A 242224-nucleotide genomic window follows, 5' to 3' on the forward strand; every position below is an offset into this window, starting at 1 on the left:
CAGGTGGACATAGGTATTCCTATTCTGAGTGGGATGTTCCCACTCAGAGAAACCCAGCAGAATCAGTCCGGTGACCGAAACATGTATTTTAGAGTGGAAGGAACAACAAAATGCCATGGTTTTAACAGAGCAGATGCCATTAACTAAAAAGCAACATAAAAAGCATTTTTGACTTTCACTTGCTAAATGTAATCTAAGATTTACCCACCACAAGCCAGAGGTCAATATCTCTTCCCTTCTAGCAAATGATGGCTGTGGAGGAAAACTAAAGAGTAATGTTCTTCCTTTGAACAGTACTTCCATTAGCAGGAATACTGCTCTTTCTAAGTGGCTTTGCTGTTGAAGCACATGACATTGTACTTGAGAGTTTTAGACCTTTCAAAGCAACAATGGCAACAATAACTCCTTTTAAGTAAAAAATCTTCTTAAACATTTTAAACAGAAACTTTCAAAAAAAGTTTGTGTCATCACTAAATGATAGAACTTTGCCTTTTAATATTTAGATTGGGGAAGAAAATTACTTCTTTCCCTTCCTCTGGGTTTATGTTCACTTTAAAACAGGGTACCCATTCTTCACTTACATATCAAGCTGAAGTAGGGAACCTATTTACTGATACGTGCTCTATCAGTTGTTAGTAAGTGGAGGGGTGGCTGGGGCTTCATTTTTTTGAAAACCCAGCAGAATACCCACCTTCAATTTTCTTGCCAGCCCTTTATTTTGCTTTCTGGTTTTTCACAGAATGAGTAAACTTGGAAGGCACAACAGTGGGTCATTTGGTTCCAACCTCCGCACTCAAGCAGAGTCATCCCAGAGCACACAGGAGGTGCAAGGCACACAGCACAGGATGGTGCAGGGTTCTCAAGTATCTCCAGTGGGGGAGACTCCACAACCTCTCTGGGCAGCCTGTTCCAGTGCTCAGTCACCTGCACAGTAAAGAAGTTATATCTCATGTTCAGGTGGAATTTTCTGTGCATCTGTTTCTGCCCGTTGCCTCTTGTCCTGTTGCTTGGCAGCACCCAGCAGAGCCTGGCGCCATCCTCTTGGCACCCCACTTTTAGACAGTGACAGACATTGAGGTTCCCTCTCAGCTGTCTCTTCTTGAGGGTGAACAGGCCCAGCTTCCTCAGCCTTTCCTTCCAATCCCTTAATCACCTTTGTAGCCCTGTGCTGAACTTGCTCCAGGAGTTCCACGTCTCTCTTGTACTGAGGAGGACAAAAATGAACCCTGCACTCCAGATACACTCTCACTCAGCTCCAGTGGGATCCAGAGGGGCATGATCACCTCTTTTTTGGGGCATAAGGAGACTCTTGTGCATCACAGAGCTGAATTAGCAATGCCTGTGAGTCAGCTTCTTCATTCTTTGCTACAACTTCTTTCCATTAGTCTTCACACTGTCTTATACTACGAACTAAACACAAAAGATATTAAGCTCTAACAGATCAATGGTAATGTTTTGTATAACATTTCCAAAAGAAAAAATTCTCCTTGAGAAAAAAGAAAAGTATATGTATTGCTTGGAACATATGCTTGCATCCCTGATAAATTTCCATCTTTGAAAATTTCTCCTAAGGCTGTGTTCTGTTTTGTACAATTTGATAAAGTTGCATGTGGCTTCTACAAAAAGTGCAATATTATCTCCCCTTTATTTTCCATTGTTTTGGTTAAGACTAGACACTCAAAATGGTTTTTGTCACTGAACTGGGGAATTAAGTCATCTTTTCCTGAATAATTATTGAAAAATAATTATCAAGGATTTGTTACAGTTACTTTTGCTCATGTACATTTTTAAAAAATTATTAGCAGACAAAAATATGAGCACACAGTTAAGATACTCTAAGTCTGAAAATGGCAAGTATTATATTTCATGGCAAACACCACATTCTATTCAGGAGAATTAGTGTGTAAATGTGCCCTATACACTGTTTACAGAGGCCCTTCCTCAGTATAATAAGGTGCATATTTATGACAAAAACATTGTAGCAGAAATCAGAGTAATTCTAAGCCAAGGTAAAGGTACTTCTTAGACTGTAAATAGCTGTATTAGAAGATATATCACTATAGTTGTACTTTGATTCAGTCTTTTCTTTGAGAAGAAATCCTATTCATGTTTTAGTGTTTTGATATAGTCAGCTTCATTTGGAGGTATTCAGTGGTTTTTGTTTGGGAAACCATCTAACAGGCACTACTCAGCTCTTTATGAATAGAAACTCAATTTCTTAAGTATAATAGACCTGTTCATTGGGTCTGTCCTTGTGTTGAAATTCAAAATATATGTTCATAAATAAAAAGTGACATTATTCAGTCCCATCCAAAAGGATAGAAACCTAAACATTTCTTTATTAAGGTAAAATGAGGTGACATGTAATGAAAAGGAGAGGCTTCTTTGTATCATAGTGTAGCTGGACACAACAAACAATGTGGAGTCTATAATATAACAGCTCTAAGAGATATGTTACAGGCTGCAATGGCAGTCTTCCCTGGAGTATTCTTCATATGGAGCTGAATAGCTGAGCAAGGCTGTCAATCTCAGAGCAGCTAAATAGCATATTTTTTGTTCTGAAAAGAGTGAGTGAGGCTAAAGAATGATTTGTAAATCTGGTCAGTATTTACTTATGTTTTTAAGTCAGGTTAATTCTGAATTGGCTGCTTGCAAAAGTGGTCTTGGCCAGCCTAAGGAGATTTTCACTCTCTTCGGTGAAAGATTATTCTCTAGGGCAAGAAATGTTTACCAGTGTACAATAAAAATAATATTTTCTCTAAGTCTTTTGGTTTTAGTGAAGGTGACTATAATTACAAAAGGGTTAATTATAAAATTCCTGTGGAGAGTAAGATCCTACAGATTTTTTTCTGAGGAGGTTTACAAACAGAATCACAGTCATAGAAAACTGGAGGAAATGCCAGTCTGCTCCTTGCTGTCCCCTTTCCCCTGGTATCTGAGTGTACCTTTGTCTGTTTTTCTCACAGTAGCCTAAAGCACCACCATGGAGCTCCTCCTGGGGTCCATAGAGGTTTCAGGGTGTGCTGGACCCCGAGGCTCCCTGCACCAATAACTTGCATCCATGGGACCACCCATCCCTTGCACAGCCCCTGTGTGGTGGGATGGATGCACCTCCGGGGCATCAGAGTGGGAAACATTTCCTAAGGCAAGATGAGCTGGAAGAAAGGATTCTGGGGCATGCAGGAACAGCAGCTGAGCATCACCAGTGCCCATTCAAAGTCCCTTTTTACCTCTCTGAATGGGGTACACTGAGGAGGTGCAAAGTACATAGAATCATCATAGAATGGTTTGGATTGGAAGGGACCTTAAAGATCACTTAATTCCAACCCCCTGCTCAAAGCCCTGTCCAGCCTGACCTTGAACACTGCCAAGGATGAGGAAGCCACAACCTTTCTGGGCAATCTGTTTCAGTCCCTCACCACTCTCACAATGAATAATTTCTTTCTATTACCTAATCTAAATCCACCTCTTTCAGATTGAAGCCACATGAGGAAGGATGAGGAAGCCACAACCTTTCTGGGCAATCTGTTTCAGTCCCTCACCACCCTCACAATGAATAATTTCTTTCTATTACCTAATCTAAATACACCTCTTTCAGATTGAAGCCATTTGCTCTTGTCCTATCACTACACACCCTTGTAAAAAGATAACAATTTGTGGGTTTTTGAGAAGCATGCTTCTAAGATTTTTGCTCAAACTTCAGCAACCAATGATGTCATAAACCAGAGGATGGAGCTTCAATAAGTTTTCCATATTGAAATCCACTGCAGAAACTTTAAGCCACCAAGATTTAGGCATTTAATTTCCCAGTGGGGCCTACACCCCGAACCCCTACTTACTGGGTGTGTTGGGTTCTCAGCAAACTGGCAGCTGAGTTTGAAGATCCCTATCTGATGTTCTGAATAGAAGTGTTCCTGAGAGCTGACAGAAGTTGAATTCACAAAAACTTTTAGAAAAAATATTTTGGCACTCAATCATAAGATTTTTATCACTGAATTCAATATGATAATTGTTTAATTTGCTATTTTAAATTAAGTATAATTTGTTTTTAAAGTTATATCCATTCTTCTTGTATTTCAAAATATCAGTTTAGTAAGTAAAAGGGAGATATTTTATTACCCTTTTCCTTTACTTCTTTTTAATTATCTTTTCTTTTCTCTGTTGTTTTGTGACAGAGACCTGGTTTGCTCATTTGTTCTGTTCTCACAGTGCAACTTGAGCTGTGTTCAGTGTTATGTTACTTCCTTCCTGCATCAAGAAACCTCTATCATGCCCAATTTACACTCTTTGCTTTCACTGCACATCGTGTCAGCATTCCAGGCTGCAGTTAGTGGTGATTAAACAAGATAGAAATGCCTGAAATCCACTGGTGATCCTGCCTGAAACACAGGAGCTGGCAACTTCTCTGCTACTTGTTCTGTGCAAGTTCAACTTGCTTATACTCTTTGATTAAATGCAAAGGTTGGATTTTTTTTAAAGACAAGAAAAATCCAAAACCATTAATAACCTGGAAAATTTATCTTAATTTGGTTTAACAATTTATAAAACTTCTTTGACAAATGGCCTCAACATTTTCACTTCCACTGCGGTAATATTACTGGGGCATACAATTGAGTTCAATTGCCTCTAGGTACAAGCTTGATTAAAAAAAATATATATATATATAGTTAAATCAATATGAAAATAAGTAGTTAAGTAGTCAAAATTTAGGTTTGAGTGAGAAATTTCCCCAAAGCTATATTCTAGCCTTTCATGAAATTTGCTAGATTTCAAGTGACCTGTTTTGCTAAAAAAGTAGGATTTCTGTAAGCAAACTCTGCCCAGTGAGTGTATGTGGCTCTTTGCATGCTACTGTCCATCTCAAAAACATCTGAATGAAGAACAGAGGCGGTCATGATATTGGACTCCTGTCTTAAGAAAGCTCCATGAAACTGTATTCCTAAATAATGAGAAAACTTCCAGATAAATGTAGGAATCACACCAACATTAATACTTTCCCTGAAGGCAAATGCTGCAATTTGAGCATAAAATCAACCAGATTATGAGGGAGCAGAAAATCCTTGCAGGGCAGCCACAGAAAACCTCTCTGCAAGGCTTCCGCTGCTCATGGGATTGTCCACTTAAACTCCTGTTCTTCCTCTGCTTCTGATGGTGAGGTTGGGTTGGCCATCTCCTCTAGCCTCCACCCCCACTGTAGGTGTTGGCTTCTAACAAAATCTTTCCCTGTGAGAGTCCCTGGAATTCTCAAGAGGGGCTCCTCTGGATGCAGTTATGAATGCACAGCTGATCAGACAGCAAGAGAGGGCTCGATAACCTATGGATTGATGCTCCCAAACATGTCTGTTGGGACTGCCTAGCCTATGGTATCATTCTAATTAATTTATTTCATCATTATGAAAGCCCTCCTTTAACTTCTACTGCCCTGCCTTGCTGAAGTGTATCATCCATTAGCCAGCTCAAGTGTAAGGTTCCTCCCCTTAAGATCATGACTTCAAACCCAGAAATTGTCCTGTGCTGGGCTGGGATATTGTTTGGGGCAAGGCTCTGCTGCAGCAAATCTGGATTTCAGCTTGCTTGCTGCGAGCTGACCACTCCAAAGGGAGCAAACATGGAGATCAGGCAGATAGATAATGAGTGCTTGCTTTAGCAGGGTCTTTGGATGCCACAGGGGCGTGGAGAGGAGGATGGGTGTTCTCCTGCAGAGCGTGATGCCGGTGAAGTCTTCAAGTCAGGATCGCTGTGACAGGACTTCCTCCTCTGATCAGTAACGAGATAAGAGTGAAACTCTAACTAGAGGGCCTCTTCTCAAAAGTAAGATTTAATGGCTTCTAAATGATTGTGTGTCTATCTAATGGATTTAGCCTGTGGCAGGAAAAAAGGAAAAAGAAAAGGGTTAGGAAGTCCTGGACTGAAGTTAAAATGACTATGAAGCAAATCTCAGCAAAATAAATGAGTACAGGTTCATTCTCTCCAAAAGCATTCAGGGAAAACAATAGAATTGGAAAGCAATTTATGTTTAGCATATTAACAAAAATGACTAGAAGAAATTTATGTTTAGTACTCTAATAAAATACCTAGATTAACTTTATTCTTTTGGGAAGAACTGAGTAAAGACCAGGACTAGGTCTTTTATTTTTGCTTACCCTTTAATTATTTTCTCAAGACAGTACTAAATTAGAGATAAGCACGGAGTATGTAATGGCTGATAACAGCACACAGTTCAGGCAAGTGAAACGTGTGCCTTGTCACAATATTGATGCGCTTTATTTAGGAAGGTTCAGAGACTGCATTTGCAACAATGTAAACATGACCATTAACCAGAGTGAAGAGGACAGGATGAGTATGGCAGGCACAAGCAGACATCTGCATCACCTGACAAAAACTACACCTTTCCAGCATTGAAAGACATCAGTGGTGTAAACAGAAAAGCTGACATGAGTGGACAGAAAACAAAGCAAATATGACCAGTGGCATTTTTTAGCTGTAAGTTTGGATCTCTGCTCTTTGGGGTAGTTGGCATGTGACTTGTGAGGCACTTCATTATCATCTGCCTGCTCTCTTCATGAACTGTATTTATTTTCATTGATTCTTACATATTCATACTGTCAGGTACTCAGGCTCTAAGAAAGAGAGAGGTGAGGCACATGCTGAAGTGGGCTCATGTGTATTTGCACTGACTCCAATACAATCCCCTTTTTTTCCACTTCAGTGGCTGAATAATCAGTCCCACATGGGACAGATCCCATGCAAACTCTTTTCCTCACCTGAATCTTTGGACCAGCCTCCACTGACGATGCTGTGAATGATGGGCTCCTGTGCTGTCTTGTATATGTTGGAGCAAGGTGTTTGGTCCCAAAACTGGGAGTAGGAAAGACAGAAATGCAAATACGAATGAACCTTAAAGACACATGAGCAGTTCCTTCCTCTCTGCTCTCTGAGACCTGCTGAACTCACAGCACAGAGCATTTTCATGTGAGCACGCTTTCAGAGACTGGCCTTCCGGATCCATTCTGGGCAAGTGGAGAGCAACTGGCACAACTTAGAACAATATTATAAGTTCAGGACCTCATAGCACAAGATTGTAGTCCCCACTGTAGAAAACCAAAGGCCAAACCTGCTAGGAGGTGCTGATCTCACACTGTCCCCTTGGTTCATCCCTCCTCCTGCTTTCGGTTTCTCAGAGGCTTCAAATAATTATTCTGCCATTGGTGCAGGTTAGTGAGCACAGTTCCCCTTCTCCTCTTGCCATTAGGGTCTTTCATGTCTTATTATCGAGGTGTCTAATCTCCCTGCCCTTTGTTGAGCATTGCAAGCCTTGTTGCAGCTGTTCTGTATGAGTTTAATGTAGCTCACTAGATAGATGTGTGGATGAGACTCTCCAAATGCTTGTATTCTGCTTAGATGTTATCATGAAAACATAGCAGCCTTGACCTTTCACATGACTTAGCCAGCCATGAATGGTGGCAAGCCCTGCCCCCCAGCCACATAAATTTCATGCCTGTTCATCAGCTGCTGTTATGCAGAAGAGCATTTTATCTCACTTACTTTTGACATCTTAATTTGGTTGCATGGCTTTCCTAGAAGCTACTCTTTGTATATTTTCATCCCCAGCTTTTGCTGGAAGGTATTAGACAACAAAGTGCTGCTGGGACACTTTCATTTGTAGAACATGAGCTAATTAGTACTTTTAATGGGTTTAATGGATTGCACCAGAGTCTTATAGAAACAATGCTTCTTATCTAGCCAGTAATAATTGGGAACACAAATGAGTAGATCCCATTCTTCCTTGTAATTGCATTAAATCAGCTGATGTCTGAGCTGGAGCAGTACCAATGTGAATCCATCTATGAAAGCTGCTACACCTTCCACTTTATTTTGTCTCTGTGCTCATACATGTTTGTACTTGTTTCAGTGAGAATAGCCACATGTGCTGTTTCTACTGGTGTGCAGTTCCCTTTACGTTTTGGTACCATTTACTGTTCATAATGAGATCCTACGAGACGACACAGCTTTGTGATGAAGAGCTGCCTTCTATTTCTTAATCCCCTGTTATGCAGTGTTACATGTATTAGATGGTTTACATATTAGATGTTAATTAAAGGGGAGCAGATGGAATCTGTCAGCATCAGAAAGGCTGTGTGTTCCAGTTTGTGAGCCAGCAGAAGCAATCCGCTGGTTTGTCAGGATACAGCCTGCTGAATAAAACTGTCATGTGTGAATGGACAATCAGAACTGCAGCTTCTTTGACATTTAACTGCAATGTGATGGATTAATAATAAAACAATTATAAAGTAGTTAAGGAAAACAGACTTGCTGAGCAGCAGCTGCTGCCTATATAAGTACATCCTTGATGGAAAAATAGTTCTAATGCAAAACATGAAGTGTTGTGCAAAAATTCAGCACTTTTGCTTGTATTCACTACACTCCTCTCACCTTCCTGCAAAGAGATTTATTTCTGCGTAGTAAATAAATATCTGTGCAATATTTTTTCTACTGCTGGTGCATCAAAATTTCTCTGCATCTCTTACAGGGAAATGAACCTTTCAATTTTTCAAGTATGTAGAGTAAATTGAAGAGTGGGATTTGAAATTACTAAGTTACACAACAGCTTCTGGTGGGAAGACGGCAAGTGGTGATGCTTCCAGGCTCAGCCTTTTACTCACCAAGTCCCATCTTTACTCAGAAACATCCTCAAGCACTGAAGCAGATAATTTGGTCCCTGTGGTGGTAATTGCCACTAGCCAGTGAGCTGTAATATTATTTATTTATTATATATTATATAATATTATATTATTTATTTTCTCTCTATGAGTCTCTTCTCAGTGGTGCACTCGATGATACCTCTGTGAAAGGGATGCTCAATGACAGCTGTGGTAGTACATATGGTGAAACAAACATTTGGCCCCTTTTAAAATTAGATCATGAAGCAACAGTTTTTACAGAAAGCCCTAAGTAGTCTCCAGAGAATTTTGTGTGGAGATGAGCTGTGGAAAGATGAGAAGCAAATGGAAATAATGGCTGGGTATGGGAAAGAAGGAAAGGAGAAGTAGAAGAAAATGTAATGGATAAATATCAACATTTATGGGTATTTATCAAACTCCTAGTTTTGACTTTCAACATGTCCTAGTGCTGTTTCTTCCCCCAGGTCTGGAGCCTTGGTTCATCTAAACTGTATTTTTATATCAGCTTAGGACCTGACAGAGAGACATGAAGTGAATCTGCAGTGTGAGGGAATGAAAGGAAGGAAAGGGGAAAGGAAGCTGTCAAATGGGTGACAGGGCAAGCTTGTGTACAGAGCTCTTTGGTGGTTTCCAGATTTGCACATCCTCATGTAAAGCAGCAGTCTTCTGATTATGGGGAGTGAGTGTTAAATGCCTGGGGAGAATGAGGTGAGCTCCCAGCTGCCACACATTCTAGTGCATGACTGGACTTCACCTCTCCAAAACAAAGAGGTGCAGTAACAGCATCACAGCTGGCAGCAGCTTAGAGAATGACAGTCATGCCCACTAAATGTGTTTATGTAGGTGGGACTCATATCTGGAAAGCAATTGTCTCAGTTGGAGATAATTAGTTATGAAATAAATGAAAATATATTTTCTGTGATCTGATGACATTGCAGAATTTCAGTATTCTGCACTGTGAGAAATGCATTTTTGTGTTAAAAGGAAGGACCAGATCTTGATTCTTCTGGAAAATCCTTTTCAAAAAAGGCTGTACTGTCTCAGGGATTAGTGAGCAAGATTGTGTGCAAGCGGCTTTCAAGGTCACATGCTACATATATTAACTCCTGTTTTACATTATGGTAGTGGCCAGGCTTCCCAATCCATTACACCAAGTACTGGCAAACAGAAAGGTTGCCAGGTTCAGAGCAAACTGGGGGTTTAATATCAGAGTGGCATTTGGTGCTGTATCAGATGTCTGGGATAAATCTAGGTTATACTATCAGAAAACAGTTGCATTTATTGACCAAATCAGTGTGACATTAGTGCTTTTTATGTTTAAGAAGACCCATGTACCAGAAAACATGCTGATTACCTTTAACCATATTTTTGTAGCTTGTAGCACCTTAGTCTTGGTCATCTTGAACATAATTATTTCTTGGTTGTCTTGAGTAGACTTTCATTGTTTTGCTTTAATTGTTTGCAGTTATAACTGCTAGAAAATAATTTGTTTTAAACACGACACAGCAGTGTCTGTTAAATCTCTCAATTTTTACTGAATCCCACTCATAATTATCATGTCTCTTTCTATATTAACATGATGCCTGACATGGATTTATCTATTGTATATTTTTTAATGCCTTATATTGTTTTACTTAAGTGGTTGCTGATATTTTAGATATTCCTTTAATTTCTCTGAATTAAAACTGTACATTGCTTTTTATAGTGGAAAAATTTCCTTTTCTTCCATTCTTATAATGGTTGTAATTAAATATACATATATATATCAAATGTTCATATCTTTTTTTAACTAGGAAAACATTTTCTAAGCAATCATTCCTTTCATAGCTGAGGAGTTGTATCTATTGGTCACCCATTCCTCAAACAATTCATACTTAAAACTGATTTCCAATTTTTGTTAGGAGCTGCTAAAAGCTTTTTGAAGATTCAAGTTTCAGGTATGCTGGTCTCTGCTGTAGTCTGTCCCCACCACAAAGAGGAACATTAGATCATAAAATTCTCACCTTGCCATATGTGTTTTCTGTATTTTTGAGTCAGTGATTTTTGGCCATCAGACAGAGGCCAAATACTGAATTAAGATGTAAGGGATGGAAGGAAACCACATCTTGCATGCAATCACTTAAAACCTTAAATCATAAAGTGCCCTGCGTTTACAATGTCATTGTAAGAGGCTGAAGTGCCCTCTTGCAGTAAACCTTTCCTCAGTTTTAACAGCCAAAATTAATTTTTCTTTTAATTTCAACATTCAGGATGCAACCTGTGCTACCAGTATAACTTTTCTTCTGTGAGCTTATCCAGTTCACAGAGGGATTTTATGCCAAGTGCGTTTTAAGCTTCAGTGCAGTGCATGAGACACAGTAAAGCTGGATCTGATATTGGGCAGATGAAGAACAGGAGAAGTTCACTGCACTGAGGAGGGTCTGTGCATTTATTGACTGCATGGTCATGGTTCTGAACCACGTGGGCTGAAGTTGGAGGAAGTTGTTCCACTGACTTGATCTCAGAATATGGACCTGTTCCAGAGCTGCTGCTGAGGATGTGACACTGGCTAGAAGTTCCTTGTTGAAATATTTTACCTTAATTTCTTAGCAAAAGCTTCACATTAATTTTCATCTGCTGCACAGCTACATTAGAAAAATGTGTTTTCCTCCTGAGATTAATGTATAATGACATCTATCCAAAGAATGCTTAAGTATTCACACTTCAGAGAAACTGACCTTTAAGCCACACTTAGTGAAAGTAAGCTAAAATCAGTATTGCATTCTTGTTACCAAGGACACTTATAATAATCTTCTTAATTGTCCTTGACAATCTTATCATTAAAGATCTTGGCATTAATTAACTATATAATGTCTCCTGGTTGATAAAACCAGCCTTGCTGTCACAATAGGCATTGTATTTCCAGGCATTCTTTGCAGGACTGTATCTATACCAGGGGTCATTCATGCTACTAATGTTGCCTGGATGACACACAAACATTTGGAGCACTTAATTGTCTGAGAAGTGAGCTGAATGAAGGCAGTGGTGTCACTGTAAAATATGTTCCAACTCAGTGTTTCTTAAGGGAGCTTTTATGCCAAGATTAGTATCAATGTTTAATTGACAGCCTCTTCACTTAGTTAATTACCTGGGCTATTGTAGCAGAAAGAGAGAAATGGACAAAGGCATTTGTGATATGAATCACTACCAATACAGAAACAAATATGTGAGTCCTGTGAAGACCTACAGGAAAAATACCGAGTCTCATCTTTCTCCTGCTGGAGTATGATTTTTCAGCATTTTCAAAGGAAAACCTGAATCACCTCAGTAGCATTGGTGGTTCAAAGGCAGCTGGGTTCAATGCTTTTGTAATTTTCAGATGACTGTTAGGAAAGATTGCAAATAGAAGGCTGAAAGTTCAACCTGTGGGCTCTACATCAAAACACAATCAGACAGAAATTGCATGTAATTCTGTATCTGCTCACACATCACAAAAATTTTAACTTCTTTTTTAGTAAATGTTTTCTTAAAAATGGGCAGACTAGAATTTCAAGTGTGGTCTGCAAATTTCTCATACATTAATGCACTGACCGTGGATATGCTTAAAATGTGAGTGTGCATAAGGTCTTTCAAATACAAATGTGGGAATACAGCAGTCTAGCAGTCTTACAGAGAATGCTTTCCAGAAGGCACAGTCAGTCAGCTTGGTGTCTCAGCCTGACCCCTCGGGTGTGCATGCAGTACTTACCTCCAGCTGTGCCACCAGCAAGCACTAGCCAAAAGTACACAGCTGCTGAAGGAAAGCAGTTTATACCGTGGTTCTGTGTTAATTTTGCTGGGAACAGCAAACTTATCCTTCTGTCTAAGTTCATCCTCCTGCCCATAAACAGAAGGAGACAACAAAGTTTTCAGTTTTGGCAGCAGGATCTTGGAGGGCTGTGTGACTTCCTACCAATGACCATGGCAGAAATCACTGGAACTGCAAGTGAAGAAATCCCTGTCCTTCTCTCTAAGCAGACCTATAGGAGCCAATAGCCTAGAGTAGAAATACTCCTTATATAGCAGGATGACAGTGTCCTTTTTTTTTTTTTTTGTTCTGTGGTGTTACATAACCCCTTTACTACCCTGTTGTTGTCTATCAGCACAAGCACCCGTAGGACTTAAGCAGAGAAGTGGGAAGGACTATGAAACCTCTTCCATTTGGTAGTGCCACTGTCCCTCCATAGGGAACAATCAGGGCATTATGAAACTGAGCTTGAACTCTAAAACCCCTACAGACTACCCTCAAAAGACTGGGGATCCAGGGCAGGCCTACCAAAAGAAAAAAGATTTTAAACTAATATACTTAGCACCAGCAATCCTCTGATTTAGACCAAAACCAATGATCACTTGCAATTTTAGAAGACCTTGGCATGAACACCACTACTGTGAGCAACAGCTCAGCCCCATTAAGAGTCTTCAACTTCCAAGTGTGGACTCATGGGCACACCACATCACTTTTTAACAGGTATTTCTGGGGTGCAGTTTCACTGCTGATTAACACTGTGAGCCACTGATGAAGAAGGAGTCCAGCTCTCCTCCTCTCTTGTTAGGTGTCCTCTCTTAGGTTCCTGGTGCCCAGCTGCTGCATGGCCAGGCTGAGCCACCTGCTGGCTGCTCTGGCTGAAAGCTGCCAGTGAAGAAGAGCAAGGCAGTTGATGGATGAAGCGTTCTTCTAGGGGAGAGCCACCATCTAGCCTGGCCTCAGCATGTCATGGATCCATGTATTTGTGATGTTCATGATGTGTCTGAAGGCAGCCAGAAGTTCACATAATGGTTCATTTAGAAGAATTGTTAATTTTAGTGATCTAACTCAATCTGACAGTCAGACTGTATTCGTCTTTTAGCACTTTTACCATCAAGATTCATTAGACACAGCTTTTAATATGGAAATCATATTGATTATGAAAAGGAATAGACCTGTGTTGCATACTGTCTTTCTTGGTGATCCTTCCAGGAAGTCCTTCTCCACTAAGGAAACGGGTAGCAGGTACTGGGCACAGGGAGACTAATCCCCATTACTGCTGCCATTGGGTCTGAGCTGGACACAGACATCTGTGAATCTCTGAAATGCTTGTGCCCTGTAAAACATCAGGGCATGCAACTTTTCCATACAAAGCACTTATTATCTTTTTCTTCTCTGGTGGAATAACTCAAATTCACAGATTCAAGTAAATTCTTTCTTATGTGACTCTGGTTTTACTTCACACATTTCTTTGCTTTTCCTTGTGGTTGTCTTTCACCTTTTGTTAGCCATTTTGCAGAACAGATTTCACAAAACACTGCATGTTCTAAGGCAAAGAAAAAGGAATTGCCAAAGTTTGGATTCTTGACCACTCTCCTCCAGACTACAAGGAAAGGGTTAAAGTTAATGCAAGAGTTTACTCTCTCATTCCCATTTTCCACAAGGTAAATATGACCGCTAGTGACTCTGCTGGGGAAAGCCCTCAGCTGAACAGAAGGGAAGACATAGGTGCCAATGAAATTTAACAGTAGAGTAAAAAGATCACACTCCAAAGCTTCTGTATTTGGATCCGAACAAGGTCTGAACAGAGGTTCTGAAGGCCACTGATGCTTGAACTCTGACTTACGGTAGACTGAAATATGTCTTCCAGTTTATTCAGGGGCAGGGCTATATTTCATGGCTTTGGATACAGCTCACAAGCTTCCATCACCATCACCCTCAGCCCCTGCCAGATTTACAACTGAGGCCAGCTTCCTGTTACTTCAGGTCACTGTCATTTCATCTGCCTTTAGACACTATGTTTTCATAACTTTGAGGAGTGAATGCTACATTCATTTTCAACAGCTATGTTTTCACCCTGACTGCTCATTTTGGAAGGCATCATATGTGTCATAAAAGCATATCAAACAAAAAGTGTATCAAAGACTGGGCCTGTAAAGATGTGCCTTTAAATAACCTGTAGGAGTAAGAACATCTTGTTCTGCATCAAGTTCATCCAGTTTGCTTGTGATATTGCAGTATATAAACCAACCCTTTTTGTGCCTTTCCTCATAGTATTGTATTAGTCTTGTAAAAGTTCAATGACTCAAAAATGAACAAAGTATTTTGAAATTACATGTGTCTAGGGAAAATATAAACTTGGAAAGAATGAGTTGGAGATAATAATAAACTGATTTCTGGGACCTATGTTCAGGAAAACAAGTCGCAATGAGGTCCAATTCTTGGCTACTTGTCCCTGTAGAGACAGCCCCTGGTAGGGCAGAGTGGTGACTATTGTCCAAAAACTTGACTTGGTAGCTAACTGCATCTGGGTGTTGGTTTCCTTGATACCCACTGACACAGGGAATTCCTTGTATGAAACGATCTCATTGCTCTGTGAGTCAAACTATCCTAGGCCTTCTGCTTGTTTCACTGCTGAGGTAAAGGAAGTGAAGCTCCAGAAAAAAAACTTGTGACTCACAGAGAAAAGGTGACAGAATGATAAGTAGGGCACACTTGACTGCTGTTTTCACCAAAAAAATCTTTCCTTTACTTAGTTTTGCTACAAGCAGTAGCTCTCTCTGTGTCTTTTTTACTAGTTCTCCATTCTCCATCTTGCAGAACTTCTGCTGTTATTTTCTCTGGCAAGTTAGTAGAACCTTGAAGTAACAAAAAAAAATTAACACAGGGGAAAGACTAGACTGGAAAAAATAATCTGTATGGAAAAGTGCATCTGTTAGTCTCTGGAACAGTCTTCACAGGCAGACTCTACAAACGGTGTACTTCAAAGAGAATCAGTCGCTGATCAAGAACAGAAATGGCTGGAAGAAGATAAATAATTTTAAGACATTTTGTTTTCATCTTGTCTAGCCCTGCTTATAGGCCATGCCACCTGAGGCAGTTGCAATGGCAGTCACCATTACACTGCTACCACTTGGACTCAGAGTTAGTTTCCCATAAGACTAGTCACTTGGAACTCATATTTTTGGCTTGCTGGCTGTCATTTTAAACAAAGCAACACTGATGTGTTTAGAAAATTTATTTCTGAAGCCATAAAATCTAGACTTTTTATATATAAATTATTTAGTATGATTAAATCTCCAAAAGTGCACTGGGATTATCTTCTCTATTTAAATACCCTTCCATAAAATGCTGAAGACATTAGTTTAAATTTTCAATCATTAACCAGGTAAAACATGTAAAAAATCCTTATTTTAGTTTTAGATTTTGTGTGTCACAGTATTATTGAACAGTTTAATGCATGACAGATCTTTGGGTAGCGATGGCTGCAAGGTGAGACCTGGCTACAATAATAAATGTTAAAAAAAGAGATTAAAAAGTTAAACAATAATTTACCATTGGTACATTGAAAGTCCCAGCAGGTACCCACAAGGCACATCTCATAGGAAAAGCAGTATTGGTGTAAGACCAACATAAAGTGGCAAGTAAGTCTGGGACACAGATGGGGGGGGCAGGAAGGGATAAAGTGGTTAAAACTGCAATTTTCATTTCATTGACTGCTGGCAGCTGGGTGGTATGACTGTGACTGCCTCTCAGTGTAAGAGATCTCCTGATGTCCAGTGCACAGGCTTGGTCCATGATCTGTGCACGTGTGCAACAGCCACAGCCCATTTGCAGTACAAATAAATTGTTTGCTATGCAGAGAGACACAGCCCAGGGAACTGGTGTGCCAGTCAAAGAGGAGACCTCTCCAAAGTGCAAAGGATAGCACAGCTTTCAGCTCACCCTGCTTTTAAACATCTCCCACAAACCCAGAGTGCTGGAGTGCAGGTGTGTCTGCCAGCTCCTGTGTGGCTGCCTGCTCCTTTGCTTTTGCAATGAGCTAAGCTATTGCAGGCCAGATACCATTAGCTGGGATACCATCTAACTATGTCAACATGCTCTTGGGCATGGTCTAATAAGCTCTGTTGAGAGGCAGCATCTGCTGCCTCAGTCTCAGCTTGGCACTAACAGGGATGTGTCTGCTGTCTTTTATCTGGCTGGCTTGGTCTCTGAGATGAATTATTCTCAACGTCTGATTGTTCACACCTTGAAGGAGGATTTTCTCCAGCACAAAACAACATTATTAATTCTCTTCTAAGATATAAGGTTTTCTCTCCCATTTTTAGGAAAATAATTTTAAAAACTCTTAAAATGGGAAAAAGCTTTCCATCCAATCTGATGCTCTGCAGAACTTGTAGACCTCCCCATTTATCCCATGATACTTTCCATAAGGATGGAAAGTGCTCAAACCTAGCGGCTTCAAACTGGACCCATATAAGCTGACAGAGACCACTCACTGCCTTCTGAAGGGTGAACGTTTATGAAGGATTGCTGTAAGTGAATGTCATCTACTCCAAGGCAAGATGAAATCTTGAATAATTGCCAAAGATGAGCCAAGCCAAGGGACATGACTTGGCTCTCCCTGCCAGAGTCTTGAGGGGGCCAAGGGAACTTGCTGCACATATGGCAAAGCATATAAATTAAACAGTTTTTGACAGTGGCCACCAGAAAGCAGTGTCAGCATCCTGTCACTGGGCTCTGCTCTAGCCCAGTGTCACAGGCTGCAGGGAGGAGCTCAGGGTCAAGGACACAAAGAGCCAGGTCACACCTGAATCCACCCCTGCACGCTGCTGGTCATGAGCCCTCTTTGGTATGGCAAGGAGTAAGAAGGGAAAAAGCCTTCAGTTCTCAGTCCAGCTTTTATTTTGCCAGCTACTGGCATCTAACCATGGAAGAAAACACCGTGGCTTTTTTCACTTGTTTGTTTCCAGTGCAATGTTTTTGCAGTTTCCAGTGCAATGGAGACTGTGTGAGGACAAGAAAAATGAGGTACCAGCACTGGCCTTTGTGAAAAAGTAGTCACCAGCAGCACTGTTTAGCATTTCACATCACAAATCTGTTTGAATCGGATACAAGCCTAAATCCCATGGAACAGGAGGCATGATCTTCCTGGGATTAGTGAGCACACTCTGTTAATGTATAGCCTAACTTTTGGAATCTGCAGCCTTAATGATATTTATATGAAAAAAAAATTAAAAAGATAAATATAAATTACCCTGCTAATTCAAAACTAATGGCAGCTGAATGTACTATAATTTATCTCTAACTTGTGGCTAAGCATAAGATTCACAGTGCCAAAAATGCAGAGAGATTTTCCAGATATTTCCCACCAATGAAAGAAATGCCTGTAATGCCTGATGGTGGAGTTGGCTTACACCACTCCAGCACCCACAGCCCTGCTCAGGTTGGGAGGCATGTGCTGGAGATAAGGGTTTATGATACACCAGCCAACATATAGATCAGAATACACTTTCTCTGCTGAATCACCTGGTACTTCTCCACAGTTTTTAGCTCATATTTCTTGATAAATAGATTAGATGAAGGATGAATATGTGAAATAAAGCTATGATATTTATTTCTTTTTGTGAAAGATAAATGAGTGAAATGGCAAAATGTTGCACAAACCTTTTAATACCAGTGCCAACAGACAATGTTGATAACTCTGTATAATGCAAAACCAACATATACTATAACACAGATGTATGAAGAACAGACCTGTTGTATATGCAAAGAACAAAACTGACAGCAAAAGAAAGTCTTTGCAATTGTGAGCTTCCAGGCTAACTAAAAGGGTAGGATCCATGCTCATCCTGACACATGGGCAGCTGAGTCATGCACGGCTTGAGAGGGGTAGCCTAAAAAGGGCAGTCAGTCTGCTGCAGCCCGGGCTAAATCTTGGGGGCAAGTCTGCTGGCTGAAAGAACTGAGCATTTTTTACAGAAGAAGAAATCTATGGCAAGTGACTCTGTCTGAAAAAAAGACAGCAAGAACTAGTGTTCAATAGACCTCTCTGTACCTTTTCATCAGCTCTCTTGTTAATGCCTGATATCTTCTTTACGCCCACTAACCTTTTTAATTAACCTAATAACTTTATAGGTTGTCTTAAACTCTCACTAGTTTTCAGGAGACTTTGTTTCTTTAGACAAGGAATTCAGAAAATCTGGAAAAAAACCCAATTTGATCATGTTAGTGTTTGATTGAAGCTGAGGTTCAATCATTTCACAGGAAACACAACTGTGTAAATCAAGACACACATCTCACCCTGAGTGTTTGTCTAAAATAGGTCAGATGAATCACTCCCTGGAGAAAGGAGTACAAAATGCCTACAGAGGTTACATAATTAGGGCTTATGACTTTTAAGTTAATGAGATGAATCCTGTGCTGGAGAACTGTAGTTTGCCGCGTACTATGGAAAAGGCCAGGCACTGAAGGCTATGTACAAAACTGAGTATTTTAAATGCCCCTTCATCATTCCATCAGAATGGTCTGAAAACCCTGCTGGTGTGGGGTTGAAGCAGCACATGGGGATATACTTCAAGGCTTTGCCACAATGTGTATGCACAACAAAGCAGAGTTAAGATTGTTCAGGTAGTTCTGTTTTAATTGATAACATGAAATAATTGGCTTACCTTGGATTTTCCCCAGTATTGCTTAGACTGCAGAAGAACTTAAATTGTCTTTTAATGAACTCCATTTTATCTGGTGACACATGAAATGGTTTGCAGGGTACAAACTGGTATTATAAACATGCTCAGCAAAGTTGCTATTTTCACCAACATTTCATGAAGGCACTGTAAAAGAAAAGGCCACCTCAGAGAAACATTTCACTTACAAAACACTTCCTCAAACAATTAATCTACAAAATACTTTCTTTTTTCAAGACTTTGCATACTGAATCATATAGTTAAAAAAAAGAAAGTCTCAAGTTTATCTTCTATTGGAGGATAGTGTATTTAGAAAACTAGAGTAAAGGTGGACTGTGTAGCACATAAAGCAGACACATTTTTTTTTCCTGTATCATCCCACTTCTTACCAAGACCTTAAGGCTCTATGGTCAAGGAAAATAGTGACCCAAGAGCATATTAAGGTTTGTTTACTTATTTAATATTAAGATTTTCTCTTTTTTTATGGGAAAAAAAAGTGTCCACTGAGGTCTCAGCCCTGGGACCTTGTTGTTTCCCAGAGTTGAGCCTTTTGCAATGGCCAATATATTTTCAATAAATTACAATTACATAGCACCAAAGATTTGGCACAGAGAAACATTCGTTCAGGAAAAACAGCACTTTAAGAACAATTTATGCATGAAAGAAGAGTGCCCAAACATCATAGTTGCACAGAATAAAAAATCTTAAATATCAGGCATTAGCCAGCATGCCCTGAGAGCAGCTGTCTCTGCTGGGCCAGGTACCTGCAGCTATCCCTGGATTGCTCTCACAGGTAGCAGTGATTCCTTTGCAATCCAGTAGCCTTGATGGCAAATGGGAATCTGGGCCTCCGCGGGCTGAGGACACAAGGATGGGAAGGGAGGCCCTGCTGCTGCAGGGCGATGCTGAGTGCCAGGAGCCACGTGGGATGATGGTTAGAGGGCAGCAGGAGTGTCCTTCTGCAGGGAGAGATGGAGCGAGCAGGGCAGCTGGGAGGTGGTGGGGCTCCGAGTGGGGGGAGATGAAAGGAGGAGAAACTGAACACAAGTATGCACGCCTCCAGGTCTCCAAAGGCTAAAGCTGTTAAACTTTGGAACCACACTAGCTCCAGGAAATAGCTGAAGTTCACATCCTATCCTCACAGTCTGCTTTTAGCTGCACATTTACTCTTAAGTTTATTTTTAATTTTATGGCCAGTCCACATGCCACTTGTTGGCCTATGCTCCCGGCCCTGCCATATTACTTGGGCATTTCAAAGAATACTTTTCTTTTTTTTTCTGGTAGTACAATGCTAAATTACATTCTCCAACTTTCCTTAACTGTTTATGGCAATTTTTTCCACATTTCTATAATAACTTTCATTTCAGGCATACACAAGATTATAGTGTAAGGAAGGTGGTTAAGAAGTTAATGAAGGTTATTAAATTATAACAACTCAGAAATTTGTTACTTTATTAACAAAATTAAGTGCTTTAAATCATAATGAATCTAGGAACGGAGGAAATAAACCCTTGAATAAGTCCCAGCACTTCCTAAAACTGGGAACCTCAATTGGCACCTCTGAATTCTGCACAGAGAGGGATCTGGTCTGATGAGGCCAGCACTGAGTCTTTATCATCTCCCCCTGCAGGGGCAGATGGAGGGAAAGGTTGGGGAAGAATGTGTCCAAGATCTCCAGCCTCTTAGCATTGCACTGCAGAGGGAGGATGAGGAGCAAAGGAAATCCCATCAGGGCATGTTTCTTTAGGTTTTCCTGGCCCATTATGGGACTAGAGGAGAAAATCCATCATCCAAAGGAACATCTGTAGCAGATGGATTTTCCCCACAAACACCGGAAGAATCTGAAAACCCACAGTAGCTGCAATGATGGCAGCTTTGACAATAATATTCATCTTGGCTGAGGTCAGGAGCACACTTCTCTGTATGTGGAACATTCACAGGGAGTTAGTCACATAAACCCAGACAGCAAAGCCAGCCGCAGCACAGAAGACTTTACTGTGTGTCAGGGTTGGAGCTACAGTGAACTCATAGCACTTTGAAAAGAAAATATGCTTAGAGCATCTCACTACTCACATACTGCTCAAAGCCTTCGCACAGTTGTCAGAAGCTTCTTTTTTCTTTTTTTTTTTTTAAACTATGCTTTGTTTTCAGGGACACTTTTAAATTTATAAGTCTCATTACCATTGGGCAGAAAATTTTTTGATGGGGTTTCAGAGGCAATTTTCAAAGAAATGTCTTAGTTCAACTCCTTAAAGAATCCTGCATTATATATATAGAAAACTCATGCATTCACCTCTGCTGTTAGGGCTAACACTTCCCACCAAATTCCTGCAGACAGTGCCCTTGTTCACGTGAAATCAGCAGTGACAATTTCTGCTGGATTTTGTTAAGTTCCTGAGTGCGTTGTAGAAACCTGGCAGACACTGGGAAAAAACGAAGGTTTAACTGGCACCACAATGGTGTTAAAATGGGGATTAGTATTAGCATGTGCTTTGAATTCAGAGTAATAGAAGTAAAACCAGACGCGTTTTGTTTGGCATGTATTTCATGTCCCAGTGAAACTGGCATACCACCATTTGATCAGGCACGAAGCCATCCCAACAGATGGTCCCCAGCAGCAGCAGCCAAAAGACCATGTATGAACATCAAATGTGTTTGAGAAGGGCAGGACTCCAGGCTGCCAATGTCAAAATTGTTTTCCATTCCCAGCTTCCGTGCCGATGGCTAGCAGTGCTACGCAGCCCCCACCCCCCACTGCACTGGGGACAAATCCAGCATCGTGGGGAGGATTTATGATCAGGAGCATTGTCAGGCCTTTTGTGCCCACCTTCATCTGGTCTCTTGCAGCAGGCCTTCATCATAGCAGCTTAAAAATGCTCCTGGACCCATCATTTGTGTTTAAATAAAAAGATGGAGAAAGAGCAGGCTTGTGCTGCATGATATGCTCATGGCCTTCATGCATAAGGGCACCAAGAGTGCTCACAGAATGGGTGCACCTGAGAGACAGACACATTTCTTTCAGGGCCAAATGAAACTAGCACAAACACTTTCTGTGTCAGTGCCAGCCACTACACATTGTAAGGAGAGATTTTTTTCAGTTTGCAATTAGACGGCTGCTGAGCGAATGTGCTGATCATGTTCCTGGGCTACAGCCTACATAAGTTGTGAGGTTGGCTTGCACAGGTTTAGTTAATCCACTGTGGATCTGTGAACGAGACCCAGCTCTTCCCTGTCTCAGTCACCACATCTTTGTGTACAGCAGTGCCATTCAGGCCCTGTTGAGCCCTCTGCTTTCCTGTGTTATACTTGTGTAGGGATGTGCCTTCATGCCCAAGAAAGACTGGAGCACTGAGATTACAGCCAAAATCTCTGCTTTTCCCTCCCATTTCTAATCTTACTCCAAAACAGATGTTCGTATTGCCAGTCTCAACACTCCCCCTTACCACATGGCAGGAGAAAGGAGGAGGCCAGAGAGTCTAAAACCTCGGAAGAATGTCTGTAACAGCATTTGGGCATGCTGCCCCCTTTGCCTACCAGTGCCCAGCCTGGCTGGGGCACAGCCAGGAACACGGAGCAAGGGTGGTGGCAGGAGCTGCCTCCGGCTGGCTCCTTATGGTCACATCTCTTGCTGGTGCTCTGTGCAAAGGCAGGAGCACCCTGAGGCCACCAGGCTCTAAGGCATGATCCCCACACCACATGGAACACAGGGGTCACTGGCTGTGAAGAGGGTTTTTCACCTCTTCTGCTTCATCTTCTACATGGTATTCCACTCTACAGGACATTTTAGCCTTTTGAATTACAAAGGTATCCTAAAGTTCCTTTGGAGTTCACAGAGCTGAAGATCAGCCTCTTTTTGCTCAGGTTCATGGCTTGATTGCCATCCACTGTATATCATGGTGTTGTCCATCAGGGAGCTTCCTGGAGCTTAACAAGCCAGACATGCAAGCTTCACAAGCATGCAAACATAGACATATGTATTCCAAATAACTTCTCTCATTGCTGAAGCGCAGCCATCCCGCCATGAATTGTGGCAATTTTTCAACAATGTGCAGCTGCATTACCAAACCATGCAGGATAGGAAGCAAAGGATACCTTATTTCAAGGAACTCAGGAGGAACCCGAGGTTGACTCCATAGGATTAATCCCACGTGAATTTGTCTCCTGGCCACGTTAAATACTTGGCAAGTGGGAAGGAAAGAAGAACATTTTTCCTTAATACTGGGGCTTTAATTTGCTTATATTTCAAAGCTTTTGTGTGTATGAACCTTGAAAATAGCTTGTGATTCAACATCAAATGCTTTTGTGCAATTGTCCTGCCAAATGAAACTTGTTTGAGCTTCACTGATGTTCCAATACCAACAGTTGATACAATCTGGCTAAACCTTAAATTTCCACTTGTTACGTTCTTTGAATGTTTCCAATACTAAATAAAGTGTCAAAAAAGAAATGGACCCATGACTATGTTGGAGTGCAGAAAGAGGGGTTACATGCACTGATTTGTATATTCAGGGAATACCAGAAGGTCTTGAATCTGGCAAGGGTGAAAGAGATGGTGCCAAACTAACTCCAAACAGCTTTTTCAACAGCATCTCCCCTTGTGAGGCCTCAGGTAGAGCAGCTCTAGAAAATGCTGACACGGTCAACATGATGGCACTTCCAGCAAAAACTTTCAGCGCCACTTAATGAATTACAAATTTTTTTCCTGGCACTACCTGCAGGTCAGTGGGAATTCCTCAATCACAGATTGAGCAAGCCTGAGTCTGGGGCCAGAGAGAAGGAGAATATGTGGCTTAATATTAACACCTTTGCCTGCACCTCCTGAGTGAAAGCTCATCTAGGAATAAGTCAGAAACAGTTCACTTGCAGCAATTTCTGTTTTGCTCAGGTTTGTTTGACTTTTCAGGTACTTCATGTTTTCTACAGGTCTGGTTCTGGGTTTGCATCAAGCAGCAGATTCTTTTTGGGTCTGACATAAAGCCCTGCTTATCACTCTAACAAATGTTTAAATAATATTTTTTTACCCATTTGAGGCTTATGCTGGAAAAGAGGACAGAGGCATTTCACAGTTTTGTCTTTCTGTTGGGGTTGGTGGACACTTCCATATAAACTCTTAAAAGGACTAAAACAATGAAGTCTCCAGTTGTATCTTTGCCACTTCATCTAGAGGGAGGTTTCTTTTTCTCTTGTGAAAGTTTGCGAAATTTTGGAGTGAGATGTGTGCCTCACGATGCTTAGGGACTCTGATGCACAGTATCAATTTCAGTTTAGATTTTTAACTGGGTTCTTAGCAGTTCAGTTCAAGTATTTACTGAGCATATGCATGGGTTTCCCTTTTAAATTCTTCTTCCAGTGAGCAGAAGGGTGCTTTGCTTCCCTTAGAGTCCTGAGGTTTTGCTGTCAGGGAGAGCTGGTGGGGGAGTTTTCGAGCTCTCCAGAACTGTGCTGCCATCTCCCGATCAAACGTGAGGCTTCTCCTAAAGAAAGCCTACTGGAACAAAGGCTAGCAACATTTTTCCTTCTCTTTCCAGAAAGGACAGTAGAACCAGAGAATCATTTAGGCTGGAAAAAACTTCTGAGATCATTGAGTCCAGTTCTGAACACAGCCCCGGGTTCACCACTAAACTTGTTCTATCACTTGTTACGCGGGAGAAGAGGCCAACACCCACCTTGCTACAACCTCATTTCAGGTAGTTGTGGAGAGACATAAGGTCACCCCAAGCCTTCTTTCTCCAGGGTAAATAACCCCAGCTCCCTCAGCTGCTCTGTGTATGACTTGTGTTCTGCAAGGAACCCCATCCCTTTCTTCACACCTGCTTTGTTTGCCATGAGTGCGTGTGCAGAGGACACCCACGGGCACTGAGGCTGGGTTCAGAGGAGGAGCAGAGCTGCTGGGAGCTGCTTTCGAGTTGGGTTCTCCCCAGTTTTTGCAAAATTCAACCTTGACTTTTAGGAAAGCTTTTTTGTTTGGTTGGTTTTTTGGGGGTTTTTGTTTGTTTGTTTTGGGTTTTTTTGTTTGTTTGGGATTTGTTTGTTTGTTTGCTTGTTTGTTATTTGTTTGTTTGGTGGGGGTTTTTTGGTTTTTTGGGGTGTTTGTTTGTTTGTTTGTTATTTGTTTGTTTGGGGGGGGTTTTTTGGTTTTTTGGGGTGTTTGTTTGTTTGTGGGATTTTTTTTTTTTTTTTTTTTTTTAATGCACAATCACACCTTTTCTGATGCACTCACCATTTGCCCACATGCATGATACAACTTCAATACCTACAGGTCTTTGCCCGGTCTCTTCCCTCCTTCCCATCTCAGTATTGAGACTTGGCATCGCTCTCTTTCCTCTGAGGCTACATGAGGCTGCACCAGCCTCCTTCCTTCCTGCCACTCGTGCCCTTCTTCTTCCTGGGGGGTGACTGCTTTGCTGCGTCCCTTTTAACCATGAGACCAAGGACGCTTTTGGGATTTCCCCCGCCTCACAAACACTGGGTGGTTCCCTCGGGAAGACGGCAAAAGCCGGCACCCGGGGGCAATTGGCGCAATTGGCGCTCCTCGGCGGCGGGGCACGGCTCTCACCATCATGGGTTCAGAAACAGCGCTGCCGGCTGTGAGCCGCACTCCGAACCTCCTCAGGAATGACGGCCTTGCGCGCTCCGCGCTCCTCCCGCACCGCACCGCGCCTGCCCCGTGCGCACACCCCGCACCGCGCCCTTCTCTCACCGCGCTCCGCATCCCGCACCGCGCCCTTCTCTCACCGCGCTCCGCATCCCGCACCGCGCCCTTCTCTCACCGCGCTCCGCATCCCGCACCGCGCCCTTCTCTCACCGCGCTCCGCATCCCGCACCGCGCCCTTCTCTCACCGCGCTCCGCATCCCGCACCGCGCCCTTCTCTCACCGCGCTCCGCATCCCGCACCGCGCCCTTCTCTCACCGCGCTCCGCATCCCGCACCGCGCCCTTCTCTCACCGCGCTCCGCATCCCGCACCGCGCCCTTCTCTCACTGCACCCCGCGTTCTTACCGCGCCCCACACTGTGCTCCGCCCCAAGCAGGCACCGCACCCGCTCCGCACTCGCTCCGCGCTCCGCACCGAGCCCTGCGGGGCCGCGCCGCCACCGCCAGGGGGCACCCCAGGGCCGAGCAGGCGTCAGCGCTCCTTTGCCTTCCCTTACTTTATGTCATTCATTTTACTGTACTTTATCGCAGTTTTATTTTATTACTTGGGTTGGTTTGGGTTTTAATTTTTTTAATTTTGATTTCTTTAATAGTTTCCTTTTTTGTTTCACCCAGAGGCAATAAACCCTACATGTGGTGGGTCCAAGAATGCCCTTGGCGGTGATGCTCTAAGATCATGTTTGCTGGCTTGAAAGGAACAACTAAAGCATTAAGTGCCCCGTCGAGTATTTGTAGCGGCAAAGGGTTTCCCTCTCAGCTATTCAGAGACTCTTTTGAATCCAAACTCAGAGGGGTATTTTTTAAAGCATTAAGTGCCCCGCCGAGTATTTGTAGTGGCAAAGGGTTTCCCTCTCAGATATTCAGAGACGCTTTTGAATCCAAACTCAGAGGGGTATTTTTTTCTTTAGCCCCTGCTCTATTAATTTATTCAGGTTTATTTATAAATAAAAGTATATGGCTCAATAAGTGAACCATTATTGAAAATGCTTATTAGCAATAAGGCATGAATTTACTGCTATGTTCCTTCTGACACAGGAGTACAGATTTAATGGTAGCACACCACCTCTCTTACAGTATGATTTCTGTCACTAAAGTAATGGCAAGTGGAATAAGAGACAGGTGGTGGTATCTATAAACTCTGCTAATGGCCCCATCAACATATGTTTAATGTATTTTAAACTATACTTCACATCCTACTGTTGCCAGTACATTTCCTCCAGCACCTCTTCTCAACAAAGAAATTTGGAGAGGAAAGGAAACATTAATAAATCCAAAGTGTTTAATTTGAAAGCAGATATAAAGCTTAACACTCTCATAAGGAGGCTTATTTAACAAGAGATCTGCTCATTACAGACCTCAATAATTTTGTTGCTAGCATTAGTGAAAGCCTTTGACAAAGCAAAGGCTTTTTAGATATAGTTATGGCCTTTCTGCTGTGTTTGGTGTTTGATCATGTCATGCAAAAACATCACCTTCTAATGGATTACAAAAGTCGGCCAGTCATGAGACAACTCTGGGTAAATGTTTGTTGGGAGGAAAAAAGGTCAGTCTACAACAACAGCATTCCTCCTGCTTGGTTTTTAAAAATACATCTTCCTCTGTGTGCTGCACAGATAGATTTCAGGCTTCAGGCACTCCCATTTCACCTCCAGACTTTCAGAGGGCAAGCTTTGGGTGGTGACAACTTGTCTTCCTCCTCCTCCTCCTTGTCCCTGTGCCCGAGGTGCTGCCAGAACATCAGGGCTGTAATCCCCGGCAGCGTCGCCGAGCGCTTCGAGAGCACCGATAACAGCAATGACAGCACCAATAGCCCCTGTGCCGAGCTTTGGGTGGTGACAACTTGTCTTTCTCCTCCTCCTCCTTGTCCCTGTGCTGCCAGAACAGCCGTAATCCCCGGCAGCGTCACCGAGCGCTTCGAGAGCACCGATAACAGCAATGACAGCACCAATAGCCCCTGTGCCAGCACTGTGTGTCCAAAGCCTTGCCAAAGAATTTGGAGTGAAATCAGCTGTCTTCAGAGTGCAGAGATCCCACAAAGAATGGAAATCTGCAGGCACAGTCTTCTGTGAGTCTGTGAGATCAAGACTCTGATCATCAGGACTGAATTCTGCCTAATTTACTCACGAAATTTCTACTGAAACCAATATTTAATGTGGCATATCCTAAACGTGCATTGTGTGAAACAGCTGGCATTGGACAGCCTGGTTTAGTAGCACTGCTATAATCCATCACCAGGCACACTTTCTCCCAAAGAGTTGTGTTTCTTGAAACACATCATAACTGTGATTTTGGCATGCATTTCATGGGGCTGTGCTTGTCTAGCAATGACGGCAGCCAAAATTCCCAGCCGAATACTGCAGTATTCCCAGAATGCCTCTGATTAGCAGTACCTAAGCTGAAATCACTCAAAATTACCTATTTTCTTGTGCCCTCCTCAGGATACAAGGCCTTTTCCAAAAAAGTGGATATTTGGTGTGTTACTGAGACAAAGAAACTGTGTCAGTTGTAAAATGCCAGTGCAGGAGAGATGAGGAATTCTTGCCAAACCCCAGCTGGACTTTTAGCATCCCAACTCCTATATATTCTTATCTATGGGGTCTACATAATGTACACCTGTAGGAATCAGCTCCTCACAGAAGAGAGCTGCCATTGTTAGCTCCTGTTGAAGTTCAGGAGACAGAGGAGATGCTTTCACTTCACAGCTTTTCCCTCAGAGAATCTGTTCAGGAAAGGTTTTTCAAGGTGTACTTTATCTCCTGACAGAGAAGAGTCCTGCTCCCAGAACTGGGCACTGAGCACCAGTCCCTGATGATGTGGGTTGTGGGTGAGAGCAATCACTAAAGAGCTACTGGCTTAAAAACAGGATTATCCTGAGAGCAGTCATGGCAACTGTGTCCAACACACACTGTGGGGAGAGGCTGAGCTCAGATACAAATTCATGGGCTCTCACTCGAGCTAAAATTTTTAAAAATCTTTAAAATAAGGCTGTGACCATACCTTATTTATTTGTATTGATTTTCTCATTACAAGTACCTGCTTAGGGTAAAAAAAGGAAGCAAACCTGAGAATTAAAGAAATTACTAGACATTTTTAAGTCCTCTACAATATACTTCAGAGTGCTATTTGCTATTATAGCTAATAACAAAACCATTTGTTATCATATTATAGGAAAAAATAAAAGCATTTTCTATTCACATATAAAAAGAATTCAAGCTGTTTTTGTGTTGTCACTGCTGTGCCATTCTTTTTGTGATTTCCACCAGAACATTCATTTATGGGGCTTTTTTCAGCTATTAAAGAGGATTGTTTCCACTCTAATGAAATGAAGCACTTCAACATGCACTTAGTCTTAATTGAAAGTCAATGAATCTACTCATATATGTAAAGTTAACTTTCTAAAAGCTGGACTGGAATATACAGCAACCTGAAGGATCCGGTCCTAGGAATGTTTCCTCTTTCCTCCTTACCATTACAGAGGATCTTCCCTTATATAGAGCAGTGCATCCTTTCCCCTCATTTTAGCCAGTGCATCTCTCTGGCACAAATGATGTTACTCATGAAGAACCCCAGAGAAACAAATCAGCCACTAGAAATTCTTTTTTGACTTTGCAGTTATGATCCCAAACACCCAAAGTCAGACTTTATCTCTCAAACCCTGCAATAAAAATTATAAAAGAGAATCAGTTGTGAGATCTTCTCCATGTTGTAGTATCACTTTTGGAGCACCTTTTCCCTGCTTTACTTTTTGATTTTGCTCAGGGGTCAGTGGTAAGAAAAAGAGTTGAAGATGATCTCCCACTTGCCTCTTTTGGCTTTTACTTTCATAGGTCTGTATCTCCTGTCTTCAGCTTGCCCAGTCCCTGATTTACCCACCCAAACAGGGGGATGAGCAGCTCCTCACAGTGCTTCATGAGGTGGACACCTCATGCTGTCATGATGGAGGCAGAGGGGACTGGATTTTAGCATATTGCTAACAAAGTGGAGCCAAGCTTCCTCTGACTCTCCTGGCTCCATGCTTGACTGGGTGTTTATAAGGCACACAGGCCAACAGAGGGAGGGTTTGTTAAAGAATATGCTGCATATGCACACACTGGGCTAAGACCAGCACCAAGGCTCTCAGCTGCAAGAGCACAGCTTAGTGACATTTCCTTACAACTCCCTTTATAGAGCTGCTGCTTTTCCTGCACGTGAAAGAACAAGTCTGGGCTATTTAAGATCATTCCCAGCTTTTTCTTTGCCTGTGACTGCCCATGTCTTGTTATTTTTTTTCTATAAAATTCAGCACATAAAATATTTATTTCACTGATTTTTATTTTCATTTAGTGTATAAATACCTCTACCCATTCATCTTTTTTACCTCTGTATTCATTCCTGACAAGGTGCTAGTAGTTCTCTTAGGTACCCTTGAAACACTGGACTTTACATACAACCCTGCTGAGCCTCTGTGTGCAGTATAGTATTGCAGTTTATTTCCTTGGGATTGTTTGTGGCTCTCCCTGAGCTGCCCATTGATACTGAGGCAGAGATGGTTAACAAATACAGGCTGGGAAAATCAGTTGATCTTCCGTTTGCTGAAGGCCTGATGGAGAGCTGTGCTGCAGTAGCTAATGCAAAGTTCTGGTTAAATATTGTCCTACCGTTTGCACTATACCGTCTGTTGTTTTTACTCTGGGGGCTTAGCAGAGGTTGGAGGCAGTATTGACTTTGTAATTAAACTATTTTAACTTCAGGATTTTGTAATCACCGCACTTAAACCATCTGTTATGGTACATGGCAATTTCCCCACCCCCCACTCTGCTCCTCCTCTCTGAGTATAAAATGCAATCACGATTTTAATTGCAAAGCCCCACTTAGGATGGGGATAGAAGGGAAAAATGAGGATAATTTCCTTTTTCTAAGACAACTTGCAAAAAGTGCACGGAATTTGCTCCCCTTGAGAGAGGAGGTGCACATAGGACTTCCACTCCTGGCTCCTCCTGTCCCAGGAGCAAAGCAGAGGGCTCCAGAGTGGGCACATCCCTTTTGTGACTGACTTCTCAGCCCTTGCCAGGAACCTCCACTGGGAGAAGTAAGAAAAGGGGATGAAGTCCCAGGTCAAACAGGGCAGAGGCTGGCAAGAGAGGTTGCTCTTGTGTGGAACCACCAAGACCTTCATGCTTAAGGAAAGAAAAAAGAAGAAAAGGTTAAGGCAGAAGAGAGAGAAGCAGATTTAGAGAAGCTATTTGTGTCTGTTGGTCTACCTAAGAATGTCCCCTGCTGACCAGGAAATTCAGCACCTTGTAGCTGAAGTTCTTAATGCTGCTCAAACAGTAGCACAGTATAATTTTGCGCAAATACCTCAGGATTTGCCTACTCCTGCAAGAAGCAGTAATTAGTATGAAGTAAGCCATAGTAAATTGTTCCAGGGGTAAAATGATCTGGCATTGCCATCAAAATGAGCATCAGTACTTGGCAACCCCAAATTCTGGGCCTTCATCAGTGCAACTAAGTCATTGCAAAGAAGGTTATCTTAGTTGAAATAGTTACGACAGTAATAAAGACAGATATTAAATCCTGAGCTATCTTTCTCTGCCTTGGTAAAACAATTTCCTTTCTTCCAGCTGTGTGTGATTCTTTTGTTTTGTTTCATGAGTTGTTCTAGTCTGCAGTTTTAGCAGATCCAAATGCATGCTGAATGTGTGTTCAGATGAAGCAGGGCTTTTGCTGGATTCCTGCTTCCTGCTTTGCTGCTCTGAATTTAAAACACTAGGTCAGGCAATTCTGTGCCCCCCTTGGTTAATTATGTCTTTTGGTTTTGTTTAGTCTTGCCCCAGTTTTGTGTATTCACCTGCACTCTGTTTCTGGCAGTCAGCTTGGCAGAGCTCTTTTGACCAACATGTGAGAGAGACAAACGCACTCTCACATCTTGTCACATAAGCCTGAGTTATTGAAAAGAGAAGAGAGAGTGAATTGGCAGGGGATCTTCCCAGCTGTATTCATCAAAAATCACTTTCTTTCCCCCTCTAATTTGCCAAAGAATAATTTTCTTTCAGGACAGATCAAATTGCTAAATCAGGCAGCAAATGTTCAATATACCTAAATCTCTGATCCGAATGTTCTCCCACATATCATGTCTGTCACACAGGTTGCATAGACCTGTGCTTTAGTCTCAGCCTAATTTTGTTTGGCACTACAGCTTTTTAAACTCTTCTTGAGGGACAAAACAGATAAAACAGATCTTGAGAGAGACAAATTTTTGCTGTTTATATAGTGTCAGGTCTCCAGGACTCCTGAAGCTGATAGAGGGATGGCCACCCTTTGGTGTGTCTCAAACTGCTTGTCCCACTGACTCACTTCATGAACCCCTCACAGGGAAATCACTAATTCACTAAAATTCCTGAAGGCTGACAGAAAACTGGTGAATGCAGTGTGATTGTAGATAGCAAAAAAATTCCATTTACTTCCACCCCATGTGACAGCAGTAGTCACTGTTATCAATTACATTTGCTTTCACTAATTTCAATCCCACTGTAACGATTTCTTTGCCTAAGTCAGGACCCCATTGTGCCATGCTGTAGTTGGGGAAAACTGTAGCATTTGACCCAGTGCTGCTGTAGGCCAGTGACATGAAGTGAGAGCAGTGCCCATCCCCACCCATCCCCACTCTGAGTTATGTTTTTATCTCCATGGCTCTCCACCATGCACTTTCCTGGTAAAGCCATTTCATTAATGCCAGCCTGCAGGAACTGCTGAGTGTGCAACACTTCAGAAGAACTGTTTGCTTACTTGAGAAACTGAATGCAGATGTGGAAGCCTTGCCTTACCTTTAGAATTCTCAAGAAGACAAAAGAATGGAGGATAGCATTTTCAAATGTGAGACCAGCAGTCATGGAAAGGCTCATGGAAATCATGTGAGCCACAATTCTAAGAATGTCTAAGAGCAGCAAGGGCTAAGGAAAGGGACTTGCTGAGCAAAAGCATTCCTTAGGAACATCCACCTGCCAAACACTATTTTTGCCTGGAGATAGATGAGAAAGGGACAAAGTTTTAGGCCTAAATAATACAGCTCTGCTTTCATCTGAGTTGTCCTCAGGGACAGTGATACATCATGTCTTGACTGCTGGCAGAAGTAGTGGGAATGTCATTCCCAGCTCTTTGGATGCAGCAGGAGATCTGGAAGGCTCCCCTTGAAAGACTGTGAAGGGATGGAGATCACACTGATGACCTAGAGAAGATGTGGACACTGCAGTGGACAAAATATTGGTTTTTTCCCTACTTTTCTGCTTGGTTAAAGGCTGAAGCATGAGCATAACTGCAGAGGATTGACTGTACAGTCAGGAGATAAAGATCACTCTGCAAACAGAGGAGAAAACCAAGCTGACTATATAGATATATTTTTAGTTTCCTCTGATAGCACCATTCCACTACATGCAAACTTTGGAGCAGGATCAGAGATCTGATTTTCTTACAAATGAGCAGAAACCATGACCAGCTGGAATAGCTCAATATCAAACTTATTCTATGGCTTAGTTAGTATTTATTGATTTAAGTGAAGTGTTATCTCCCCAGTACTATGGACTGAGTCCATTTCAGTTTCATCCTCAATATTTCACTCTTTTAAAAATTAATTTCCCAAGAATTTTCCACATAGCTTTTACTTAGACTAAAACTCACTTTTCAATTCTAACAGAAACTTAGTGGTAGGAAACGTTTTATATTCTCTTCAAAAATTCCTTAGACATAGCCCCCACCATCAATCATACAATGACACATATTTTGGTAATTTCAGAAGTGAAAGAGAACTGTTACATCCAGGGCACCGAAAATACTTCATCAGTTCTTTCTCAGGAGCCAGAAGTTGGGTCACTGCTATCTGAAGCATATCTGGAGATTGGCCATGTGATCTCTAAAATGCAAGTGCTCACCTAGAACTGAAATTTGGGGACTGTCAGAAAATCACAGCTGTTGTGGATTGGGTGTGGAGGAGCACAGACCCAGTAGGTCAGTCATGGGATGGCACACCTACATAGGAAAAAAATGTTTAGAAACAAGGGAATGGTGCTGTTAGAAGATTACATACATCTGGCCTCGTGTTTGAAGGTTATCATACTTTGAAGATGAAGCTTGGTGTAAACCATAATAGAAAGAGAGGAAGGCCTATTACCATATTACACACAGGTAGTATTTTTATTGCAATGGAGATTTTCAAAAACATGTCATTTTAGTAAACTTAGAATGATCTTTACATATTTTGCTGCAAAACAAGTGACTAAACAATGAAGTCTGTACAAAACTGAATTGCATGGAAAATTGAACTTGATATCAAAAAGACATATAGTACTCTAAATTTCACTGTATGTCTCTTTTTACTGCAGCAACCAGGGCACAAGGGCAGTATGAACATGTGGTCCTTTATTTGATCAGGGATAATAATCAACTAAGCCAAAAGGAAGGGAAGTAGATTTTCCTAGTTCAGTTGCTAATATAATCTTTTACGTGTTCCCAGTTGTGTAACCACTGCTCCGTGCAACATTGTAACATGCAGCCATTGTTAAATGGGAAAAAAACTGTGTAAATAGCAAAGAATCCAAATGCAGAGAAATGGTATTTGTTGTCACTCTCATTTTGCAATGGGCATGATATTTCAGATCCCAGGCCTGCTTTCCTCCTGTTTTGCCTGCTTATGCCTTCATTGGCATAAGGCCTCAGGTCCTTGCATGAAGGGATTCTGCTGAGACTTGTAGTTGCTGCAAATGTCTGGTGACCATGGAAGCAGCAGAGTTTGCAGTAAGATCTCCTGCTTTGCTGACCTTTCACCATCCCAGTAGTGTTGGTTACTTGAGGTCTAAGCCTTAGTAATGTTGCAGAATCTCTCTTGAGGCTACAGGTCCTACAATCCTTCTGTTAAAGGTATTATTCTCATCTTAGGTTGTGGAAGATGCATCTCCTATCCATCAAAGAAGTTTCAGCTAATGACTACTTAGACATGCATTACACAATTACTACTTGATCCTGCATTACACAATTACTGACCTAGTCCTAGACTTTTACTTCAACTCTTGTCTAGAACTAAAGACTCTTATTAATGTCAGTAATAACCCTAAATCCTTGAAGGTATTAAATGCATAATTAGTTCAGGTTAATTGCTTCATGTTGGCCAGAACCCCAGCCATAACTTCAGATTGCACAATGCCAGCCTCAGAAGTATGATTGATAATGTGATTTCTATCACTTAAAACTCCAAATTAGTCTCACTTGTTCCTTCTAGATCTGGCTTTATCCTAAATGGCCAGTCTTCTTTCATTTTCAAATGTAAATTTCAAATCAGTTCTAAGTCTAAAGGCTAGACCTTAGAATTATAACTAGATCATCTGGTCTGAAAGTAAGCTTTGCGTAAGCTCAACAGCCCCTGCTAAACATTCAGAAACATGCAGAAACACCTCACTTTTGCCTGTTCTAAATCAATAATAATTAAAGTTCTGAGTACAATAGTAATCTATATTGTTCTCTCTACAATCTGTTTTTTTTCCCTAGAATTCAGCATAGTTTGTGGGTCCCTCTGAGCAAGAGCGTTAAGTCAAGCTTGATGGCCACTTCTAAATCCAACAATATTTTGTGGTCTCAGCTTCATGCTGACCCAACCTCTGAAGTTAACCCTTATGCCAAAGATAAATCAGATTTAACCTCCATCCTGAGTACATCACTAGCAAGAAAGCATCAAATGTGCAAGAATTAACTATATTAAGTTAAACACACAGTGCAAACCTTTATGGCAAAAGACACAAGCCAAGCTCAGGCATTATACAGGCTCATCCAACAACATAGCCTGAATCCAAGCCCATAAAATCAGTCATAGATATTCCCAAATCCTACAAACAGGATGGAAACTAAACCTACAACCTGTTTCAGACAGGCAATTTACCATAGCTTTACCAGCCCTTATTTGCAACAGTCCTAAGGCCCACATCAACCAGCCCATTCTTGCCTAGGCTACATCCATTGGCTAATACAGAATTTAATCCAAACTGTAAAATTAGGTTAGTGATTTCGGTTAAACCATAGCCCAAAACTATTCATACAAAAGCCTGTTACTTATAACCTGGAGCATATTTAACCTAAAACTAATTCTAATCTATCCTCAGTTTTCAAAAGCAGGTTCAGCCTCCTGAATTATGCTGATCTAATCACCAGCAGGCAGCTTCAACCCTTTTAAGTTTTGCTTGATGGCCAGTTTTACTTTTAGGATACTAATGTTGATGGTGTGGGATGCCCAGCCTGTAGCAGTTCACCTCTGTCCACAGGTATGGCATTAATGACTTGTATTGATTCTTTAGTGTCAAATATCTGCTTTTCTAAGTCTGACAATATCTCTACAGGTTTCCTCCAAGTGCTCTAAGAGCAGGGATTTTTTGTACCATTGTTTATTGCTCCATAAGCTTAAAGTCCACTCAGTTCCTACCCCTGTGTATCTGTGACCTTCTAATAGTCTGCACCAGGCACGAGATTCTGCTAAATGGCTCTGCACCAAAGATTCCCTTTCTCTCAGTGACCAACAATCACTTATATACAAGATGGAGACAATGTTGATCTGATCAGTGATTTGGTGTGTGGTATGACAGAACACTACACAGGTTTACCATTTGCAAGTCATTTCACTGTGCTTTCACTGCACATTTAAGGGTAAAAGTCAACTTTCTTGTAAATTTTGAGTTTGAAGAAATATTCCCATGGTCCTAATTACCTTCAGGATCAAAGAATTGCACCCCTCTTCTAGCACAAATTCTGCACAGCGAGGGCATGGGCTTATGACACACAAGACAATTGGTTCTTCTCCAATATTGCTTCATCTTGGTTGATATCATTTATATTAGAATAACTTTTACTTTAGAAGTGGAAGCACATTTGACTCGCTCACCCACCTCTTTTACCTTTCCTAGCCCTAGTTCAGAGTAATTGCTACTGACAATTAGATCAAAAAGGTTTAATTTTTCATGTTTCTTTCTCAAAAAAAAAAAAAAAGGCTTTGTTTTTTTCCTTTAGGAAAGATTCATTTGACACTGCTTGAACTCAATAAGTACAATTTTTAACAGAGATTTCTAGGCATGTATTAATACCAATGTATTAATGTATTCACAGAAATGCAAATGAACTTACTAATACAAAACCACCAAATAGCAACTCCATTCATTCTTCGTATAATTTACTGTAATGCTGTTACAACACAAAAGATAAAATCTTCCCAAGGGCTATTCACAAAAGCTATGAGTTATTTCATTTTATACAGACAAAACATACTGAATTCATCAAACCATTTATTTGATTGAACTAATGGGTCATAAAATGGAAATTTCTCATTTGGGTTTGCTAGTTACAATTATGATGGGTTTGTTTTGTTCTGAAGCATTATGAGAGAATTCTCTCAACTGGCTATTTGAATATTAGAATATTTTTATTGCTGTTTGCTCTTGACAATGAACTGCAATTTCCAACAGTGTGGCACTTCATGCTACTTTGCGTTCTGCAGACTTCTGGAGAATCTGCACATTTAATGACATACGATCATATCTTATCTCAGATGATATGAAGACATAGCAATTTATTGGGGGGGGGGAACCCAAGAAAACCCAACAAATCCCAGTGAAAAATGGTTTACATATCAACAATAAAATTACTGGAAATGATGCATATAAATCCCATATCCTATATGAGAAATTATGTACACAGCGTTTATTTTGTGTAGAGCCTAATGGACTAAGCCCCTGTCTGCTAGTGATTGCCTACTTTCTCTAAATTCTACATATTCCCCTCACATACGTTCAACAATCTGGAAGTTTTGACCTTAAATTAATTACTTGTGCCATGTCACTGGTTAGCTGAGGGAGCCAAGGGTCTCAGGATAGTGACATATCCCTTGCTCTGGTGGCATATCCCTCACCATCGTACTCCCCTTCCCATCTTAACTCCTTGGAACAGGAGGTATCTCCTCTCCTGTCACTGACTATAGAGGTGATCTGCATACATAGGGAGGGAGCCTGACTTTTATAGGACTAATTTTAGGACAAAATACATCCCAAACAGTCATGAAGAAAGAACTCTTTTGCAGTACTTACTTCATTTGCTACAAATCTTTGTCCAATAAATATTGAAAAATCTGTGTTACCATTACATCTCATTGTGAATTTGTATAGAAACCAAAGCTTTCTCCCACCTTTATAGTACTTTTGGTCACAGCCTAAGTCTTCATCCTGAATTAGGAAGCAATTGAGCTGAAGTCTTCCACTTCTCAATTATTGAACTATGGTGTCTTTTTTCCTACATAAAGTGTTTCATATCCAGAATTATTCACAACCTAGCCCAAGCCAATGTTTTTGATTGCTTTTCTGCAGACTTCTCAAATAGAGATAATGAAGGAAGTTTTACAGAATTGGAATGAAAAGCTTCATCCTGGTATCATCCATTTTCCTCCACCAAAAATGCACTTTTCTTAATTTCTACAATATTCAGCATATATTTAATGGACTGAATGGGAATGGATTTAAATCCAAACCTGAGTCTGGTGTTGGGATAATCTGATTATAAAATTACACCTGCTATTTCATGAATGCATAGCAAGAAGTTTGTTTTGTAAGTGTATTCTCTTCTCTGTCCTCTCTAACACCACTAGTGAATATTCTTGGCTTCTCCAGAAACATAAATAAATGTGTGTTTGTGCACAGATTATCATGGCATCTGTAAAACACTTTTTAAAATTAAAATAGCTATTGAAGGGTTGCAAATTTTTTAATAATCTTTATTACTTTCAGTCTCAGTTTACACAGTTGCCCTAAACCAGTGAAAGCTGATGAATGTATTTTTATGGATTTCCATCAGAAAAAACTTTGGGCTCATACCACAGGTAATTCTGAAATCCCATGACATTTACTAGCATAGTTTCATTTCCTTCAGTTATCCAGCTACAGTAGCAGGCTACTGCAGTTAGTTAGCTTATGATATTTACATGTTTTGTTGGTTTTATTTTAAGAGGAAGAGAAATAAAGTCTCCATAATATGTTTTATTTATTTCCTGAGGACTTTCACTTACACAAGTAGGCACTAAACATTTGAAATTGACTTTCCAGAGAACAACAGTAGAAAACTTTATAGTTTGGCTTAGTTTCATTTAAAACAGTAAAAACTGACCTTGTAAACATTTCCATAGGAGGTAGGATACATACATTTGACAATCTGTCAAATATGAAAAAGTAAACAGTTACTCTGTGGTCCTAATAAATAATGAGCAACACAGGCATTAAATAAACATTTTATATATATAAAAAAGATATAAGGGAAACACTAAAATAGCATTTTTAATAAATTAGGAATAGATGTAATAATTTCTTTACAACTTATTCTCGCGTGCAAGAATCACTGTCTCTTTCTGCTTACCCTGAATTTCTGACTGAAAATCTGTAATGGTGAGAGCAATCCTGAGAGATTCATAAGCAGGACCCAATCTAAATATAGCTATTTTTTGTATGTGGAGAGCTGATAACATTGCTAAAATGGCTTCTTTAACAACTATATGTACTACTTTTATCTTCCACCAACTTGGAAAGGGGATTATCATCACAGCCTGAATGTCTGGGATTGGAAAGTAAGCTTAGGGCACAGACACGTCTCTCTCAGGTTCCTCCAGCAGCTGCTCCCATGAAGACAGTGTTGATTGGTGGTAAAGATGGCACCATATCTCTGTTTGGTGGGGCATGGACCTCCAGATTTTCCTGGGAAGGGAATTGACCAGATGCTCCATACATACACTGTGAAGAAGATGTGGTTTGCAAGTTTGAAGCTGTGGGGAAAAAAAGGTTACCGTCACTGCAAATTTTCAATTTATTGAATTTAACAGAAATCACAATTCAGTTTCATTTGATGGAAACTCCTATCTACAAGGTACATTATCTGAAGGACAGAAATGTCTGATCTTCTGTGCAAGATTAACAGGTAAGCAGTAGGAAGGTGTAATCTTGTGTAGAAATAAAGTGTCCTAGTTTATATCTTCCATGCAATCGTTTTTGGAATGTGAGACCCAACTTGGCTGCTATTTGTTTAAGGCATATAGCAAAACAAACCCTTCAGGATTCAGTATTTCTGCCTAAAATTCACTGTCAGTGGGAGCTTTGCCTATTACACAGTTGTTGAAGCAGAGAATGGGGGACCAGAGCACAGGAAGTATATACTGAGACACCCCTGACCCAGGATTCACTTGATCTGTTTGACAGTGAGGATCTCCAAGAGACTCTAGAAAAGCCCAGTCTATTATTAGTTTACTTAATAATCAGAAAGTGCTTTCTAATACATATTTTTATGCAACTCAGGCCAATCATTCTACTGCTCCTAGACAATGGATTATAGATCTCCTTATGGAAGCAAATTTATTAAACTCAGTTTTAAGGAAAACACATCCTAAGTACCGAGCTGCTTCACCTCTATGTTTCATTTCATATACAGTGTACAGGAGCTACAATTTAATACCCAGCATTTGATAGGATAGTGAAAAGTTCACAGCTGCTCCTCAGTTGTTGGCTGTACTTACACATAGGGGTCCGGCAGACAATAGAAGGTGAGGAATCTGAGTAGTAGGAGCCTGTTTGCTTTCTTCTGCTGTCATCCAAGATATTCAGTGGATCATGTACATCACTGTAGGATGGCAGTGGCCGAATGCTGCTGACACTGCTGATTACAGAAACATGTTGGTCCACCATTGTTCCAAGTCTGTGAGATTCTGAATAATTTATGCTGTTTCCATAATATCCTAATTGAAGATTGAAAAAAAGAAGATGAATGAAACTACGGGGTAGTGTATGAGCCTGTGACAACCTTGGAAAAACAGTAGTTGTTATTGGATGAAGCCCTTCACAATAAGATTATTTATATACACACACAGCTCAGGAAAATAAGCAGCATATGTAAAGACAGATCCAAAAGAGAGGTGGTAACAAGGAAACCAAAATATGGTAAGGGTTCAGTCATGCCTTCAGTTTCTTTCCTTCTAATTTCAGAATCAAACATAGCCTGCAATCATTGGTCTTAAGAGATACCACGGGGAGTCCTATGCAGAGTTCAGTGCCTCCTTATGAAGCTTGCAATGAAGGAAAGAAAATCTGCAGGGTAATATGCACTCCCTGCATAGACAAATCCACATGAAAGTAACATTTCCACTGTGTCTTTCGTCCAGAAGAGGGAGGTGTTTTGCTGACTATACCACTGAAGCAGTAATTTTACCTTTGAAGTTTGAGAAATGAGTGGGACAAAGTCCCAAACTATTGCTAGTGCACATTTTTATACTTCTTTCCACCCTGCAACTCAAATGGTCCATTATGCTGATCCCTGAAGTAAACTATCTTGTATCTCCTCTGTTTCATAGCAAATGTTTTGGGGGCTTTTCAATATATTGTTAAACCATAAGATCGTCCTGGTTTTGCTTCCTTTGTGCAAGATATGGTGGTGATACCAAAGGAAGATTAACATAGGGCAGCAGATAAATTTGAGGTCAACTGAGAATTCACCAGAGGAAAATAAACCCTTAAGTTGCTTATTAAGCTGCTTTACAATCTCTGTGTGTTATCAGAGAAGCGAAAAACAGGAATGTATAAATAAAAGCTGAAATACATCTTCCATAGAAAAAAATGCAGAGAAAAGGTGTTTTACTCCAGCAACGAAAGAGAAACAAAAGGAAAAAGAAAATATGTATCAATACCATTGGAAGCATTAGCAGGATAAGCTGCTCCTGGACATGAAGATACTGAGTTGTTCAAGAAATTGAAACTCCCACTATTCAGAAACTGCATATTGTGTGTGTCTTGAGACATGTTAGAGGGACCATAGCTGGAAGGGGATCTGGCATTGTAGGGAGACACGGCACAACTGTTGCTGAAGTAGTCTCTGGAGAACTGCTGTTCACTCAAGGCATTGAATCGACTGGGCTCTGCTCTCTGGTCATAAACTCCTGAAGTGGAATGGGCCTGTGTCCTGAACATAGCCTGGTAGTTGGAATTGTTTCCATAGTAATTCTGATTAGTCTGTGACAAAGTCTGGTAAAGGGGTTCTGAGTAGGAAGAGCACTGTGAATGTGTCGATAGCATGGGACCTGCACTGGGAGGTCTCACAGCCATTGGCCCCTGGTTGATCACACTTCCTCGGCTGACCATGGCTGGTGAGATGGGTGGAGTCATGAGGTGACCAGTGCTTTGAGACAGCTCCATTTGATCTGGAATCAATAAACATTAACTGTGATTAGTGTCCATACCTCAGTACTGTTGTTAAGACACAAACCCTTTAATGAAGTGCAGATAACCATTTGAAACCTTTACAAAAGACATGCACTGGCCCCCACCTATATAATTCACAGCTTTAATTTCATGGCTTCAGGGTATAAAACTTCTCCCTTTCATTCTTCAGCTTAGAGGTGCCACATTCAGTGGGAATTCCCAACAGTTACACTCCTCATGTGCTCCAGGTTTACTGCTCATTCTCTACTCACAAGAACCTCACCAAGCCAAGAGTTCTAAGATAGTTTTACCATTTTTCCAAGAGGAATTATTTATTACTGAAAGGGTAATTACAATTGCTGACTTCTGTAAATCTCCACAGAAGGTGAGCTCATGAAATGTTGTTTACTAGAGGTCTTCATAAATGCATGTGGTCATTGTTAGTCCTACAGCAACATGCTGCCACGAACTGAAAGACTAACAATCAAATTAGGGAAGGAGAAGATGGAAGAGTTGATACACACCTGTCAGCTGCATACTGTCCCCATCTCCTGCGGTGAAGGGGTTCAGACCAGGAGGTGCACTGCTGGGCTGGCCAGCTGACAAGGACACATAGGTTTGCTCTCCTAGGCACTCATTTTTGACTGAAGTGTCACTGGGCAGAGGAGCGGCTTTGTTGCGATTTGCTAGGAAGCAAGAGCTTGGTGATGCAGTGAAGGTGGCTTTGCTTGCATCTGGAAGGGTAAATGAAAACCCTTGTTGGCTGTTATGTACCCTCACTGCACAGAAGTTCTCTTTGCATCATTTTCCCTGACCATAGATCTACATCACACAGTTTCAGCTCCTTACTGAAGCCATCATATTGAAAGCATGAATCAGATTTATTTCCTTGAAGTAAATGTCAACAATGAAGTCAAAGTAAGTGTATTAAGAATGAATCAGGATCAACATTTCATCCTAAAGAACTAACAATGGCAACTTTAGAATTCCTGAACTCTCTTTTCATATTGATATCTAGAGAAAAACATTTGTTATACTCAAGAGTTCTTCAGCTTTTTGCAGACTATTGATAAAGTCAGTTTTGCTGTTCTTCAGAGGAAACCATGATTTTACCTTATGGTTTCAAGTACTTCACCTAAACACACAAGGATAAGGCAACTGTCATGCAGGCCAAGTTTTTCTTCTGGAGGCTGAATTGAAAGAAGTGCAGCGCTTACTGTCAGACAAATTCTATGCATATTTCCTGTAGTAAAGTGCAGATTTAGAGTAACAATAACCAAAAAATTAAGGATTGACTGCCAGTGCTGATACTAATAAAAAATAATTCTGCAAGTTTCTGAAGTTTCAATGAATTTTCATTATTAATTTGGACCAGAACTTGATTCAAATCAATCTTCATTCTTTTTATAGCAAAGGACCTGAAACATATGATTTCAAACTGTCTAACTTTGAAGAAGCTTAGTAGATGAAAAATGTTAAGGATACTGTTTTCAAACAATTTTATTTCTCTTCCATAAAGTAATACTTCAACCACATGATAAATAGGGCTCCAAACTTGTGTTCTGATGTTGGGATGAAGGGATATTTGCACTCTGGAAACAGTTAATAGATTCCTGGTTGAAGTTGTAATTACATATTTAAGATTTGGGGAAAAAATGGATTAGCAATTCCTGCCCTTTCTGCTACTTATACCTCTTTTTGCACTTCAGTTTATGGCCCTTCAGATGTACCTACAAGTCTTTGCTGCATCCAAGGTAATTTCAGTGATCCTTAGTACTGACATTCCAACAAAATGCTGTGAACTGAATTGTGGTAGGAAGGTGGGCATGAATTGCTGAGTGAATGGTCACAAACTTTCGGAGAATTTGACAATGTTGCACATAACCACACCTTCAGGAGAACACTGTACACTTGCTTCTGCTTAAACAAATACATCAATTCCTAAACATACTGGAATACAAAGAAGTAAGCTCTAGTTACCTAAATTCTTCATGTATTTGTCCAGTAGATTCTGGAGTTCTTGTTCTTTGTCATTATTGAACTGTGTCTCCATGGCAAGCAGGATGTACTCATCTAGTAACATGCGGATCAAATGAAAAGAACCTTTTGGAGGAGAAAGAGAGAGAGAGAGTAGCTGAGTTATCTTTGTGACCATCTCTCACCACTCCACAAGAAGCCAGTGAAACAAACAAATAATTGTGGACTTTAAATGACCTGGCAAGACCAACAAGGAATAGTGCCTAACTTCTAGCTCTAATCTCTCTTTGCACTGGCCCACCTAGCTCAATTGTTTACTGTCCTGTAGGCTATTTGACCACTAATTACATCAAAGAAAAATACTGATGAAAGTGAGACATGCTTTATACTTGAAGAGAGCACACAGTGGAACTAGATAAGGCTGAAGTCTGCTAGAATGCCTCTGCTCTATTTCTGTTTGCCTTGTGCTAAATAACCAGACAATAACTGGTAAAGTCTTTGACCTTATTTCAGGGATATATCACATTAAACAATATGTGTCCCTACAGTAATTTCAAATACCCTCTGAATTTTAAATAACAATATACGTATGGCTAAATATATGACATTGCATACTAGAGTTTGTTTCACTTGCTCTGCCATCTTCTCTCTTATATAAGGCTCTTTCTGAGTGTTCCCAAAAATGTAAACATTCCTAAAGATGCATGTGGGACCCTAAATTTTTAAAAGCCACAAACACTATTAAATCGATCATCTGCTGATTCCAGAATTAAGTGTGTGATGACTGCCAATTTCTTTTTGGGGTTGTTTTTTTTTTTTTGTTTGTTTTTTTTTTTAAATTTTTTTAAAAACATACTATGTTTTAAACTTATATACAGCATTTTTTGACCAAACTGATCCACAGGTAAAACCAATAATTTAAATCTTTTTTCTCTTACATTTTCTCTTACACTGAGATATGCGGTCATTGCAATATTAAAACAAACAAAGTTTCTAGCACTTAAATATCAAAGCAGTACCAAAACAGCAATTAAAAAGAAAAATACCATTTACAAACAAGCCTATGACAGAGGTCACCAGCAAAATATTGCTAGCATTTACTGTGAAATATTAGTTTGAAAAATACATCACACAGTATTTGTGGCTTTGATCAAATAATTTTTAGATTAGGATGGGTTCCTCAGCACAGGAAATAGTGGAAAGCTGGTAATTGCTGAACATATATGTACAAAATATGAGTGTCTTTATAAAGTTCAGGTACCAAAACTTGATGCATTGTTTAGAGTTAGGTTATGCATGACTCGAGCACCGAAGAAGCTCCATTTCAGAAGGAAGTCTTGAGCTCTCTTCTTTAAAGACCTCCCATTTTGCTTGCTTGCCTGAAAGAGAACAGTAAAATACTGTTAGGAATGCTCACTTGCTTTGTGCCAACAGGAGAGAAGAACTGAATATCCTTGAGAGTTAAGGACTCCTTAACTCAGACTGATGTGAATCAAGCTGCCTGATTCAAACTATCTCCCTGCTGTGTGACCTAACTTGGTAAAATAGCAGGCTCCACTCCTTCCAGTGCAATCACAGAATGTTGTCTGTCAATGTCAGATGAAGCAAACTGCTTACTGCTTGGGCCTGATGGGACATAAAGTACTCCATGTTCTACTATTAAAGGTGTCAAGTTGTTCTGTAACTATAGAGGTGAGGAGGAGAGGGAGGCTGGGAGGCAGGAAGGAAGAAAGGATGGTCCCACCCTCTGGCACTGTTATCCCATAAAAACAGAGAATAGAAATTAGTCTTTGTACTTTAATTTAATCTGTGTAATACTGGTCAGAATCTCTCTTACAGAATGGTATGTTACCATCATGATGATCAAAGTGATGCTTTCAATACTGCTCATTTCATACAGTCACTTTGCTCTGGCAGTGATTTGTTTGTGTGGTAACAAATACCTTGTTACTTTCTCAAACAGCAAGCAGAAAGAAGATGTGTGGGCTTGACAGTAGCCACACTTTAGCATGAACAGAAGGCAAACAGCAGTGGAAGGATTACATGTTCTGTAAATGATTAGCTCCTGCTCAAGTTGACCTAGCTTCATATCAAAACTTGTTAGTACTTCTTCCCTTAAATACAGGAAAACAATTCTAGGAACCATACTCATTAGCTTTAACAATATGGTATCACATAGTAGATGCTGAATGGAGAATTGCTTCACCTTTTCTGTCTGACTTGCTTATCAGGAATTGTCTTCTGAAATTGTGGAATGAAATTTAGACCACAATCACTCCAGTCTAAAATAAATTGAGACTACTCAGCTTCAAAGGGATTTTTTTTTTGCCTAGGGAGATTTCTGTGTATATGAGGACTTGCTTTGGCTCTGCTGTCCTGAGTAATCCAAAGCTGTGCTGCTCACAGTGTCAGCAATTGTGTCAGCAATTGCTAGGAAACTCAGAGAACTTTAAAAAGCAAGAAATTATCACTGCCTCCATTGAAATTTGGAAAAACAGGCAAAGAAAGGAAAAGGGCATGCCTATGGTTTTCCTGTAAGTAGCAGTCTTTCTTCTGCCAGCCAGTTGATGCTGACTGTACTGTCTCATCTTTTTGCACCCATTCATATCAAGATCCTACCTGAAATGATGAATAAGATATTGCATTTTCAGATAAAAAAAAGTCTGGTGAGAAGACCAGTGTTCATCTATTAGCCAACAATATGTAACACCTCATTCTACTAGTTTACAGTAATTAGAATCACAAATTGGGTAAATATCTTTTACTCAGCTATAAGAAAATATCCTTTCTTTTGTTCTGAGCTGTAGTTTATTAATTCCTGCATAACTACAGGCACATAAAATACTTGTGATGAAAATGCATCATGGTAATTGGAGATGGGAAGAGGAATCCCATCAAAACAACCAGTTACTGAGTTAAGCACCTTACAAAGCTACAGAACTGTATCTTCCATCCTGAAATGTAGAAATTCTTCAGGAGGCTAGCTACTTCTGAATCCACATGCTGCAGTAACTTATACCACACACAGTACCACCTAAATGCCATGGAAGAGAGAATTGCTTCTCTAAGAAACAACTTTGGCTCACCTTTCTCAGAGCAATCCCTCTGTGATTCTGCAGGCACACATAATATCAGAGGGTTTCTGTCATGTACAGTTTGTGAAAGTGCTGGCTTTAGTGTCTTAGCTACAATACTTAAGTTTGTCACACACATAAGACCACTCAGCATGATTAATCTGGACGAATATCGCTGGAATCTTTGACACCAAATGACAAACTTCCCTGTCACAGTAAAGGAGATAGGAGCAGAGATGACAATTGCTTTTGGAAAATCAGTGGGACTGCATGAGGAGTTAGGGGAGTAGGATTTGGTCTGGAGTCAGGCAGAACATTTGAAAGGTACCTTGATAACCCTTTGCTCAACCACAGTATCCAACCATTCAATAAATGATTCCACAGTGGCATTCTTCTTTAGGAGGTCCTTCAGTTCTTGGAACACTGTAATAGAGTCATCTACCATGTAAAAAGGAGAACATATCATCGCACTCTATTCCAAACATGAGAAAAAGCCACTCACCAGCCATATGACAATATTGTAGCATGGAAAGGAAAATCAAAGAATTAGAGCAGTGAAGAAATAAGTAATTCCCCAGCAAAGCAAGCACACACACATCCATCACACACACGTATTTTAATTACTTAAGCATTACAATGGTACAGGTTGTAAGACAATGAAGTTTTATAAGAAAATAAAAGCAAAACAAGATTATTGTATATTCCATTCCTTTGTAGATTCAATCTTGAAAACCTTTCTTATTTACTAATAAAGCTTTCCCTGTAATATGGCAGTTTTGCAGTGTCTTATGTTTTCTTAATATTTTACAAGTTTCTCACAATAGGATATAAAGTTAATTTCCTCAATTTCCATAATACTACATTTACTAATAAAGCTTTCCCTGTAATATGGCAATTTTGCAGTGTCTTATTTTTTTTCATATTTTACAAGTTTCTCACAATAGGATATAAAGTTAATTTCCTCAATTTCCATTTTCAAAAAAGTGCCTGAAGGACCAGTTATTTCTCGTCTTTTTTTTTTTCTTTTTTAACCAGTGTGAAAGAAGACAAAGAATAAAATAAAAAATAACTACACAAAAAAAGTGGGAAAGGGGCAACTCAAATGAAAATGTGAACAGGATTGTGAATAATTAAAGAAAACAAACTGTTATAACAAAAAAATAATATTTACAGGACAACACATTCCTTTCAGCTCTTGAAACTCTCACCAACATGACTCCTATGACAAAGTTCTCTTTTTAATAGAGAAAATGACTATATTTATTTTTTAACAATGTATATGAAAATTAACCAACTCAAAAATTTTACTTCACTCTATTTTGTGTATAAAAATAGCTGCTACACTAAATAGAAAATTGCATATATTTTTAAAGTTCAATTTTCAGAAGAAAATACTATTGATTTTTAAAAAAGTAAACTAGTTAAAATATCCATTACATTAGTCCATAATGAAATGGAATTTCAGACAAACCTTTCAATAACTGATCTGTGCAATATCCCCACATAAGATAGGGCCAAGTTTCAAAAGAGGTTTGCAACTGACATGTAAACGAATTTTTCAGCAACCATTTAAAATCATCTAGCTGGGAGGACTTTCCAGCACAAGCTTCTGTTCTTGTAGGATATGCCAGGGCAACCAATTGGTTTTCTTAACCTACTGAAGTTTATGGTTTATGAACTAGATTAGAGAATGCAGAGTCTATGAGTGCCCTGTCTCAGTCAGTCCAAGCAGATTGGTGTAGCATGGAATGAAAGAATGTACTTTTAATGGTAAAACTATATCACCATGGACTTACATTCACTGTAGACTTCCCCATCAGAGTCTGTGCTCCCTGAAACTGCAAGGAGGGCCTGAGAACCAATACTGTTCAAATCGACTTTTTCAATATCTGACACCATGGAATTCACCACGTGCTGATCAAAAAGAGCTGGCCGAGCAATCTGCAAGAGAAAGCAAGGTCAAATCCTGAGATCCTGTTGTGGTTTTGCCCCAGCTGGCAGCTTAGCACCACACAGCCACTCACTCACTTCCTACACTGCCAACGGATGGGGGAGAGAATTAAAGAATAAAAAGTAAGAAAACTTGTTGGTTAGGTTAAAAGCAGTTTGATATTTTTAAAAAGAAATAATAAAAATAACAACAACAATAATTTAAAAGTTTAAAAGAAACACCAAAAAACAACAGTTAAAACAATTTCTCACCCACCAACTGGCCAGTGCCCAGCCAGGTCCCTGAGCAGTGGTCCCCTGCCAAACTTCCCCCCAGTTTTATTGCTGATTTGTGGTAAGGAATATCCCTGTGATCAGCTGGGGCCAGCTGTCCCACCTATGTCCCCAGCTAAATTGTGCTAATTTTTTATTCCAACTTACTTGCTGGCAGTGTGGTGTAAGAAGCAGAAAAGATCTTGGCTGTGTGTAAACACTGCTCAGCAGTAACTAAAATAGCTCTGAGTGATCTATAGTTTCCAGTACAAATACAAAATATAGACCCATACTATGATGAACAAAATTAACTCTGTCCCAGCCAAAACTAGTCCAGACCCACACCTGGGGAGCACCCAAAAAACTGCTCAGAGAAGAATCTTATGTTTAATTTTATTGTCATGGCTGGGTTTATCACAGATCAGATGAGATGTTTCCCTTTCATTAGACTCCTGATGCTCTTCTAATGTGCCTTCCTATCAGATTATCTTCACAAGAACACCCATATGCTGCTTCTGTATTTATGAAAGAGAAAACCAAGTCAAGAAGAATCTCTGGTGTGCCTACAGTTATTCATGAGGACTATCACCTCAAAGGCAAAGATTTGCCAGCACGGAAGGAAGTTCCTCAAAAGGCATTGCATTCTTTTGGATAATCTACAAAACCATCACATAGACGTGACTCCTCATTGCAGACACCTGTATCCCGACAACATAGCCTTGGAGTCTCCAACTACCTGTCACTCCCATTTCTTCTTTCCACTCAAAACTTGAATAGAAATAGAACAACATGGACAAGACAGCGAATCTTTGCTAGGCAAGAAGAATAATCCAGTATTTTCCAATTTGGTACTAAACAAAATACACATATATTCCACTTGATAATTTTATTGAAAATAGTTCCTGTGACGGTAGTTCATTATAACCATGTTCTTTGCTCTATTTTCTGGTACAAAAGTTTAAAGTTCTGGTCAGATCTCTTTATGGTCACTTTCTAATTTAATGGTTAAACTACAAGATTTATGTCTTCCATGGCTGAAGGTCAACATTGAAAAAATAATGCATTGTATCTCATAGCCAGAAAGGTACCATGACTACAACTGACACATTTTTGAATGTATAATCTTTTTCTGTTTACCTGTGCTAGGTGTAGGAATGACGTCTGTCGTTTCAGGGAAGAAACAAATCTTCGTGCAATAGGCAATTTCTTATCTATCAGGCTTTCTGGTAGATTTTCCAAAGAGGAAGCAACCCACTGTTCCCAGTTTTTTGCAAAACTTCTTATATCTGCCAGTAAACTATAAGGGAAACAAAAAGTGATTTAGAGAATCACCAATAAAAGTTGTCCGGCATTAGTTTAAATAATTGGGTTTCAATCTATGGCTAACAGACTTCTGAACATATCTGGAAATTCCTCCTCAGGTTTTACCAAAAGAAACAGGAAATGATCAATCACTGATGTATATATTGAATACATGTTGATACATACCTCCTCTGGGAAAAACTGTGGGCCAATTAGGACACTAAAGTGCTATCTAATATTTTAAGGCTATTCTATAGCTCCTCTCAGAGCTGACACTATTTTTCCATACATACTCTACTGTTCTAAAAATGAGCATAAATACTGTGAGAAAATTTATCTATAATATGGAATTACTGGTATTTATCTGGAATATGCCTAAAAATCGGAATGTACCATGATTATTTTGAAATACCTACCTTTCTGGCATTTCTTGCATTGTTGCAGGGATGAGTACATCTGTAAGAACCTTCAAAAAGTTAACAGAAAATGACATCATGCTTCCACTGGCCATTCACTCATGTCTGTCTTGTCTACTTAAATTGCAGAAAATTTACACAGAATAAAGCCATTCAACCTACTGTCTAGATATTTATATGCCTGGATTTCTCCAATCACTATTAGACAGGAACATATGAGACATTTATATACTTATTGTGTATCTTCATAGCAGTAAAATGAGAAAAAAAAAAACAAAGAGAACATGCTATCCCCCATGTCTTAAAGAAGGGAAACCAGCAGAAGTGAGTTGCATAAACACTTTGTCTTGTCTAGCATCACCACATCTCTGTAAAGCAGATACTCAAGGATGTCCCAAGTCTTTGAATGCTGTTGACTCTTTCTTTCTACCAAACTGGACATGGAAATGCAGGCATTCAGAGTTTAGCCATAGAGTTCCATGTAGCTAAGTGTGGTGTGGAACAGTTTTGGCAAAAAAACTGTGCCATCTGGCATGCCCCCTAGGGAATATTACTGTGGAGGACAAAGTTGTTAGACAATATTCCAGAAATCTCCTTTCTGTTCATGTAAATAGTTTGATGACAATCCAATGTAATTCCTTCTTCCTTCTGTCAGATGTCAAAAATATCTAACATGATTATAGATAAGAAACAGTGAGAAACAAAGAGGCACAATAGTAAATTTATGAACTTCTGAGAAATTCAGTCTTATTCAATTTATAATTTAATGCCCCTCTAGTATTTCTTCTTCTGTCACATTAAATCTATCATAAATGAAGTTAATATTGAATCTATTGAGACAACACATTTAGAGCAGGAAAAACCTCATAAACTCAAGGTACATTATAACCTCTACAAGTAAATGAGGCTTAATGACCCATCTCCTGGGCAGTAATTATTATTCTCTATGCTAATTACCTTTGCTTTACTATGCTAACTAAAACACTTCTTACTTTACAGCTTTTTACATTTTTAAGAAATACATATTTTCATCTTTTCTGGATCTTTCACCCATATTTTTGTACAGTAAAGAAAGACAGATTACAATAAGGCATCAGATCTAAAAAGCTTCAAGTGTTTTGTTTTGATTGGTTAGTGTTTACTATTAAACCAATAGTTATTTCTTCTCATCAATATCTGATATGAAATCTGTTAGAGAGACACTTATATGAGAATCCTTTCCTATTTCTATGGCATGTCCTATCAAAGAAACTTAAAGTACTTTGTATCTACTAAATAATCATGTGATCTGACTTTCCACATTAAAAACTCAGGAAACTTTGGTGGCAAAATAATGTTTTTTCCCCGGCACTCTATAACTTATTCCTGACCCTTCCTTGACTCCTAAGGGTCACTTAGTTTCAACTTTTTATGTGGTCATGCCATGAGTTAAATCAAAGGACTCATATGGTACAAAAGCTCCCCAGACCAGTATTCCTTGAATTTTTTTGAAACCCAGAGCAGTTTAGAGTGTAGCAGTTTTGCTGGTACATCCATCAGCAAGATAACAGAAATGAAAGGCAGCTGGCAGGAGGGGCAAGAATGTCTTAACCCAGTATTGTTCCAGCTTGGTACCATGAAACCATGGCCTGACATAACCTGTGAGCAGCAGACTGGCATTTGGAATCACCCAACTGATGTTCCACAGACTCTCTTTTCTGGTAGAAATTGTAATAATCTTTTCAGTGAAAACAAGGCTTCAGTTTTCATCCAGGATTACCTTAGTCAGCCTTGTCAGGGAGCACATGAGCATTTCTTTTAGCTACATTCAAGGAAGTATGTCAAGGTTTCACTGTTGCTGTGCTGCCCGTGGTCACACACCAGGTGTTCAGCTGAGCTGAGACTGGAGTTCAGCTCTTACAGGTGCTCATTTTATTTCCTGATTTCAGTGATTTCCTTGCTGATTTACAGCAGAAAGCAGTCATGTCATCCTGTCATTCTATCTTTTTACAGATGCAGAAGCTGCGCTGGGGGTGAGATTATTCAGGTAGCTAAATGCTTAACGTACCTTATACAGTATTGAGTCACAGACACAGAAAATGTCAATGATGATGGGATTTTCAAGCAGAGGAAGAAGATGGTCAGGCATTCCTTGCCAGAAATGCAATAGGAAATGCTGGATCTAAAGGAATAGGAACCAGATTCACAGACATAAATCATTCTTTTTTGTCTTCCCATGCATATGAACCAAAAGTGTGTGTTCAAACAACCTTACCTCTTCAAAGTTCCCATTAATTGCATTGTCAAGGACACACTGACAGTGTGTTTTGTACATCATGATAAGAGTATCTACCTGTTTTGGAAGAAAGAAATATTAAACAGAGTTTCTTAAATCTTTCCTTTACTGCTACAGTAATCGAAGTTTCTGCTTTGTGTAGCTAGTATTTAAACACATAATATAAACTGTATTGTAATGTATATTACAAATAGACAGCCTGTATATCCAGAAGTGATGAGGACATCACTCATCTACAGCTTTATCAACTGCTTTATATCACTATTATTCAAGCATTATTTAAGTCATTATTTAAGTCAAGCACTGATGCTGTGGTCAGACATAGCATCTGAACCTGTATACACTGTGAAAATGTGGATAATAAAGTAAAGCAATAGCTAGATTAGTCAGTCAGATGGTAAAGTAAATTCACCTTTCTGAAGCTAAGATTAATCCCAAAGAGCAGTGCAAGTTAATCATTAGGCTACTATAGGCGTCTATGAGTGTTCTGAAACATCATCTAGTTGGACAAATGAGAAAATAGCTGCCAGTCATTTGGTCAAAGTTTAATCACTGCCTCACATGAACTCAAGTTTTAAAAGCAGAACTCCCTTTCATCTCAGCAAGCTACTTTATCTGAATGGAGTGTTCCTTTATTAAAAAAAAAAAAAAAAGTAGTAATTTTTAAGAATTGTAGCAAATTACAAGACGAGGAATACACAAACTCATTTAAGGAAGGAAAAGGGCTAGCAAAACCATTCTTATGGTCCTGAGTCACAGAAGGTTTGTTACAGTTTATTAACTTCTCTAGCAAACTACTCTCAGATCCTGAATGAACCTGGTGCCATCCTATTGCAATAGGTTCAGGATGCAGATTTCCTTGAAAACAGACCTTTCTGACTTTCAGAGCTGCTTCTTTAACTACGTATCTTTGAAAAGCAACACCAAAGTACTCAAGAGCATTTTAAAGATTTGTTTTTGAAAGGAGTTGATGGAAGTATAAAGGTTGGGTAAGTTCTCCAGAAATATTAAATGCAGGAACTACCCATCTATTTTAGTGCAGACTGCTGCATTTATGGGCTCTCCAGACATCTGAGTTGCAATCAACTCCTTAAGAGTTTAATGTATGGGCTGTCTTTAACAGAGTACCTAAATATCTTAGTTTCAGTAACCTTTGGTCAAATAAGTTGAAGGAGGGAAAAGGAAGGAAATCCTGAAGGACAGGAAAGAAGAAAACGAGAAATGAGAAAAGAGCAGCAAGGAAAGAGAATGCAGGATACACAGAAATTCATCTTTCCCACAGCCTCCTCATAACTCAGTAAGTCTGTCCCCAGACAGTCATGCGCAATGCTGCTGAGCCAAAAATGAAGAGAGAATGAATTGCCAGTTTTTCTCCATTGTTGGAGCAGTAAAAATCAGTTTGTTTATACTGCTGTGTTGGGTCTCCAAAGAACCTCAAACATTTGTCAGATTTAAATTTAATGAGAATGCTGTCTCTATGAGAGATGTCACTTTACTGATGAAGACTATAGCAGCAGGTAGTGCATGCTGCTAAGTATACCAGTTCTTGGGCTTTCTTTATGAATGGTAAGATTTCCAGCTAAGCCAGCTCCTTTTGTTTAGCTTCTCCCTAGAGGAATCCTAGGCTTCACTATTTTCTCAGAACAAGCTTAGGAGAAGGGGCTCACAAAACAGTGTGTCTCAAACCAGTCACCATTATCACCAGCACTGAAGACTAAATTGAAAAGTTCAAAATGTCTGTCAAAGGATTTCTAGCACAATGTAGCAGTTTGTAAGGGGACAAGAAACAACACAGATGTAACACACAGCAAAAGAATCAAAGACTCATAAAAAATGAGAAGTATTTCCAGCTGAAGAGTTATCCTTAGTGTAAGTAATGCCAAGTATTGATTTGAGGAATGATTTAAGTAATTTTAAAAAACCCAAACATGTTCAGATTTTCAGCTGTTTTTCAAATAATTAAGGAAAGACAGTAAAATTCATCTAACTATTTGTTGTGAATTATTTGTTCTGTTCTAATCAGAACAAATTTTACCTTAAATCCAAAGGCATTTGTAAAGAATACAACTCTTGGTTATTTGTTTGTTTTGCTCTCCCCGTCTTACATACCATCAGTTTGTAAAATACTGGGTCAGTTAATAGGTAAATAATTCAACCACCTTTCCATTGGAAAGTCGGTTAATCGGTGTTAGTAAAGGTTTGCCCCCTCTATAAATCAGTCACCTCTGTTTGATTATGGACATTTCTGGCTCTTTCATGTCAATACCTCAAAGGCTAAGATATGAAGAAACATTCTGTGGCAAATTTTTGATCTCTTAGACAGAAGAGAAGGAGCTCACTTTTTACCTTGTCTTTAGAAATGCACCCTTGAAGCAAAAGGTGTTGAGCACTTGGAAACTCTGGGAGGAGTGTTCCAGTTTTGGAACTCAGAGAATATTTACGAGTAAAACCACCCTGAAACAGAAGGGAAAAAACAAGAACATTGAAATACTGTTGCATCTGAAACCAAAATTCATGCTAAACTCGAATATTATTTCATGAGTCTTTCAAAGTTCCACAACACTTGATTTCAGATAATCCTTCAAAAATATTGATGTTTACCTAGACCTTGACCCCTGCTCAGGAAGGTTATTAAATGTCTATATCTATATATATAAGTGTCTGTATCTAAACTCCACAGAACACTCTTAAGCTCTGAAATGTTATGATTAAGGTGAAACCCTCATGCTCAAGAGAAGAAATACAATCTGTGCTATGGTTCTGCCCTTACTGGCTGAATTGTAGTTATTCTCATAGGACTGCATTCAAATCTAAAAACCATTTGGCTTAAAATCTTCGTTCTATCTTAGCCTAACCAGTCCTTATGTAAAGTCAGTATGCAGAGCCACACGCTGGCCTTCTGTGTATTCCTGTGGAAAATCTTACTACTGCTGTGCAGATTCCCTCTGTACTAATGTCTGAAATTTATGATCTTGCATAAGGCATTTGAATGGAACTTGAACCTTTTCCTGCCCCTTTACCTACAGTAAGATTTCACTGAAGTGGGAATGGTAGGTATACAGTAGAGCATATAGTGTAAAAGTGTGCAAATGAGACTATTTTTCTGTAAATGCTGACTTTTAAATTGGAGGCCAGTTTCAAGTGACATTCTCTCAAATACTAAATTCAGAAAACCATACCTGTAACTGACTTACGCAACATAAATATAGCCCTATTTTTGTAGGGTGATATGTCAGACAAAACACACAGCAAAAAACAAAAGCAAACAAATGTAAACTAATGTAAACTAATGTAAACATGTAAACTAATTTTGCGTGTGTTATCTACTATTCAAACACATATAAAGCTCTAAGTAAAAGAAATTGCAGAAATTTAGAAACATTAGTATTTCTTCATGTCAATACTTCTACAGTGTTATAATTGCCTATCAGGAAATAAGGAGGGTATTTTTTTAACAGGAGTAATTCTAATGATTTTATTATGCAATTACCCATGAAATCTATTAAAAGCTCTGATTCAAAGGGATTTGTTCATTTTTAAAAAAGGCAGTGATTGTGGTGCAAGGTTTAAGAGAAGATAATCTGCAATGTTTTTTACCTTGCTAATGGACTTATATGACTGTGCCTTAGTTCTAGGCTTAATATTTTAACCTGATGCCACTTGCCCTTTCAATTTAATGCCATCTGTTTCTAATGGCCATTTAACATTAAGATAATGACAGTAATATTATCTGCCTAATTAACCATGCAGACTCTAATGGTGCACTAACTGGTTTAGATAAAAGAATTTGCTGATATCTCCCCCTACAGAGAGAATACTAGAAAATGTGATAAAACATACCAGAAGTAAACAGTGTCCCTGGCACTCAATAAGTGTTCATTCAAATGCCATTTACTCAGTATATTTAGACAATCAGTGCTTTAACATCTTTTCAATGTCTTTATGTCCCTGCTGAGAATTACACCTTATGCAATTGTTGTAAATCTTTTTGGAATACCTAATTGCATGTACTTTCGAGCAAATGAAAAAGGACCTATCTATCACCTGTGCACACTAATGAAAATATAATGCCAAAATTTCAGTACACTGAGATTATTGTAATTCAGTTTTGACCATGAAAGACTTTTTTCCTCTTAAGACCTGCCTGAAAAATTTTAGATGATACTAAGTTAGACAATCCAGAACTCACAATGATGTGCCCTTTCTCATTTATTTCCACTGACTTATCTGTGAACACTTTTTTTCTGGGAGAATAGAGGAACTTTTGGTCAGAAACAAGACAGATTTGTAGGATTGTCAATTCCAAGGCAGACTGGGAATGCCACATCAGAGATGAAAGAAAATATGCATCCATTTATACCAAAGGAACCCGATATATTCCATCCCAAAACTCTGAACGAATGAATGCTTCAGTAGTGCTCATGAATATGTTTGGGATATCCCGTGGCATAGCACTATCTTCTTTTGATAAGATAGCCAATTATCTGAACAGGGAAAATGCAATGGATCTAATCTATCTGAACCTCACTAAAATACTTGACATGGTGTCACCATGGGAAATGATCAGTTATGCTGGTGAGAGTGGGGATTAGCAAAAGAATGTAAAAATATTTAAGAAACTGACTCTGGCTGAAATGCTAACAAGTTCTGTTGACAAGGAAACTACTGGGTTGAAAAGGGATTGAAGTGAAAATTCCCAAAGATCAGACTTAGGGCTGATCTGACTGAACATTTCATAGACTAAATTGGTTGACATGAGCTAACAAAATCATCAACAGAGAAAGACCAAGAGGTCATGTAGAAAGACATGGATGGCTTTGAGATAATGGTAATAAGGGGGATGAAGATCAATAGAGTAAAACTACACTCTCAGGGACAAATAAAAATGTCTGCTATCAGCTAGGAGTTGCTTATCTGGAAATTAAAAAGGTGGAAGGCTTACTGTGTATCAGTTGATCAGAGAAGATATGGTTAGTCTAGTAAATTAAATGGTGTCAGGAAACATTCCCAAGCAATACTGGAACAGTATCACTCAGAATGGCCTCTGGCATTCTTTTGGCCCATACCAATTAGCAGTATCCCAAACACCTCCAGCTGTATTCCAACACGTACTGCACATTAGAGACACTTCTTCATGGCAATGTAGCAGAGATGTCCCTATGTCCTTTTGCAGGTTCAGTTTAATAATATGGATTTGGGATATTCCATGCCAGTTGAACTCAGTACCAAATAAAAATACTTGGAGCAGCCCTTAACCTTTAATGCACAATAATACATAATTTTCTTAACAATTTGACCAGAGTGACAGTGACTATACTATAGTATACAGTAATAAAAATATAGCCTACTTGTGGGAGGCTGGAGAACAAAAACCAACAAACCAGATCCCTTTCTAGGGCTCATCAGAAGGGATATTTTCAATAGCAATTGGAAAGATACCATTTACAAGACTTTATGATTTATTTTACTCTAAATATATTCAAATCAGAACAAGTACAGTGGAAGGCTATATGGCTGATATAAATTACTAAAAGCTGCTGTTTGTCCCATCCAGCAAGCAAAAGCAGCAAAAAGACATAAGAACAAAATGTCATGAAGAGCAAAAAATAGAGAGAGGCAATACTGACCAGGAGACACAAACTTATTTAAAAAAAAAAAAGTTCTTTTCAGCTTCCAGTCAGACATACAAGATTCTGAAAAAGACCTCCTGTTAAAGTAACATGCAAAAAAAATAAAGCTGGAGCTTGATCCTTTGCTTAAATACGGTTATGGGTAACTGGATTGCAATGGGGACCCTAAAAGGTGTTTTCCAATCTTATTTTTCTTTGAATATTTAGAGGAACAAATACTCAGCTTTGTTAAGAAAGGTTATGCGGTCTAATATTTAATGAAAAATAATGCTGCAATTCTCAAAGAAAAAAAATGTGAAGGAAACCACAGGTCACATAATACGTGTATTATAACAGAAATGCTTACCTCATTCTTTAGCTTGCTTCCAGAGAACCTTTGAAAATAAACACATTTAATTATTTTTTCCTAGGCAGAACATTTGTAGAGATTATATAGATGTATGATCTATTAGAAAAATTATCACATTTTTCCAAATGCAATTACAGTTTTTTATGTTTTTTTAAATGTTTTTTTTTCCTTTAACTTCCACTTCCATTTTCAAATGCTTGGGGATAACAGGAAACCCACTGATGTCTTATAAAACATGAAGATTAAGACCACTGACTAAAGTATAAAATCCAGTTTCATGTTTTTGTTTGGATCTTTGCCACTTCACAAACAGCAAAATGTTGTTATAGGTGCAAGTCCATAATGTCTTTACTGGGAAATACATGCAGTTTTTAACAGAGCTGAGTAAATTCAGAGTAGAAAAAGTATCTATCTATCTATCTATCTATCTAATTTACATTTCTCGGAAAAATTAAGAAATCATAGTGATTTCCCATTCTTTTTCATTACAGTACTATTTTGACCTAATTACATAAATTTCTGAGACAAAAGATTCCTTAATTGGCAAAAATATGTTGCCGTATAGTGAATGTCCTATTAAGAGTCCAATTGAGAGATTCCCAGTGAAGTCATTGGACTATCAGACAACCCTTTGGTGCAGAAACCAGAAAGAACATTTTAAATTACAACTACTAAAGTAGAGAATGTGCAATAATAGCGATTCTAATTGATCATTATAATGATAAATGTTGTTTGATTATTGTTATTTCCTGTACCACTAGCTGCCAACTGATAAGATACTGTGGGCAATATGAAGTCTCATAATTATTAGAGGCAATATCATTGTTTCCTGCTGTTGAGATGCTCCCTGGCTGTTTCCTCCTCTCTGAGATGCTCTCAGAAATCCAGAGGCTGAACAGTTGAGGAATTCCTCCTGCCCAGGCCTGGCACAGGTGCCTGACAGTTCCCACCACTGGGATAATCCAGCATGTGTCACCTAGACAGTTCCCTTGCATGTTGATAGTTAAGTATAAATGAAGGCATCACTCAGCTGATTACAACATGGATCTAATTAACTTCAAGGCTAGATGTATTTGTTTTGGACTCTGGATTTCCACATGTTCAGCAAAATGTACTGCATGAACAGCAAAAAGGAGCATCTGCTAGCACTGCTCTTTCAGAGCCCCAAAAACTAGAAGAGACGTAAAGGACAGATTTATGGATCACTATATGTAGGAATTTTGAATCCCTACATTGCCTGATTTTTTCATTATCCAGAAGCTTGTTCTTAACCCCAAGCAACTGCATTATTCTCTTCACACACAAAAACCCAGCTACTGTGATGGGCCAGACTGTGAAAAATGAGCATCTGGGCTTCTGCTTTAATTCAGATAGGGAGGCAGCTGAACTTCTGGACCCTGAAAATTCAATATCTCATACAGGTCTTAAACACAAATAAAAGATTCCCAATTAGTGAATCTAGTGAGTAGTCCTGAAAATCTTAGACAGTATCTATGCCATCTTCATGTGAGTGTATTCCTTCAGAAATCCAGCACTGGGGAATTTTGCAGAACCCCCACTTTCTTTGCACTCATTGCTACTAGACTGTGCCTGACTGACATAAACTAAGGAGTAAGAATTATTATAATATTTTAAATGAAAATAACTGTCTTTTAGTCAACAAAATGGACAATTTGTTCAAGATAATTCTGTATTATGAAAAAAAATTACACTGTGTACCAGCAGCACCTCCAAAGCTCTGGATACATATCAGAAAAATAAATAGAATATTCCAATCTATTATACCCTAAGTACTGCTGTGGAGAGAACCCTCCCTTTTTAAGCATCATTGGCAGCATTACCCTCAATTTGCACACTCGTCTTATTGCTTGGAAAAGGTCTCTTTGGATATGACCTAAATCTGCCACCAGTCAAATTTTCTATGTGTGATTATAAACTCATTTATTCCTTTCCTTTCTCAGAGTCCCACTTATCCAGGTATACTGTCACAGACAATGAAAGCCGTCATTCAAGCCATATGTGAACAGAGACATTTGTTTTACGAACTATTAATCTTTGGCAAACCAACAAGCAGCTATCGTAACGTATTGATCCTGCTAGCTGTCCCTTAAATAAATATAATTAGAGCTTCCTGGGTTAGGTTTAAACTGATATTAGCCAGTCAAAGGACCTGTAAATATTAATCTACACTGACCCCTCCCTCCTGCCCCACAGGTGCCAGCTTCACACCGTTCTCCAGGCGTTTCATAATGGAAAGCTGTCCTGGGCAAAGAACTCACAGGGTGACACACAGGCAAACAAAATTAGAAAAGTGTTCTGCAAATGGGATTTTGCCCCCTCATCCAAACTTGAGCAAATGTTCTGCTGTTAAAAGTTGACAGCTCTACACTGACTGTGGTGGGGTCAAACTGGAAGACTCAAGCAAAATACAGAGATCAAGTTTTTAAACACTGAGATAACCATCAATTCTAGTTCTGGTAGAAACAAAAATTAGAGTCCTACATATACCTTCCTAAGGGAAGGTTATAGTTAGACTTTCACTGATTTCAAGTCTCAGAAGTTATTTTACCTGGTTAAGCCCTTTCCAGAATACACAGAGTGGTAATATGCACTGCTTTCTTTAATTCCAATTCCATAATAGTGATATCTGCAGGAGGAAAAAAAAAAAGGAAAAAAAAAAAAAAAGGAGCATTTATGAGTGACATGTCAGGTAAACCAAGCTGCCAAATTGAAAGTAAAGCAAGCTGTCACACTGATTTTAAATTCTTTCTGAAAACTTTTCTAAAGGGGGTCTAAAAATTCCTTTCAGACATGAAACAAAATCTAGTCTCATAGAAAAGAGTGTTGTCATGATTTGATCCAAATTCAAGGGTTAAAATTAAAATACTTTATCTCTTACTAGAAGAATATAGCTAGAACAGAAAACTCAGAAACTTGTTACATCTCTTCTCCCTAAAATGCCTTCTGTTTCACTTCACTTCGTTTGCTTGAAAGGGTGCTGGGTTTGATCTATCAGGTTCATTTTATCTCACTTGCCACCATTACATTTAGACAATCCCTCAGAGCCTTTCTCAGTTGAAAATAGCTTGCCAGTGTACCTCATAACTTAGTGTTCAGTCACCTATGACTAACAATGATAGTAAGTCATTCATTCATTCATTCTTCTGTCAGGTTATGGGCTGACTAACTCTAAATTATTAAGCCATTTAGGCACTTTTCATCCACATTCCCTTTGTCATTCATTCATTCTTCTGTCAGGTTATGGGCTGACTAACTCTAAATTATTAAGCCATTTAGGCACTTTTCATCCACATTCATCTCCCTTGTTGCTCTCCTGGAGATTACTGCTCCCAAATACAGATTGAAAAAGGAAATATGCCTATTGCTCAGGTTTTGCAGTGCTCACACCCAGCATCGTAACCAAAGACACCAAAGATGCAAAGAAAGTTGGGTTGGTGCTAAGAAAACTGGCTGTGCAGTAGCTACTTACTGCTTTCCACTGATTTTGCTACAAAATAAGTGACCTCTGAGAGAAGGGCAGGAGAGCAAGCTGGGGGCAGCTCTTTCCTTACTGGTCATAGCAAAGTTTGCTTGAGTTCATCTATCAAAGTTGATAGGCCCTGTCTTATAAATTCCACCCAATAGATTTTAAAACTGATTGTGTTAAACCAAATTTGTCTAAGAATGTTATATGGGTAGAATAGAAAGGTTAATTTGCTTTTTACTGAAATTAGCTTGAAAGTACCATGAGCTGCTTCGAAGTACCACTTTGCAACACATTGCACCGATTTCACTCAAACTCCTTGAAGAAATGCTTGAAGAAATGCATTCTAAAGACAAAAAACCCCAGCACATAGTTCATAGAACACATCAACAAAAGTGTTACTCTCATCTCATCTCATCTCATCTCATCTCATCTCATCTCATCTCATCTCATCTCATCTCTGTTGTTCCTGGTGATGAACATTAAAAAAAAGTCACAATATTTTGCTTGTTCGTGTATGGAACTGTTACAGGTAAGAACAAAACCCTCACGTACTTTATATTTACAAAGCTGGTTAAAGGCATTAGATACAAATTATGCCTAAGAAAATGTTCATTAGGATGATATATTTGCCTAGCCTAGGCAGCTGTGACAATCTCAGAAATAATTTTTCTGTTTCTGGACAGTCTGTTGTGTGCATTCAGAATTTTACAGCCAAGAAACATGACAGAACGTGGCACCATTGCTTTTACTGTTTTCCTGAATATTTCCTGAAATTATTTCCTGAAACTGGTGAGTCCACATAACACTGCAAGATCACTGTAGCACCTTTCAACCCCTAGGAAAGCTGAAAGTGTCTCCCCTTACTTAAAAGTGTCACAGTTTCCTTACTGTGCCATAAGATGTATTGAAAATATACAGGTATGGATTCTTTGAAATGACAGCATTTACTTACTCTTTACATGGCAAATGGTGTCCATTGAACAGGATGAAAAAACAGAATAGAGTTGTGACTGCTTCTTTAACAATGTTATCTGTCCATTTGTCATTGGCCATGTAAGCAAGCAGCTGCCCACGTCTCATTCCAACAGTTTAAATCTCTCAGCTTCAATCACATGCCATTTTTAAAATTCTAAAATAAAGACTTTTACACTTTCACCATAAATTTGGCATTCCCTCCAGTTAAGGCTGGAGTGGACCAGAGGCAAGGAAAAGTATTAATTCTTTATTAAGTTATGATTCAATATCTAGATTATTCCACATCTAATTCAATATTAATATATTTGGACAAGGAACAGGAACTGTTGTATGATTCAGATTCTCAAGTATCCAATCGTAGGCAATATACTTGCTCCTGCTGGAATGTCCCAGGATATCAGAATTTATTATTGAGACATCTTGTTATGTAGAGAATAGATATTTTCAGTACATATTCATTGTGTAATAAAGGCACAGCATGTATCATTCCCTTTTTCTTCAATAATGTGCAGTTGAATTTTTACTGCTAAAAAACAGAACTTTCCATTCACAACAGAGAAACTATTAAAAATAATATAATTTTACTTTTCAAGCTCTGTCTGGCATCCTCCATAGAGTAATAGGGTATGAAGATTATTATTCTCTTACAAGCCATTAGTTTTGGGCTCCCTGTTGAGAGCAGTATAACCATACCAGACACATTGACAACATCTTTAACCTACATCTTCAAATGCCTTCTATCGCTTTATGTGCATATTTTTAGGTTCAGTATATTTGTATTTTACTATTTTTTTTTCTGTTGTGTAATTAACAAAATGTAATCAGTTACTACAAGGAATTTACTCTCAATTTTTGAGACAAACATTTTATAAAACAAGCTGAACTACTTTTCTCTTTTAATTTCAGTGGTTTGTTGTAACATATGTTCCTACACAACTTGTAGCTCTGATTTTAGCACACACTGACACAAATGATAGCTGATAAGGAAATGATAGGCTTAAGCTGTTCAGGGACTTGCAATAACTTCTTATCACAGGGCCAGCTGCCATATCAGTTTTATTAACCCACTAAATCACTCCTAATAAATAAGATAATAGTTTTCAGACATGATGGATAAAAGCTAAGATTCATCATTGATCAAAGTCTACAAAGAAATTAAATTGTAACTTGAGCTCAAACAGTCTTCCTGTGTGTATGGACTCAGCAGTTTGTACATTTTCTGCTTCAGGTGATTTGTGTATTGTGAAAGTTAAAGCTGAGTTCTAGGACTGACCATGGTATGTTCAAAATTACCACTGCATAAATCTTCTGGATTCAGAACAGAGAGCTGTTGCTTATGAAACACTAATCTAAGAGAGCAGTTTGCAGTATTTATGGTGCTGCATTTTCTTTCACTCAGCAGAGTGAAAACAGAAAATTTCCCTTACTTTCAGCTATGTAGAGTGATTAGCATGGGCATGAGAGACTAACGTATTTTGTTAACAAAATTGTGTCCAATGTGTTGGACATTCTTGGCCAAATGTTTAAATGAGTTTTAGTACTGACACTTTTGCACAAATGGGTTGTTGGATGCAAACACAGAGAGAGATTCTGACTTGAATTGTAGGGATCATCAGACTCAGTTTTAAGTTTATCCTTTGTCCTGAACTAGAGAAGACAAATGCTATTTGGGAACAGAGGAAGAACTAACATCTGGGCATCTCACACCTTACAACAGCAACTGTATTCCATATGTTAGTGCAGGAGCTTTTCCTCAAATCAAATTCATGTTCATGAGGATGTCAGAAAGAGCCTGTTTCAGAGAGGGAGAAAAACAATTTCCAACACCTTGAAGATGATGGAAAAAGGAAATTCTTTTCTTTGCTTTCTTCTGATCACAGCCAGACTTTACCAATAGGTTACCATGCATGCTTGAAGTGTCCAGGAAGGCACTTTTTTCCCAGGGTGTTAACTTTTCTCTAAAATTTAAGAACAATTATTCCATCGGAGAAGAATTGTCTTCTTCATTTTATGCTTTTGCAGCATCTGGAGTCCTGGGCAATGATCAGATCTCCAGGGCAATATTGCTATATAAAACATTACTGCTAGGAATAGTGAGTGCTAATACTGCTCCTGCTAGCATTATATGGTAATAAAGATAGCAGAGACAGAAATAATATCATGTCACTACTACACTACTGTGCTTTAAAAAATATGACTTAATTGCTACTAACAACTCTCCTACTAGTCCCAGTGACTCAGAAACAGCTTGCAACATTTAAGAGTCATGCTAACATAAAAAGAGAATAACTAGTAATTTATTGAAACTGATGAACAGTCCCTTAACTTTATTATTAATTTAATGGAAATACTTGTGTAAATAATATTTGTTTGACTAACTGTTACTTAGAATGAATCAGAAATTCATTTACTCCTCATCAAGTCTGTATTTCTGAGGGGGACACGGGCCACAACACCACAGATTGAAAAATTGATTATCAGAGATCATTTAACTGAAAAAGGCTAGATTTGGATTAGATATTAGGAAAGAATTCTTTACAGTGAGGTGTTGAGGCACTGGCACAGGTTGCTCAGAGCAGCTGTGGATCTCTCATCCCTGGAAGTGTTCAAGGTTGGATTGGATGGGGCTTTGAGCCACCTGGCCTAGTTGAAAGTGTCCCTGCCCATGGCACAGGGGTTACACTAGATGATCTTTAAGGTCCCTTCCAACCCCAACCATTCTATCATTCTGTGCTCTATAATTCTATGATTTATACTGACACTTCTATATGACTACTTGCTGCTATATTGGGTCTCTAAACTGGAAATATTGTCATTTGTGCCTTTTATGAGGTCCTTTTTAGCACAGCAAGATCAAGGTAAGTGCACCTTAGCAGAACTGAGAATTGAATAGGAAAAGCCTCTGAGGAAAACTGATGAAAAAATACAGAGAAACAAGTGCCAGATGTTCAAACAAAAGCTGATGATGCCTCATTTCTTTGAGGAAATTGTTCAAGAACAGTTAATCCATATGAAAATATGGCACATAATACCAACAAGGTCAGCAGGGATATGGAATCTGCCAAAGAAATGTTGGGCATGCATTATTTCTATATTAATATTGTTTCATGTCTTTGAGAAAAGTGGACTACAGTGACACATATTCCAATACAATTAATTTTGTAGCTATATGGATATTTGAAACATTGTCATTTACTTAATTGTCTTATTGTGCTCAAATCATGCAGACACAGGATATGTTTGGAAGTTTGGATCCTCATTGGATCCTGTCTATCAGTCTGTCAGTTATGTCAGAACAAGCATATAATGAGCATATGGGAGGCTTCTCCCTTGCAGTATCTCATTCATTGTAACTAAGTAGTTCATCAAACATGTTGGATTATGAACCTGACTAAGAATTCACCACAGCATTGATGACTTAGCACGTTGTCAAATATTCCTGTACAGATTGTGAATGCCAGACCTCTTAAAATCTTAAACAGAACACCAGCAGCAAAGCTATGTCTACATCGTCTTATGCCTGTAATCACAGTTTAAGTTCACCACAGCAGACAATACACAAAATCCCTCTTTCTCCTAATAAATAACCTTTCTAATAGTTGCTCTCTTCAAAACACCTCTACTCAGCATCTATAGGTCACCTACAAAAAGAGAAATGAACTTCAGTTCCAGTTTTCCTCTATACATTGCAGGCTGTGTTCTGTTTCCTAAAAGAGGTGAATGGATTACAAATTTGTAAGACTGTGAGAGACACTATGCCAGAACTATCCTCTGTTAAAACCAACAATAAAATATTTTTTAAAAGGAATAATGTTCTATGAAGACTTTATTTCCTTTGGATTTTATTTTTTATTAATGGTTATTTAAAACAAATGCTCAAGACATGCTCAAGAAATAGAATGTCTTTGCAAAAATTTTGAATTTAAATTCTTCCCCACCTTCATTTTTTCTGCAACAAAACCTAAAATTCACAAATGGCATCTCATTCATTCTTCAGCAAAACTAAGGTGGAACAACTAGCTATTTCTTGTATTTCTAAGGCAGGAAGAAAACCAAGTATAACAATATTTAATAACTCCCCAAAACTATGAAAATAAAAAAAATTATCTTTCAGATATTTCTAGTATATTGCAAAGCACTTAGGAAAACTAGTCTTGTCGATTTTTTTTTCAGTCTCCTTTTGTTTTGATTTTTGCTTATAAACTACTGAAAGACAAGAGCAACTTTGTTTTTCAAGGCTAAGTGGCTCAAAATAAAGAGTTTTCCTAATCAAAGAGAATGTTTTGAGTTTCTCCTATTTCCATCATTTTTCTAGTTTTCTGTCTTATTCACTAGCAAAATGGATGTGAGAGAATATGTGTATCACCACTCTTCACAACAGTTTTACACTAAATTATTCATGGCCAAAAGCATAGTTCCAGAACGAGAACAAGAAAAATTTTAGCACCAGGTGATATAGAGTTGTCTATGATCTATTCCTACAAGCTAATATTTTACAGATCAAATATACAAATTAATAGGATACATTATTAATGAAACAACTACACTAAAGATGGTGTACTTTTCAGAACTTTATAAAATACCCACAACAAAGAGCAGAGGTATACCTTAACTTCAATTTAAAACAATGCTTTTTCTGGTGGTGCATTTAAGTGAACCCATATTGTTACATAGAGAACACAATGAAAGGTGTTAGGTTTGCAAAAGAGAAATAAAATCACTACTTATAGAAAGATGAGAAGCTATAAAAAGACATGTGCTATAAACAATTTTTATATCTAATATTTTACCACATATTTACAACATATGCATGGGTCTATAAACGCAATGACAAGATTTAGAAGCTTAATCAGTTTAATTTAAAAGTTATGCAGCAGTGCTTTCAAACTTAAATGCTTACATTTGAGCATCAGTTTCAACATGCACATAAAAGTTATCACTTGCAGTGTACCATCTGAATAAACTCCCCTGCCAATTAGTACATATTAAGGAGACGTGGAAATGCAGATGATTGCTAAAATGTGTTCTATAAGCAGATACATATGTAATTGTGCCTTACTTTGAATGGCCCCGTGTTCCAAGCCGCCTTGTGGTAAGGAGAGGGAATTTCTGCTTAACTTCAATTTAAAACAATGCTTTTTCTGGTGGTGCATTTAAGTGAACCCATATTGTTACATAGAGAACACAATGAAAGGTGTTAGGTTTGCAAAAGAGAAATAAAATCACTATTTGTAGAAAGATGAGAAGCTATAAAAAGACGTGCTATAAACGATTTTTATATCTAATATTTTGACACATATTTGCAACATATGCATGGGTCTATAAATGCAATGACAAGATTTAGAAGCTTAATCAGTTTAATTTAAAAGTTATGCAGCAGTGCTTTCAAACTTAAATGCTTACGTTTGAGCATCAGTTTCAACATGCACATGAAAGTTATCACTTTCAGTGTACCATCTGAATAAACTCCCCTGCCAATTAGTACATATTAAGGAGACGTGGAAATGCAGATGATTGCTAAAATGTGTTCTATAAGCAGATACATATGTAATTGTGCCTTACTTTGAATGGCCCCGTGTTCCAAGCCGCCTTGTGGTAAGGAGAGGGAATTTCTGGCGAATGGTCTAAAGAGAAAATAACTGCATTTATTTCTAACACTGGCAAACTTTCTTAGCGATCTGTTTATAGAAAAATTGTAGTGTAAACATATGGTCTAAGGTAGTTCATGAATTAATATTTTTGATACTTGTGGCACAACATAAACGATTAGTCCATGTTTCACACTGTAGTCTTTCTTCCATCCTTGTCCATCTCGCTGTGTATCTCCAGTCTTCCCACCTGTTTTCCCTTTCTAAAATCTAGCTGTCTTCACCATAATCCTATTATGTTCAAGTTCCTTAAGTACAACTGTATTTTTTGCTTCAGAGATTTAAACAAAATCAGGAAAAACTGCCCTCTAGCTATTCTATTTTCAAAGACAAACAACTAGAATGAAATTGATTTTTTTATTTGAAAGTGTGATCTGAAAAATTAATTCAGTAATAGAGGTAGATCTAATAGATATATCTAATAGACAGATCACTGTCAAAATAATGTTTAAATGGAACCTATTGTCTTTCTCATTTATACTGAAACTGTATATGAAAACTAGATATTCACTTTTTTAGTATATCCAGTTCAAGAGGAATTAAATAGGAAATTAACATCTTATAAAACAGATCTTAAATCCATTATTTAATTAAATTAATGCATTTTTCTATGTATAAATCATTGCTAGATCAGTAGTGCTTAAAAAAGATGATCCTTGAAACATTTTCGGTTTCCTGTTTCACTAAATACTCAGGATTTAATTTGAAAAGTTCACATCTCTCATACATTAAATTACTTCAGGATTAATTGTAGGGAAGGGTAGAAAAGAGAACGAATCAACAATTTTTCATTTGGAAGCTCTTTGTGTTATTAATTTCTTTTCCCCTTCTAGTAGTATTGCCTGTATCACATCTCACCTTACACTGCCTTTAGTATAATTATAAGTGTCCTCCATATCAGATCTGGTTTTGTGGAAAGAACCTATTAATGTCATGAACAAAAAGGGAAAGAAAAGAAGCATTCAGAGAGAATGTTTTTTGTTGTTGTTGTTGGTGGTGGTTTTTTGTGGTTTTTTTTGTAAACGAACCAATAAATCAAAGGGAATTTCAGCTTCAATCTCCTGAAGGTGAAATGCCTTCATAGGAGACAGTGTAGTTATAGTTAGTCTGATTACATGTACATTATCAGTAAAAAACGTGAATTTCAGAAGAACAGAAGAATTCTTACACAGGTGTACTAAACTGTGACTCTTCCAAACAACTGACCTAACAAATTATTAAGGCATTTAGTTATTACCTTCCCAAAAGTTGCAGCACAGGCAGGTTCCAGCTTCTCTTTTCTGCAGAAGTCTAAATAATGTGCATAAAGGATGCATCTTGGTAAACAAACTCCTTCACACACAATGTAGTTTTCTTCCAGCCTGTGTAGAGAAAGAAACTGCCAGAGTAAGAAGCAACATGCCATTTCTCCTAATTGTATTTCCCAGTTTTTGCTCTCTTTTTTTGGTTGTTTTTCTTTTTTTTATTTTACTGAAGAATTCCATCAGAGCACACAGGTGAGGTTCTCCTGAACATGACAGGCACTACAGACAGACTCCACACTTGCTGCTTAGGCTAGCTGCAGCATATGGAAAACTGGAGCCAGATCCCTGTTCTTAATGAGTCTTTTTCAATGTCAGCACTTTTTTGCTTTATTTAAATAACTAAATTATCATCACCTAAGAGCCAGCCTTAGTCTGAAAATAAGAGACTTAACTAGACTATGAAAGACCTGGGTTTAAGTCAGTCCTTTGAAAGGATTTAATACCAGGGACCTGGACTTGCATCTTCTGTCTCACTGTATCCTCAACAGCTGAGCTAATGTCTCTTTTCTTCATTGTTTTGCTTTTTAATTTCCACTCTGGACCTAGAAATGCATCAAACCACAGTGGAAAAAACAAAGAACAGTGTTTTTTGAAGAAGGTGAATTTCTAAGTAGCTTCCCAATCAGTTTACAGAATACAAGTGCTGAGTTATGGTCATTAAAGTAAAATTTTTAAAACTGAAGCAAAAACCTGACTATTTTTACTTGAAGAGAGCCTTTGGTAAGAGCTGGGTATTTCTCTGTCCTGTTGGTTTTTTTCTTCATCATTTAACATTGTTCACTACTCTTGGGATGATGTGCAATACATTTGTTTCTCAAATTACATAAATTTGTAAGAAAATACTGTGTAGTAAGTGCTGCACATGGAATAATTTTGTATGGACTTTCCAGACACAAATCCTTAACTATTTACAATCAGAAGTAAACTAGAATAATGAACGGAATAATTTGGATTAGTCTAATTTTTCAGATAGAAGGAAAAATATCTCTATTGAGAGTCTGCATTTTGTAATTAAGGTCCCACTTAATTCAACAGAATTCTTCCCTAATTTCAAGTGTATTTTAATATAAACATTTATCAATTAATGTCTGCAGAATTTGACCTCTTATTTGGTTAGCTTTTTTTCCCCAGATAAAATAAACCAAAGTTAGGTCCTCAGTGGGCGGGAGAATATAATGTAAAAGAAATGCATTATAAGACAGTGAAAATTTAACTGGTCACAAATGCAATTCTTACATAATGTTTCATTTCTACATTTTGATGATACATTTCATTGATAGCCACATAGTCTGAGAATCTGAGACTTCTATTATGTGACAAATCTTTGATAATTTCAAAACTCAGAAATCTGGGGATGGGTGTCCTTATTTGCAGATGAGGCTCATCCAAAAGAAACCCGCAAAACAAAAACAGAAAACAAAAACCAACAAACGAAACACCTCCAAAATGACAAATTCTTTCTAAAAGAGCTGTCGCCCTCCTGGCCGGCTCAGCTGTTAGAGAAGGGTCCCGCTGAGCGTGACGGACACGCCGGCTCGGTCCTGGAGCCCCCAGGGCGGGCAGCGGGGGCTCCCTGGAGCCCTACCATTGCAGGGTGAGCTGCGTCTGCTTCTTCTTGTCCTTCATGATCTGCGTGATGCTCCTCTTCGAAGACGGGCTTTGGTCGGCGGCTGTCAGCGCGCCGTCGCGAGCATCCGCATCCTCTTCTTCCGAGGAGAGGGCTTCGCTGCCGAAGCGAGTTTCTGAGCGCCGCGGGGGACAAGAAGAGAGGCCCGGGGGCATCGTTACGGTCCCGCAGCCAGCCGCCCCTCCCGCCTGCCGCCCCTCCCGCCGGAGCCCGAGCAGCGGCTGCCGCGGGCTGAGCAGCGCTCGCTGCCGGCTCCCCGCCTTTACCTGCCTTGATGCCGCCGGACTCGGGCAGCGCCTCCCGGGCGCAGGGCAGCAAGCTTCGCCCCAGCAGCCCCGCGTAGCGCTCCTCCTGCGCCTCGGCGGGCACTGCCTGCGCGGCCGGGAGGTGCAGGAAGGCGTCCCCCTGCTCGGGTCCCTTGGCCATGCTCCTCAGCGCCGCCGGCTCCGTCCCGGCGCGGCGCGGGCGGCGCCCATGGGCGGCGGGACGGCAGCGGCGGCCGGGGCGCCGGCTGAGGCGTGGGCCGGGGCTCTGCACCGCGGCCGGAGACCGTGTCGGCCGAGCGCCGCCGTGAAGGGGAGGAGAGCGATGCGGGGGCGGCAGCGGGGGACAGGTGTGCCCTACGGCGCCGTCCAGGGAGGCGACACGGCTCCCGAGCGGGCGGGGACGGCCCTCCCGCCCCGGGGCTCCGCCTCGCACCGGGGCCCGCTGCCGGGAGCTGTCTCCGTCCCTGCCTCCGCTCCCCTCCCGCCGCCCTGCTCGGTCAGGCCAGAAGGGGACAGGGCACGGCTAAAAGCCGAGGAGGTGCGGGGGAGCCGGCCGGGAGCGGATCTGCCAGGGATTTAATGATTGACCCCGCCGGCGGTGGCTCCGGCGGTGTCAGGGAGCAGCTCCTGGGCCGCCACAACACGGGGCCGCAGGGTCCCCTCGTCCCCTCAGCGCAGAGGCGGCCGCGGAGCCGCTCCTTGTTCTCCCCTCCGGCGGAGCGCGACGGGCGCTCTGCACTTCGCACCTCCTGACAGCCGCAGGGCCTGTCGTGGGACCCTTCCGAGCACTGTCACTGTCCGTATTTCCTTAATTCCCAGCGTAATTTTGTGGGTGATGGAGCAAAACATCTTCATTTTGTACATTCATCTGGCAGACGTGTCTTTGCTGTGCTCCACTTCAGCATGCTGACTGAGAGATGGCTGGAGAGAATCACAGAAAGTGGTCCTTGCTTTTTCCAGAAAACAAAACTGTCAGTAGGATGGAAATCTAGTCTGATCACTGCAACATCTACTGTTTTAATAAATTCTCACAAAAACAAAATATTCAGTGTTGTGCTGTTCCAGATAAGGACTGGGAAATTGTAGTAAGACTTGTGGTAGCAAGCAGCCCTGAAATGTTATATTGGATGAATTGTAAAACGTTCTTTGAGCCATCAAGTAGTGTCACAAACACAAAGCTCATGAACAGCTGTTTTCCTTCTACTCTCTTCCAGTCTTCTGTTGCACCTCAAGTCATTGATACCACCAGCACTACAAAGCAGCAGAATATGACCACTTCTGCTCCTGCAGAGATGCATTGTCAGACCAGCTATCATCTCTCAAATCCATATTTAACAAAACCCCAGGTGTGCCCATATCTGCTGAAAGGCCCAAAACCTCATCATAAGAATGAATGATGGACTTCAGAACCAAGGCAGACCTATGAGAGGGTTTCAGAGTCAAAAATGACATTTAGCCTAAAGTTTCTCCTGTTCTGCTTACACCTGTTCCCTCCACTGTGTAAAATATATTTCTTTCATAACCAGTTACTCCAGTCAACATTTCTTCCCTGTTTACATGTTCCCTCCTTACTTCATTAAATGATGCTATATATGGCTTTGACCACATGTGCCTGAGTCAATTCTTACTGCAACTCACTGGGACAGTTCAGCATCTGGGTCCAATGGCTTTGTTTGAGGTTGCAGTAAAATCTCATTTGACCCTCTGACTTTTGGCTGGCCTGAGCACTGGCACAGGTGCTCACAATTTGGTCCACCATGACCAGTATTTCTGTGGTATAATAAAACCTCTCAGCTGCTTATTGCTGTGTTAATCTTTTGTGATCAAAATCCAGTGTAACATTGAACATGGATATTTTGGAATTATGGAGCTATTTGTCCTTAAAGGGCAGGATTCTTACAGTGGCAGAATATTCTCAGTGACACTAATGAATTCTATCTATCTTCATCAACACAGTAATAACTGAGTAAGGGGTCCAGCCTAGGGACCTTCTAGTTTCCATCCTGCAGCAAGCATTTGTTATCCTGCTGTAGCAAAGGACAGACACCAAAAGCTATGGCAGGTGGACAATCCTTCCCCAGATTTAAGCTCCCTCTTGCTGGAGTGAGCAGTCCACCTGAATGTATGATTTCAGCCTTTGGGAGACAGAAAGGATGGGGCAGGTATAGAACTGGGCTAGCTGAAACCACAAGTACCAAGGACATTACAGCATTGCTTGTGCCTAAACATTTTTAATATTGTTCTGGGTTTTGTCTGTTGAGAATCATGGTCCGAACCATATTGCTTATTACCGAATAAAATCTGATTATGAAGTAGAAGTGTTAAAACATATATCCATGTATATTTGGTTTTTTTTAGAATTTTCCTGTTCAAAAATTGTGCACACACTCAGACCTATATATATATATATGTATATATATATACATATGCACAAAGATGGATGCCAAGGTGTGTGCATGCATCAGTCCTATTCCTGGATTCCTGGAAGCATTCAAAGTAAGGCTGGATGGGATGGGGCTCTGAGCAGCCTGATGTAGTTGGAGATGTCCCTGCACATTGCAGGAGGATTGATCTACGTGAGTTTCAAAGGTTCCGTTATGAAGTAGAAGTGTTAAAACATATGTCCATGTATATTTGTTTTTTTTAGAATTTTCCTGTTTAAAAATTGCGCACACACTCAGACCTATATATATATATGTATATATATATATATACATATGCACAAAGATGGATGCCAAGGTGTGTGCATGCATCAGTCCTATTCCTGGATTCCTGGAAGCATTCAAAGTAAGGCTGGATGGGATGGGGCTCTGAGCAGCCTGATGTAGTTGGAGATGTCCCTGCACATTGCAGGAGGATTGATCTACGTGAGTTTCAAAGGTTCCTTCCAACCCAAACTGGTTCAGTAATTTGTACTTGAAGCATGCAACCCCTCTTGCTTAACTTTGTCTCAGAGTTAGTTTTCTTAGTCTAATCTGTTCACCTCAGTCTCCCTTTAGAGAAGAAAATGTGGAGAAGAAAATGTGTCTCCCAGAGATAATTCATACCAGGCACATTACCCAGTGAAACAGATCATCTTCTCATGAATCTGTTTCCCTTCTAGGTCTGTACTGAGAGCCTAGGAAGCCTTGCTTAGTTTCAGGTGAATTTTGTAATGATGTAATTCTACCAAAATTCAACAATGTGTTCCATAGCCTGGAGTAAATGATAGATACATGTGCTCTGCAGGACAAAATAAATGTTTGTTTCTATGCGTGTTGCATTGTCTGGAGTAAATGATCAGATACATGTGCTCTGCAGGACAAAATAAATGTTTGTTTCTATAACTTGCATGTGAAATATCTTTTATATCAGCACTCAGGTATTGCACCATTTCATCTTGCTGCAGTGTTTCTTTTCCTTGTTGCCAACACAGCACATGAAAACAAAACATTTTTCAACTTTATTCATATCAGTGTGACTTGCCGTTAACAACAATCTGCCTGAGGGGTTCTCTGTTTTGAACTGCAAAATGTTTGGAAGATAAATGCAGCAATAGAAATACAATTTGTTATTGATCTGTTCCTGTGTAATCCTGCATGATGTTTACTTAAGTGTTGGAAACTGTTTCACCTCATATCCTCCCCAGACAAATGAACTACACAGGAGCCCTGATACAGTGTTGATGCCAGGACTCTTTTGTAGACTGTAACACCTATTTCTTTCCAAATATCCTGATAGTACGATAAAAGTAAAGTATGGCACCTACCAGTATTCCATGAGGATATAATAAATTAATTTGTCATCATTGTCAGTGTTTGTCATTCTCTCTGCTATGACATAGCATGAATTTATTCAGCTCTTCCTAGAACTCCATTTCTGGTTTTCTGTGACTCTGTGCAAGAAACAGTTTTAATCACCACCAATTCAAACAAGATAACTTTCCCATTTATTTTGGTCCTTTCCATATCTCAGTGTTTACTTTTTGAGAGTATTTTCACCTCGATAATTAAAAAAAAGTTAAAAATTGATGCACTAAGCTAAGAGCCCCTGCATTTGACGCTGTCGCTGGCAGCACCTTTTGAAAGCATATATCCATTTATCACAAAAATTTCTTTAGTTAAGAATCTCTATTAATTAAAGGGTCAAATTTGAAACAAATTGAAACATCTTCCAAAATCTTAGGTTTATTTTTTCCAATAATTATTGAATAATTCCTTTTGATAAATTAACTATACTGATGGCTCGAGAACATCACTCAGTGATAAGGGAAAATTTTTTTTGTCTTTGCAGGTTTTTTTTCTGAGCCCTTCTCGAGGTTCTTATAAGTCAGCAATTTTTGCTAAGTGATTTCTCTAAAGAATTTGCTTCTTTCTGGTGTCTTGAGTCACCAGTTTTGTGCATGTAACTAGGTGAAACCTTAGAGAAAACAAAGGGAAAGAAAGAGGAGTGCCCTCAAAGCACTCTTCCTTCCATTGCGTCTCTCTTCTACCACAGAGGAGGATACTTGTATCACCGACTGCTGTCACTTTGTGCTGTGGCCTCTCTGGCGCTTGTAGAAGAAGGTGGAGAAAGATATGGAAGTGGAGGGAGGGCACCAGACAATGGAAGTGGCATACTCCAGTGGGACTGGAGACTTCTGCTCTCAGTGGGAAGGGAAGGAGGATCTTTCATTGCCCAGCTAGTCCAGCTCAGCAGCTACAGCAGGGGAGTGCAACCTCCACTGGTGCCTTTTGACCTCAGCAAGCTCTGTGAACTGCCAGTCCTGAGGCTGTAAAATCACACAAATATGGTTGAACTTGATCTGTGGAGCCAGCAGAGCAAAAAGTTAATATTCAAAACTGTGGAACTGTAATCAGCATGAACTATCCAGGAGGAGAACCATTCAACTGCATTGGGAACATGAGTTTTTGTGTGTGTATCTACACAAAAATACCACAATAAAATAAATTGATTACCCAGAGGATGCTATTTCCCCTATGCCTGACTATTCCCATCTTCTTCTTGTAGGTTCTCATTCTGCCTTATTAGCCATTATTAGCTTTTTATATATTACCCTGAACTTTCTGAGTTTCCATAGTTCTGAAAATCTTTTCCCAACTAGGTATGGAAAAGACCCACAAGCCTTGTCCTGCCAATAACTTTCCTTCTTCTTGTGGGTTCTCATTCTGCCTTATTAGCCATTTCACAGCTTTTTATATATTACCCTGAATTTTCTGAGTTTCCATAGTTCTGAAAATATTTTCCCAACTAGGTATGGAAAAGACCCACAAGCCTTGTCCTGCCAATAACTTTACAAGCAGGGCCAGATCTGTAAAAGCATCAGCTTGTCTGACAAGTTAATTCAGTATAGAAGCTTACAGTTTCCTTTGTAAGGAACAATTGCTGGCATCCAGTAGATGGTGATGTTTAATAAGGTATTTCCTGGTCTGTGTCCAGTTGATAAAGCCAGACCTGTCTCTCTGTCTCTTTATGTTTGGGTATTTTACTCACTACCTCTTCCTATGATGTTTTAATGAAAACCCATTCTGTTTTGTATTGAAGTGAGCCCTTCTATTTTTCTTCCCAAAGAACAAACTTCAAAATAAATAAACCATATATTACACCCCTTTCACAGTTCACATATCTCCTCTACAAACCCCAGGAGACTCTATGCTCTGTAGGTAGTTGAGGTAAACGGTATAGTTCTGAACTTATGTGGCTACATGTAAGCAAAAAAAATCTCAATGCTTACATCTCTCTTCAGGTAATGTTAAACAGTTGTCTCAGGTTACTTATCTTGATTTTGAAATGTCATTTTTCAGTATGTATTCTTTTTTCCTGTGCCAAATTGGGAGAAAATGTTTGTATTCATATAAGTACATGCTCCTACAAGCTTACAGACTGAACAGCCACTTCACCATTCATGTATTTGCACTGTGCTTTGGTGGGTACGTTCAGGAAAAAAAAAATATTAAGGAGGCCAGCAGAGTTTTTCACTCAGCAGCTATTCAAACATCTTGTGTTCCACTATTAATGATCCAAGAATAGAGCTGGGCTTAGAGGATATGTTCACCCTTAAAGAAGTGATTTTGAGAGTTTCTGCAGGTACTCCAAACAGGTCTTTAGCAGCACTTCTTGTATAACTAGCCTATCTGCAAACAACTTCTAAATAGGTGTTAACAGAAGCAAACCACTAAAGTCAAGGGACCATTCTCTCTATGCAAAGCTGAGTCCCGAAGCTTCTACCACCAGCTGGGTGCAGCTCACTGAACTGCTACATTCACAGACAGCTCACCACTTCTCTAAACAAGTTTTGTTCCACTCTGTGTCTCTCTGTCCACCCTGTTCCTAGCCACACACTCCTTCTGCTAGCATTCAGCACTTGTAGACACGTCTGTGTCAGTTTAATTTACTGAAGTAACAGGAAAAAAGGCCACAAGACAACAATGAAAGGCTGTCTCATATTTCAAATTGTTAAATGAGCCCAGAAATGTGATCAGAGACAGAATGTGGGTGGGATGGTACCACTGGGACTGCAGGAAAAGAAAGGAGGATGGTCAGGATAAAGGATGTATAAGAATGGAGGAGAGAAAGATTTCCTAACTTTTGCAGTAATACAATCTGCTGAACTGCCTGTGGAACCACAGACCTATTCATGGGTGATGTGCAAAATGTGCTTTTTAGATTGATGCAGCTATCTTTGAACAAATAATCTCACATAGTTATTATGCAACTTTGCAATTCCATCATGTAGAACAAACCTCTTCCATTTTCCTTTCCTTATTGCCTTGCCTTGCCTTCTATTTTTAAGGAATATTATCAATTTTTTCCAGCTATGCATAACAGAAGTGTGCTGCACTAGGAATCTACAAAATGCTCTGTATCTGAATCTAGTGTTCTGTTACTCTGAATAATTCTGGGTTTTACTTTAGAATAATTTTTTTTATTGAGATCAGTTAGCCACACTACACAAAGCCACAGGGACAAGCAGTGCCTTGCCCTGGAAGTTGCTCAGGCTCTCAATTAATCTGGAAACAAAACCATTGCTTGCCCCTTTGCATATTCCCATTTCTAACATATGCTGTGTTTTGAGATGCAGGAGCAAGGCTTTGAATGATGAGAAGGTGAGGCTGTTTCCTGGCAAGAGAGACACTCGTGCACTGCTAGCCTCTGACTTACTCCAGGCAAGTGTTTTCTGAGGTCAGGAACCAAGTGTTTGCTGTTGCTGTCCCCTGTTTCTCACTGATGAAATGGTGTTTCCCAGTAATGAAAAAGTTATAGCCAATTATTTTAAAATTTGTGACAGAAGAAAAAATTATTTTTTCCCTTTGTTATATATTTGGACAATATTTTAAAAAGCATTTAATATATACATTATATTTAATCACAATGTGAGAGCAATTCAATGCCTGATCCAGAGGTAATGGTATCTTTCCCACTGACTTCAATGGGCTCTTGATTAGGTCCTTATTTGCTAAGCAAACACTCAATAAAAGTTCACATTGTCACACGTACACAGTCAGAGAAGTATTGTGCTCTGAGAAAAATCATGACTTCTTGCTGGTAACAGATTCTGGAATCTGGTCTGGAGGAAAATTAACTCAAATATCTGCATAAGAGGAGTTGTGTTGTTTAATGCAAAGATCTAACTTCAACCACAAAGTGGTCATACTGTTTTCAGCACTTCTGAGCATAAATCCTGGCCAAGGGCCAGATCCTGGCCAAGGGCAAGATCCTTGGGGTAGCTGGGATAGTGGACACAAAGCCAGGCACGCCCTGGGGAGGGCACAGTATGAAACCTTGCATGATGCAGAGGATCTAAATTGATAAGGATTTTTTGATAAAGGGATACTGGATGTGCTCAGTAACCAGGTTCCTGGTGGTCAGGGTTCTTCCCAAATCACTGACATTAAATGAGCCACCATGCCTGTTTCCTGCTGCATTTAACACACCAAGCTGAAGGAGACTGAGTATCTCCTCAGCTCCAGCCAGCCTGAGCTAGTCCTTTACCCAGAACACCTTCAACGCCACCTGTTCCACCTGCTGCATGTTTTGAAAACACCAGAAAGGTCTTTGCTGTGTCTCTTATCAACAGATGGATTCTGTGATTAAGGGCAGAGGGCTTTTGTGCAGGGTTTAGCAGTACATCCCACTACAATTTGAACTAACTCGAGTTAAGGGCATCCTGAAGTGATGCCTGGGTTACTGTGATGGCAGTAAAGGGTGCTTCACGTTTATTCCATGCTTTTAGCATGTTGGACTTACCCTTCTCCAGTTCTGTTACCCTTGTTTGAATTATAGAATCATTTTCATAGAATTATAGAATTGATAAGGTTGAAAAAGACCTCCAGGACTACAAACTCCAACCTTTGACTGAATACCACCATGGCCACTATACCACATCACATTATTTCAGCAGCTAGGGGAATTCCACAGAGAAACTTTGTAACTATCATAATACATTCTATTTTGGGGTGAAGAATGATAACACATGGCAACAGAAACCAATCCTTGGTCTTTATCTAGCTACATTTTAATTTTTTTCATTTATTTGCATATAAGCTTGCAGAAAATACACATGGATATATCTGCACATTTATCAAAATTCCAATCAAATACTACTGCTACACTTCATTAAAAACAAGGCACTTGGAAATGCTCAGTTTAGGAATAGGAAATAACATAAATAAACCAGACTGAATAAGTGTTAGACCTTTGGAGAAAGAAAGCTGTCATGGGAATTAAATTCCTGATGAGAAACTCTGGTGGCTATGGGGGTTTTTCAAATATTTGTTGGATATACGGGATTAAACAATTCTCACCCTAAAATTCACTTTCCATTTCTTTTCTTTCATGCTAAATTCCTGATGAGAAACTCTGGTGACTATGGGGGTTTTTCAAATATTTGTGTTGGATACTCGGGATTAAACAATTCTCACCCTAAAATTCACTTTCCATTTATTTTCTTTCATGTTTCCCTTAACAGTTCTTTCCTAATAATGCAATGCATATGCTACTTTCCTAATAATGCAATGCATATTAAAACTTTTGTCTTCAAAGACCTTGGGACTTAATAGATCACATTGTGACCTATTATTGTGATCTTTGAATTAGAAGGCAGATTGGGGCATTTCTGAACATGATAGTCTCACACCTTATCTGGAAATCTATCATGTTTCAGTCCTGGGGGGGTACAGATGAGTGTAGCTTAAACACCTCTGCAGAGTTAGGCTTCAATTACTCTAGTGTAATGCAGAAAATAATTTAGTTCTCTGTTTCCTAATTTCTCATTAATGAGATAGGACTAGATGTGGCACCTCTGCAGAGACCTGTTTTACTGCTTCACTTCTTGCAATCATGATATTACTAATCACTTTTCATTAACTTACAGATATATCCACAGACTCTAATGGGAACTACCATCATCATCATCATCATCATCATCATCATCATCATCATCATCATCATTATTATCATCATCAGGTCTTGATTGTGCCTTGTTGATGATTTGTGAATGCATTTGTGTGGAAATAATGACATCACCTTTTTTAAGCAAGATATTTTCTCAGGAACAATAAGAAAATATTTGCAGTCTTTCAGTACATAAAAGTGGCTTACAAGAAAGATGAAGAAATATTTTTAAGCAAGTCCTGTAGTGGCAGGACAGGAGGAAATGACTGAAAAGTGGGAGAGGGTGGATTTACACTGTATATAAGGAAGATATTTTTACAATGAGGGTGAGGCACTGGAACAGGTTGCCCAGGGAAGTCATGGATGCCCCAAATCTGAAAGTGTTCAAGGCCAGGATGGATGGGGCTTTCACCAGTCTGGTCTAGTGCAAAGAGTCCCTGCCCATGGCAGGAGATTTGGAGCTAGATGATCTTTAATGGTCCTTTTCAACTCAAACAATTTTAAATATCTTAAGAATCTGCTGCATTTATTAAACTGCTTAGACAAATGAATGTCAGAGGATTCTGCATTTCAGTGTATTAGAGGTAGAGGAAAGATTTTAACAAAAATCTTAACAAAATTTTAGCTATTAGATGCCACTCAAATATGATTTTTCTTATCACTAGGAGTGACATTAAAACAGAGCTCTCACAGTGGGTGATGGAAATTTACATAAAGGAATTGATGTGTGAAAAGAAGGAAACCATTCTAATGTAAAATCAAACCAGAACAACAAACAAACAAACAAGAAAAAAACAAAGCAAAAAACAGATGGAAAAAACACTATATGGATTGGCCTCAAACTCCTTAAGTTCTTTTTTCTTGCAGCCCCTCTGGATTACTTCTAAATGATAGTAATCCCTTTTTCTGTTGAAAGAAGGGGAATCCTTAGAACAACATGTAGTACTAGGTTTTATATTTATCCTTTCAGATTTTGGAGTGGCCTCATCTGACAGAAAAGACTGGTAAAGATTTCTGTGTTTTAAACATAGAAATATTTAAGTATCGCTCTAGGAAAATGCTGATTTTTCTTTCTTTTTTTTCAGATGAAACTTCCTTACTTTTCTATGAAATAATGAAATTTCTGTCTGGCAGTGTGACAATAACCATTTCATCTATGTAGGTCATGATGGAAGTACCCAAAAACTGCAGAAAATTGAATGCCTGAAAATCTACTGGAGAAAATACCAACAAATCTCTGGCAACAAGTAAAAGAAAAATTGACATAGCTAATGTAATTTTGCTCTGTCTTTGGTTGATCCTAGTAAATTTTTACTGTCTTTTGTATAGCTGCTGACATAACTTGTTTCTTCTTCCAATTAAAAGAGGTCGTGATAGTTGTTCTAACACCCTCAGCTTTAAAGGCTGGGTGATTGCAAAGAGTTTCAGTATCAAACTTAAGATCAAATTAATTTGTATGCTGGTAACCATTTCATATTGTATTTCTAAAAAAATGTGTATAAGCAGAATGCTTGAGAGAGTAAGTGCAGATTAATGGGTTTATCCATCCTTGAGGTATTTCTTCAAAGACAATTTCTTGTCTTTGAACAGAAATTACAGCAACATTTTCTTTGCTATTTTCTTGTTAGTCAAAGTCAGCAATGCAGTATTTTTGAATATGTAAGCTGTCCTTAAACAATAGTGCACCACATTCTGTAGGAAGTGTGTAGAATGTTATGTTACTCTACAATATTATAACTGTGAACTTTTTAGTAGTAAACATTCCCAGTGGTGTTAATGTGTGAAACTTTTTTTCTTTTTTCTTCAGTCTTTCAATCTGAAGGTTGAAGTCAGCCTCCAGAGTGATTCATGGATTTACTATTTTGGGTTCTTTCCCTTATCTGAAAGGAATTTTTATGAGTGTCACCTGTTCTGCCTGTACTCTCTTTGCAGGTGTATGTTTACTTTTATAACACAATCAGTTAAATCTTGTAAGGTGAACTGAAATCTTTTAAGATCTCAAAAGATCTTAACCAAAGTAAATTAAAAAGTCCAGAATAAGGGTGACAATGACAACCTTGAATCAATAAGCATCAAACCTGAACTGAGCTAGCTAAGGCATAAAACCTTTCTACCTTCAGGAATCTTGTTCCTTGCCTCACAGCCGGGTAAGGAGCTCTTAACAGCTTATCTCCTGTACAAACATAAGGAGATTTAGATTCTCAGAAACAGAGGTCCCCAAGACCTGCTGGCTGAGCTCAGGACTGCCGACAGTAGTTTGTCCTGAGAGGAGCCTCAAATGCCACTTGCATCTTCTACAATTTGGCATCTATGGGCACCTATTCCCAGGCACTATTGAGTGTGGCATTACCACAGAACTACACTAGAACTACACAATAGAGGATGCTGGGGAAATTCTCCAGTCCAATCCCAAAGTATCTTTCTCTGTGTCAGATAACTAAGTATTCAGGGAAAAGATACATGGTTTCAAGATAGTGACAAGATAAAGGTTTTTGAAATGGGAAATTGAAGACCTGCTCTTTTCCTGGTGTGCCATTCTAGATCCTGTCAGCCAGCACATTTGGGGAACATGGATTTGATTTTCTTGTCTATCTGAAAAGTTTTAAATCCATGCTTTCCAAATGTGTTCTTGTTAAAGTATGCTGAGGACGAAAGCAAGTGAATTCTCTCTTATTTTTGCTGATATTTGAATAGATGTCTGCTGATATTTGAATAGACTTGAACATTTGGGTGAGTATTTTCATGACACATTTTAGTAACTAAGGCACTCCCTTAAAATCAAGGTCCACCTGACTTTCAGTCCCTGCTTCCAAAACCTATTTTCATTTCTCTTATTCAATTACTGCTTAATATTAGCAGTTCTGTTTTATCTCCAAAATGACTTAAGAAAAATGCAAATATTTTTAAAGGAACTTATGTGGAACAAGCAGTGCAAGAGTTAAAAAAATCACTAAGTGCTCTTTGCAAAAGTGATTTAATGAGAATAAGCACAAGGTTACCAAGATGGCTATCTGGATTTATGTGATTACCTGTCCCTTTAACAGCCTGTATTCAAAACCAACACTCTCAGATCCTCCACAATCAATACCCCTGGAGATGTCTAAAAAGTGTAATCACTTACATTTTTTAATTCCTATAAACCAAATTTTATTTTGAACTGTGTTTCTTATTAATAACACTGAGAGTTACTTGGCACAAACTTCATACTTACTTTCCATTGGCATTTCTGTGTGACATGATCTCCAGCCCAACTTTCTTGCTGATAGACCTTTCCAAAACATGCTAGGTATACTTGGCAATACAACCCCAGGCATTTCTGAATATGCTGAGTCTCTTAGGAGGGTTCTTACTGCTCTGGCAAGAAGGGCTTTCTCAAACAGATTTTTGATGACATTCTAGTAAGTACAGGACACTGGAAGAAGAAGGATTTGAGTCCCCTCCTTTTATGTAGGAAAGATGTCACTCTAGGATTGAGAGCAGTCACTGGCAGAAGGACCCCTGGCCTCCAGCCTCTCAGGAGAAAGCCCAAATACCTAAGTTAGAGGTTTGCTTTCCCTCTGGGTGACCCTTTCACTACAGGCTGGGACCAAATATTTGTGTTGTCAACAGATGAATGACATTTTTTCTCTTTCGTTTTTCAATTAAAAGAGGAGGAGATGGAACAAAGGAGAGACATAAAACCTGAAAAATTCTGAAAATGTCATCTCAATAAGTTGGGTCATGCTTTTCATTCTGGCTTTTATGAAAAATTGTCCTGCATCCAACCTGTGTAGCTGACTATCTTGGCTGGGTGGGATAGGATTAGGCTTACTGGATTATTAAAAAAAAACACCAAAAAACAGATACTTTACAAGTAAATTTTGGAATGGCTAAAAATATATCCTGTCAACATCAGAAAATTAAAATATGCTTGAATTTTTCTCATTAAAATTGTGTTTGACTTGAAATTTAATCTAAGTATATTAAAATATCAGAGAAAAGCTAAGTGAAACAAACATATCTGATCGGAACTAAAACAAAAAAAGTAGGCATTAGTTCAAATGTAGGCCCTTTCACAACTCTGTTTTAATTTCTTATATGCTTTTTGTAGCATAAACAGCAGAGGTGCACTGAATGTGTACAACATGGACTAATTACTAAAACACTTTCTGTAAAATAAATTGCTGTGAGACTGCCCTGGATGTCCCTGGCAGTCCAGGGAGGAGGTTGAAGGCACTTCTATGCCCCAGCATCTCAGTTTTCCACCAGAAGTACTCCAACAAGGTCATTTGCATCAGGGGAAATTCAACTTTCAAGGAACATCAGGGGACACATTACGATATTGTGACCTGATAAAGAAAAACAGGATTTGTCCTTCCCACCATGCAGCTCAGCTGACACCCTCTAGAGGACAAACTCAATGAACTTGAAAATTGAGTTAGTTTGTTTCTCAGGAATTAATGTGAGCTGTTGGCTTCCATCCAAATTCCATTTCGCTGTTCGTGTATTTTTAATTTTTATCTTTGTTTTTTATAACAGACCACAAATCAAAATAAGGGGTATTTATCTTCACGTTCTTTAATTTTCATATTTAATATTAGTCTATATAGGTCCCAATAAAGTAGAGAATTTTTAAAAGGTATTTGAAATTAAATCATTAAATACCTCCTTCCTTTTTCCATCCCCACCATTGTTTAAACTTCCTTAAAAGAAATTTAGTAAATCAAAATCACCGTGTTAAACACTATGGTTCTATTGATCAGGAAAGCTGGCAATCCTAACCAATATTTAATCTTCTTAATGCAAGTGACGGGATTTTATTTGAATATTGCCGGCTTCTTCAAAAAGAACAATTGCCATTGTGCAAGTCCTGTCTGAGTGAGGGGGGGCTACCCTACTCATTTGAATAACAGTGAGAATATCCAAATTTTTTCTTTGTTCCCTTAGCTATTGTGCATGTCTTGCAGAGTGTTTTGCTATTTGTTGGATGTTTGGAAACAGCACAATTAAAACCAGTTTAAAATATAAACTCATTAAAAATGTCTTTCTCCTTTAACAGTACCTGACTGGATGGGCTTCAGAGAAAAGATATTCCTGTTGGAATCTAAGCTATTATCATCTGCATGAGAAACAATGGCTAGGACAAAGAAGTTCAGCCAAAATGTTGGTCCTTGTTTCATGTACAGTGTAGTCTGTCTTTGCTGGACAGAGCAACTGAGAGTTGCAAAACTTCCTTCTGCATAAAAGCAGAGGGACGTGTGTGTCCAGGTCTAGAGGCTGCAAAGACAGGAGGAGCAGGTGATCCATCTCCAGGTGTCCACTGCTGCGAGGTTACACCCTGTTGGTCTCACACTCAAGTCATACCCATCTTCTCTTGTACATTTTTAATGGTGGGTTTTTTCAACACTTTGCTAAAAATTTAGTAGGCATGAATTTACAAGAGGTGACCAGAAGGATTAGTGCTGAGAGCTTGCAAGGGCCATCCTCCAAACCCCACTAGTTCTGGTCTTTCTCAAAGTCTAGGTGGAAGTAACCACTTTGTCATGGCAACAGGTGACTGTGGGGCACACAGAGATACTGACAGCATCTCTTTGTCTCCCACAAGAACCTCTAAAGCCTCTTAGAATTAGAGACCTATGGTTCTCACAGTAGCTTTGGGATTGTTCTGTCCTGTTTTCCATCTTTGCACAGACCATTAGAGGCAGCTTTTGAGAGATGATGGTACTTCACCAAATTCCCCTGACCCTTATGCTTGAATCTACCTGCCAGGAATACTCCTATGCTGGCAACTGTGAAAGTCTGGTGTTGTGTCCATGATATGTTGCTATGTTTGAAAAAGGGAACACTTTGTACTATACAATTATTTCTATTGCATCCAAGTGCCGAAGAAAAAGGATATCTGCAAACGGTTCAAGTAAATTCTGCAATACTAGATTAGGCTGAGGTATATTAATAAAATTATTTCATACTTCTCATCACTAGTAGTAATTGTGAGATACAGGTCTTGAAAATAAACAAAAATAATAAACCCTCTTTCCTTTGAAAATAACACTGTGACATAAAATCTGTGAAGTTGACTTGAAAGCACACCTCTCTTTATGGTGTTTTTATAAATAACATGAAATTATGCATCAATTATATGTGATGTTTATTTTGTCAACTTCCACTTTCCACAGTGATCAAGTAAGGATTTTCTATTTGTAGATAAAATCCTCTTCTATAGAAATTAATATGTTTTTAGAGACTGGCCAGAGTAATGTTCCTTTTCTGCTTCTAATCATAAACCAAAACAAATTTGAAGTTTAAAATTATCAGTACTGTGTTTCCATTGAGTCCTTATTATAATACTTAGTGTTAAGCCCTTAAAAGCTACTTTTTATACTAATATTTCTTGTGACTTGCTTAAGGAAATGGCTAGCTTCAGTCTTATGCTTTGGTTACATCTAAGTATACACAAGTCTTATATACAGAAATATATGCAAGGTAAAGGAAACACTACAGTATATGGAACCAGGCTTTAGGTTGCATTATGTGGCTGGAAAGGAGCAAGTACATGAATATTTGCAGGTGAATGTCTCATATTTCAGGGCCAGTATCTGACTACAGTTAATACACTTATAAGTCAAGAGGAAAACCTTTGGAATAGCTGGAATTTTTGCGAGTCGGTGCAGAAGCAGAGTAAACTGGTATCAACATCTGCCCATAAATAAATGTGGTCAGATATGTTAAAGAAAAGACAGACAGCTTTTTACTATCTGCACTGACCTAGCAGTGAGAATGCCACATGGAAAGAAAGAAGGCAGATGAAAGAAACACAAACTGTTATATTAAAATAAAGAGCCTAAATGTTAACTTAACTAGGGATTAACATTTGCACTTGCAAGTATTTTGTCTATTGCATTTGCATTTACAAGAAGCATCTTGGTTATAAATGGATATTTTACTACAAAGAGACTATTGAGAAAACAAGCAAAATATAGTAATTTGAATAATTTATACAGTATGCATTATGCTTATCAAAAAGAATGCATAACAGACAACCCATTTCTAATTTTCTTTGCCAGTAAATAAACCTTGGTTGAAATTTTCTGTGTAAACCTAGATTTTGTACAACCACAGACAATATATGCTATGACTGAACCCATTCTTTTGGGAGTGTTTTGGCATACTGCCAAAAGAAGCACAATCTGAAGAAGCTATTAAAAGAAAACAGGAAATAAACCAATGTCACAAACAGAGATCAGATCAGAGATCAGATCTGTGTGCCTCTCATGAATTGGCTTATTCGCATAAGTCACGTTTCTGTCCTAAGGAGGTTCACTTTGATGTTTAATATTGGGGTTTATGAAAGCTGAGAGTCCGGCTTCTGCTTCTTTTTTCCCTGCCCTGAGCTCCCTTCTGGCACAGCATCTGATTCCTTCTGAATCTAAGGAGAACAGTGGTGGTGAGAACAGCCACTTCCCATTCCTCCCACAGCACAGGAGCTGCTGTTCGTGTGCTGTGTCCTCAGTCAGACAGGGAGGAAAGCAAAAACTAGGACTAATGTTATTGATTCCCACTGTTCTGTGTTTATCACATTAATCAGCAGCAGACTTGGCCTGGTTTGTAAATATGGAACCTGATCCACAGCCCACTAAAGTCCCTTGGAAATGTACCTCAGACCCACGAATATTAACTTATCCAAATAATTTTTATACCAGGATTTTAAAACCTATAAGGGTTTGAGAGACAAGCGGTCTTTTAGTAGTTTGGGGTTGGGATTTTTGAACCAGAGTCTGATATAAAGCACACTGTGACACGGGGATCTTTTGTATTTTAACATTTTTAGACCAGCCTCTCAAAACATGGTCACAGGAGTGTCATTACTACCATATTATACAATTACTTCTTTGCACACGGCACTCAGCTGGAAGGAATTCAAAACAAGCCCAAATTTATACCAAAATATTTGCCACGTGTTTCAGATAAGGTATCAGAAACTTTGACCACAACATAAGAGATTTAATGTCCAGCACTTCCTTTTAAACTCATTTATCTTTCTCCCTCCCTCTCCACTCTCACACCGCCACACCTTCGCATTTTATGTGACAGCACTGCTTTAGTACCTTCAATAAAAAAGCCTTTTCCAGTGAGGCAAATACAAGCACCTTATGAGGTGTGACCAGCTTTCGAGTGCAGCCTTTGTCCTTTGCTGCTCTTTACAGATGACACAGGAGCCCTTGCTGGCGCTGCAGCTCGATTGACTCCAAGCTGGGAGTGAGGGAGCAAAGCAGGCACATGGCATTTGCTCTCTTTTTGATCCCTTGCTTCGTGGTCAGCACCGATGTCGCTTTCTCCTGCCAGAATGCTGATGACTTTGTGGGTGCCAGTTCTCCAGGGGACATCATTATTGGAGGCTTGTTTGCAGTTCACAGTGAAATGCTGCATCCAGAAGAAGATCCCATCAAGCCAGTAATTCAGAATTGTGCTGGGTGAGTAATACTGGAAATGCAACATACAGCAAAGAAGAGAGCGCTGACACTGGATGTGTAACTCTTATGTTAAGGTCAACAAATTCTGGTTCTTTTGCTTTGCTTAGACTTAAAAAATTATTTGGACATCACATAAATTTCATATAAATTAAGGCATGATGACAAAATATGGCCAAGTTGCAATACAAAATATGGCAGTTTACTGAGGAAGGGAATGAGCATTTGACCTTATTTCAATCTTCAAAGATAATAAAATAGCCTTGGATGTTTGTGTTATCATCTGATTTCCACATATATATCCCATATAGCTAATTTATTGTAGGTCTGAAGGACGCAGCTGGGCATTTATTCATTATTTGTTATGAAGCTGAACCTACATGGTCTGGACAGAGGAAGACTGTTCTATTTTCCCCAAGCCCATAGTAAAGTCTGCCTCCCATCTCTTGGGCAGCTCAGTTATAATCTATGATAGTATCTTGATGGTGACACTGTAATTGTTTTTTAAATTACCATCATTATTACACTTGGAACTATAATTGTGTCTTTATGTTACAGAATAGCCTACATATAAACACCTTGTCATGCATGCTTTCTTTACATCAGAATATTTTTTCTGTTGGTGCCAAATCCTACTGTGCTTGAAATGTCAATTTTTCTGGAATGCATAAAAAGGAAACCTGGTGAAGAATTTTATTTTAAGTACATAATAAACATTTCCTAAGACCAGGAATTCCAAGCATCTGTTTTAAAAAATTGAAATATAGGTGCCAATCGACAAATTTTATTTGAGTTTTACAACTTAATCTCACATCTGAATCTAATAATCAGCTAGGCATGCAGGTAGATATTAATCTGGATTTATGTCAAAATGTTGATTAAGGTGATAATTTTGTCTGTCTTCCATTATTTTTCTATGGAGACATAAATTATCTCAAGTCCCTCTGAAATTTAATTTAGATCACAAGATTTGTAATCTTTCAAGAAGCTTGCCTGAGAGAAGTGTTGGTTGTATTGTAGACATTTTGTGCTGGCTCAGTTTCGGTTAATTGCCTATTATAACATTCACTGGAGATGAGGGGAAATATCTGGGCCAACTTCATCAGGTCTGAAGAGTATTTTAGAAACACCAATGCAACCGCTAGAAACCTTGACCTCTGAAATATTTTCTTCTATTCTGAAACATTCAGTACTTAATTTTCTTTGCTTCATGCTTTTGGGGAAAATAAATACATTTTTTAAAAACTTAGTGGGCAGGTATAGTAAACTAGAATATCTTCACTGACTTTGACAGATGCTTCCTGAAGATATTACTTGCAAATTTTCATGTATCATGAACATTAAATTTTTAGTACCTTCTTCTTTTCCAGAAAACCACTTTTATTCAAGTATATTTTCAGTTTTCTGTTTATTTTACTTAGTCTCCTGTTAAATGAGAAAAAGAGGTTTTTAATCTTTTGTGCACTAAACCCAAGCAAATCACATAAAACTTACTACCCATCAGTTCTTTTCAGCAGTTGTAAAATTCTAGGGGATATGCTAAAAACAGACTTTGCTTCACCCTTGCTTCCAACAAAGTTTTTCTAAAAAATACCGCCTATGTTTCTCTGACAGATTTGAAATTCAGGTTTTTCTTCAGACACTTGCAATGATACACGCCATTGAAACCATCAACAACTCAACGCTGTTATCTGGAGTTACCCTGGGCTATGAGATCTACGACACATGTGCAGAAGTTACAAAAGCCATGGCGTCTGCTCTGAGATTTCTGTCTAAATTCAATTCTTCTGAGGATGCTGTGGAGTTCAAGTGTAACTACTCAGACTACATCCCAAGGGTCAAGGCAGTCATTGGAGCCAGCTACTCAGAGGTGTCGATGGCAGTGTCAAGGCTCTTGGCTTTGCAGTTAATCCCACAGGTAGGTTTGAGACAACTATTTTATTGTGGACAGAGGTTCAGATTTACCATGCTAAGAATTAAGGCTCTGATCACAGGAATTGCAAAAGCCACATATTTACTACAGGGCAGGATTTGGTTTATCCCAAGGACATCAGGATGGGTGGGCTTCAGCTTCAAGTGGAGGCCTTGGTTCAATTAGCCAAGCAAAGACAGTAAGGGATATTTTCTATACTCAAGGGACATTTATCCAAGTGTTTTTTTCAGGGTCATGCTGGGTTCTTGTCAGCCTGGCAGTGCCTTTGGTCAGTCCTGGTTACTCCAATGTACCTTGGACAACACTCAGGACTTTGTTCAGGCAGCAAAGTTACAGCTGCCATGTACACTTTGCCTGATTATGACAATACTCAATCTCAAGCTAAAAAAAAAAAAAAAAAGAGAGACCAGATCAGATCTGATCTGACCAGAAATTGAGGGATTCTCTCCAACCCAAAAGAAATTAAATGTTAAAATCAGTTAAAACTATGGACAGGGAAGTGAGGAAGATTGCTCTAAACCAAAGATTTTCTCCTAGTACTCTTCAAGCAATTGTAGAAGTGAAAGAATACAACAGTTTAGATCCACACTAGTCCTTCCCAAAACATCCTTTTCTATTTCTGACTTCTCTAGGACTAGTACAGTCCCACATTTGTGCTTAGGACATGCTAACCTTCCTACTTTCACCTTTGTAAAAGAATTGGGATCCAGGCCAGGACTAAGAAGGAAGAAACAGACCCACTTCCACACCATCCTTGCACTTTAGTTTTGGTAATAGATATAAATTAACCAAATAAGTGGAAAAGACATAAAATCTGAACTAAAGATAACTTCTAACTGAATCTTCTCCTCTGCAATGGTAGGAAGTAATTCTGACCTCCAACGCCACCACAGGAACTGTAGTGAGTATGAAAACTAAAGTGCCACACTTGAACATAATCAAAAGGCAAGTGACTAAAAAAATATGCAGTAGAGCATAGATAGAAAATGGGATCCAACAGATTTTTCTTATCAATAGCATCTGCAGTGTTCTGACACAGTAAGATTTTGGTATCCCCTCCAGATGGGTGACTCTTCTTTTGGAAAGTTTAAATTTATTTTTTAAGAACTGTCAAGAAATATAGGGGGAAAAATGTTCCAACAAAAAAATAAGGAAGGATTAAAACTGGAGAGATTTAAATAGTAATGTTCTTTTTATGTTTTTCCAACTACATTCACAAGAAAAAAATAATAAATCTTTTGTATGAAAAAATAATAAGGTTTTGTATTATTGGTTACTGTTTGTATTTGTCTGTGAGGTTCTTCTGACTGATTTAATGATCCTTTTGAGATATAATAATTGAATACTGGTGAGAAAATATATCCCTCTGTGTGTGTGTGTGTTTTATGTGTGTGTGTGTGTGTGTGTGAACCATACTAAAGCACTCAGTAATAGGAAAATATTACAAAACATAAGCAATTTGAATAGAGACTCAAAAAATAGCCAGTATTTTAAATATTGTTTTAAAGAGCATATTGATGGTATCTGAACAGAGTAAACCAAAATCTTTATACCATCATTACTGTCATATCCATTTTGATTTGCTCTCAGCCTTCACTGAATTATGTGGAGGAGAAAAAGTGTAACTGGTGCTGGGCACAAGTCTGCATCCAAAGGCAGGGAGAGAGAACCTGCCCCTTTAGCTGCAGTTTGTGGATGCCCATTGACAGGAGGAGGGAGCTTGGGTCAGGTGGGAAGAAAGAGCAATCATAGCAGCTTTGGATCTCTTGGCATCCTTTGGAGGAGAACACATCCATGACTGAATTGTTCACTCTTCCTAGGTCAGTCCTGCATCATCAGCTGAAATCCTCAGTGACAAAATCAGGTTTCCTTCTTTCTTCAGGACTATCCCCAGTGATTTTCACCAGACAAGGGCAATGACTCGCTTGATCTGTGAATCTGGGTGGAACTGGATTGGAGTAATAGCCACTGACGATGACAATGGGCGGTTCGCTCTGGAGAGCTTTGGGGTCCAGGCCATGGCAAACAACGTTTGCATAGCTTTTAAGGAGATGCTGCCAGCCTATCTCTCTGACAGCACCTTTCACACCAAAGTTGATCAAGCAATTGAGAAGATTGTCAAGGAAAAAAGAGTAAATGTTATTGTTGTCTTTATGAGACAGTTTCATGTGCTCAAACTATTCAAGAAGGCAATTGAAATGAATGTTAATAAAATCTGGATTGCAAGTGATAACTGGTCCGCTGCAGTCAAGATCAGTACAATTCCCAATATCAGACAGCTGGGAACAGTTGTGGGATTTGGATTTAAAAATGGAGACATCTCCTCATTCCAAGAGTTTTTGAGAAACCTTCATAAAAAGCCTACAGAAAACAACAAGTTTTTACATGAGTACATTATGCTTTTGTCAGTCTGCGCACACCTGGAATATCATGATTTTCAAACGTGCATTGCAAACCAGTCCCAGGATGATCTATTGGAAAACGATGGGAGTAAACCTCAGCTCTGGAGAGATGATTTTTTGAATGCTAATGTTGAACCAGGATTTATCCATAGTACTATGCTTGCAGTCTATGCTATAGCTCACGCCATTAAAGGGCAATGCAAAGACAGAGACTGCAAGGATCCATCTGCCTTCACTCCCTGGGAGGTATGATGCTAATTCTTACAGGTCTCAGTCTCTCTGCCTAACTTTCATTGCACTTTTGCCACCAAATTCGTGGAGATAAAAGCTTGGTCCTTTTACTAAATTACTTCTTATCAGCTGTTTGACTATTAGTGGTTGGTGCCATTGCTGCAAACCACTGTGATACATATTGTAAGTGCTCTTGAGAGATGGGGATACTGCAGGAGAGGAGCATTCACTGAAGAGTTTCAATTTTCCTCTCCCTCTTTCTCTCACCACTGTATCTGTTTTGTCTTAATTCAAGTATTATCCTCCATAATGAGTCTCTACTTGAAACTGAAAATGCAATACATTGTACCTCTGTCTGATCTTGACTTATATATAAAGACATAATGTTTAAGATGGGTGAGGTACTTGTTATCACACTACTGGGTGGGAAAAGAGGAAAAATCAGACAAGTAAACCTGACCTGACCTTTTACCCAAGAACCTGCTCAGGACTACTCACTTTTACACACTTTTACTCAGAAGATTAAACAAATATTCACTTAAAAGTCAAACAACCTCTGAAACACTCTGATTTGCTTTGACCTCTTATCCTAGGTCAGGGCAGGTCAAACCAAGATATGGGATTTGAAATAAAAACCAACCAACCCATAACCCAGTAACAATCAGACTAATTACATGAATTAGTAAACACTAATGGGACAAATTCAGGACTGTTTAGTAGGAATGCAGTTTTTATGGAGCTGCATTTACATAATAAATGGACTAAATGCCAAGACATCCAAATGAACTCCTTTTATGTTGTTAAGCACTCATAAAGAGAACTGAGAGATAATTATTTCCCCCATGATGTTTTCATAACATGTTTCTTCGACATGAAAATTCAACCCTCTAGGAAGGGTACATATATATGTACAGAAAACTCTTAGGACCCAAATAATCCATATCCATATACAGGGAAACAATAGAGTGATTGTTGTTACAGACTTTGCAAAAAATACCAAAAATCAGTTGCTCCAAGTTTGTTAAATATTAGCCCCTTCTGTCTGAGGCTCAAGATGTATTCAAAAAGCTCTGGTGTTCTCATATTTTTAGACAAAATGAAAAAGTGGAGAACAGAAAAATTAAATTACTATGAATGAAAATGAAATGAAATGCAATGAAAATGCAATGAAAAAACCCTATTCAGTTTCCACACAACTATGCAGCAACCAAATAAAATGCACCAATCAAATTGGTTAGAAACACACCAGCTCTTCATAAACTATATAAATGCCAAAAAAATTACATTATACACGGCAAGTTGGCCTATTATATACACTAGATGCATATGTGTTACTAGAGGTGTTAGGTAAATTTGACAAAGCCTATTGAGGTAGCATATGTGGCAGTTTGTTAAATGCTGTGAATATCACAAATGGACCCATGTAACAGCATGATTTTCACATGCAGTTGAACTCAGCCTTTCATCAAACATTGAATTTTTTTCTTGTCAGTTAATTGCTGTTGCCAAAAAAATCATTAGGCCTGCAAAATAATAAAGCTTTTTCTTCAATTAAGAGCCATGGTTGCTAATGAGAGTATTTCTGTATCTCCCCATGAACTGGGAGTGAGAATATATAATGTGTCTTAACCTGTCCTTTTCTGGATTCACACAGACCTGTTTCATTTTATTGTGATGAGGGAGGCAGAAGTTTTCCCCTCTTGTACAGAATGGATTGCAGTATGGAGCTGGGCAGTTGCCTTGACGAAGCATATATATTGTTCATTGATTATTAACAGTTCTGAGTCTCACCTTGCCATACAAAATTTCAGTCTGAGTCACAGCTGGGAACAGTGCTGGATACTCCCAGATATGTTGGGAGCATTTACTCCGGAAGCAAATGTTGCCCAGATTGACTCTGCTGACAGTAAAGTAACAACAGGAGCACTGCTCACCACTGGTCTTTACAAGGAGGGGTGTGCCAAAAGACTCTTAGTTTTTGCAAGCAAAAATATTTGCTCTGAATATCACACCAAAATTTTCAAAACTGGAAAAAAATACTATGATTATGATTTTATGAAATTATTATTCTTTTTAATGATAGATTTTTAAGGCCAACATGATTGTCTGTATAATGTAATTCTTTAAACAAAATTAATTTGAATTTTAATATTTCTCTTTGTCCTAAAAGCATTTATTTTTAACATGATACTATCATACATATGTTGAACTACTCAGTTTATCACACTGACATGATACAGGTGTATGTTATCATTCCTTACACTTATGTGCAGCTCCTAGAAGAAGTTAAAAGAGTTGTAGTCATTGATGATGATAAGGAAGTCAAATTTGACTCCAGTGGGGATATGAGCACCAATTATGATGTCCTTCTTTGGAAAGAAATTGATGGCCACATGGAAATCACCACTATGGCAGAATACGATGCAGAGAAAGGTGGCTTTATCTTTGAGGATGAAGAGAAAAAAAAAGATTTTCTGGCTTTAAAGGTAACTTTTAATTTGGTGACATAATGTGTGAAATTTATTTTAAGACTGTTTTTTTCTCCCTGCAGCACTTGCTACTGGAACATGTGCCAGCTAGAAATCTCTTGTGTGATTTAATGTTCTCTTAGAGCAAAGAATCCTTTCTGAGTTTATTCAACCCCTTTCATGCACCCTGAGATGCATGTTAGCCTATGAGCAGGCACAGCAATACAAAATTTATTTATTTCTCCAGAATTCCTCTAGAAGGTTATGTCTGTCCTAAGGATGCTATTCCAGAATCTTACAAAGGGATTTTAAAATAAAAAATGATGATGCATAAAAAAGCCTCACTTACGTACCACATCTTTGGGGTTTTTTTACATGAATATTCAGATGTGTTGGCTTCATTGTTTAAAAAAAAAAAAAAGTTTTGTTGTTTATTTGCCCCTGTCAGAGCTGGGGTCAGCAACTTGAGTAGGTGGGGCCACCTGGAGCTCCAGCACTGGTGCAGACAGGACTAGTGTGTGGCCCCGGCCAGTTCCAGCTGGACAATCTGTCCTCTGTGCATGGGTGGATGTCTGAGTTCACGGCACAGCTCCGTGCTGTGAGGCATTCCCCACTAATGGGACAGGGAGAGGCTGCTTACTAGGTGGGCTGAATTCTGGTCTCCACATGTGAACTTAGCTGAGTAGAGAAGGAAACCTCAAACCTTGTCCCTCTTTGTGGTGCAAGGAAATGTCTCCACCTCCTTGTGAACAGTCTTGGAAGGAGAGGAGATTGCAGAGTTCCTCAGGACAGATCATTTAACAAAAAATTGTCTTCAAAAGGAGGATCTGAAGTGAAACCTCAAGAGAAGGCCCTGATCACACACCCAGGAGTGGAGCTTCATGGCTCAGGGACAAGCTGGCAAGGGTCAGGAGTGTCAGAGCTGCAGTACAGTACAGAGCACCCTCCAAAGCATCTCCTTCAGGCCCAGGTGTCCCTCTTTAGCAGCTGAGCAGAGTATCAGGATCTCATTTGTGAAGCAGTTCACTCAAATTCCCCTTCAGATGCTTCTGTGCATTCTTTGAAGATGATCCTCTGTAGTCTAAATGCAAGTTCAAAGCTGAATGAGAGACTTTGATCTAGATTTCAAATGTTCACACAAATCCAGGAATTAGCATTCAGGCCCAAAAATAAAATTATCAGGTAAAATAATGCCCCATTCTATTACTCATTGACTGTGTGGAGAAAATACAAGAAATATGGACCCTACAATGTCTGTTTTTCAACATCATTTTTAGATTTCCTTAAAATACGTATCATAACAAAAAAATACAAATTGCAAAAATCCTGGAGGTTTGTATTAATGCTCCCTTGTAATTAGCTGTACCTAAGATGATGATCTCTTTTTTTTTCCCCCTCTGCACACTGCAGAAGGTCCAGTCAACGTGCTCCCAGCCCTGCAGTCCTGGCCAGGTGAAAAAGGTTACAGAAAGTCCACACACTTGCTGCTATGAGTGTGTTTACTGCCCAGAAAACCATTACAGCAACCAAACAGGTAAAAAATTTGTATCCAAATAAAGGTTTACTTAGATATCAATGCAATTGTTTTGCTTGGATATAATGTGCCTTGAGAACCTTGGGTTAAATTTTGGAATGGGATTTAAATATTTGCTTATGATCATGATCAATTTCCTGTAAAACTTCGAATAAACGCTTTTTAAAAGGCCAAGTTTAAAGCAATTAGGTTGGCTAGCTGACTAGCATTACCCTTTGCTAGGATGGAAATTCTGGCTGATTTATCGGTGAGATTTACTCTGATTAAATAGAGCCTTTCCTCCCTGTCTTTCCTTAGTACATTCAGCCCAGCCAGAAGCAATTTCTTGGCTTGGAGGGTGGTGAGGCACTGGTTGTCCAGAGAAGTTGCTGTGGTTGTCCCATTCTTAGATGTTTTCAAGGCCAGGTTGGACAGAGCTCTGAGCAACCTGGTGTAGTGAAAGGTGACCCTGCCCCTGGTGCAGGAATTAGAACTAGATGGTCTTTGAGAGTCCCTTCCAACCCAAAAGACTGAAAGCTATGAATCTATGGAGTTCAAGGGTTATATATGTTGCTTAGCAGCACATTTTGTGTCTTACCACAGAGAACTGTGTTATTTGATATAACTGTACAGCAGTATATTCTAGTGTCAAATCTAATGTATATTTTACCACTGGTTTGAGCAAAATCCTTTAAAGGGGAAAACTAAGTATGGAGAAGAGAGATGGAATTAAGCAAATTAAGGTAGCATGGACTTTTAATGTCCTGAGAGCAGAAGAAAAGTAAATTTTATCTTCTTATTCAATTAATTGTGAAATTTCTCCATATCAGAAAATAGGAATTGCAAAGCAAAAGTACCTTTCAAATAATTATTGAAAGCAATGTGTGTTCTTGCTGTTGTATTTTAAAAGCTATCTGTAAAGAGAATATTAGGGTGTTTTCTTGTTAAAGTAGACAAATAAAAGAAAAGTAAGTCAAATTTTTGCAAGAGAATTGATTCCTCTAGAGTCATTGTTCAGGTTTCAATTGAAGTTTCTCTGATCAGATTTCACTAGTCAGTGCTAAGCAAGACACTTTTAGAAACCTGGTGGTTTTCCCTCCTTGCCCCTGGCTGCAAAGGCTTGGGGCTCCCCAGCTGTCAGGGAGCTCCAGGCATTTGTCCTTAGCTCGTTGTGCCACTGCCACCACAGCCACCGCAGCCCTGCAGCTCCTCCCCCTGGACAGCGACAGCCCGAGTCAGCATCAGTCAGACCCATCTTTTCCCTTTGCCATCCTTTCCCACCTTGCTCCTGTATCTCAAGTCCCTACAATCCGCTTTGCAGTTTATTGACTTTGAGGTTCTAAGATACCTTCCCTTTTTGCTGCTTCCAGATATGGATTACTGCTACCGATGTAACAACAAAACCTACTGGGCTCCCATCAACAGCAGCACGTGCTACAGGAAGACAATCTATTTCCTTGCCTGGACTGACTGGTTTGCCATCTTCCTCCTCCTCCTCTCTGCTTTTGGGGTTGTGCTGGTCTTGTCCATTTGTGTAATATTTACCAAAAACTTGGACACACCAGTAGTAAAGGCGTCTGGTGGTCTGACTGTCTGCTATATTATTCTCTTCAGCCACTTCTTAATTTTTTTGAGCACTGTCTTCTTCATAGATATACCCACAGAATTCAAATGTAAAACTAGGCAAGCACTCTTTGGCATAAGTTTTACACTCTGCATTTCATGTATTTTAATAAAGTCACTAAAAATTTTACTAGCTTTCAGCTTTGATCCCAAGCTTCAAAATTTCCTGAAATGCATGTATAAACCTATTCCCACTGTGGTCACATGCACTGGAATTCAAGTTATCATTTGCACCTTCTGGCTAATATTTAGGACACCTTTTGTAAATCAAAATTTCTCAATCCCAAGAGCAATAATTCTGGAATGCAATGAAGGGTCTATTGTAGCTTTTGGGATTATGTTGGGCTACATTGCTGCCCTAGCATTTATTTGCTTCATATTTGCCTTTAAAGGCAGGAAGTTGCCAGAGAATTACAACGAAGCTAAATTCATCACTTTTGGCATGCTAATTTACTTTATAGCATGGATTGTGTTTATCCCTGTCTACGCAACTACATTTGGCAAATACTTGCCAGCAGTGGAAATCATCGTTGTTTTAATATCCAATTATGGAATCCTCTGCTGCACTTTTCTACCAAAATGCTATATTATCATTTACAAGCAAGAAACAAACACAAAATCTGCCTTTCTCAAAATGGTTTACACTTACTCCTCTAAGAGTGCAGGCAGCGTTGCTGTTAGTCAGGTTTCTTTAGATTCAAAATCTTCCAGCTTCCGAGCCACTATCACTGACTCCTGTAAAACTGAGAATGACTCTGTGAATGGAAACTGCCATTTCCAAGTGCCTGGGCAGTCACTAATAAAAGGAAAAGTTCTTCCTAAAAATGCTGGAAGGACTGTGGTCAGGAAAAGAGTCTCCAGCATATGACTGCCCCGTGTTGAAGTACCAGAAGTTTAAAAGCCATTTTAGGGAGCCATTTGTCTTTCAGATCTCTTTCCTTTTGCTATCTCCAAGGAGGTCAGACCACATGAAACACCTTTTCCTGTACTTAGGCAGTTATCCATTACCAGATCTGAAAGGCTTTCCTGACTCACAGAGTCCATCCCTTGCTCATGCAAACTTGCTGATGTGCAGTCCCCTTCAGCAGCTCCCTTCCTTCCCCATCCAGCCCACATAATAGACCTGTGGGAACCTATTCTGCAACCTCCCTTCCTCAAGTGAGGCAGAAGCATCACAAAATTATTTCTCGCAGTCATGTAAGTGGGACCACATGAGTTTCCCCACTTCTTTTGCCTCTTTGATGCTCAATTGTTTAAGGAGCTCTTCTTCTCATCTTGGCCCCATTTTACAGATCAAAGAGAACCTTGTCCCAGCCTTTGTTTGCCAAGATAAACAAGTCCAGGCCTTTAGTCGCCACTTTTAAGATAGGCTTTCCATTCTTCTGAACTTCCAAAAGTAACTCTTTTCATCTGATATAAATGATTTTTTTTCCCTCCCCAAAATTGCACAACTTATTCCAGATCAGTGCTGTAGTAACATTTAAATTTTCTTGTGTTTACCAGCATGGTGATGAACTAGAGACAGAGCTATAAAGAAATTAGAGAATTCTTCTGGAACTCTATAGTTATGCATATGTTCATCTGCCTTTTTTCCCCATACTCAGAAGAGACACACTGATTCACCTCATGCACCTCCTCTGATGCACAAGGAGAGCGAGCCTCGGGTGTCCTTTTATTTGAGAGTGTAAAGTCAATGTGCAATGTCAAAACTTAAAACCACTAATTGATTCCTCTCATTAGCATAAATAAATAATGTAATGACCAGTATCAGCATGAGAGCATCCTGGCAAAATTTAAGGGGGTTGATATATATTTTTTAAAATGTGATTTTCAATAAGAACATGACAATGCACCATTAGGATACACAGAAATAGCACAAGGATGACCTGGCGTGATCTGCACTGAATGAGTGTCTGCTCTGCAGCTCCATGAGCACAGCTGTGCTGTGCCTTCTGTATGAGAGGCAAAGGGCACATTCAGAGAAGGAAGAATTTTTCTGTCAAGATAATGGTCAGAGCTTTTTCAGACAGAGCTTAAACAGCAGAACTACATTGTCAATACAGGAACAGGAAAATACTTTTCCATATTCATAAAGCCCAGAACATAGAAACTTTGCTATGTAAGTTCTGTGCCATGTTACTGTAAAATAATACTAAAATCCTTGATATTGTGCATCTATTAAGGTATTTTAAATTCATTTGAAAGGCAAGAGTGCAATTCACATATGGATTTATGTAAATATATATGTTCTGTTGCTGATTGTAGGAATGAAGGTTTATGTGTATATATTTGTATGTTGAATGCTATTTATACTTCAGTTGTTGCAAATACTTTTCTGTGTATGAGGTTATAGATGATAAGGTTAAAGTTCCTACAATGTGACAGCCAATGCAGCAAGAATTCTTGCCCTGAAAGAGAGAAGCAAAGCTTACATTGCGCAACTGTCAGCAATCAGCTGGTTAGAAAAGTTAATTTGGCTGTAATATTGTACATGTATTTATTGTTTTCAAAAGTGTTGAGTGCAGCATGCCTTGAAGCTATATGAAAGGGAATGATTAAAGCCATATTGATGTTTAAAATTGAGTTTGCTTACTTAATTTCTTTACCTCATCCCATGAGCTTCTGTTTGGCCTTGAACAGCAATACATGCACCTGTAAGGTTGTTTCCACTATAGACCTCAGCCTGCTTAGAAACACCCTTTAGACTGAAAGCTGTATGTGGCAGGGGATTCATCCTGCAGGACAATGAGGAGAATGTCTGAATGAGCAGGGCCTGGTGACAGCAGTGTGAAGGTCTCTGCTGAGGTATCTCTGAGGAAAGACATCACATATGGCAGAATTTCAAAGGAGCCCTACATGCTCCATCTAATTCTCCAGCTACTCAGGTCATCTGTGCAAACCACAGTCCATGGTGGAGCAGAGAGGATGCAACAGATTTGGGAGCTTGACTTGACAGCAAAAAAGAGACCTTATACCAAGATGTGTTACATGGTTTTAAATGCCTTGTCTGTGAGAAGCAAGTGATCATATGTAGGTAAAACGTAAAGGGATTGTGCTACCCTACACAGAGGATATAAAAAAGCTTAAAATAGGAATTTATTATGCTAAAGTAGCATTTGTGCATATTCTCCTGCCTAGTATTCCAGCAATCTAGCTATTCCTCTTGTCAGTCACAGGGACATTAAAAAAGCCTGAAGCAGATTTTCACCCCCAGAGCACAGAACAGGAATCACCTTCCAGAGTCAAAGCAAAGTCTTACCCTGGTGCTCCCAGAGCCGTGGCCCATAGGTCAGGCCATGTGAGGCCAAAGGAACCAGTTCTTTTTTCTGGCCCAGAGCACATTCTGCTTTTGCTTACTTTGGAAAGATGCTGAAACCACTTCTCAAAACACTAACATCCCACAGGTATGTTTTCTATCTCTGAGAGCAATAGGAAGAACAAATGTCTCCAAATACAGTGATGTTCACAGAGAAATCAAATGGGAAAATGCAGTTTGTTAAGGTCAGCAGGAGGCTGCTCTGGATGTAAACATTATTTAACCTTTCTAGGGCTTATGTCACCTATTGTTAATAATGCTAAATGCTGCATTCTGAAGCCACTATCATACAGAGTATCTTCAGGGAGAATGAAGACCATGAAGGCCACCATGAATTGTTTGACATCCTTTTGTCCAGAGCATAATTCCCTCAAGATTTCAGTAGCTCTGCCTGTGTAGATGCCTTTCAGCTGCCCACAATCTTTAGGGCAGTTCTTTGGCTAGTGCTGGAAAGTACGTGAGCTCCAGGCTTGCTCCCAGCAGCTGTGCTGATGGCCATTGGAACTACAGTGACTCTAAATGTGTGGGTGACCATCAGGAGGGGCAACTGATAGCTGTGTCTGGGGTCTTTTCATAATAAATGACACTGAGCCCAGCCCAGATGTGCTGACTCTTCCCAGCTCTGTCTTCAGGGACAAGGAGCACTGCTTGACACTGTGCCACTCTCTTTGAGCAAAGGTAAAGTGTCATCCTCTAGGTCGTTTCTGTTGATGTGTCTTCATCTCCTTGACAGTGTTCTGCAAGAGGGCACAGCTGCTCAAGGAGTGTGTGTGCATGTAAAGAGGTGCATCTCCTCCTTTTTGTTATATGCTCTGCTCCTGAAGAAAAAATAGCTGGAGGTTTTGGCTACAAATAGTTCAAAACCCCCCTTCTGTGCTGTCACACTGAGCACAGGACTTAAGCTGTTGCCAGAGAGTGATCTGTCCCTGGGGAGTGGGACTTCCTCTGTTCATCTGCAGCCATTCTGGCTTTGGCTGATGCATGTAAAATCTTCCACTGCTTGGTGCCTCAGACACAGCTCTGTTGAGACAGTCTTAAACTGTCATGAATATCACACTGACACAGGCTGTTACTTAGTAAATTTCTATTCTGTGCTGGTTTCTCTGAATGGTTTTTTTCACAGTTTGTTTCTTTGTTTGATTTTGGGGATTTTTTTGTTGTTGTTGTTTTGTTTTGTTTTTGTTCTTTTTTTTTTTTTTTTTAAATTTGGTTTTTCAATTAAGTTCTGTCCAGGATGTGAAAAGAAAAACAACAAAAAAAACCTTTTTTTTTTTTCAGCTGAAGTAGATGGAAAAGCCTATGATGACAATCAGTATATTTGAGCATTCTAAAAGTAGCAAAGTGACAGAAACACAGATGTGGGCAGGTTCGTGTGTCACAGAAGTTATACTCTACATAGAATCATAAAATGGTTTGGGTTGGAAGGGACCTTAAAGATCATCTAGTCGCCATGGGCAGAAACACCTTCCACGAGACCAGGTTGCTCAAAGCCCCACCCAACCCTCCAGGGATGGGGCAACCACAGCTTCTCTGAGCAACCTGTGCCAGTGTCTCACCAACTCACAGGAAAGAATTCTTCCTAATCTAAATCCATCCTGATTCAGTTTCAAGCCATTACTCCTTGTAATGGGAATATAGGAATCTCTACATGCCCTTGTAAAAAACCCTTCTCCATCTTTCTTGTGGGTCCCCTTTAGGCACCGGAAGGTGCTTTAAGGTCTCCCTGGAACCTTCTCTTCTTCAGGCTGAAGCTCTCCCAGCCCGTCTTCACGGGAGAGGTGCTCCTGGTCTCTGGTTGTTTTCGTGGCCCTCCTCAGGACTGGCTCCAGCAGGTGCGCCTCCTAACATGTAGCTGAGCTGTTTCCTTAGCTGAGTTTTGTCTCGATCAGCAACCTTTCTTCACTCGAGTTGCGATCCCTGAGTGCGGTAGGTGAACAGCGTGCCTTTTGGGGAGAACCGATCCCGCTGGGTGTCGGCGATGGTCCCGCCTCTCCTCCGGGCGCGGCTGGAAGGGTTCGCGGGGTGGGGCGGGGCGGGGCGCGCCGGGGTCCCTCCCGCTGCGACAGAGGGTCCGGCCGAGGCACAGGGACCGGCCGAAGCACAGAGTCCGGCCGAGGCAGAGGGTCCCGCCGCTCCTCGCCGTCCTGGCCATGCTGCATCGGGGAGCCGCGGCCGCCGGGGATGCCGCCCGGAGCCCGGGCACCGCCCGCGGTAAGGGGCTGCCCGCCGCGCCGCGGGGAAGCGGAGGCGTCCCGGGGCTGACGGGGAGATGCCGGCCGGGAGGGTCGGGACCGGGACGGATTGGAGGGGCACCGGGCTGCCCGGTGGGGCGGCCGCGGTGGCATCGCAGCTCGGGTGGTCCCGAGCGTTCTCCTGCTCGCCTGGGTACCACAGCCGCGGGCGGCGGGGAGGTCGAATCAGACCCGCAGAAACACTCGCTGCGTGCGGGGATATTCCAGAGACGGCGCGGAGGTGATTCTGTGTAGCCAAAACCTGGAAATCTAATCCCTAAATTGCTCTTCCAACAACCAAAATGGATAGGGTTTCCCCCTTCTACACCTTGCTATCAGTCATAATTCTCTCTTAGTGCTCGGTTTACAAAGTGTTTGGTTTGGTTTTTTTTTCTCACTCTTTAAGCTGAGCAGGCTCACAGGGTGGCTGCAAGTTACAAACCTTCGAAGTTTGACAAAAGAATCCTCCTCTGGACTGGACGTTTCAAGACAGAAGAAGAGATTCCTCTGAGGATCCCGTAAGTGCACTGGCCTTGTCCAAGGGTAACATGGAACTGAAGGGAAAGCAGTGGTGCGATCCTGATTCTGTGGAAAATTTAAAGCTTTTCCACAGAGCTTAAAACGATCGGTTTTACAACACTGAGACTTGGAAACAAATTTAGAGGGCAAGAGAATTTCCTGTCCTGGTTAGAGGTTAAGATGAGAAAATGTTCCTTGCTGGAGTCCCTAGAGCCCGGGATTAAGAACAGATGCATCTGAGTAGACAGCCTTGGTTACATTTATGTACTAGCTTTTTTGTTTTGCTTAGTCCTAACGTGCAGTCAGAGAAGGATGTTATTGGTAAACAATATTTTTTGTTTATAGCTCGCATAAACTGTTCTAAGGGAGCTGTCACTGAATGAGTACATACAATAAATTATTTTTTATTATAGAATTTGAGGAAAAATAGGGAAGGAGGTAATGAGAGAAGAAGAAGCCCTCATCAAGGAAAATTGAGCAATTGATATAGCCTTAGTCTCCTATTCTTGCTGACCCACTGGACTAGATGATCTTTGAAGGTCTCTTCCCTCGCAAACCCCATAGACTCTACAGTTCTCTGACTTGCTGAAAGTTAGCAACCCCTAAGGGCGTCAGGCACTAAACACCTGAAACCCCTCTAATGTTTAAGGCTCCCTTTTCTTAGGATGCTAGATAGAGTGTTAGACATCTCTCCAGGATGCTACTTTTTATCATCAAAGTATGTCCCTGCCTGGGGTGATACATTGAGAATAAACAGTGTGCAGAGCTGTGTAAAGCAACAGGTACATCCTCTGCCTATTCTTGCTGGTTCCTGACGGTTTCACTGGAGTTTGCTGAGCTGGACAGTGGCTTTCTGGACAGTTTAGCCTATCTTGTGCTGTTAGTTTCACCATCTTCCTCTAGAGGAAGGTTCAGACATGTCTCAGGAGCTGTAAATGCTATTTCAAGTTGTCAGGAGATGTTTATAAAGATATGGCATTTGCCAGTCATACAGACACATGCACAAAAATCACTCCTTTCTGGCTTGGCAGGAGAGTGTCACCACTGTGCTTTCTGGGTAAGAAAAGTATTTTTAGAACTGTAGGACCATACTATACTATACTATACTATACTATACTATACTATACTATACTATACTATACTATACTATACTATACTATACTATACTATACTATAAATAGTAATATACTAGAAGTAGTTGATTTTTAGACATTGAGCCTGAACTGTGCCACTGTTTTAACTCTTGTCAAAAGAAGAATTGCAAAGTGTTGCTACCTGTGAACACAACCTAACAGCTGAAGTTTGTTTGTACTATGAAACAAATCTGTAGGGTTTATTCAAGATTGTTGTGGTTTCTTTGGGCTTTTTTTTAAAGCCCCAGCTGTCACTCACTTCAGCAGAGGCTTGCCTGGAGTCTTGATTAAAGACTGAATAGCAAAGACCTAATATGCAATTAGTGAAGAACATTGTAAGGTCTGTTTTCCTTAAAGCAGATGTAGAGAGCAGGGAGAAAGTGAAAATCTGCCTCAGAGGAGTTTCAATTAGTGCACTGTGAAATATAATTAGGCTAATACATCAGACTAATAACATTTACGGTTTTGCTTTTGTTGCCACAAATGGATTACTGGATTAACGATCCTACGTGCCAGTCTGATGTGCAGTTTGTTTTGAAGATGATTTTTATCATTGTACAAACCAGAAGCAGTTCCTTAGAACTGCAGGCATTGTTAGTCACCTGCAAGAAACAGAATGTGCCCAACGTGCTCCTCCTGTGTGCGCTGGCAAGGAAGGGCTGGTACAGCACTGCCACTCACGGGACCTGTCCTCTTCCACCACACCAAACCTTAGAGAAGCACTGCAGCCCTCAGCCTTGGTGCAGGCTTTCATGGGCACTGTCAAATCCCCAGCTCTGCCCCATCCCATTGTGTTACTTTAAAGTAAATCTAAAGATTTTTTGAAGGAAAGAGAGCATTACACCATGTTAACTTAGAACATAGAACCAATTCTTTATGCAAGTATTCTTTTTACACATATAGTTGTGGGTTTATACATATGTATAAAACATTTATTTATATCTTACAAATCTATCTATATATCCATATAAGTAAATATATAAAACATTCCCATGATGAATTATGAAAGGAAAACGGTACACAGCCAGTATTATTATGAATATCTTAAAAACTGTACTCCCAAGTATAATGTTTGACTTGGAAAAACTTAGCTGAACATTTTGGGACAATTTTCATGATTTCCTCTACTGCTGGTTCCCAGGGCCATGCTGCTGGCTCAGAAGAGAGGAGGGTGGAAATGGGAGCTGTACCAAAGCAAATTTCTGGCCTGTAAAATGTCTCCTTTGCACTGGCTACTGCCAAATAGAGGACAGCAGTTTTCCACTATTTTTGCCTTTGATGACCAGCAGAAACAATCCTGTAGATTGTTCTTGTTTAGGTGCGTGTTCCTGAAATAGTGAGGTGGCTGACATCAGCTGCCCACTTTCTGTCAGGCTGCTGCTTTAATAAAGAACTAAAACCTTTAACTCATAGTAGAACAAACTCTGCTTTAATTAACAATCCAAGGATGTAAAGTTCTTAGCTTACAGAACACCATCTGAACAGGTTAGATACAGCAGTAATTGATTTTTAAAGTTAACTTTGAATAAAGGGAACTTGCTTTTACTCCATCCAACACCACATATAATCTCCATCTGTTTTATACAGATAACCCCACTCAATTTTCACTATGTTTAGAGTTCAAGGTATGATTTCTGGTGTATTTACCCCAAGCATTGAAATGCAAACAATTATTGCCTGAGCAATTTTTTCTCAGGTTAAAAAACCCCAAAACAGTCTAAATCCACTAAATGTTGCTTTGCCATGGGAAATGAATTAGGATCAGAAAATGGCTGATACATAATTAACCACAGCAAGCTGACGATGCTTGTTTCAGAAGCTAATTCTGTATTTATTTTTAAATTGTGATGTTATGTCTGCAATGCTTTGAAAAGATACTTTGCCTTTTTTAATGACTCAATTCAACTACTTTAATTGCAGGCCAGAGATGATAGACAAGGCAAGAAACAAAGCTCGAGTGAAAGCCTGTTACATCATGATTGGGCTCTCAATTATTGCCTGTTTTGCAGTGATTGCTTCAGCTAAGAAGGTGAGGTATGACCGTGTAGCACACTTTACAATAATGGAATTCTGTGAAAAGCACACAAATCTAAACCACGAGCACAGCTCAGAGCTGCCCAAGCTTTAGCTAATCTAGTCTCTGTCACCCCCACCACCCTGAGTGGCTGTTGCCCATTCCCGAGGCTGGGTAGATTTCCCTAAGTGCATCCTTATTCCTACGTTGCTACTTCCTCAGGCTGCTGCACGTCATGAGTCCTTAACGAGCCTGAACTTGGCAAAGAAGGCCAAGTGGCGGGAGGAGGCTGCGCTGGCTGCGGAGGCGAAGACCAAGTAATTCCATCTGCAATGCTCAGTGTCCTCGGAAGAGCAAAATTAACTGCTGCTGAGAGCAAGTAGTGAGTGTCACCCCTAAATGGACAACTGTAGATGCACACCCTAGAGCCAGCAAGGGCAGCTACAGCATCACAAAAAGAAAAGGCAATGGCTCTTTCATTAGGAAGATATTCAGGATACTTGTTCCATATAATTGAAACTATTTTGAATGTTTTGCATATGATTAAAAGCAGTAATTAGTTTTAAAGGGGATGAGGTAGTTTCCTAAGCATGTCAGGTACCTTTGATTAGATAACCACAAAATATTTACACCCAAGAAATTTTCTGTCTGGTGGCAGTGCATAGTTTTTCAGTGCACAAATTGCCACTTGGAACTCACTGGCATCAATGCTGTATTCAGAATGGTATTTGCATTTTTTAGCTTTAAGAAGAAACACTTATTAAATCACTAAATAAATACAGTAAACATCTGTAAAATAGGTTTTATTGGTTTCTGTATGGTATTTTGAGATTTAACATTCCATAATATTGCATACTACTTATATGTGTTCTGTTACAGTAATGGGCCTTTGGCCTGGATTTAAAGATGCACTATTACTATCTGAAGTTCATATAGGTAATTTAGTTTTCCCGCATTATATATGTAAGACATTGTGCCATAAGTAACTAGAATTTCTCATTCTAGATTTCAGTGAAATCTTGAGGTCACAGTTTAAGTCCATGTATCAATCTGCAGACCTATTACAAAAATCCTCAGCTGTACAATTTAACAAATTTAAGCCTACTGAGAATTAACCATGGAGAAAAGACAATAGTGCATCTTTACTATTTTTTAAAGACAGGCCCAACAATAAATAGTTTCCAGTTGCAAACTTGTTCTACAGCAAACATTTCTGTGCCAACATTATTACTATTTTCTGATTGCTGCTAGGAACAGCATGTAAAGCAAACACTAAAAAATTAAAAAGCTGTACGAACCAATCCTCAGACAAAAGTGCAATGATGAAAAAATTAGATATGATTCAGTGTAACAAGAGTAGGGAACTAATAAAAAAAATTTCTGCTCTGCATAGTTGCATAGATTAGCTAGTTAGTATTCACATTTAAGCAGAACAAATGGTACCCTTTTAATTAAACCCAAACACGCGTATTTTTAAACAGACTTTGTAACCGATGGGGCACTTCAGATTGCATATAAAATGCCAAACTTCAAGAGATTTTCATATCACAGTTTGTTTCTCTCTCCATACTAGTTTCATCTGTTTAGGTATCATAATCATGCCCCTACCTGCAAACAAGTACCAGAGCTGACTTTAAGTCATAATCTCTGGCTTTATTTTGTTCATTTATGTGCTTCTAACAAAGCATGATATAAGCCCAGTGATAAAATAGAAGAGACCATCCTTTAAACAAATTTCATTATTATTTTTTAACAATATCAGGGTAAACCAAATGTTGAGTTTAAATAAAGATTTTCATCATCCTAAGTCCATCGATTTTAGTTCCCTTTCAAATTGTTCCATTTAAATTTATCAGAGGCATGAAATACAGTTTGCCTAAATGTGTAAAGTGCAGTCACTAACCGTCCACAAGATATAATAATATATCCACACAACTGAAGACATTCTTCAAAACAAATATAATACTTTAAATCTCCCCTCTTTTCTTAATTTTCAAGTCTTTCAATTAAGATTTTCATAGTTCAGATTTGGTTTAAGTAAGAGAGGCTTATAAATGTAGTTTTACAGGGTTCTCCAAATAAAAAGCAGGCACAGCTGGTTGTTATCAAAACAAGGTTGTTAGAAACAAAGGAATACCCTGTTACCTGAATAATTTTCTTACACTAGAACACTGAAATTCAGCATTTGCTAGTAACCTTGGTAGATTTCCATGATTGTTACCCTGTTCTTTGATAGATGGGGAGTGGGCAGATCATGGGAAAGAAGAGGGTTGGTGTATGAAAACCTAAAACTATGAGAGTAAAAAGGGCATAAGTACAATCACCTAACATTATATGAAAATTTGGCAGCTGTACTCAATATTATCACACTATTCAAAACTGTTGTATGCTGTACAAATCTAGGTTTAAAGTGTCATTTGCTAAAATATCTCATTATTCAGAGTTCATAAAGTAACAGCACTCCTATATACACTTCTTACACTTCTATCTTCCACTAAAAAGACTTCAAAGGGAGGTTGCTTCCCGTCCCAATTATATCTTAGTCAAAACTGACCATTAATTTTAGAAAATCCACTTCAAGTCCCACATTCAATTACAATATAGAATATATTGCTGTAACATCAAAGTGAAACATCTTAGAATCTTAACTTGCATGTAAAAAAAATTCTAAATATAAAATGGTACTGTCAATGATACCACTTTTAACCTGTATTTTTCAGTGCATTAAAATATTCTTTAGTGACAAGCACAGTGCCATGGGTAAGTCATTTGGAGTTTGAATTGCAGCCTTTTATGAAGCATGAAATGCTCTCATATGTCACAGATTTCACTTATCCCAGGAATTTGATGTTAATGCATTAATTACAGGTAATAAAAATAGCAATACTTCAGAGTTAACCCAAAGTATTAATTTCTCCAAATGAGATATACTATTAATACACCAGAAACACTACCTATATGCAAGTCAAAGCAGAGCATACATTTTTCTGTACTCAAAACTGTCAACGTAAATAATAGAATTCTGTATCTTTTAGTGTTTAACAGCAAACACTGTATCTTGTAGAGCCCAAATATTTAGATGACAGTAACTTCTAGTTAGTTTTGGTTTCCACATACTTAATGCTATTTACAGTACAACAAACTTTTCCTTCAACTGGTGTGATTCACTATTCATTTTTCATTGCAGTATTTCTATTGTCTTACCAAAAGCAAACCAAATTCATTAACCTAAGGAACAATTCAAGTGGCAGTAGCACACTTGGTCAAAAAACAACACCTACTGTCTAAACTTTTAAGAAGCTATTGTACTAAAAGGCAAACATTGCAATGTTTCTCAAACTAAAGTGGTGTTACCACATCTTGACAGAAGACAGCTGTAAAACATTAGCTTGGTGACTGGTGCACATCACCCTTCTGTCAGTCCTAACTGCAGCTTTCTTGTGGTAACTGCAGCTTTCTTGTGGTAACTGCAGTGGCTGCTTCCACAGCAAAGTACTGCAGTTGTGGCTGACTTGTAATGCCATTTAGCAGCTTTCATTACAGAGACAACATCTAATGATCAGCAAGGTCTCTGCTGATTCCAATTTGAAAACCTCTGAAATAGTCCTCTTCCCACATAATTCAGAAAGAACTTTTTCATATATTCAATATTATATTAGGTAATTAGCATTATATATGTATATCTATTATGTCTTTAAATACATTTTATAAATAAATTCCAACAGTGTGTTGTAAAGTAAGTAATGCATAAAAGTTTCACAATTTAAATAAATATTTTTCACATTCCAATTCAGCTTCTTACAAGCTCATCTTTATTTCATGCCTTAGTTCTGAAGCAATGTTTCTGCTTCAATACAAGAGGTAGATTTGATAGAAACTGGGCAAGTCAAGCCTACTGCCAAAAATTCAACTGTCAGTAACTGTATTGCTGATATGAAGTTTGAGACTACATGAAAATTCAGAACTACTACCTAAAATCCTACCAAGTCTTAGCTAAACAGTTCTTGTTAAATCACATTTAATGCTTTTAGACATGTTTACTCACAGTTTTTTTCTGTACATAAGAGATAATGAAGAACACAAATACAAAACAGAGAACAGTTGTCTCTAACACAATATATAAAAGTGCATGAGCTGTTTCTTCATCTATTTCTGTAAAACATATTCAGCTTTTCCTCTAACTTTGGCCGTAAAGAAAAGACCTCAGAGAAAAAAAACAAACCCAAACCATACAAGTGTTTAAATTTTATGCTTATATTCACTTCAGTAGTTTAGAGCTGAAACCCCTCCATTGGAGCCTCCTGCTGTTGAAACACAAACTGCTGCTGACTTTCATCCACCTGAGGTGCAATACTAGAGTCCTCTTCTTCAACACCAAAATAATGTTCTATGAGTTCAAAAGCCTTTTGGTAGATCTCTTGGTTTTCATGCCTCTGAAGAAATTCAATTTTATCCAGTCCTAAATTCAAAACAGAAAATTTTCAAAAATATAGTTGCTTAAATGAATGATGAATTCAAATGGAAACAGGTTTTAGTACAACAGTACTTCTTAAGGCAAAAAGATGCAATTCCAAGTCACCTCAATTAATTTGATATCACTGTTTCTTAATTTCTTAACCCATGTATTTCTAGTCTTCATTTTCTGGTCTCCAAACTTATTTTAATACTAAGCTAGAATCATTTCAATTAAACTAATATCCCAATTTCTGTTCTTCTACTCTTCAGTCTTCCCCAACTCTAAATTCTGTCTCACTCATGGAGCCATCAGTGGGCACAGTCTGGTATCTTTTTTGAATTTAATTGTAAGATTTAAAGATAGTAACTTTTAGAAAGCTTATCATTTTGCAAGTAGAGGATGTAATTCAGTCAAAGAAGCAGAGGTTAAGTGCTAGGCAGTCAGGTTAATATAAAATTCCTGCTTAGCTTTTTAAGGTAATGTAGTTTCCACTTAGGTTGGATTAGAAAGAGCTCAAATGAATACTTCTAGTGACTGTAGAGGCCAAAGCAGTGATAGTGATATAATGAGCTGCTTTCCTTCCTTATACTCTACAGCTTCAGCAGCCTATGCTTAAGTGCTAAAGCAAAGAAGAGAACCTAGAGAGTCAATACTTAAAATTATGAATGGACAAAAAATCTGTAATACAATAAATTCCATTAAAGCCTTCAGTACTTACTCCTCTTATGCATTTAATTGCTAAGTTCTTCAAGCATGCACTTGATTTTAAAAAGTAAACTCTGTAACAGGCAATTCAGATGTAAAGACTGCTTTACAGTAAAGTTAGTACCATCTAATCAGATACAATGTGGTCAATTAGAACTACAGTTCTATTAGTTACTTGCAGTTTCTGAAATACAAATGTCTGACAATTTTGTTTTGTCAGAGCTACAAAAAAGGCAATTCTCCAAAAAGAATGCCAGTTTCATTGTAACCCAATTGTAAAAGAATCCAGTAATGAAATTCCACAAATTAGAATGCTTTTATATAGAGGTTTAATTCAAGAACTTTTATAAGAGACTAAACAAAATACTTGCAAAAGAAAAAAACATTTGGTTTTATGACCTGAAATTGATTTTGCTGTTACTGATATTTACTATATTAAAAAGTGATCCAACTTTAGGATCAATCAAAAAACCCCTGATATTACATGTCTGTTGGTAATGAAACTGTAGCAGACAGGACTATGTATTACAGTATTAAAAACTGTATTTAGGAATGGCTGATAAATTTATGCAAAGCATAGTTCCAGTACACTGGGACATCTGTTTTAAACCCTTTTGAGAATGCTTCTCTAGAGGGACATTTAAACTGACCACAGACAAACACCCAGAGTTTTCTGCATTTAACACTTTCCCCTAAATGTTATATAACTTACTTTATGATACTTTGTGACTACTTCTGCTTGGAGTAATACTTGTATTAAAACTTACTGCAAATTTCAAAATGACTCAGTGCTTTTGTTTTTACAGCCTAGAATAAGGAAGTTCAGGTATGTGGTTTCACAAGAAGTGTGTTCTTACCATAGGCTTCCTCTATGAGGGCACAATAAGGATTAATGCCAATTCCATTTTGCTTTGACTCTTGTTCTCCAAGACGCAGAATATTTTCAAGTCCATTTAAAGCCACCTGTACTATTTTTGAATCCATCACAGTCAGGAGGTCACAAAGAGGCTTGGTACAACCTAGTGCTACCAAATACCTTTATAACAGAAACAAAATAGAAGAAGGGGAAAAGAACTGATAACCCAGCACATTTATTCTGACATACCAGTCCACTGCTATTAATACTTTGCTAAAAAAGTGGCTGAAACAACAGAATTTCTAAAACATGCAACAATACAAACAGAAACTTAGGCTAAAATGAAATAAATATTACAACTTATCCTAATAAAACAAAATGAATGTGTGTATTCCTAACTGGAGTGTGAAATCTGTAGTCTTTTTAACTTCTTTTTACCTATAATCTTCAGGTGGGTTTAATTGAATATAAAAGAAAAAATTCTATCAGGAAGTTCTTTTCTCAGGCAGTTGAAATTTTCTAGTGGTAAAAATATCAAGCAAACACATTAGATACATGTAAGAACACTGAGCACTGTTCTGTGCTAACACAGTCCATACTAGCAGTCCGTCAAGATTTTAGCATCACCTACTATAAAGAGAAGGATGTAACTCTAAATACAAAGACAAAATACTGGGATTCTGAGTATCCCACTCCTTTTCACAATTTTGAAAAAAATTGTGTATGAACTTTCACAAGTCATAACCTGTGTCCTTGCTTCTAGCATGTGAGTAAAATAACAACAGCAATGTTTGCCTAAATACAGTTTAAGTCAGTGGTTTAAAACTATCCTGCAACTGCAGTATAGTTTTAAACAGGCAGTAGTACCCTGAGGATATTAGGAGGACTAAAACTTCACAACACCAATAATATAAATGCATTTTTTTATGAGGAGCCATTGTTATGGTATTATATGCAAATCTACTATTTGAAGATCCTGAATTAAAATTTATTTTCAGAATGCTAGATTTTGAAATATTACGGTATACAAGCAATTTTAAAAATTAAAAAAAAACAAGACACTTTCCTTTGTTATCCCAGTTATCCCCCTGACAACACTTAGTGGTTATAAGAAAATAAGGATTAGTTACATTATAAATAACTAAGAACATACTTTTTGCAACAGATCTCCCAAATATGCTGGAAAAGCTATCACACCACTTTCAGTTCTGGCTTTCAAATAATACAGTAACTTTTAAATCAAATTATCAGCTACTGATTCAAAGTGTTCATTATTCTACAGTATTCAGAGAAACCAGAGAGTATTTTATTCTAGCAATTCTATCTTTGCAGCATACAAATAGCTACTGATAGTAACAATTTAATCAAACTCAGTTCTGAGCAAGTTTAGGTATCTGCTTTAAAATAATACTGATAGCAAAGTTAAAATACATGAAGAAACTACTAGAATCCCTGCAGTCTATCCCCAAATATACAATCCCACTGCACAAGTTTTCTAAAGAACCCCCCCAGTTTTCCATTTTCAAACACTGAAACTGTTCATCAGTTGTTCCAATTCTATTTGACAATGCAGTATCAGCTGTAGAAGATAAGCCTGGTGCAACACCCCTGAAAAAAGTACTAATTATTTATTATGTTTGTTGCATGTACTTTGATTTTTCTGAATTTGTACATTTTCAAGTTGGAGATTCAAGGAAATGAGGCTATGTTTAGGATTTTGTTGCTCTGACTGTCAAGATTCAAATGTAGAAATTCATGTGCCCTACAGAAGATCCTTAAGCAGAAAAAATAGTAACACACACAAACTTACCTGATCTGTTCAGGGGTTCCTCCTGACGTTGCATTAGTTATGGCCCATGCTGCCTCTTTTCTGGTGCGAAATTCAGCTTTTTGGAGAATTTCAATCAATATTGGAAAAATATTTGCATCTATGACAGCCTAAGAGATGAAATAGTAACATTTGACAACCATTAATAAAGATTTCAGAACACTTATACCTTGAATTAGTGATCCTGCTGATATTAAAGCAAATAATATTTTGTTTAGGTGATGTCATACAAACTATAAATGCTGAAGTGAAATTCAGAACTATTCCAATATTGCACTGCAGTGGCCATCAGAAAACCTTGGGGTTTTTATTTCTCTGTTTCTGGTGGGCAGAGCCCAGCTTACTGGATTGGCCCATTTAAAAATCATACTACACATCCTGAGTTTTTGAACTGAAGATCAAGCCTCAGAACAAAATTTTCCATTTTATTGAGGTCCTGTGGTCTCCATTGAGAGACTTTGCATGTAATTGGAGACTTCATTACATGTTTTAAGTTACATCAGGAAGTAACATTTTCTTCTCTGAAGCAGAAGGGGAAAAATAATTTTGGAATACATGTTCTGATTCAGAATTCTCATTTTTACTGATCAGAACATTCTTCCAGATAGCTCCAGTCACCTGAAAAAACACAGGATGCAATAGTTTCCACAAGAATACAACTCAGTGTTGATGACATCATGTCGGGCTTTTATCCAAGCAAAATATTCACCATTTACAAACTAATTCACCTTTCACTGGACAAATTTGTAATACAAATTGTGAGAGCTATTTCTATTTAAAATAATATCTCAAAGTTTAGAAGAAACCATTTAGGTTAGGTAAAATTACAGAGAGGACTAAAACAAATAATACAGAGTCAGTGTAATCCACTTACATCTTGTCAAGGAAAATCAAGTAAAGTAGTAAAATGAAAATAAAACCAACCAAATAACAAATTCCCAGGCTTTACCTGAATCTGAGCTCTGTTTCCTGCAGTTATATTAGAAACAGTCCAGCATGCTTCTTTTCTGATAGATTCCTTGGGACTACTAAGCAAGTGCAAGAGACATGGTAATGCAGAGCAGTTTAGAATCACCTAAAATAATTTAAAAATTGAAAACTGGGTTGTACTATATATAGCCTTGCACAATATACACATATATATAAATATAAAAGCATTTTACAGAGGACTTCAAAAGATCTTCCAACACATTTCTATTATACAAAGTGTCATATCCTGCAAAATTTAAGTGTTCAATGCTGTAGTGTGTGATCAGACAATCCAGCAATTTGAAAGAATCTGCCTTCAAATAAGTTCAGCCCAAAAGAGTGACAAAAGCAAAATTAAGTAAGACTGCTTAAGGCTAAAATATGAGTAAGTCAAAATGATTGACAAATGCACATCTAATTTGTATAGTTATTTGTTAATTTTTTAAGAGATAAGGTTTTTCATTTAATTCCTTAGCAAAATCCTTTATTCTAGAGCTCACAAATTATACAAGTAACATTTTTCCTTATGCTCTTTTTATACTAGTACTGTCAGCCTTTTAGAGAGAATTATTTTTAAAGTAGGACCAGTCTTCCTGTTTCCTGCATTACTTCAAATTCAATGCCATTGCCTAAAATTAATAAAGTCGATCTTTAGAATAAATTACATCAGTAAGACTATCACATAAAAATTCATGGACAAATAAGCATAGCTTAAAATTGAAAACCTTGACTGCCTTTAAGACTTGAAAAAGTGGAACCATAATAAAAAAAACCAAGAAAAGCAACAGTCAAAGTATCAGACAGAAATGAAGTAATCCACTACACACAATGCTGTAAAAATGTTTATTCTTGCATTAATCTGATGCTGAAAACAGGAGCCTAAACCATCAAATCAAGAACATAGATTTGTAGAAAGCCTCTTTCAGTGACATATGCAGATACATAAACTGAACATGTATTTTGTCAATGTTTTCACAAAATTCTGTCTTGCCAAATATTTTTTTTTAAATCAACTAGTCTTACCTGTGTTTGGATATCATCCCCAGTAACAATATTTCCAACTGCTCTTAATGCAGGGGATACCACCTTGTAATCATTATGCCTGGAGACAAACATTATATTGCTTGATATTACTAAGTGTTAAAAGAATAATTTTGCATTTTCAGCAAACAAGGGTTTACTTCAGGTGCTAAGTATTTAGTTATCAAAAACACTGTATTACTTATTACACTTTCCCTGTTTAGTCAAATTTGTTTACTACAAGCCCACAACTGAACTGCACCTCTATGAAACAGCACAACTTAGGGCAATCTGCTCAGCAGATCCATTTCATCCAACTCAAGTAGTATTAAATACAGTACTGGAACACGTGTCATTCAATAGCCACAGAAACAGAGGGAGGTGTATAGTAAAGTTTAGTATGTTTTGTAAGCAAAATCACCCTTTTTGTGAGTCAATAATCCTAGAAGCTAGCACATGAATTCCATATTCAGCTGCCTGATGTGTGAGGGAAGGAAACTACAGTTGTCCTAGAGCTTCTATGGAAGAGAAAGCAATCTTCCCTCTGCTGACAGCTATTAAAACAAGCTTTTCACAGGGAAGTGTGCTGAGCTGTCTGTGCTGGGAACTATTATCCCAGACCTACTCTGCAGTCCCATGTGAACACAGGGATTTAGTCTCCTTTTCCAGGAAAATAATGAACCATAACCCAAATATATTGGAACAGTTTAAAAATTGCTCTAGCCAGCCTCTGGACTTCATTGAGTCCAAGAACTGTCTGTAAAGCAATTATATATCCTAGAATGGAATGTACAACAGTGAAATTAAAATTTAAAAAAAAGATAAACTAATTTACAGTTCAACACTGGTCTTCAGGCTTTGCCTTTATATTCCTTCATGTATATGAATTCCTACATTAAATTTTAAGGAATATAAGGGAATACTTTGGAGAAAACTTTTTTCACTATCAATGTCAGGAATAATTGCAGGAGCCAAGCAAGCTAGCAAGCAGCTTCAAAGATTTCAGATTGAATTAATGTTAATCACTTTTCACAAAAATAAATTAAGACATCAGGTGAGAAAACACAGCTCTATTTTAACATTAACAGTACTATAAGACATTTATTTGGTGAGAAGAAGACTTACATAAGCAGCTCTACCAATCTTCGACACACTCCAGAATCAATAACAGCTTGAATTTTATCATTGGGACCATCTGAAAGGTAAGAGAGGGCCCAGCAAGCATCTGCTAACACATCCGGGTCACTGCTAAACAACAGTCTTGATAAAACATTTAAGCAAGGAGCAACCTAGGTTAAAGAAAAATATTGCATAAAATTAGGTGTTCCATACTTTTCAAGTTTCAGAGAACACTCTGCAAAGTCAGAGATGTGCAAAACAATTTACTGCTCAGGTACACAAGGTCATTAATGAATGAGGACCCAGGTAGAACACTGTCTGACTAAACCAGATATCCAATTAAACCAGCAAATTGGATAAATTCTGATTCACAGCCTATTTATTGAGAGATACTGTATTAAGTACATAATTGTTCAGCTTAAATAAAAAGCCATCTTCTTTTACAGGAATTGCTGATGCTTTTTTAATCATTCAGGGAGCAGAATCACTAAGTCATAAAAGTTGGTTTTTGGTTGTGGTTTTTTGGTTTTTTTTTTTTTTTTTTTTTTTGTTTTGGTTTTTTTTTTTGCTGGCTTTCTGGCTTTGTAGGAGTACGAGTACTTCCATGTAATAACCAACCTAGAGTAACTCACATAGCACCCAGCATTCACTGAACTGGTGAAACAAGCAATGTCTCATTTCAGTTCTCATCACTGCTGTACCTTAATCTCTGTAACTTCTGTGCAGAGCCAAATGAACTAGATCATCCTAGCCCCATTTGGAACCTGACAGGTGTCTGCTGTACAGCCTGGGAATTCCATAATCTCTGTAGAACTTAATTCTTTACCTGACATGGGTTATGCAAATTCAGTCTCTATTATGTGTCCAAATGCTGCTATTGCAAAGGGCAAAAAGCAGAGGACTTATTCTTATTAGCAGCTGCCTATAGGGCATGCTTTTCCTGTGAGGTTTTGTATTCAAGCAGCAAAAAATCTTGTTTTATCAGTACCAGAACAAAACACTAGTAAAGGATATAGGTTAGGCAAGAGTCATTGTGAGGTGATCAATTAACTGACATCAGAAATCCCCCCTTTTTGTTAATATTTCTTCAAGAATTAATAAGTAGCAATAACTATTAGTTAGTAATTACTATCTTATGAGGTAAAACTCTCCCCAGATTAACTTTAGTGATCGTTTAAACTCAGTCTCTTCTACCAGAATATCCAGTATTAATATTTTCTGAAGTTATTAACCTTACCAGAAATTAATTTCATACTGAAAATAAACTAAAACTCCTACTAGTCTCTGTAGTCTTTACAGCCACATACTAGGGAGAAGAAAAGGGAAAGCATAGAGGCTCTCTCTGTCATCATAGTCTGGTTTAACTGCATCTGACAGAGCAGGAAACTCAAAGTTTTATTCATGCAGCATGCACTCACAATCATAGAACAAAAAAGAACCCAAAAAAACTGAGGGAGCTTCAACTATAACTCACATTCTCTACAACAGTTCTGGAGAAAATACAGTCCCACATGGTTTAGTGTTGAATGTATAATTTGTCCATCACTTCACACCAGTGTATTACTCTGCACCAGACTATAGTCTCAAGTTTTTAAGAGATATGATTTTATTGCTGATGGGTGCCAAAATAGATGATTTTTCAGAGATAAAACAGATGGGCAAGACTGTGTGATGACATTAGAAACATAAAAAGTATGTCTATATTCAGATTCAAAGATTCTGTTTATGACAAAATATTACAAACATTCTTTAGCTTTCTGATTTCTCAAAATTACTACTTTATTATACCTTACTGAAGTCTGGAGGTGGGTTCTTTCCTCTGCAAAGATTTGAGAGTGCCCAGACTGCATTTCTAGTTGTTGTAAGACGATTCGAATTAGTTAACAATCTGTCAGAGACAACAGTAAGAAGAAAAAGTAATTTCTTATTAAAATTTAGGTAATTTTCTGGCTATTGTTACCAAAAGAACATCACATAAGGAAGATAAATTCTATCACTGATCACTAGTTTAAATTTATTCCTCTTCATATCTTATATGCTGCAACTATTTTCTTAAAATCAACTGAATCTGAGATTATTTTGCATAATTTTGGCATCTCTAGTTCCCAAATCGTGTACATGCATATAAAGTAAACAATTGCTTATGTGAAACATTATTCAACTAAACCTTTCTGAGGGTCTTTAGAAGGGGCTAGGAGACGCAATCCTGCATGGAATGAACTTTGATGTTTTCATTCAGAAAATGCAATTGATAATAATAAAAATACTTCCATAAAAAGCTAAAACCTGGAAGTTCTTGTAAAAAAATTAACACATTACTTCTGCTTTTGCCAAATAGAACATGAAAGATTCAACACCTGAAAAATCAGGTTTACTTTCAGATTCATAACAAAATGTCTAAAATGTTAATTATTTAAGCCCTTGCTGAAGGTAATCATATTATCCTCTGCTATTTTAAGCTATTTTACAAATGTTTTGTTTTATTACCTTAAGTGGTAATAAACTGAGTAACATTTGTCTCATGCAAATTTTTCCCTGTGATGAAAATAGTATGGTAAGCACACAGTAAATGCTGGAATGATATTCCTAGTGAAGAGAAATCTTCTAATGGAACACAGCTCATGTAACAACTACTCTGTCAGCTCACCTCTGCAAGCAAATAGATAAATAGGAAGACTAGAGCTTGGAGCTACTGAAAGAAAGTGGAGAAAATGGCCTATTGCCTAGGCAGATGGAATCATACAAGTGGGAATCAAATTGTCTCGCACCCCATACATTCAGAAATTAGACAACAGAGTTGGCACAATACAGAAATTTCATACATGTGATGTTACACTTCTCTGCTTTTGCAAACACTGAAAAGCTTCCAGTCATGAACTAATTAAAAATATACATGAAGCTCATGTAATCCAAAACATCAAATTGCTTCTTATCATATTGTTATGATTCTCAATGTAGACAAAAACTTATACTCTTTTCAAGTAAATTCTAAGCTGAAGTTTTCATTTATCTATACACATACAATATATTATAGTGTTAGTTTACAATACTTACTCTAAGAGAGGTGGCAATATTCCACAGTTCAAAACAAAGTCTCTGCATTCTGCATTATCACCAGCAATGTTCCCAAGAGCCCACACTGCCTTAAAAAGCAAAGCATCCAAATGAATTTATACGTACTTGCAAATCTACTTTTACAGATATTCTATACTTTTTACAGCAAATATTACAGAATAGAAAAAAAAAATCCATGATGGGAAAAAATAGTGGCAGTAAATTTTTGTCTTCCTGGAGGCAGATCAAGTAGCTAGTAGGTAAACGGGGTCAAAGCCTCTGTAAGCCAACACACCACAAAAGAGACATTCATGACTGAATTTTAAGTAGTTATAAAACCCCTCAAGAAGACAGTTACCTGCTCCTGTACATCTTCATGTTCTGAGCTAAGCAACTTAATAAAAATGGGAACAGCTCCAGTTTCAATTACAACTTTGGTGTGTAAGAAAGTTCCAGACGCTATGTTTGTCAAAGCCCAAGCTGCTTCAAACTGTTGAGGAACACAAACATAGCCACGTTAAACCACTCAGCAGTGAAACTTAACATCATGACATGAAGTTTGACATAAGAGTTTCAGAGGTTAATTTTCCAACTTTTTTTCCTTTCCACTGACATGCAATTATTATTAGAGTACTCTACACAATAAAAAACCTGGTCTTGACAAAATCTCTATTCAGTAAGAACTTTCAGTAACTACATTATTTTTAGGTTTTGGCTTGCAGAACTAAGAAAGATTTTGAGTCACTGTATTAACTAATACAGATAATTTTTGTTTACTCAATATTAAGTTAATTCTTCTAGAACAAATGTCCACAAGGCCTAAGTGCTATTCCCATGGAGGAGTAGACAGAACTAGTTACTCCGACCATTAATTAGATATCTTCTCAAAGGATTTCAAACAAGTCTGTCAGTTTCCTGAATTTTTTTCCTAAGATTTTAGCTGAAAAGTACTACAATATATTCAACACTTAACAAGACAGATCCTGCTCACACATCATTGCTGATGATCTTAATATACCACTCTGCAAATCCTCTTGAACACCTTTTGCTTTCAACACCCAAGCTTTTGTGCAGCTGAATACATGACCCTAAAGACTACTACGAAATTCACAAAGTCAAGTCACACTTTTAGCAGCAATAATGAAAACATACGGCTTCAGTGGTGAAAAATAATTATATTTGGTTACTCAAAACCCCCACCAAACAAAACAACATGTGCCTTCCAAAGCTCTTTTGGAAGGTTTCTAATCCCATTCAAAACCCCAAATCAGTACAAGCTGAACTCACTTGTAGAGTGTAATTTTCACTCCTCTCTAGAAATTTCACAAATCTCTGTACTACTCCCGGTTTTTGAATGACTTCATCTATAGGTGGATTAGGCTCTAGGGAATCAAAACAAACATATTTGTGTTAAAAAACCAAATAAATTACTTTTTCAGTATGACAAAACCATGAATATGACTTGTAGATCCTATCATAATTTCATTCAATCCTTTTCAAAAGGAGTTACAAACTTTTCACTTACAGGATCTTCTCTATGAAGTGGTACAATGTAGTAAACACCCTGTTACATATAATAACAGTAACACATACCATTATCTATTTGCATGTTAGTAATTCATCACAGAACACTCTTCCTTCCACCAACAGCTCAAGCTGGTGGAAGAGCAATTATGGTTACTGGATGCTATTTTAAAAGACCAAGCATACCCTTACCTATCATGCTATAAACATACCAGCACCACCTTAAGATTGCATGTTTTACAGCCCCAACAAAAACAAGTTACAACTCTTCTTTGACAGACATGTAATTTTTTTTTTCCTTTGAGGAGAGAATAGGAATGAGAAGCTGAATCACTGCAACAATTACTCTGTTAGTGTGCAGTTAGTTACTGCCCTGGACACCTCAATCAAAAACATCCTTGTTTTTTACTTTGAAAGACTTAACATCTAAATAATGAAGATTTCTGTACTTAACCATGAGGTCAAAGAGATTTGGCACAGTTTCTTTATAAACAGAACTACAAATTTCTGCAAGATCTATTTCAAAATAAAACATAACTAAATATTAACTGACTCTCAGTATAATTCACAATAACACAGAGGGAAGCAACTAAAAAAAACCAGGTAATGTTTACCTACCTTTAGAAAGCAATTTTCTGAATTTCTGAGTTGCTGTGAGTTGCTGATCAGGATCATCTGAAAAAATCATCTGTACCATATCTACAGTAATAACTTCTTCCTAAAATGCAAGGAAGATTTCTTATAGTGTAGTACTATGCACACTAATAGATAACATTCTAAACACATTCTGAAGTATTTACCTCTGGAATAGGAACAGTTGAGCTGACATCAGGATCCTGAATTGGGCTTTCTACCATGGATTCTTCATTTCCCGGGAGAGACACGTTTCGGCGTTTAAACAGCTGAACAAAGGGGAAGTTTTTGGGAGACATTAGGAGTAACCAAAGTGTGGGTACTGATGACATACACTTGAAGAAATGCTTTCACCAATACCAATCAAAGAATTTTACCTACTCACCTCCACCCATGCAAGGGGAATTCTATACAAAAGTTTAGGTAACATAAAGGAGAAAAACTATCATATCTGTATCTTGAGAAACTGCACAGCAACACTTCAGATAGACATTCAGAACTAGATTCTTACTAGTTATAAAGATCCTTAATTTCTTCCACAAGAAAAAGAGGATACAGATATTTTTGCTTTTAGTCTTTTATCCCTTATAATTAGCGTGCATTTTAAACAAAAAATAGTATTCTACAAGCTACTTTCCCCCTTCTTAGCTTATAGGCTAAAATCACCAACATAGAGGCAATGTTTGTGTTTCAGCACACTGCATTCCTCCTTTCTATACAAGACTACTAAGCAGCATCTGTATTTTATACCCAGCTGAGGAAAGATTAAACTAGAAACACAGTTTTCATATAGAAGGGGAAAAAAAATAGTATAGCTTCAAGGTGAACTTCCAAACCATGCAACATTAAATATTCTCTATGTCCAAAAACTGCCTTACACTTCACACTGCCTATGCTCAGAATACATACCAGCACTGTAGTATTTAATATTTAATAGTATTAGAAGTATTTAATAAACTCTTCATTTTCTGGAATATAAGCAAAACATTCACATTGACCTGTTCTCTTCTAGAAACCAAACATAAATTTTTATCTTTATTCCAATACTACACTTACAACTAGTGTAACCAACAATTCTAAGAATATTTACATTCATACCTTCAGAAGGAAATGAGAGGCTCTCAGTCCATTGACTAAGATTTCACCTCTAAGCATAATAATGAAACCACCTATAAATCCTGACAGTTTTGTCCCTCTAGGTGTCTACAGACCTAGGTTTCTGCTGCTCTACACATCCAAAACTGCAGAACAACTCCATGTTTATATCCAGCTCTATTTCAACAGGAACCTAAACCAAGGCATTCTCTCCCCTGTTTGATGCACTTATGGGTTGGGTGTAATTCTGGAAACAAAACAACTACAGAATACTGAATGCAAATGAGGTTTAATTCCATTTAAACCCACAAAGGAACAAGAAGCAATATTCCACTTTTGGAGGACCAGCCATTCTTTCTCAATGCTCAACAAGGACACAGAAGTTCTTGGTTGAAAAGTATAAACTTGCTTGGTCTTTCTACCAGTCACAATTTGTCCTGGAGCACAAGCAGTCTCATCTCCCTGCATAAACTCATTCTCAGGTCAGGAAGAGCTGAAAAACACCAGTCCAACAAACTAAGATCAAGCAGACCATAACAGTAGTCTCATGGTTAAAACAGCATGGGAGAGGAAACACCCATTATTTTCATAATTTATCTAGGGAGCATTTACTACAAAATATGTAAACAAAACTTTCAGCAGGAACTGCAATGCATTACCCTTTCAGAGATAAGTGCTCCAGTAGCTCACCACTTCTGACTCTTACCCCTCTGGCCCAAATAATTGAAATTCTTTTTCCATGCACCACTTTCCCAGTAGAAGGGTAAGCATTCCACCTCATAGCAGAGTGTAGATCAGAGCCTGGGACACTCTCCAGGTTGTGGGAGACAAAGTCATCCACTTTAAACCAAAGAGAAAAACAAACTACCTTCCTTACCCTCCTGGCAAGAAACTACCACACATTCTGTGAAGAGGAACTATGACAAACTACTACATAATACAATGTTCCACGTACTCCGATCATTAAAAATTCAATGAGAACAACTGCAAATCTTTGTATAACAGTTCAGAGACCCTAATTGACAGCCACTTTATTAAGTTGGTGTAGAAGAGCTCTTCAGCAATTTGAAGCATGGTATCAAAGATGAAAATAATCCTCTCCCTTCACACACCAAATGTGACCCCAGCTCTAGCAGAGAATGCAAGGTTTCAAATTCTTACTGGAAATATGAGTGTTCTTTTGGTCTAGTCTCACATGTACAAACCTAGACTATGGATTGATGTTAAAAGTCACAGCTCTCTCCTCTGTGTGCCCTAGTAACTTCTAAGGGCTTCTGTTCACCTTTTTATGATCCTGTTGAGAGGTGCCTGGTGCTTCCCACAAATGCAAAGAAAACAGACACTCAACCTGGCATTCCTGGAATTCCTAGATTCCACTCCAGAGGATGAGTCTGCTCAAGTCCTTTCAGGCCCCAGAATATAGCTCCACAGGCACTGAACAGCGAACAGCTCCCCAAGATGCTTACCTGCTCTTCTCTTTTCTGTTTCCGAAGCTGGATTCCTTCCTCCTCTCTTCTCCTGCGCATTTCTTGGGGATTAAGTGCATTATTCTTGTAGCTTTTCATTCTGAAGTTATCTTTAGCTGGGCTTGCCATGTTGTCTATTGAAGAAATACAGAATTACTCCAAAAGGCCACACCTGCCGTCTCTTGCACGATGAAAATATCTACAGCAGCCGCTACCTATTCCTACATGTTTGCAAAATCGAGCTCATCAACAAAAATCTTAAATGCAGAAATCACAGAAAACCTATGCCTAGATAGGCATTTCCAAACTACAGATTAAACTACAGTTCATCTCAAAAATCAGATGCAGTATTAAAGGGCATAAGCTACTGTAAAAAGAAACTATGCATCTTACAAGCAAACTGAAAAACAAAAAGCTACTAAAAAGATATTATGCTGCTAAATTTTGATTCTATCAGCAAGCAAGCAAAAAAATTTCCTCCTCTCATAAAGATGACATTAAATATATTACAAATAAACACAAACTTTAGAAGAAAACCTGCAGTAATTACTGCTTCATTTAATACCGTATGGCATTGTTTCTTTATTTTCACTATCTCACAAACATAACAAAATCTAAGGGCTACGCTTTTCCTTCTAAACTGTGTGCAGGAAAATAATTTAAGGGTCAGTGGCACGCAGACAGGCATACTCTTTTTCATTTGAAACTAACAAAATTATTGTCTCATTCCAATTACCAGTTCTTGTCATGGATTTACAAGATTAGAATCTGACTGTCAGTTCAGGTATATCAGCTGTGGAAAGATAAAAGTGATAGTTCAAGATTCTGTCACCAGAATGATCAAACAGAGTGGAAAAGGTTGTTAATAGCACGGTGCCTTTTTTTAAAGCTAGAACTGAAGCCTTCATCTGACAAACAGTTAAAAACAAGACTCTACACAAGCGATCATTCCTCTGGAATTCTGCTACAAGGAGAAAACATGTAAACTACAGCTCCTGAACTATGTAAAATTCTCTGGCAACTTCCACGCTGAGACAATTTGCTTTGGGTTTTTTGTTTGGGTTGGGTTTTTTGTTTTGTTTTGGGTTTTTTTTAAGCTATGTAAAATTCTCTGGCAACTTCCACACTGAGACAATTTGCTTTGGGTTGGGTTTTTTTGTTTTGGTTTGGTTTTTTTTTAAACTTTTTTCAGCAGTACCAAGGACCACTAAGCAATAAACATAAGTTATGAGAGGAAAGCAGACTGCAAACTTAGGCTGACATCAAGGCACCACAAGGACTTGGCAGCCTGTTTCACCCAAGTATCTGCTCCACAAGAACTTAAGTAAACTACCGACATCTCTGCACAAGGCTAAGTGTGCACTGTCTAAGGCAAATTTCTAGCAACAATCATGTAACTTTATTTCCCCAACAATACCAGTGGATTATCTAGTCTTAGAACACCATCCCTTTCTTAATCGTTCATGCTTTGCTAATTTAGTTGTGCCAATGAAACTGTCAGGCCAAGAAAATGGACTGAACAAGAGAAATGCACGTTCAAAGTAACCCAGCCACCACCTCTCTGAAGTGTTACAGAAGGTCAACTGGACGGAAGGTCTCATCGGAACTGTTTTAAAAGAGAAAAACTGATAAATTTATAGCTTCCATCCCCCACAAGGCTTTGGATATAGACATCACAAGGGCAAAAAGACTGGCAGTCCCTGGTTTTTCACACCTTCTGCATCTACATCCAAGCAAACCCGCAGTTCTGTCCTACAAAACTACACCCGTTTTAACATTAAATCCTTCCACCCACCACATCCTGCATTGCACCCACTTGTTGTGCATACCCTAACACCTATCACACTACTTTTTTTTTTTTTTTGTTCCTCCTTCCTGTGTAGGTACCTAAGGCTCCCCAAACACGGCGGCTCGCTGTCCCCCCGCCCCCTCTGCACCGGCGCAGCCCGCACGGACCGGGCGGTGCGAGACCGCCGGGGCCGCCCGAGCTGTCAGCCCGAGGGGCCGGACACCCGGCCAGCCTGAGGGCTGCACAGCGACGAACGGCTCTTCACTCCCGGCCCCGGCAGAAGCGGTGCAAAGCCCCCTCCACCAGCAGCAAGGCAGGGAAGCGGGAGGATGGCAGAGCCCTCCTGCCTGAGGAACCGCCACGCCGTCCCAGCCCGACCGAGCTGCCATGCGGGCAGTGCCCCGCCGGAGAGAGCTCCGGCGGCACATGGAGACGGCCCACCCGGAGCCGGGCCCGCCCGGCTCCCGCAGCCCCGGGGCGCCGCCCGAGTGCCCGTTGTGCGGGGAGGCGGCGGGGCGGGAGCTGGAGGAGCACGTCCGGGCGCGGCACGGGCACCTGCTGGGCGCCCCGGGCACGGGTGAGCGGCGCCGCGAGGGACCGCGGGGATCGGGGGGCAACGGGAACCGGTCCGGGGATAAACTGGGACAAAGGAAGCAGTTATGTGTTTAGGTACTGTAGGTTATTCTGGGCCTGATCAGAATTTTGTTTTGGCTAACTGGCCGAATGCTGGTAGTTATTTCAGAAACTTAAAGGTGGCATCTCTGCTGGTGGGTAATAGCCTTAGAAGACTGGCATTTGGGATGTAACCAGCTACATGCACTGACTAGATAAATGATGGTTCGGATGCAAAATGTGCCGGTACAGCCAACCACGCTGCATAATCTGTCATTAAAATGTTTTTCGTAACAAATGTTTTTCGTAACAAACCCCCAAGAACCCACCCACCCCACTCGCAGGTCGTAGCATTGAACATTTCCATGTGTGCAGGTAATGCAGAGCTTGAATAATTTATTTGCCTGCATGTCAGTTTCTGCTTTAAAAATAGTTGTATTAAAGTATTTTGGGTTTTTTATGTGTTTAACAGGTTTCAGAAGACTGTATTTTGTAGTGTTACGTTAAATGGTTGTGGTGAATTTAGATGATTGTACCACCAAGTTTTCCTCCAACCTGTCATAAACATTTAGCTGGGACAAATGCTTTCCAGAAACTGCTAACACAGGATACCAGTTCTTGTGTTTTGTGAACTGAGGAAGGTGGAGATAAATCCTAGGAACTTGCAGTAAAGATGGAGTCAAGCATTTGTCTGTGGTTCCCAGTGACAACAGGCAGTGGGCACAAGTCAGAATATGTGGAATGCTATTTGAATGCAAGAACACTTATTTTTACTGTGAAAGTGGTTAAACACTAGAACATGTTCCTCTGGGGAATTTGTGAGGAGTCTATACTTGGAATTATTCAAAAAATGGCTGGGAAAAGCTGTGTGTAACTTAACCTATTTAATGTCACCATTCTACCAGGGATGAGATGATCTCCAGAAATCCTATTGAACTTTACCAATACTATGTGGTACTCTTGATAATAATCCTGAAATTGCAAGAAGAACAGTATTTGAGGAGAATTGGGAAGACCAACAAAATAAGAATAACAGCACTTTTTATTCTTTCAGGCCAACAGCTGCTGTGTTATTACATGAACATTAAATTTTTCTGTTAGCAGAACACATTAATGGTTTGATATTTCAGACTAAACATTTCTTGGTACAAATATTATCATAGCAAATTGTGATTTGTAAGTTAAATGGGGAAAAACTTAATTGAAAGAAGGAAAATAATGTCTTAAATTTTTCATGTATTTAGTTACAAATTCTTAAGTGGTGAAGAGAGCAATAGTTTAGAATTTGCTGCCTTTCACTGGGGAATTTCAGTGGCAACACAAACTTCATTACTGTGTATTTGTTTTAGATTGTATATCAGTTAGGGGCTGATTCTAGCAAAGAACCACAGGAATTGCATTAATCAAGAAACTGAATTTCTTTTGCAGACACAGGGAATGGTGAACAGCTGTATGAATGTCCTATGTGTAGTCTCACCTGTACAAACATTCAGATTCTTGAAGAACACGTGGATTTACACTTAGAGGAGCATAACTTTTCAGAAGGTACGTGAAAGGGTACAGGCTTAATAATACTTGAAAGCATTTGCAGATACTTGCATGTTGTAGTGTAGAATCTCACTTGAAATGAAAAAAATAAATCTGTATTTAAAGGGAATTTGGACACATGTATAATGAAGTTAACATAGCTAAGGTCCTATCACTTGCCCAAGTGCTCTATTTAATTACCAGGCTAATAAGGAAATCTTTGTCTATGCATGCTTGCTAAGTAAATGAATGCATGCTAGCCAAAGGAAAAACTTAGAGCAAGACATGTTTAAAAGACAACAGTAATATATATTTGTTTTTCTAGCTCTATAGAAGGTTTACATAAATGGAGTTTACAGTGGCATGTTCCACTGTGATGAGTTGAGAGTTTATAGCTTATGAAAACTTTATTTTTTTTTCTCAATTAATTTCTGCAAATACTTTTTTGATTCATTAATCATAGTGTTAAACTAAAAAATCTAAATTAACTTTATTTTATAACACAGCTAAGAGAATCTTAGCGAATTCCCTATTCAGTTCTCTGATTGTAAATTTTTGTCACTTCCTTGTGAGACTGCTAGCAATGGTCCTAGATGCTAATAAGTGGTATTAAAGGAACTGAGACTTCTTGCTAACAGTGAAGTGAAACACAGTAAACAAAAACTGTCTTCTCAGTGCTACAGGTAGGTGCATTATTTGCCAAGTAATTGCTCCAGTAACTGCATGAACTTTGTCCGAGTCAAGAGACTGAGTCTTGGTAGACTGAATGCAGTCAGTCCTGTTCAGCGTTCATTGCTAATAGCTCAAAATAATGCGGGGTGCATCTCCTAAAATTAATGCCCAATTGTGTTTACGTATGTCTGCTTAGAAAGGAATCTCTGAAAATTAAACTCAAAGCATTACTACCCTCCTGACCAAGTCCCCTCACTTTGAAATGTTGTCCTGGGATAGGTGGGAACATTAGAGATCTAGAACTGGCTCAGCAACTCCAGACTGAAGAAGATGAACGGCAGAGATCAGAAGAAGAGAAGCGAGAGAGAGAAGAATTTCAAAAGCTGCAGGTACACTCTTGTTTCTAAATGGTAAACTTAAAACCAGTTGTGCCTTTAGAAGCTGAGTATCTTGGAATTGTAATGTCCTGGAATGGCCTTACCAGGTCAGACTGTGCAAGCCACACAGTCTGTGTTGAGATAATGGTGCAGGCATGGGTTGGAAGCAAATTCGGTCTCTTGGCAATGCTGATCCTGGCAGAATGCTGGACATGACAGCCTTGAGCTACTTGGCTTTACAGCTTTGAGTGGTGCTGGCTCAGGATGGGGCTTGCTGCTCCCTGTGCTTGCTGTTCTGCTCTCCCTCCACACCTGTTGCCTGTGCTCCAGCCAGCTCTTGTGCTCTGCCTTGCAGTGCAGCCTGGAGCATATTCCTTGCCAGAGTGCCAAAGGCTCTGAGCATCCTGGCTGTCCTTTACTGGAATACCATCACCTGCTCCAGGTCCCGCTTCCCTCTGTCTCCCATCTCACAGCCCTGGTAACTCACTTCCCACTCACACTACCTCTTGCCAGACTGCCTCTGTGCTGATGGCTCTGCCAAGAGGGAGCAGAGGGATGTGTCTGCTCTTCCAGGTGTGGCTTTCCTAGTCCCATATTCATGTTCAGGAATGAAGCTTGGTCTTCAGCTCTAAAATAATTATAATTTTGAAGTTTTTATGTCTCAAAGTTTTTCAAAGTTACTAATAGTGATTTTGAGGAACTGCATGGACAAAAGATGAATTTTAAAAAATGTGATTTAAATCATGCACATTCCATCCCTAACAGAGACAGTATGGCTTGGATAATTCTGGTGGCTTCAAGCAGCAATTTCTAAAGAATATGGAAAGAGAAGTTGATAGAGGAAGGATGCAGCCCTTTGAATATCATAAGAGAAAAGCTGACATGATGGAAAGTTTGGCTTCTGGTATAGATGATGGCAGAACTAAGACATCAGGTAAAGATGCTGAAATTATACAACTAAAACTGTACTTTCTAGAGCTTCGATTGTATTGACCAAACCAATCTTTATATATAATTCTTTATATAATTAATTGTTTAATATTGGCTGTGTCCTAGTTCTAAGCATAATTTTCTAAATCAATCCAAATTGTTACAGTTGTAAAGTCCTAAATAAGGAAATTAAATCATATCTTGGTATATTTTTAATCTGTGTTCTAACTTGCAGGCTGTTTTTCTTTTTTTTTCTTTTGTTTTTTTTTTTGCTGTGGAACTTGGAACCCAGTTGTCTGGTTAAGGGCACCAATAGATGTATTGTATGTATCAGAAGATGCACATGTCACAAGCTGATTGCCCTTGGTTCCTGTGCTTGATTATTGCTTAGTATTCATTGGTTCCTAATCCGGTGTAGCTGTTCAAATTTGCAGCAGCTTTTTGTCTTGTATTTCTGTTAATTGTTATATTGTGTAAGCTGGTTGCAGGTAAGCACAGTGTTCACCTGATTACAAAGCCCAAGAGAGGACTGGGAGGAGTAGACATCTACTTGATACATCTTCTCTTAAATGTTTTATAGTTGGTGCAGAAACACAGGGCAGATGGGTCTCTGTGTCCCTTTCAAAAGGCTCCCGTGTCTTTCCAAGACCACAATTCAATGGTCTTTGAGCCTGTTGCTAGTGGTTCTTACAAAATATCCACTTGGTTCTTGACAGGTAAAATAAAATGTCTTCTGTGAAACGGATTGCGTGGAAATAACACATTTAAAGTTTTCATTCTTGGTAATGATATGGATTTCAGAGTGGTTGTTAGAAAATAATTTGTGGTGATTATGGAATAATTCTCTTCACAACAGCATGGCTGTGAAAGGGCTTTGAGGGTTTAAATATATGAATTGGAGAGAGTATTCCCAAACATATTTTTTCATGTAACAAAGGAGAACTTGGAATATCATGCAAGAGCATTATTTCAAAATATTTACAATAATTCTCAAGCTCTGTGACATTTCTGCCATTCCTTTTTTTTGTTGTTGTTGTTATTGTTGTTTTTTTTCCCCTCTTAGTTTCCCCAGGAAAAATAAGTTGGGGGGAGTAAAAGGTTTACATAGTATGCATAAGTATTGCCATGTTTTTAAGATGATGTGCTGGAGGTGGCGTGGGCATAGGAATGCTTTATTGGTGACATATTTTTTCTATATCATTGTAATAGTTCCTTTGACTATCACAGTTCATAATTTAGTCCAAGCTGTTTAATTTAAATAACTACTGTGTAGCAACAGTGAAAATAATAGATTTAGTTTTGAAAGCTTCATAGCACATAAATTCATCAAAGTAAAGACCACTGAAATTAACTAGGGGCAATTTCCACTGCTTTTGTGATTTGGGCTCTAAATATAATGAAGTTTTAAAATAAATTGTATTAATCTGTATCTGTTCCAAGTTGGGGAAGGAATCTTCTGGTAACATTTTACAGATACACCTTTTACAGTTCATGTTACAGATAAACTTCACATTTTGTCTTCTTTAGGAGTCATTGAAGCATTGTGCAAGTACTATCAGAGTGAGAACAAAGATGTGAGGCGTGTGTGGCTTTCAGCAGGAGTAGATCACTTCCACTCATCTTTGGGTGACAGAGGCTGGGGTTGTGGTTACAGGAATTTCCAAATGCTCCTTTCCTCACTGTTGCAAAACAGCTTCTACAACGACTGCCTGAGAGGTATTAAACAAAATGCTGCTTGTTCCACGTACCTTGGATGACAACCTGCTGACTGATGTTTGGCCTTTTCATTTACACAGCAAGTCTCACAAGGTCAATGATACCTATTAAATGGTGGTTACACCACTAGAACTTACTGTGGAAGAGTCAGAGGTGAATATGGGCAAGAAATGATGTGGTTGAAGTTTTACCTTTAGTTATTTTGGTGCATCTTTGTAACATCAAATGCCTGTTATAAAAGAAGCTGAATAGTTATAATTAATAGACTATTCCAGTCACTGTAACAACAATTCAAAAGCTTTTCTGTTCCAGATACTACACTAATTCCTAGTATCCCAAAGATTCAGTCCATGATTGAAGATGCCTGGAAAGAAGGTTTTGATCCTCATGGGGCATCTCACTTCAACAACAGATTACATGGTTCCAAAGCATGGATAGGAGCATGTGAAATTTATTCACTGTTAACCAGTCTCAGGATAAAGTAAATATTGCTTTTTGTTGTGGTTGTTATTATTAACTGCTGATTTAAGTGCTGTACCTTTAAAGGTTAGAATTCCCAACTGTGTGATGACAAAGCCACCTTAGTGACTAAATTGAACCATATATAAACAAGTCAGATTTAATGCAGCATGAAGCTATATAACTACTTACAGGTACATGTAACTACTTGTAGGAGGTACATAAACTGAGTAACTGCTTCGATCATTGAGATTGATGCTGAATTATGCCGCGTATGCATAAATTAAAGCATTGATTAAGAACTTAATTTCTCTGAAAGCTTCTTCTCAGGAAGAATCTAAATTTCAGCTATTTTCTGTGGCTTTTAATTGGATTCTATAATGTACATGTATAACATACTAAAAAAGTAGCATTAATTTTTGCAAGTTTCACAAGTTCTTGTTAGACTCAACAAAGTAGAGCATTTCTTTCTTATCTAATACATTTTCCAGTTTGTGACAGTATATGTTTCATTGCTTTGTAATTATGTGTCCCCTACTCCTGTATTGAAAAATAAGAAAGTTGTAAGGACCACTGGGTGCAGGAGACAGGGACCCTAGAGGTGAAAAGTAGCAACCTGCTTGAAAGTTTGTTGTTTTCATTCTCAATGTTTTGTAGGTGCCAAATCATTGACTTTCACAAACCCACTGGCCCTATGGGTACACATCCTCGCTTGTTTGAGTGGATTTTGCATTACTATTCTACAGATAATGAAGGTGGTGCAAAGGTGGTGTGTACTTCCAAACCACCTATCTACTTGCAACATCAAGGTCAGTGTCACAATATGCTGGTTTCTTGCTATTCTCTATCTCTCTTTATAGATACTGCAGTTCAGAGCAGCATTTTTTAGTCCTTCATTGAATTGAAGGCTTGGTTTTATTTCCTGTAGTTTTCCTATTTAGTAAGAGCAACATTACAGTTTGTATTTTTATTGGATGGAAGAGCTGAATGTGATTGGGATCTCAACTTTTTGACATGTAATCTCATAACTATCTTAAATTTTGAGTAATGCCTTCCTTGATCTGAAAATCAGTCATAAGTTACAGGGTAGTAAATGGGATTTATGTGTTTCTAAACTACTGAAACTCTTGTTTTGATACTAGGCCACAGTCGTACTGTTGTTGGAATAGAAGAGAAGAAGAACAAAAGCTTATGTTTGCTACTGTTTGACCCAGGATGTTCTTCCCAACAAATGCAGAAACTCCTGAAACAAAACAGTGATGGAACTGGTCTCAGACTACTTCGGAAATTTGTGGGTAGCCTAAAAGAAAAGCAATATCAGATAGTGGCTGTAGATGGGGTGCTCTCTTTGGAAGAGAAAGCTGTAAGTATCTCAGAAAACAGTTTCTGTTTGTGAAAATTTAAGACCATCTGCATCTGTTCTTTGAATGCATATGCATATATGGTTGCACAAGGGATTTTTTTGCATCTTTTCACTTTCCTTGATCGTTTTCTCTCCTGCTTTCTGCTTATATAATCCCAGGATATCAAAACCAATAACATTTTGCATATAAATGGATCTGGCTTACAACTTCTAGGTCTTGTATGAAGCTTTCAGCTGTTTGCAGATGTAAATTAGGCTTTTTAAAATTTTCCTTTTTCTTACAATGTTTTCTCCTAAATAACTGACTGTGAGCATGTAAGTTACTTACAAACACAGTGCAAAATTACATTCAGAGGCTTGAGCTGTTGAAATTTTTATAAATCCTATCCATATGTTTGACTTTGGGGCATTTTACCTTTTTTAAGACCTTAGAAGTTTTCAGCAGATTGTCAAATGTGGTTTTTGTTTCTAAAGCTTTTTCTTTCCTACACTAACAAATTGATTCTGAGGACCTATGTTCCAATTCTGGGGTGTCATATCAGCATTGTTCAGCATGTTCAAGCTTCAGGACACACTTTTATTTAAACTGTGAAATAACTGGCAACTGAATCACTTGCTCAGCTATATTTAATGGGTATGTTGAAATGAGGTATTGTCTTAAGTGTTTCCTGGCCCTGAACATGTCAGAAATATCAGTGAAACATAACCATCCTCTCCTCCTAGTGGGAAAAAGCCTTAAACTTCAGGACGTGGAGTAAAAAAAGGTGTTGTTTGGGATTTGGTGATGGTGGTGATGTTCATTTGGTTTTGGTTTGCCACTTTTTTCTTGTTTTCAAAAATTTTATTTATATTTAATATCAGTTGTTTAGAGTGTTGTCTTGGAAGCTCCCATTTCAGTAAGATGGAATGTAAACCCTAACACTCATTAAGATTACTAAATGCTAATTTGGAAGAAGCTCTTTAAAGTGCTGCTTTTGTTCATTAAAGTATTTTCTTTTCCTCTCTCCCCACCTATTTTTAGGCTCGTTGCCATGCTTCTCAGGTCTTAACATCAGAGAAGATTCCTTAAAGGATACCTTTGTAACCTGCTTCTGGAACTGGCTGGGTGCAAAGCATTAAACTTCTGGACTGTGACCCTCACCCAACAATTTTTAAACTTAAACTGTGTCTCCATAAATGCTTGGGAGCTCTGGGAATGCACAACACTGGAGTAAACCTGTAGTTTTTGTGTTCAGTCAAAACTCTGGCATCTTGATACAAATGTAACTCTAAAGTATTGCGGTCCTTATCTCACTAGAAAATGTGTTATTTTCTTAGTTGCTTAGAATTAGCAACATCTACTGTCTTGTAGCAAATTATACACTATTGTTAATGAGCAGTGGAGAAAGATTCTATGGAGCTACTTCATTGGAGTTCCTGGTCATGGTTTGCTTCTAAATGTGTTCATGTTGCCACAGCGGCCAGTCCTCTGTTTCTTCAGGGTTCAGTCTGTTGCACCAGGGATTAATTTACTAGTAAACTTATTTTCCATTAGCTGGCTTCTCTAGATGTATAACTTGAATACATGTGCTTAGGAAGTGGATCAGTGTTGGCATTGGCTAAGAGGTCTGACAAAAGTGGTGTCCAAAATATAGTGTGTGTGCTTGCTTTAGGTGCTATGCAAGACAATTCTTTGGGGGAGAGGAAGAAAAGATTCCTTTTGTACCATGAATGAATAAAATTAATATATTTTTAAAAAGTGTTTATTCTATCTTCACTTCATCCTTTTTTTTTAATTTCTATTTTTTCTGTGTTTTATAATGTATATCCCAAAAGGACACTGCCTTTTGACTAGTGCCTCTGTTGTGTGGGGTTAATGCTATTTAAGAGACTGGAGCTGTCTGCTGAAACAAATGTCTTGGGTGTTTGAGGCACTTTAGTGTATCTAGGACATGCTGCTCTGGTTGAATGTAAGAGCTCTGCCCCTCCAGGAGGGGAGCTGAGGGCTGGGAGGGATGGGGGAGTGTGTTACAGAGGTAGCACAGGGTGTTTTTGCTTTACCAGCTCTATCATGCATCCACCTATTGTAATTGGAGTTCAGATTCATCCCTTTCATTTAGACTGCCTTCTATGCTGACACCTAAATACTGGTGTAAGAGCCTTAACTGCTTTCTCTCATGTTTCATGTCCTCTGGCAATAAGAATTTGTCATTTTTGGAAGCAGTGAAACATGTGAACATGTACAGATATTACAATCCATAAATCACTGATTTTTCTGAAATACTCATAGAATTTTTAAAAATAGTTATGAAAATGCATTCATTCAGTAGGTATGTAGAAGCCTTTAAGCTGTGAAAGGTTTAAATACTTAGAACATTAGAGGGGCTCAGACTAGGGAAGAGAGTTCCTGGGAACTGGGGGACTATCAGCTCCTGTGTATCAGCCCTGATCTGTGATGCAGGTGTCAAATGGAAGGACAGAGAGATGCCAATACTGCAGTCATAATTTGGATGCAAATTCCTAGGCTTTGCAGCATGCTTGAGATTTTACCCCCAGAGGCACCATCCTCTGAATTTTAAGAGCTCTGGCAGCAACTACTCAAAACATCCAGCCTGTTCAAAACTAAATTAGCTCTGGTCAAGGTGCAGTATTGCAACTCACTATTGCCTCCATGCACAGTGCATGCTTTGGACTGAGGCAGTCAGAAACAATATACAAGAAAGGTTGTCAACATCAGGAATTTAAATTACTGTAATTCTGTCAAAGTTTATAAATGGGGTTTAAGTCAGCTAGTACGAGTTAGTTTTTAATTTAATCCAAAGTAGATAAGCAAATTTAAATATCCCAGCTAAAAAACCCTTCTCTGTTCACTTTAGCAAACTAACATACACACACAGAGCCAAGCTTATTCTCAGTCAAATTCCCTTTTTATTTCACAGATGTTAATTGCTAACAAAGCTAAACAAATCTGCAGTTCAGACTGAGTCGCTACAACTTCTTCCAAGGACCTGGAGGAACAGTCTTTATGCAATTTCTTTGTCACTTCAACCCTTATTATTTCCTCTGCTTTGAAATGTAACAGCAAAAACACATTTTCACATTTTAACTTGTTTTACATAATTTTAACATTTTTTTAAGCTATACATTCTCTGCATGAAAACCAATAAATATGTTAGTTTGAAAACAGACTAGAAAACTTCATTATTCTAGAAATATAAGTAATGAGAAACTTTCATAGGTAGATGACTTATCAGTGATCTACTTGGAAAATTTTCTGATTATCACATTTGCACAGACTATGCAGGATTCTTGGATTTGGTCCAAATTTAGAGAGCTCAAATTCAATCCTTTTATGAAAAAAGAGCAGTTTTAAACATACATAGCTGGAAATGCAAAGCAGCCTTAGGATTAAATGGGGTTTTATGCAGCTGAATTGAGACATACCAGAAATAAGTTCAGTGCTGAAGAGCATTTTAAAGCATCCTAGCAATTACACAGGAAGCTGGATGTAGTAACTATGAAGCTTTCAATCCAACTGTCTCTTTGGAAAAGACAAGATTTGATATCACATTAGCTCACAATTTTTTTAATGTATCTGGTAACTCTGATCTGAAGCACAGATCCTGCTTATTGCTTGGAAACATAAAACATTATCACTGAGACCTAGATGCTTATCTAGAGTTCTTAGTAGCCAAAATTAAAAAGATCAAAGGGACGACTGTAGGAACAAAGGCACATGGTTAATTTATAAAAGTATTTACAGGGTACTTGAACACTTATTTCTATCTACTAGAAATTCATTTAACTTGAATGAAAAAAATAAAACCATATTAAAGGAGGTCATCCTAAACAGATGTTCTCGAGCGATATGAGCAGAGAATCTTATAACCATTAAATGAATTCCATAATTAAACTTCTCATCTTGACTATGGAATTTTCAAATACCAAAATTCATAAATTTATTATTCCTCTAAGCAATGTGATACTTTAGTGCAACCCTCTTCAAAGATTGAAGCTGGCACAGTTAAGGCAGTCTACTAACAGTATTTAAAATTCAGCACACAGTGTTTAATCATTGAGGTGCCTGTCTCTCTGTTTGGAAAGCTGTCTTTTGACACCATCGTCCTTGTAGCGCTGCAGTTTCAAACACAGCATGTTTAAACACTGCAGTTTTTGCAGTGTTTGGGCTTTTTGGAGGTGGTAAGTGAGGAGTCCAACAGCTGTTAGCTCCAGAAACAACTCTGAAGGATGGGCAACATCCCCAAGTTGATGTGTAGCTTTACTGCATTCTGTGCTAACCTTCACAGGCTGCCAAGACAATGTTTCTAAAACTACACCAGTTACATTCAAACCTATAGAGCACTCTGTAAACCCTGCTGCTGTAATGTGCACTCCACTCATAGTGTTTCAATACAGTCTGCTGCCAAAAGCAAACTAATTTTCCTAAGGTGGGTTTTGATTTTTCACAGAAATTCATTGAGGCACACATTCAAAAAAAACCCAAACGATCTCTGAATAAACCAACCAAACTTTAAGAGGCTTCACATTCTGATTTTTTCTTCCCTACTGACCTGAAATCACCATTGTGAAAATATTATTCATTACTATGGCAAAAAAATTCATTCTAATTGTATGGAAATGGTTTCCACTAGACTTTAATAAGGCTGTACAACAAAGGTGACTAGTGCTGTCTATCTAAGCTGAAAAATTGGGGCACCAGAACTGACTTGAATTATTAAAAGATTCCACAGGAGGAACAACAAAATAAATAACTGCATAGTATGTGATCCCTTTTATTCACCAAAGCTGCCCATGTTTATCCCAGGTGGAAGACAGCAGAAAAGCTGCTCAGCATTCAGATGCAGGTGTGTTTAGTGCTTGCTGTAACATCATTCCATCTTGCATGTTGCCACATCTCTTCAAAGGACAATTAAAGATGTAGGGAGAAAAAAAATTAGAGAAAATAGAAAAGTGTTTTCAGACAGATCAATATTTCTCAAATTTTTCATTTGAAATATTAAAAGTAAATTTATTTATAGTGAAAGTCATCAGAAGACTTCTCCTGGATTTAAAATAAATTGTTTTTTTCTTTGGAAAAAAATTATGAAAAAAGAAAAGCAATACACATTACTAAAACCACAGATGCTGTGGCTTTCCTGCCTGCCCCTCTCCCCTTACATATGTCCATACTGATGACAGAATCAGTTCAAATAAGTCTAATCACTATCTAAATTAACAGGGTTGTAGTCAGGGTCATCCTCTTCATCCTCCAACTCTAAATCATCCATTTCTTGGAATAAAGATTCATCAACCTCCACATTGTTTCCAGCTGCAAGGAACAGAAAGATACTTTAATTTCATGCAACAAGGAAAACATTAACAACAACAACAAAACATACAAGATTTTTTCGTATTAGTTCTTCAGTGTAGGTAGGTGCTAGCTGCTAGCTGCTTACTTGGCTTTTATACATCAAATAGATATGGAAAAGTAAATGTCACATTTTATAGGATTTTTTCATATTAGTTCTTCAGTGTAGGTAGCTGCTAGCTTACTTGGCTTTTATACATCAAATAGATATGGAAAAGTAAACGCCACATTTTATCTTTTTACAGTTGAAGTTTTCTTTGTATCAAAACCCAGCCAAGAGAAATGTCACACAGAACTTCAGAATTCATTGGGAACATGAAATTAACATTCACATTTGTCAGAAGCAGAGATTCTTTCTCCCCAGGACAACCAAAGCAGGAGCTCAGGACCTCACAGCTGGAATAATTACTACCATCCTGGTGAGATAAATGCACAGGGTTCATGAAAAATTCCTTATGCACCATATACTGACACACATGTATTTGCTTTCAGATTTAAAAGCATGATGAAGCTTTGGCTACTTTCACATTTTCTTCTGAAAGAGATGCTGCTGACCAAAAGATAAAACTCGAGGACTGCTGTTTTATTTTCATGTATCAACAGTGACATCTTCTGGTCACCAAATAAAGTTTCTATTATTTCAATGAACTTGAAGGCACCTATACAATATAATGCCATTATCCTCTGAAAATAAGTAGTACATGCTACTGTAATATTAAAACAGACTTAGTAACCTGTTGCATCTATGACAGAATGCAAGCAGCAATAAGAATAGGAGTTTTAATCACCAGTAGCAATAGGATTACAAATTAATACATTAATCCCAAATCATCTGGGCACAGAGCCCAGGCAGAGGTCTGTTCCTCCCTTGAGGCAGCCAAATGTGCCATCAACAAACCATCTTTACTTCATGTATTTTGTAGGAAGACAAGATTAAATTATTCCCTGTTAAAGAAACTAAACTCCTCCATAACTAACATTTCAAGTTTACACTCACTGACATTCATAAACTTTCTTTTAATTGTTACTTGCAGAGAAGAATCTTGACCCTCTTCTGCCTGTGTTTTGTGATACCAGTGGATAATGCAGCTGCATTAAAGAACTGTCATACCTCAGAACTCAGGTAATTCTAAACTAGAACACTAAAAGACAGTACAACTGGTTTTCCAAATTTAATATTTTTCTGGCACAGGCTTACAGAACTTTCAGCTGGCGCCAGATCAGTATTTTAGGTAAGGTAAGAGGCTCATCTGCCAAAACCATGAAAAAGAACTGGGCTGCACAGAAGCAAGGAACATTTATTTTGACCTGCAAGATGTTTACTATTGGTGTTGAGATTCAGAGAAAAGGTGACAAAAGTTCAAGGCCTATACTTGAAGCCAGGGAAGGCTGGCTATTAGAAAAAAAAAAATCGGGGCTAAGTTGAGTTTTTTTATTTTGTTTTTGCTTTTCTTTTTGTTTTGTTTTGTTTTGCTTTGCTCCCAGTCCAATAATTTAAATATAAGCAATGTAAGTAAGATCACCTCAAGCACAAGGCTGCAAATAAATACACTTGATCATCTTGGAAAGGTTTTTGTTTTGGGAAAAATTAAAATTCTGTTCACTCTGCAAAGCAGTACTTCTCAGAAAGTTCCTCCAATGTAAAAGGAATTCTGATATAAGATATTAAGTCAGAAATACAACACAGATTTTACTTGGGAGTTTTGACCTTTTTAAGCCACTGACTTTCAGTGGTGGAATCAAATAGAAACCTACCTTCCTCCAAGAACTGGATATCAGAGGTGTCAAGATTGTGATCCATTTCAAACAGCTGTTTACCTAGAAATAAAATAAAAACCAATATATAAGCAAGTACAGTTCTCAAACAACTCTCAACGCAAAGCAACATTTAGTCAGCATGTGTATTTTAGTCTGTTCAAATCAACCAATTCTAGCAGTCTTTTGTGTTTTTAACTGCTCATTTCTGTAAACCCCCCATTCTGTTTTTTTTTTTTTTTTTTTTTTTTTTATTTTTTAGTCTGTTCAAATCAACCAATTCTAGCAGTCAAATTTTGTGTTTTTAACTGCTCATTTCTGTCAACTCCCCATTCTGGTTTTTTTTGTTGGTTTTTTTTTTTTTTTTTTTAAATTCATCCAGGAATCATCCACACCACAAGTGAAATGGGTCACTGTAATGTTATTAAGACTTTAATAATGGGGGGCAGCAAAAATTTACATCCCACAGCCTGTATTCAGTCCTTATTGCTATATTCTTCATCTTGTATTCCATAAGAAATCCTCTGTGGGAACTAGGAAGGAAATCAAGTGACTCCTCCACCCTTTTGCATATATTCTCCTATTCAAAAAGCAACTTGGATCTACACACATCACCAGCTCCTACACACACACATATACACACAGCTTTGAAGGCAACAACATAGAAGAGTGAAGCCTTTCTGAGTGGGAGGGACTGAAAGAAAAGCTCAGGACTCTTTTCACATAAATCATCTGTCTCCCATCTACATTGCTCATGCAAGCATCCACAAACAAGACTGCCTGGTATCCATGGTAATACTGGAATCACACTAATGACATTCAAGAATATGATTGGTTTTGGTTTTCTAAAGGGAACCTTTTAAAAGCTACATTTGTATAGAGGAAAACAGACACCACATACTAACAATACTTTAACAGAAAAACCATAAGCCTGATTTCTGTTATCTCATCTTTGCAGACTGCCAAATGCATACCCTTCAGAGAGGAACAAAGTGTGTCCCCTGTCCTGTAGAGCTTTTTATGAAACTTAATACCATTAAAATTTCCATCTCTGTCAAATTGCACCAAAACTAGCCAAAAGTGAGGAGAAAACAGAACAGTGATACAGCATGACCACACTGGTTATGTTTTTTTCAGGTAATCAGGTCAAAAGTAGATGCAGCACCACAGAAGAACCAGTTCAAAGCTAAGCCACACAGACGATGGAGCAGGATGCTAAGACCTATCATCTGTGTAAAAATTACTTTTAGATTTGTCATTATAGGCTGGTAGCATTGCAGAAATTTCACAACCAGTATTAAAACATACCACTTAGCTTATTTTTGCCTGCTTGTTCTTCTTCTTTCATCTTTTTCCTTTTTATTTCTAGAAGTTCTGCATCAAACTTAGCTTTCCAATTAAGGAAATTCTCAATGGTAACAGGAGTGCCATGAAAACGTTGCTGGAAGAATAGAAAACAAGGCTGTAAACACAACTTGCAAAGCTACAGGTGAAGATAAGCATTCTTTTAATTATTTAAATTACAACACTCCAGAAACACTGCTTGCTGTGATTTTCTGAGAAATTCTCCTAATCCTAAGAGTATATAAAGAACACATTCTTGTGGTTTTTGTCATGGGAGTCTCTCCTCAGAGAACTACACTGAGGTGAAAACTCTCATGGAAGAACCCTGCATACTCCTTTTGGACCTAGAGTGCAACAGTTCACAACTCCCCACTAATATAGTTTATTTGTAAGTAGGCAGCACTTTTTCTCAACCCTTAAGTGCAACCTACAATGAATTATTGTCCATTAAAATACATTAATCCTTTTATATTGCAGAAACAGAAAAAAAAGATTATTTTTTCTCAGAAATTTCTTTGCCAGTCTTCAGAAATACAGAACCTTCCAAGTCCCATCATGCTCCAGCTACTTCTCAGAAAGTGAGTTCAGACTTATTAGCTGGACATAGTACAATCCATGAATAGTGAAAACTATTCTACAGAAGGGCAAACCAGTCTTGAAGACTGGTCCCACTGCTTCCACCCTATCCACTCAGTCTTCCACGGAAGACAGCCTTCCTCAAACCATGGAGCCTGTGTGTAGCATGACATATTCTAGTCTTTTTTGCTCCCCATTCCCTCTCGCTTCCCCTTCTTCCAGCAAAAAACTGTCTACAGCAAATCTGATTTCATTTGGGAAAAATCCCTTAGGAAGTAATGCTAGAAGGGACTGTGAACTTTTTAGAGTCTAACTGCAGTTAGACTCTAAAAAGACTGCTGAAGAAAAAAGCAAGAAAAAGATCACTTAAGTTCATTAAACAATCTTCTTATGTTTCAATTAAATCACCTTTAGGACAGCTGTTCCTTTCTCACTGCAACTGAGAACTGCTCCAGCATCAAACCAATGCATTTCAAAGAAGATGAAAGTCTTTTTCCTTTAAGACAATATTTTACATACCTTCTCTTCTTCCTCTGCTTCTCTTTCTTTCTGTTTCTTCTCCTCTTCTCTTCGTGTTTTTATTTGATCCACTATTTCATTTAATTTCTCCTGTACTGCTGAGACTAGAGTGAAGATCATTACCATTCCTAAATTTTCTTCTGCCTACAACACAAAGAAGGCAACTTCAAAAAGAAGAACCTGAATGCATTAATATCTTTATAGAAAGCAGGATGTTGTGCAAATGCAGAGGGCACAGCTGACACATTCTGCACCAGTCTCAAAAGCTTGCTGTAAAATTCAAATTCAATCGGCCAGTTAATCCAGTCCGTTATTCCCAAATGGGTGTGCAGGAAAACATAAAGATGAATGCCTGTGATTGGGTTATTAACACATTATAGATATCCTCTGAAAGGCTTTTTCATGAATGAAACAAAACCTACAGTGGAAACACAACTCTAATATTTGACTATCATAAATCATAAGAGACATGTCACTCAGAACCTTTCTTCTCCTGGAACAGTTTATTCCTTATTTCTATTACATGTGCCTTTGAAGTGAGACAGTTTCCCAGGAAAATCAGAAAACATCAGCTGATGAAAGGAAGTTTATATGAAGTAAACTGAAAATGAAAAAAATGTCCATTAAACAGCAATTATTACAGCAATTTTAATGCATGAGGACTTGACAGAAATTCCAGAAACCAAAGAAGTGCTTCCTTCTTTCCTTTACAATGCACTCTCACTGATCCCAAAGGTTGATGAGATCCACCCCACCCTCAAACAGTTATGTTATTAAAAATAATCAAGAATCAATGTGGCATTCTTTAATATTTCCAAATGAAACTGAGGTGGCTTATTTTCACAAATATTACACATACATACATATATATATATATATATGTACACACACACACGGAGTGAAACAAATTCACTTTAAGGTAGAAGCAGAAGAGGGGAAGCCCTAATGCACTTCCATTTCATTATTCTACATTACTGCCCACACTGAATTAGCCCTGTATCTTACCTCAATGATGTGATTCACCAAACTCAACCCACAAAGTAAGTCCCTATAGCATGGAACAAGTTTCAAATGAGTAGCAGATACCTCTGAAAACAACTGATTTGAGAGAGAAATTCCAGCCAATGTGTCAAGCAGTATCAAGCTATTCCAAGATATTCTGTTTTCCTTACCTGCTGCTCTAGCAGTTTTATTATGTCCATGACATCATTATCATCAAGATTCTCCTGTGAGACAATTTCATATAGTGGAGTTTCGTCCGGGTATTTTTCTCTATAGGTAAATTTAAGGGTTGTTTGGACAGCTACAAGATAAAGAAACACATGATCATAACTCTGTATAACTTTAATGGTATGTTTTCCTACTGCATCAACAACCTCAAGATTATAGAATACAGAATATTCTTGCCTCTAAGGAACAGTCTTCTTACACCGAAGTTAAAACAATATGAACAGATTTAAACATAACCCAGGAGTTCAAAAAAATTAAGATGATAAAGTTTACACTTGCACCAACTATTAAAACCTACTCATGTCTGAAAGGTCTTGAGGAAGTCTGAAAAACCTTCTGTGATATGACAGGTACTAGAGCAGTAATCTCCCTCAGATTCTATTTAAAGCTGGAAAAGAGCAAGAGTCGTAGTAACAGAACTAGAGAAAATCTCAGGATATTAACACCTCAGATTCTGTGTGCCTGGTTGAAGTATCAACCTCTGTGTTGGGTTCCAGGGCTCCACACTGTGGACAAACACATTATGTCCAGTGGAAGTTATTAAGCAGAGAACTGCCTAAGAAAACATGCATTCAATCTGAAGCTGCCCAGAGCGAAGGTAATATGGAAACAAGGCAAAAGAGAATCAAGTTCCTTTTACACATCCTCCCAGAATACCAGAGAAGCTTTCCCTTAGTTCTCAGCAGCACAGCAGTCTGTGCAACACAGACACCTGCTCTAAGCAGGGCTTACTCCTTTCAAACTAAGTAAGGCAGCACCAATTTACCCCTTCTGTTATAGTATTCAGAACAGCAGCTTTCAAACTTGCTTGGAGTAAGGCTTGCTTACAATATGCCCACGCAAAAAATACACAAGGACCTGGGACCCACAGCCTTCTGCTCTGGAGCTGTTCCTTAAGTGCTGCCCATTCACAGCACACAGACTCAACTCTCCCACGTAGCTGGCACACACAGAGTTGCCAGAAAACAAATCCCCTCACAACATGTCTGTAAGCCACTGGAAGGATGGTGACAACCCATACTTTTTGAAGTTACACTACAAAGCCTTTGAGATTCAGAAGAAAGAAGTCCTACAGTGACAGCACAACGTTTCTGCAAACTGAACAAGGATCACCCAAATCCTTGAACTATATTTGCAAAGGAATATTTGCTGTACCAGGCTCTTACAAGGATCTAAGTGGAGGTATACATAGCTGTTGGTGACAGAATTAGATTTAAACATATACAGGAGAAGTTTCTGAGTAAGACATGATCAACTTACTTTCATCATTTTCTCCAGCTTCAGATGTCACAGTGATTGTGAAAGTTGTTGGCTTTTCTGACAATACTGTTCAAAGGAAAAAAGCAAGAGTCAGGGAGAGTCCTTAAATTAATTACTTCTTCACATCAGTGAAACTGAGCTTCTTAAAGACTTATAAAGAAACTAAGATCTTACTAGAGCGTTAAGGGCCTTTTTAACTTATTAAGGTAATACTTTTCATTTAACAGCTATTTTCCATACAATGTGATGCCTGGAGTCTCTGAATGAGAGCATACATCATCAAACAATACCAAAGGGTTTCACTTTTGGAAAACTTTCTCTTCTGGAAGTTTCAGTGTTCCACAAAGTGCAAATCAAATCAAACAACTTCTGGTAGTGCACTGACTGCATGAAGAAAGCAATCAAAGTTGATTTGCTTTACTGCACTAAATGTGCCTGATGAGCATCCAGTGCACTCTTGACCATGATCTATTTTCACAATATGTTTCCACCTATATTTAAAACAGTTTAATGCAAGAAATGCTACTAACCAAGCAACATACTAGAATGAAAGTGTGTGAATCAGGCAGCTAGAAGACAGACAACACAACACAGCAAGAGCTGTGACCTGCGTTTCACAGGCTAAAACCTCATTGCTGAATTGTGGGTTGCAGACCACATACTAACATAAGAGGTGCTCTGCATCTCTGTTATAACCTATGCCTAAATTAGTGCACATGCCCTCAAAGTATCAACTGAGTTTTGCCTAATTGCTAATGTACTACTAGGATCTTTATTCCCCTCTCCTCTCTTGGGCATAAAAGCATTAAATGAGTGAACAATAACTCTGAGTAAGCATCACAGTAAAGGTTGTATGGAAGAATATGACTTCTATATCAATATCAGATATCCACCATCCCCAGCTACCAGAGATCAAGTCATATACCTTTAAGTAATCTTTAACATAAAACTGAAGACCTGAAAAGATTTTCAGATTGAAGCAATAGGCAATTATACTGGGCAAATGTTTGTGTGGTGAAGTTACTGCCAAGTAAGACACTGTGGAACTCTAGGCAGAGTAGACACTGTGCAGGAAGGAAACAGAAAATGCCCCGATTTTTCCACTGTTAATATTCTTTGGATACAGAATGCCAAAAAAATCATGTTGGATTAGGCAGCATTTGGATACTCTTGTTTGATGGTAAATTGAAAATCCTGAAAAAATGATGAACCAATGTATCCACAATATGAAAGTTTCAGCAGCATAACATGCTGCACCAGGGAATTAAAGCTGGTCTTTTTTTCACCTGCAACCCTGTAAGGCAGGTACTGACAATACATTTACGGAGAAAACAGCACCTTTAAGCACCCCAAAAGATCCCATGCCTCACGTCCGCGACAAGCTTGCTAAGGAAAGCCGGTCGGCACACAAACCAGTTCCCAGGGCTGCATCTTTTGAAAGGATGCTCTCCGAAGCGCATCCTTCCAGCGCAGGGGACCGGCTTGCCCACGCCGGGCTGGCTGCTGTGCCACGGCGTCAGCCGCGGCAGGGGCAGCGCCCACGGACCGGGCCACAGGGGCCATCAAGCGCTCGGCCCTTCCCGGCCAGGGAAAGCGAACCAGCACCCCGAGCACCCGCCCGAGCCGCGCGGCTCGGAGCCCCCGCGGGACCCGCGGCAGCCCCGCCGCGGCCTCCCGCTCCTCCTCCCGCTCCTCGCCCCGCACGCCGGCCGCCGCCGCGGCCCCGCACCCGTGAACGAGTCCGGGTAGATGGACTCCAGCGCCTCCAGCTCGTTGCGCTGCTCCTCGCTGTAGTCGGTCATCGTGGCCCGCCGCCCACGGCCATGGGCCGCCCGCACCGCGACGCCGCCGCCACCCCCGCCCGCGCCTGCGTTGTCCCGGCCCCGTCCCGGCCCTTCCTAGCATGCCCCGCGCTCGCGGTAGGCGGGAATGCCGCCTCTGGGCTGGGCTGGAGGGAGGGACGGAGAGAGAGAGGGAGGCGGTGCGGCTGCCGTGGTGTGAGGCCGGTCCGGCTGGTCCCCGGCCGCCCTCACAGCCGCGGCGCCCGCTGCTCGGCCAGCTCCGGGCAGGACGGAGCGTACCTGGCGTGCGGGAGGGATCCTGCTGGCATCCCCGGCAGAGCCGAGGTCCGCAGTCCCTGTGTTGCACAGACTAGTAATGGTATGGGTCACGCTTGGACGTTCTTCCCTTGAAAATTTACAGGGATCAGTAAAGGGGATTCAAACCCGATGCTCTAGGGACTGCGTAAGGGTACCGTGAAGGCAGCTGAATGCCATTTCTGCCAGAAATTGCAAGTTTACTAGATGCAGCCGGTGATTTGCAGCTTGAAGTTAAACAGCGCCTGCAAATTTCCCAGAAAACGTTCGCCGTCGTTTCTGGAGTCCCATCACACTGGCGGCATTTGGCATTGGCATGCTTTGGGGGTACCTGCCAGGATGGATTTAAGACTGTCGAGGGTTAAACAACAGCACACCCTGATGGGTACGTGGTACACAGAGTGGTTGTAAGGTGCATTCCGTTCCTGGCCCCATGGCTGGCAGTTTTCCCACAGATACATTTTATGAGCCCAAGATTTCCAGAAAAGTTATCATGGGCATAAAGAAAATAATTTTCAAGTGAGCAAACTGGAATTCTAAGTGGATTATTGGGTAAGATTACTCATTTCAGCACAGTTTGACTGTTTAACTGTACCAACTCATAGATTTGTCTGTAATCATGAATTAATTTGAAAGCAGTGCCTTCTCTACATGTATCAAAGAGGCAATGAGTAAAGGGAAATACCTCAAAACTACAGCTGTAGTACTGTGGATTAATATACAAGCTAACAAGGTGATAGTCTGTTAGTATGTTGGCAGGCTGACTTCACAGTGACAGATAGTATTTCAAATTACATATTACTATGAAAAATACAGGGCAAATAGTAATCAGGACAAAATCAGAAACCATGAAGCCTAATTTAAAAATCAGGTGAACAAGATACAAAAAGAATTTTGCAGATTACTCTTTATAAAAAAATTTTACAGATTACTCTTAATTGCAAATATTGCATCATTTTATAGTAGTACTGTAAAACAACAGAAGTGGAAAGAATTCACATGGAGTAAAGACAGCAGGTTTTTGTCATTTGGATCCAGACATCAGCATAGAGGTTTTCTGTCAAACCTTCAGATACACAACTCAGCTGCATGTGTTCCAGATTACAGCGTTCCACCTTAAATAAAAAAGAACAAATATTTTTTAAAATTAAATCAGAAGTTGTGTTTACTACCAGAGGTACTTTGTTTCCTAAGGAGTTCACCTACACAATGCAGCCCTATTACCTTTTATTGGGTTTGCATAGCCAGATTTTGGTAGCAGGGGCATTACAGGGATGTTTCTGTGAGAAGCTGCCAGAAGCTTCCCAGTGTCCTACAGAGCTGATGCCAGCCTGCTCCAAGATGGACCTGCTGCTGAGCACCATCAGCCATGGTGGCAGCACCTCTGGGATAACAGGTTTAAGAAATGAGGAAAAAGACCCTGAGCAGCAGAAATGGCAGCCAGAGAGAGGAGTGAGCAGAACAGCTCTGCAGACACCAAGCTCTGTGAGGAAGGAGGGAAGCAGGTGGCACAGGCTTTGGAGCAGAGGTTCCCCTGCAGCCCATGGTGCAGACTATGGTGAGGCAGCTGTGCCCCTGCAGCTCAGGGACATCCCTGGTGAAACAGATCCACCTGCAGTCCCTGGAGGAGCCCACACCAGAGCAGGTGGATGCCTGTAGGAGACTGTGACCGCATCGGGGGCCTGTGCTGGAGCAGACTCTTGGCAAGACCTGTGGAGAGAGGAGCCTGCACTGCAACAGGTTTGCTGGCAGGATTTGTGACCCTGCAGGGAACCTACCCTGGAAAAAAAGGTGCTTCCTGAAGGGCTGCAGCCCATGTAAGGGACCTACACTGGAGCAGTTCATGAAGAACTGCAGCCTCTGTAAAGGACCCACACTGGAGAAGTTGGTGGATGACTGTCTCCTGGGAGGAAGTAGCCCATGCAGGAGCAGGGGGAGAGTGTGAGGAGCCCTCCCTCCAAGGAGGAAGGAGCAGCAGAGACGATATGTGGTGAACTGACTGCAACCCCCATTCACTCACATTCTCTGTACCATTGGAGAGGAAGAGGTAGAAAACTTGTGAGTGGAATTGAGCCCAGGAAGAAAGAAGGTGGTGGGGAAAGGTACTTTAAGATTTAGGTTTAGTTATTATCTCTCTCTGATTTCATTGGTAATAAAATAATTTTTCCAAGTGGAGTCTCATACTTTAAGATTTAGGTTTAGTTATCATTATCTCTCTCTGATTTCATTGGTAATAAAATAATTTTTCCAAGTGGAGTCTGTTTTGCCCTTGACAGTAATTGCTGAGTGATCTCTCCTTGTCCTTATCTCAACCCATGAGCCTTTCTCTCCTATCTAGATGAGGAGAGGAGGAACAGAGCAGTTCTGACTCCTGCATTTTCTAGTAAAATGCACTAAATAATTAGATTTTTCCACTTCAAGCCCCTGGGGTCATTTATTAGTAGCAGATAGCATCTTATAGTGTAGCATATGGCTTTGGAGCCCACGTGTACGTGTACATGGCAAGACAATACAGGAAGCATTAAAAAAATGATGGCATGCATTTCCCTCGCACTTAGAGTTAGAAGGATCTGCACAGAGGGTTAGAGAGGAGATGAGTAATATCACATCACACCAAACTGACATAACACAAAACACAAAAACATCATTAAGCCTTCTTTCACAAAATTCAGTAGTTTTTAATCACAGCAATTTTCATGGGCCCAGTGTATGTATAAATTACAAGTTTACAGAGACAAAGTAAAAACTGCTGTACAGACTGAGATTTTTCCCATCTTCATTTGCTATTTGTACAGTAGGAAAGCACACAGATACCTTGGAGTTTTTGAAGTATTTCCAAATAGAAGACTAACCTTGCTATTTCTTTCAGCCAGAATACATTTCAACTCAGTTTGCCATATGTCAAGTGTTTGTTCATACAGCTGCTATGTGTTACACACCTCCACCATGTACCTCAGTGGGGATTTTCTCTCCTTATCAGAATTGAAAGTTCTTTCATCACTGTATCTAAACTCAGCCTTTGATGATAAAATTTCCCCATATGTTTCCTGCATGCTGCTGTAGCCCCAGACTTAACTAGTAGTTAGCTCAGTGTAGATTACTTATATAATACCAAAAAAAAAGAATAGCAGAAGAGGAGAAATAAGTAATTTCTGCTAGGTGTCACTAAGGAAAAGCTGTATAGCTGCCCTTGCTCCATACAGAATGGACCAATTAATAGGACCCAATCAAGGTCTACCTCTTAAAAGATCCTTTTAATAGAAAGAAAAAAAATTTAAAAAGCATTTTTAAATAACTTTCTCAGTACATACTTATCCTTTCAGTACAAGCATTAGAAAGCAGAGAGTTGAAGCTTGAAAGAGCCCACCCTAATCCAGGCATAGATCACCACAACCCACAGGAGTCAAAGTGCCATCAGTAAAGGAATCTGTAAGCAGGCGCTGAAGGACTACATTAACAAGATGCACTTGCTCACGTAATTTATACATCAATGCAATACTGTACTGGAAAATTCCAGCACAGCTGAGGTCAGATACGCAGGAGCTGGACAGGTTCCTGCTTCTCTGTAAAGTATTGTGGGGTCTTGGATCTTTAGAGTTGTGTTATGATCCCAGGGTCTTCATCAATCCTCAGATACTTTCCACTTGCACGTTCCTTGAGTGCCCAGTCATGGAGGAGGCTGTAATCATAGTGCTCCTTATCTACTCGTTTCAGAAAGGCCAGTCCAGAAATGGCCCGCCACTCCCTGAGAGATGGGATACGAATTTCCTTTACACTCTCACTTCCTGGGACAAAGCCAAAGAACTTCCTTACATTCTGCATGGCATAGAGCCTGGAGTGCTGCTCTGTTGCCTCGTCGAAGAGCTCCTGCTCATTGTGGACATAGCTGTTCCAGTATCTGTAGTGTAGAAAGCTAAGTGGGGAGAAACAGCTTGCCAGGCAGTAAGAAAGGAACACGGTGATGACTACCACAGCAATCAAAAGCCAGCCAGCCACCTTACCAAAAGAAAAACAAAAAACCAAAACCAAACTGTTAGAGCTAAAAATACTCACAATGATAACTTTTGAGCACCAGAAAGTCCATAAGATTATGTTTACTTGCTTTTCCTAAATAATAGCATTAACAAGCCTGGAAAGCATCTGTTACCACCAAACCCAGTCTATGCCTACTGGAGGCAGCCATGTAGTAAAATCACTTGTTCCTTTCAAGTTCAGGAAAGTTCTGTTGTGCAGATTTAAGAACATTGCTTTCTCAGCTATTAATATTATAAGATAGGCCATGCGGGTCCTAGACTGTATTAACCTATAGCCTGTTTAAAAAGTTTTTCTCTGAAGTGACAACTTAATGCTTCTCCTATTATTTACCCAGTATGCAAACTTTTAGAATTGAGTCTGATCTAAACCTCAAGATTTTACATGGGTTCACATGAAGCTCTCACAGCCAGGGCCTCTTAGTCACATTTCTTCTGCTTTAATCAAGAAACTTCATACCCTCCCTGGCTCTTGAACTTCCATTTGTCGTACTTGGTATTATTTTTCAGGATACTACACAAGGAAGAATATGTCCTCAGGCAGTAGGTAACAAATGGGACAAGCACATATAGTAATTTCTTTACCTAAAAGAAAAGAACAGGCTTCAAAACACACAGAGATTTAGCACTCAAGGCAGTGGACACTGATCCTGTTTTATGCCTGCTGAATTAGCTTCACGTCTTACCATCAAATTTACAGGCAATGGGAGTTACTCACTTGTGACTGGTATCGGAGGAGGAGAATCACTTCATCTCTCGCCCGGGTCAGCTCTGCAGGAACCAGCTGCCTGCAGGGAAATGCAGCCAATACCCTGCTGCGCTCACTAGCGGTAACATTAGGAGCAGCTCCATAGTAATGCACAGGGACGTACTCGCTCACAGCACAGATATAATAGGAGCCATTTATCAGGGTGACTGCAAGCCATGTGACTGGAGCAACCAGTGCCCTCCCCGTGATGCTGCACAGGACAAAGCAGAGCAGTTTGCATTTCAGCAGCCAGTTGGATGAAGTCTCCCTCTCAAAATGAGAGCTTTTGCCCATTACCAGCCTCCAAGTCTGGTTGTTCAGAGCATAGCCAACAATCAGAAGGATCAGTGCAGGCACTCCTAGGAAAGCCAGCCCATAGATAAGGTTCTGTCCAACATGACAGGGACAGCTGAATGTGAAAAAAGAGAACAGCTGCTGCCTGCCAATTGTCAATATTGCAATTATTGCATTAGCAATAATGACCTCTTTGCCTTTTAGAAAAGTTAACCACTTTGGAAGGAAAGTCATTTTAGATCCTATTCGTTACCAGATTCTTTTGATTTAAGTCAGTACTAGCTTTTAGTTATATTTAACCAGTGGCAGAGCAGAATAAACACCAACAGCTCAAAATGAATATCACCAAACAACACCCAAAACCCCCTATTAGTATTTCTCCTCCCACTAAATTTCAGCAACTGGTTTGCTAGCTTTAAGTATGCTTGCAGACATCCCCTGGTGTGTTTTAATTGATTCAGTAATTTATCTCAGCTGTTCGGGAAAATTGAGCTTTTAGGCTGTTGTGAGCTCTGCCAGCCCATTGCTAATTGCCTGAAATTAACAATAAATTCCTCCTACCTTTTGGATGACAGACAGCGCTATCAAACTGATGGCTAACCTGTCAGGGTTAATTGCCAAGCTGTTTGCTAATCAACAGTAATTAGCAGAAACATGGCATGAAACTAGGGAAAAAAAAGGAGCCTTCCAGCTAGTCTTCATAAAAGATCACCCAAAAAAATCCTTGGCAAATGGATCAATTAAAGAAAAAAAAAAAGCTTCCACTTTAAAATAAACTTATAAAATATTACATAAGTTCCACAATATTTGGAATCACAGTGCTGTCTGCATTTGATGTCCATTCTGGGGCAATTCATTGTCCAAGCACTGGAGTCTGAGAAGGACTTAGCTGCTGGATCATGAGGATTTTAGTATTTCACCTGTAGGTGGCAAGAAGCCGGCGTGTCTCTTTTCCTGACAGTGCTGGATGTTTCCTTTGGAAAGTTGGTTTCAGTTTTTTGTTTGTTTTAGTTTTGTTGGATTTTTTTTTTGGTAGGGGGAGGGTTGTTGTTTATTTTTTTGGGGTTTTATGTTTTTTTTTTTTTTTAATAAGTTATATATAATCTGCTATTCACAAAATGTCAAGCCAGCTGGTATTTATATAGTGTGCTTGTGATTACAAGTTTTAAGATTTTCTGTAAGTAAAGTCAGTCCTATACTATGGACAGAGTTAAAAATTTGTATATTAAATGTTTCCACAGCTGGTTTCTGGATATTGGGATAGATGAGCTCTGAGCATCTCTCACAATCAAGCCTTAAGCAGGGATGTGAAAATTTGAAAGCATTTCACTCGTGATGATTTTCTCTGGATCACACTTTTTCTGTGGTCACACTATCCAGTAGTTTTATGCATTGCATAACCTAGGCTGATCTGAATATGCAAATACTTGTGTTTAAGTACTGAAAAGTCTGACAGTCTCTCATATAAATGTTCTTACCAAGAGAAGAAAAAAATTAAAAGTTAACTAGAAAGTCATAGGGAAATTTGCCTTCCCATTACAGATGTCTATGTCCAGCATGGGTGGACTTGGTTGTGTGATACAATAGTGTCTGCACAGCCTCTTCCCTCCCCTTGCAGAGAGGGTTGCTAATAATAAATTTAATCTCAAACAGCAGCTTTAGCACCCATGGTGTCTGCTTGGATGGCAGAGAAACTCTCTCAGCTGTTGCACACAGGGATGGTATGTTACACATGCCTTGCCTGCTCACTAGGCAGGACCCTGTTCCTCCAGTGCGCTGTTAGGGTGGACACCTGCTTGTCTCATCCCCAGTCACCATCTGGGATAGAGGTCCTTGCTGGTAACTGGTTCTCAAACAATGTGATGCTGTTACACAAAATTAAAAGCAGTACAGAAGCATGCTGAAACTTCCAGCAGCACTTTGGCACAGCTTTTCTGGAACTTATTACATTCTTAGTTGTTTGGATAGAGTAATAGCACAACGAAATCCCAGACCTGTCTGAATAATGCCATTTTAAACCTTCATTTTCTTTCAGTATCACAGGGTTTTCAGTAACATTTTTTTTTTGTACTAGTGACATTATATTTGGAAATAAATAGGTGAAATAAACCTATCAGGCTATCACAAAATTATTTTATAAGAGTCTCCTGTTATGCCTCAGTTCATTTTAAAATCTCTGATTCCTTCTGCGATTTCTTTTGGAACCTGTGTCTTATTTTGTTTGTAAGGGAGGAAGGCTTTCCCAAGCATTACTTGTTTACTCAAGAAACACATTAGATGTGAAACTGAAGTGGTATCCAACACTGAAATATTAATAATCAGCCTAAGGCTGTTGAATGAGGCAATTTATACAATCAATACAACAACTTTGTACTTCTGCATTTTCATTCCTTGGCATTTGCTTTCATTGCCTGCTGTAAATGATCCTGCTGGGTCATCCTATTATGGAACAAATTACGGGATTGGATCCAATTAAGAGCTTGGGTGGCATATCAAACCTTTAAGTACTTGCCTCTGCAGAGGAACCCAGGGTCCTGAGGTAGACATTTAGGCTCTTTATCCAATTCCAAGGAAGAGTTAGGACTGGATGTAATCCAAAATACCACTACCTGAGGTGACAGCTGGCTGGCCTGTGAGGCAGAAAGATGCTTATAGCTGACATCTGAGGCAAATAGGATCCATGAACAAACCTTAGTCATGGTTTTGCTTTTCATATTGCAGGGCTCTGTCAGCTTGAACTCACTTCCAGTAACCTCACTTATGAGAAGGAGAGATTTTTATATTTTTTTTAAGGAGTGAGAATAATTTGTCATTTCTTTCAAGACATGGTTATTGGAATACAGATTTTACCTTCCCATACACAGCAAACCATTTTTATTCTCTTTTTTATTGAAGTAAAGCAACCATGGCAGAATAGAGACATTTCAGCTGCCTTCTCCACCTGATCTAGTAAAAACTCACTCATCCCTTTATTCCAAAACTCAATTATTAGTGAGGAGATGTGACTGGGCTGCAAAGAAGCTGTGTTCTCCAACATTCCTGCCATAGTTCTACCAGTTGCGCTTAGTTTTGCCACAGAGAGGATTTTGATATTTATTGGATCAAAAAAAAAGATCAGGATTTTGTTATCTAATGGCCAGGCAAAGTTAGGGAGGAAGAGGGAGGTGATCTTCTATTTTCCATCTGAAGTTTGGAGGAGGAGACTGAATCCTGGTCTCTCTGGTCCTGCACACGTGTTTTCATCACTGAGCTAGCAGTCAAAAGGCCGATGTTCTGTGGCTCCTCTAGCATTTCAACATTTTGAATTCTATTTTTCATGGATGTCAAGCCCACCTGTGTGTGTTAGAAAGCATGGTATGAAGGTACATGCATGACAGGTTTCCTGTGGGAGTAGAGGGGAGCACTGCCCATGTCCTGTGAGCTGCCAGGTCACAGTCTGGATGCAGGCTGCCACATCATTTTCATGCTCTCTTTGGCCTTTGGAGAAGTTCCTGTCCCCATAACCAGGACAAGCACTGATGAAAAAAATAATAAGCTTTATGTTAAAGGAAGGATAGAAATCTGTTAATGATTTTTTTTAAAACTTACATATTTAACTTCAGCATTCAGCTGTACTTTATAGGCAAATTTATGAGATTTTAAGTTCCTGCAGAGAGCAGAAAGGAGGCGCTCAAATCTCAAAACACTCTCTTGAGAAACAACCTAACCAAGGAAGTTTCAGCAGGTCAAACTGAGAATGCTTCCCAGGCAGAGCACTGCAGAAAAGTGACAGCAATGGCATTGCTTTATTTGGAAATGTGGTGAGAGCAGCAGCCACACTGGACTTCTAGTAAAAGCACTCGTGTGATATATGAGAAACCTGTGTTCAATTTTTTTTCACATAGATTCAAACCATCAACACCCCTGTTCTTGTGATTTGAAAGAATTCCATTTCTGTCAGAGAAAATTTAATACAAGGTCTGTCCATCTGAAAAATGGAGAGCAAACAAAAGCTTGACCCTGCATTTTACTAATTTGTACACTTGCCTTTTGTGGTTAATGCATTCTCGTTTTGGCTTAAAGAAGTTTTCACTTGTTGTTGGGGTTTTTTGGGTTTTTTTTGGCTTTCTAATTAGGCAATATCTAATTTATTCTTTATTTTTATGTTGCACTTATCATGTACTTTCCTCTGCAGGTATCAGCTTTCCCATAATAGCCAGTCCATTGCAAGAGACAGAGTGCTGCTGCATGCTTTTATGTGTGCTTTTGAGCTTTGGTTTTTGTTTTTTAGTTTGATGGGAATTGAGAGAACTGCTGTAGTCTAATGCTCAAGCACTGTGAAGACTGACCTTGAGGCTGAAGGCTAAATTTCACACGTGAAAAACAGGACAGAAAGGGAGGTGGAGGGTGATTTTAACTTTCTCACTATTCCAACTGCCTTGGATTATTTCTAAGAAGTATATGTTCAGGATTAAAACAGATGCCAGATGTGTGCCTACCTTTACTCTTTTCACAGGGCTGCAAGACAGTCCACTAAGGACTTGTTTCCCTCGCTGGAGCCATTGAATTCCCAGTTTATTTGGACCCACCATTTCAGCTTTGTTTTCCCAATAATGTGCAAACCTTTCAAAATGCAGTACCTTGTACTCAATAAATAGCAATATATGTGTGAATTTACTTGGATGCATGTGGGCAAGTCTGTATTTTTCAAAGGATGTTGATGTGTCCTTGCCATTGCACTGTCTGGTACACAGGGTTCCCACATGATTATCGTATTAATAATGCAGGCTGAAGTAATTAATCCATATATATTCTGAACCAGATAAATAGAATTTTGCTCATTTATGAGTAGTCTTAAGTGCTTTGTAGTGGGTTCACTAAAGTTGAATTATACTAATTATAATCTTACAGGTTGTTTTTTTTTAATGTAATGCAATACTCTTTCTTGTGGAATATGGGGTTACTCTTGCAATATGAGACATATTTGGTGCCTGTCACTAGTTGGAGACAGTCAGAGAAACAAACCCATCTCAGACTCAGTTTAGAAATGCAAGTAACTATCTAGAGAATTGTAATGTCTGGCTTTTAAAATTTATTACAATTTAGATGCGAGAAGTGCCTACAATTGTTTCACTTATAAAATGGAATAAGGTTTTACAGGGTCAGAAGAGCACCTGAAAAATAAAAAAAAAAAATGGAAGAGGCAATTACATTGTAAAATTGTCAATACAAGCTCATTCTGTGTGAAATAAAAGCAGTCAGGATGACTGAGCTTTATGCAGAAAAAGCTGAAAATCTTTATTTTCCCTGGTTGAATTGTGTCATACTTTAAACTACCATTTTTTGAAATAAATTAATCTTCCTTATCCCAAATGAATCACAACTGAATGCCTTCTGTGTATCTGTTGTAGTAAATGTCTGTAATTTTATTCTAGCTCTGGATCTATTAGTTAACAGAAATTTAATAACAACATGACTGTTATTAAGGAGAGGGCCATATATTTTTACTTCCTTTCCTGAGAGGACTCAGTTGGAATGTATGTTCAGGTAAATCCTATAAGGAATGACAAATACCTGATTAATTTCTAAATTCACCAGTGGCCATCATCAAAGTTTACCTCATAGGCCAAATTTACCACAGGGCAAAATAGATGAACTAAGCCTGGATGGTCATTGCAAGGATATTAAGAAATATGGGCTATAACAAGTTAAGAATGATAGAATTATAATTATATAAACCCCTTAGGAACATGGTTAGTGAAAGTGCCATTTGCACAAGCTGGCAGCTGTACAGGTACAGAATTTATTCCTCTGGGAAGCCGAGTTCTCTCAATCTGCCCTGGCAGGTTTACACAAACATGGTGGTAGCAGTGCCTTAAAAGCCACACTTCCCCAATTTAGGCAGACTACACTCACCAGATTACAGCAGTCAGAGTTGGCAGACTACTATAGCTTCTTTAGATTGAAAACAATCAATTTTTATTTCCCTTGTACAGCAGTACCTTGCAATTGTGTTTTTGTTCTTCAGAGATGAAGTTTTTCTTAGTTCTCCAAACACCAAAGTCTGATAGAAACAACAAATTTAATTTACTGTCCCTAAAAATGTAAGACCTGTTCTGTTTGACTTCACATGTGCTCGCTGTGTATTTGATTACAAACCATTCCTATGGAGAGAGCGATTATTTATGTTGTGGACAGTGGCAGATCTGTTCAGTCAAATTCCTCCCAAAGGGCTCAGTGCACTCAGAGAATAGGAGGAGCATCAGCAGCATTACAGACTGCAGCAAACACATCTCGTGCAAAAGACAGAAGAGCAGAGAGGAGAAAAGAGAAGAGAAAGATTGAGAGAAGACTGTACTGCTTGAGGAAGAAAACATATAAACTGACAATTCAATACATCAGGAGTTACACAAGCAACATGTCTCGATCACCAGGAAGAAAGCAGGAGAACCACAAAATAGTAAGACATTTTTGTAATGTGTTATTCCAATTGTGCATGGAGTAATAACCTATTATTTTATTGATGCATTTTATACACTCCTGTTTCTGAACAATCTGAAAGTACTGAAAGCATAGGGATAAGATTGATGATACAAGAGCAGAGCTGCTAGCAGCATTTATGGCTCCTATTTCTAGTGCTGGGATTCTGTACAGGCTTGGGAAAGAGGGGCACAAAGGTTCTGAGACTGCAATCTGTTCCAAAACAGCAGTCTAAGTGCTTCAAGTGTTTATGGTCTAAGATACAAATGCCAGGTAAGTTTATGTACCTCTGTGGTTAGATAGTCATTCAATGAAACACAAAGGGAAGGAGATCTCTGTTCTGTGCTTGAATGGTTCCATTCCACACAAACCATTCTTCAGGAGCCTTAGGGCTTTCTCTATGGTGAATGGTGATTTTTGACAGGAACTGGGCAGTGGAAAAATTCCAGAAGACTTTAAGACAATGTTGTATCAATTTCTGAAAAGAGGACAGAGGTCTCCACTGAAAAACAAATAAGAGAGTGTAATAAAGTTACAGTTAATATACCTAAGTTTATGGTCAAAAAGTATTCTAATGGGTTGCAAGTGTGGCTGATAAATTTGATTACATTGATATATTATGCTTAAGTTTCTCTGGGGTAATTTTCTTGTTGCAACAGAGACTTTTTGCTGAACAATAATAACAAAGCAATACAGGACCTGTATGAGATTCATTTACTCCATTGAAAACTTGTTACTGAGAATTTGGCCAAAAGCACATTATTTTCAACAGGAGTTATCACTGAAATGAGTTTGGAAAATGGTTCTGCTTAAGTTTTTGAACAATGACTTGTTAAAACAGCAACACCGATTAAACTCCAAACTTTGGATGTCAAGGAAGCAGGAAGAAATCTTTCCACTTAGCTGTTCTTACTTTGCTAGTGTGATTTGTTTTGTTGTTTTTATTGGTATTCCCTATTATTTTTCCGCAGGCTAGAGACAAAAAGCAGCTCTGGTCTGACCACGTCACAGGGCTCTAGCACTTCCTTTAATTAATTCCTGTCCAAGTTTAGTAAGAGTCAACCTACCCTCTCACTTAAAGGACAGCTGCTACTCCTGCTAAATACAGACAGTTGTGCAGTGCATGCATGTGATCTGACAGGGCAGGGAGAGAAGGAAACTCTCCTCCAAACTGTTGCACATCTGAGGACCTGAAGACCCCTGCATGTGGCAGGACCAGTGCAGAGATACATCTTTGACATCTTCAGTTGCTCTCCATGTTCCTTGGGGGCTGCAATCCTTGCAGTCCGTTTCATCTTGCTGTTATTCTTTACCCTTGTACAGAATTATAGTATTTTTCATTATTCTGAGCTAAATTTTTATCTACTTTTTACTTTTTTAGAGAAAGCAGCTAATGATTTGAATCAGATCAACCCTACCTTTGTGAACTGTTGTGCTACTGCAGAAGGATTAATAGCTCATTGCCTCTTTCCCTGCTGCTGTTTGTTATTATTCTTGGATGGCACTTGACAGAATTTGTCAATCCAGCATACAATCAAGATGCAAGAATTAGTGATGATAGTAAACCTGAGTGTGCCAAGAAACGGTACTTCTAACAACCAAAATCCCTTGCAAACTCAAGTGAGGATGAATATAGATTCTGTCATGCTTGAAATGAGGATTTCAGTGATTATGTATCCATGGACAAAAATGTCTTTATTGATTTAAATGTTGGGTTTTTTTTTACTTGCTTTTAATGAGCAGCAGCTTAAAAATGTGGAAGAGTTGGATTTTAGGTCACTTAATTTTTGATTTTCTTATTTTCTGACAGAGCAGAGAACTTTTTGTACTCACATATGGGGCTTTGGTAGCCCAGCTGTGCAAGGAGTATGAAAAAGATGAAGATGTCAATGCCTGTTTAGATAGAATGTAAGTACTGCTTTAAATGTTCAGTTTTATCCATAATGATACTTGTTTACATATATATTACCTTTCAGCTTTTTGTTTGTTATCTCACAACTTCCAGCAGTCTGCCTATGGTTACTGAGAAGACAAGGAAAAGGTTCAATATTCTGTCAACAGAAACAACACTAATTTGTGAATTAAAATCAACAATTAGCTTTTTAATGTGCTGAGGAATAGTGTCAGGATTGTTTTCATAGCTTACACTTGTTCCTTCCTGATCCTTTAGTTATGCTCATTGTTAATATAATCTTCTAAATTTCATATCCTGTATCCCTTACTGGGTTAGGGGCAAATGATCCTCTCACCTTTAAAGGACCTTACAGCAATGAGTGAGATAGCGCAAAAGGTCAGTGAAGGTGGATTTTTACATGGATAACCTTGGAAAATGAAGATTCAATGTTTACAAACCCCGTCATGCTGACTGAGATTCCTAGGCATTACATTTACCATAAAAATAACAATATAATGGAAAATCAGCGAGAAACAACTTTTTAGCTGGTCAACAAGAACATATAGTAAGGCCGTTGTCAGAACAGTAAGGCTTATATTTCTGGGCAAAGTGGACATGCAAAATGGATTTACAAAAATCACAGAGGACAGAATACCCTGACCACTTTACTATTAATCTGAAAGTTTGCAAACTAGCTGTAGTCCAATAACTATCCATGAGAGTAAATTGAGAAAAAAAAAATCATTGTTTGGGAAAAAGAAAAGTAATTTATTCACAAACTTATAAGGGATAACATCCCTCAAATACTTTTTAATATTCGTCTTTCATTCAGCTCTGGTGAAAATCATACCTTTGAAATATGCACACGCTTCTTCAATGATGCCATGATAGAAATTACTAGAGAGCAGTTTTGGAAGACGTGAAGATAGATTTTCCTCCTTATGTTTTCATTATTGCAGTTGTTGTTTCTATGAAATCTTTTTGTTTTGAGGAAGACTTGATCATATAATGTCAGGTTTCATTAAAACAATGTGTTCTTTACTTCTGTGATTATGAAACAGCCCAGCTTCACAAAGAAACCTCACATCTCAGCAGACCTGTGACAGGTGGGGACAGTGTTCTTATCTCTCTCTCTCTCTCTGTGTACATATATAGTCTGTAGTAAGAAGGGTGTTTTTCACTGTACAGTTGCCAAGTAGCTGCTTACCAGTCTGTTATTAATTTGACTTTGCAAATCTAGGGCATAAAAGTTGAAATGTATCTAAGTAGTCTTCTATGTCACTAATACACCTTGCTAAATGCTGATGACACATTTGCCAATGTTATTGATACTGATACTTAGGCAATAGATAAATATTTAATTGTTTCTAGACACATGACATACTGCAATTTTAATCTTCACGCTGCCAAACCCAGTTTTGGTCTCGTCATCAGCTCACTGTTCTCTAGCCAAAGATGTTGTACACAAACCAGTAAAAAAATCCACTGAGTTCAGGCTGCTTCACTGAGGGTGTAGGGCCTCTGACAAACAAGCAGACACTGCCAATATCCACATAACTGGGAATGAAGAATTTCCTAAAAACATTTGTAGCCTGAGTACCCATTCTTACAAGATGTTTGTGTCGATGTCCTTCCATTTTTCAGAAAATGTTTGGAGTCACAGCTGTTTTGCACACTAAGAAGTTATTGGCCTTTGTTAATGTGTCAGAGCTAGGAATGAATATTTGTTTTATAAAATTCCATTATCTTCCATCCCTTTTTGTTTGGTGGTTGGTTCTTTTTTTTGTGTGTGTGTTTGTTGTTGTTGTTGTCATTGTTTGGGGTTTTTTGTTGTTGTTTTTTGTGTGTGTGTGTTTTTTTTTTTTTTAATTGTAGTATTTTAAATACAAAATGGAGGTGGCAGTGTACCAAAACTCTGGTAATGAATGACGCAGGATCCCCAGGCAGGTAGCAAGGATTGCTCCCTATTGCCAAAACCCCAGCCTTTTTAAGCAGTTAGCCTGTTACTGGTTTACACAGTTTTAAGGCACAACAAGCCCAAGTCAAGTAACAACCCTACACATGTGGACATCATGTGGACACGTGGCAGTCACACAGCATGTCTCACATCTCTCATGTCTCATCTCTGATGTTTCTCTATCCTTATTCCAGCTGAGTCTCCCATAGTTCCCTTCTACTTAGCCTAAGTACCAGGCTGGAGCCATGTTACAAGGCCTTCCCTTTATAAAGCCTTACCTATTGGTAGCATGTGTTAACTAACAACTTCTGAATTTTTTTTCATCAACTAGTTAGATGAAGAGAAATAACATTAGGAAAAAAGACAAACCGATAATTGTGAAGGAAGAGTGAAGAATGAGGTGAAGAGGCAAGAGGAGAAAGTGAAAGAGATCAGGTGTGATTGCATTTCCTATGGCAGCTGAATGCTGCAATGAGGGTGCCCAGGGTTGGTGTCCATACGTATAGACAATGTAAAGAAAAACTGTGTAGACAATTCATATCATCCTTGCCAGGAGTATCATGCTTAAAGAAGTATGATTCCTTAAATGACTGCATGAACAGCAGTCCCACTGTGCTGTAGAATGTAGTAGAAATGTAGTAGAAAGAAGAATGTAGACCAGCAAAATGTGTTGTTACTGAAGTCCCTCAATTAGGATCATGCAGCTGTTTTGCTGAGGAAGTGCAAGAGACGCATTAGGGAGATGGCAGGTGGAAAGAAGTTCCCCATTTTAAATGCTGCCTTTCCTTGTTTCCTCCTCAGGGGATACAGCATCGGCATAAGACTGATTGATGACTTTTTGGCTCGTTCAGCTGTGAAAAAGTGCCGTAGTTACTCTGAAACGGCACACATGATTGCACAGGTAAATAAGATTTGTATTTTCTAAAGCATCATCAGATTGAGTGATCTTAGAATCATATATTCCCTTCGTTTTGTCTCTTCCTAGGAGAATAAGTCTTAACTGTCTCATACAGATGTTAAACTTTGATATTTTTACTTCTGCTATTTGACTTTTCTCATCATTGCCATAACTATCTTAGATATATTTTTACTTTTAAATGGTAATATTAAGAACAAGCTGCAGGATTTTGTGCAAAATGAAAAATCTCAGTGGTAGCAAAGAAGAACTGTAAGAAAGGAAAATGAGAGGAACATTTTCCTGACTGCCCACAAATCTAATAATAAAATCAAAAAGATAAAATCAGAGCAGATACTTTCTCCTACTTTGATGGAAATTTCCCTTTCATTGAGCAGCTGCTCACACTTCTGTTGGACAACAAAGACACAGGTTTCTAAAAATGTACTTTTGCCCCCATTGGCAAGTTAGAATTCTAGGGAATTTCAAAGAGAAATTTAAATAAGAATACATAACAAAATTCCTCCGGGTAAGAAGCTGAGCTAGGATAGACCATCCATTGGAAATGGTGAAGGCAGCTGAATGAAATGGATGAGACAAGCAGCATTTCAATCACTGTTTTAAAATACACTGCCTCATTTAAGAAAATGATAGCAGCCTGCAAAATTGAATTGTTGTTCACTTTTGCATTCTTCTTCAGGTGGTATTAGTACTTTATTTTCACATATATGTCAGATACCTGGTTTTCTGGGTCTTATTCCTCATAGTTCCTTTCTTTACAAATGCATTATTACAGTTGAACCTTCATTCTTAAGTACATGGTATTCAACAGCAAAGTGCAGTGAGAAATTAACAATGGAAAAAGACACCATTTCTCTGCAGCTTGTATTTCCAAAGAGACTCATTAAGAGAAGTAAAAAATTACTTGGAAAGACTGGGACAAACATTAAAGCACACACTGTCCCTTTGAAAGACTATTTTTAGCAAACTAAAAGGAGTTCTGTAGTAGGAGTATAACATTTCTGAGGCAAAATGTGATATGTACAGCATTTTCACATTTCTTTGGCAAAACAATTTTTAAATAATCTTCAAGCACATTTGTCTGAGACACATGCCAACAAAACATGTCTTAAGTGACCCAGTAAGGAGCTGCAAATACTCTACTACAGTTTTTAGCTCAGAATCACAAAGCTGTTTACATGATCTCCTTAACTCTTCAGCAAGAGTGTTCCCAGCCAGGAGAAAGTGCTTAAATGTTTAACTGCATTAAGTCTTCAGAAGTACAAATCTGTTTGAGGATGAGTAAAACCAGTTCAAAGTTAAAGTAATTAAGACAGTTCGGCAATTCAAGTAGTTAAAAGCCAAACCTCCTGTTAACATAGCTATTATCCTTCAGTTCTTTGGAAAACAAAGAAGTCTGTAAGATCAGGCTGTGGGTGTTCCCTGTGGAAATGGAAAGAGATGAAGCAAAAGAAAAAAAGAAAAAAAGAGAACTACAAAGCCAGCTTCCCAGGTTAAGAAATAAATACTGGAGGAAAGGTGCACCTAAAGCAGTAATTGGGAGCTTAAATCTTCCACCACTGGTTCAGATTGCAAAGCCTGGGCTAATTTATACTGGCCTGGAGAAGGGCCAACAAGTTTTGATGAGGAGCCAAAGTGAGCCCTTCTACACTGAGTTCCCATGGTGTTCTCTGTCTTCTCATGTTGGTCCTGTGACTTGGCAGGGTTACAGTTGGGATTGAGTTAGAAAAGACATGAAACAGGACATGTGAAAGTAGGCTTTCTGGCAAATTGGGGGAAGAAATGGAAACCAACTGAGGAATGATATTAAGAACAAAGCCCAGCTGAAGAAGTAATGTCCAAGATGGGATTCAGAATTTGAATCTGAGGATTACTTTTGAAATGAGGTTGATAATTTTTCTCTATAATCCTGCAAGACTGAGGAATGATATTAAGAATAAAGCCCAGCTGAAGAAGTAATGTCCAAAATGGGATTCAGAATTTGAATCTAACTGAGGATTACTTTTGAAATGAGGTTGATAACTTTCTCTATAATCCTGCAAAAACAAAATTTTAGTTCAATTTCTCTTCAAAGACCTTGACATAATTGATCTGATCTAATGAGTTGCAAAAAAACAGCTTCTGGTTTTAGATCTAATGTTTATGTTACCTTCACTAACACGAGGAGATGTTTGTCTGTGCCAGCAATGGAAGCAGCCTGACCACACCCTCTGGTCCACAGCAAACTGTTGCTGGCTCACGGGCTGGATTAAATAGTGCCTAAGGATAAATCTGTTCCTGAAAAGCAGTGGCTGCAGAGATGGGCTTTATTATGGACACTTAGTACCCTGTGAACACAGGAAACGAACATCTCTGGAGGTCTTTGAAGAGAGCTCCCTGGGGGGCGATAACAAAGGATGGGGTAATCCAACCATGTCACCCCCTGTCCAGAGCTGTAGGACAGGAAAAGTCCTTTCCTGTGTCATGGAAGGTGCTGCCACACAAGGTCCCTGGATATTGACATATGGCCAGTTTGAAGGTCTGACAGAGCTGGCAGAATTTATGAAGCTGGTAAATGTTGGTTTTTAGATCTCAGCAGGGAGAAGGAAATGCATAAGCAGGTTGCTGTGCTAAGTAATACAGCCTACTGTGGTAGACAGTAAACAGGACATTGAAGTGCTGCACTGTGGAGAGTAAAGGAAAGGTCAGAAGAAAAGTTTGGAATCGGCAACAGATGGCAAAACCTTTACTATATCTTCCTCTTTCCAAACACTGACAGGAAAAATACTAAGAATAAAAAGTATGCTAGCAGAAATATTATTTTGGCTGCCTTTCCCCTTTCAAGCAGATGAATTCTGGTCCTTCATTAATCTTGCTATTATGCTGTCTGAAATCATGGTTTCAATTTCTTTAACAGTCCGTACTTACTTGGTGTCATGACTTATGCATAAAAAGTTTGGAAGTGAAAAGTCCCCAGTAGCATGTAGAGGGACTGAAAAGTTAGTGGCTTCCTAAATATTCCAGTAATTCTAGGCTGTGTTTGAGCACCATCAAAATGTTAATGATTTTTATTCTTGCTGCTTGAGAGAGATGGAATTCTGACTGAGTTTTTTAAAAAGGGCAGAGATACATTTTTAATTCAAACTGTTCAGATGTATTTTCTCATTATGCAATGTATAATGTCATAGAGTTGCAAATAACATTTTCAAAAGTGAGGTTTTACTTTAAATGGGCATAATTTTGCTGAAAAAAAAATGTACATGTCTAAACAGACATTCTTCTTCCATTTGATCAATAAAAACGAGACAGATTTATGGGATGCAAGTTTTAAACCACCTCATTCATTTTACCTTCTAGTCTTTTGGAGTCACAACGACTGAGAAGACCTTTTTTTTATCCTCTGAGAAGCTGTAAATGGTGGTTTTAAAGTAGTTGCTGTTCAGTTATAGCCTGGTTTTAAGAAAAAAGTCTTTTATATTCATTTATTTGCTTATCTATGCATTTAAATTATTGTTCCTGCCAAGACATTTTCACAATTTTCACCCTATATCTTTGCAATTTGGCGCTCCATTTCAAACCAGCTACTTCTTTTGCATAGTTTCCTTGCAAGTTCTCTTTTTCATAGGAATTTTTAACAATAGAATTTGGACAGATTCATCATACCATAATGCAAAGCACAGCTGAAACTAAATTGAGAGTATATGAGGGCTTAGCATGGTTAAAAAGTCTTTATTCTTATAACAAAAACTTCAAGTTTGATGGAGGAGCAGATGTGTAGTGGAAGAAGAGCTAAGAGAATTTAAAGACCAAACTGAGGGACAGAGCACAGAGGATTAAACAGAATTTCCCTATTTTCTTGTATACTCATATTTTGACAGGTATCAAAAATAATGCAAAATCTAAATTTTCCAGCAGAAAGTGTTGATCTTGCTGTTTGGTTTTATTTGTTGGGTGTTTTTCTCTCCCTCCAGTTTGTTTTGGACAGTGTTGACAATAGTCTTGTCTCTTTCTGAGCTGCCATGGTAGCTGCTGGATTCAGAAACAATGCTGATGGAAAGCAACTTTTGCAATATCCCCTTGAAGGACTAAGTTAAATTTTTCAAACCCACATGCCAGTTGGAAAGATAGGGTCAAACTGGCTGTTATTTCAGTCTATTTTCACAGAAGTATTCTAGGATCCACATGGAAATTGCATTGAGTCGGAGGTGTTTTGATAAAAGAGTCACACAGCCCTGAGAATGGGGATCAGGGAGAGATGGGCTCCTACCAGGCACACATTGCAGCACAAAATGTTCAGCAGCTGCTCTTGGGGCTGGAGACACTCTCAACATAAGCTACCTGCAAACATGAAGCAGGCAAGGAGGGGGAGAGGGAAATTCATCTTGGATTTGCCCCTCCACAATAAAGCAGAAGGTAGGGCTGGGAAATGCTGCCATTTCAGATGGCTTGGGCTACTCAGGTGCAGAGTCCTAAGCTTTCTTCTGAGGGAAAAGAGGATGCCAAAAGCTCTAAGTGGGATCACTCTGTTCTCCTACCCTTCACTCTACCAGCTATGCTTCTGCCTCTGTGTCCCAGCTATTACATCACACTGGAGACCTTATCTTTACCTCAACCCACTTGTTTCCCATATTTCTTTGACCAACTCATTAACCTACCTGCTGTCCTCCCCATTACATCCCTGCTTGCTTTGACTTTCTGAGGAAAGAGGTGGAGAGACAGTTTTGGAAAGGGAAATTTGGCCCAGGGGGTAGTGTCTGTTTTCTCCCTGTGTGTGCAGGGAGGAGGAGAATTGGGGCTGGACAGAAGATGCTGGGGCAGTTCTCAAAAGGAAGGATAAAACCAAGACAAGTAGGAGGGGTCGTATAGACTGCAAGTAGGTAAGTGCTATACCAGGAGAAGCTCCTGGGGAGAAAATGGTTGGTGTATGTGCCAGGCACAGTGTCACACATCTGCTGTTGTGACTTTCATTTTGGCAGTGTTGCATCTGTGCTTTCAGCTACAGCAGGCTCATTCAAGCATATAACGTGTTTTAAGTGTGCTGCTAAGTGGGTCATCTGGGATGAAAGAACTTTAAAACGTTGTCTCAAAGGTCACAAGTTCTTGAAAACATAAGGACAAAATTCTAAGCAGAGAGTTGAATTAACACTTCTGTTTTATTTCATAAAGAGTAATGGTCTGTATATAGATGCTTTTACCCGCTGAAGAAACCCAATGAGTATGAGAACAGCTGGGCAGGATATCCTGGTTTGTTGAGAAGAGCATGACTCAAGCACAGCAAAACTATGATTCTTTGCAGACTCGGAGAGACTGGCAATAAAATGCTACAAAAAAGCCTGCCCAGCCACCCCAGGGAAAGTAACTTTGTTCTCCCTTTATAAAACATTTGCGAATACTCTGAACACCCTGAGAGTCATGTGATGAATTCCAAGTGAGTGACATAAGCACAGGGCTCTGGGGTGAAATGTGTTTGTCAGAGGCACTGACTATGCAGTTGCCTCACCTGCTGGTTCTTCGCGCTCCAGACACTAAAATTTCCTAGGGTATTCAAAAAAATGAAAGTCAGTCTTCTGGAAAAATATTTTCTTGTCTTAAAAAGTGGAATTTCCTTCCAGACCTTCTGTTGAACATTGGCTGCAGGCCCAGAAACAACAATATTACATAGCACTACAGGCTGCACCCAGTGCCTGAAACTTGCTCAAAACTAGAACTTTATATCCATACAAAGAGAAAGTCTAGACTGGGAGCAGATAATAGGGAGATGTTCTACAAAGACAAAATATCCAAAGACAGAGAAGCCTTGAGGGATCACTGGTGCCTCGAAACAAGTCTGCACCTGCAATTGGCCTGGAAATGACCTGGACAGAAAACCTTTACTTTCTGTGGGCTGTCAGAAAGCCACACATATCTTGTTATTATATTCACACACTTTAAATTACTTTACTTGTTGATAGTCTCTAGTAGGATAAGCACACTATAGCACATTTTGCATAACATGTTGTTCAAACCCGCTTGTAGAAGCCATTTTTCCTTTCTTTGTGCTGTCAACTCTTGATGCTGAGCCAGTGATGTGAACTCTGGGTGCTGTGGAGAACTTCAGCCTTTTCACTTGTGTGGAGAAATAATTTCATTCCATCCTTTTGGAGCAAGTAACTAGCAGGGGGAAAACATGATGAATAAGAAAGAGGCCATTGTGAAAAGAATACAGAGACAAAACCAGCTAGAAGTATGCCATATTAACAAGATATAAAAAATGCTGAAATTATACTTGGTCTATGGTACTTCCCTTCTGTCCGCAAGGTCCAGCAATGTCTCTCTTTCCTCACTGGTTCCTTTCTGGCCTTCTTCAACTAGTCTGTGAATCGTGCTATAATGCTGTTTGCTGTTGCTGAAAGAGTACAGCTGGGAAGCATCTTCCCATGCCTGGAAAGCTGGCAGGGAAATGGGTTCTGGTTCCTTGTTTTCAAAAAAGCACTTCAGGTTTCGCTCGCTCAGCTTGGTGGCATACAGCTGGAAAATCTGCTCCAGTTGCTCCTTCTCCGTCCCCTCATACACTCTCCAGAACATCAGCTGGAGGTGGCTGACTTTTGACTGGCAGCTGGCACAGCAAGTGGTTAGCAGGGAGAGGAGAGCTGTGGTAACTATCACACACCAGCCTAAAATCTGGGAAGGCAAAAGAAATCAGTTTCAGGTTAAAAAGACCCAAGTGAAAATGCTACTTGAATTACAAATGTCTGACAAAGTGTGGTCACTTTGTTTGCATTTGGTGCTGGCCGTGATGTTAATGGGACATCCACATGGGAACATGTCTTACGTTGGAAATGGGTGTGTGTATTCGATTCCCATCTGTTAAAGGTGGGGCAGTTATCTTCTGTTAATTGGGCAGTTTTTCTTTAGCTCTTCCACAACCAATCCTCCCTCCGTGGAGATATCTGCTGTTCATGGGCCAGTGAGTCTCACTGCATGACTGATAAAAATTATATCATGCCATTGTGAGAAGCTCTGCCCAGGGGGAGGAGCCAAACATTACTGCCTGGATATAATCTGAGATTAGGAACATCACAGTCAGCCTTTTCCACTGGACTCCCAGAGGAGCAACTGTCTTCTCCACTGGTTTCCCAGGGGAAGACCAGGCCCATTTACACTGCTACCAGACCTTCAGAGAAAACTTACACCCATCTATCTACAGGATCACTGCTTCAACAGAACCACATCTGTCACTCCAGGACTGCAGCCACCATTTAACAAGACTGGTACCAGCACCCTCACCCACAGGGTGTCAAGTTGCATTCTGACTCTGTCAGTGGTTTCTTTTCTTTTCTTGTACTATTTCATTTGTATTTTTAATTTTCCTAATAAAGAACTGTTATTCCTATTCCCATATCTTTGCCTGAGAGCCCCTTAATTTCAAAATTATAATAATTTGGAGGGAGGGGGTTTACATTTAACATTTCAAGGAAGGCTCCTGCCTTCCTTGGCAGACACCTGTCTTTTCAAACCAAGACAGGACTGAAGAGAAAGATTAAGTCCATCAGCATAGAGGCTTCTCAGTACTGCTCCTCTTGGTTTCTCTTTGGTAAATGGTAAAGTGTTTTCTAAGTGCTAAAAGCATTACATAGAACTACCCAACAAGAATTACTAATTTTGAATCATGAAGAACTACAAAACCAAAAAGGGCAAGTAACTTTAGTCCCAAATCAATCAGTCTTTTAAACTGTGACCACTGTTAGGTGATTTATTTTCTGACTTATTTTTAATAAGAAAAAACCTCCAACAAAACAACCACATAATTAACCAGCATCACTCAATTTCTTTTTTCTGTAGCAGCTTCAGATTTGGACAAAGTTTTGTCAAGAGCATTTTAAAAGAAAGAGCTACTTCCATAATTACTTGCTCAGCAAGAGGCAAGAATGGAAAAATGTGCTTGAAATGGTTATTGTGGAATGTTCTTCTCCAAGGAGAGCAGCAGTGTGAACACAATTTTTCCTGCCTTGTGCCACTGGCCTAGCCAATGGTTTTACTTGTCTAATCCACTGCAATGTGTTAAAAAAATAAAAATTAAACTTGTTTTCAAACCCTGGAAAAAGTTCCAGTGTGGGACAAGTATTCTAGGGCTCAGAGGCTTGTATGAATTGGAACTGAATTCCCATGCTCTAATGGTGATGATATGGAGAGCTGAATCCTTTCTCATGCGAACTTTTGCACTGATGTTGAGAAAAATAACCACCAATAAAAATCTGTGTTTAGCTGATGGAATATAGAAAGTTTCTTTGGGAAAGTCTGTGAAACAGAGAAGCTTGACAAACAACTATTCTTAGGAAGTGGTATGGAAGAATAGTTAGAGCTTTCCTTTATGTTTCCCAATCACTTTGTGCTGACTAGTGATTTTTATGGGTATTTGAAAAATCACTCTTTTTAGCAGTTTTTCACTTTCTTGCAGCTTGGAAAATGAACTCATATATTCTCATGCTAATACTGAATCCCTGATCTTTCAGTATTTCCTATACATAAAGCTTAAAGTCTTAAGCACTATCTGTTGTTGCCTTCTAAAACTAACAAACAAATTGCTTTGTCTGCAGGCAGTCTCTGTCCTATTTGCACGAGGACTTAAAAATAAAACCAGCTCTTGGAAAGGAAATTGTTCCAGATGGATACAATTCCTGACAAAGAGTTGCTGGCTCCACAGATTGTTTTCCCTTTTTCTGTAGCTTTTTAAAAATTCTCTCCACCGTTTTGATTTTTTGCCTCTGAATTTATTTGCATTACATTGCAGAGAGCAAAACTGTACTGCACAAATACTGTAGAATGTAGTAAGATCTCAGCTTTGCATGATCTGCTTGCTTTATTGTTTCTCACTTCCTCCAAGCAGGACAAAAACACGCTTACTTTTGTCATGAAAATGAGGAACACAAATAGAAACATATTATGTAAGCAGTCAAAAGATATTTTACAAACCTTATTTTCCACTATTTTTCTACTATTAGTGACATAAAAATTCCCTACAGTTATCACAATGATTTGAAATATGACTGTGTGGCATGAATTTTTTAATAGGACCGACCCCTTTAATGGGGTGACATCAGCCTTCTAAATAATCCAGCTGGGCTTTTTTCCCCCCTCCTTAGAGCAATCTCCATTCAGGAAGAATGCATTAGGTTTTCTGGTCTTATTGACCCTGCCACCAGTGGGGACCCCTAAGAAATATGAAGCAGCTCAAACTGAACCAAAAGATGGATTGACTGTATTTTGCAAGGCTGCCAAAACATGGTTTACATGAAGCAAACAGTGTTAACAAAACTTCTGACATCAGGATCTGCCACAGATAAATCCCAGCAGCAGTACAACCTGGATAATGGTCTTTGTTTATAATTTTTCTTACCTGGGACTGTGCTTGAAGTGTTCTTTTCAGTTCATCACTCTCTGAAAAGGGCAGGGAGCTTTTGTCACAGGCTACTTTGTGTAGCTCTTCAAGGCAGCTCTCCGATTTGCTGTGGCAAACTGCTTGTAAGTAGGCAGGATTTTTCAAGCCACTCATAGCACATTCGTAAAAAGTCCCGTTGAGCAAAGCCACGGAAAGCCACATCACTGGGGCTACCAGAGCATTTAAAGTGATTTGTCCAAAGACATAAAAGAAATGGCAGATATTCCCTCTGGGGAATATTTTCCTGGGATTCACCCAGCAGCCTGTAAAGAGTTTCCAGGTCTTGCTGTTCAAGAAGTATCCGATAACCAGCAGAACAAGAGCTGGCGAGAAGAGAAATACCAAACCGTACCTGAAGTTTTCATTGCTGCAAGGGCATCTGAAAGCAACAAGAGAAAACACACGTTCACCTCCCATCGTCAGCAGCGCCATAAAACTGTAACCGATAGCGGTTTTCCTGTTCATAAAGAACTTCAGGATTGTTTGGAATGCATCCATCTCTGGTACTCACTAAGGAGGTGGCAGTCGCGGCAGCTTCTCTGCAGCGGGGCAGAGCGCTGCCGAGGAGGCGCAGCCGCCTCTCTGCCGCCTCCCACGCCCGGCCGAGATAACCCGTGATGTCACGGCTGCGGAGCACGGATGGGGCACATTCACAGTACAATTCACCCGTCCAGGAAAGGAAGCAGACGGTGCTCCGTGTAAACAGCTGTTTGCAGTCTTGGAGATCTTGTTCTTGGTGGGCTGTTTTGTTTTTTGAAGAGACTGCAGATGGGGAGATCAGAGTTGCGGGAGATCTTGAGCTGTGATTACAGAAGTTGCTGGTGAGGTAGTGAATGACCTAATATAGATGCTAATGGTCCCAAGGGAGTATGACATGACTGAAAGCAGAGGAGTGATAACAGTAAAACCACTTTGTGTGGGGTTGTAAATGTAGGAACTTCAAAGAAGTACAGCTCTCTGCTGTGTTTTCCTGGAGCATCACACAGCTCTAGATTTGCATTGCTGGCTCAAGCTGATCACAGAAGAGACAAATGTACTTTGATTTCTATCCTGTCTGACTCTTTCGCCTTATTTCCTGGGGTAAAATTGGTCTACAGGATGCTTCTTTTTAAAGTTTCACCTCTGGTTTGCACACAACACATTTAAGCAGCAGAGTTTCATTCTTTTGAAGGTTGCTTTCAAGATGTACCTTGGGGTCACCCCTAGTGTGAGCTGTAATAGTGCCACAGGGAATGAATTCTCCTTAATCCTGGACAAAAACCCACTAGTGGACTTTGTGGAGGAGCTGCCAGCGGAACGAGCGTCACTTTGCTATTGTAACCTCCTCTGTGGGGTGATTCGAGGTGCCTTGGAAATGGTAAGGAAGTGCATACCTGTTTTCTCTATTCTTTGTTAATTCTCAGAAACACAGGAAAACAAAATCACTTGTTCAGATAAAAGTAGGAAATACAGTATTGTTTAACCTCTTGGATTAAATATCTATATTTAGATAAAATATAAGACAAGGATAGATAAAAGAGGACAAGGCTGATCCTGGATCCTGAAGTAGAGAAGCACACTGTCCCTGCCTGGCTGTTCAGTCTGTTCAGTGGCTGACTTGGGTGCAAAAGCCAGGTGGGATCAGGAAGACAGGTAACACTTAAAGTGGAGGGACAGAGGGGCATGTTGGGTTTCTCCGCTGCTCCTGGAGCCTATCACACTTCCCTGCACAGCTGTAGCCAGTAATAGACATCCCTGATTATTTCCAAATACATCAAGATAAATAATATTCTCAGGTTACCATGGTACCTGCTGAAAGAGAGAACAAAGTGTGGAGGAGTATCATGTTAAAACCAAAGCATCAAAAGGGTATCAGACAGCAATGCAAATTTTGTTCTTAAATGTAAGGTTTTGCAAAGAAGTAAATAAAGGGCATAATTTGAAAATTTCTGACCTGTAGAGCTTCTTCAGGGAGATTACTTTTGGGTTGCTTTATGTTTTTTTGTCAATATCTGACTCGGCATAGATCTTATATTTCAAGAGACAAAAAACTCAACCCTGCAGTGTTATGCACATACATCAGTCTCAGAATTACAGCATCTGATACACGACTAAGTAACAAAAGTATTATATCATAGGTCTTAGTACATGACTAGGAAATTCTGTGATCACAAAATCATCAAGAATGCAATTTAGGGTCTCAGAAGAAAACAAAGCACTGGGGAGAAGGGTAATGTGCTATATAAATTGCAGCGTCTATAAACTGCCATTGTGTTAGCTTAGTTGGGAAAGCAATTTTAAAACAATTTAGATATCTGTTTCCTATAAAACCTGAGAAAGGGGGTCCTCTTGTGGTAAGAGAGAGAGAAAAAGCTCATTGTACTGCAGGAGGATGGAAAACTGGGCATTTCTTTGCTTAACTGATCAGACCTGATTCTTTCCAGGTTCACTTGGCAGCAGAAGTTTCCTTCCTCCAGGACAGACTGAAGGGTGATGCTGTGACAGAAATAGGAATTACATTTTTAAGGAAGCCTGAAGACAGAAAGCACAGAAGGAACAAATGAAAAGAATATTGGGAGAGAGCCTTGCTGGGGGATATTTTGTGCCTTTTGTTTCAGAAGAAGACAGGGTAAAAACGGCTTTGCTGAGTCAGCTGCACTAGTCAGCTGGTTGCAAGGTGAAGAGACCTGGGCAGCAAAGAGGAGGGGCAGGGCACAACAATTAACATTGTCACAACAATGTTAATTGTTGTGACATGGATATCAGTAAAAAATATCAAAATTATCTGCCCTTTCTTCTCACATACCCAGCCTCTTGAGCTTAATGGAAGTTTTATCTCAGTATTTAGTGTGTGCTAGTTGTTATTCTGTATAGCAACTGTTTTCAGGTAAAGCTGATGCCCTTTTCCCGTTTTGTCAGTAATGTTTCAAAGCATGGCTGCTAGAGGTGCTTTATTTCCCTGGCTGTGTGTGGTTATCCATAAAGGATTCCTCTGCTGTCATTGCTGTATGCAGTGTCTCGCTCACAGGTGCATGTTTTGATGTGTAATGCTTTGCCATTCATTGTCCTCCATGCTGGACATCCTGCTGTCTTTGAAACCATGGAGGGATGGGTCTTCACTGCCGCTGGTGGTGTTCTTTCCAGCTCTTCAGGCCCCACATGCAGTTTTGCTGGCACTCCTGCTCAGTGCTGTGCACACACCAGGCTGCAGCACTCTGACAGCTGCAGCAGCGCTTGTCTCACCAAGCTATGGGCCTTTTCATGTCAGCCTTCTCTCCAAGAGCACTGATCTTGTGGCCAAACTGAACAAAGCATGACGTATTTAATGTATAGCCATTGTGGATCTGTACCTGCCTAAGGAAACTTGAATTAAAATTCTGAGATTGCCACAGAACTGGTTTGGTGGTCATGTTTTCTGTTCTTACCTGGCCTTCACCACCAGCTGCTGAATGTCTTCCTCTTGGCAGTGGGCTTGTTACTCCACATGACTAGGAGGTAGAGAAGGAGCAGCCTCAGAGAAACCCAAGTTATAGGAAAGGTTTAAAGTTGTTTGATGTAATGCAAGATGTCTGGGTAAGGGTTGGACAAATCCCCAGGTCCTAGCACAGCACCCTACCCACAAAGCAGCTTACCGTCTTCTCACCAAAACACGTGTTTTAAACTGAAACCAACATCTAAGTGTGTAGCCCCAAGTTAACTCTGATTTTATCTCTGTGTTTTGTACCTTCTTTTTCTATTTTTCACTCAGTCTGTTTACATCTTCATCATGCTAAGTGAGGGCATCTCTTATCTTGGGTTTATTCTCACCAGATCTGAACAGTCCTCATTATAATCTCTCTCCCATTTGTTTGTCTTAATGGTGTGGTACAGTGGTGGCATAACAGAATGGAGCTTTAAGTGAGCAATTTTGTAGGGAACAAAAGCTAAATTGTTTGTTACCCAGCCTTGGTCTCAGCCCAACTGCTGTTACCTGCTACCAGTAAGAAGTGGCAACATGTAGGTGTAACAATATGTTATAAACGGTAACAAGTTTCCCTGCCTTTAGAAAAAAAATATGATTACTGGTTTGGTTTTTTTTTTTTTGTTTTTTTTTTTTTTTTGGGGGGAATTAAAGCTGAAATGTGTTGTGGAATTTGTCTGATTTCACTGCCTGTACAAGAGCTCTGAGTGGGGTTTTTGCTGGTTGAGATGTACATGTGGCTGACCACAATAAAGGCTGTTTATTGGCAATGGCCATTTTTACTTTTTCCAGCAACACTAACCAAATATTCTCTTTTTAAAAATTATTATCTTTAAAGTGAATAACCTGTACTGTCCTTGTTTTCTTGCAGAATTACAGACCTGTTTGGGTTGGAAGGGACCCCTGAAGGTCATCTAGTCCAACCCGACTGACAAGGCAGGGTCACCTAGAGCAGGTGACACAGGAACACATCCAGGTGGGTCTGGATTGTCTCCAGAGAGGGACACTCCATGACCTCCCTGGGCAGCCTGTGTCAATGCTCTGCCTCCCTCAATGTAAAGTTCTTCTTATGTTGAGGTGAAACTTGTGGTTTAGATTGTGCCCATTGCTCCTCCTGTTGCTGGGCACAACTGGAAAGAGTCTGGCACCCTCCTCTTGCAACCACGTTTGAGAGGTGTTAATGAGATCCTCTCTCAATCCTCTCTTTTCTGGACTAAACAGGCCCAGCTCCTGCAGTGTCCCCTCATAAGAGAGATGCTCCAGACCCAAATCACCTTTGTGGTCCTTCTGCTGGGTCCTCTCCAGTAGCTCCTTGTCTTTCTTGGAGTGAGGAGCCCAGAGCTGGACACAGCACTTGAGATGTGACCTCACCAGGGCAGAGTAGAGGAGGAGATCGCCTCCCTTGACCTGCTGGCCACACTCTTCCCAGTGCACCACAGGTCACCAGTGACCCTCCTGGCTACCAGAGCACTGCTGGCTCATAGCTTGCCATCCACCCAGACACACAGGTCCTTCTCTACAGAGATGCTCTCTAAGAGGTCAGCCCCCAGCCTGCACTGTTACTCCATAATCATCCAGTTTCTCAGAAGGAAAAGAGCACTGAACAATTAAGAGACTGTGATGAATATTTTTTAAAAATTCTTTTCTACATGCAGAATTAAATTTGGTTTTGTCTTCATGTGTTATATTTTTAGTTTATAGTAAGAAAGAAGCTTCAAACTCGTTACATTCAGCTAGATAAAATAGGCTCTCCCCTTCTTCCTTCCTTTCAGAATGAAGGTAACAAATATCTTCTTGGGATTCCTGTCTGTCTGTCTGTCTGTCTGAATGATTTCTGAGTTTATTGTGTAAAAAGAGAGAATTTCTGGGAGAAGTAAATGGATGGCCCAGACCAAAAATCTGACTTACAGATCTAAAATGCTCCCTTAAATGACAGCTTTTCAGAAGAAAAATGGACTTTATTATTCTTCATTCAAAACTTGTATCTTTATTTCTTATAATAAGATGTTCTTTGATAAGAATATTACTACTTGCTAATATGGATTGCAGATGTTTAATGTCCTTAAATGTATGAATGTGCTTTTAATGCTTGTTATTATATAAACTTCACCTACACTGCCATGCTATGCATAAGCCTAATCCCTCAACACAAAATAAACTTTTTAATCTATAGCTTGCTCTAAGCTTCACTGAAAGCTTCATTTTAAAGAGAGAGCTAATAAACTAAGCTGAATTTCTGATCAAATCTTCCATTCCTGTCTTCGTCTCTTACAATACAAGGTTTGGTATTATTACTCCACCTGCCAAGTGCTTTTAAAGTATTGATAATTATTTGACATAATATGTGCTGACATCTTTGTGGATGCTGATTATTTTACATACAACTCTTCTTAATGGACAACAACATAAGAAAACTCCCTTTTAAATGTACTTAAGCAAAAGGATGAAAATGTTTTTGAAAGCAAAACTACTGAGGATTACAACTATCAGCTTTCACTTTCAGTTTGCATAGATTTCAGTAAGACCAGAGAAAAAGACTCTTTTCATATCAGCAGGGCTAAAAAGGCTGCCAGCATTGCAAAGGATTTGTTTCATTACAACCCTGAAACGCTTGCCTGGTCTTCATCCACAAATTCTAAAACAGTGAGATGCTGACCTTCTTCCCTGAATTTTGTGCTCTTGCCTCTGTTGGTATTCACATACTTGTGTAAGATGCTGTAATACTGCTCTTGTGAATTAAAGGTATACAAGATTGAAACCTTCTGCCAGTCTTCATTCCTGGGAGTATGAAATGGTGCTGGGTCAGTGGCTTCAAAAAAGCAATTTGTATTTCTTTCTGCTAGCTTGGTTGCATGCTCTTTGGCTTTGGTCTCAAAGAGTTCATGTTCTATTCTTGAGTAAATTTTCCAGAAGTTGAACTGAAGATAGCTGACCGGGGAGCAGCAGTAGGTGACACATGTTGAAATCAGTGCCACAGTAATGATGCTGCCTATCAGGAACCATCCTATCAGCTAGAAAAAAGAGATATATAGGTTAATGGTGGTTTTGCATGGTCATATGTGGGAGTATAGAACATAACACTGAAAAAATAAGAAAACTGTAAGCATAGGCACCCTGGAGTACTTGTAACTGTCTGCTTGCTGCCAAAGTAGGGGATCCCATGCATGCAATTCAGACAGACATAGAGACCTTCTGCACCCCTCAGCTGATCTTGTCAGATTAAGGATGAATACCAAAAAAAGAGAAGATGGTCAGAAGTTATTTACTCAGTTATATCCAGCTTTGTTATGTTTTAAGGCAAGATACCCACCATCAGTTTCTGCAGTTGTGGTCACATTTATGGTACAGAGGGTGCAGAATCACTCTGTGTGCTTTGTGCTGCAAATCAGAGCTCCTGCTGGCTATGTTCTCATGGAATGTTGTTACTCTCCCTGATGTCTGAGCCTGCAAAAACAGCTGGTTTTTGCACAACACAGAGGAAAGGTTGTGTCCTGTATGTCTTGTAGGCAGGACACAGATTTGGCTATTGCATATGGGAATTCATTCTTGTTTTATACCTGATTTTAACACCCTTAGACAAGTCTCAGAGGTTCCATCAAAACCAAGTGTCCTAGTAATTGCAGGTGTCTCCTCTATCCAGGTGTACTTAGACAGAAGCTCTAGGCTTCTGTAAAGCCTAAAAGAGCAACATGCTCTTTTACCTCAGGATGACTTTTCCTTCAAATGAAAAAGTATTGAGTACAAACAAAAAGACATTTGTTTGCTTTTTGGTTCTTAATCTTGTTGAAAGTAGATTGGATATTAAAACTAGTGGTCAGTAATAAAAATGCACTCACACTTTTCCTATTTTTGTCTGACTGGATGTTTCTTTTAGATTCCACTGCAATGTCAGTAACAGTCAGGCTTCCTTGGTTTTGCTCCCTTCTTACCCTTACTCTCTTAACCAACTCAATGTTTTCCTGAGAAATAGTTGCAAAACGTGATTTTCCTACCGGAGTTAAGGCAAAATCCACACAAATGTAGAAACAAAACTGCAGTGCTGCCAATGAACCAAACAAAAGACAATCCATAAATGTTACTGTTTTGATCATGCAATTTACTTTCAGCACAAGAAACTTTATCAAGGGAGATATATATTTTAACTTTTCTTCTAGAATATAAGTGTGAAATTATTAAGAGGTTAAAACATTGAGATTTATAGTCAAACAAACTGTTCTTATTTGTTTTTCTTTCCTAATGTCTCCTTGCAACCATTGCAAGGAGACATCAGCTTTCCCTCTGTCAGTGATCTCAGCTTCCCCTCAACTAATGCCTATCTGCAGAAGTTTGAGGTATTCTAAGACATAAAAGTGGAGAAGGAGAAGAACTCACACCATGTCTAAGTTAATTGAGAATAAAACTTACTGTGGAGAGTCATGTTCTCTAGGCTGGTTTCCTGTTCATGAGGTTTTGTAAATGACAGTGTAAAACCATTACCGTTCATTTCCTGTTCATGAGGTTTTGTAAATGACAGTGTAAAACCATTACCATGAAAACGTGCAAAACCAGAAAGTATTGTAAAAATACTCCTATTGCTTTTCTGTTGCTGTTTTTGGCTAATGAATATTGGCTAGCTGTGTGCTTTTGGTACCTGATATTATATAACATAAGAAAGAAGGACTATTTACAGTCCCCAGAAGGCATCTCTATGTATTGAACAGCCAGGGCTGAAGCCCATAGTGTGAGAATAGCAGCAAGGCTTTACCTGTGACTGTGCATGAAAGCTGAGGCATTCACTTGACATCTCTGCTGATAACTCCTCATCACAGGGCATTTTGTACAGCTGCTCTTGGCTGTAATTTCCTTTATTTTTACAGAAGAGCTGTGCTGTCATGTTGCTCCCGCTGGCTGCACACTCGTAGAAGTTAGCTCCGAGCAGGGCCACCGCTATCCAGGTGAGTGGGGCCACCGAGGCCTTGGCTGTCATCGGCACCAACAGCTGGAGGAAGCTGGCCCAGGTTCCCCAGGAAAAGCATTGGGGATGCTTCTCCAGAGAGCACGTGCCTGTAAGCAGGAGCCATGTCCTGGTATTCACCATGTAGCCGAGCAGCAAGAGGACGAAGGCAGGTGCTAAGAGGAAGGAATAACCATACAACATGTTCTCAGAGTTGCAGGGACACTTGAACACCACAGATGAGAAGACGCGCTCACTGGCAGCTGTCAGCAGGGACACAATGCTGAAACTCAGAGTGGTCTGGTGGCGGATGTAGAAATCCACTGCTTTCTGTAACTTATCCATTTTTCTGCCTCTCCTTACTTTGAGAAGAGCAAAATGTCTGTCAGAAAAGGAAAAAATAGAGACAAGTCTCCTGCAGTTCCCACAGTTTAGAGAGGCTTGCAGAGCTTTCAGTTTCTCTTGGTGGTGATGCGGTGAGGTACAGAAGCAGCCCTTCACAGAGGAAATAATACTCAGTTCACAGTCAAGCAGAGACCACACTGGAAAACCACTCCAGTTATCAACAGCAAGACAATTTCGTATATATTTGTTCCTGTAAAAATAGTTTGTGTTTGTCCACACATGCATTGTAACTAGCAATGGCTTAAAACTCATCATCTTGTCAGTGAGGCACCAGATTCAAAGTGTGAATAACATGTGAGAAAACCACTCAGAACCATATACAGATTTTTATCCTGCCTTATTTTTAGCTGTACAGTATGGCTTGTTCTCTTATGGAAGAAAATTCAACAATAATCATGTCAATTTTTCAAGATAATAAATCTGTCTATTTTTTAAAGAAGTTATGTTGGAAATTATATAACTCTCACTTTTTTTTTTACTTTAGAGTACATTAAATCATGGATTTGTTTGTCTTTGCCAAGGGGAAGGGCAGCTGGACGTTGTTTGTTTAATCTTTAAACTGCTGAGGCTTTGGGTCTTGCTGGACAAGGCCTGATAAACTCCAATTAAAAAAAAAAAGGTACTTTGGAGGTCAGGAATTTGAAAATTCACAGTTCCCATTTCAGCTCTTTGGGCAGCTGAGAGGCTGACACAGAGGCTCCAGAGCAGGCAGCACTGGTTCAGGTGGCTGCTGGGCTCACAGCAGATGCACCGTGCTTAGTTCTGAGCTGCTGCTGCTTCTGCTGCTGCTGCAGAGGAGAATGTGCTGCTAAATGAAATGCTTGCCTTGGCCTGGAGGACCCCCTGAAATGCAATGACATAGTAATCAAAAAAGGATGTAAAACCAGGAAGAATTTATCAGACTGAAGGTTAGTCTGGCCACATCTCGGGTACAGCCAAGAGCTGAGTGGGGGAGCACAGAGACAGGGAAAGGAAGTTTGGCAATGCCCTCGCACCCTGTGTGATTTCAGGGATTTCCTTTGTATCGAATGCCTTTTTTTTTAACCCATGCAGACTTTCTGATGTCCGAAATATTGTACAGCAAGTGTGCTTAACCTTCATTCTAATGAATGACATTTGATGTCGCCAGGATCGGAACGAAAAGAGAAAAAAGAATGGATCCTTGGCATATCTATCATCTCATGGTTTTGTACACCTTCACCATAGCCCTCGCTTTCCCAGGCTGGGGAAACCCTAATATAGTCATTCCTCATCTGATGTATACCTTTGCATACTTTCTTAATCCGTGTTGCCATCTGAACTGTTCTCTAGGATTCAGGTATCATTTTCCACATGAGAGGAAATAGGAATTATACCAGATTTCCAGTGCATTGAAGATGCAACTGAATCACAGTTTGCTTCAAAGAGAATACTGACTTGTCTACTGACTACTTTGTCTTCTCTTTCCTTGAAATAATTTCTAGAATTTTTTTATCATCCATGAATTGATACTTTAACAAGATATGCATTATAATAAGAAGCCCTTCAGTCCTTGAGAGATAACCTCAGCAAGCTCAGAGTCTATCACTGTTTATATGAAGGTAGGATTTGGTTTCACTTTGAACACCATTTCCTCTATACTGAATTAGACATAACATTTTGCTTTCTGATCAGGCAGCCTAAGAAGGTATCTCACCAGTTCTTTAAACCAGTGATTAATTTTTAAATATCAATAATAACTTTGCATTATTAGCCAGTATTGTTACCTTGATTTTTACTTAGAGGCAGTTAGAGACAGAGGTTAGAAAGCTGTGAAACTAGAATTCAGATGCCCCATCCATGGAGGTGTTCCAGGACAGGTTGGATGAGGTTTTAAGCAGTCTTGTGGAAATGGTCCCTGCCCATTGCAGGAGGGTTAGAATTGGATGATCTTTAAGGACCCTTCCAGCCCAATCTTTTTTGATGATTCTGTGATTCTCTGTCAGCATGGTAGAAGAAACAGATGCAATGTGAAATTGCTGCAAGGACACATCCTGACAAAGAGAGGGACATGGGCTGCCTCCAAGAACTGCACTGAACTGGTTTAACAAGAGAGGCAAAGGACCAGAGGCAGCTCTCTGGAACAGATTATGACCACACAGGAGAAAAGCATAGAGCCAAGAAACCCTGCTACTTCTCTTTCTGAGCCTAATTTTAGCAATGTTTTATTTATCCGTAATGAAATACGATTTCAGGAACCAGCTTCTTGGGAAAAGGGAGGGGAGCTCTGCATGAAAAAGGACTAACCCTCCTCCAAGAAAACATGTTTCCAGTAAATATTCACGGAGTGGTGGGCGAGGGAAGAGAGACCACCCTAGTTGGGAAGTGGGGGAGCAGCTGTGCTGGCTGCCAAGTGGGGTGCAGGAGTGGCCAGGGTGAGCCCAGCTGGTGGCAGCTCTGGGAGCTGGGGAGCAGCCCAAGGGTGTGAGGAGCTGTGGGGCCCAGGAGTCACAGAGCCCCTGTTCACTCAGAGCTCTCTTCTCCCAGGGCAGCTCTTTCTTGCCCTCTAAATTAACACTTGTCTGGCCACAACAGCTGCAAAGCATTATATGGAAAGTATTCAGAAAAACAGCTTTCTGTTAAAGGACCCAGAATTCCAATTTAATGGTTGTTTTTACATTGATTTGCATTAAATTTCATGTCTTCCAAGGGGGATGGGAACAATGTGAGACTTTTAAAGATGGAGTTTTTTAGAACAAAATGCTATTTTTTTTTACTTGAAACATCTTTCTGCTTTGAAATATTCTTTGTTAAAATGAAGAGGGCAGCTGAAAACAAGTGGACTTGTTTAATATTTTATTTTCTCCTTACCATTTTAACATGAATCTTTTCATTTGCAGGTGAATGATTCTCAAACATTTTCTAGGTGGAAAAAGCTGTAGTCTGAACTAATTCTGTGGCTCAATAAAATGCATAGTACTGGTCATAAATGCAGCATGTATAAGTGTGTATAAACACACTGAAGGGCTTTACCAGTACATATTGTACAGATCTTGTTTTAGTTATGTTAGTAAATCCTTACAGTAGGTTACTTTTAAATTTTTTTTTTCTGGAACTTTTTCTGCTTGTTCAGAATATCCAAAGACTGGTTTGGTTTTGTTTTCCTACAAGTCATGCTTCTTCCAGCTGTTACATCCAAGGCCTGTCCTGTCCTAAATTCCTTCCATTAGTCTTAAAAGTCTCAATTCCCTTTTCATGTTAATACTGTAGTATTTTGTACATTTGTGGTTGCAATGGAAAAGAGTAGCACCTCTGTACTGGTTTTCTGTTTATAAAAACTGGACTTGCTCCTTCAGCCGAAAGAGATGTAAGCTGCATTTCTCCAGTTCAGAAAGACACATGGAAAATAAGTCTTTTTATTCTAGGAAAATTCTTTTAATGCTTTTTGTCTCATTCCAGGTGAAATTAATGCTTAGAATGTTGGAGGTCCTGTCCACAAGCAGCTCTGCACCTACCCTCCAGGTGGACTGACCTCCCCCAGAGGCCCACTGCCTCACTTTGTGAAACTGTGGAAGTTATTCTGACTTTATGGTTAAACCAGCCTTCTTACAAGTTTAGGAAGTGTCACACAGCTCAGTGGCACCACATAAATCATTAATAGTACTAATACTTAGTAGAACAGCAGCCTGAGAAGTAGCACTGTGCCTGGGCCTGCACAGCTTACAAGCATTTGTGTACATTTTACTGCTATTTTAAGGCATTACATTTATTAGCAGTTTTTGGCTGAAAATGGATTTTAGCAGGCAGGAAGGGAACAGGTCTGGAAAACCAAGCATGGGTCTGAAGGAGGCTCTGATGGGTAAGGTCTGGTACAGAGTCACAAAAGTCACATAAGCCATGGCACTAATTGTCCCCTGCCATTATTTACTGCTGCTCTTTTAACATTGTGGGTTCACTACATGTCTTATTTCTGTATGGGGAAGTTCCTGTGACCCTGTCCAAATGTCCCACAGCAGCCAGCTGCATGAGGGTTTTACTGTTCAGTCTGCAGTCTATATGAGCCATGAACAAATCTGTATGATTCTTCCTGCAGATTAAGTGACAAATATTTGCTGAATTTATATGAAAATATATGATAGAAGTATAGGATTAGAAAGGTAGAAGTTTTCATGTTTTATGATGAAATTAAGTAGCCTTGGTGAGGCAGATTATAGTTAAGACTAATCAGGCAAATCACCCTGGGTAGTTAACTAGTCAGTTCTAAGACAGAAAAGTTCAGTCTTTTTCATTACTATAGAAAATGAAACACCATAAAATTACTTTGGAAATTTAAGTGCATTAAACCTAAAATATTTCTGCGTCTTATTATAGATGTTTTGTATTCTGTGTGTCATTGCTTTCTTCAGGTTATACCATCACACCTTGCTGCCTTGGAATTGCTGCATAGCTGAGCATTCACAGAGTCACAGAATCATAGAATGGTCTCAGTTGGAAGGGACTTGAAATACCACCTGGTTCCAACCCTCCTGCCGTGTGCTGGGAATCTTCCACTAGACCTCTCACTCAGGGACCCATCCAGTCTGGTCTTGAAGACTTCCAGGGATGGGGCAGACCTCTCTGGATGACCTTCTTGGAATTGCTGCATAGCTGAGAGTTCACAACCACAGAATCATAGAATGGTCTCGGTTGGAAGGGACTTGAAATATCACCTGGTTCCAACCCTCTTGCCGTGTGCTGGGAACCTCCCACTAGACCAGGGCACTCTGGGACCCATCCAGTCTGGTCTTGAACACTTCCAGGGATGGGGCAGACCTCTCTGGATGACCTGTCCCAGAGCCTCACCACCCCCACAGTAAAGAATTTCTTTCTGATATCTAATCTAAATCTGCCTTCTTTCATCTTAAGGACATTCCCCCTTGTCCTTGATCAAGATTTGACCTATTCCACTCTGTGTGGGCGTATGTGTGTCTTAATGGTGGCCGATCATGTGCTACAAAACATGCTCTGCATTTTTCCATTCAATTAATCCTTCTTTCTCTTTTCAAACTTGAACAAATTAACTAGTTCTTTAGTTCATGGTAGTACTCTGCTGTCTCCAGTTTCCCATTTCAAGTTCCTTTGCTGCTAATTTTTTTTTGCTCATAGAATCTTTTCTAACAGTAATGCAGCCCAAGAATTGAGACCCTATCCTTTTCAAAGTTGTCAAAGAAATGAAAAGATTCTGGCTTCTGATCCTCAACATCCCTTGCTCATATATTTTTTCTAATCAATCCAATCCTTAGCTACAGAATACCCAAGCTATTTCAGCTCACCACTACTGTACAAGCTGTGTCAGGCTCTCTGGTAACCATGACTGGCTTGTATTAAAGGCTGAACTCTATTACACTCAGCCGCTCTTGTGTGTGCACTTTCCATTTTTTTAATGGGAAGATATGATTCAAAAGGAAAGAATGATATATGAGACATAAGGAGAAAACATTCCCAGTTGTCTATATTTTATGTTAGCAGTAACTTTCCAAGTCTCTCAGTCTGCCCTCATTTATTCTGTAATGTTCAAATACTCCATCATCATTGTCATTTTGTTTGCCTGGCATTTGCAGCTATATTTTATAGCATTATTGATCATCTTCTATTCCTCTAGCTTCCATTAAGGTGGGGTTCTTCAATTGCTTTCCAGGGACTCTGGTCCTCTGCCCATTTCCCCATTGCTACCAGCCTGCAGTTGGGTCCACCAGAGGAAACTCCATGACAAACATAGTAAGTGAAAGAATAGGATTTACTTGATCAAAATAAGTGTTATGTCATATAAAAAAAGGACAAGCATGAGAGAAGTGAATAAAGTTCTAGATCACAATTAATAGGAAAGGTCAACTATAAATGGTGTAGCATCTTTCTTGGTCATGGAGAAACCTGGCCTTCCTTAGCATGTCCCAAAGAGTTCAACTCCTCCTCCCAAGGTTAGTCCTGTTCTTTAGGGATAGAAAGAAATGCATATGCTGACCACCTAGTCCCTCTTGCCACAGGGCAAATTCACCTAACTTATTCTCACAGCAGCATGGCAGTGTAGTGAAATTTTCATGCCCCAATCCTCCTCAAGTTTTCTTCACTAGCATTTCCTGTAGTACATTCCAATGTGCCCAGCTTTCCTGGCATTCGTTGCTTCCTATGTTACATTAACAAAGTGGGAAAGCAGGGGTTTTATACTCGTGATTTTAGCAGCGTTCCACTTCCTTGAAGAATGCCTTCCAACTGGAGGTAGGTACGAATCTAGAGTGAGTATGGAATGTTTGGTGAAAAAATGTATGTCAGTATTTTGGGAACAGTCATAAACTCATACATACTTGTTATGGATTATTCACAGTAACAGAGCCCTGGGGATTGGAGTGGGACAGTTTTCCTTTTGATTGTCCCAGGGTCAGTTAGGAAACTAGTAAAATCATTGATGGTTTTGGACACAAGTCAAAGGGGGAAAAAGTCACAAATGTCTTATACAATAATTCATTCCAGCTAGCAATTTTTCTCTGTGTCCTAAATTTCCGGAAAATCATAATAAACATTATGAATGCTTTATCAGCCTGAAGAACCTGGCAGGAAAGGTAGCATCTAGGGAAAATGCTATGCATGCATTTCACTGAAGGAATGCACTCATATATTGTGTAGTTTGGTCCAGTCTCCTGCCTATCTGAAGCATGGAATAGTTTTGTTTCTCACTTGAGAGGGTCCAGGGCTCTTATTTGAAGTGCTTTGACATTGTTTCAAGGTTGAACTCATTTGGAAAACAGTCTCTATTCTGATGAGAGTACAGACATATCCAGCACTGGATTGCATAGGCCTTCTGCTGCAGAGAGCTGCTGGAGTCAGCTGCCAAGAGAGGACAGAAAGTGACATCTTGGCTTCATTAGCTCAGTCTGACTTACCAGCCTGAAGTTACTCTACTGATTTTAACAGACTAGCCAGAGCAAAGGGATTGAAGTTAGACAAAAGTATTTATGATCCCAACTAAGCCTTTTGAAGACCAAGTAAATGTGAAAATGTAATGTCCCAGTGCAGAAATACAGCTATTTTCCGAATTCTATATGGTTTCAAACACTAAGAAAACGCTTTTCATCAGTGGAAAATACATAGACCAACAGAATTTCAGACACATAATTCTTCAGAATAAGCTTTCATCTTACAAGTTTTAAGAAATGAAGTAATGCGCTCTTTCCCCTTTGCTTCCTTGAGTCACAATGATGTATATAACATAGATAGACATTTTTTGGCTGGGCACAAAAAAATCACTTAAAGAATCTAAGAACCAGATTCCACTTCCACCCTCAAACACATACACCACTACCTGTGGGCTGAATTGTGATTCACTTTGTTCAGAATACAGTGAATTAACTTTAGACTAAATTAACTGCAGTCCTGAAATGAAGCACGCATGATTGAAGAGCAGCTATTGAAGAGAAATTGAGTGAAGTCAGCAGGGTCTCAGATGAACACAGGAACCCATAAACATACATTGAGTTCTTGGATAGCCACTTTTTCTTGGGGCCAGAGATGCAGAAAATGAACATTTTCAGAAATGAAGAAGAAGCAGAATAAGATTGGGAGCAGAGGCATGTGCCAGAAACACCTCCATTTTCTTGCTCCATTTAAAACAAGGAGCACAAAATAACTTTGCTGGTGGGTGCCATACAGTGGCATTTCAGAAGCTCTTTAGTATACCCAGTCTAGACTAACCCAGTGCTAAATGCTTCTACCATCGACACAGAGCCCACCTAGGCCTGTGTTCTGCAGCTCAGACAAAGGATGCAAAGGTGAGGAGAGCATTCCCTCCTGCATAAGCAAGTGTGGAGGAACACCCTCTTTCTCCAGCCCTCCCACAAGCCAGTAGGGCTGTAGGGCTGATCCCATTTACCTGTTCTTCCTCACTGCACTTACTAGTGAAAGAAGGGCAGCTTGGATTTTTCTGGGTCCTGCCACCTGAGGCCTTGAACTGTTTCTTTTCTGCAACACAGACACTTCTAGCTAACACCTGACTGCCCATGCCACATTACTGATGGCATAGAACAATCTGTTCTTCCATTTGTTTCAAATCAAAATGAGTTACAGTCCTTGGCAAGGAATGTAAGAGACAAGAATGGAAAAAAAGAGTGGAAACAGAACCACTAGAGAGGGCCTTTTTAAAGGCTCTGGCCTGGAAAAGAATAACTAAGGATTCTTTTCATATCTAAAAGACAGTCAGCACAATTAAGGCTTAATTTGCTTCTTTAGTTGCCCAATCTGAATCAAAGTCACATCTGTGCAAGTGGTGTTCAGAGCAGCAAGTAATGGCAGTCATATACACATAAATCCGTAACAGATGCAAACCAAGCACAGGCTGCAAAACTCCTGGATGCACACTTTATGCTGAAATGGGTCTGATCTCTCACTGAGGAGGATCAGGCTGCTGCATTTCATTTCCCTTTACAGTATCACAGCACACACACAGTTCATTTGAATACTGGTCTGCTTTAAAAGCTGCTTTAAGACCTGCTTGTGAGCATGGACAGCTCTTGCAGCCACCTCTTTCCCTTGGCACTGCTGGAACAGTGCAGAGAAGTGTAGCATAAATGAGAGCTAACGTACAAACCATACCTTAATTGCTAATCTCTGCAGTTTCATTTGACAGCTACACAAATCCCATGCTAGAACTTAGAGCCACACTACACAGCAGAGAGTTCCTAGTCTTCTAGACTACAGGGTGGCTTTCTGGTTGTTCAAAGCCGTAGCAAACTGACACAGGGGAAATGTGCATAGACATTAAATAAAATCTTGATTTTTTTGGTGTTTCATGACAAGTAATAGTATCACCTAATATTGGAAAACTAACAGTGTCTGTAAAATTGAACATAAGCCAACAGCTATTTTTGCATGTGTTTATGTCATCACAGTGCAAAGGCAGAAATAAAGAGATTTCCAGTTATTCACAGCCTGTCACAGTTTAGTTGCTTTCAGCAGGCACCACTACCATCCTGGAGCTGTATGGGTGATACTCCCCAGGCCCAGCTCCCTTTGCCTTAAGAAACAAAGTGAGTGAGTTGAAATAGACAATTATCCACCTCACACGTCCTTTGCAATTAGGGAAAAGGGGAAAGTATGTCTTGAAGATGTTCCAAGGTCTTCAGTGCGCTGAGTTGCTGTCTGAAGGCTCTCACAATCCAGAGACTCTGCATGGATCAGAAATTAATTTGGTACCTAAATCTTTGCTCAGATAAAATGTAGCCAATTTCATTGAATAAAGCCAGGCATTGGAGACTGCAATAGGGCTTCTTTATGTGAATACAGTGCTCTGAACTGATTCAGGAGCTGGAGCCTAGTGAAAATATTCTGACCTATTCACTGAAGATGTTTAGACAAGGAAAGCTCATCGCATTTCAAAACACAGACTTGCAGAAAGCTTAACAGGAATAATGTAGATAACATACATCTAAATGGTGTAAAGATGAGGAATGAAAGGTTTGTGGCTTGAACCAAGCACTCATGAACATAATTACTGTAATTATCAGGAAAAATATTTAAATAAAAGAAAAACAACTTTTCCATAAAGATAATTATAATGCTTTTATTTAGCAAATGTACTGAAGAATTGTTTTTCTGTAAAGACATACAGGTATGCCCCAATTCCACAGTTCCCATTCTCTCAAATAGCTATGAGCTTTTGAAATTAGTTTAATGAACAGAGGGGAATATATGTGGAGATGTCAAACTTATTTTTGTCATAAACCACATGATTCCATTTACCACTAATCCCCAAATAATTGACCTGGGGCCACCAAGAGCTTGCAGAACCCTTGTTGCTGCTTTATAGAGAACAGGCTGTTCACAAAATGTTAACTGTCCTCTTTCTAGCCATTTGAAAAGAAAAAAGACATTAAATAGTTTCTTAATACATACTTTTCCGTACTGTCAGTTGCTGAGGTTACCACAGGATTGCTTTGGTTCTTTGTATTTTTAAAATTAAATATGGAAGAGCAGTGATCTAGGACATTATCTCCGTACTAAGACGTGCTTCAAACGATAGAAAACTTTCTTGAAACCCTGCCTTGTAAAATGGAGAACAGACCCTACAGAATTCAGCATTCTACAGCCTACACTTGGCTAAAATATAAATGGTTTTATTTTCCTGAGAATTGCATTCTGTTCTACTTTGGGTTAAACCCATATTTGCCTTCTACTACTACCTACTAGTGATGTGCCTCACTTGGCAAGCACTGACATGATTGTCATTTCCCCACTGTGCCAGATTGTAAAGGATGGAAGAGACAGGACAATGTAAGGGTCTGCAATAATGATACAGGGGTGTCCCTATTGAGCCATTCTTTGGTTTGGCAGACAGAAATGAAGTCTGCTGCTAAGATCTGCCTTGTATGCGTATGTTTGAATGTCCTCGTCTTAGGAGAATGTCCAGAGACACCCCTAGCAGCCTGAAATGAAAACTCACTACATGCAAATCAAGTTCTGTATAAAAAAAGCCCTTAGAAACAAACCTATCAAGAGGACTCTTCTCACCAAAAAATTAATTACAACTTTACATTACTGAACTCTGATGAACAAAGCATAACATTCCCTCAGACATGAGGCCCAACTCAAAACAAAAAGGAGGAGTACTTATTAAGTACTGATTTTTCTGAGATATTAATTGCTTGCCCTATTCTTTAATCCCTTCTGGTCTGAAAAAAATCCTTCCCGAGATGTTTTTGGAATGTTTAAAAAAAAAAAATAAAGAAGAAAAAAAGAGAAGATATAAACTTTGGCCCTATTAGGGTTAATGTTTTTGCATAGACATATATGACCATAAACTGGTCAACTAGTAGAGGTCTTCTGCTAACATTGTGACTGAGAACAGGAAGAATACAGCCACAATAATATACAGCTGTCTACTAAAAGTATTGCATACAGACATCTTTGGCCATGCAGTCTCTTGGCCTTCTGGAAATACGTGAGCTGCATTGCTAGCATGACAAAAAAAATAGCAATGTTGAGAATTAGAAAGAGGCGAGTATAAGAAGCTGATATTGATGGGGCACTTCGAGCAGTCGCCACCATCTGTGCCAGCCCTGATCGGCCTTTGATTGACACCCCAGTTTTGTGTTTCACATAAGTGATATCTGCAAAGTCCAGGAGATCTTTCATTTCCTCATCTTCGTCTACAGGCAACTCTTTTTGTGCTTGAGTCTGTGCCTTTTGTCGCACTTTTCTTTCATTTACCTCAATCTGTGCAAAAATGTCAGGAACGGCATCAACAAATTTGTAGCCTTTGGCTACCTTTCTGTTTTTCTTTGCTCTACCACGCTGCTGCTGCTGCTGCCTCTGTGAGATTGCAAATATCCTGTCAATGGCCTCCTCTGTCTGTCTCTTATCTGAAAACCTCAGCAGGCGCTCAGCAGTCTTCCTAAAGCTGGCCGTGTTGCGTACACGAGACAGGATCTGCTTCTCAAGCTGCTGGAAAACAGGCTTAAAATGTTGCAGGTTCCTCTCCACGATCCCTACGTAGTCCTTCACTTCTGGCACTGTGGAGCTCCTAATGGCAGAGGCTCGGTCAAAGACAATTTTCTGGCGGTCTGCAATAACCTGTGCAAAGGCAGAGCGGGAGCCATCCTCAACAGGCCACAGGTACACGGCGTAGGCGTGCTCACCAGTGGTGACAAAAACATCCAGCTGCGGAGAATCTCCACGCACGGTGAAGCTCTGCACGTCCACAGAGGGCCCAATGAAAAGGTAGATGGCCCTCGTGACGGGGTGCCGCAGCAGGGTCGTTACATTCACGTAGTTTGTTCCATTGTAGGGGTAGCCCCGGGGATACATCCTCGAGGCAATGGTGGCTTTCTCACTGTGGCCAGTGTCATCCATCCAGTACATCTTATATATCCCATCACGGTGCCTAATGAAGGCCCCATGGACATCATCAACAACTGTTTCTTCAAAAGGCACATCCACATTGTGGAAGAAACTGGTTGCTGCCTCCAGAGGGCTGTCATCTTCTAGGTGGATTTGGTCCACTAGCAAGAGAAGCTGGGGATGGAGAAGTATAAGGTTTCGTTGCAATTTTCTCAGCTTCAGTTTAGGATTGTATGCACCCACTCCTTCTCCCCTGATAAAAACCACCCCGCTTCTCTCCGTGGCAGCAACCACTCGTCCCTGACAGTCGCCAGCCAAATCATGTTTATATTTAAGCCACTTTGAGGAACAGTCTTCTGTAATCTGCCCTTCCCATGGGGAGAAGCAGCTCTTTGACACAGCAGGGGAAAACATCAACACATTATTAAAAAAAGTATATTTTGGCCCATACAGAGCTTCTGTTATGAAAGGTACGCCATTGGGAGCGAAAGTGAAGGAGTTCTGGTCTGGGTGTTCGTGGCCAGCATTAAAGTTCCTCCACCCCTTGATCCACTCTTTGTACTTGTTCTTATGAACGATATCATATATTGCACGTCCTCCCAGCTTTCCTGACTTGAAGGAAAGGAAAGGCCTGTTGATTTCAGCTGGCAAAGCACTTCCATAAGTCACCACTCCCCAGTCTTCAAAATAATGCAGCTTAGGAACCCCATAGTCTGGTGGAGGTACGGAGCGCAAACTTGCATCATACCTGCAAAAAAAAAGGGAAACATGGGGTTAAAAATCACTTGACTGATTCCACTATCAGCATTTGTATAAAACTCAAAAACCCATTCCCTATTTACATCAAAGAGCAAGCCAACAATATAAAGCCCACAGTTATGCTTCCTAATCATATCGTTGTAATTATTCATCATACTAATCCCTATACAAAATTGTTGTGCACTTTTTACAGAATAGCTGAAAGCACCTGCTCTGCATTTAAACAAGCAGTCTTTCTGCAGTTTGAAATTTAGAGTACCACTAATTTCAAACTAGTCGTGTTTTGTCCTAGATAGTCATAAAACTACTGACTGTAACATAGATCTTTAAAAAACGCAGATTAGACCAGACACTGCCTAGACATCAGCATTTGTGCCTATCTACTGACTACTTAACGAAGAGTAGCATGTTTCCCCAAAATTATGATTACAGAAGTCTGTAATCTTCAAACAGAACAGGCAATACATTGAAAATTAATGAAAAGGCATTCTGAAGGATAAATGTTTATTATTTGTATCAGTTAATGTATGTTAGTTTCCTTTTTCCAAACTAGGCTGAAGAAAAATTTTCATGGTTTTTCTTGTATGAATTGTAAGACATAAGACAATCTGTTAAAAAAGGAGCCTTCGTTCCAGAAAAGGTTAAAATTATTACAATATTATCTATGGGAGCTAAAACAACAAAAATCCAACCCAAAACTTAACTTTCTTTCATTGTTTTTAAGCAACCAAAATAAACAAAACCATATTAAGCCCACTAACATTTCTGTTAGATGGTTCCAGAATCAGATTTATTCTTACAAATAACCAGGAGTTTCCCAGAATTTCCATGGATACACAGGAGAAAACAGTGATGGGATGAGTTAGTAGAGGAAAGATCCTGTATTTTGCAGGTAACAAGATGAAGGCTGCTTGGAGCCCAACAAAGATGCACTCTAATGTGCACATTGTAAGTGCAAACCAACAGACATTGAATAAGATTTTCCTTGCAAGAGAGAGAGAGCCACCTTGAAGATATACTTGTTACCTCCACAAACTAAGGGAATTCATATGTGGATCTAAAGCTTCTTGAGTCTTTTAATTTCTTACTTTAAGAAGATTGAGAGAGAAGTTAGCATAACTGTAAATTACATGGGAAAATATCCATCTAGCATGGCATTTTCCCCAAGCATAACTTGCTAATTAGTGTGCAAATCCTGTTAACAGTAGCCTTACTGCTTGGATTATTTAGCTTTTAAAAGAAAATTTATACTATTTTACAGAATTTTTGAATGAAAACTATGCTTTAAATATTCACCTAATTAATCATAAAAGAACACAACAGGATTAAACCCCATTAGAATATACCAAATTAAAGAAAGACTATCTACAGGCAAATTTTCAGTTCCTTTGGAATGGCCTGTATTTTATGAAAGTAATAGAGAGTGGAAAGAAACCATAAAAACAGAAGTAGGACAAGGCCAGGGTGCTCCCTGTGACAACCTGTGCTAAATGAAGAAGTTCTTCTGTGCCTCATGATGTGGGTGGCACATGCACAGCCTGAGCCTGGCCTCTACGGTGCACATCTAAAGATAATGAATTATCCCTAACAGCAAACAGCTGCCAGGTTCCTTTTGAGCCCACTCATTCCCTTTCATACCAGAGAAATTCAGTGTGGAGAGTGCACCACCTCTGCCCTTTGGATGGTGTGCCCGGGCCCTCCACCACCCGGTTCCTTCTGATCTGCTCTGCCAACCAGTTCCCGCTGCCGTTGCGCATGACAAACTTGTCGAGAAACACCAGCTGGCTCTCCGGCCCGTAGAACCAGTTATAGTTGGAATCTGCGATGGCTACAGTTCTCTGGAACCCTAGGGGAAAAGTGAGAAGGAGAAAGAACAAATAAGCACACAAAGATGCTTTTGAAGAGCATGCCGGTGAAGCCAAGCGGTGCAAACACAAGCAGCCTTTTCAGATGTTTATAATGTTTATAGACCTGCTTGTAAATGAGCCGTAAATAGGTTACACAGGAGTGGTTTCCTTCTGCTGCAGCTAACTTGAATATTCACCTTTCTTCTTTGGCTTTGGGCTATGGACAGCCAAAGGACTACACAAAATGTAAGATTCAATCCACTTCCACTCCTCACTCAAGTCTGGCAAAGCTTACTTTCCCTTTACAGCTTTCATGTTTTTATGTGAATCTATACTCTGCAAAGGAATAAACCTGAGGTGCCTCCAAAGAGCAAAATAATCAGCTTCACCTTGAAACCATCGGTGTGAGTTCATTTTGGTCTTAGGAACCTCTTCTCAAAGGATGCCTGAGGTCTCACACGAAGACAGCACAATTCCTTATGTGCCTGTGCTGGCATACCAAAGCTTCATTCAGCCCCCCTTAAATACATGGGTAGATCTGGGGTTCCAAGAGAGTTATCTAAGTTTTTTTTACCTGGAATTTGAGCAATGTAAGTTCCTAATGATGTGTCCTGCAAACAAGCAACACAAGGGGTAATGGCTTTAAACTGAAAGAGGGTAGAGCTAGTTCAGGTATGAGGAAGAGGTTCTCTCCTGTGGGGATAGTGAGGCATGTGAACAGGTTGTGAAGCTGTGGGTGCTCCACTCCTGGCAGTGTCCAAGGCTAGGTTGGATGGGGGTTTGAGCAACCTGTGCTAGTGGAAAGTGTCCCTCACTAATAAGCAGTAATAAACAAGGGTGTTACTGTTTTGATAACTGTTGAAGGTAAAATCCAAGGAAATGGTTACTTTGAAAAAAATCCAAGAAGAGTGCTATTTTAGAATGGCCTATTTGAAGTATGAAATGTATTGCTGCTTCAAAAATAAAGATATTCATCTTCATTCACCCAAAGGACCTACCTGGCAGGACAGTCCTGTACATAAATGCAAAGTGCTGCTTGAGCCAGGGATGGCTGAAGTGATTGATGTCAAAATGCCTTTGGACAAGAAACATGTACTGAAACAGTGATCTGGTTGTGTAGCTGCCATAAGCCACCCCTTCATAGAGGGAGCCATCTGTGACCTCCTGCAGCAGGACTACTGACTTCTCCATGATTGCCAACACTTGCTTGGTCCACAAGTATGCTTCCTGAAGGTAGCCTGAAAGAAAATGACAATGGCAAAACTAATTACAACACAACAGTTCACAGATGGTGCTGTCTGTACTCCCACAGTGGGGCTCTTCACAGCAAGGAATCTGAAGTCCAGGGGTCTATAATACAAGCTATTGGTGTGGCATCCCTGTACTTCTGAGGTGAAAAATAAAATACTGTATTTAAGCACAGCAAAGCAAGGTCACATGAGCATGGGAAAATCTGTCAAACACCTTTTTTTGCTAATAGTATGGGGCTATGCTTTACAACTTAAAAAGAAAATTTGCTTAACGCATTCAGGACATGCAAAAAAGGGAAAAGCCAAACCAAGACTATTTACTGCATTTCAAATTAAAGCTGTATGAAAACAAACCAATGACCCCACTAGAGGGCTCCAATAATGCAACAATTCTGATCAGTCATTTGACTGGCAGGATCACCAGCATGGTAAGGAGATCCACAGAGACTAAAAACGTAAAAAAGTTCACATTTGAGCTGCAGTTAACTGATATGATGATAAGCTAACTCATGCTCTATTTTAAGAGCTGCTCTGTTCCACTTACACTTTCAGTTTGTTGTACAACCTAAAGGTTTATCCAAATAAAAGCTATTTTGGAAGAGCTTTACATGGGCAATTCCAAAAGTAGATTCCTCAATTCCAGAATAAAATTCATCTTCCAAGCAGATAAATTCTCAGCCTCCACATATACAAGCCCTGAGCAGTTTCAGTTTTTCTAAAGGAAAGCATCTCAAAGATTTTACTGTTTTGGTCTGCTCTACATCAATCAAGACCTGGGAAGAGGTCATGAGAAACCTTCTCAGTGCCAGTCTGCTTTCACTAAGCCCAAGCATGAGGGCTTTAGCACTGCAGAAGTCAGCATATGGAACCCAGGAGAGGAAAGGCTTTTTGGATTGAGTAACAAGACAGGTAGGACTAAACAGACATCAACTGCCTTGTTCTCCTACATGGCAGCTTAGTGTTCTCCCAGGTCAAAGTGTCTGGACACAGATTGAACCAGACTTAATTCCATCCTATAGCAAAGCCCAGCTGGCACATGTTACACCTCACTACGTGGTGAAGCAGTGCCTGCTGAATGAAGCACATGTGCTAAGGGAGTAGGAGCTACATTCAGTCCTGTTACTCAGAGTGTTTCATCCCATTGCCACCAACACTGTATTTATGCTCAGCAGAGTGATGAGTAATTCAGGCATCCTACTAGTCAAGGCTGCCAAATCCTGCTCAGTTAACAGAGACAAAAAAAAATAAATTAAAAAATAGCAGTGTCTAAGCAAAACAGACAACCTGAGTCTATCACTGTACTTTGAATGCCTGACTGAAGAGAAAACTGTGGTGGGGAAGGCCTGAGCAACAGTGGCAGTGGTACTACTTCCACTTCACTCCCAGCTACTAAGACACAGCATGAGGGCCAAGCATGAGGGCTTTAGCACTGCAGAAGTCAGCATATGGAACCCAGGAGAGGAAAGGCTTTTTGGATTGAGTAACAAGACAGGTAGGACTAAACAGACATCAACTGCCTTGTTCTCCTACATGGCAGCTTAGTGTTCTCCCAGGTCAAAGTGTCTGGACACAGATTGAACCAGACTTAATTCCATCCTATAGCAAAGCCCAGCTGGCACATGTTACACCTCACTACGTGGTGAAGCAGTGCCTGCTGAATGAAGCACATGTGCTAAGGGAGTAGGAGCTACATTCAGTCCTGTTACTCAGAGTGTTTCATCCCATTGCCACCAACACTGTATTTATGCTCAGCAGAGTGATGAGTAATTCAGGCATCCTACTAGTCAAGGCTGCCAAATCCTGCTCAGTTAACAGAGACAAAAAAAAATAAATTAAAAAATAGCAGTGTCTAAGCAAAACAGACAACCTGAGTCTATCACTGTACTTTGAATGCCTGACTGAAGAGAAAACTGTGGTGGGGAAGGCCTGAGCAACAGTGGCAGTGGTACTACTTCCACTTCACTCCCAGCTACTAAGACACTCTTTCATTACTCTTTATGGAGCTGGCAGCACAGTGGTCTGTCAGAATAAAATCCTGAATGTTTCCACTCCTGTTTTCCCTTGTGACATAGAAGGGAAGCCAGTTTTTTGACTGCTGCAAGAATGTGATTTGCTATGGTTCAGCACAGTGCCTTTACCATTGTAACTCATTAATGTTCTCTTTACTTCAGGTATATCTATGCTATAACACTACACTTGTAGCACACTAAAGGAATAATAATACATTGAAATTAAAAAAGTAAAAGAATCAACACCCTGTCAGGCTACATGACAAACCAGAACAAATCTTACCTCAATTTAGCAGTATCTAAGCCAGCTATCTATACCTATCAAGGCCTTACTCAAGTTTCTATTTTGAACATCTGACTGTCCAAGTGCAAAGGCTTTGCCATACGCACGTGCCTAGAATTAACTTCAATTAGTTGCATTTTTCATTCCTTTAGCAACATTTACATTCTTTTAAATTGGCTGTTTAGTCTCTACAAGCTTCAATAGCTGAATTGTGTTTAAACTTATCAGTTGGAATTTAAACCCTCTGTGAGAAAGGTCTACACTGGGATACATTATTTGCAATTGCTATGTATCTGATACAGAAGCATAATATGTTCATTCCTTTTCTCCCTCCTTTTTTTTCTCCTTCAGATTATTTTCTTTCATATTGGAATTACATTTCGTTTTTTCATTTTAGACTAACAGAACAACCTCATTTAAGTTGCTATTAAAAAAAATAGTTTCTCTATATCAAAACAACAGCATTTAAATTTTAAAATATACAGTATGTTTGGACCTATTTTAATTTGAAATATTACTATTTTCAAATTGCTCAAGAATTCATTAGTTTCTTGCTTTTTTCCTTCCTCTTACTCCCAAACACCATCACTTTAGTGAAAAAAATATTGCCCAGCTTTGTGGTGTTTTCATTGTTTTTCACAAGGCATAGTTATGGTCTATATCTCAATGAAAAGCAGAATCTTGCAAACTGCCAGCTTTCTGCACCAAGAAAGGCTTAGGGAAGGATGGAATTACATGAAATTTAGCAAACCCACTGAATAAACATGGCTTGAGTCTTCAATTTGTGGAAGGCAAGACGGGAGGACAGGGAATAACTTCCACACATGCTCTTGATGCTTTTCAACATTTACACTTCAGTCAGAGTGTTTGTTTTGACAGGCACTTAGTAAAAAATGACCCTCCAAACACAGTAGGTGCCACAGTTTTTTGTCACATTTCTTTGGGCACTTGAAAGCTCCAGTGATGTGCAGATATGCCTCTGTTTGGCAGGGCTGAGTAGCTTGGCAACATCATAAGCATCCAGAAACTAGATTTTTCTTGACTTGTAGCGCATAAGTAATTCCATTTGGAATCATGTTTTCAAAATACTTCCAGCACTTATAAAATAATCACCTGATGAAATATGGATTCATTCTTATAAAATCAGGAGCTAACTCCATGACTTCCATCTCTCAGCTGAAGTACCTCTGGGGTTTAAAGTCAGGATTGCTCACCTGCTTTCTGTCTCTCACTCTGTGACTAGCGTTCTCCAGCAGGACAGGGATAGCCCCTCAAGCAAAAGCTACGGGCCAGGGTATTCACCTTGGAAATGGGAAGGATGGTTTTGTGTCCCCGAAGCAAAGAAGAGGAGGAAACCAGGCACAAATGTTGGTTGTGAGGCGCAATAGCAGAGTTCAGAGGAAAAACGTACAGCCTTGGGTATCTCCATAGAAAAGGCTTTTGGGAAGAAAGGTCCTAAGCTGTGGCACTTGGGTGGATAAAGTTACACTTTTGCAGATCCTCCAGGTGACAGGACAGAAGTCTTGGATGAAATTCCAGGTTATCCTGTTGTCTGGCTCCCAGGTCAGAGCACTGGGTGTTTCTGACTCCTGACTTTCACAGTGCTTTGTGTAAGGAGACCAGGCATCATTCTACATTGATGATCTACTCTGAAAGACACTGTCCATGAATCAGGACTGGACAAACTGTACACAAGGGGATTTTCAACTCTTTTAAACTGTGAGGTAAGAATTTCAGAATCACTTAGAAAACTGAACTTCTACACTCACACATCATGACTTGTACATCTGCCCACAGACTTTTGTTCTATTCAGTAAATTAAATTTTACTAAGCAGCAAAAGAGCAAACCCAGTACTGCTGTACACTAAGAAGCATTTTTATCAAATCCTGAACTTTCCTGCATAAGTGGCTGATTTGAATTGATACACTTTAGAAAAAACATTCCCATGGCTTAGCGCATACCTTGATTCATCAGAACCAGGCTTCCAGCCAGCAGGGCCACACAGTTGGTAGGCTGGTGGTTGTGAAGGTACTGGAAGCCCCATCCACGTCTGTATGATGTTTCGTACATGTATCCTGAGGCATTGGCAATTACTTCAAGAAATCTCTCCTGTTGAATCTTGCTAAGGTAGCTGTACAAGAAGTCATAAGCAGTGGCAAAACCAACCAAGGAGTGAGCAAGAGGGACTTCATCCCAGGGGGCATCCTTTACCAGCCTGTCAATAAACAAAGACAGCAATTAATTGACTTTTAACCTAGCTAGTTTTCCCCATTGCTGTACTGTGATATGTATATGACTTAAAGTCTCCAAATTTAGATGATTCGTGTTGAATTTTAACACAGTAGCAAGCTACTTATCAAGTCTCTAATATTTTCCCATCCTAAGTATGGACAGCATTAATCTTCAAAGCCCAAAAACTTTATTAGAAAGATTTAGTTGCTAACTATTAGAAATGTGTTTGAAATATTCTGGGTTTTGCTAGGAAAAGAATAGGCAGAATACTTATTGTACAGGAAAAAGAATGTATTAATCTGAAGTAAGATTCATATAATTTTTGTGATAAAGTAATATGCCATGGTTTATACTCCTCCAACCTCCTGTAAATTTTTTTTTTTCTTTTCCAAAGGATTAAGTGGATGATAAATGGTGCCTATGAGACTAAAGCTGTCTTTACAGCAAGTATAATAAAACAACTCACTGTTTTTTCATGTCCTAAATGCATTCAAGAACAGAAGTAGAGAAGAGAAAACTTAGTTTTACTACAGCTTGAATTAACATTCTTAATAAACACTGGGTGTTTTTATGATAAGATAGAAAAGAAGTAAAATGCTGTCATTACTCAAAAATGATTTTCTAGGAACTACTGGGCTGTGTCCAATGATTACATTGAATTTAGCAAAATGGTACATTTTAACTAAGAAAATTCATAATATAGGTGGGATGGAGCAAATATTCCTCTTAAATCAAGCATACATTGTGTATCAATGATTTCAGCTTTGCAGTACTTACAGTACTTCCAGGCCATGGTTCTACAGAAAATAAAATGTGAAGGAATGCATAGGGAAAGTAAACTTTTATAAACTGAAGAATCATCAGTTGCTTGCATACTTGTTCTCCTCTTTCACTTTTTTTGCAATCTATTTTTTATTAAAGAACTGAATTAAAATTGTTGAGATGAGTGTCCTACTGCAATCAGCAGAAATGGTGCTGTGCTCCTGAAAGCACACACATTCCAGTTTCAACTACTTTAAGACTCTACAAATATGATTTCATCATTTGTGTAAGCAGCAGTGTGAACAGATGAGAAAAATAATCCCCGAAGAGTAAGATAAAACCAAAAAAATTCTGCTACAGAAGCATTTATTGGCATTCCAAATACATTAATAAAACATGTAGAAATTACGAGCATCAGCCTCAGGCACTGCAATGGTGGTAAAAGATATCATGTGCATGTTAAAAACCAAAACCTTTAATTTTTATTTCAGCATATTTAAATCATTGGAAGAACTCAAGTTTGGCACATTCACACTGCCATGTAAGGAAACTATCTGTATGCTTTTTGATCAGATGAATTTCCAATAGTTTTAACTGTTCACCTTCTCTCAGCTTTGATTTTGTATTCTGCTTGCAGTGAAGTTAAACACTTTTTTTCCTTTTTAAAAATGAAATATTTGTCTCACAGATTTAAATTAAATACATCAATCTGAGTTATCTGGTTATTTGTCAAACTCAATTAATTATCTATTTCTGCTTCTTCATCTTTCCTTATAATTGAAAAGCTATTAAAATGTTGTGGATCCTAGACATAAAACTAAAGTTACATTCTATGCTAATTATATGAAACACTCTGGCACCATGATTCCTTCAGGAATCCTTTGATACAGAAAAATTCCTTTGATCAGCTATATCATGAATTCTAATTTCCAAAGTATTTTTAGTTTCATTAAACCCTTGCATATTCAGAAATCAGAGTTCAAATAGGTACAGGAAATTTCACTTTAAAGGCATCTTCTTGGAACAATTACAAAGAGTTTGAGGCTAAATTATACATTAGGGTGGAAAAAAAGTACAATGAAAGAATTTGTGCTAATTTAAAATATTTAATTCAAAGTCCAGTGTCCTTTTAACAACACACAAGCTCCTAATTAGATTCTCTTTAAACATATTCTGCTTAAATCTGATCTTTACCTGACTAAATTTAAAATGGGATTTGCCAGTGGAACTGATTTATTGTAACTTTCACTGTTAAGGTGTATGTTAACTTTATGTTTAGTTTCTAATAGAATACCACATCAAATTCTACAGTGTAAAAGCACAGAATAGTCTCTGTGACACTGCTTCTGACAAAATAGAAAGCAGTCTTCTACATGGGAGGTGAAAAATTGAGAAGTTATAATTGCATTTAGGCTCCTGATCTCTTCAGGAGAGAAAAAAAACCCAAACAAACCCCAAAATCAAAACAAACCCCACAGGCTTTTTGTGTAAAACCCCTTATGTTAGACACCCTTACCATAGTGACACAGTTACCCAGCTTGGGTTAGACAAGCAATTTTGTCATAACTTCCCTCAAATTACACTTCTGTACAGTTAAGTCTTGTATAGAATTTCACAGAGATGATTCATGCAAGCACTAGAGAAAATTAAAGATGATGATTTAAAGATCCTAACTTCTGAACACACAAACCCACAGTTAACATCTGTTCTTAAGGTGAAGCTCTTCTAAAGAAACAACTATTTAGTTGCTATAAATCAGTGCTACCCCCTTAACTTAGTTTCAAGGGAACCCAGTAATGTACACCAAACATGGAATATGATTCACAAGAAGAATGATCAAGTAGCAAGCATTACATGGTTTTGTATTTAAATGATGTTCACATTTTTCAAATGCATCTCCCAGTGTCAGACGTGGTAAACAGCCTGGCTGATAAACTGGGGGAAAGCACAGAGCCACAGGTGTTCACTGAACATAAGTGAAAAAAGTGTTTCAGGGCTAACTATTAACTACTAAGAAAAGTGGTATTTATTTATACAAAGATAGGTAAAAACAAGCCCACACTTTGCCCTGTACAATAACCTATTTTTCTAAGCCACTCAAGGCTAAAACTGAACACCAGATAGTATGAACTTCAGCTTCACAATTAACGACAGCAAGTAACCTCTACCTCAGGGCTGCATTAGCCTTGTCAGACTTTAAAGGCATCAGATGTTACAAAAACAAACAACAGATCCAAAGTAAATAAAAAAATAATGGGTTCTTTTATATGGAAAAACTACTTAATTGCAGACACATACACTTTCAGTAAAAGAAACTGTTTAAAAATTCTAAAATATATTTTAAATTCTAAAAGATAAAGGCACCCCTACAAGTACTTTTGCACTTATATACCTGTATCTGTAGGTAAGATTATGAAAGAGGAAAAAGTGCTGAACAGGTTTGCTACCTCATGATCAAAGGCCATAAACATCCAAAGCCATACGCATTGTTCTGCACAAAAATCTGCTGTCTGGACAAATCCTGTGAATGGCACAGGATAAATACATGCCTGGGGTGTTCTTTAAATTTGTGTTCATCTGTATCCTATAAAATATTTTTGTTACATTTAGAGTTTGATATAAATCCTTCATGAAGAAACTGGAGAAATAAAGAGATCATGGATAAGGCTGGAATTACGGATAAGTAGTATGGTTTTCTCACATGTGTTGAGAATTTTAGCATGGTGCAATGTGGTTTATCTGTTTTAGATTTGCCACCTTCTACAATGAACAATGAATATGAAGAGGGGGATTAAGACCCTGTTTTCCACTGATCAATTGATGCCACCAAGAACCATCATGCATGCACTGCACTTGTTCTATGTATACACAGCACCTTCATTCAATGTAATTCCAAGCCCTAAATAAGTATACCATTTGCATAAAATTTTGGATGGAAAGTACTACCAACAAAGCTAAGATCACTACAACCTCTCAATTTCTTGACAACATTCCTGATGCTACTACTGCCTCCTCTCTAGAGATGTGTAAAAATGTGTTTCTTTAATTTCTCACTATTCACTACCAAATAACTACTTCCTTACTGAAAGCAGGGTCTCCTGGGTTGGAGCAGTCCAAGACATGAGTACAGACTGGGGGAAGAATTCCCTGAGAACATCCCTGCAGAGGTGGATTTTGGGGTTCAGGGGGATGAAAAGGTGGACATGACCCAGTGATGAGCACCTGCAGCCCAGGAAGCCAATTGTTCTGGGCTCATCAAAAGCAGCGTGGCCAGCAGGGCGAGGGAGGGGATTCTGCTTCTCCACTCTGCCCTGGTGAGACCCCACCTGGAGACCTGGAGTGCTGCAAACTGCTCTGGCCTCCTCAACAAAAGAAGGACATGGACCTGCTGCAGTGAGTGCAGAGGAAGCCAGAATGATGCCATATGGCTGGAGCACCTCTCCTGTGCAGACAGGCTGAGAGAGATTGAGTTGTTCAGCCTGGAAATCTCCAGGGAGACATTACAGTAACCTTCTAGTACCAAAAGGGGGACATATGAAAAAGAGAGTTTTTGCATGGGCAGATAATGATAAGACATGGGGAAAAGGTTTTAAACTAAAAAAGGAGATTAAGAGCTGTGAAGGAGCTCTTGACTGCGAAGGTGGTGAGGCACTGGCACGGGTTGCCCAGAGAAGTTGTGGATACCTCAGACCTGGAAGTGTTCAAGGCTTGGCTGGATGAGGCTTTCAGCAACCTTGTCTTGTCCAAGTTGTCCCTGCCCAGAGCAGAGGTTTTGGAACTGGAGGATCTCTAATGTCCCTTCCAACACAAACAATTCTGTTTCTACGATTCTATTAGCTTTTCTCTCAGAAATACAAGCCAAGAAGGAAAAAAACACTATCTGGCCAGTTCAAGGCAGGATTTAAATCAAACTCTGCTGCTTGAGTTCCTTGATCATGACCTGTGGGATGTTTAGACTCATCTTTCCTTCACTGTGTATTCAGTTCTTAAAAACAAATTGAAGTAAATAGGAAAATAACCCTCTTTAATCTGAGATATAGAATACCCTTCCAAGCAGTGTGAGATCTGATTTTGGGCCTCTAGGTCAACAACTAACATGGTATGAGTGCATGCAAAATGAAGAATTAAGCACATCCTGGCACATACATTACAGAAGTAATCCACATCCTGATTTTTAATGCTCAAAACTTTCCCATGACAAACCATTGCAGAATAACTTCTGGAGGAGGAGATTGAAGAAAGGATGCCAGTACTCACTCTTCAGTACTGAAATTCTCAGTCTCACTAGGTGCATGGACTCTCTTCTAATAGCTTAGAGGTGAAAATTAGTTCTAAGACAGTGCTGTAGTGCATTTTGATGCCATCTGCCTCAGATATGGTAGCCAGCTGTGAGCATGGTTGAGTTTAATGCACACAAAACGTCAAGTGTGGATGCAAATGAGGCACACAATGGGGCCAAGTGACCTCTTGATTGCTTGTGCAGTTGTACAGTCTTCCCAATGCCAAGGGAAATGCCTTGGCACTCTTGCTTTTGTCCTGACCCACTTCTGAGGGAAGAAGATACAGCTTTAATCCCCCCACTAGGCAAGAAAGAGAAATATTCTTCTGCTAAGAAGAATATTCTTCTTATGCTAAGATAAAGCATACCTGTCAAGAGGGAGAACACCTTTCAAGGGGAGTGAGACCACCAACATTTATTTTATAAACCAGACCAAATCTTAAATATTTTTCTTACAAAGTCTCCAAAACAAAGTATTTTTTTGATCAAGTGGAATATTTTCTTAATACATGGAGCAATCCTCTACATTTGTCATTTTGGGGAGAAAAAAAAGAAGACTCTTTGAAAAAAACTCAACTTCTCAGCTTTTACTCTTCCCACATTTTCCTGGTTGGCTGCCAAAGCAAAAACCCCATTATCTGCCCAACCAAAAAAAAAAAAAAAAGAAGTTAAAAAACATACTTGAAAAACGGACAATTTATGTTTCTGGTGTCTAAGGTAAAACAGGTTTGCCCCTCTCTCTTTACCAGTCATGTTTCAGCAGCAGCCAATCTCACATGCTTGTGTTCATTGCAGCTCAGTTGACAGGAAGAAAGGCAAAGGAGTGGTTAAATGTAAAAGGCTACATTCCTGTCAGTATGGGAAAAAAGGGCAACATATAGAGAGACATTTTAAGAGCTTACTATTAAAATAGAGTTGAACTGCTTAGGTGCTATGGGGAGGAAAGTAAACTTTAGTTCCTTAAAAATCTTAATTGACTTTTTAAACCTCTTTCCCTGTGTTTCCTCATAGGTCTGTGATCATCATTCTGATGCTTCTAAAGCTTCTTTCATATCTTTTCTCATTTTTGGCTTTGATCACAAGAGAGTCCTTCTCACACAGTGCTTGCTTTTATGATGCTTCTTTGTTGACACATTAATAATCTAGAACTGACTCTGTTTCAGTTGTTCTCAGTGTCATATTAAGCAGACACAGAAATTTAATTATATTTTTAGGAGATTGCCTCCAGCTCTTGTTTTAGCAATTTTTTATACCAGTCATGCCACAAAGTGAGCTCCCAGTAGCTACCACAGAACGTCAGCACCAATTTACCTTCTATATCAATTTAGATATTAAAGAAGCTCTCCAAAATCCAGCTAGCCATTTAGTTTCATAGACATGCACAATTTCTATTTTTAAACACTATATATGTAGAAGATAAAAACAGCATAAGGGTTTGATATTTCACTCACTAACATAACATATATTCCAGATATCAAATCCATCCTCCCACCCTTCTTTTTCTTCCTCTCCATAGGAGACAGCATATCAGCATCTTCCAAACTTCTTATATACTAACTTTTATTCCACAGTCTTACAAAGGCCCCCTAAGTTTTCTTTGAATGTGATTGCTAGTTGATTCTTAGGAGTCAAACAGATGTTATAAATTTCTGGTGTCAGCACAGAGACTTGTTTTATTTCAACTTGGCATATACAAATTTATTTTAGTTAAATGATTATCCACAGATTTAATTATTTACACATATCTATTTTTACCTTGTAATCTTCATTATTCAACATCTAGCACTATCTGGATACTAACAGCAAGGGTCCTATAGGATGCTCCAATACTTTTTAATAAGCAGTGACTAACAGAAGGCTACATGATTGCTAGTTCATAAGAAAGTAGTAGAAAGGTCACAGACTTGTTATTCCAAAGCCTTCGGTTAGCTTCTCCTTAGTTGCTGCTACTTCCTTGGAATGTCTGCATGTGCTTGACAGTAATTATCTGCTCTGTGAAACCCACAGAGCCGTTGTTAAATCCCACACCTTACTGCACATTGGTAACATACTTGTCTTTAAAATGGGGCATCAACTATCTGCAAAAAAACCCCCAAAACAAACCCACAAACATCTCTTTCTGGCCATTGCAAATCAGAACATCTCTCTTGCTACAAGAAGGGTGCAGAATTTGTGAACTCCCAAGCCATTTGTTTGTAAGGTGGACTTAGGAAAGAAGAGAGTTTTTCGCTGCTTTGTCCAAACCAGAGAGTCAGACTGAACTGTTATTTCTGCACAATGTGTGACTCTGATTACATCATTCCGCTCAGAACGGGAACGGGACGAGCCAGCGGCATATGGAAAGAATCACGAGCACAGATCTCCTTGGCCAAAACGCCCTTCTGGTGGGGAGTGCTCTAGGGGCCAGTCAGAGATAAAATGCCAGAAAACACATCAATATCCTCAGTTCCCTCTGAAAAAAGGTAATACGGTTCAAATACAAGGACAAACTTCCCATAAGATTTTAGACAGTATCTAGATATCCAATCCATGGAAAACCAAAGGGGTCTATTTAATACCAGCTTTTAATTTTTACAAGCAAAACCATTAATGCTCATCTATTACAACTAAAATATTAATGCACGTTTGTTTGCTGTTGCTAGTCTCCGCAACAGTGTAGTTCCCAGATTATTTTGGGTGATTGTTATAGTTAGCTGTTACCCAGTGCCCCTCTGTTTATTTTAAAATGTAAACCTACTCCAGGATGTAGCCATTAGGGATGCTCTGCTAATGAGCAGCATGCCTATCCACATGGGTTGTTATGACAAACGGCTCAACCTCTGTTAGTTGACACAAATGGGACCTCAGTTATGGGTGTACTTTATTATGTGACATAAAATGACTACTTTAATAGATGAGAAAGGACCAGAGTTCTTAATTACATGCCCCTTCCATGTATATATCAATTACCAGTAGACTTTCTCATAATTGTATCTTGGGATATTTGGACTATTGAGGATTCCACTAATGTAAAGAAGAAATTTAAAATGTCAGTCTCCTTAATCTCCTAGTGCTCTGAAACAAATAACCAGTGACATCTTAAATCATATTTCTTTTATTCAACTACTGCATATGCTAAAAACATACACTTTTGTTTTCTGGTAAGGCTTAAATTTTACTCAACATTGCCACAAAAACTAGAGAAAACTCATTAAGATGATTTTTTTTTTTAATTCTAAAGCTATTTTAGAATTAAATGCCATGACAGCAGAAGTCAAAAGAAATCCAGATTATACTGCTGAAAGAATTAAGCTACAAATGTCAGATTTAACTTTCCAACATGGTCATGAATCTGTCAGTGATAAAAAATATATTTTTCTAGAAAATTTACATGTCAGTCTTGGCACCTACATTACTGATGAGGTCTAAGGAGAGGCCCATTTTACTCACCTTACAGATACCTCTTTGGAAAAGCGCTCTTTCCTGATGAAATAAAAAGTTATGGCAGAGGACTCTCCTAACATGCAAGGCTCCAAAGTCAGGCAACATCAAGACTCCTCCTTCTTTTCACCCTCCTGATCAGAAGACATACGCCCTCAAATTATTTAATAAGGACAATAATCATAATATATCATCCAGAACGGTATTTTCCCAAAGTCTGAGGAAAAGTAAACATGCCTAGATAGACTGGACAAAAAATTCAACCACTCTGACACTGCCAGAACAGCTCATAACACTCATAACAGCCATAACTCCTATTTATCATGTTTATTCTCCTAGTCTTATCCTAAGTGGAGACGTATGTGCAGTACATTTTCTAGTACTTTTAAATTGAGTTTCTTAGGAAAAACAGACTTACATAATCTGTCTGCCCAGTTCTTCAGCCTCTGAGTCCAGCCTATTTGAGCAAAGCCAGACAGTGCAGTACATGCCTCAGAGATGTCACATTCCTACTTTTCTGAAAACCACTGTTGGACAAGAGAGAAAGATCTGTATTACTGCCACTACTGATGGGGCTACAGTATAAACTCCATGCTGACAGCATTCAGACACAAGTTCTCAGGGGGAAAACAAAAATGGAAACCAGATCCATGCTCCTACCACAGCATTTGAGGAGCTGGCCAGCTGGAGGTTGTACAAAGGGCAGCTTTGCCTATGTTTAAAATTTCTTCCTGCACTTCCACAACTACTAAGCATATTGCAGCCACTTTTGTTGCCAAGCACAGAACCCTGACTAAACCTTGATTGATTTCTGAATGGGATGTCTACACCAGAATGGAAAGACAGGAAAAGCATGGTATCTCTTTCACCAAGATACTTGCTTGAGAAAAAACAGTAGTTGGAAGCAAGTAAATAACATCAAAGCCAAGTGGAAATGGGATATCTGCTTGGTTCTGATTGGTATCTGGTCAGCTGGGACAAAGGAGAGCATTATAACAAGGGACAGAACAACCACAATTAATCCAGGGCAGGAATCACAGGATGTACGGAACTTAAATAAGGTTGAGACAGAGACTAAGATGTAGGAAACTGAGAAAAACAGACACAAACAAGTCCTCCTACTCAAAATAATGCTTCCCCCTCTTTCTTATTTCATTGAAACAGATGGCCATGTAACTATAGCCTTCCCAAAACAAGTTAAGAAAGAGTGTGAACAATGAAACTAAGGAGGAAGGTGTTGACTTTGGAGCAGTCTGTCTCTTATTGGAGATGGTCATATATCCTTGGATTCACCTCTGCAAGCTATATCCCTCTGTCAGTGTGCCAAGAGAAACCGTCTCCACACCATCTCCAGAGCTAAGACTGAAGCTTTGTATTGCTATGCTTCAGTGGAAGATTTCGGAAATTACCATCACTGTTGAGACAATATTTTCCTTCCTAAATCCCACATGTCCTGTCTTCTGTGACACGCAGGCAATATATGGTCAGTGTGTCCCTTCTGTCTCCCATCACTTTTGCTTTAGCTCACGTATTTCTGTGGCATTCACCATTTTAATCCTTAGTGCAGGGGAACCTGAACACTATCATGGCTTTTCAATCATGCCCATGAGGAGGATACAGACCCCAAATTATGCTAGCTCAAATCCACAATAATTCCAGTGATGGCCCATGGAAGAATAACATTTATAGGACACTACTAGTTGGTTAATATAAGGTAAGGAAGAGTAGTTTGAGCAATGAATACAGCTTGAACAGCTAATGCTTCTCTTCCTGTGCTGACTTCAATCTTGACTCACACTTCTGCTGAGCTGCTGTCACCACAGAGCTGTAGAGGAGCAGCTATGACAGAAGGGAGCAGTGCCCCATCCAGCTCCATCTCGCTGTCCCGGGCAGATGCCACTGTGCTGGCAAAGCCCATATTCCCTTCCTCTGACCTATTCACAATGACAGCAATCCTGGACCACAGTCTGCAAGGTGCACCAAGTGGCAGCTGCTGCAGGGAGGTAGGGGAGATGCATCTGCTTGAGCAAAAAGAGGAGACAAATTGCAGGTGGGTATGAAAAAGAGGAGACCTTGGGGTCTCTAGAATCATTCCTACAAGTGAGAACATTAACTTCTGTTCCCAGAGAAAGTGTGTGGCACAGAGAAGACAGAGTAACTTCTAGTGATGACAACTCACATACAGAAGAAGTTAATCCAGGAGGTGGTCATCAAAATACTAGTTACTCAGGCAGCTCCAGCAATCAGATGGACAACTATCATGTCCTAGTATGTCTTAAGGAGAGGCTCAAGAACCATGCAGCCAAGTGAAGCTGCCAGCCTGAGCTAAAGCTCAGACAGATGTTAGAGTAGACTGCAGAAGCTCAGGAGCTCATTTTCACCTACATCTAATTATACCTTTTTCATAGGTCCCCCTTTCCTAAATTCTTCCTAAGGAAGAATTAGTTACCCAAAAGATAAGCATTAATCTGGAGGAAAAAAAAATTAAAAGTAACACTTTTAGCATTTCTTGCCACAAAACAGATGTGAAACTCTTCCTTCTGATTTAGAGTGATTTAGATTACTTTTTTTTTTTCCTACAGCAAACAGGGTGGTGCACAAAGGATCATGCTCCTTTCAGCATCAACTTTCAAGAAGGTAAATCCAGTGAAGGTGAAAAGCTGTGTGTCACTGCTGGTCCAGATGAGGGTAATTGCATTCAGCAAGTTAGTTATTGTTAAAATGAATATTAGTACATAATTTAAGCAATTCACTTATCCACTCACTCCTCCACCTGTAAAGAGTTTATACAGTAAGAACAATTAAAAAAAAAAAAGACAAAAATCTACCAACTAGGCTGAGCTGCCATCCTCTCCATGTAATCCTTGGCCATATTGATGGCCTCCATGTTTTCAGGGAAGAGCACACAGAACATTGCCAGGGCCCCGAGGTTGTTGCCATAAATTTCATTCCAGCGAGCGCTGAACTCCTTTGGGTCCCAGGGAGGAAGGTACTCCAGGGGACTCGACAGCATGGTTTGCACTGCTTCAATCAGACGAGCCGCGATGTGCTGGTGCGTGGTGCTGGCCTGGACCCGCAGAGTCTCCACATCCCCCTTGGAGAAGTAGAGCATGGGGTAGCTGTCATAGTTGGCATTGACAAAAGGAACCATCGTGTCTTGGTCCTCCCTGGCGCCACAGGCAAAGGCAAAGCAAACCGCGTGTATGAAAAACACACTTGGGGCTCCCCGTGTGTGAGTCCTCATTGTGGCATCAGATCTCCAGGTCTCAGTGGCAGCCAAACCATCTTTGAAATGTCCTGTGGTAGATGGACATGAAAGAATGAGTTAGAAAATGAATCTGGGAGACACTATCCTTCAGGAGCCTCTCTGAGAAATATGATTCCATCTAAAGAACCCCATGTATCCTCCAGGTGACTTTCAAATCATTTCTATTTGAATACTTCAGACAAAACATCTACTGAGCAATTCACTCATGAGAAACAGCTGTACACTTTGAAGAAAGCCCCTTCCTTCCCACACCTTGCCCGCTAGTAGCTGATACCAGCTGAAGGGACACAACAACAGCTCTTGTATTCGAGATTTCAAATGATTGCAACAGTGCCTAATACGAAGCAGCGCTGACTGCACTGGCAAGGGGAGGAGGGCGGGAAGAGAGAAGGAAGGGGGAGAGCCAGGAAGCTGGCGGCAGCCAAGCCTGCATGCTGCCTTGGCTGATGTTAGCAGCTGGAGAGAGGGAAAGATGAGGAATGCTGGAGGTTTGCGCCGGGGTCACTTTATACAGGGCTCATGGCCTCCGGTTCTGACACGTCCTCATTTTAAAAAAAGAAAAAAAAGAGCAAGTCAGGAGTCAAAAAGGGAAACAGTAAGTGGCAGAGTCTTAGAAAAGCAGCTGAATTACTTTGCCTTCCGGGCATTTAAGGGTTTGCATTATTAGTATTTTTTTCCAAGGGGCTTTCCATTTTACTTGTGGAGATTTACTGCTAGTTACCAAGAAGGCTGAACATTGTATTAAAATGCATATTCTTCTATATACATTACTTCTTGAAATGTGCTTAAATGGGAAATCTATGCAGAGGCAAATGCAATTTAAACATAGTAAGTTACTTTGTAGAAATTACCAACTATCTGGCCTAAAGTCACAGATAAAACATGGCCAAGATCCCCCTGAGGAAAGCCAGCAAATTCCTAGAATTCTTATGAGGGAAAAGGTTATGGAAAGCAGGCTCAAGTGAGACAGTTTTATGTAAATATTGAACAGTAGTTTTCAATTATTAAAAGGAGAAATAGAAGGAAAGAAAACCTAAAAACAGATACTTTTTTTTTTCTCCCATGGAAAACCAGTTTCATAGGATTCAGTCATAAAACCTGTAGGAAGTTAAAGTACAAAGCAACCTTTTACTTCTCCCCACAGGTCCCTATTCCATAGCCAAAATTTTCTAATAGGAACTGAGGCTGCTAAAACCTTATTTAGAGACCCACATCCTGTTTCAACAGTCTTTAATATGAGAAAACTTTGACAGACAAGGACCCTTCATGACTACTGGGTGCCCAGACCCTCTAGATTTTTGTGCTCACATCCTGAAATTAATTTGTGAGCAAATATCTTTGGCCAAGAAAATACAAAATTTCTTGTGAATTTGTACCTACAAATAATATTGTACCCTGTAACTGCTTAAATTTATCTATTACAGTGAGCAGCATAATTGCTTAAACAGAGTGTAAGGGAAGATGATATTTTCATAGTATTTTAATGCATTTTGCAAGTACATTTTGTCCTGTTTTGGATGTAAACCAGTTGTTACAGGACACATTATCACAGACTAGTTTATTTCGTAACACTTTTACCATATCTACATAGTCTCTCACCACATACACACATACAAAAAGACACGTGCACCACAGTTTATCCAGACCTATTAAAATCTATTTGCATTCTTCTCTATGCTGAAGGAAACTACACAATAGTATATTTTGAGAGGAAGGAGGTAAAAACCAGCCAAAGCAACATATTGTGGTTGAAACATTATGTAATTTTTTTAATTGATGAAAAAACTGCTTTGTCATAATAATAAAAAAACCCCACTACAGTTATTTTTAAAGCCTCTGTGATCCTTTAGAACTGTGGGAAGAAGAAAGAACACTAAAAAATATCTCAAAAAAAGCCAAAAATGCCAGTAGCTTTTTCTGCATTTATTGAAAAAAACTTCCTGATTCACACAAGCAGAAAAAAAATCCCAGCTAGTAGTAAGGACTTCATGCATTCTTTCCTTTGCTTTGATTTCTGTAAGTGTCCTGCACATTAGTGAAAATTAAGAACATATATAAATTTCAGGATGGTTTTAAGTGTTCCCTAAATTAAGTTATTTGTGACCAACCATTAGGGAATATACAGTAAAGTTTCCCAGAACTCCTTAGCAAATCTGAACACACATTTCCCAGCATTACACCATCATCAAACACATCCAGTGTTGCCAAAAAGTCATAGTCTGTACTCTTAAGTATTCAATAACCTCCCACATTTTCACCCTTTATTCATGTGCACATTTCACTGAGAAAGCAAACCCTTTTTTTTAACCTTTACATGAGGAGGAACCATTGTGCTACATTGCACAGGCTAACAACAGAAAAACTGGAAAACCAACCTACTGTATATTTATTCAGAGTCACGATCTGGAAGAAAGGCAACAGGTAGTGGCAAAAGCAGGAGTACCAAATAATTTATTCTTGGTTAAATTATACTGGCAGCCTTACTATGATATGAAGACAATAACTCTCAGCAGCCACGACTCACCAAGGACAGAGATGCCTGTCCTGTGACCTTGCAGGGCTCAGCCTGGTGTGACTGAAGGATGGCAGGAGGCGGCTGGAAGGGAGTGCACCTTCCTTGCCATGCAAACCCCTGAGCCTTGATTATCAGCATAGCTTAGGTGAAGCTGGATCTGTGCAGGTAATGTCCACATAAGCTCCAGTTTACCAGTTGTGAGTGAACTTGTTACAAGTTTGCCTGATATACAGGGCTTGAAAGAATTGGAGTCTGGGCCTTCTGATCATTTAATGTGCACTCACAATACCATTTTTTAAAGCTAAAGGAATTTCTTACTCTCATATTACACTGCATCATTACCAGTCACATCTTCCAAGAAAAACTTTACCAAGCAACTCAACCTTTTCTGAAAACGAGGGGGTTTTATTCAGTTAGGAAACCATGATCTGATTAAGTATTAAAAATTAAAAGGAGAATGAAGAATGCCTGCCCATGGAAGAAAATGCTATTATACAGTGTGCTTTGAAAATGTTGTCATTTAGATCTAGATTGAAAGAGCATTTTGCTTGACTTCCACTCCACTGCCAGCAGAAACAAACAGTAAAAAAAAATCAATTATTCCAGAAAAAACCACCCAACACAGATTAAATCTTAACAATTTTAGTTCTCCCCATCTGCATCAACTGGTAGATGTTGAGCTGCAGGGTAAAAAAAAAGGCATTGTGAAACTGAAACCACTAACTAAACTAAACATTAGTTTATACAGATGACTTTACCAAATAAACAATTTAAAAGAAAAGAGACAGAGACTTTGCTTCATCAGTGAGAGAAGAGAAGTGCGAGAGGGGCAGAGGAGGAGGGAGAGGAAATGATGGCACTGTTAGGATCACTGGCTTGCACAGCTGTCCTTGAAGAAATCTGACCTTCATGTGGGTGATTAAAAATTAAAAACAGGTAAAGAACAGGTGGTTTTTTGTAGTATCAGTTCTAAAGAGACACCCTGACTTCTTAAAAAGCAGAATTTGCAGGTGTCTGTGCTGGCATCTTCCATGCTAGCCATGACCCATCTCTGACATGGGCACCTTGTCAACATTTACAGTCAGGAACAAAAAAGGTGGGATTTCAGGTGACTAAAACTTCCATGAAATGGAGGCATTACAACACCACAGATTATTCAGGTTTCTGAATAAAAGATCTTCCTACAGCCCAGGACTGGGACATGAACACATCAGACTCTTTGTCTTCTTTTGGGAAGCTACTATTTTCCACAAAGGCTACAGTTCTCATTATCGTTACCTGAGATACCTGAGAAACAAATGTTTGCCCAAGAAATGTGTTCAAATATTTAAAGGAAAATCTGTTCCACCATACTGATGAAAATCAAACCTTCAGGTTCAGTGTGCAAAATTTACATTAGACAATGACCTCTGAGTCAGCATGGACTTAAATTTCATAATATCTTTGCACTTCATAAATAATTGACAGTGAAAATGAACTTTTTTTACTCAATTTTTTTCAATGCTTGTAATATTATAACACACAGTTTCATTTTGAACAACAGTGTCACTACAGTTTTGTCACAAATTGCATCACAAGAACTGGTATTAAAACTAAAATAAGTAATTTTAGAAACCAGTGCTAAAACAGGTGAGAAAGTCATAGGTATTTCAACAAGAAATGGTCAACCACCAGAAACAGATGCTGTCCTACCAAAACTGTCAAATTAATAGATAACATTGCAATGAGATGTGTGTGGAATGTTGTTCCATTAAATAGGTGTGCAAATCTTTGTCCCAATGCTGGCAACTGCCAGAATGTAACACGAAAAGTGGTAGGTTAGATCACAGCAGAGAAAAGCAAACTTCTGTAGGATCTCTTTTTTTGCACTTTGTCCAAATATCTGAAATATCTTTTCATACACATTGCAATTAACTTTGTTGCTGATGAGAGGAGCAGAATCTGTAACATGGAATACATCAGCTGGAATTTTTGGTAGCATTCTAAAACCATGCCAGTTACATAACTGAAGAGCTGTTTTGTTCAACAAAGTCAGTTTCACCACCAAACTAAATATTTTGCAAACATATTTAATAATGGGAGAGCAATTTAGTCTTCTAACTGAGTCCAGTTACATTCTGGTACAAAAAAATGCAGGTTAAGTCCATGAAAACAGAGAGGTGAAAGGGTCAATGGAGACTAATTCCCATATATATATTGGCATTTGGCTCCAGAGAACCATATCCAATACAGCATAAATAGGGGCATGATGGGGTAGAACCAATAAAACTATAAACTTATCTTTGTGCTGTAATAATCACAATCAATTTATTGACTGAATTTCCATACTGGATAGCTTCTACATCAACAAGCAGTACTCTCAAGACCCTTTCAAAGGTATGGGGCAGGACACCAGGGTGGGAAACTCCCATATCCCAAGAGACAGGAGCAGTCAGGAGTCCTTCACCCATCTTTTGACTGGTGAGCTAAAACCAGTGACTATATGGCTCTTCAATAAAATACTGGAAAGGTGTAAAAATCACTGCTTAAACCTTGAAAAACACCTATTACAACCTTAACCACCAGAGGACATGACTTCATTTCTTCCTCTGTTTTTTTCACTATGAAAAACATGCTACAATTATATAATTTCAAAGGTATTTCATAACTTAAATACTGAAATCCCAAACATAATTCAGACTTACATCTGCCATAAATAAAGTACAGCTCAGGTACCCAGGTGTTAGTATTGCACTTGTTCTGAAATGATTGGAAATACCTTGAAAGAAGTTTGTATCAGCTTTTATGTCTGACTAACAGCTGTGCTATGAAAATCCCAATGGCAAGCAGAAACAGCCAGTTCCTATAGGGATTATCAGTATATGCCATCTTGTCAGCAGTCAAGATTTAAACTTGTGTCTGTCCTTTGATCAAACACAAAATTAAATGGCTCTGTGTAGAGCAGTACACAGCTGTGTCATACCATAATTCCAGGAGAATGGAGGGTTGCATTCATTCTCCACCAGGTTACAGGTAAGACAGCAACTGCAAAATATTTTTATAAGTTCACAGTAGGATCTGCAAGACATCTGTGATGGAAGTTTCATATGTTAATTCCTTCCAGTTAAAAGCTTATTTGTCTATTTTATCACTGTATATATAAATTAACAGGGCATACACACACACACACACTCAAGAATGCATAACCTTCTCTCTGCCTCAAGTGAAAACATGATTTAAATAGTCTGCATGTCCAAACCATAATCTGGGAATTCAGAAGTTCCTTCTATTTTACAATTTATCCTCCTGTAAAAAATCCTTTCTCAGTAATTTTTTGGTTGCACTAACCAAAAATAATAGTAGTCTATTCCTAGTCCTTTTTATTCCATATCTCACTCTGTAGAATGAGTAAAGAAGTAATTTTGACATCTAGAATCCTGCAGATGATCATTCCCAACCAGTACAGACATGCCTGTTAAGGCATCCACACTCAGTGAATGAAAACCCAATCACTTTTACCACTGAAGGTTTAAAACTATAATAAGCTACCAGAGAAAGAGTCCTTCTAGAACACCAGCACTGTATCCTGTGCTGACATGATTTCAAAAGACCATTTCAATAATTAAAATTAGGTTTTGTTTTTTACTTTAGAAGTGTTTTCACAGATGTTAACACTATAGGAAGGCAGTTTGAGAATTTTCATCTAGGCCTAGAGGATATGCTCCCTACCTTTGCTCCGTTAATGTCCCAGAAGCCAAGCAAGCCACTCATCCACGTGTTACACTATTATAGCATGCAAGGCACCTCTGGGGTTTAGGACTATGACAGTAACAGGCACTGCAGAAACACAGAACAAAGGCTCCTGCACAAACTGGGTGGTGAAACAATATTCCTTTGGCAACAACTGAGAAGTAACTCATCTTCCTGGCCCTTGCAAAGAGGCCCACTCGGGGTCAGTGAGGCTGTGAACCCTTTGGGGTCAGGTACCAGGAATGATGTTTAGGGTTTCCTCTGAGAGCAGCCCACAGCCCTGAGGCACAACCACCCACCACAAGAAGGGAGCAAGGGAACAGAATGGCTGGGGCAGGCTGGAGGCTCTGTGTGGATCCAGTGGTACAGTCATGGAGCACAGGAGGAATTGGAAAAACTTCACATGGCAATGGCAAGGCCCAGGAGGCACAAATAAAGGACAGGAAAAAATAATCCTACATGCAAAAGGGGAAAGGCAATTTACTGCTGCCAGAATTCCTCCTTGTGCCTAACCCGCCCCAGGGAATTGCACGCCATCCATCTTCCCTCACTTCTGAGGAAGCTGATTACAACACCAGAAACTTCTGATACCAAAACAAGTGTTTTAATTTCAGACTTTAACTTCTATCCTCTTTCCAATTTGCTGGCCTTGCCCTTTACTCTTCCAAATACTTGTAAATGTTTTAAGTCCCCTTATTTGTTGTTCTTGACCATGTATAATTAAGAGTTTTAATATTCCCTGCTTATTGTTTTAATCGTCCTTCATTTGATTGTCTACAAGATGTTGTAAACAAATGATGTGATTCTGCTGGAGTGTTACAAAAACAGTTCTCATTCTCTGTATCTATATCTACAAACTTGGGTAGGTGAAGATATTAAATATCCTTTTTTTTGTAAAGCATTTCCACAGAACTTCATATTAATAGACAGGAATTCTAAAATGCATCATATCCTTCAGTTGCTATGGGATCAAAACTCATTTTAACTACACTTCCATATCCTGTTTATGACTCAGTGTTGCACACAAAACTATATTAATATTTTATTATTATTTTCCTTGTGATGGTTTTGGCCAGGGTAGAGTTAATTTTCTTCATAGTAGCTGCTATGGGACTATGTTTTGGATTTGTGCTGGAAACAGTGTTGATAATTTAGGGATGTTTTAGTTACTGCTGAGCAACATTTATAGAGTCAAGAACTTTTCTGCCTCTCCCCCCACCCCACCAGCAAGGGGGCTAAGCATGCACAAGGAGTTGGGAGGGGACAGTCAGGACAGCTGATCCCAACTGACAAGAGGGATATTGATGATGGAATGATGTCATGTTTAGCATACAATACTGGCAAAAAAGAAGAAAGAGAGGTACATTCAGTAGCGGCATTTGTCTTTCCAAGCAACCATTCCTTGTGACAGAGCCTGGGGATGTGCTTTCCTGGGGATGTCTGAACACCTGCCTACCCATGGAATTCTCTGTTTTGTGTGGCTTTTATCTATTTAACAGACTGTATCTCAATCCACGAGTGTTCTCACTTTAATTCTTCCAATTATCTTCCTCATCCCACTGGGCAGGAAGGGAGGGAACAAGTGGCTGTGTTGGGCTGAGTTGCCAGCTGGGATAAAACCATGGCAATCATATATGTTAAGTTATTGTGGCAGCATAGAGAAGCACCAGCAAAGTCCGAAGATGCTGATGCTAGTCAGTTTCTGAACCTAAGGAGTTTATAATCTAAGCAATTTAAACCAACACTTGCTTTTATATTATCTACAGATAACCTTAGTGTGTGAGTATGCAGACCCCAAATGTGTATTCACACTGGTTCATTTGTTACACTATAAATGTTATTGTGGTCCTAAACCTAAATTGTACCACCCTACCTGGCAGCTGCATTTCTCTACAGATGAGTGTGTTGTTCATTATTATTGATACAATTCTGCTGTTATCTCATTATCTAAGGTTTCTCCACAGAGAGAGCATATAGCTTCTCTCTCTATAGATGTAATACACACATACCCAGATGCAACGGCTTTTTTCAGGGTACAAACTGGGATAGACAATAAAACGTATTGCTCTGCAGTTCCTTCAGGGCTACTATTGTCCTCCCATGTTCCCCAGAATACCCTTAACAAAAGCCTTGAAAAACGTGGTCATTACATTTTCAAGGACTGAAGTCTCAACTGCAGATGGAGTTAAACAGCTACATGATTCCTTGGAAATGTAGCTACTCACAGTGTGCATGAGCAATCTGTGAGCAGGTGTCAACACAACTATTAAATTATGGGTTAATTTTGAAATTTGGAATCTTATGATCTCATTTCTGACTGTAAGTTGTGCAGGCATGGCTCTCGTAGCAGAACTGAAACTGGACAGATAATTTTGGTAAAAAACGTGATGAATCATGATTGCAAGGATATGATTAAAAGGAACACAGTAGCCACAAAAATGCTTGTGAACAAAGTATTTTTCAAAATACTTTAATAACTCTATCAGCCACTTGATTAGAAGGCCCATGATTGCAAGGATACGATTAAAAGGAACACAATAGCCACAAAAATGCTTGTGAACAATTTTTCAAAATACTTTAATAACTCTATCAGCCACTTGATTAGAAGGCATAGCAGGTTTATATAAAATGTTCAGCATTTTTAATATTTCTGATAAAAAACTTCACAAAATAAAAGCATAAACCAGGACAACCATGGTAAGAGAGCTTGTATGTTAAAATTACATTTCTCTTGTACTGAGATACAACACCTACCAAAGTCAAATCACCTACAATCCTTTGCCCACTCTAAACAATGGTACTGCTGATTCCTCCTGTATACTCCGAGTCTTAACAAGGGGAAAAAACAAAGAAAGACCAAACAAAGGTAATTTCAAGACTGTGAACATAATAGTCACATTGTACCCGTGCTTCCATACTTGACCATGTCCCAAGAATGAATGAAAGTGTCATACCAGCACCTGATGTGAGAAAACATTTCCAGTGCTCTGTCTTTTGTGTGATTCCCAAAATGACCTGACCCCTTCAGTCAGCTCTCTGTTACCAACACTTCACTTCTGCTAAACTTTTACTGACAAAGCTTTCATGAGAGAGATCTCCGGTGGCATTTGCTAAATTTCCCTTTTCCTAGCAGGCTTTTATGCCCAGTTCTCATCCTGAGCACATAGCTGAATCTGCTCAAAGTGCAGTGCACAAGGGTTTGGGGGTTTACTAATGCAGCCCTGTTGCACCTCACCCTATCCCTGCTGGGCTAAGAGACATCAGTACAAAGTTTACCCATATAAACAGAAAAAAACTGCCTCAAAGGGAGTCAAATGCAGAATTATTTATGCTAAACTATTTATTACTGAACTATATTAAGTATGCGGCTATAGTCTTGAACATGAACTGGCACCATGGTTTAACATCTTCAGGAGAACACAGTGCTGTAACTACGCTCATTGATCTACCTCAGCTGAATGGAGACAGCAAAGAAGGTGAGAACAGCCAGGACAAACTTGCTGCTGAGATGTCATATTTCCCAACTAAATACAATTTGCTAAGAAAAAGTCATAACCTCTTTCACTCACCACACACTTGGATTACCAAGTCTAAGCAAGAAAACAATGGTTACAAAATATGGTTTTTCCTTTATTTTTTAATTCCTTCAGCACCACACCCCCCCACAAAAAGGGCTTTATTTCTTCCAAAATATCCAGGAACAATAGTAATAGTAACTAGATTTATTTCTGCTCATTGCTATAGTATGCTGTGGGTGCCAGATGTGCAAGTTTCCATACACAAACTAAGAATGTGACTGAATTTTAGTTAAATGCAATCACTTCTGAGAGAAGGGACACTTCAGTTTTATGGACATTTACCCCCTCATTTAACCCTAGTTTTCACTGCTCAGACTGCTGGGTACTGATGGATGTGATCATTTCTCTACTAAGATATAAACTTCCTATGTTCATTCACAACCCAACAGCTGCCTGGTGATATGAACCACTTTTTACCACCCCTGATCTAGGTTTTATTTGAATTCGGTTTGTAAAAAAGCTTATGTACTGTCATTGTCCTTGAGGAAAAGAAATGGTACATACAGACCTCATGAGGCTTTAAAAAGTACCAAACCCAAGATGTCACTCTACAACCTGCTTTCAGCTACTCCCGTTTTCTTATAACTCTATGCAACCTATGAAAATCACATCTAACATTTGGCCAGGTAATAAAATGCATTTTCCTCATCATTGTAGTGCAGATATTTATTCAATACCTAGTTACAATAACTAACATACACTGCAATAAAAACTGAGTTTGCCTAGGCAACCAACATCTATCAACTTTTACCATAGGTAATCAATGTTTCAGTTTATGCATTTCTTTCTTGCAACATTCTCTATAACCAAAAAACAGGTTGTAAAGGAGACTGTATATCAATATGTAGTGGAAAATCAGCACCAAGTGTCTTCTGAGGTCAGTGTTCACAGTAGAGAATACAGATGTGTTTAAAAACTATTCTCATATCTTTCTCTCATATTATCTTAAGAGGACTCAGGTGTTTCTCATGGCAATTCAAAATCATGCAAAACACCACAATACTTCAAACAAAGCAACAAAGGCAAGCTCTTACTTTGAATAACAAGAAAATGGCTTTTTTTTTTTAAAGGCCAGTAGCTCTGTCCCATTAAAATACATTGTGGTTAGTATATTTTGGTTTCACATCTCAGTGAAGTTTACAGAGTCAAGACAATCCCAATCCAAAACTGCTACTTTGTTGACTTCCCCTAAAAACTAACTTATTCAGGTCACTTAAAAAAAACACATATAAGTGATGAGACACAGTAAGGGAACTCTTAGTTGAAATAATACTTAGCACTTCTGCAGAACGATGTACCCAAGGATCTACAAGTAGTTATGAAACTAATTAATTAATTAAACTTCTCAACACCCCTGTGAAGCAAGCAAGCACATTTATCTGTTTTATGAGGAAGAAAACAGAGCCATGGAGAGGTGGAGTGACTTGCCCAAGGGTACCCAGCTAGAGTCTTTCAGAGTAATAAACAGCATCTGAATTATTGACTCCCACTGCTGCCCTTCAGCTGAATTGTTCCTTTTTTTGAAATACTGCAGTGAGTTATAATAATAGTTGGCATGATAAACATAATGTGGCAATATTTAGGCTGAGATTTTCTTTGTCTTTGTTTAGGCTACATTAAAATTTTAGTGTAATTTAAATTGCAGTTGATCTTCTTAGTGTGACCAAAAAATCTCCAGGGTTGAGCAATATTTCTTGAATTTTATTCACAGTTGTGACTACTTTTTATGTTGCCATTGCTTATAGCTAAAACCCAAGCCACTCCAACTTGAAGACACAGGAAAATGTCACAGCTTTATATTGCTTCAAGAGGGAGCGACAGAAGAACAGAGAGGGTGGTTACTTTCATTCATACCAAAGTGAATTTTAAGAGCTGGCATGAGACACCAAGTGATGATGCACTGCTTTCATGCAATACTAGCTATAGGAATTGTAATTCGCTGCCTGGGGCTGAGAAGAAGGAGCTTCCCGAGTTGACAGTTCTGGTCCCAGGTCACTCAAAAACTTTCCCAATTAAAAAAAAAAAAAAAAGAAGTGGCAGGAAGTTGCATCGGGCAAGTCGCTCTGTTCCTGTCTGTCAGCTTGCCTAGGTGCAAGACAAGGATGCTACTGCTTACCTTTCACACGCGCATGTTTGGGAGGCTGAACTCGGTAGCAAAAGGCTCGGAGGCTCCCGCGGTGCCGGTGCTGCGGAGGAGCAGAGCTGTTACCCGCGGCGCCCGCAGGTGAAGCTTCGCGCAGCAGGCGCCACGTCCCCCGCACGCCCCCAGCTCCCTGGGACCCGCGGGGCCCCGACAGCAGCTCCGTTCCGCCGGGAACGGCCGGGAAAAGCCCGTGCGTGCCCGGGGCTGCTCCCCGCGGGACGTCCCGGCCCCGCTCCCGCTGCCCGGCCCCGCCAGCACCTGGAGCCGCTCCCGCACGGCCTGGGCACCGTGTGTGTGCCGGAGGCAGCGCTCGCACTGACCGGCCCTTCCCGAGCCCGCCGGCCAGCGGCGCGCCCGCCCGGATGGAGGCGCCGGGATGAGATGGGATGGAGGCGCGGGAGCGCTGCCCGCTCCGCACGGGCACTCACCGCCCGCGGCCCCTGCCCGGCGCCGACCGCCTGCCAGAAAGTTTCTCCTCCGGAGCCCCGGGGGACGGAGCGGGGAGGGGGGTGAGGGGTGCGTTTTTCAACGCAGGAAGAAAGTGACTCCCCCCTCCCGCTCCACCTCCCGCTTCCCCGCCCTCCTTCCGTACCTCTCCCCGTCCTCCTCCTCCTCCTCCTCACGCCATGGCGGCCCGGCGCGCTGGAACCCGGCCCGGGCGCTCCGCTCGCTCCGTGCGTGCCCTCGTGTTTGTTTATCCCTGGCGCACACGGCTTTCCTCCCCCGCCCGTTCCTCCCCGGCTCGAACTTCACGGAAATGCCCTAATTCTCCCTTTTAGCGGGAGGACTCGTTTCTCCGCAGAGAGTGTTTTGGTTCCAACACCAGAGGGCTGGCAGAGGATTCCCTGGATCTCGGGAGTACGGCAGCGGTACCACGGAGCGGGCGGGGTGGCTGTGGAGGTGACAGCATCCCGGGTGTCCCATTCTCATATTCATTGTCCGTCCCTGGTGCTGTCACCGCATGACAGGAATAAGACCTCCCACCCAAAAGTCCCCTCAAGCCAGCAAAGAAACAAAAAGCCGATTTGTCAATCTGCTCTTTTAAGTATGGTGTGGCTACTTATATAAATGTTTCCCATGTAAAAAAGGAAAGAAAAAAAAAGTGACATGCCATGACTGTTCAAGTCAACCATCCCGACGTTTTTTGTAGCCACACAATTGAAGATATTTCAGAAAGTAATATGAAAGAGGATAAAATAAATGATCCTTTGGAACATTCCTTTTTCCTTCTCAGTCACTGTAGCCAAGACAAAGTTCGACGTGAAGAATTCTGAATGCTTGTTGGGTTTTGAAAGCTGAGCATATTTTATCGACTATGTAATGAAAATAAAAATATTTCCATGTGATAGATCAGATAGTCTCTAGTTACCTGAAGCTTATGTCTCACAAAGGGTATTCCTCATTTTAGTAATGTGTTTACTGATGTTACTGAATCAGTCAGCAGGCTCATAAGTGCTCAGTTTCCTGTTCTAAAATGCAAAATCGATAGTCTCCAGTTACCTGAAGCTTATGTCTTACAAAGGGTGAGACATGTGTTTACTGATGTTACTGGATCAGTCAGCAGGCTCATAAGTGCTCAGTTTCCTGTTCTAAAATGCAAAATCTGTTTTTTCTGAGGATAGTTTTAAACAGATTCATTGTGGTTTAAAGTGTGATTTCCTGCTGTTCTATCAGGACTAATAAACATGTGGAAGCTAGACAAAACCAGAAACTGTACATTTCCCTTTAACCTTCCATTCCTGTTGTATTTCTCAGCAATATCTATTGACAATCTCAGCCCTAAAAAGTAGGGATCCACATGTTGTTGCTGCAAACTCCAAGAGCAATGACAGAACCTGGAATGAAGCCTTGCTTTTTTTACCAGTAATGACATGCCTAAAAGCATGAAGTGCTTCAGTTTCAGTCATGCAAACACTGGATTAATCATTAGAAGATATCTTTCTGAACACCTATTTCAATGGTGTTAGGATCCACTGAATTGATAGTAGAGTTGTAAAATATGGAGGTTGTGATACAAATGAACATGTGAAGAAGTGCAGACCTCACATTCAGACCAGATGTGGATAGGCTGATCCTACTGGAATTTCTAAAATTACTAGGGTGCCTAAAGCGATCAGGAGGAAGGTGTTCAAGTACTTTTCACATGTCTGCATCATTAGCTATGTAAATATATTCAATACCTGACTCTAAGTTAAACGGAACTAGCCCTTACAATTCTGAAAATCATAGTGTCTGAAATGGCCTGTGCATGGATCCCTCTGTGTTGTAGAAAAGCTGCGCTGTGCTGCCCTGTGATCACATATGCCCAGGCAAAGCACACCATGGCTCCCTTACAGCATGGGCTCTCGGCTTCCTGCTTCACGAGGGATGAGACTGGATGTGCTGCTTGGATCTTGCTCTTGGTGTGCAGCTAGAATGTGGTGGAGATACCAACAGGGTGGAGAGCCACAAATCCTCTCTGCCTCATGTCCTCTTGTATAAAGCAGGGCTTGTTCTACTTCCCAGTAACTCAGAGTGCTTGTCAGGCTAAACAGATAAATTAGCATTTATAGGATGATTCAGCAGTATCTAAGAGAGGCAAGATCTGTCCACACTAGATTAATTTCAGCATTGCCATTGGTAAGTTTGAAATGAAAATGGCCCCACTTTAGTACAGTGAAAGACAGAAAAAATTAGCCTCAGGAATAGAAGTTGGAGGAATATTGCCTTCAGCTATGTAAAAGCTGCTAAAAACAAGATAATAATCTCTTATCCTCATCCTCTGAAAACAACATGTAAAATGCAGTAAGAGAAATTTAGGCTAGCTAGGATTAAAAAAAAAAGTATTTGTAAGGAGAAGTGAACAGCGCCTCTCCCCCTGGAGGCTCTTTAAGTGCAAGTTGGACATATATTTGACAAGAACAGTTCAGATCTAGAAAGTCTGATGAATATTGCCTCAGAGCAAGGGTTGGACCAGATGACCTGTCAAGGTCCTGTTTTGTGTGATTATGTTCAAAATTCTACTTGCACAGGCAAGATTACAGATCGTCTTTGATCTTCTTCTGCCCTTCACTTCTTTAACCATGGGTATAGCTCCTTTTGCTGAGGTTGAGTTTCTCTCAGTGGTTTGCTGGCCTTGCTGCATGCCAGTGAATTCAGTGCTGACAGCAAGAAGAAAACAATTAAACAATGAAACAATGTCAATTTGGAGCAGCAGCTTTGGGTGGGATCCATCTAACCTCTGAACGTGTCATGCACTTTTGTTCTATACTTGGCTGGTAACTACCTCTGATCTAGTCACGTTAGACTCTGTTTATAACACTGCAGAGAAAAATAAATTCTTTTACAGCAGAATTCATCTGACCTGTTTCAGATGTCTTCATTAGGATGTGATGAATCATGTCCCTAGGCTATCTGTTCTTGCCACCAACCATAAAGTTGGTTTAAATGAATGACTCAGTAACATATATTTTCCATTCCTCTGGTGCTTCTGTCCCTGAAATCTCTCACTCCCTTTCTCCTTTCAAGTATCAAAACCCTAGTTTATTTGTTCCTTTTTTCCCATTATTTTTTAATTTAATTTTATTCTATTGGACAACTCCCACTGAGGTTAATAGTTTTGTAGCTGTCATTTCCCTAAATTGTATCATGTGACAGTGAAACATACAGCAACCTGACCCTTTGGGTGGCATTGCTCCAGAATGGATTTGGGAAAGGAGCTAAATTTACCTACTGGAGCTAAGACCATTGACTTGGCCAGTTGTGCAGAGTATGTTTCATGGAAATTGTTTGAAAACTGTTCAGGTCAGACACTGTTCTACTCCTACGTCACATGCTCATTATTTTTCCTTGGTCTTTATGGCAAGCCACGTTACATGCAATGTCTGGTGTCTGTATGACTGAGCCAAACATATGTGGGAAATATGCTCTTTTCCAATAATGGCAAATTTTTTAGGTCATACTCACAGAAATCACTGTGCACCTAAGTACAGTGCATGTCTTGCAAAAGTCTGTGGCATGAGACACACTGTGAGCAGCCACCTCTTGGTAGCATCTATCCTTTCTTCTTTGAGAAGAAGCTTTCTTCCTTGCAAGAAAGCCCAAAAGTTGTCTGGCTTGCAGGAAACACCCTTTATTTTCCTGCTGCATTGGCAAGCTGGATCAGGAGGATGTGGAGAGGGAACAAACCCTGTTGCCTCAGTAGGACAGCAAGAAAGGAAGGTAGCAGGACCACATGGAGCAAGTGATGTAGGGCTCATTCTGGGGCAGATACCAAGTGTCTGCTGGTGCTTCATACTCTTGATTCTCACTTTTTGGAGTTGGGATGTTTGGAATTTGTTTCTCTTCCTTGCTGACTGAAGATGTTAGCCTAAAGAAGGAAGTTGTATGTCATTCTACCTGTTTCACATATGCAGCTTTGGCCATCCTTTTCTTTCTTACTGCCCAGTCTATGCAATAGCATTTTTTTTCTCCTTTGAATTTTCCTCTGTGTGCTTAGGTTTTTTTTTGTTTGTTTGTTTTTTGTCTTATTTTCCTTGTTTGATTGATTTTGTTTGTTTTGGTTCGGGTTTTTTTATTGTTTTAGGTACCCGCCCCTCACTAAAGACCCCTGTGCTGATGATCTGTTTGGTTTCTAATTTCCATATAAGAAAAACTTCTACAGTTGTCATTAGGTGACAAAACTCTTCTAATGAAAAGAGAGAAACAAAAAAATTCTCCAGATTCTTTCAGTAATTCTTCAAAACAATTGATTTGGTTATGACCATACCCTTGTGCTTTCTTTGCCTTTTGTGTCCAGCTGTGATGATTTCTGATCTTAGTGCTGTGAGCTGAAACCTGTAGGAAAAGAGCACCAAGCCAGTCTCTTCTTGTTGCTGACCTGCAGAACTGCAAAGCTGGATACTTGCTCACTCTGCCCTTCTTGATCTGAGATGCTCTGCCCAACTCTTCTCCTTGGACTTTATTAGAGCCACATGAAGGCAGTTTTAATTTTCCAATCTTACCCCTTATATGGGAGAATGTTGGCTATCTCCTATTTTCCAACCAGGGTGTGGACCAGACAGTGTCCCAACTTGGTTGTTCCTGCTACATCCTTCAAGTTTATGAGGCTGTTGCGTGATTCTTTCAATTTACTACTTGGACATTTGGGGTTCTGGCTCACTGCAGGCAATGGATAGAAATAGTCACAGCTCCAAAACTAGGATGAAAATAAGTTGCCTGAAATCAGCCTTAAGAATCAGAAAAAATCTGATTCTTAGTGCTTATTTCCATCAAATTTTTGAAATTTGGAAATCTAGTCCAAGCTCATCAGGAGACCTGTCTGGTTGGGGCACATTCAGTGTGGCACAAAGCAATTTCTCTCCCAGGAAAATCCTTCATCTGCTTCTACATCTACAGATTGGAAACACTTCTTTCTTTCCCACAGATGCAGCCTTTTATTCTTCTACTTCGTGGCAGCCAAACTATCAGTAGGGTAGCTGGAAGGGGAAAACACTAGATATTTCCTAAACAGCTCTTCTTTGTATGTAAATGGGACATCTTTCTCTGCTTTACATTTCCTTTCTTTCCCTCTTTCTTGAACTCACCATGTGTTCAGCCTGGTTTAGCCTGAGGCCAACAGAGAGGAAGTCTGATGAAAAAAAATCCTGCAGATTTCTTAAGGAATGGGAAGCTGCAGCATCAGCTGCAGAGGTAAAACATTGGTGAGTGGAGACAGATTCATAGTCCTGAGCCGTGTCAGGAAGACAGTAACCATAAAGCAGGTACATAGGCACTTAAATGGGAAATGCCAAGAAATGCCTCGATCCAATAAAAAACTATTTCCATCATCTGTTCTGTGCCTTTTAACCGCAGAATCCATATTACTGCTTTTACATTGCTGTAGATGTCAATAGGGTTTTTCTTCTTCTAGCAGCTGTCCATCCGCCTAACTGGTCTGCTTGCTCTTTAGCACACATCCCTTGTTCTCTACTGATGACCAAAACAGGTTGCAGAGGGGCAACTCTCCAGCAGCTTGTGGTTTCTTATTTATTTGAATTGGTCATTACTTTATGTTTTCAAATGTGTGACCTTTCTCAATATGTATGATGAGTGTCAACTTCTTTCCCTCCAAACTTCTTCGATGTTACAAACCAAGCATCATCCCCTGGGATCACAGACTGTTAATACTCATATCAAGAGGAACCTTCCAAAGCCAGACTTCATCAGTGGTCCCTTACAGCTGACTGCCACAACCTCTCTCTCTGGATGCCAAATATGTCACAGCACTTGTAGAATGCTGTCTTCAGTGAAATGCATTTTTAAGGCTAGAATCTACCAATTTTATGGAGTCACTTGGTATGCGGAAAGCCAAGCGGACAACTAAACAACTGCAGGAATTCATGAAAATTTTTACAAGCTGCTTACTTATCCCCACTGCAGTTCTAGTTTCATAGTCCCATGTCTCTCTCCTCTTCCTTACAGTAGAGATGTGCATGAAAAGGTTTGTCTCAGAGACTGTATTCAAACTTGTCGCTGATTCTCCATTTCTCTTTGTAATCTTCTCCCTCTGATTTACTGTGTTCTATTTGCTCTTGCCAAGACTCAAGGGTGATATTAAGTCTATTTTCTTAAATTCATGTTTAAAATCATGAAAATATGATTATATTCAGGTTACTTTTCCCCCCCCTCATTTTGTGTATGGATTAATATCGGTAATATACCTCCAAGTCCTTCACAGTAACAGGGAAAAGGTAAGAGGAAAGAGGAAAATCCCACACAGTAGATATATTTTGGTAATTATTATTTTCTGAGATATATGTGAACTCCTTTCCCTGATACCCTCTAGCCCGGTTGAACTATTATTGTCAGTTCGTGCTAACCCTCAGCCTTTTTGTCCTTGGCCTTTATCTATACTCCATTTTCCATCACCTGTCTACTACTGGTCTGGAGATTCCCCTGCTTACTGCCTAAGAGTACTTAGTTTACTTAATTGACCTAAAACTGCACACCTTCTATAAAATGCAGATAATTCCCTCATTCCCTCAGTCTCTGAGTTCTCATGTCACAGCATCCTTTAATTGATGACTGTTCATGTGTATACATTTTCTGGGCAGCTTTGAGGGAGAAAACAGGGATAGAAGAAGTTCACTGCTGCTCTCTTCAACACTGCTGTCTCCAATATTGCTGCAGCTGCTTCAACAGCAGCCCTCAAGTAGGTATTTTTGAGACCTCTGTCAGAAAAAGATAATGAATATTTTATCTCTTAATTTAGTAACATATTCTTTCTTTTCACAAAATTTACAGTAGCATCTTTTTTGTCTGGCTTAATAAAATTTACAGGCTGCTTAGCACCCCAGGAATGCACATTTAATTTTTCATTGTGGGCTGAGGTTACAGGGGATGATAAAGAAAGAAAACTGAAACTCTCAGGAATTATTTTGAGACAAGACAAGAAAATAATTGCTATATTCACCTGTACTTTTATTCCTAAGAGATTGTGGAGGCTTTAGAAATGAATAGCTCAATATAAATTTATTAGGCACACAGAGTCCCAGTTTTTAGAGTTCATTTAGTGTTGTGACAGAACAAGGTCTACTGAAAGTTAATGGGCTTACTTCCTAAAATACACCCGAAAATATCACACATAAACTTCGAACAAGAACAGCTATTTTTTTTTTCCCTGTATACAGTGTAAGGTGGTTTATGATTTTCTTCACTCTTAAAAGGAATGCAAGTTCCTTTTAAGGGGGAATCAAATGGAGTGTTTAAGGCTGGGCTGTTGGAGCTGCTGCTCCGTTTGTGCTGCTATCATTTTGTGACTTGCAACCTCTAATTTGCAGAAGGGGCTGGAAGGTATCACATAATTTTCAAGTGGCTGTGATGGTTTCTCACACCTGTGCAAGCACTTGAAAGTCGTGATGGCCGTGTGTGAGAGAGCCACGTGTGCGCTGTGGCAGCGGGAGTGGGAGGCATGAGGGATTTTTAGCACAGTTCTGATTAAATCAGTTTAGCTGCAGCGGGACAGAAGTTAAATGTGCTGCTTCAGATGTTTGCCCTTCTGTGAACTGTGACATCTGGCCAGCTGTAAAACCTCTGTGGTCTTGCCATCGCTGCCACAGAATGGCCGTGGGTACCCACTTCATACTGGAAAGATTTACCTCACACCTTTGTCCCATATTCAGAAAAATGATCAGCCATGCTGGCCACAGCACTAGTCCTGTAGGCAGGAATCCCCAGTTTGCCCTGTAAAGATGCTAGCAGGCTTTTAGGGCTGGAAATCACAGAGTCTGCTTAACTTCCTGGATTCCATTTTGGCTCTAATCCAGGCTCCGTTTTCCAGTTCAACATTCCTATTTATAATGCTTACCAAAAAACAGGATTTGTTTCTTGCAACAAAAAACATTCAAAAGAAAACCTCTTTTAATTTTTTTTTTCTTTCCTGTGACTCATCAAGGGGGTTTGATGTTCCACTTAGAATTGCAGAAAACAAAATTACAGGCAACTGGATTTATAATGGGATTTAGCCTTTCCCCTGGGGGTTCTGGATCAGCTATGTGCTTGCTGGAAGGGCTGGTTTCTGGCCAATTGTTAACAATAGATGTCTGTGGCTACACCATTTTAGCCATTATACCATTACAGCTGGCACTCTCCACAGAGGTAAGGTTCCTGTAGCTCAGCCGTGTGCTTTCCCCCCTAAACCCAATGCCATGAGTCAGCTGAAATGCTATTTGCCTCCAGGCATATGTACAGAAAGAGGCAGTTTTTGTTTTAAAAGCCAGTTGCTTAAATGTACTGTAAAACCTGTCTTGCTCCTTCCATGACTCTGAGGAGCAGAAGGCTGCCCCATGCCATGCTCCCTTTCCCAGGGAAGTCCAAAGCAACATCTTGCCGTCAGATCCCTGTGGTGAAGTGTGTGATTCTTCTATCTTCTTGCACAGAAGTGGCTTTATTTCTAAACCCTGACTTTCTGGGAAACTGCACTGGAAAACATCACGTTTGTGTACGAAAGTGTGTTTTATGTTTACTGTGTTTTTGTTCCCTGTGGTGGCAAAAGGGAAGTTCAGATGTCACCTTCCTGCTGGTGGCATCTCTGCTAATTAACATATTCCTACACTTTGCTGTTGTTTACCTTGGCATGATTTAATGCATACTTGGCCACAGGAGGAAAGACTTAATCTAGATTTGGGCATGCTGATTCCTGGTGCCTGTCATCAGACAAATTTTCCTGGGAATTCCCTTAAGAATTGCTACTGCACTACCACAGATCTGGGACTCAGGTGAGCTGGCGAGCCCCATCAGCCCAGGAAGGGGCAAATCCTGTGTCCAGTGGTTGCCACAGATAATCTGCCTTTCTTTGTTTATTTAACTTCTCACTGGGGATGAAGAAGCCTTCAGTTCCCATGAAGCAGCTCTAGTCAGGAGACCTGGACTGAGCTCTTCTGTGCATCAAAGATTACTTCCTTATCAGCATTAAAGGTATTAATTTATTAAAGTTTTTGGTTGTTTTATATGTCTTATGCTGAGGTCAAATTTTGTTTTGTTCAAGGCTGTATCAAAATCTCTCCTTGCACTGATTTGAGACAAGCTTATCTCCCCTTTCTCATTTTGCTGCTCAGCTATAAAGTAAATTCAGAAAACTTTTTTTTTTTCCCCAGAAATAAATTCTCTTTATTTTAAAATCCAGACATATGTGCTTTATACCAAAACAGACACCAAAGGAGACTTGGCATTCATCTCTGGTTTTAAGCAAAACTGTGGCTTTCATGGCTGTCTAACCAGACACAGGGATTTCAAGGAAACCTCACAACTTTATGTTTCCCTGATGAGGGTCAAGATAGTTTTGCAGGCACTTCAGCACTCTCTGTCAATGGCTTCTCACAAGAGAATCCAAGAAATTTCAGAGATTTCCAGGGGTTAAAAAAAAAACAAAGAAGAGAGACAGAAATAAGGAAAAAGCAAAGATGGTGTCTTTACAGTGTCATATTAAATATGGACAACTCTCTACCAACTTTCTGCCACGTGCATTTCCTCTCCCTGATTCTTCGTGCCATTTCCAACAGCTCTCCTCTGGCCACAGCACCACTTGCCTCCTCATTCCTCCACTGCCAATCTCTGCTTTGTAATAAGACCTATATAATTTTCACAGATTCTTGAATAGAAGGGTCTTTAAGTAAAAGGAACTCTACTTTTTGGGCAAGCACACCAGTTATTTTTCCCAAGTCTTCCTGCAACCACAGACTACAGTGGCACACAGAGTTGTGCTTACAGCAGCCTTCTGTTTTCCTCTTCCTTCTCTGCTACTGTGAGGTCCTTCTGGCAGCAAGTGCAAGTGGCTGGTGACAGCCTTTGTCAAAGACGGGCATTTGTATTTCTTCTGGTGAGCTCTGTGTTCAGGCTGTCCTGAGAATCTGCCCCTACTTTTCCATTAAAAAAATACTTCTCCACTGAGACACTAGGACCAAAGGACTCAAAAGATTTTCAGTCTGATTTTCCATAACAATTCAATTAGTTTTCTTTAAAACAAATCAAGAAAAAATCCCTAACCTAAAAAAATCAGTTCCAAATTCATAACAACAGAAATATGATGGTACATAATATAGGTTTGCACCATAAATTAGTTAGAAATTATTTGCAGAAGATTCCTTGATTCAGACTAGAATTTCAAAGATGCTGCAATCAGGAATCTGAAATTTTAATTTGGGTGTCTCTCTCCTTAATACAAATCATAGCACTGTCATGAGCCAGATTTGCTGCTGACGACATTGATGATAATTTATTTCCAAATAAACTCAACTAATGCCAACTGTTATCATCTTAAGTAAAATATTTCTAGCCTGCATTTTATGAGGCGAATGGCACTTTCATTTTAATTCCTCATTCACCTTGTCTTGAAGTTTTTCTCAATTTTATCCTCATTTGTTTTATGTTAACCTTTCAACAAACTGATGCTTGATGCTATTTGGAAATGTTGTTTATTACTTGCAAGTATAGTGGTCCACAAGAAAGCAAAAATAACTTTTATGTAAAGGCAGAAAAAAGTATGCAGACTTCGGTATCTCCGAAATGAGGTGGAATGGTGTTTGTGTCTGATTCTGATATAGAATATTTTAGCGGGTGAAGCCACAAAGATACAGAGTGAGCTGTGGTGACACAAGCTAAATCCATTCTGGTAATCATCTAGACTTTTAACTAACAAAGTGAGTTCTTTTCCTTGGAAACAAGAAAATTAAGTTTCTGTTTATTGTTCTTTAAATTTTGAGAGAAGTTTATCCAAAAATCTGCCATCCTAGTGTGGCAAAACTTCTGATTAAACAAGTATTTGACATCTTTTTGCATCTGCTAGCCTGTGTTAGTTACTGAGCTCTTCCTGTCCTAAGTTCTGGAGAACAGGCCTTTGAACCTAAATCCACAGAGAAGAGGATTCCTGTTTGTTAAATAAGCAGGTAAAAATCACATATTTTCAGTTCATGCCTTCCTTCTGGCCAAGTCCTGCTCCCCTTCTGGCCAAGGCTGCAATTAGCAAAGATGGCTGGTTGCTATACCTTTCCTACTCTTGGGAGGTTTTCCCAGGGAGGTGGAGAATGTGGGCTTGAATCCACTCCTTCAGAGAAGGGAAACGTATGCAGGTTTCCCTCCTTCTGCACAACAGCTCTGATGCTTGAGGTATTGCAGACTAAAGGAGGAAAAGGCATGTAGGGAACTTTATGGCTTAAGATTGGTCAGGCATTTTCAGGACTAAAATATCATAAAGGCTTTCCAAACTATCAGTCTGTATTTAGTTGCCTAAATCCCATTCAAATTTCTCTTTGAGTATGATGATCTTTCTCTTTGTGATTCTTTGCCTCCAAAAACAG

At 39.4% G+C, this 242224-nt stretch overlaps 11 protein-coding genes across 18 annotated transcripts; 4 read left to right on the forward strand and 7 right to left on the reverse strand.

The window, feature by feature from the left end:
- Positions 1-39422: 39422 nt before the first annotated feature.
- RFX6 (regulatory factor X6) lies at positions 39423-72700 on the reverse strand. Its single transcript, XM_039731586.1, has 19 exons — positions 72541-72700; positions 72233-72389; positions 70581-70704; positions 69258-69319; positions 61803-61880; positions 59231-59258; positions 55601-55708; positions 53234-53311; positions 53027-53140; positions 50980-51029; positions 50399-50558; positions 48856-49000; positions 47388-47497; positions 45247-45364; positions 43989-44111; positions 42533-42742; positions 41498-42007; positions 40334-40552; positions 39423-39589 (listed from the first exon to the last, which is right to left on the reverse strand). The coding sequence occupies exons 1-19, from the start codon at positions 72698-72700 to the stop codon at positions 39423-39425; spliced, it is 2721 nt and encodes a 906-aa protein (XP_039587520.1).
- A 17265-nt stretch (positions 72701-89965) lies between these two features.
- GPRC6A (G protein-coupled receptor class C group 6 member A) lies at positions 89966-103077 on the forward strand. Of its 2 annotated transcripts, XM_039731563.1 has the most exons (6): positions 89966-90362; positions 91974-92277; positions 94113-94940; positions 97199-97411; positions 98804-98927; positions 100277-103077. In XM_039731563.1, exons 1-6 carry the CDS (start codon positions 90169-90171, stop codon positions 101395-101397), a joined length of 2784 nt encoding a protein of 927 aa, XP_039587497.1. In that variant the 5' UTR covers positions 89966-90168; the 3' UTR covers positions 101398-103077. The 2 variants fall into 2 exon arrangements, with proteins under 2 accessions (XP_039587497.1, XP_039587498.1); XM_039731564.1 differs by lacking the exon at positions 97199-97411.
- A 2918-nt stretch (positions 103078-105995) lies between these two features.
- FAM162B (family with sequence similarity 162 member B) lies at positions 105996-114019 on the forward strand. The gene is made up of 4 exons (XM_039731572.1): positions 105996-106056; positions 106483-106594; positions 109649-109757; positions 109965-114019. Exons 1-4 carry the CDS (start codon positions 105996-105998, stop codon positions 110061-110063), a joined length of 381 nt encoding a protein of 126 aa, XP_039587506.1. The 3' UTR covers positions 110064-114019.
- On the reverse strand, positions 110531-128787 carry KPNA5 (karyopherin subunit alpha 5). The gene is made up of 13 exons (XM_039731558.1): positions 128468-128787; positions 126074-126175; positions 125892-125991; positions 125037-125131; positions 124108-124239; positions 123750-123838; positions 122484-122583; positions 120702-120865; positions 119580-119658; positions 118537-118662; positions 117570-117697; positions 115761-115939; positions 110531-114201 (listed from the first exon to the last, which is right to left on the reverse strand). The coding sequence occupies exons 1-13, from the start codon at positions 128594-128596 to the stop codon at positions 114014-114016; spliced, it is 1611 nt and encodes a 536-aa protein (XP_039587492.1). The 5' UTR covers positions 128597-128787; the 3' UTR covers positions 110531-114013.
- An 814-nt stretch (positions 128788-129601) lies between these two features.
- Positions 129602-139652, forward strand: ZUP1 (zinc finger containing ubiquitin peptidase 1). Of its 2 annotated transcripts, none has more exons than XM_039731598.1 (9): positions 129602-130833; positions 132297-132413; positions 133347-133456; positions 134210-134378; positions 135902-136090; positions 136403-136571; positions 137207-137358; positions 137692-137912; positions 138934-139652. In XM_039731598.1, the coding sequence occupies exons 1-9, from the start codon at positions 130644-130646 to the stop codon at positions 138979-138981; spliced, it is 1365 nt and encodes a 454-aa protein (XP_039587532.1). In that variant the 5' UTR covers positions 129602-130643; the 3' UTR covers positions 138982-139652. The 2 variants fall into 2 exon arrangements, with proteins under 2 accessions (XP_039587532.1, XP_039587533.1); XM_039731599.1 differs by having other exon boundaries at positions 130826-130925.
- A 1144-nt stretch (positions 139653-140796) lies between these two features.
- Positions 140797-151828, reverse strand: RWDD1 (RWD domain containing 1). The gene is made up of 7 exons (XM_039731569.1): positions 151673-151828; positions 149944-150009; positions 148626-148756; positions 147454-147597; positions 146323-146455; positions 145015-145077; positions 140797-143220 (listed from the first exon to the last, which is right to left on the reverse strand). Exons 1-7 carry the CDS (start codon positions 151743-151745, stop codon positions 143108-143110), a joined length of 723 nt encoding a protein of 240 aa, XP_039587503.1. The 5' UTR covers positions 151746-151828; the 3' UTR covers positions 140797-143107.
- A 2852-nt stretch (positions 151829-154680) lies between these two features.
- Positions 154681-157766, reverse strand: CALHM4 (calcium homeostasis modulator family member 4). Its single transcript, XM_039731565.1, has 2 exons — positions 156789-157766; positions 154681-156035 (listed from the first exon to the last, which is right to left on the reverse strand). The coding sequence occupies exons 1-2, from the start codon at positions 157344-157346 to the stop codon at positions 155631-155633; spliced, it is 963 nt and encodes a 320-aa protein (XP_039587499.1). The 5' UTR covers positions 157347-157766; the 3' UTR covers positions 154681-155630.
- Positions 157767-163509: 5743 nt separating this feature from the next.
- On the forward strand, positions 163510-180436 carry TRAPPC3L (trafficking protein particle complex subunit 3L). The gene is made up of 5 exons (XM_039731601.1): positions 163510-163551; positions 165382-165479; positions 168224-168323; positions 178907-179092; positions 180159-180436. Exons 1-5 carry the CDS (start codon positions 163510-163512, stop codon positions 180276-180278), a joined length of 546 nt encoding a protein of 181 aa, XP_039587535.1. The 3' UTR covers positions 180279-180436.
- CALHM5 (calcium homeostasis modulator family member 5) lies at positions 173452-178535 on the reverse strand. Its single transcript, XM_039731600.1, has 2 exons — positions 177694-178535; positions 173452-174977 (listed from the first exon to the last, which is right to left on the reverse strand). Exons 1-2 carry the CDS (start codon positions 178231-178233, stop codon positions 174588-174590), a joined length of 930 nt encoding a protein of 309 aa, XP_039587534.1. The 5' UTR covers positions 178234-178535; the 3' UTR covers positions 173452-174587.
- Positions 180437-183126: 2690 nt separating the features above from the next.
- LOC120512835 (calcium homeostasis modulator protein 6-like) lies at positions 183127-186507 on the reverse strand. Its single transcript, XM_039731577.1, has 2 exons — positions 185919-186507; positions 183127-184185 (listed from the first exon to the last, which is right to left on the reverse strand). The coding sequence occupies exons 1-2, from the start codon at positions 186450-186452 to the stop codon at positions 183769-183771; spliced, it is 951 nt and encodes a 316-aa protein (XP_039587511.1). The 5' UTR covers positions 186453-186507; the 3' UTR covers positions 183127-183768.
- A 9525-nt stretch (positions 186508-196032) lies between these two features.
- On the reverse strand, positions 196033-230969 carry DSE (dermatan sulfate epimerase). Of its 6 annotated transcripts, none has more exons than XM_039731580.1 (7): positions 230840-230969; positions 230385-230454; positions 218007-218475; positions 206447-206700; positions 201940-202179; positions 200733-200940; positions 196033-199083 (listed from the first exon to the last, which is right to left on the reverse strand). In XM_039731580.1, exons 3-7 carry the CDS (start codon positions 218420-218422, stop codon positions 197322-197324), a joined length of 2880 nt encoding a protein of 959 aa, XP_039587514.1. In that variant the 5' UTR covers positions 218423-218475; positions 230385-230454; positions 230840-230969; the 3' UTR covers positions 196033-197321. The 6 variants fall into 6 exon arrangements, with proteins under 6 accessions (XP_039587514.1, XP_039587515.1, XP_039587512.1 ...); XM_039731581.1 differs by lacking the exon at positions 230840-230969 and adding an exon at positions 230670-230740; XM_039731578.1 differs by lacking the exon at positions 230840-230969 and having other exon boundaries at positions 230385-230658.
- Between the last annotated feature and the right edge of the window lie 11255 nt (positions 230970-242224).

Source organism: Passer montanus, unplaced genomic scaffold (assembly GCF_014805655.1).
Source record: "Passer montanus isolate IOZ18808 unplaced genomic scaffold, ASM1480565v1 scaffold79, whole genome shotgun sequence".
In the NCBI taxonomy this organism is placed as follows: Eukaryota; Metazoa; Chordata; class Aves; order Passeriformes; family Passeridae; genus Passer; species Passer montanus.

Excerpts from the sequence above, each read along its gene's own strand:
- CALHM4 (XM_039731565.1), bottom strand. The coding sequence starts at position 157,346 with ATGACTTTCCTTCCAAAGTGGTTAACTTTTCTAAAAGGCAAAGAGGTC. Across the intron at positions 156,036-156,788 it reads TCCTCCGATACCAGTCACAA|GTGGCTGGCTGGCTTTTGAT; the intron begins GTGAGTAACTCC and ends TCTTTTGGTAAG.
- CALHM5 (XM_039731600.1), bottom strand. The coding sequence starts at position 178,233 with ATGGATGCATTCCAAACAATCCTGAAGTTCTTTATGAACAGGAAAACC. Across the intron at positions 174,978-177,693 it reads CACTTCAAGCACAGTCCCAG|ATTTTAGGCTGGTGTGTGAT; the intron begins GTAAGAAAAATT and ends TTGCCTTCCCAG.
- KPNA5 (XM_039731558.1), bottom strand. The coding sequence starts at position 128,596 with ATGGCAAGCCCAGCTAAAGATAACTTCAGAATGAAAAGCTACAAGAAT. Across the intron at positions 124,240-125,036 it reads GTGAAAATTACACTCTACAA|TTTGAAGCAGCTTGGGCTTT; the intron begins GTGAGTTCAGCT and ends GTTCCTCAACAG. Across the intron at positions 123,839-124,107 it reads ATGAAGATGTACAGGAGCAG|GCAGTGTGGGCTCTTGGGAA; the intron begins GTAACTGTCTTC and ends TTGCTTTTTAAG.
- FAM162B (XM_039731572.1), top strand. The coding sequence starts at position 105,996 with ATGCTGCATCGGGGAGCCGCGGCCGCCGGGGATGCCGCCCGGAGCCCG. Across the intron at positions 106,595-109,648 it reads GAGATTCCTCTGAGGATCCC|GCCAGAGATGATAGACAAGG; the intron begins GTAAGTGCACTG and ends CTTTAATTGCAG. Across the intron at positions 109,758-109,964 it reads TGATTGCTTCAGCTAAGAAG|GCTGCTGCACGTCATGAGTC; the intron begins GTGAGGTATGAC and ends CTACTTCCTCAG.
- LOC120512835 (XM_039731577.1), bottom strand. The coding sequence starts at position 186,452 with ATGGATAAGTTACAGAAAGCAGTGGATTTCTACATCCGCCACCAGACC. Across the intron at positions 184,186-185,918 it reads GCTTTCATGCACAGTCACAG|CTGATAGGATGGTTCCTGAT; the intron begins GTAAAGCCTTGC and ends TCTTTTTTCTAG.
- DSE (XM_039731580.1), bottom strand. The coding sequence starts at position 218,422 with ATGAGGACTCACACACGGGGAGCCCCAAGTGTGTTTTTCATACACGCG. Across the intron at positions 202,180-206,446 it reads CCTGGTTCTGATGAATCAAG|GCTACCTTCAGGAAGCATAC; the intron begins GTATGCGCTAAG and ends ATTTTCTTTCAG. Across the intron at positions 199,084-200,732 it reads CTCCACACTGAATTTCTCTG|GTATGATGCAAGTTTGCGCT; the intron begins GTATGAAAGGGA and ends TTTTTTTTGCAG.
- RWDD1 (XM_039731569.1), bottom strand. The coding sequence starts at position 151,745 with ATGACCGACTACAGCGAGGAGCAGCGCAACGAGCTGGAGGCGCTGGAG. Across the intron at positions 147,598-148,625 it reads TAAAACTGCTAGAGCAGCAG|GCAGAAGAAAATTTAGGAAT; the intron begins GTAAGGAAAACA and ends TTTGTGTTGTAG. Across the intron at positions 146,456-147,453 it reads AAGCAGAGGAAGAAGAGAAG|CAACGTTTTCATGGCACTCC; the intron begins GTATGTAAAATA and ends CTATTCTTCCAG.
- RFX6 (XM_039731586.1), bottom strand. The coding sequence starts at position 72,700 with ATGGCCAAGGGACCCGAGCAGGGGGACGCCTTCCTGCACCTCCCGGCC. Across the intron at positions 70,705-72,232 it reads ACGCAGCTCACCCTGCAATG|GCTGGAAGAAAACTACATTG; the intron begins GTAGGGCTCCAG and ends TTCTCTACACAG. Across the intron at positions 69,320-70,580 it reads GTGCTGCAACTTTTGGGAAG|ACCATTCGCCAGAAATTCCC; the intron begins GTAATAACTAAA and ends TTTTCTCTTTAG.
- TRAPPC3L (XM_039731601.1), top strand. The coding sequence starts at position 163,510 with ATGTCTCGATCACCAGGAAGAAAGCAGGAGAACCACAAAATA. Across the intron at positions 165,480-168,223 it reads AATGCCTGTTTAGATAGAAT|GGGATACAGCATCGGCATAA; the intron begins GTAAGTACTGCT and ends TTTCCTCCTCAG. Across the intron at positions 168,324-178,906 it reads CGGCACACATGATTGCACAG|GTTGCTTTCAAGATGTACCT; the intron begins GTAAATAAGATT and ends ATTCTTTTGAAG.
- ZUP1 (XM_039731598.1), top strand. The coding sequence starts at position 130,644 with ATGCGGGCAGTGCCCCGCCGGAGAGAGCTCCGGCGGCACATGGAGACG. Across the intron at positions 132,414-133,346 it reads GGAGCATAACTTTTCAGAAG|GTGGGAACATTAGAGATCTA; the intron begins GTACGTGAAAGG and ends GTCCTGGGATAG. Across the intron at positions 133,457-134,209 it reads AAGAATTTCAAAAGCTGCAG|AGACAGTATGGCTTGGATAA; the intron begins GTACACTCTTGT and ends CATCCCTAACAG.
- GPRC6A (XM_039731563.1), top strand. The coding sequence starts at position 90,169 with ATGGCATTTGCTCTCTTTTTGATCCCTTGCTTCGTGGTCAGCACCGAT. Across the intron at positions 90,363-91,973 it reads GTAATTCAGAATTGTGCTGG|ATTTGAAATTCAGGTTTTTC; the intron begins GTGAGTAATACT and ends TTTCTCTGACAG. Across the intron at positions 97,412-98,803 it reads AAGATTTTCTGGCTTTAAAG|AAGGTCCAGTCAACGTGCTC; the intron begins GTAACTTTTAAT and ends TGCACACTGCAG.